This window comes from Salvia splendens, chromosome 16 (genome assembly GCF_004379255.2).
Source record: "Salvia splendens isolate huo1 chromosome 16, SspV2, whole genome shotgun sequence".
NCBI classification, from domain to species: domain Eukaryota; kingdom Viridiplantae; phylum Streptophyta; class Magnoliopsida; order Lamiales; family Lamiaceae; genus Salvia; species Salvia splendens.
Window position 1 is genome coordinate 7,591,117 of NC_056047.1, and position 266,536 is coordinate 7,857,652.

General features: G+C 37.9%; 25 protein-coding genes, 1 long non-coding RNA gene, 2 other non-coding genes and 4 pseudogenes across 43 annotated transcripts; 16 read left to right on the top strand and 16 right to left on the bottom strand.

The window, feature by feature from the left end:
• Positions 1 to 1,866: 1,866 nt before the first annotated feature.
• On the bottom strand, positions 1,867 to 4,467 carry LOC121771712 (annotated as a pseudogene).
• A 2,756-nt stretch (positions 4,468 to 7,223) lies between these two features.
• LOC121770122 lies at positions 7,224 to 8,156 on the top strand. Its single transcript, XM_042166915.1, has one exon. The coding sequence runs from the start codon at positions 7,224 to 7,226 to the stop codon at positions 8,154 to 8,156; it is 933 nt and encodes a 310-aa protein (XP_042022849.1).
• Positions 8,157 to 12,176: 4,020 nt separating this feature from the next.
• Positions 12,177 to 15,978, bottom strand: LOC121769987. Its single transcript, XM_042166773.1, has 12 exons — positions 15,674 to 15,978; positions 15,496 to 15,581; positions 15,085 to 15,186; positions 14,887 to 15,003; positions 14,515 to 14,734; positions 14,237 to 14,394; positions 13,824 to 14,158; positions 13,647 to 13,746; positions 13,507 to 13,566; positions 13,226 to 13,309; positions 13,013 to 13,129; positions 12,177 to 12,684 (listed from the first exon to the last, which is right to left on the bottom strand). The coding sequence occupies exons 2-12, from the start codon at positions 15,553 to 15,555 to the stop codon at positions 12,379 to 12,381; spliced, it is 1,659 nt and encodes a 552-aa protein (XP_042022707.1). The 5' UTR covers positions 15,556 to 15,581; positions 15,674 to 15,978; the 3' UTR covers positions 12,177 to 12,378.
• Positions 15,979 to 21,208: 5,230 nt separating this feature from the next.
• LOC121772186 lies at positions 21,209 to 24,211 on the bottom strand (annotated as a pseudogene).
• Positions 24,212 to 27,950: 3,739 nt separating this feature from the next.
• LOC121772345 lies at positions 27,951 to 34,378 on the top strand. The gene is made up of 10 exons (XM_042169407.1): positions 27,951 to 28,800; positions 29,148 to 30,320; positions 30,429 to 31,568; positions 31,726 to 31,767; positions 32,082 to 32,158; positions 32,852 to 32,936; positions 33,026 to 33,109; positions 33,219 to 33,320; positions 33,397 to 33,495; positions 33,835 to 34,378. Exons 1-10 carry the CDS (start codon positions 28,060 to 28,062, stop codon positions 33,958 to 33,960), a joined length of 3,669 nt encoding a protein of 1,222 aa, XP_042025341.1. The 5' UTR covers positions 27,951 to 28,059; the 3' UTR covers positions 33,961 to 34,378.
• Positions 34,379 to 35,444: 1,066 nt separating this feature from the next.
• LOC121772555 (probable inactive heme oxygenase 2, chloroplastic) lies at positions 35,445 to 37,736 on the top strand. The gene is made up of 4 exons (XM_042169695.1): positions 35,445 to 36,212; positions 36,374 to 36,597; positions 37,274 to 37,381; positions 37,468 to 37,736. Exons 1-4 carry the CDS (start codon positions 35,630 to 35,632, stop codon positions 37,558 to 37,560), a joined length of 1,008 nt encoding a protein of 335 aa, XP_042025629.1. The 5' UTR covers positions 35,445 to 35,629; the 3' UTR covers positions 37,561 to 37,736.
• A 293-nt stretch (positions 37,737 to 38,029) lies between these two features.
• Positions 38,030 to 41,458, bottom strand: LOC121771375 (protein WEAK CHLOROPLAST MOVEMENT UNDER BLUE LIGHT 1-like). The gene is made up of 2 exons (XM_042168158.1): positions 40,222 to 41,458; positions 38,030 to 40,125 (listed from the first exon to the last, which is right to left on the bottom strand). Exons 1-2 carry the CDS (start codon positions 41,326 to 41,328, stop codon positions 38,317 to 38,319), a joined length of 2,916 nt encoding a protein of 971 aa, XP_042024092.1. The 5' UTR covers positions 41,329 to 41,458; the 3' UTR covers positions 38,030 to 38,316.
• Positions 41,459 to 43,153: 1,695 nt separating this feature from the next.
• Positions 43,154 to 51,999, bottom strand: LOC121770627 (F-box protein At1g78280-like). Of its 2 annotated transcripts, XM_042167378.1 has the most exons (16): positions 51,685 to 51,999; positions 50,255 to 50,365; positions 50,088 to 50,143; positions 49,850 to 49,992; positions 48,921 to 49,118; positions 48,616 to 48,815; positions 48,041 to 48,140; positions 47,373 to 47,939; positions 46,805 to 46,927; positions 46,276 to 46,356; positions 45,840 to 46,171; positions 45,484 to 45,747; positions 45,135 to 45,219; positions 44,837 to 45,053; positions 43,835 to 44,000; positions 43,154 to 43,503 (listed from the first exon to the last, which is right to left on the bottom strand). In XM_042167378.1, the coding sequence occupies exons 1-16, from the start codon at positions 51,843 to 51,845 to the stop codon at positions 43,374 to 43,376; spliced, it is 2,934 nt and encodes a 977-aa protein (XP_042023312.1). In that variant the 5' UTR covers positions 51,846 to 51,999; the 3' UTR covers positions 43,154 to 43,373. The 2 variants fall into 2 exon arrangements, with proteins under 2 accessions (XP_042023312.1, XP_042023314.1); XM_042167380.1 differs by lacking the exon at positions 50,088 to 50,143 and having other exon boundaries at positions 51,685 to 51,823.
• An 829-nt stretch (positions 52,000 to 52,828) lies between these two features.
• Positions 52,829 to 55,564, bottom strand: LOC121770628. Of its 2 annotated transcripts, none has more exons than XM_042167382.1 (4): positions 55,412 to 55,564; positions 53,931 to 54,334; positions 53,195 to 53,540; positions 52,829 to 53,060 (listed from the first exon to the last, which is right to left on the bottom strand). In XM_042167382.1, exons 2-4 carry the CDS (start codon positions 54,312 to 54,314, stop codon positions 52,879 to 52,881), a joined length of 912 nt encoding a protein of 303 aa, XP_042023316.1. In that variant the 5' UTR covers positions 54,315 to 54,334; positions 55,412 to 55,564; the 3' UTR covers positions 52,829 to 52,878. The 2 variants fall into 2 exon arrangements, with proteins under 2 accessions (XP_042023316.1, XP_042023315.1); XM_042167381.1 differs by having other exon boundaries at positions 53,931 to 54,337; positions 55,412 to 55,551.
• Positions 55,565 to 56,228: 664 nt separating this feature from the next.
• Positions 56,229 to 57,425, bottom strand: LOC121770123 (ATP-dependent DNA helicase PIF1-like). Its single transcript, XM_042166916.1, has one exon. The coding sequence runs from the start codon at positions 57,423 to 57,425 to the stop codon at positions 56,229 to 56,231; it is 1,197 nt and encodes a 398-aa protein (XP_042022850.1).
• A 4,485-nt stretch (positions 57,426 to 61,910) lies between these two features.
• LOC121770061 (14-3-3 protein 2-like) lies at positions 61,911 to 63,116 on the top strand. Its single transcript, XM_042166858.1, has 4 exons — positions 61,911 to 62,418; positions 62,484 to 62,606; positions 62,692 to 62,808; positions 62,883 to 63,116. Exons 1-4 carry the CDS (start codon positions 61,936 to 61,938, stop codon positions 62,940 to 62,942), a joined length of 783 nt encoding a protein of 260 aa, XP_042022792.1. The 5' UTR covers positions 61,911 to 61,935; the 3' UTR covers positions 62,943 to 63,116.
• Positions 63,117 to 63,980: 864 nt separating this feature from the next.
• Positions 63,981 to 67,047, top strand: LOC121769837 (annotated as a pseudogene).
• A 2,784-nt stretch (positions 67,048 to 69,831) lies between these two features.
• Positions 69,832 to 75,877, top strand: LOC121772519. 3 transcript variants are annotated; one of them, XM_042169653.1, is made up of 9 exons: positions 69,832 to 70,219; positions 70,536 to 70,601; positions 70,731 to 70,869; positions 72,477 to 72,572; positions 72,646 to 72,765; positions 72,910 to 73,172; positions 73,288 to 73,394; positions 74,268 to 74,326; positions 75,212 to 75,877. In XM_042169653.1, exons 1-8 carry the CDS (start codon positions 70,160 to 70,162, stop codon positions 74,293 to 74,295), a joined length of 879 nt encoding a protein of 292 aa, XP_042025587.1. In that variant the 5' UTR covers positions 69,832 to 70,159; the 3' UTR covers positions 74,296 to 74,326; positions 75,212 to 75,877. The 3 variants fall into 3 exon arrangements, with proteins under 3 accessions (XP_042025587.1, XP_042025586.1, XP_042025585.1); XM_042169652.1 differs by having other exon boundaries at positions 69,836 to 70,219; positions 70,513 to 70,601; positions 74,263 to 74,326; XM_042169651.1 differs by having other exon boundaries at positions 69,836 to 70,219; positions 70,513 to 70,601.
• A 1,360-nt stretch (positions 75,878 to 77,237) lies between these two features.
• Positions 77,238 to 82,768, top strand: LOC121771840 (RNA polymerase II C-terminal domain phosphatase-like 3). Its single transcript, XM_042168729.1, has 12 exons — positions 77,238 to 78,155; positions 78,253 to 78,385; positions 78,510 to 78,565; positions 78,664 to 78,721; positions 78,806 to 80,125; positions 80,519 to 81,124; positions 81,209 to 81,355; positions 81,437 to 81,705; positions 81,779 to 81,890; positions 81,962 to 82,219; positions 82,316 to 82,362; positions 82,439 to 82,768. Exons 1-12 carry the CDS (start codon positions 77,509 to 77,511, stop codon positions 82,500 to 82,502), a joined length of 3,717 nt encoding a protein of 1,238 aa, XP_042024663.1. The 5' UTR covers positions 77,238 to 77,508; the 3' UTR covers positions 82,503 to 82,768.
• A 2,161-nt stretch (positions 82,769 to 84,929) lies between these two features.
• On the bottom strand, positions 84,930 to 86,014 carry LOC121769806 (delta(3,5)-Delta(2,4)-dienoyl-CoA isomerase, peroxisomal-like). The gene is made up of 2 exons (XM_042166567.1): positions 85,335 to 86,014; positions 84,930 to 85,258 (listed from the first exon to the last, which is right to left on the bottom strand). Exons 1-2 carry the CDS (start codon positions 85,975 to 85,977, stop codon positions 85,068 to 85,070), a joined length of 834 nt encoding a protein of 277 aa, XP_042022501.1. The 5' UTR covers positions 85,978 to 86,014; the 3' UTR covers positions 84,930 to 85,067.
• Positions 86,015 to 87,891: 1,877 nt separating this feature from the next.
• On the bottom strand, positions 87,892 to 89,503 carry LOC121771073 (bidirectional sugar transporter N3-like). The gene is made up of 6 exons (XM_042167861.1): positions 89,357 to 89,503; positions 89,114 to 89,150; positions 88,808 to 89,018; positions 88,531 to 88,692; positions 88,313 to 88,432; positions 87,892 to 88,243 (listed from the first exon to the last, which is right to left on the bottom strand). Exons 1-6 carry the CDS (start codon positions 89,406 to 89,408, stop codon positions 88,019 to 88,021), a joined length of 807 nt encoding a protein of 268 aa, XP_042023795.1. The 5' UTR covers positions 89,409 to 89,503; the 3' UTR covers positions 87,892 to 88,018.
• Positions 89,504 to 93,127: 3,624 nt separating this feature from the next.
• On the bottom strand, positions 93,128 to 93,199 carry TRNAQ-UUG. The gene has a single exon. It is a non-coding gene; the product is annotated as a tRNA-Gln (tRNA).
• Positions 93,200 to 93,428: 229 nt separating this feature from the next.
• LOC121771509 (glucose-6-phosphate 1-dehydrogenase, chloroplastic-like) lies at positions 93,429 to 97,773 on the bottom strand. The gene is made up of 10 exons (XM_042168303.1): positions 97,433 to 97,773; positions 96,876 to 97,108; positions 96,633 to 96,727; positions 96,434 to 96,548; positions 95,187 to 95,392; positions 94,920 to 95,069; positions 94,713 to 94,833; positions 94,407 to 94,636; positions 94,074 to 94,274; positions 93,429 to 93,938 (listed from the first exon to the last, which is right to left on the bottom strand). The coding sequence occupies exons 1-10, from the start codon at positions 97,620 to 97,622 to the stop codon at positions 93,689 to 93,691; spliced, it is 1,791 nt and encodes a 596-aa protein (XP_042024237.1). The 5' UTR covers positions 97,623 to 97,773; the 3' UTR covers positions 93,429 to 93,688.
• A 4,322-nt stretch (positions 97,774 to 102,095) lies between these two features.
• On the top strand, positions 102,096 to 103,259 carry LOC121771511 (probable WRKY transcription factor 75). The gene is made up of 2 exons (XM_042168307.1): positions 102,096 to 102,489; positions 102,959 to 103,259. Exons 1-2 carry the CDS (start codon positions 102,215 to 102,217, stop codon positions 103,134 to 103,136), a joined length of 453 nt encoding a protein of 150 aa, XP_042024241.1. The 5' UTR covers positions 102,096 to 102,214; the 3' UTR covers positions 103,137 to 103,259.
• Positions 103,260 to 105,446: 2,187 nt separating this feature from the next.
• Positions 105,447 to 107,333, top strand: LOC121771510 (squamosa promoter-binding-like protein 16). Of its 3 annotated transcripts, none has more exons than XM_042168305.1 (3): positions 105,447 to 105,895; positions 106,402 to 106,636; positions 106,724 to 107,333. In XM_042168305.1, exons 2-3 carry the CDS (start codon positions 106,422 to 106,424, stop codon positions 107,196 to 107,198), a joined length of 690 nt encoding a protein of 229 aa, XP_042024239.1. In that variant the 5' UTR covers positions 105,447 to 105,895; positions 106,402 to 106,421; the 3' UTR covers positions 107,199 to 107,333. The 3 variants fall into 3 exon arrangements, with proteins under 3 accessions (XP_042024239.1, XP_042024240.1, XP_042024238.1); XM_042168306.1 differs by having other exon boundaries at positions 105,447 to 105,772; XM_042168304.1 differs by having other exon boundaries at positions 105,448 to 106,636.
• An 8,096-nt stretch (positions 107,334 to 115,429) lies between these two features.
• On the top strand, positions 115,430 to 127,401 carry LOC121769955 (agamous-like MADS-box protein AGL27). The gene is made up of 7 exons (XM_042166735.1): positions 115,430 to 115,733; positions 126,058 to 126,127; positions 126,428 to 126,480; positions 126,575 to 126,674; positions 126,812 to 126,853; positions 127,042 to 127,083; positions 127,195 to 127,401. The coding sequence occupies exons 1-7, from the start codon at positions 115,549 to 115,551 to the stop codon at positions 127,267 to 127,269; spliced, it is 567 nt and encodes a 188-aa protein (XP_042022669.1). The 5' UTR covers positions 115,430 to 115,548; the 3' UTR covers positions 127,270 to 127,401.
• Positions 127,402 to 131,461: 4,060 nt separating this feature from the next.
• On the top strand, positions 131,462 to 137,895 carry LOC121772144 (MADS-box protein FLOWERING LOCUS C-like). The gene is made up of 7 exons (XM_042169136.1): positions 131,462 to 131,810; positions 136,162 to 136,231; positions 136,519 to 136,571; positions 136,664 to 136,763; positions 137,051 to 137,092; positions 137,407 to 137,448; positions 137,554 to 137,895. The coding sequence occupies exons 1-7, from the start codon at positions 131,626 to 131,628 to the stop codon at positions 137,629 to 137,631; spliced, it is 570 nt and encodes a 189-aa protein (XP_042025070.1). The 5' UTR covers positions 131,462 to 131,625; the 3' UTR covers positions 137,632 to 137,895.
• Positions 137,896 to 148,474: 10,579 nt separating this feature from the next.
• LOC121770124 lies at positions 148,475 to 148,888 on the top strand. The gene has a single exon (XM_042166917.1). The coding sequence runs from the start codon at positions 148,475 to 148,477 to the stop codon at positions 148,886 to 148,888; it is 414 nt and encodes a 137-aa protein (XP_042022851.1).
• Positions 148,889 to 156,886: 7,998 nt separating this feature from the next.
• LOC121771485 lies at positions 156,887 to 163,122 on the top strand (annotated as a pseudogene).
• A 206-nt stretch (positions 163,123 to 163,328) lies between these two features.
• On the top strand, positions 163,329 to 164,101 carry LOC121771486. The gene is made up of 2 exons (XM_042168272.1): positions 163,329 to 163,546; positions 163,606 to 164,101. The coding sequence occupies exons 1-2, from the start codon at positions 163,481 to 163,483 to the stop codon at positions 163,984 to 163,986; spliced, it is 447 nt and encodes a 148-aa protein (XP_042024206.1). The 5' UTR covers positions 163,329 to 163,480; the 3' UTR covers positions 163,987 to 164,101.
• LOC121771488 (nuclear transport factor 2B) lies at positions 164,069 to 165,252 on the bottom strand. Its single transcript, XM_042168273.1, has 2 exons — positions 164,883 to 165,252; positions 164,069 to 164,335 (listed from the first exon to the last, which is right to left on the bottom strand). Exons 1-2 carry the CDS (start codon positions 165,186 to 165,188, stop codon positions 164,261 to 164,263), a joined length of 381 nt encoding a protein of 126 aa, XP_042024207.1. The 5' UTR covers positions 165,189 to 165,252; the 3' UTR covers positions 164,069 to 164,260.
• A 644-nt stretch (positions 165,253 to 165,896) lies between these two features.
• Positions 165,897 to 165,978, bottom strand: TRNAS-UGA. The gene has a single exon. It is a non-coding gene; the product is annotated as a tRNA-Ser (tRNA).
• A 158-nt stretch (positions 165,979 to 166,136) lies between these two features.
• Positions 166,137 to 171,964, bottom strand: LOC121771300 (histidine kinase 3-like). 4 transcript variants are annotated; one of them, XR_006043979.1, is made up of 13 exons: positions 171,946 to 171,964; positions 171,422 to 171,512; positions 170,409 to 171,338; positions 169,886 to 170,167; positions 169,567 to 169,736; positions 169,258 to 169,470; positions 168,909 to 169,095; positions 168,766 to 168,817; positions 168,444 to 168,673; positions 168,251 to 168,349; positions 167,091 to 168,172; positions 166,658 to 167,005; positions 166,137 to 166,570 (listed from the first exon to the last, which is right to left on the bottom strand). XR_006043979.1 is itself a non-coding variant. In XM_042168082.1 (11 exons), exons 2-11 carry the CDS (start codon positions 170,892 to 170,894, stop codon positions 166,741 to 166,743), a joined length of 3,066 nt encoding a protein of 1,021 aa, XP_042024016.1. In that variant the 5' UTR covers positions 170,895 to 171,338; positions 171,422 to 171,913; the 3' UTR covers positions 166,137 to 166,740. The 4 variants fall into 4 exon arrangements, 1 of the variants encoding a protein (XP_042024016.1); XR_006043980.1 differs by lacking the exon at positions 171,946 to 171,964 and having other exon boundaries at positions 166,677 to 167,005; positions 171,422 to 171,914; XR_006043978.1 differs by lacking the exon at positions 171,946 to 171,964 and having other exon boundaries at positions 171,422 to 171,913.
• An 18,484-nt stretch (positions 171,965 to 190,448) lies between these two features.
• Positions 190,449 to 194,358, top strand: LOC121772730 (squamosa promoter-binding-like protein 12). Of its 7 annotated transcripts, none has more exons than XM_042169935.1 (5): positions 190,449 to 190,561; positions 191,812 to 192,526; positions 192,616 to 192,752; positions 193,160 to 193,414; positions 193,704 to 194,358. In XM_042169935.1, the coding sequence occupies exons 2-5, from the start codon at positions 191,835 to 191,837 to the stop codon at positions 194,000 to 194,002; spliced, it is 1,383 nt and encodes a 460-aa protein (XP_042025869.1). In that variant the 5' UTR covers positions 190,449 to 190,561; positions 191,812 to 191,834; the 3' UTR covers positions 194,003 to 194,358. The 7 variants fall into 7 exon arrangements, with proteins under 7 accessions (XP_042025869.1, XP_042025865.1, XP_042025867.1 ...); XM_042169931.1 differs by having other exon boundaries at positions 190,456 to 190,561; positions 191,787 to 192,526; XM_042169933.1 differs by lacking the exon at positions 190,449 to 190,561 and adding an exon at positions 190,578 to 191,060 and having other exon boundaries at positions 191,787 to 192,526.
• Positions 194,359 to 195,223: 865 nt separating this feature from the next.
• On the bottom strand, positions 195,224 to 200,580 carry LOC121772031 (ranBP2-type zinc finger protein At1g67325-like). The gene is made up of 10 exons (XM_042168956.1): positions 200,427 to 200,580; positions 200,232 to 200,277; positions 197,595 to 197,710; positions 197,020 to 197,293; positions 196,791 to 196,858; positions 196,522 to 196,570; positions 196,309 to 196,421; positions 196,126 to 196,159; positions 195,875 to 196,026; positions 195,224 to 195,627 (listed from the first exon to the last, which is right to left on the bottom strand). The coding sequence occupies exons 1-10, from the start codon at positions 200,433 to 200,435 to the stop codon at positions 195,625 to 195,627; spliced, it is 864 nt and encodes a 287-aa protein (XP_042024890.1). The 5' UTR covers positions 200,436 to 200,580; the 3' UTR covers positions 195,224 to 195,624.
• A 21,395-nt stretch (positions 200,581 to 221,975) lies between these two features.
• LOC121771186 lies at positions 221,976 to 223,069 on the bottom strand. Its single transcript, XR_006043956.1, has 3 exons — positions 222,867 to 223,069; positions 222,726 to 222,782; positions 221,976 to 222,255 (listed from the first exon to the last, which is right to left on the bottom strand). It is a non-coding gene; the product is annotated as an uncharacterized LOC121771186 (long non-coding RNA).
• A 23,046-nt stretch (positions 223,070 to 246,115) lies between these two features.
• On the top strand, positions 246,116 to 248,054 carry LOC121772715 (F-box protein At1g67340-like). Its single transcript, XM_042169913.1, has 3 exons — positions 246,116 to 246,409; positions 246,678 to 246,840; positions 246,996 to 248,054. Exons 1-3 carry the CDS (start codon positions 246,159 to 246,161, stop codon positions 247,755 to 247,757), a joined length of 1,176 nt encoding a protein of 391 aa, XP_042025847.1. The 5' UTR covers positions 246,116 to 246,158; the 3' UTR covers positions 247,758 to 248,054.
• Positions 248,055 to 266,536: the final 18,482 nt, after the last annotated feature.

Consider the following 266,536-nt stretch of genomic DNA (forward strand, 5'->3'; position numbering starts at 1 on the left):
TCTTGCTTAATTTTACTTGAACTTTGAAGCCTAGGATGAATAGAATGGGTGCATGAATCTATTTGAAAAAGCATGTCGTGATTACATCCGATTTCTTAAGTTGAGGAGAGTATGAAAATCGCATGACTTGTGGAAATTATTTTGGATTGATTTGCTTTATCGAGTGAAATGCTTGCGTTCGTTTGTGTTAACGATATGGGAGGACAAGGCACTAGGATGAACTCCATGGCCAAATGATCACATGCCTAGTCCATCAAATGATCCCCTAGAAGCCACCTTGAGCTTAATTTCTTATTCTTTGTGTAAACACTTAGCCAAACACTTAGCCACTGAAATAAGCCTAATTTTAGCCTCATCGATAGACCTTGCTACTATTTGGGTGCTAAATACAAGTTGAGCTTTGTGGTTTGAGTTTGAGTGTGGGTGGTGAATTGTAAAGAGTAGACATTTCTAGACTTGATAGAAGGTGAAAAGAATGAAGTTCTAAGAAAAAAAAAAAACAAGAAAAAGAAAAAGACGACCTCCAAATTCACAAAAGTCGAGGTCTTTACAAAAAAAAAAAAAAAAAAAAGAAATAAGTTGATGAAATAAAGATAGAGCTTCTATGTTTGTTTGTGTAATCTCGTCTGGAATAGATCTCAAGTTTGGGGGAGTGTGGGTTTGGTTGTAATTTTTCATTGGTTAATCTTTGGAAGGAAGTTGTAGGAGGGAAGATTTTGGCACTCAAATGTGTAGCCTTTGAGCTCACTATCCATACTTATCCTACCTCGTCCCTAGCCCCATTACAACCTTGAAATAAGACCTTGGACCTTATCGTTGATGCTTGTGGATGTTGTGTAAAGAACTTGGTAGAGTTAAAGAGGTTCGATTTGAAATCTGTGAGTCTATGTGGTTAGTATTGCTTAATGAGTCAATGATGATGGTTTGAGTTGTTTGATCGCATGCTTGGACTTATTTTGAAGTGCACCTTAACTTGACGTTCTAGGGGGATGAGTGATTGTTCTTGAGAGTGGGAAATCTTGATTGGAAATGTTGGGGGTTTAGATTTTGTCACTCACGTCCCTACATGATTCTTTGTGATGAAAATTTCTCTGCGGGGTAGACTTGCGTTGAGTTTTTGTGCTAAAAATGTACCTTGCTCGGGGCGAGCAAGAGCTTAAGTTTGGGGGTATTTGATGCGAAGCTTATTTCCTATTCTTTACCCCGGATTTCATGTTAATTATAACTCACCAAGTCGTGCTTTGAGTGTAGTTTCGGGTGTTAGAAGCTGGAAGTTCGTCGGAAATGCATAGCTGAGATTCCAGAGAGTTCGCCCGGTCGGGCGTTTTGATGTTGCTAAACGCCCGATCGGGCGTTTCCATTTTGTGCATGCGGAGTCCAGAAAGTTCGCCCGGTCGGGCGTTCTGATTTCAACTAAACGCCCGGTCGGGCGTCTCCCGCGAAGCCATGCAGAAGCATATCGCCCGGTCGGGCGATTGGTCCTTCTAATTTCGCCCGGTCGGGCGTTCGGAGTCTCGAACAACTCCAGGCAGTTGCTCGGCAGTTTAGGATAAAAAGAAGAAAAGAAAATGAGAAGAAAAACGACAGATAGAGAGAAAAATAGAGAGAAAGGAGGAGAGGAAGAAGAGAAGGAAGGCATTCCGGCCATTATTCCGACCATCCATTCCCGAATCCCGACTCCACTCGACGAGAGCATCACACCTATGGTTTTATTTCTACATTCTACCATGTGTATAGGCTAGGCTCTCTTTGTTGCTCCCAGTTGTAATCTAGGCTTGTGTATTTGTTTTAACACCTTGAATCGTATGTTTGATACCAACATTGTGTTTGATAATTAAAATGCTACGTTTTTGGCTAATGATGTAGTGTTGTTAAATCTTAACTATTGTCTCTTTAACATAGCTTAGGATTGATCGTTTGTTGGTATGCTATCGAATTAGAACTGTTCAGGGGATAATTTGATAGTGGATTAGGTAAGTAATTATAGTAGACAACGTTTGTTCCAGCGCATCCGCAGGAATTAAATGTCGTTGAAAGTTGGTTCATGGAACAAGTGTTCAGCTGACTGTGAACTATACGTCGTAGACATGTTCAGTGCACGCGATTAGGTTGATAATTCTAATCCCTTCATATGGTTCGTTGTAATGGTGTAAAACAATGCAAGCTTAGAAAGCAACTTGGAGTGACTTGTCTTTCTCGTGTTAAAAATCTCGTTTCAGTAGTTTAAGTTAGTTAACCATCTCAAAATCAAAATAAAATATTTTTATGCTTTGTGTAGTCTTATTAAGCGTAAGCAATCTCGCCTCCCTGTGGATCGACACTTGAAATACTACTACGATACTGTATTCTTGCAGTAGTGTAGTATTATTAGAGTTAAAATAATTAAACTTGATAATCTTTATGCTTTGATTAAGAACTCTAAAATATCACATCATATCTCCTCCCCAAGATCAGCACAGAGAAGGCCAGTTGCCATACCAAAAATGCCTGCAATAGTAGGTTCCCCGAAAACATGAACCTTGAGAACAAAATGAACCTTAGCTTTTGGTCAGTTGTACACTTGTACTGGACATAACTAGGTTAATCTATAGCTTTCTTTATTTTGAAAAAAAAAAGTAAAAGTTCCTTGGGGTTAGTCGAGCTAACAAATGAAAGATGAGTCAAGATGCTTCAAGCCAAAGTAACTAGGGAATGTACGAACAAATGGACAGCCCAGTTTGATAATGATACACCTTTTAACAAAAGATGTGCCCTAGACAGAAAAAGCACAATCCGAATGAAGTGTGTAGAACAATAAAATATAGATATAAGCGGAAAAGTAAATAGACATAGTAGAGAAAGTAGTAGTGTATTTGGTGTATTTTATTACTCAACACAGGCCACATATATATAGTACAAGAGACTAAGCTAGGCTATGGCACATCACCGATGTGGGACAGAATACTAATATTCTTAACAAAGTGGATAAAACTTAAGCTTAGAGTTGGGATGAAAAGACATGTATCACAAGTCTAGTAAATATTCCAAGCAAATTCTCAGTAAAAGTGAATGCTTAAATTTTGTAATGAGAGCAGCTCAGAGACTTATGTTCGAGTTAATAATCAGTTATAGTGAATATTTAGAACTCAAAACTCGAAGAAGGTAGAAATGGATGAAGGAAAAAACTAAGCTGTGAATGAATTATGACTTCGTAGTCCATCTGCCCCGACTCGTGTGCCAGAGAAACATTTATCCATAATGGGAATTAGGAAATAAACTTCAATGAAAATAGAAGTGACATTACCTGAGTTAGTATAGGTGGCTGGTCCAGGAAGCTGAGCTGTAAAAGATACTCATCGCTCAATAAAAATGCCTCCAAAACAATAATCAATTTGACTGTGCATTCAGAAGTTGAAATTACCTCTGTTCTTTGTTTCAATACAGCAGCATGCTCTTACTCTCAACAAATATGGACTAAGAAATGACTCTCAAGTTCACCACAAAGCCAAGAAATAAGTGCAGAACATGTACATGGAATATGGTCGGTGGGAATTATTGGCAAGGTAAGTTTTTCCTGAGCCCTCTCAGACACGATATATTACCATAACTCAGTTGCTCGTACCTCCAGAATACATTCCTGCCACGACTCCAAGAGCTTCCAGAAGACCAATGAGTATAAAAGGTGTTTTTGGAAATGCTAACATCTCATCAGTGACAATTCCAGCTTTGTATCTCGTGAATAGTGTGGAAAAATATATAGTCACATACCTGGCCATCACAAATAACCATCAATCTTAACTAACCCTAGCAAAACATTCGCCCGCAATCCCAATATCCAAGATAACTTAAGCTACATTACCCTGTGAATTGTGATAGTCTCTATAAACTACGTTTTTTCCTTTATATCACAATTAGGTTTCTGGAAAGAGTCATAAACCCTACAATTTTAACAATCTCAGCTACTAAAAGCACAATCCAATTACGATATTCAACAATAAAATTTTACAAACTCGATAGTCAAAGGCATCAACGAAATTACATACCCAAAAGTAGTGAGCTGAGCCAAAAAGAAGGGGAATTCCTTCATCGGAACAAGGGCGAGCTTGTAGAGCACGCGATTAGCAATGGCCAGTGCTACAGTAACGGCGGAGCACGCCGACAACCAGAAGCTTCCAATTCCTCGCATCGGAATCCGGCGGCGGCGGAGGCGGAGGCTTCGCATTGGCAGAGAGCGGAGGCAAAGGGTGGAATTGGGGTCGTTGTAGTTCATCTTCAAGTGGCGAGGGTGAGAGAAGACGGAGAGGTGTCGGGGAGAGGCATTGCGGTTGAAGGTGGAGGGAGAGAGTGGGGGAGGATCGGAGGGTGGGAAGTGAGGTGAGGGAGCAGAGAGTGGACGGAGAAGCTTCATTTCCCGGAAAAGAAATGCGAAAATGGCGGCATTAAGTGGCACGTGCAACTACTCTTCTTGTTGGGAGTTGAGATTTTATATTGTTGCGTCCTCCTCGTAAAATTACAACAATTAGACTCACCACGTGTTTTGCAAGAATGTATTCTCATTGTTACTGTACTTACCGAAAAATAATTTGATATTGTCATCTCAAAAAAAAATAGACAAAGTTCTAAAAAATGGTTGAAATTGGAAATAATTTTAGTGAATTGTAATCCACGTGTTAGTAGGGTTTAAAAAAATTTATTTTTAGATTTTTGGAAATAATTTTAGTGAATTGAATCCACGTGTTAGCAGGGTTTAAAATTTTTTATTTTTATTTTTAGATTTAATTTAATTTTGTTGGATAGACCAAAATAGTAAATTGATAGTAATATATTTTTTATGGACGAATGTAATATATTGTTAGGTTCAAAAAAACATGCTCCTGTGTAGATCAACCATTGTGCGTGACCCATGCAGCCTAGGCGAAACTATAAATTAACGAAGATCATGTGACTCATGTGAGGCTATAAACCTTAAGCTTGGGCCATGCAATTGCAAACCATAGATAGACGTCACCACGGTTCGGGAACCGGCGGTTCACAGTTCGGAACCGCCAGTTCACGGTTCGGAACCGCCGGTTCCGGTTCGAAAAAAAATGGAACCGGAACCGAACCGGCCAAGGATCGGCGGTTCCGGTTCCGGAACCGTGAACCGCCGGTTCACGTGAACCGCGGAACCGCCTAGGTTTGCCCGGTTCCGGGCCGGTTCATCCGGTTCGGCGATTTTTTTTTTTTGCATTTTAAATTTGTTATTCAAGTAAAATATGTAGATATATTTGCATAAATAAAATTAGAATAAAGCGATGTTCAAATGCAATTTTATTGATACAAATTACAACTTTAAAATTACATATTACAACTTAAAATTTACAAATTACAACTTTAAAATTACAAATTACAACTTTAAAATTACAAATTACAACTTTAAAATTGCAAACTACAAACAACTTTAAAATTACAAATTACAACTTAAAATTTACAAATTACAACTTAAAATTACAAATTACAACTTATTACTTAACATTACAAATTACAACTTTAAAATTACAAGTTACAACAATTACAAATCGAAAAATTTAAATACAAGTTACAACAATTACAAATCGAAAAATTTAAATACAAGTTACAACAATTACAAATTTACAACTTACAAGTGTTGACAAAAAAGACTTAGAAGATCATTAAAAGATATTCCTCATTTGATAAGTATCTTATTGGTGAAAAAGTGGGTATCTTTGGGGCAGATGGTACGGGAACACAAATTTATATATGGAATCTGGATGAATGAGGATCAGATTATAGTTTAAAATGGGAAGCAGGGTTCACTGGCGGGAGTTCGTTTCATCGTCGGACTCAGATGAATATACCACCCTGATGGCCTGATGAAACGAACTCCCGCCAGTGAACCCAGCTTCCCATTTTAAACTATAATATGATCCTCATTCATCCAGATTCCATATATAAATTTGTGTTCCAGTACCATCTGCCCCAAAGATACCCACTTTTTTCACCAATAAGATACTTATCAAATGGAAAATAGAGAAATTGAGATTGAGAGAGAAATTCTTATTAACACAGTTACACAAGAATGGGGTGAGTAGAAATGAAGAGGATTGGGGGGTATTTAAAAGGGAAAATTGTGATTTTAAAAAAAATTGAAAAACACGGCGGAAACCGGCGGTTTAGGCGTCCGTTTGAATTTTCAAAATTTGGAAAAAACGGCGGGAACCGCCGGTTTTCGGCGGAACCGACGGTTTCCGCCCATGGTTTCGGTCAAATCCGGCGGCCGCGGGCCCGGTTTCTGAAAAGGCTAGGAGTAGGCCTGAAATTGTGTCGGGAACCGCCGAACCGGCGGTTCCGGCAAAACCGCCGGTTCCGAACCGCCGGTTACGGTTAGCGAAAAATTGGAACCGGAACCGGCCCGGCCGAACCGGCGGTTCCGGTGCCGGTTCGAACCGCCGCCGACGGTTCCGGTTACGGTTCGGAACCGCCGGTGACGGTTCCGGGCCGGTTCGTCCGGTTCGGTTCGGATTGGGGACCTCTAACCATAGAGTTAGTTAAGTCATATTCTTTTGTGGTTGTCTTATTATAGTTATTTCCTATTATGATAAATTTCAACACTTAATATCTTTAATTTACTCTCTCCGCATGTGAGGATTTTAGATTTATTTTCTTTTTATTTAACTATAATATTTTTTTACATTAAAATTGTGTTTATATAAGATGATAGTGTATTAATTTTAATAGAGAAAATATTTTTCTTGATCCATGAACTTTGTCAATGTTTCAATTTTGGAACATTTGAAAATATGTTATGAGCTTCATGAAGTTAGCTATATCATTTAAATTAACTTTTTACTAATTTAAATTTGGTTTGGAACAAACGCCACACATCACCCTTGCGCGGGAAGGGAACGATGGCAACGCGTTCCGTGCGGTGCGGCCAGCACGTAACACGTTCATCGCACTGCGGATGCCCTAACGATTCGGCCGCCCTAATTTCTGCAGTCCTTTCACTGTCATCTACTACTTCAGCATCTAGAACCCCACCACTATTTTCAAATTCCGCCGTTGAAAATAGAAACCCACATTCCTTGACTTGGAGTTTGTATCTTCCGCATACAATATACACATCCACACGTCTCATCAATCAAATTAGGCGTGCTTATGCAAATCAATCCACCCTTTCACTCCACGTTATATATTCATATAAAATCTCACACCTCTACTAATCACCCCTCAATCCCTCTCTAATGGAGGTGCTCTCACCTTCTCAAACCCTAGATTTCGATTTCAACAGCCCGCGATCGTCGCCGCACGCCACCGCGCCGTCCACGCCGCGCGACTACTACTTCAGCGCTCCCACCAGCCCTTCCCACATCTCTCAATTCTACAAGGAATTCGACGAATTTCTCCTCGACGCCGCCCGCCAATCGCCGGCGGTGCCGTTTCAATGGGAGGAAAAGCCTGGCACTCCGAAATCAGCTCTGATTAATGCTGGAGATGATGATCTCGATTTCGCGTTCGACATCGGCCGTGATGATTGGGAAACGGCGTCTCTCTCCGCGGAGGAGCTCTTCGACGGCGGCGTGATCAAGCCGATGAAGCCCCATGCCGTGAGGAAGCAGCGATCGCAGGCGAGGAGGATAATCCAAGGCGCTTTCTCGCCGCGCCACAAGAAAAACGCTCCGCCTTTGCCGGAAAGAGGAAGAGAGAGAGGCGTGGTGCTGTCGAGGCCGCTGAGCCGGAGGGCGGTGCGATCTCTCTCTCCGATGAGAGATGATCAGCGAAATCTATGGGAGGAAGAGGTGGCGCAAACCGGAAAGGTGAATTCTGTTTGTGTGGCGGCGCCGAGCAAGGGGCAGAAGAAGTGGAGTTTGAAGGATTTTTTCCTGTTCCGGAGCGCGTCGGAGGGACGCGCCGCGGATAAGGACCCACTGAAGAAGTATACGGCAGCGTTGAGGCGGTCGAGCTTCAGAGCGATTGATAGTCCCGGTTCGGGGTCCGGTTCGAGGAGAAAAGGACCGCTTTCGGCTCACGAGCTGCATTATACTGTGAACCGGGCGGTTTCGGAGGATATGAAGAGGAAAACGTTTCTGCCGTACAAGCAGGGGATTCTGGGCCGGTTAGCGTTCAACCCGGCGGTTCACGCGCTGGCTAATGGCTTCGGTTTATCTCGTAATTGAATTTAGGTGATTAAAAAGGAAAATTACATTCAATCTTCTTTATATGTAAATTTGCATATTAAGAGTGGAGAGACTACATGTATCAATAAAATTGAGTTTCTAGTTGTGTTTGTATATCTCAATTTTTTCAATTTATCAGTTTCATATCTATTTTGTATTAGTGTCGGAATTCACTTCAAAGATAGATATTCGTAGCATAATGTGTTAGAAAACAGATCTAGTATTTTCTCCAAAAAATAAATTGTAATATTAATACTAACATTTTAATTCTTATAAATAGTTTTGTGATTTTTTAAATTTAATTGATACAGTTTACTACTAAGTTAAAAAACATATAATAAAATTCATACAACTACCACGTTGCATGCAAACCACTGGCCCCATATTGTTTGTCTTATTCATTATCATGGAAGGCCAAAAAAAAAGTAAAAGAAGATTACTAGAATAGATTTTTTTGGATATTACTTCGTTGTTTTGCATCGTTTTTGGTTTGTAAAATGAAAATACTTTAAAAATATTAATGTTGCTGTCTACTTTGTTTTATTAAACATAATTATGTTTTCAACTTCTAGAAGGGCAGAATGGATCAATTTCTTATAAATAAATATTCATATTTCTATAATCAGAGTTTTCTTTTATTTTGATCTGTCGTCATTTTAAAACTCGTAGTCCATAATGGCGGGTGAAAAACAATATATTTCTATTGGAATTGCTATTGTCTACTTATATATGTTTCATTTTCAATGGTGTTATGGACGTTAACATGTAGCAATTTAGATTATTAAAAAGGCAAAACACGTTCTAGATGCCTTTGTATGTTTAATTTTTTAATCAAATTTTGGAAAGTAGGGTATGGTGGAATTTAATCGAGCAATTAGTGTGGCATGTCATTAAATAAATTCAAAAGATAATAAATTCGTGATATTAAATGTAAAATATAGTGATATGTTAAAAATGAAAAAAATAGTATAAGGACTCGACGAAAGATACTAGAAGGATCTATGGATAAGGGTGTGTTTTGCCAAATTAAGGTTTTGATTTATAGTAAGGAGTGCATAATGAAGGGTTTTAAATCTTAATCCACCTAATCAAATCTATTTATTTATTTTGGTGGATAGTCATGACTCATTATCTATATATGATAAATTGTGGAATTATTTTAGTTGAAAAAAACTATAATTAATTATTATAAGATTATCTATTTAAGATTAAGTGTGAGATTCAACTTTATGAACTAACCATAATACATATGCAAACAGAACAATATGTGTACAAGGAACCATATTCATCCTTGGTCCTATGTCGAATTTCAATAAAAAAAATAATCTTATTTTTGCATATTTTTCTTTTATTCTTAATTTCCAATTTGAGTGAAATTAATTAATGGTTATGAATTATTTTATGTAACGTAGGAAATTAATTCATAGTTTAGCCTTTTTTATTAAGTATTTGATTCCTTTATTGGCTCACCACAGTCACCTTGCCTAAGGAGAAAATAACTTCCTTCGTCCCGAGTCAATCTATTCATATTCTTTTTTGAGATATTCCAAATTTTCCGGTTAACTGACTACTCATTTTCTCTTTAATAAAATATTAACTCTCTTCTCTCTCTTATCTCATATTTATTCTCTTTTTCATTTTATTTTCTCCCAATTGAATTAATTAAACATCATTTTCTAAATATGCTAGCCTAATCTCCCCAAGTGTTGGGCCCTTTTGGACTACCTGATTCGGTCCTCTAAATAGGCCCACTCCTCGGTGATTTGGTTGCGGTCCAATGACTGCGTCTCAAGTTTAGGAGCCCAAATGATATATTTCTTGGGCTTTTATGTTTTAGTTTTTGCTCAACATGGGCTTTACATATGTTAGCATAATCTCCCCAATTTAACATGGGCTTTGCAATTCAATGCTAAATCCAAAGCCCAAGTCATTTGATGAGTGGAGCATGCCCCCATAGATTGGTGAATAATAAATTCAACTCATATTTTGCCGACATTTATATTACGACTGGTCGAATGTACTAATCTAATTTAATAATACAGGAGTATTTATTTTTAAACTTAATCCAAATCACCAATTAAAATGTTAAAATGTTCACCTAGGCTGGCTTTGAAAATTTTTATTTATACCAGATATCATTCACATTAGAGTTAGACAGACCCGAAAAGAAATTTTGAATTGAAACTTTCAATTCTAAAGTCGTTTTTTATCCTAGGAAATGTTTTATATTTGAAATTTAATTTCAATTTCAAACCTTCTCAATTTTATAATCTGAATTCTATAGCCAAAATAAGTACTTTAAGTTACAAACAATTAATTATAAAATTTGATACCTCCCAAATAGTACATTGCAAACACATTCACACACACAATATAAATAGAAAAAACACACATTGCACACATAGTGAAAAAACGCACACAACATTTCATATACAATACACACACAACACATTTCTATTGAAATGTCCTTATACACTTGTTTGCATGCAATATTGGGGGAAAAATGAAAACAGGATTCATACCTTCACTTAAAATCATGTGAGTACTATACTTTTCTTGTTGAGCATGGGAAATATCCATTGGATATTCTCAATGATATATAAGTAACAATTTTACTTATTTGTTCTTTATGACATCATTATCTATTTATTTATTTATTATTATTATTTTAATATATTAAACATTTTATTATTTATAACTGGACTTTTAAACACAATTTGTTCAAAATGTCAACAAGATTGCAAGAATGAAAACTTTATAAATTATGAGAAGATTACACAGTAATTTTTTCTCAATTTTGCCATTTAGTTTTACCTTCTCCATCAATATTTAATAGGTAGATACTGTAAATTTGTACTTGGAAAAAGGAAAGTGACCCATCAATTTTGTACGCCTCTATAAGAAAATTTGGCTAAGCTTCACATGCTGCGTTTAACTTGTATTCTTCTCAATCTCCTAATTTTGCAATAAAGTAGTTTGTTTTTTACTTAAAATAGATATCTTCTGCTATTTAGGACAAAAAATTCCATGTGGTCCCAATTCATTGTTTCTCATTAAAAATCTTTTAGCTCGCGCTATATTTTCATTAATAAAATTGAACAAGTTAGATTTATCATCATTGCTATGTCTTTCGATTTGTGAACAAGTCAACTAACTCACTTTCAATGGAATGGAAAACTTTGTACGATGATAAATTTGTACAGCTTCCCATACTTCCCTTTCATCAGTCAAAATTTACAGTATGATTAAAGAAAGTGTTAATTTGAGAAATACTAGCTACCTATTTAATCCAAGTTAGAAGGAAATTTTTATACTTCAGCTAAGATGTCCTATATCCACGATAGGATAGTTTATACAAACGAATACCGACACATATATAAGATGACACGATTTTGTTCGTATTAACACTACACACAAGACGAGGACATGATTACCAAATTATAATATTATACGGGCTCAAGGACCTAAAAATGAACACAACTTGTGCCCTAAAAGCAAACACAACACAAAATTATTGTACCCTTGTAAGGACATGAATGTGATAAAATTTAATGTTAAATGTATACAAGTTCGTTCATATTGTGTTATTTTATCTTGTTCGAAAATACCAACACCTACTTCTACGCCAGCCTACCCCCTCCAAAGAAGAAGAAATAATTGGATTAAAGCAGAAAAGGAAACCCCTAATTGGTGTGCAACATCATTGCTTTCAATTATTTGCATCTATTCTTGCATAAATCTGAACCATAACCCAATCACAATAATGTTATGTCCCTATTCACAAAACTAATAGTACTTCAACAAATTAATGTGATCACAAGATAACTAAGAATCAATTTGAATTACTAATAATATAGTACTATTATGTATGGTGATTATAAGATAATTCAAAGTCTAGAGCATTCCACATGCTTCACTTAAAATCCATATAAATAGTTACCTGTCGATGAAGGCGGAAGAATGAGATCAGATGATTTAAGAAAATGGGGCCATCAAATAAAATAAATTGGAGAACATAAGTGATCCATCCTGGCTGTATGCACCCACTTTTTTAAAATTAATGAATTGAATCGATCTTTACATCCCGTACCCCACACATTTAAGAAACATTTCGTGTAAAGTTATACAAGATAATTGATTATACATTCTATTACTACATTTGTACAGAACAATCAATGTCCAAAACTTTCAAATAAAAAACAATATGTCGAACTAACCTTATTTATGTATGGAAAAGGTATCGGAAGCTGAACTCGTATGGCAATATCTGAATCGACTTCAACGGAGGCAAATCTTTCCTGCTCTCGAGGCATGTAATAGCTTCTTTAGCGAGTTCAGATGGTAATTGGAGGCATATCCAATCTACCAATGATTCGAAGTCTTTCGCAAAGTCTAGCAGATACCAATCCATTAGCTTTGGTATTGCTATAACTTTTCTAATGGTGGAAATGCCGACTGCTGCTTGCAAGTACTCTCTTTTAGCAGTTTCAAGCTCACTTTCGACTCGGGATGCAGTGTACACCCTCACCTTCAATGATGGTAAAAGAATCAAACAACAATAAATAAGATTGCTGAAAACCAGTTCAGGTGCAAGTTGAGTTACAATTGACCTAGAAGAAATATGGAGTGGCCCTTGACCCTCTTTGTAAGGCAAGATGGTTGATGAAAGGAACAACACAATGATGACTTAAGAGGACATTTACTTTCATGATTGATAAGATACATGATTGAGTATAGTTATCCTCGTTAATCATTCTAAGATCTCTCTAATCTTAACATTTCAATGGAACATGAATCCAGTAAAATTAGCTCAAATGATATAAAATATCAAAAATCAACAAGGGGTAATAACATACAGCAGGGGACGACCAGCTTCCGCAGGACAGAGCAAATGTGACAAACGGCTCGGACAACTCTAGGCCAAACATGCTTCTTGCCATCGTCTCATCGTTCTTTGTACTCTTCGAGGAAGTCTGGGGAAATCAAGTAAGTAGGAGTAATTGTGGGAAAGCTATCCGTAATTGATGGAACGAGGTAAAACATGTAGTATAAAAGTGGAGCTATCTTACATATTTTGAGTGATAAGGCAATCTTAATATGAAATGCTCAATGGTTATTGCCGTTAGAACATGTTCACTAACAGTCACGTTTGCCTGAGAAACAAGAGTTAAAGCTATCATCATAAATAGTAGAAATACAGTATATCTCAGGAAGATCATATTCCCTCAAGCAGGGTGGCAGATACATGCCAAAAAAGTTCAGAAATGCTACTAATTGGATGGTACTAAAACCATGGAATATATCTACATGCTGATATTCAATAAAAAGTCCCTGCCAGCTAATCAATTACCTTTTGCATCAGTTCAAACACCATCTCAGGATCCTCTGGAATGCCATACTCAAGAAATGCCTGAAGAATATGAATTTGCTGATTAGTTTTCGTTGTAGCTCAACTCACCCATGATCAAAACACAATTAAGAAAATCCTACATTCATCATGCACGAATTGTAGATGTTAATCCAAAAGGCAAGTTTTTCTTGGTGACTTAGGTCCTTCAAACTAACAGTTGCAAGTTTCCGAAACAATAGCCTGAAACAGAAGACAAGATCAGCATCTACCAAAATTACCAGCGGAAAGGTTGAATCAAAATCTAGCCTTACACTCACTTCAATCTTTGAACAAGGAAGACTGATATTGTTGTTCGGTTTGGATCGATGGATGCCGCTTCAATGGTCATTAAATGCTTATACGGACCAATATCCCTCTTTCCAAACATTGAACATAAATTATAAGGATCAAAAGAATATGCCACTGACTGTGAAGGTAAACTTTCAGTGGAATTCCTATTTTTCATGGAGCTCAATCTTAAATAGATGTTTATTAAGCATTTCAAAATGCTCTCTGAAATTTTGTTTGGACTACCATCTACTGGTGACGTTGCCTCTAGATTGGCAGGAGTCGTCTTTGGTGTAGCCGCATGATCCAATAATTGCAATTCCCACTGATGTTCACGAGACTCAGTTCAGTCAATCAACAAGCTATTTCTTAGTGCAGTGCTAAAGTAAATTGAAGCACACACCTGTGATCTCTGAGGATCCAAACGCCTCTCACCTGACTTGCACTCAGGCAGGCGCTTCTTCACAGGATTTCTGGATAGTTGTACTTTCGAATTCAGAGATTGCTGCTTATTCTTCGAAGTACTGGTGCTTGACTGGTTTTCTTTTCCTCTTTTATCATCTAAAATTGCATGGAGGTTAAGATTTTTCATACTGGCAATGCATGTTTTGCTACAAAATATGGAAATCTCAAAAGCAAAGGTTGCATAGAAAACCAGTTCAGCTTTATTAGAACTGTAACCTGAAAGAAAGGTTGAATCCTTCCAAATGCCGGTTTCAGAATCTGCTTTCGAGGTAACCAAGAAAGTCGATTGCTTCTGTTCATCTTTAGTATCCATCTTCTTGGAGGATGAAATGTACACAGCTTCTTGATATAGTCCTTTCCTGAAAAACACTATTTTCTCCTCAAGCCGAACTATTTCTTCTTCCAAAACAGCTACTTCAGCTAGAAGCTCCAGTGTCTGCAAAAGCCATGATCCAAAATCACCACTATTCTCACTCAGTGAACGATGAAAAGTGAATTGGATACTATTTCTTTAAATTTGGTTGATCCTGCTAATATAATGAAAGCATTTGCAGTTAATCAAAAGATAAATTCGCAAGGAAGGCTGACATGTTGTGGGAGATACGGAGGCAGACGAGGAAGAGCTCCTAGCGGTCGGGTGAATGCTCTCTCCAAAGCTCTGTGGACATTCTCCTCGTGCCGGAGTCTCTTCTTTAACTTATCAACCTGTAAATTAACAAGACTTTCAACAACAAGTCCATACACAGAATAAGAAAAAACACAGACACTAAATGAACTGCTCCTCACATCTTGTTGCAACGTCAATTTTCTCTCTCTTATCGAGCTTCGATTGCTGGTACATGGCTTCTCAGCATCCGTTGCCCAGCTACTCTGCATTTCCATTTTTTCCTTTTACGCAGACACAGAGTATCAGTCAATCAGCCTCAATCACACGCGACCGCAAAAGGATAACGCTCACATACCTTTTTTTCGTTTTTAACATTAAAAAGAAGGGTAAAACTAGGATAAGAGCTATGCTTAGTTTGATAGTATGATTTTTCAATTTGCAGATACCTTAAATCCAACAACATAATAACACCCAAACTCAAATCTCAATGGATTAATACACACCACAAACTATTAATTGAACTCAATAAAATCAAATTGGATCAAACAAGCCAATAAATTCAAACAAATTTCCATCAACGCTTGGATTACCTTTTCGTGCTTAACGTGAGGCCTCATAGACTGCAACCGCAAACTCCTCCGGCCTTCCATATTCGTCTCTCCCAAAACAATATCACCTGTTGGAACATTTTGCAAATTAAATCCCTCAATAATTGAAAACTTATATACTGATAAAAATATGCAATAAATGGTGGCGAATCAAGGAGACCTAGAGAGAATTGAATCCATTGAATGAGTTGTTTCAAGCACGCCTCAAAATAGACATCCAACAAACAAACTTTATATTATTTCTTGATCTGAGCAAACTGTAGCCTCTAAATCAGCAGAGTACTTTAGCATCAATTCGTTCATTCATTTCTGAACTGAACTGTGTTTAATAACACTCATAAATATGCAGGACTCTGGATATATGCATTTGATTGTCAGAGAGAGGTGAGAGATATTTGTATGAACTATATAATGAATTGAATAGTGATGGATATTTATATTTTATAATTTGCCTCTTCAAAAATGCATATTTTGATGAGATTATCTATGGAAAATAATGGCGGTGACTTTAAAAGCTAAAATGAAAACTAGGTGTCAGTGTAATACAAGTGGCAAGAATAAGACTGTTTTCTATTTTGTTTCTATTTTGTATTTCCTTTTTTAAGGCAACATATTTTCTTCATCTCTCTTACTCCCTCCGTCCCTAATAATTCGTCACCATTTGATCGGGCACGAGTTTTAAAAAATGTAATAGAAAGTGAGTTGAAAAAGTTGGTGGCACGTGGGTCCTACTTTTATATATTAGTTTTATAATAAAATGTGTGTGTAAAAGAGTTAGTGGAATGTAGGGTCCACTACCAAAAATGGTAAAAGTGAAAGGTAACAAATTTTTAAGGACGAACGAGAAATGAAATAGGTGACAAATTTTTAGGGACGGAGGGAGTATTTATTTTCGAGGGAACTGTGTAAATGGTCCATGAACTATGCGTTTTGGTTCCTAAATTATTAGTTTTGCACACAAATGGTACCTAAACTTAAAAATAATGTGGGTAATTCCTGAACTAAGGTGTAATCACATTTATGGTACTTTTTCATTATTCATCATAATTTTACACTCAAAATGCCCCCAAGGCATGAAGGACATTTTGGAACTTTCATATCTACGTACTGGATTTGATATTTTCTTTATCTCTTTCTATAGTACCGAATATGATATATTCTTATAGTTTGAGGACCTAAAATGATATTATTCATTTCACTTTTTCAATCACTTTTAGGAAGTAAAATATTAAAAAAATAATATGAAATTCTTAAAATATATTAATTATAAAAATTAATATATTTATAATTCGACATTAAATTATAATATAATTAGACGTCAAATATAATTATAATATATTAATTATAATTTTTTAAAAATATTTTTATAATTAGTCGTCCAATATTAATGTCCCAGCGTCCAATATTAACGTCCCATATCATTAAGTTATAAATGGTATGGTAGGGCAATTTATAAAAATTAAATTAAGTTTTTATAATTAATATATTTAAGAATTTTGTACTATTTTTTGTTTTAAATTTTTACTTTCTAAAAGTATTTTAAAAAGTGAAGTGAATAATATCATTTTATGTACTCAACCTATAAGAAAATATCATATTCAGTACTAGAGAAAGAGATAAAGAAAATATCAAATCTAATACCTAGATATGAAAGTCCAAAAATATCATTGCGTAGTTCACTCTTTTTTTCTTTTTTTTTTTACTTTGAGAAAAATTGGTTCTTTATCAATTTACAGTCAAATTTCATAATTTATGGTTAGAAACTATCAAATTAAGAAAAAGAAACGCGAGGTGTTATGTTTGTGAGTTTTTTTTTTGGAAAATTAGGGGAAATAATAAAGGATAATATATTATACTACGAATTTGGCCATTTCTTAATGCTTTGACCCAATTTAATGAGTTTTTTGTCGTGGTATCCATAACCATTATTTTGGATTTTAGATTGATAATTTTTCATAAAATATTTTTATGTAGAATCAGACGAGAGACTATTTTATTAAAGGAGTGGGAAAATCCTTAGTCACATAATCTGACTTAAAGCTTGTTTTTAACTTGTGCTAAAAAAATAAACAGTTCGAATAGTATAGTTCAAAACTGCAAATTATGCTAAAAATAATCTGAGTTTAAGGTATTTTAGATTTAGTTTATAATTTGACAATAACATCTAAAATGGACCAATGTAAGTCGACCTAAAAAAAATCAGTTTTGAAGATTGAAAAGGTTAATATAAGTAATTATGTTTAATTAGTTTAGAGAAAAAGGAAATAATTAATTGAGATGATTAAAAAGCTGCAGAGATCACATGGATGCCAACTAAAGGTAGTGTTGAGTTGAAGAGGAAAATATAAATGGGTCTACTCCAAAGACATGCTTGCATTCCCCCTTATTATTACTATTTGGATTTTCACTACTCATAATGATTCTGCAATTCTTTTTATATAGTAATTCATTAAAATAGCATAATAAGTTTATCGGCTTCTTCACGTCTCCTTTGTGATTCCACGCGTGTCTAGTTTTTTTTCATCAAAAGGTACTTATAAAAAAATAAAATAATACTAGCTAGTATTATTTTATTTCAAATTTTATTGGGTAAATTTTTCTTTTCTTTTCTTTATGGACCGATTTATTCGTGTATTTGGATTTGAATGTATAACAGCCATCAACAATGTTGCTACCCACTTTTTCTATTTCAATCTCAAAACCCCTCCGTTGGTAGAATTTCGGTAACATTCTATAAATATTTGTGGAACGAAAATGATAGAGCTTTTACAATGAAAATGACAAAAGTTTTGAAATGCTTGGTAAAAAACGATGTCGTTTCCTTCTAAAAGATTATTTAATAAGTTTTTTTTATAAAATGTTGTGATTTATATTGATTGAAGTGCAGTTTGGAACAAGCGTCGTGCTTGCAAAGAAAATGGCATTCCATTACCTTCATTCCACATCTAGGGAGGAACAAATCATGCAATATCATCGCAAAAAAAAAAAAAAACAAAGCCGCATTTGTGTGTGTTAACTTTATCTGGATCAAAATAGAGTCGGTTTCCTAATAATTTTTTTAAAATGAGAATTTTGAGAACTGAAAATAATATCAACTCTATGATATATTAATATAATTTTGTATTATAAAAAAGATCAGTTCTTGTTATGCATTAACAATTAACAACTAGTAGTAATATTATGAATAAGCGAATTAATATGAGTTAGAAACTACTATATATTTTGTGCCTATTGCTAACTGATATTAATATATTTGAAAATTGCTATAGTTCTATATTATATGACTTTAAAAAAACTTTTGAAATGAACATTCACTTATAGTCTTATATATATACCAATTTGATCCTTGTATTGATTTGATTAATGCGTTGTAATATGTAGCTTATATCTAAAAGAATCCAATCATAATTTATGTGACTTATTAATCATTTAGCATTTATATGAACATACCGGAAGACAAGGGTTATACACGTGTCCGTAATTACTTAACAATCAAAGCCATCTAATTAAATGATTAATGAAAGCCAAAAAGGTTTATCCATGTTGAAGATTAGCATGCGGCCTAATGTTAGGATTAGTAGATTGAACTAATATTAATTAGAAACCAAATTGTTGAGCACCAAAAATGATGATAAATATGTAATGGAAGTAAGATATAACAAAACGACACCTCCTCAAAGTGGGCAACTCATTTTTGAAATTTGTTTAATGTGGGGACATTTTGCTGCTATTTATTTCTTTTGGATTAATATGATTAGCTTTTTCAACCCAATAAACACATATCCTGTTGAATTATTGTACTCTCTTCAATGGAAAGAAAAAGATGAGTCATTTCCATCAATCCTTCTTTCTCTATTCTTTACATCTCTAGGTCCACTTTTCAAACATAAAGTATCTATGACTTTGGATCACTAAAAAATTTATTTGATGAAATATAGGTTATGTTGTCAAAACAATTGTATTTTACGAAAGTCTTGAAATTTATGGGAATTGGAGGACTATTTCCGGTAATTTATTCTCAAATATATTACTTAAGAAAGGATATACTACTAAAAAACTTTATATTTAAGCATGAAAATTGGTAACGTATAGCCTACCTTCGCATTAGAATTTTATTTTTCTATTATATTAATTAAAATTATAATTATTTACTTTAGAAATCTATTAATGATAGTGTTATTTAATAATGGTATTCCTCACATTGAAGACAAAGAAAAAGAAGAACAAACCGAACTTGGAATTTTAGGTATTTATAAAGGTTAATGTCCACACTTTTGGTACAAGAACAAATGAATTTTAACGTGAAAACACATCAACTCGATGTCTATATATATGGTAGAGGTGGACACTAACAATTCACAAATAGTATGGTAGAGGTAGACACTAACAATTCACAAATAGTGTGCGGGTGAGGTAATCAAATCCAAACTCTAAATATTATATAAACTCTAAATTATGATTTGGACCGTTAGAAAATGTCAACAGATGTCAAAATAACATCAACAGAAAATATCAACACAGTATCAACGGTTGATGTCGTGTTGATATTGTGTCGACATTGTGTTAACATCAAAATTTTGAAATTTTACACTATGTTGACGTTGTGTTGACACTATGTTAAAGAGTTTAGAGTTTGCATTTTTATATTATTTCTAGACAAATTAAACAAAAAATGTTTGTTTCCCGTTACCTAGATAACTAATATAGACAATTGATATATCTCTACTTTAGTGTGCGATATATTATTTCTAGACAAATTAAACAAAAATGTTTGTTTCCCGTTACCTAGAAAACTGATATAGACAATTGATATTTATATGATTACTAACATGTGTTTTCTATAAATTGCGCATATACATGTGTACGAGCTAATTAAACTAAAATGGCCCAAAATGTCGTAACTATTTCACAAACACATATGTGGTCATTAAGGTGGCCACTTTGGTGAGTCAACCGGCTTTGGTTCTAGAAGTACAATGCAGTAATTAAGCTGTAAAGTAGTGTTGCATCAACTCTTTCCACCAAACATATGTGATCTCTGTTTAGCCTTGCGATCCCTTTTGTGTCATAAAATTGTCTAGAATTCAAATCACATTAATTGTTCTATATTCCAGAAAATAAAGCGCATGGATTGGATTTCTGAAATATTAGGTTAGCCTTTTATATTTCATTAGGCTCACACATAAATTTCCTTTCCAGAAAATAAAGCGCATGGATTGGATTTCTGAAATATTAGGTTAGCCTTTTATATTTCATTAGGCTCACACATAAATTTAGGAAGACTTCGGCCCTATTATAATTATAATCTTAAGTTCACGTGATATTTACTCTTTTATGTATTTTTCGATTATATAGATTTTCAGAGTTGATTTGTGTTGGATTGAATCAACATATTTTCGTACTCTTTGTATATTACCATTATAGCTTTTATAGCTTTGTTCTCATTCCTAGGCTAGCATGTAATATTACTATTATTTAGTTGATCCGTAAATGATAAGTAGGTCTCACATTCCACTAATACAACTAAGTGAGACTTATAGTCTACTAAATTATTTAACCATTTTTCTTTACATTTTTTAAATCCGTGCCCACACCAAATGTGACTCAGATTGTGGAAAGTAGTATATTTGAACACCTAGCAAAATATTAGGCACTCAACAATGATCTAAGTTAAATGAAAGAAGAATGTGGAGGGTTGTGGAAGATGATTTATTCCAAATGAGAAGTTCCGAGTCAAGTCCACACTTCTTAACAAATGTTTTCTACACTTCTTAACGAATGTTCTCTGAGATTTCCATTTCCTAGAGAGCTAGGTACCTAATTAGGTCAAAATTCAGTTCCGCTCCACATTTAGGTGCAGACCCTTATAGTTCTCACATAACATTATGTGTGTCGACGCCAGCCGGCTTAGCAGTTCAGCTCACTTGCTGCTGGTGGGTTCCATACATGGGGGTAAGACCCATATGCAGCTGCATACATGCTCGGATCCTGAGGTGGTGGCAACGCATATCCATATCCATCAAAGAAAGGCGGCCCGTAGTATGCCCCTGTCCATTGATTCCCGAAATCACCCCTCGACTGTACAATGCACCAAAAACAACACAGATAAGTACAACCTCATTGCTGCCAAATGTATTTTTTGCTTGAATCAACGTAGAATTGTAGTAGTATAGCATTATTCTTGTGTAATTGTGATTATTCGGTAATTGCATAGTGATTTACGAACTATGTTTATGTGCTAAGCATACAAAATACTGCAAAGGCCGGAAGAAAGTGAAACGAAAATTGCCTGTTTGTTGGCCGGATTACGCCCCCAAGACAGACGCACAGTTTGTTTCCCAATCGTCGTACCACTCAACTTCTGCAAGGCCTCTTCGGCATCAGTTCTGTCCAATGTTTTCAAGGTTATCACATATTAGTGCTATAGTAGGAAATGAAAGCGATTATCGTGAGATAGAAAATTACCTGCTAGCAAATTGAACAAATCCGCATCCTTTCCCAACCGGTATCTTGACAGATACTATTTCTCCGTACTGAGAGAAAGGCTGTCTGAGATCTTCATCAGTGACATTAGGGTCAAGTCCTCCAACAAAAATCTAAAAGATCACGGATTAGGCGAAGACTTCCAGAAGTAAGTAGAAGAAAAGGAAAAAAGGAACAAATAACAAACTGTCGTGTTAACAGAGTCTCCATCAGACTGCGATCCATGCGGTGAGACACCATTTGCATATCCACCTATAAAATATTTGCTGCATAAGCAAAAATTCAAGAATATCGAAAAATACTGTTTTCGCGAAAGAACTCAACTAACAATAGGTTTCATAATTATCTCAACTATGAAGGCATTACAGAAGATCATCAGTAACCACAATCTAGAAGATTAAGTTTCCTTGCATCTTATACTGAGAAGTTTCTTGTTGATTGTTCAGAATTTCACATTAAAACTGATAGAAATTCCGATATTTACAACAATAAAAGCTATCGAACGAGACTTGAGAGGATATTGTGCAGAAAGTACATCATACATTTCCCCATTCCATGATTCCTAGATCATTTTTGTTAGCTTTAGAGAAAAGAGACACACACACACATACAAGGGGTAAATAGAGGCAATTCATGTAGAAAATTAAACAACGGGACAAGTCAAGACGATACATATATAGTTGGTGCTGCACCAACAGTACCTGGTGAAGAGTATTGCTGCTGATAACCAGATGACTTCCTCGGTGTTGCTGCACCAATGCGCATGGGCCTGCTTGAGCAATAAATACCATTCATTTCATTCATAGCCTGTGTTCTTTCATTATCATCTCCAAACCTAACGAACCCATAGCCTTTTGAACGGCCAGTATTTGCATCGATGACAACTTTAGCAGCTTTAACAGAGGGATACTTGTTTGCAAAAGTCTCGTGGAGCAAAGTGTCGGTAACATCTGCAGCTAGATCACCCACAAAGATAGAAAGATCCGAACCATTGTTTGAACGCTTATCGCCCATGCTAAATGCAGCCCAATTTAGACGGAAAAGTTGCTCGGTGTTAGGCATCGCAACACAAGAGTAAGTCTGCAGAGCTTTCTCTGCTGCAGCGTGCGTAAAGAATTCGACAAATCCATATCCCTCAGAAAAGCCTGTTTGCTTATTACGGATGACCTTTATGGAAGAAACCTGCTTCAGAAAATTTCAGCCTTAGTAAAAGTCTATGTGATTAACAGAGGAAAATTACAAAATAATTACCAAGAAATATAGACATCCACAAAAAAACATGAGATGTATAGAGAAATTAGAAACAAAAGCATGCAATTTCTATCAAAAAGAACCAATTTATAATGACATTAATTAAATTCATCATTAAATGCAGCTATTTTCTATCACTAATCAAAATTTGGAAAGGTTGTAAGTAACGTTCAAATCTACATAAAATAAATAAAGCCAAAATATATTCATGTTTGAATGTACATTCTAAAACGCAGATCAATTACAAGAATTGAATCTATATCAGTATAATTAATAGAACCAAAAAAAAAACAAAAGTAGTATAGTGAAACCTATTAGTAGTTCTCCTACTAAAAAAGCTAAGCTTTATTTAAAGCTCTACTCCTTGTTAATCTCACACTAAATATGCATGTATGATCTGTATTTGTATGTATACCTCTCCGGTTTGAGAGAAGCAGCTGCGGAGATAATCCTCATCCATCCAATTATGCAGGTCGCCCACCCAGATCGTGCGGTTCTCGCCATTAGATCCAGCGCCGTTGCCGCTTCCGGCGGCGGGCTGCTGCGGCTGCGGCTGCGGCGGCGGCGGGGGAGGGGGCAGGGGCGGGTGGTGGTGGAGGTGGTAGGGCATGTAGTGCGGCGCGTAATGCGGCGCGGGAATCATCCCGTGCTGCATTACCATCGCGGCGGCGGGGTACTGCATCGCCACCCACTGCTGGCCAGGCACGACGACCTGCGGCGGCGGCACCGCCTTGCTGCCGCCATTGGCGCTCTCGTTGTTGCTCTCCTTGGAACTGCTCTGCTGAGATTCGGAACCGTTGCTGGTTTGCATCTTTCGGAAAATTAATCCCCAAAAATTTTCGAGGGTTTCAAATGTATGGGCAGAAATTTGGTAATAGTGTGAGGGGGGATATAGATATAGATATAGGGAGGGGTGTATGTATAGGTGAATCTGAGTTTTTGTGTGTGTGAGAGAGAAACAGAGGGGGCGTGTGTGGAGTCTGAAGGAGAGGATTTGAGGTTTTCATGGGAAGCCCTGAGATGACGCGCAACTTCTCACAGCCGTTCGATCCGGATCATCTCCGCCCTCCGATCGTATGGATTCGGTCTTACTCGGCCGCCAATTTGCTTTTTCTGGTTTTATTTGCCCTTTCCCTTTATAGGATGGGGGAATATCGTAAATTCCTTGTCCAAAAATCAAATTACTAAATTCAATTCTGTTTTTTTTTTGGTTTTGCCTATGTAAGCAAATTTAAGGATGCAATCATTTTGACTGTGAAAATCAGGTAGAAAAGGGTAAATTTAGGTTTCAGTGTTTGGATTTGATACATTCTATTTTGTACTTTTAACAGAATATATATGCAGTGTAAGTGATTGCCTCCTGCTTGTCACATGAAAGCATTAAAACTGCTTCTAACAAGATCCAACAATTTGTACTGTAATTCTAAATTATGACTAATTTGTAATTTTGTCTCAATTTTTCAATTATAATGAAAATGTCTTCACCTTTATCTGTACTCCTATCAAACTAGGCGGCCTTATTTTTTTCCTACCACTTTGAATGAAAAGAATGCACCAATCTCCTTGTCCATAACAATATTTTTGGACCAAATTTTGTAATTTTAAGCCATGATTTTGAGTAGCCAAAAAGTATTAGGAGTGTCTAACTTAGAAATATTCTACTGTACTATATTTATTAAACGTTTCAAGTCGGAATAATTATTATCAAATTGTACTACACAAAAAAAACTAAGAACATTTTTTAATGTAATTAAAATTATTAATTTGTGCTTCTGAATATACCATCTGAGACTTCAAAAAGCGTCCTTATATTTGGTATTTAAAATTAGGGAATGCAAATAGAAGTGTTACACAAAAATAAAAGGTTAAGATAATTTATTCTCAACTTAAAGATAATTTCTTTTCGCATCCTAAATTGTTGTTATTTTAAAAAAAAATCAATATAAATAATCGTATCTTTATTTTTATGTCCTTAAAAGATAAATTTTTTGTAGCTTTGAATCAAAGTTTGCGTATTATTGAAATTGAATTATTTTCGATCGTCAAAACTGTTATATCAAAAATATGTTATTGTTATTGGATCTAACTAGTTACGTCACCCTATTTACTACTACTATAGATACATTTTGACCAAAAATATTTATTTGCTTAAATCATAACATTAATTTTTTAATTTCACTTTTACCAAAATAATATAGATTAAAGATTATATTAGACCCAACAAGAAAATATAATTATTGACCTCGAATATTCACCCTTCTATAACTATATCAACCTATAAATATTTTGATTTCCAGCATCTTAAATAATGGTATTGTCATGGTCATGGTCATGGTCATGAAGATGTTTCGATCTCCAAAAACATTTAAATTTTGACTCAAGATATATATTCCAGTCTAAAACCAAAATGATGAGATTCAGATTTTAGCTCAAGTTTAAACTACGTGTTTATTTATTTGCAGATCAAGAAAGAAAATAACAGTAATAATTGAACTTGGTACTATATCATAATATTACAATTTAATGCCGATAGTTTAGTCATACTAATATATTAAGCAAACAATGAGTTGGAAACTGTTTATGGAAATATCTGACTTTAGTATACTTGTTCATATTGATCCTGAGTTATATACTACTCCACTATTATCAATATTTATATATCGAAAAAAATAAGAAGAATCTAGAAAAAGGGTGTTATTCTCGGTATTTTGGATAAGCATATAGAAACATATTTTTATTTTATTAACATTTCATCTATCCCATTGTTTATGTCATGATGAATTTTACTAAATATTATACCCGTTTCCAATTATGTAAGATTGTTTAGTGTATTATGGGAAAAAAATAAAATAGAGAGTTATGTTTCTTTTCATAAAATCACCAACTCAAATTGAGACATAAAAACATATACCACTTTAAGTAGAACAGAGTAATTATTAGGCATATTATAATGAGGATAGAGAATATGAACCCATTTCGTTAGATAGGTAATACATGTGATGTGAGTAAAGTCAGACGTAAAAAAATGTTGTGATATAAAATAAACAAATAAATCAAATAAGTGATCATTAATTTGTGCGATATTCGAAAATAACATAATAATTATAATTAAAAAATATCTAAAAATTGAGAAAAAGAATACATGAAAAAGCTAGAAATTTATGTGTACTACTATTTTTCTTATTTCCAAAATTTTGATTACATCCATAGTCTAATTAAATATTAAAACAATCACTGAATTTAAAATTAAGATATTAGATTACTTTTTCAAACTTAATCATTACAAACAAATATGTCCAATGTGCTATATACGTGTGAGATGTTGAGACGAAGAATTTGATGTATGTCGCTAGAACTCTTATTGACCCAGATGCCATGTTGTAGCATCAATCTCATGTTTAGTAAGACTCGGGTCATCATTGATAGGGTTAAACTCCCGTTCACTTTACTTGAAATGCCCAGATTTGAGTTCAATTAGGGGCAATATATGTTGTTCAGTTTCTCAGCTTTATTTTTTCAAGCCCGAGAATTTTGTCAAGGCCCGCACTGTTCATACCAAAAATGCTAGAAACAAATCTGCCGCATGAGGTGGTAATTATATCTGGGACAAATAATCAACCCAAGAAATGGGGACTTAGTTACAAATATACCCCCGCATGACAAATGTGCACAGTGAGACGGAGATGAAAGAGTGATGGCTTTTTGGTCAATACACTAAAAAAAGCGTCGTCCTTTTCTAAAACAGGTGGCCAAAACTTGTTAAGTGAACACACGTAATCAATTCTCTAATGGTGGGTCCCACCTCTAATTTCTGCCCAAGAATTATATCTTGGCCATAATCAAACTAGTAAAGTGAACGGGTCTTTAACATAAAACAATATATTTTTTGTGACGCCCGACTTTTCCTGTTGGGCTTCAATGTCTTCGCCATGGACACATCAATGAGATTCTTCACGTAACACGTTCCACGTTTCAGCATTGTTGGGATTCCATCCTGCAACATAATAATAGGTGAAGAAGAAGACATTTTGATCAGCCAAAGTCATGCCTTGCATTTGGGGATCATCAGAGAACATTGGAGACTCGTCAGGATTTGTTGAAAAATCATCGGCATTCATTTTTTTGAGTATATAGAGATAATTAGATGAGAAGAGATTGGAGTGAAGAAATAATGAAATGAGGTATGAAGTGGTGGGGGTATTTTCTATAGAAAAAATTGTGTATAAAATAAATGTAAAATAAAAAAGTTATTTTTTAATCATTATTTTTATTAGAGTGAATGAAAAATTATCTTTGATTTTACGAACAAAATGTATTTTTCGTCAATTAAAATCTCACTTAAAAAATACATGTATCATAATCACAATTTTGTGAAATGTGTTAGCATTAATATTAAACTACAATTTATTTTACGAATAAAAGATCTCAAATGTATAGTACTAGTATTTTGCCAATTACAGTTACATTATAAAGTAACAAGCTGGTTTACATCTGCACGAAAAACTAGTTATCCAAAATCCATTTGTTACCCATTTTGTTTGATTCATTTTTGACCGTGGTTAGCTTTGTGTAAACAAAACTACTTACTAGTTTCCTTTAAAATTAAGTGACAAGTAATGAGTTAAAATAGAAATAAATTAGTAATTAAAATGATATAAGTTGAGTTTTGGGCATATTCGAATTTTCTAAGAAAACGCCTACAACTTACCTCTGCAAACGACGCCGTCCCCTTCTCGTCGCCGTACTACATAATAACTGAAAAACGGAATCCCTCCGCCGCCGCCGCGAACGCCATAATCAAATTTTAAAAAAATGCTTCGCCTCTACAAATCATCCCGCACCAGTTTCCCCCTCCTCCGCCGACGCCGCGTCTCCACCTCTTCCTCCTCCGGCGATACCAATGCCCCCTCCGCGCTCCTCTCCAATCTCAGAAATTCCCCAAATTCCCCATCCCCTCCCGTCCTCCACCACGATCACCGCCCATCCCTCACCCCCCACGTCCCCTCCGCTTTCCTCTCTAGGAGGAACTCCTTAATCGCCGCCTTCTCCGCCGCAACCCTCCTCGCCGCCTACGCCGCCGCGCAGTCGAAGGACGCCTCTGTTTCGGATAGGTCGGGATCAATGTATGCGGACTTTGGGAAAACGATCGAGAATTCGAATGAATCGATTGACAGGATTGTGAATAGGACTAGGCAAATGGGCGTGGCTGCGTCCGTGCTGTGGCAGTCGTTGAGGTCGGTGATGTCCTCGGCCAACCATGAGGTTAGGGCGGGGTTCGAGCTCCGGGTGGCCGCGTTGATAGCTGACATTGTGGCGGCCAGCGATAGCCGAAGGGTGGCGATTGTTGGTGCGGGCGGTGGTGCCGTAGTCGACTGGCTGCTGGAAACTGTTGCTGGGGCCAAGGACGGAAATGGAACTCAGGCTGAATCGGCCAGGGCGTTGGCGTACTTGATTGCTGATCCCAATGTGTGCGAGGCTGTTTTGGGGCGCCCCCAAGCAGTTCCCAATCTGCTGAGGTTCATTTTCTCTGCTAAACCTAAGCGATCAAAGAAAGTGAGCTTCTACTTTCGTTTTTAATTGATGTTTATATCTTCGTTGTTAAGCTGCTAATGCTAATATTTGATATGTGATGGATATTGATGCTGCTAATGTATGCTTTTGGGTTACTAAATTTGCTTTTGTTTGATATGAAAAATATTCGTTGACCAATCCTGCAGGGTAGGATCATTAGTTGAGTGGAAGTCCTTGATCTAATAAATATTTTACTATTGGTTATGTTTATCTAGAAAAGGTCGGAATACTAGAGTTCATGGGAGAATAACATAGTATGTTATGAGTAATTATTGTGATGGCATACTGGAGTGTCTTTATATTTATACATTGTTCTTGTGTTGGAGCAGCGATCTAAGCGTAGTTCATTTGATGTATCTGATAAAGGCAAGAGTATGCTTATAGCAGCAATCATGGATGTTGTCACATCCAACTGTGATAATGTAGAGAAATTATCACTCAAACCCTTGCTGCCAAAAAACGCTGAAATGAGAGATATTTCAGCAGCTATACAAGTTATTGAAGAGGGCGGCATGCATTGGGACGAACAACATGTAGACGACGACGACGATGATGATGATGATGATGATGACGGTGGGACAGGTATGAAGGGTATTGGAATTAAGGTTCTTGGAGGTACTGCAGTTTTGGGGCTTTCTGGAAATGGTGGATATGCCGATGTGGATCATTCTGATTCCTACAACTCAAGGACGGCAAGAGCTGGGTCTACAAATCAGTTATTCAACAAAATGAATGACAGCCCTTTTCTTCAAGGAAAGTTGTCATCTGTAGTAGTTCCTGGACTTTGGGATGATTTAGACTCTGAACATGTGGCAGTTCCTTTTGCTGCATGGGCGCTAGCAACCTGGGCAATGGCATCTGAAGTTAATCGCACTCACATTCAAGAACTGGATCGAGATGGGCATGCAGTTATGAGTGCATTGGTGGCGCCTGAGAGATCAGTAAAATGGCATGGGAGTTGGTTGGTGTTGTTGCTTTTAGAAGACCGAAGCTTGCCTCTAAATAACTCCATTGTAGATTGGAGTTCTAGTCTTCTTTCTACTATCTCTCAGGCTAGCCAAACGCAGGACTTGCCTTTGGCTCAAGTGGCTTTATCTGCTTTATTGGTTACTATTCAGAGAAGCTCTCAAGCTCAGGAAATAGCGATGGAGAAAGGTCTTCATTCAATGAGAGAGGCAGCTAAGAAAACCGTGAAGCATAAATCTATCCAAGAATCATTGGCAAAAGCCCTTGAACTAATTAGCTCTAGGGAACTGCATATGTCTCTAGAAGAGACACAAAAGTGGTCACCTATTCTACTTTCTTGGATATTTGGGAAGGCCTCCTCTGACACAATTCGTTCATCTGCCATACATATTCTTTCACACATTCTTGAAGACTATGGTCCATCCTCTATTCCAATTTCTCAGGGATGGCTGACCATCTTACTAACAGATGCTCTCAGGCTCAGGAAGCATAATTTGGCAAATGGGAGTTCTCAGTTTTCGAATGTAAAAGTGAAGGTCAGTTGGTGAAGTTCATCTTATGAATTTAAATACTTTGTTTCTGATTGAATATGTTTTAGAAGTCATTTCTCTCAATACTTCTCACGATTCTATTGGAACATGCAGACACAAATTGATCAAGCAAATGTTGTTTCTGCAATCCAGATTGCCAGTCAGTTATCAAGTGCGGTTGTTAATTTAGCAGGAACTCAACTGGGGACACCCAATGGGAGTGATGACACATTTCCACTTGCGGACCTTCTCTCCCTTGAACCCTTTATAGGATCATTTAAAAATCTTAAGAAAGACAAAGCACAAAAAATTACTGCTGCAGATTCTGCTCATGCTACACTAAAAGGCATTAAAGGACTGACTGAAATTTGTGCTGATGATGCTTTGTGCCAGAACAAAATAGCTGACCTTGGTGTTTTATGCTTACTTCGGCGCTTTCTACTAGAAGATGATTATGAGCAACTAGCTGCAATTGAAGCATATGATGCATCACGAGCTCTCGAGGCGCAAGAGAGGTTTCCGTCTTCCTCTGATGATTCTTCCGAGGTTGATGATCCTTCAAACTTGCGTGTTCCAGCAACGGCTCACATGAGGAGGCATGCAGCTCGTTTGCTTTCCATTCTGTCTGTTCTTCCGAAAGTGCAGAAAGCAATTGTTGCCGATGAAACTTGGTGTAAATGGCTTGATGAATGTGCTAGAGGACAACTTCCTGGTTGCAATGATCTTAAAATTCAGAGTTATGCTAGGGCAACCCTATTGAATGCATTTTGTAGTGATCAAGACAGTGGGAAGTCAGAAAATGATGGTGTAACCGAAACCAGTTCTATGAACAAAAGACAGCATTGCCCTCAATATGCTGACATGATATTTTTAATCAGACCTGAATTGCCTCATTGGAAGTGTATAGAAAAGGGATCATTGAATCCTGTTGATGGTCCAATAGTCGATGATGAGTTTGCAGAGAAGGAAAATAGGCTGTCACAAAGAGGTTCAGGGGATGATAATCCTCCTGCTTCTACTTCTGGGTCTCAAAGCTTCTTGAACAGGGATTTTCCTCCACTGGATATTGTCTTCGTGCATGGCCTCCGTGGTGGTCCCTTTAAAACTTGGCGGGTATCCGAAGACAAGTCATCAACAAAGTCTGGCCTTGTTGAGAAGATTGACGAAGAAGCTGGTAAACAAGGAACTTTTTGGCCTGGTGAATGGCTTGCAGCTGACTTTCCTCATGCTCGGTTGTTTAGTCTCAAATACAAGGTTACTTTGATTCAAAATTTTTTTGTTTATTAGTTAGCTTAGAATTTGCAGCATATCTCTAACTTAACTGCCAAAATTTGGGGCTAGTTAACTGTCACATTAAGAGGTAGTGAGTTTATCTTTTTAGCATCTAATACTCTTCACATGTAAAATGCAGACAAATCTTACACAGTGGTCTGGAGCTAGTCTACCTTTGCAGGTTAGTGGTCAATGTATAATATGTCAAATATATTTGGTTATTTGACCAATACATAATGTCCTCTTCCTTTTTCAAATCTTTGTTCTGTGTATTGGATCAACCATTAGTAGACCTCTACTTTGCAACAGTCACATTTCTCATAGTGACACCTGTGAATGTTACAACACCAAATTTCCACTTGCACAAGGACACAACTTTTTGCAGATTTCCACATGCACAAGGACATTGGTTTTTTAGTTCTTCTATTTAGCCTGTATGCGCTCTGATGCAAATATGAACTTTAAGTTAATTCCTTACTTATATTTCTCTTGCAGGAAGTCAGCTCAATGCTTCTTGAGAAACTTGTTACTGCAGGCATTGGGGATCGACCTGTCATATTTGTAACTCATAGGTGAGATTGCATTTTAACAGAATCCTAACTGCGCAGATTAATTTTAAAATTATGAAGTACTACTTGATTTGTTCCTTCAAGAAATATTGCTTATTTTCCTCCATAATATATTGAAACGAAAAAGGTGAATTAGTATTTTCATTTTAACTCCTACCTTGTAGCTTTCAGATAATATTTAGCGATGTTATTTCCCTTTTTTGTTGCATGCGAAATGAAGCATAAACCTGTTGGCTTAGTGCCAGGCAGAATTCATTTATAACTCAATCTGCTTTATCTAGCTGGTCGAATTTGGGAGGTTGTATATGGGACAAAAGAAAAAAATGGGTATCTAAAAGAATTTGTGTTAAATGAGAATCTAGATGTAGCTATTTGGGAAGAACCTGGCATCCCACATTTTAAGAGAAAGCAAAAGGAAAAAGATGTTCATCTTTAACAAGATGGACTTTGGGACAACGCACATCTTGTTACAAGAACAAGAATTCACGAAAGATGTAAACTTCTAAGAGTTGGACCTCGTTAACCAAAGCAGTTCAATTACAGTGATTAATTAGACTCTAATTTAACCTTTACATTAGTATAAGAAGCTGTAAATTTTACATATATCTATCCTATTACTCTGCATAAGAATCTATTATTCACATGGCACGATCTTTCTTTTTTTGGTAATATGACATAATAGCATTTCTTCTGCAGCATGGGTGGTCTGGTTGTCAAGCAGATGTTACACCAAGCAAAGGCAGAAAACAATGATGATTTTGTAAAGAATACTGTGGGAATTGTAAGTTTATTTGATTAATCGAAGCTGTATGTATAGTCATACCACCTTGAAAGACGTAGTATAAATTGCCGTACTTGCGTGTTTCTCAGGTTTTCTATAGCTGCCCCCATTTTGGCAGCAAGCTAGCGGACATGCCTTGGCGCATGGGTCTTGTCTTACGTCCTGCACCGAGTGTTAGTTTTTACTTCTGACTTTTTTTTAGTCTTTCAGCTTAAATGTACCTGTTGTACATTTCAAAAACAATGAGATCTCATAAACGTTAGTTCTATCTATCCTGGCCAGATTGGAGAGTTAAGAAGTGGATCACCTAGGTTGACCGAGCTCAATGATTTTGTTCGTCAACTTTACAAAAAAAAGCTAATTGACGTCCTCAGTTTTTGTGAGGTGACCTCTGAACCTCTGTTTCAGTTTTTCTAGAAAAGTTTTTGTTTACGAATCTGACATCTGTTGGCTTTGGCAGACAAAGGTAACCCCAATTGTTGAGGGTTATGGAGGCTGGGCCTTTCGTATGGAAATTGTACCGATGGAATCTGCATATCCTGGATTTGGTGAACTTGTAGTAAGTTTTCCAGTGCTTCATTTGATTGTTGCCATTGTGTTATTCTACTTACTGCAATGTTTTTGATAAGTATGCATGTTAAGTATGCACTATATGCTTGCAGTTCTGTTGTCAGTTTTCTGTATGACACCACACACATTTCTTTTAGATTTTATAAAACCAAAGAAGGCATGCCATTTCAACAAAGTAATAGGTCTTGTATTGGCTGGTTTAATCTCCGTTGTTAGGGGCAGTTTAGGTAAATTGATGAAAATGAAGAAGTCATTCTCTTGCAGAAAGTGTTTGCCTTATAGGCAATATTTTTGAAACACCAATTCAATTTGTTGTGTTCTTGGACAGGTTTTGGATTCGACAGACCATGTAAATTCTTGCAAACCGTTAAGCAGGGCTGATCCATCCTATAAAGATACACTTGAGTTTCTGAAAAAGCTGAAATTGCATTATAGCAATTCTGTTCACAAGTAGATATACAACTCACTCAGCATCCTGTGTAATGCAATCGATGTTATCAAGTGCAGAGCCTCAACATATCTGATTTCTGAGATCTCATTCGCGGTTATGAGTGTTCTATCTGTTACAAGTTCTTATCGAATAGTAAGCTTATGGTGGTGATGCTGTTACCGCGCAGATGAAGAAACTATCGACTGGGAATATTGTGTAGACATTTTGCAACTAGAGGTTCTTGATGATTCTTTCTGTAGATTGCAGAATTGTGTTATTTGTAGTGTAATACTGAAAATATATCAGTTTTAGGATAGGAGCAACTACTGTAGGAATAGGATCATAGTTCATCACCTCTCAAAAATAACATGTTATGTAACTGATACACGGCTATGTATGAACTTCTTTTGAGGGAATAAAATGAATGGATATTAGAAATAAATGGCTATCCATGTTATCCATAAATATGGTACTACATCTGTCTCATGCTACTCGCATTTTTCTTTTTAGATCTGAAACTATTTGCACCATTTATATTTTGAATAAGAATTAGAGTATTTAATTAAGATGTTAGAGTTAATTAAGTGCTCTCTTATTACACTTTAAATAGTACTAGTAATTTAATTACAAGAGTTACTCAATCTTTAATTTACGAGCAAAAGAAAAAATGCGAGACGGATGGAGTACTACATTAGAAGACGTGGTTCGTAGTTGTTTTACTGGGTTGATTTCTGTAAACTGTTTACGTTCATTGAAATTTCAATAGGTGCACCCCTATTTTCATGGGCTCCAGCTTGTTGAATAGTGTAACACTATTCAACAAATTAACAACTTAAAATCGGCTTCAACAGTCTTTTTACTAGACAAATTTACCACTAAGTCAAAAAGTTTGGACGCTATTGAATAACGCTTAAGATGCAAAAACACGTTAATGATTTGAATTTGAATTTGTTCAAAATATATTTCAATAGTAAAAGAAGATTCTGTCGTTACCATCATTCTAGCAAGTTCTCAAAAGTCGAAAGCATGATCTCTTAATACTACTTTATGGAAAAGTATTTATATATTTATCGAATGCTGGTGAAATTTTGGAATACATAATTAATTTTAAACTCAACATTTCATCGTGAAATATCAGCTTGTTGAGTCATACTACATTCCTATTCTTTTCGTCCACAAAATATAATTTCATTTCACCATTTTAAGATGTTCATAAAAAATACAATACAAACTTTCTCTAATATTTTATCCTCTTTCCACCCACAAAATATAATCTCATTTACCATTTGAAGTATTTACAAAAAATAGAGGGGTTTAAAAATACAAATTTTCTCACTTAATCCATATTTCTGATTCTCTTTCTAACTTTTTTTTTTATTTTCCTTTACTAGCGATTCTTATTTTTATTACTTTATCAATTTCTTAGTATTAAATTTAAATCTAAAAGAAATATAAAGACACATTTTGTTAAATCATAATAAAGCATGATTGATTCCATGGCATGGCATGGCATGTGCCTCGACTCGAGTCGAGTCGAGTCGATAATCTCAGCCTATTGCAACACTTGAACACCAGAACAATTGAAATCGTTTGCAAATCCAGAAAACTGCAACAGTGAGCAAATCATCACTACGTTACTGATACTAAATAGAAGCGATAAATCAATTGGATGGAAATTGGCGTTCCTGCATAAATGGCATACATTTCCAGTCTAAACCCTTCAGCATCACTGAATTTCATCAAAACCGCTGCTACCACGCCGCTGTTGATCAAAGCCTACGTCGCACCAAAATTCTTCACACTCCACACAAATCCTTTTCTCTTCAATTGCTCAAAATTCACCTCGCTCGCCACAGCTTCCGAAACAGAAAGCGACTACGACACGGATCGAATTGACAGATTTACTGAAGAATACTCGGACGACGAAGAAGCGCCGCCGCCAAATGGACAGTCGCCGTCTCCGGTGAAACAGCGGCGGCGCCGTTACAGGAAGAAATACCCGGGCGAGGATAATGGTATCACCGAGGAGATGCGGTTCGTGGCCATGAAACTCAGAAACAACGGGAAATCCAAGAGCCGGGGAGCTTCTGCTGCTGTTGTTAGTGAAGACCTAGAAATTGAGAGTGAGAAAGAGAAAGAGAAAGAGGGAAAGAACGGTGATGAGATTAATGAGACGTGGCAGCCGAGTATTGAGGGGTTTATGAAATTTTTGGTGGACAGCCGATTGGTTTTCAGCACAGTTGAGCGCATTGTTGATGAGTCTACTGATGTTTCTTGTGAGAATTCTTCTATTTCTACTTGTTTTTGTTGAATTCTAAGTATGAACTTGCTTGCATTTCTTGTGTTTATGAACTGTTTTATCTGGAAAATTTGGGCATTTTGTGTAGATGGTGAAAAGTGGACTCATGAGCTGACTTCATGGCTTTGGTTGTGACAGATGTTTACTTTAGGAGGACTGGTTTGGAAAGGTCAGATTGCATTTCAAGGGATTTAGAATGGGTAAGGGAGCAAGGTAATGAGATTCCAGAACCTAGTAATCCAGGAGTCAACTACGTGAAATATTTGGAGGATCTTGCGGAGAAGAGTCCGCCATTGTTCCTCTGCCACTTCTACAACATCTATTTCTCACACATAGCCGGGGGGCAAGTGATATCTAGAAAGGTATCATGAGGCCTGGTTCGTTTCGTTGTTGATGTCTTTCATGTACTAATGCTGAAAATCATAATGCTTTGCCTCTGGCTGTATATACATGTCGATTACTCTTCAGCACTGTCATTTCTTTCCATCTCCATTACTGAATTATTCTTAATATTCTGAATTAGATGATGGACCTTGAAATATGTCTGTTTTTCTCAATGCTGCTTAGTAACTAAGTTTAGCCAGAAAGGAAAAAAGAAAACTATGTTTAAGTACCGCATTAAAAAATCTGACTTTTTATTAACAGCAGTTCACTTGCAGGCTAATCATGGTAGGGTATAAATTCTTAGATATATTTGAACTCGAATGCCTTGAGAGTTCAATATAGTAATAGCTATGATGATTGCAAGCGGCCAATTAATTTGGCCGTTCATGAAATCCTGGCCTTCTGCAGATACTAATATTTTGCAGGGACATGCAGGCAATTTACAGTATTTAAAATCCCGGATATGTGTGATGCCTTATCTCGAACTCTATTAGGATATTCTCTGCTTCTGTATTCTATTAGCCATAACGTAAATATTCAGGTTTCAGGGGTTTTGTGCTTCAAATCTGCATGTTAAACATTCTTGAAAATGTGTTTGTTTACATATGTAATTCTTGTTGCCTGTCCTTATTCTAGATTCAAAATCGTTACCAGGTCTCAGATATGCTCTTTGATGGGAGAGAACTGGAGATCTATAAATGGGATGGAGATGCAGAAGAGTTGTTGAAAGGTGTTCGTGAGAAGCTTAACGCGCTTGGAGAGGTAAGTTTTTCCTTAAGAATTAATTTATTTTCTGATATCTGGGGGCAGGGCATATGTCTTTATTATATTTTATAACTATGTTTCAGCATTGGTCAAGGGATGAGAAAACCAGGTGCCTAAGAGAAACAACCAAAGCATTTCGGTTCCTGGGCCAGATAGTAAGGCTGATCATACTTTAAACCAACGCCTATTATACACCAAACTTGAGTGGCCAAAAGTTGGTTTCTTTTAGTAACAAGATGTTTGTTGCAGTAGTGGTTTGTTGGTTGGTCTAGGGATTTTGGTATTTAATCAAAATCAACTATGTATTACATCAACAAAGCTATCATCAAGGGATTTTGGTATTCTGTCGAAATCAAGTATATTATAGAATTTTCCCAACATGTTGATTTTTCTATACAGTATCATATTTCTTCAGATTCCTTTTTGTTTTAGTTGCACATAAGAGAACATAATTCATAAATACTACCAGTATTATGCAATTATTACTACAGATATGTATAAAAAACATTAACTACTAATACATTTAATCATTTGAATTTATGTAAACATATCCACGTTAATTAATTTTGTTGGTAATTTACTATCTTAATGCTATTTCAAGAAATGATAAGCTATTAGTAATAATTCACTTTTAAGTTTATAGAGTAAGGTTATTCCCTGAAACTTGAAAGAGAGAGAAAAGCAACTTGTCAAAGAGGACGACTTCTCATTTTCTGAATGCCATAAATCACTAAATTATTCATAAAAAAAAATCAAATTTCTAGTAGGCTATTCAAAGATTTACAGAGAGTACTTTTACAACAGATGATAACATAACAGTCACTCTGGTCCTCTCCTATAAACCTGACATATAGTCAGTATAATTCAATTTGGTTGAATCATAGTGGCAGAGCTATAGTGAAGCAATAATGGTTGTAAATGAGAAAGATAAATTACTCTCCCTTCGAAGACGAATGCGATGACTTCTTTCTTCCCAGGAACATGAAGATTCGCGGGAAGAATGATTTCTTCTTCTTCTTTCCAGCTTTCCCATCTTGAGTGTCTGTGCCTTTGCTGGAGCCTGACTTGGGAGACTTTTGATTCTTAGAATCTTTCCCATCTTTTGAACTCTTACCGGTATTTGTGGCTGAGGTAGCGGACTCAGCATTCTTCCGTTTCTGTTCTTGGTCAGCTCTCCAGTTTCGTAGTTCCTGTTCAGCACCCAGTTTCCTCTCTGTGGCTGCTTCGGCCTTCTGCAATGCAATCTCAAGTGCATCCTTCCGCTTAGACATATCCTGGCTCACTTCCTCCAGTTTATTCAAGCTCTTCTGCTCTGACTCCTTGGCCGCCTCTATTTGAGACATAGCTGCAGCCACCCTCATGTTTGCTTGCTCCTCAGCCTCGTGTGCCCTCTTGCTCAGCTCGTAATACTCTTCTAAAGATAGTGTGATTCCGTTTACTGAATCCTCATCCACGTTCCTTTGAGCAGATTCACTTTCCTGCAATGCGCTTATAGCTGCCAGTGCCAGCCTCTCGGCTGCCTTTGCAGCTTCGATTTCTTTCTGAACTGCGCGCAGTTTGCCCTCCCTCGTGCTCACACCTGCTTTTGCCTCCTCTGCTTCATCTGTCGCTTTCTTGAGCTCCTCGCCAGCTGTTCTTGCTAGCTCCTTTGCTTGTTCTACTTCTTCAGCTGCCTTCTGCATTTGCAAGGGAAGGTCAACCAGTTTCTCTCTTTCCTCTTCCTCCTTCATCCGTATGGCATTGATTTCGGACTTGATCCTGTTCAGCTCCGCGTGGAGAGACGTAGCTGCAGCGGACGCTGTTCCTTCCCTTTCCTGGATGGCCTGAAGCTCCGCATTTTCATTCTCGAGTTGTGATTTCAATGATGCGGAGGCCACCTTCAAAATATTTTCCTCCTTTGTTGCTCTCTCGAGTTTGAGCTTTACATCTGAAAGCTCCTTCTTTGCTGCATTGATAGCAGTCTCAAAGTCTGCGCGAGTTTTTGTCAAAGGCTCTTTAAGTGGATCTTCGCTGCCGGTTTCATCTGATTTGGATTCCATATAAGCAGCCAATTCAGCCTTCAAATCCTGCAGCAGTGTCATAGCTTCAGCCAACTTTGATTTCAATTCTTTCGTTGTAATCATTTGCTGATTTAGTTTCTCGAGCTCCTCCTCAGCCTGTTTCAGTTCCACCTCCCAGTTAAGACTGTCTTGCTCTTTAGCCATAACTGCTCCGATTCTGTGCTCCTCGGCCTCCAGATGTGCAGAATGTGCAGAATCTAGCGACTGCTTCAGAGTAATGAGTTCGATTGTCAAACTCTCGACTGACTTGTCAACTTGTTTAGAAGCAAAGTGAGCTTCTTCAGCTTTTTTCTCAGCTGCTTCTTTCTCAGCTATCAGTAAGTCATAGTCTCGTCTGAGCTGCTCGAGCTCGTCTTTGATAGATTTGAGCTCCGCAACTGCAGCAGCGTGCCGTGCCTTGGCGACCTCAAGCTGTGCCTTTGCAGCAAAGCTAGCCTCATCAGCAATCCCTTGCTCCATCTCCTCCACCCTCAGCTTCGCAAGTTCAGAATCTTGTTTTGCTTGCTGCTCCTCTGTTTGCGCTCTTTCAAGATTAAGCTTTAACTCTTCAATCAGTCTTTTAGTGCTTTCTAGCTGTTTCAGGACTTGAATTTTCGCCTCGTTCGCTGCCTGACATAGTTGCTTACACGACGGCATTTCCTCCTGTGCTTTGTCAAGCTCTTGTTCAATGTACTTCCGTCTCTGCAATCACAGTAAGGTACACATTAAAATTGCATCAGTTTTTTGTACTATGTAACACAAGGTAAGGAAATCCAAACGGCGAAGAGAGAGTTATACCTCCACGGTATGCACACGATGGGCCTTCCAGTCGACGATCCCCCCAAACTTTGAGACGGCTGCCTTCACAGATTCGAAGGGTGGTCTTGTGTCAATATGTGTTCGGGCTCTACCCAAATCGGTTTTTGGACTCGGAGTACTGTTACTATAATTAGCAGGAATTTTGGCAATGTCAACACTAACACATCTCCTGTGGTGCGGAGATGGTACCGCAGCCACGCAGTCATCATCTGTAGATGGCCGTGCAACAATTTTGCTTTCTGCCTTGTCATCTTTCACTGCGTGTCCATTGGCAACGTCGTTTCTGCTAGTTTTCAATTCCAACGCACTCGAAGACTTGGATTCTCCATACGTCGGAAAACTGTAAAGGCTAGCATTTCCAGGAGGATCTCCGTCTTCTGGTACCATGAGTACGCTCGGAGCTTCTTTTTCACTAGATACAACCGGAGAGGGCGGAACTGCGTCTGACTTGGCTTCTGATTGCGTAAAATAAGTTTCTTTTTTCTTGTTACTCTCTTCAGCTTTTGGAACAACACTATCTGATTTGTTCTCATCTTCTGAAGACATTAATGCCACTGCAGGAGAAGCTCTACCTTGAGGCGTCGGAGCACTGTCTTTGGCCGTTGAAGCATCAGCGGCCTTGTTATCTGATATAACCGGGGCAGGTGATGCTTTGTCTTTAGACGATGAAACGTCAGCAGCCTTTGTATCTGATATAACCGCGGCTGGTGAAGCTTTGCCTTTAGACGATGAAACATCAGATGTGTCGTCGTCTTCTAAACACTTGACTGGTCTATCTTCAGAAACAACGACAAGTGGTGCCTTTGTTTTCACATCTTCCGAAGGATAATCAGCTCTGTTTACGGAACTTGAAACATCGGAACTTGAGACACCAACAGATGAGTTTTTCTCGTCTTCTAGAGAGGCGACTGCGCGTTCAAGAGCAGCTCTTTCTTCGGAATTTGAGAAAAAATTAGACGGTTTGTTCTCGTCATCTAGCCCTTGTGGCGAAGCTCTGCTTCGAGGTGATGACGCGTTAGTATTATTTGACGCGTTATCGTCAAGGGTAGGTGAAGCATACGGGGAGTCATCGTCGTCGGAATTCATAGCACCCTCTTATTATGATAGAATGCTAGGAGAAGCTAACCATCTGTGAAATATGATCAGTTAGAGTTTGTAAGAAACCAAAATTTGTAGGAAATCTATCTGTATGCTATGAATAAAAATTTGGACATATTTTTCGTTCAATAACGATCATGTCTGAATACAGAGCAGAAAGACTTGCAATAAATTTGAATCAACAATTCTTTTTATGCAATGAGGTTGCAATAAATATCAACATGTAGGATACCATAATTGTTTTTTAGTCTAATTAGGAGCTATCACGAATACATTTTCCCATTAGTTATTGTACATTATAAAATATCGATTGCCTTGCTGCTTCCTAAAATTTGAAATAGTAGTTTTGCTTATTATCTTCTCAATTTAAGCATATTGACATAATCATAGTTAAGCTTTCAGAAGATTACAAAACCAGCGCATTATTAGTCATAATACTACAGAAATCTTTTTCAAGTTAAATAAATCCCATAAATAATGATCAATCATATTATGAATTCTGCAATTTAGATAATGCAAATAAATGAAGAAAACAACATGGAAAGATTGAGAGAGAGAAGAACGTACCCAAGAATCACGAGAAACGAAAATGAGATGATTGACGGTAAACACAAAAACTTTTTATTGCTATTTTTTGGCTCCTAAATTAACTCTCAACTCCAAGAATTACTCATTCTCCAAAATTAGTAATAAACTGATTAATTTAGTGAATCTCTTTGGTGCTCGTGTCTGATGTAAAAACATGATTAAAATATTGTAACAGTAAATAGAAAATAAAGATTTCGTCAATATTATTTGAACAATATCATAAATAATTTTGTTACGTGAAAGAGAAATATAATAAACAAAAAAACAAAAATCTAGATCTACCATGATCTAACCAAATGAATGTTTAGATTACAATTTATTAATTAAATAATAATTTAATATAATAACTTAGAAAAATTAATTACAAATCAGATTATGATAAATGTTTAGATTCATATATTTGAGATATTATGAATCAGTTCAATTAATTAACCAAAATATTAAACCCAAAGTCGGTTCAAATACCACCGACATGCCAAATGTAGGGCAAATATAGTAGGAGTAGTAAAAACCTACACCTTCGAAAATCACAACTTTTTAAACAGAAATATTAAAGATTGTAGTATCACAATAGACTAGAAATCACTGATTTAATAGTAACTTTTTATTTGAAGGTGTTTTTTTTAAAAAGAAAAAACTGTTGCAATAAAAACTCTTTCTTAGGATTTTATACCCCACACGGCGAGTTATAAAAAAAATCTTTAAAACTAGAAACTGCCTATAAATAACTAACACGTAGCCCACCAGAATTCAGCGAGAAATCATTTACAGTTGTACACTGATTCATAACAGTTTACATTAATTTATAGTCATATCATATAGAATAAAAATTATATAAATGATTTTTTAAATAAATACTGTATAAGTTATTTAACTATACTAAACTCAATTGTGGAATAGTTCTAATCTCAACCATTTTTGTCAATTAAAGGTAAATTTTTTGGAGAAAATAAGTACTCCACCAAAAGTTTTAATTTGAGAGTAATTCATATAAAATTATCATATAGTGAAGGTTTTCGAAAATTGGATGACATTGGGAGAATGTTTTATTATATATTTGGAAATATTTGAACCAAAATATATAGGAATAAAATTTATTTCTAAGATGTGATTTGATTCCGCCACCCTAGAATATTCACAGTATCATGTGAGAGGAAGGCCTCTGCAACAACATTTCAAGTAGTTTCATTACAATTGCTATAACTATCACTAAATACTGCGTCAGTTTAAAAGAAAATGGGAAATTGTTCATTCAATTTTATCAGTATAATAAATAGTTAATAATAACAATATGAAGCACGTCTCATTAAATTACACATCCCAATATCGGGATTGCTTTGTATTACAAACTGATTGTTGGATATAACACTGAATCTATTAGCAAATTAAAAAAATAAAAAAAAAGGCCAGAAAAAATGAACAAAATGAGAATTACTAGTGGAGTACTAAATATAAGTGTTTAAATCACCCCAAACTTTCTCCTCAACCTCCTCCCATGATGTTGCTGACCTTAATTCTTTCCAGATGCTGAAAATAGCTCCCAAGACATTGTCATCATGCAAAATACAATAGCACCTGCAAATCCAAAAGTTCAAGCAAACCATATAATAATTCAAAGACCAAATTGTTCAAAGTGGGCTCTCTTGACACAACTGACGGATGAACAGTTCAAATTTGGCTGAAAATAATGTTTAGGCAGAATAGTATTTAAGAATAAAAAAGATTGGTAGCATAAAATATTCCACTTCTTCTAGTCTCTATTTGATTTAGTAAATCTAGATGCCTTTCGATATCATGCATAAAACACATCATTGTGAGAAATAGCAAAACATACTGAGTATACGAACTTTATGAAGAACCCATAGAATTATATTGATGACTAGTAAACAAAAAGGTCTCAACTTACATTGCTCGATAAGATAGCCGACTGAATCTGTTGCTCTCTACCCCCTCTGAAAGGGTTTTTTGCCTCACAAATGGGAGCTTATAACTATTGAGGAACTGTTTCAGGAGACGGGGATCTCCGCGGAAAATATCAAGGTATACTGGAATCAGGTCAAGTATGGGTTCGCCTGCATGAGGAAAGTGTCAATTTACAGAGTCGGGTGTAAATTATGTGAGACTCAGAAATGTAATAGTATATACGATATTTAGATAATGCAGGTTTAAGATAACTTCTTTCTAAGATTTGTGTGGATAGAACAAGAGTGCTCATGATTCTAGAACAGTAGTAAGAACACGTAAGCAAGACAGCTGATTCTTTAAGCCTATTAGTGATACTGTTTTAATGGACACACTTTTGTTCATTTACTGTAAGAATCGACTCTTTCATGTTAGGGTTCCAAGTAAAATAAAAAGAAAAGTATAAAAAAATCAATAAGATTAGATCAAAGTCATTGAAAATGACACCATGAGTTCCTAAACCATACACAAATCATCTAGCCCTTCCAATCTCAGATAACCAATAAAAAGTAAAGTATATATACTCAATAGTCAATTCCAATCTGCTAAGCGTTGTGTTATCATCTGTTATTGATATATACAATTCTTCGTTACAATTCTCATTTGAGATGATTCACTTTATAAGCTTGAATAGATCAGTTTAAATGCAATCCTTCAAAATAGTTTTTTTAGATTATCCTTAATGCATTTCTTTTCAGTTGACATTAAGCTTAGAAATCAAATTCGAAATTATGCAACAAGTGCTTTAGTAAGTCTAAGTCAACTTCCTATTGTAAAATGTAACCTGGTAAGAAAGTTCCTAAACATGGAAAAAGAACTGAAACAACTTTAGATGGGCGGAGTTGGCTTACGCATAACTAGAAAAAAAAACAAACAATGGAAGAAAGAATGACAAAGATGAACAAGAAGAAGATTGAGAAATAAGCAAGCAAGCCAAAGAACTCACCAGCTGACAAATTACTAAAATCAAGGATGTAGCTTGGAACCCAAGAAAGCTTATGTATATTGCTGCTGTTAGTTCTTTTAATGTGCGCGCCGCCCTCTTCAACACAAGGCTCAGAAAGATTTTCCTCTAACATAGAATCTGAGTAAGGCATCATGTAGATATTATCGTCCATAATATCAGAGTGTATCCAGGTGTAAGATCGGCATTCTGTCTTATGCTACATAGAAAGAGAAGAAAGGTAGGTATACAAGACATCCAAAGGACTAGCAAATTTCTTTGAAATGTAAATGAGAATCACCTCCAATTGATCAAATAATATATTCAAGTCACGAGGGATGTAGTCATCAACTTTCTCTATGAGGTTACTAGGTATTGGATGACCCCTGCAAGGAATAAACAGTGAAGAAACAGGCTAATCAGTCCTTCATAATAACAAATTAACACCCAATCATAAACATTAAGAAAATTAAGAAGACTGATGATTCTGCAGGCTCCATGACTTCCAAGATTGAGAGTCATAAGCTGCCATACCCCAGCCATTAATAACATTGTCTTAAAGGATATGTAGATGACCAACACAAAAAAATGCAAAATAACTGCCTATGTCTGCCAGATATTTATACTAAGCTTAAGTGGAGATGTTTTACCACTGAGACAAGCGCTTCCCAACATCTTTCCTTTTTCGATTTAAGATGCTGATAAATAACTCCAAATCGGCTGGATGACCAATCTTATCTGTAACATTTTCTGAAAGCCCACTACAATGTAAAGGCTGAATATAATCCTCTCCGATCACAGGAACTGAGATATTACAAGATGGACGGGGCACAGGTAACAGGTGGAGATCATGCAGCTGCTTGCCTAAGAAGGAAGCCAGGTTGAGCTCATCTTCAGATGAGAGTGTATCTCTCCTGCAAATGAAACAATGTAAAGTTGCATATGCTGTCATAACATAGCTTTTCTCTTAGCACAACAAAATTATACAGATGAGGATATGACTTACAGTTCAGCAAATATTTTCCCCTTGCACCTTCTTGTCACAATATAGGGCCACACTGAAGAGGGTTTAGCACAATTTTCTGATTCGTTCAATGGCTTTCCTGCATTTAGATATTCAAAATTCTTTTTGGCCACGAGACCAAATGGATAATCAACTTCTTTGTGCTTTATTGTTGAGATACCGCTGCTGCCAATCAGCTCAGGTATGCCTTTACCATCCCAGGGCAAGACTCTATATGACCCATTTTCAGAAAGAAGAATCCCACTTGCTAATACAGATGGAATGTAAGTCTTCAAAGAGGAGTCCAACTTATGTACTATATTATAGAATTCAAGCTGAAAAGGGAGAGAAAGGTTGAAGATAAGATCAAGGACAAGGAAGGGGAAAAAACACACACAAACACACTATGAGCTCAAATATAAAGAAAAATGAAACATACCTCAGTGCCTAAACAATAAAGAGAAGCTTCCAGACCTCCTTCAACAAATATTTTTATCACATAGTCGTCGATAAGATACACCTATTAGAAAATTACACACCTACTTGTCAGCTACTCATGTTACTCACCGAAACTCTTTTCAAAGTAAAAAACACATGTAGTACAAAAAACATGACAATGTATCATATTCACAAGTCTACACAGTGAGGGATGGTACTTGCATATTTACTATGTTTGAACATCTTAATTTTGCTAACTTTTGTATATAATACATTTACACGTATACACCTACAAAACATATTTGAGCATTTTCCTTTTGGTGTTTGGGAAGGAAGGGGGCAGAGGGGGCTTATTCATAAAACTGAAAAAAAGACCCTTTAAGCATCATTTCATTCTAGAAAAAGATATACTAGTACAACAGTACAGCTCTGGTTAGTTGCTTTAAAATCAAGTGAACATATTGAGAGGTGGAACCAAAAGGTTAGCTATTTCTCTTGGTCCACAGCAAAATTGTTAGTGTAGAGCTTACAGGATTGCTGCCTGTGCCAACAGGAAGTTTCTCTTCAAGTGAAGGTCCTGGGAATTCAAGAAAGTTGCAAATGGCTCCCACACGTTCATACCATATCCCAGCATTTAACGCAAGACAGGCTCCCTGTGGCATGACATAAAACAATCAGGCACCAAAGAGGATCCAGCCAAATAAGAAAATAATAAAATCCACTAGTATTTGATATGATTGAGAAAATCTGAATCCAACCCAACTATCATGTTGTTAATAATGTATGATAATTTCATTGCATAATCAAATATAAAACCATAAATGGCCTGCTATTACTGATAAGCAAATATACTAAATTGTACTAAAACAAATATAGACGATCAATGGATATACTAAATATATACTAAAATGGAGGTAGATCAAAATTAATACGATAAATAACTACTACTGGGTATTTCTACTATGTTTCGCGAATCTTGAGATTATTTGCATATTACCCACATACAAGAAACCAAACCAACCTCCCAAACCCAATAAATACGTTGACCCAAAAGACTGCCCATCAAACAATGAATAACTGAATGAGGAAAGGTGATACCTTCCATATTAGGTCCCTAAGTCCTGGATTTTGGACCCAGAGCTTCCATAACCAATCTCGCATTTCTCGCTGCCCTATACAGTTTCCAGAGCTCCACAGAGAATTGTAGTGATCCCTCTCATGATCCAGAAACTTACTCAAAAAACTTATGTTATAAGAGTATTCTAAATCACCACCACATCCATCAGTCATAGATTTTCCATTTGTACCATTCTCAGAGCACCCCTCCTCTATCCTTAGCCTCTTCTCTCTCCTGTCAAGATTAAAGTGGCTTGAGCCATTTTCAGTACACATGGAATTATTTTCATCATCCACAAAGCTGCTGTCATCAAGAGCAAGCAACCCTGCACGGCAGACGCCTTTATGACGGTAACCAGGAGCCATGTCCAAGCACACAAATTCAAAGTTTTTGGAGTTAACAAAATTTTGTGTGACTGCAATAGTTGTCTCCAAATTTAGCACACAGTGCCACCAACCACTTGGGACATATATTGTCTCTCCAGGAAGTTGGGTGCACTCTATTGGCTTGTCAGCGTCAGCAAGCAGGGGATAGAAATCCAGCCACCACTAGGAGAATTACAAATTTATAGAACCATTGTTTAGAAAATGCATCAAATATTGGGGGAAGAGGAAAACCAAATGATGCAGAATTTTATATAGAACACTACCTGCAAAGAAGATGGACCCTCGATATCAACATCACCGTCATTCTCATTTACATGCATTGTCACTCCTAACGGAACTCTTCCAGGTGGATACAATGCCCACCTGCAAAAAATGTGATGTTATTTTTGAAGCTATGGTGTGAACCCAAGGTTAGCCATACATCAAACAAGCATATATGGATAACAGCAATGATATATTTGAGTACACTGATGATGTCCGCACTCAATATTATAACAATAAAATAATACTAACCCTAACTCACTAATAACTGTTCAAGGACCTAGTGAATACATTAGCAAATCCATGTAATCCATGTAACCCATTAACCCAAAATGAAAAAAAAAAATCAATACACCACACGGATAACATATTAGTTGAATATCGTTGTTCATATGTCATATATATTTGTTCATCTCACATTGATGGACTATGTGTTTGTGCATGTATCTCAATTCTCACATAAAAGCCAATTCTCACTAACACATCCCTGTATTGTAGTATATATTTATATACTATAAGAAACCTGACAGTGATACTTTTATATTATTATTTGGTCATGGAATTTATCCTCACAGACCTTTTTCGACCACAAAGGAGGGTATTCCATGCGCTAGTCAGACCTGGATCAACATGCCAAGATGCCCCAGATCGTTCAGGTCCAATTATAAGCCATCTATAAGACGGTCGCTGATCAATATCCAGCACATCAAAGTAATCTTCTTTAAATATATGTGGCACACTATATTCCTTCAACAAATCTGGTGCGACTTCCCCAAACTGCAACAAGTATTTTATCAGTTGTACTCCTACCAAATTCAAAAATTGAAACTGACAAAAACAAACTTTTTTGAGGTAAATGCCAAAAATGAGAAATCAAAATACCTCATCAGAAAAAATGTAAAGAGGATCCTCATCATGTTGGACTTGCGTGTAAGAAACATAATCCTTAAATTTCATACTGACTTTCTTTGAACTTCTCTGTGATATTCTGAACTTAGTTTCTGGATACTTCAATAAAAGTTCCTCACTTGTCCATGACTTTCTTGCGGGCCAATTATCAGCCAATCCACTTATCATGACCTGGCACAAAACTAGGAATTATATCAGCATATACAAATTGCTACTCCCTCCGTTCCATAGTAATAGAGTCATTTTGTCATTTTAGTACGTTTCATAGTAATAGAGTCATTTCCCTTTATAGTAAAAGTCAACATATTTCTCCACACCTACTTTACTCTCTCTTTCTTTATTCTCTTCATCTCTCTACCTTTTTCATTTTCCACTTTATTCTCCCTTTACTTAACTCACCTACCACAATTTTTCTTAATCTCCGTGCTGAAAAGAAACGCCTCCATTACTATGGAATGGAGGGAGTATGATTTTGGCAAAATCGTTACTCAGCCAACAGATTAGCCAAACCAGACCAACATGCAGCACAAGGAAGTTGGTTATTCTACAGTGATTGATGAAATACTCAAAATTAGTTTCTTTTTCAAAAATAGCAGAACAAATATAAAACATATATTATGCCCCATATATTAGCTTCTAACTCCTTCTAACTTATCAAATCGGAGTTCCATTAACATAAAACTGCAAGGTTTTTATTCCTTAGAGTGCATTCTCTTGGAATTATAGTGTCAAACTACCGTTTCTCAGTAACCTTCTGCATTATATAGACACTTTGAACTGTCATAAGTCTCATATAAAAACCATGAGTTCGGTAAAAAAGACAAGCAACACTGGGACTTGTGGAGTAAGTAGATTTATTCAGTTTCTCAACGATTCTAATAATATAGTCGATGATGGTATACCGGTTTTAGACAATCATAGTCCATATGAAACTCTTCAAAGGACATGTTCTCCTTTCTCTCCACATTTCCATCATCAAAAGAGAATCCATTTAATAAAGTATGACATCTGTACAATCTTCTATAGAGAAACAACGAACTGAATCCTGCATAAGGTGATAAAAAATGCATGTAAGGAAAGCAGGAAATAATCCTTTAAAGAATGCTAAACTCGAATAAAATCCATGCAGAAATTAGATACCATCAAACTGCAAAGTTCTTCTAGGAGCTTCATTATATTTGTGTAGCAAATTTAGTCTATAACCACCATAAAACATGGAATGCGATTAATATGTCAGGTTTAAAAAATATATGATCTTCATAGACAAGGTTGTAGAGAAAAGAACTAAATTAGTCAAAGAAACATACTGATCCAAGGCTGTTTTCTTCCATGAGCCTTTGTACTCAATCTCATGATTTGCAATGCAAAGGCATAGGCTCATCCAGAGAGGCTCCTCATTGCACAGTATGTACATCACGCTATATCCAACAACAAAATTAAAAACAGGGCATGCAGTAGGAAGCTAACATAGCACAGACAATCAGAATCTTTACAGCTCCAGATGAATGCGGTAAATGAAGAAACATCGGCCTAGCCAACTAATGAAAATCCAGTCGGAATCTATAAATGAATGGTTCTGACAGACAACAATATTTAGCATTATTACTTTGGATTAGAGTGCTTCAAAAACTGTTAAGATATAAATAAAGTAGCACAGTAAGCATACATGAGCGTCAAGTCCAACCAATCCAAGCCTCAAAGAAAATCTAATTATCTATATAACAAATCATCTTTCTCAATACAAAACCAGATTGATATCAATGTAAGGTGGAATTTCAGAAAGTTGGACCCACTGCCCTCCTCGGGACAGTCAGATCACAATATTAAGGCAAAGGAACGGCAAAATAAAGGAAATTGGCCGCATTCAACTTTATGATTGTACAAGATATTTCCTCATTCCGTAGCTATAAAAAATTGACCCTTCTAATGACCTTAAAGCATTTATAGGAAAATACCAATGTCCAAACCACGTATAACATGATTACATGAAAACTCTTCATAAGCACATAGCAAGTGTTGCAATCTGAACCATGGCGTGGCAGATTTAATCATTAATCAGAAATAATGTTCTTGCCGTTTTGCTTTCTTCCAAGATAACACCACTGAATGCCATGTCTTAGAGGGTGTTCGGTGTAGCTTATAACCTTCTTAAAACAGCTTGTAAACTTTTTGGAGCTTATAAGCTTTTGAAAATTGTTTGGCATACTAAGTTCCTAAACATTTAAAAAACCTTAAAAATAAACTCCAACAGCTTATATATCCAAAAATAATAAGTTCATAAATCCCATCTTATTTTACCATGATCACATAATAAACAACCAATTTACAAAAATAACTCTACGTTGATATGTTATTTCCATCATATGGCATTCACATTTCATGAATCATGATTCACGATCATCTCATTAACTACATTTCTCTTTCTTTAACTCACAATTTTCATTATATGTCTAACTCATGATACTCCCCGTAACTTTGAGCTTGATTACCGAAACATTTTAACTAGCTTTTGATGCATAACATATTATAAGCGCTTGAAACATCTTATAAGAAATTGGAGCTTAAGATATTTAAAGTAAGCTTAGCCAAACACCCTTTTAGCTTAATTTGATAGCCAAACCATAAAGATGCGGAATTGCCAAAGTCGGTTCACACCAAAACATAAGAGAATAACCATTGCAGTACAGTTTATGATTTTGCCAGCACAATAAATTCCATAATTGGAGAGTAATGATACCTGCTGACGCAGGAGAGGCGGCCAACATCGTGCGGCGCCAGCCTAGTCAATATAATACATAGAATTTCGTCGGGAATAACGCGCAGATCGCCGAGCGCATCAGTGCGGCGATCTTTGACGGGAGGGAAGTCTGGGTTAGTGTTAGGCGAGGCGGAGTCCATTGAGAGAAGAAGGGGATGGATATTCGGATTGAGATATATGGAGAATTTATGGCATCGGTGATCGCGCGTTGCATGTAGAAGAAGGGATTGGGAATTTCCCGTAGCGGATTCTTTGCTTCAGCGTGGTAACAACGCGTGGGCGGACGTGGCATTGGTCAACCATACCTCTCATAAGATTCATGATCCAAAGGATCAATATAAATATTAAATATATATTGTAAAAAACTAATTAAATTAAAATATGTATGATGAGTATTATATAAAATTTGAAACCAACTCTAAATGCCGGGCCTTGAATTTCCTTAATAATTTTCCGCTCAATTGCTTAAAAATTGTCATTAATCTTGTTAAATTGATGCATTTTTAAATATTGATTCCCACATAATATTATCAACCCATATAAAACATTGAGATCATAAATTGTGCATCAAACGAAAATGCATGAGACAGTTCTCAGGTTTAACCACGATGATGCCACCCACCATTGTGGGCATGATAGCTGATTCACGATGGATGCAAAATGCTGGCCTAACTTGGCCGTTTTTTTTGGGATTTGCCTAAGATGTTGGTGGCACCATCGGAAGTGAGCACAATGGACATAGTGGCTCGCTCATGACAACATCATCAATTCATCGTAGGCATGCATGGGACACAAAGGTGCATCGGTCACGAGTCACTGCGGTGGTGAGGTGGAGCTGTCACGGCAGTCTGATGCCATGGGACAAGATGCGGTCGCGGGCTTGGTATATTTTCTCCACCGAGCCCATTTTGAAATCCAAGAAAATATAGAAATTTTACAAAATGTAAGCTTTGATACCAAAATGCAGCCTACCCCCTGTATTGGGTTTGGGTGCCATGTTGCAATATCATAAAAAAAATTGTTACTCATCAATAATAGTTCATAACTAAGCTTGATCAAGGTAAAAAAAATGTACTCCTATAAATGAATTGTATTAGTGAAATGTACACCAAAAAAAATGAACTGTACTCAAGAGAATATATCTGATTAAAAAAATTATACTTTGACATATAGTTATGTTCTCTCAATTGGAAATGGACTAAGGATTCTCAACTTTATGCAAAAGTCTAGAGCAACTCCAGCAAATAGAAAAATCAAAAGATTTTCAGAAACATACACCGCACCATCAAAAGCATGGGACACAATGCTGCTGGCATTTAGCTCCAGCGGCGCTCCAGCTTCGAGCATTGCTAGCCCTGCATCGCGAATATAATAATGAGTAAAAATAATATAATTATGTCTTCAACCATCAGTACCAAAGTTATAATTATATGAAAATAATTTATCATTAGACAGTCTTATAGTAAGAGGTGAGTTTATTTGCTGGTACCCTTTACACAGCCAAATGCTGCAGATGTCCCTGCTTTTAGCTGAAAATTATCCAAGTCTCGTCTGATTGCATAGCGGAAAGTTACTCCGAATAATGCACAACTAGCAAAGGTGATAGCCAGAGGTAGTATCAGTTGGGTATTGCTCGTAACCCGGGACAAAGAAATAGGAAGTTCTGCAAGAGTGCCAACAACAGCAGATACTGAAGCAGCTATAACAGACTGCAGTCTCTCCTTATCTTTGTCCGACATTCCACTTTCCATTTCTTTTGAAGCACTGTTCAATGATAGCTCTGCTTCTTCCACCATAGCTCTTGCTTCTGAGATTTCTTTCTGGGATTCAGCAATCTTCAATCACAAAACCAATAAGCATCCTTCTGTGTATAAGTATGCACTTGCAATTATCTAGACAATAAGGCATGTAAGAACATTGGTGTGCAAATATATAATTGAGTCAAAGAAGTCGATGTATCCCTATTTTGATCGCCATTTTAGGATAAAAGGTCTTCCATGTCTATCTTTCAGGTTTTCAGTCATAAACTATCCTAGTCTCTGATTCATTATTTAGACATATATACAGCAAAAAGCCACTAGACCACAATCATGTCTATTATGCAATTTGTTCAAAAGCATGAAATCACTCACTAAATTGGCGATGCTACTCTTTGTCTGCACTAATATCTACAGCAATCAAGAATGAGAGCACCATACACTTTGCTAGCTACAAAATGATGGTACCTCAGATGCCTTTGATTCAAGCTGATCAATATATTCCCTCATAACCCTGGCCTCCTCTTCTTGCTTTTGAATCTCAGCAAGCTGCCTCTTGGCAATTTCAACTCTGGAAGAGGCTTGCTCCAGTCCTTGTAAAAGAGCCTTGTTCTCCTCTTTGTTCAAAAGTTGCTCAACTCTCTCATCCACCATGCCTGATAAGATATCCTTCAAACTCCCATCATCGCTAGCTGGGCTGCCATTGTTGCTGCATTTCACAACCACAGCTGCTGCTGCTAAAGAAGAAGAAAACAGAGACAATCTGGCTGAAGGGACTGTGTTATGGAAGCAAATTTGGGGGATCGAACTCGAACATGGGTTTCTGGTGCTAGTTGTGATGATGGTTACCATGGAGGCGATCAAATTTTGTGCTGCTGATTATCAGGATGAGATAAATATCAGTTCTATTGTGTTTCTACATATTATCTAATATGATTCTTTAATACGAATTTCCATGTTATTTTCATTCTCATGCTCATGAAAACTTGAAGAAAAATAAACATGCAACAGATTCAGTAATTAGCTTACACTCCCTGCGACCTCCTTCCTATTAATAGCGTCTCAAAATGCTTAGGTTACAGAGATTAAGACAATTTTAAGGCACTTTTTGGGTTTGAGACATTATAAATGAAACAACCCATAAGTGGTTTTGCAGAAGTGCTATCTCAACTCAAAACTCACATTCTTCACCTCAAAAAAACATGCCTTAATTTGTGTGCAAAAAAAAAGGATGCCATATATTTTGAATAGAAGGAATTTTGAAACATTATAAAGAGCTTAAAGTCCTGCATAGCTTATAAACTGTGAAAATAAATAAGTTCCTCAATCCCATACTCCTTCTTCATGATCTTTTAAGCAAAAATCATATCACCAAAAGACTACTAAAATTTGTACTATTTAATGTATACTCTTCTCATTTCATGTATCCTCAATTTTCTCCCTCTACGATTTTAAATTGCAAATTTCTCTAACTTAATAACCTTTTCAGACATTATTTCTCGAAGACTGTGGAACTTATAAGCTATGTAAAAAACACCCTCCCAATCTAATGTACTACTACCAATTAGCAAAACAAGTCTTATGTTATTATGTAACAACAAATGAATCATATTTTCAGAGGATTACAAATGATAGTATCATAAGAGGCAAGCACTTCCACAAAAATTTATAAGTATACGTACAAACGAAAAATAAAAGAAAAAAAATATATCATTAATTCAGAATGCTCAGGTTAATATGAAATATCCGAAGAAGCATGGGTGTACTCAATGAGACTGCATAGAACGCGGCAGGACATACATTTCAATAATTAAACAAAAATATGAAAATTATTCAGCTAGAGTAACTCATTTGTGAAGGCGAGGCATTTGATAAACAGTGTAAGTAAAGGATAAAAAGGACTGAAAAGGAGGTCGCAGAGTTAAAAACGCAAAGGAAAGAGAGAAAACCAAGCGAAAAGACTCCTCAATCGGCGCCGGATTACGATCAGATCTCCGATTTAGACTATCTTCTCGCGTGCTTTCCGATGGAGAGTGAATTTGGACGAGGATAACTCACAAATTTGGACGAATGAGTGGCTATTAACTATAGAAAGACAGTAAATTAGATAAATAAGCATAGAGTAAATATTACGGAGTAGTAGTAATTTTTCGTTATATAAAGTAGTAGTAGTACTAACTAAAAAAGAATAACTCAGTTATAATTTAACGGAGGAAATAGTAGTCCTACTCCTCCAACCCCCATTATTTATCTCAGTTTTCTATTTTTAACCGTATCTTATTAATTATCTTATTTTATATTTAACTTTTAATTATAGACCCTTCATTCTCCTAATTTATTTTTATTAATATTTTATTATAATATTAGTATGACTCACCTTTCAATAACTTTTTCACTCACTTTTTTATATTTCTTAAAATGCGTGCCTAGTCAAAGCGAAACACGTACTCCATTAAAAGAGAGAAGGAGTAGTATATTAGTATTACTAGTATTTACACCCGTGCTATGCACGGGACATATAATTTTTAAATAATGAATATAAATTTAATAAAATATAGAAACTAAGAATTAAAAACAATATAAAGATTTACAAAAACATAAATGTGATTATAAATAAGTGGAGTAAAATAAATGACAAATAAGAGATGTATGACTAATGATCAAAGAGTATAAGTTAGTTAGAATAAGATACACAAATAAAGAACATGTTATTTGAGTAGAGATTAAAGAGAAAAATTAGAAAACAACATCAAACCAACCAATAGTTTATAAGTTTTGAAAAACTTCTTTGTAAACAACATTAACAGTAGCATCGCTTCTATTATCATCTTCATCTCCACAAACTAAAATCTTGAGACCTCCACGACTCGTAACTCTAGATATAGCAACATACAATTGTCCATGACTGAACACTGGTTTTCGTAAAAATAATCCAACATGAGACAGAGATTGACCTTGACTTTTGTTAATGGTCATTGCATACGACACAACCAAAGGAAATTGTCGTCGTTGGAATTTGAATGGCAACCTTGGATCAGATGGTATTAAAGACATTCGGGGAATCAAAACTTTATGACCAACATTATGGCCACCCAATACTTGTCCCTCCAAAACATAATCACCCAAACGCGTAATTACCAGTCTGGTGCCATTACACAATCCATTCGAGTGATCTATATTCCTTAACAATATCACAAGAGTACCAACTTTCAACAACAATTCATGATTATATGTACATGAACACTTGAACTTATTCAAAAATTCAACAGAATGTATCTCAGCTAAGCCATTTGAGGTCAAATCTGAGTTTGAGATACTATCAGAACTCAAATAAACTCGACCCTGAGACTGATTCAACGACATCATGAATTGGTTAACCTCATCAACAACCTCTAAAGTATGAGCAAGTATGGCACGCTCATGCAAACAATTACTCAACTCTTCATGATTCATATAGGACGGATATATCGTTGAAACAATTGTTCTAAGAGGATCCCCAGAATTAGACAAAACAATGTCTGAAAGGAGATCAATAGTCACTTCGCCATCATTTGGACCACCAACAACTCCATCTCCAATAGAAGCAACCCAAGAAGAAAATTCCTTCAATCGTGAAACTTCATCAGAAGATGCAGCACTCAAAAGTCGCATGTTTTTGGTCAACCTCAGAACTGTGCAATTCCTCCAAAGATATGAAGAGTTAATAGCGGCATTCACAACATCTTGCCTACTACCCTTAGGAACAACTGATAAGATTTGTCCGAAGTCACCATCAAAAACTACTGTTTTTCCGCCAAAGGGTTTGTCTGTACTGAGCTCATTACATACACGCATGATATCTCTGAAAGTCATATCCACGGCTTGTACGCAATGTTTATGAATCATCGGAGCTTCATCCCATATGATAAGCTTAGCTCTTACAATCAGTTCAGCAAGTGCACTCCCTGGTTTTATATTGCACATAGAATCTTCATTAACAATGATGGGAATCTTAAATCAAGAATGAACTGGTCTACCTCCAGGCAAAAGTAAAGAAGCTATGCCATTGGATGCCACGTTTAAAACAATATCACCCTTAGAACGGATCCCGGCTAACAAAAACTTCCATATAAAAGTTTTACCAGTACATCCATTGCAGTAATAGTATCATGAACGGATCCCGGCTAATTTAAGACATAATCGAGCAAAACACCCAAATTGAAACCTTTAAGTATTAAATGAGTATATATTTAAATCTCAATATAATACCCAAGTAGTACATTAATACCCATAATAAAGCCCAAAAATTATGGAATACATAAATTAATAAACCCCCATCCTAAAAGTGGCGTCCCTTCTCTCTTTCTCCTCCATCATAAATTAATAAACCCCCATCATAAATTAATAGCACCTCTTTTTAGCTCGAAATAGTATAAGGCGCAATACTAAAAAATACAATTTCAACAGTTACATGGCCAAATTTCTCCGACGGAAAGTGAGTTGGGGAAAGAGATTGGAAGACATGAAAAATGAAGCTAAAATATGGTGTATTTATAGAGTGGAAACTATGAATAGAAACAAAAATTAAATAAAAAACTATCAAATTATAGTCTAGGTGCCTGCAATACTTCTTTTGTCAGCGAAGAATTTTAATTTTATTTCCTTTTCGCTTCGTCCATATATAATGATCTCATTTTACTCTTTTATTTTAGTAAGTGAACTTCACATTTCACTAACTCGTCTCAATCACAATATGCTACTCCCTCCGTCCCAACTAAGTTTTCTTTTTGGGATGTCCCAACTAAGTTGCGTCGTTTTCTTTTTTTGACTAAAAAACATCCAGTCACTTTTATTTAATTCCATAATCTACTTTACTTTCTCTTTATCTTTCTTTATTTGTCTCTCCTACTTTTTAACACAATTTCTTAACCGTCGTGCCCAAAAGTTTTGACTCAACTTAGTTAGGACAGAGGGAATACTATAAAAGTATAATTTATATTTCATACTAATCCAACTGAATAACTCAAAATATTGAAATTTAAAAACAATAATCAAACTTTATGTCTGGTATATGCTAACTTAAAACTTTTTCACAAATTTAAAATATTAGTGAAATATTTTGTATGTATGGTGTAATTACCCCTCAGTATAGACTAAAACCTTTAATCATTCATGGACTCGTTACTCTTGAAATTGCAACAAACAATTGTCAATGACTAAAAAAATGTCTTTTAATACCCGTGATATGCACGGACCAAAGAAAATTTCAGCTAATGAATATAAATTGTATATAATTAAAAAACTATAATTATATACTCCCTGCGTCCCTGATTAATTGTCACTCTTTTTCATATCATTCTGTCCCTCAATAATTGTCACACTTCATTTTTACCGTAAATGGTAAGTAGGTCCCACATTCCACTAACTCTTTTCACTCACATTTTATTATAAAACAAATATAAAAAAGTGGGTCCCACATTCCACTAACTTTGTCAACAAACTTTTCTTTACATTTCTTAAAACTCGTGCCCGATCAAAGAGTGACAATTAATCGGGGACGGGTGGAGTATTTTTTAATTAAAAAGGAAGAATGATCTTCTAGTCCTAATCTAAAATAAAATTTCCTATTCAAAATAAAATTTAATATATTTGTAATTTGTGAAAAAAAATTACTAACACAACTTAGATTTTCAATATACATAAATTTAAGACCACAATATGGAAAACTTCGTTTTATTAAAAAGTCAAAAAAATACAACGTGCAATACTAAATATACAATTTCAACGGTTACATGAACAAATTTTTTCGATGGGAAGTGAGTTGGGGAAAGAGATTGGAAGACGTGAGAAATGAAGATAATATGGTGTATTTATAGAATGGAAAATGTGAATAAAAACAAAAATAAATAAAAAATTAGAAAATCATAGTCCGAGCTGTAATCCAGGTGCCTGCAATGGCGGGCTACAGTCCAGGTGCCCGCAATGACGGACTATATTCCAGACTATGTATAGTCTGGACTATAGTCCGCCCCCATTGCTTGCCTGTAAAGTCCAGAAATTTATAAATATTTATCTTTATGAGTTGAGTGGATAAGAATTAAAGTAAAAATCAATACAATTGAAAAATCCAATATCTTCTCTATAACCATCGATCACCACAATAAAATAAAAGTGGATATTGTAGTGCAAGAATGTGGGATAAATTTTCATGATTTCGCACATGAATATTCATTTGCACACTCTATTCTTTGTACTTTGATTTTTCATTGTCTTGTAAGAGTCAGAATAAGTAATTAAACTATAACTAAAAAAGTGGAAGAGGTTAATGTGGTTAAAATTGATTGGATGCCAAGCAAAAGAGCTAAATTCATGACATCAACACAATTATTAATGGGGAGATTTTAAAAGAAACTTAATTAAAATACGTTAGCAAATATTTTAATCATGCAGAATACTTATTCAAAAAAATGATACCAATATATATAATGTTCATTATAATGCAAATATGATTAAAAGAAGCATAGTACTCCACAAATTTAAGATCGAAAAAGTTTATCATTTTTCATAATGAAAATATTACAAAAATGAAAAAATAAAAAATAAAAATAAAAAATAAAACTAATATGGGATGCAGCACCCTATGTTTTTGGGTATAGAAACACAGACTATATGATCTATGCTGATATTTGTGAGAAAGATCAAATAATTATCGCAGCATATTAAAACTTTGGTTGCAAATATTTTTTGATTGTAGCCTTTTGAATATGGTTGCAAGTTGCAACTTTGCTTGCAACTATAAAATTCGATTTAAATTAAAAAACATTAAATATAAATTCTATACTACTCCACTACATAAAATTTATAAAATCTAAACTACTTCATATCATACAATTAAAGCCTAAATTAAAGCCCAATTATATACAATAACTATTCCTTTAAACCCTAGATGAATGTTGCGCCTCAATCTTTCTCCCTCTCTCCCTTGAACGGTAGATGCCAGCCTCACTGGGAGGAGTTTTTGGTTCTGCAACCCTAGCCACACTCACCAGCCGTCTCGCCGCCTCACCCGCCAGCTGCCTCGCTGCCCCGCTTGCACAGCGGCATGGTCGGCTTCAGCTTCTCTCTTTCTCTTTCCACTCCTTTTTCTTCTTCCCCTGCGGGTAAAGATTGGATATTTGAATTAATCTGGAGATGGACGACGTGGCTGCCTGGTAGCCGCCACCGTCGTCATTCTTCTCTCTCTCCTTCCTCTTCTTTTTCGTCTTCTCACCTCTCCTCCCCATCTCTCTCGCTCCGGATACCTCACTTTCACTCGGCCAACCACTGCCTTGCCGCCGCCACCCCTCCTCCCTCAGCTTTGCCGCCGTCGTCACTCGTTGCCGGAGCTGTCGCCGAATTCAAAGAGCTCTGCTATGCTGCAATCAAAAATAAAAAAAATCAGAAAATTAGTCCACAAATGTGAAGATTCAATTAATGGTGTGTTTTATATAGATGTTTAATCTTCTTTGAGAAGTAAAAGGGTAAACAAAATGTGCAGACTCAATAGGAGCTGCCTCTTTTCTGTCCAATAGTTGTCATTTCTCAAAATGACCAAAAGGGTAAACAAAATAGCTTCACATTTTCCCTCCAAAAAGGATAAAATTGTCTTTTCATTAAACTGTCACTTTAGATTAGTATAGATTGGTATTAATGTTATTATTAGTGAGTAACATAAGCACTAATTTTTTTTATATAAGCAACTATAATTAATAAGATAGGCAAAATATACCTTAACTATAAATCAATTCAAGTCTTTTATCATTAATTTTGAATTTGATGAAAAAATATATGCTATGAAATTTTAGTGTGCAGGTATTCTTGTAAAACTAAATCTTATGTGGCATGGCCCCATCGTACTATATAAACATAATTACCCCCTACTATCTATATGAAAAGTTATATTTTTAGTCAACATTAATTACAAAAACAAATGGATCTCTTGGTCGCTGATAAACATGATCATTCTCTTATTCTAATGGTCATTATATAGAGGTGCTATCTTCCCCAAATTACACAATAGATTTATTGTTCGTATCTATATCGATCAATATAAATGGAATTAAACAATTTATCTAACCGAAATTTTTATTGAAATGTGTGTTCGTAATTAAATATTACAGTATTAAGCATAATTATGTGATGTGATAAATTGACCGTATTTTTACAATTATTGTGTTAGGTGCCTTTGTATAATACTAGTACTAATATTTATAGCTGTTTTATTTGATACTACTACTACTAGTATAAGGTAAAATAAAATAGAAATGGATGGTGGGTGAATGGACATACATCCCCAGTGGAAGCGTATATTAAGCACATCCTCTCAAATTGCAACGGCAAACACAAGAATCTCCTCAATTCCCTCTGTCCATATAATTTAACTAGCCCCTTGTTTGGATCTTGACTCACACACACCATATTCCCAAATCCTCTATTCTATTGATCAGTGAGAAGAATGGCGGAGGCATCGCGAGAGGAGAACGTGTACATGGCGAAGCTGGCGGAGCAGGCGGAGCGGTACGAGGAGATGGTGGAGTTCATGGAGAAGGTGTCGGGCGCGCTGGGGGAGAAGGAGGAGCTGAGCGTGGAGGAGCGGAACCTGCTCTCCGTGGCCTACAAGAACGTCATCGGGGCGAGGCGCGCCTCCTGGCGGATCATCTCCTCCATCGAGCAGAAGGAGGAGTCCAAGGGGAACGGAGACCACGTCGCCACCATCAAGACGTACCGCTCCAAGATCGAGAAGGAGCTCTGCACCATCTGCGACGGCATCCTCAAGATGCTCGACGACCGCCTCGTCCCCTCCGCCTCCTCCGGCGACTCCAAGGTCTTTTACCTTAAGATGAAGGGCGATTATCATAGGTACTTGGCTGAGTTTAAGACTGGCGCCGAGAGGAAAGACGCTGCTGAGAGCACTCTCTCCGCCTACAAGTCTGCTCAGGTATTAAATGACGTCGTTTAAATAGTCCTACGTTTTGTATACATAATATTTAAATGACTGTGCAGGACATTGCTAACACGGAGCTCACCCCAACGCATCCAATCAGGCTTGGATTGGCTCTCAACTTCTCCGTTTTCTACTACGAGATTCTCAACTCCCCCGACCGCGCTTGTAGTCTAGCAAAACAAGTACGTGCATATAGAAGAATAAATGAGAAAAAGAGGTTAATATTTTTGTATAATGTAAACATGAATTGAGGTGTTTAATTACCAGGCCTTTGATGAAGCGATTGCGGAGTTGGATACATTAGGCGAGGAGTCCTACAAAGACAGCACCTTGATCATGCAGCTTCTTCGCGACAACCTCACTTTATGGACCTCCGATGTTCAGGTTACCGAAAATTACAAGATCAAATTAATCAACAGCTCTGTAGTTGTGATTTTTAAGATCATGCCTTATTGCAGGAGGAAGGAGCTGATGAGATTAAGGAAGCCCCCAAAGCTGAAGAAGGACAACCGCAGTGAGGAGGCTGAGATGATCACTAGTATGTTTGGTGTTATTTCATTCAACTTTGAATTCTGTTTCTGGTTAATTTGGTGTAGGAGTTTGTGTTACTCTTGATTAGAACATGCTACATTTAAGTTTGTTTAGTTAGGCCAAGTTGTAAACTTCTCATGAAGTATCTCATAACTGCAATTTTTTTTCCGACAAAAGCATTGAATAGTTTCTGTCCTTTTTTTATGACAAGTAGAAAAGATATGAAAGAATAGTATTAACTAAGAATGGCTAAGAATCAGAATTAACGACACCAATTCACTATCTTGGCTGTAAGTAGCAACATGCATGCATGAGCCAACTTGTGAGCTCATGCATAGTCTTATCCAGGACTACTTTTTGTATTATCTTGATTTGCATAATTAATGACAAGTTTAATGTTTTTTGGAATCACATTCAGATAAAGCATATATATGTTGAATTTGATTGATAAAGGTAAAGTGAAAGCATACTGAAACTCACGAAGTTGTTGGATAAAATATGAAGCAAGGAAATCGTCTTCCAAGTACTATATTTATATGTTACACTTAAAAGGATTAATCTTTTTAATTTAGAGGTCGAGTCATTAATTTTATTATAATTTTGACTTCATTTGATATCCGCACAATAATAAATATGAGATCACTTAACTGAATTGTTGCGTATCTGCTATATAGAGATGCTCTATGTATTTTACTTGTATGTTTGAATGAATCTTCTAGTTTTGTGGATGGTCCCAACGCCCAACAAAACTTTTAATGTCGAATATTTTTAATAATGTTATTATAAATTGAAAAAAATGTGAAAGTTCAAGCTAAATTGATAAAATTTAAAATAAAAATGGATTTATAATCATACTACTATAAATGTATTTATTTTGTAGGGTCGGTATATTTCAGTGTCAGCATAAATATAATTAGTTATGAAGCAGAATTTGCATTAACCAAGAGAGCCCCACAAAAATACAGCATAAATATAATTAGTTAAGAACAAGAATTTGTATTAACCAAGAGGGCCCCACAAAAATACAAAGCTCGGCAAAAACAAGTGGTAAGCATCAAACAACAGTAGCTTTGCCAGAACAACATTGTGCTACTGATGCAGGGAGCGAGCTCTGCTATCCATGGAAACCGCGCTAAATAGGTGAAAGCCAGAACAACATTGTGCTACTGATGCAGGGAGCGAGCTCTGCTATCCATGGAAACCGCGCTAAATAGGTGAAAGCCAGAACAACATTGTGCTACTGATGCAGGGAGCGAGCTCTGCTATCCATGGAAACCGCGCTAAATAGGTGCTGCTTCGTATCATTCCATGTGATTAATGCACTAACATTTCGATTTTCAACCATTAATATCCCAAATACCTGACATCATTCCCCAATTTTATCCGAATTCGACGCACGAAATGTCAGAATCCAATCTTCGGCTTAACGATTATACGCATAGCTCGAATAACTCATTTTTCTGTTCCGGTGGATTGTTCCTCGATTCGAACGCAATTCCTTCGTCAATTGTCAATAGAATCGTCGGCGAAGTTTCTTGTAACAGTCGCCCGCTGCAATCTCTGAGAAAACGGGGCGAATTTTTGTGTTTGAGTTTGTCTTTTAAAGGGAAAGATGGAGCAATTATCAACTCTGCGGAATCTAGTGAGCGTAATGAGGCGGTTGGCAGTGCCGCGACGAAGCCGGAAAAGGGGGTTAATAGGCGGTTGAGGGGGCGGGGGGCGATGAACACCACCAAGCATTTGTGCGCTGGTGCTGTGGCTGCGATGGTTTCAAGGTCTGCCTCTGCCCCCTATTCTTTGTGTTTTACTAGTTATTAATTTTAATTTTAATTTTGTTTTTGTAATGTTATTGTTTGTCAACTAATTACTGAGGTATTCTACTTCTGCAAAGCTGTGTTATTGTTATGAGTTTTCTTAGACCACTAAGATTGAGAACCGTATTGATAGGGTTGCATTATGATTGCACAACACTTGTTTCCAACGATTCTCTGTAATTCAACAAGGAGAAGAAAATATTGGGATGTCAAACCTACAATTTGTGTCTGTATTTGTTTTGTTGCTAGAGCAGCATTGTGCTGATGGAATGTTGTTGAAACAGAACTTGCCTTGCTCCGCTGGAGAGGCTGAAGTTGGAGTATATAGTTCGTGGCGAGAAGGGGGACTTGTACATGCTCATTAACAGAATAGCAACTATGCAAGGCTTGAGAGGCTTTTGGAAGGGAAATTTTGTCAACATACTGCGCACAGCACCTTTCAAGGCAATTAATTTATGCGCCTATGATACATACAGAAAGCAGCTTCCAAACTATTTGGAAATGAGGAAACCACGAATTCTGAGAGATTTATTGCGGGCGCTGCAGCTGGTATGACGGCTACTGTCCTCTGCTTGCCCTTGGATATAGTGAGTGGCAATCCATAAAGTGCTCTAGTTCTTCTACTTTTTATATTTGGGGCATCAATTCTTCTCACAATTTGAAATACCCCTCTTTGTTGCCCGCTTTGTTTCTACTGGAGAAATTTTAATGTCCTTGAAGCAAAATGATTTCGCAAATGAGTTTAGTTTTTTGCTCATGTATTTGTAGAGGCCATGCTTTTATTGCTGGTTCACATAGGTGTTTCCAATAATCCAAACTCCTTAGTCATTTATATTGGTGCAAAATGTATTTAAAGGACAATGCTAGGTGATAATGTAACTAGAGAGCATGGTTTCTGAAATTTGATGTGAAAAGAGAGAGTATCATGTTTTACCTTCTCTCTAATAAATACTCTGCATCTGTCAATGAGTGAATAACTAAGTGTTCCTATAGTAATGCAAAGTACAAAAAGGTAAATGCCACTATTCCCCTTCAAAGAATGGAAGGTGGGATGAAATCGTTATCCTATGCTATAATTGCTCTGATAATTTATTTACTATTATGCATGTTATTCTTTATCTTGAGGATTCTTGACGTGATATAGAAACCAAATTTTGTATCTGGTGAGTCTGGTCAAGAGGTCACTAAAACTATACTTGCTTCAGATCCGTACCAGGCTTGTGGCACCTGGAGGGGAAGTACTGGGTGGAGTTATTGGCGCTTTTCGACATGTTATTCAAAATGAAGGGGTTCGTTCTCTTTACAAGGGGTCATTGCCCTCAATTCTGAGCATGGCACCATCAGGCGCAGTGTTTTATGGAGTATATGACATATTGAAATCAGCTTATCTGCATTCACCCGAGGGAAGAAAAAGAATTGAGAATTTGAAACAATCTTGACATGTTGACAAAAAAACAATCGTATGCAGGTCTTATCTGCATTCACCCGAGTATATGTCCATCGCCCCGCGACCCGGGGTCCAGCCTCATCGCCCCGGACCGACCCGCGACCCTAACAACACTGAACAGTATTTACATTATTTCTCCCCTTCTTTGAAATGTTGACAAAAAAATCTCCTCATTATGCGTAAGGTCATCTGTTACTTTTTGTTGGGACTTTTCCATAATTTCTTGATTAGTAGAAAGGAATTCATGGCTCTGTTCAATCCTTCTTATTTTGCATCTGAATGAGATGAAAATTTGCTTGTTATGCGATTGAAACACATGCTTCATTAAGTAAGATGCTTATGAGGGATACCCAAAGAAAGTAAGAAACCGATGCAGCAGATAGCTAGAATTTCATGCATTACTCAGTATACATGAATATAGTGTCTACTGAATCATCAAAACCCAATTAATTGGCTTATATAGATTCAGTTTCGAAATATGACTGCATACTCTTTTGCACCTCCAACGGGGGTGGTGAAATAGTCGCCTGCGCTTTTTCATTGATTGTGAGACCATTCCAACTCTCTGCTGTAAACGGGAGTTTAAATTCTGCATATAGATGATACGTTGATCTGATATCTTGTTGGTTGTATTGTATATCAGGTATTACCTTCGGCTTCAATATGCTTCTTTGTTTACGAGTTCATGAAGATTGTTCTTAAGGTAGGATGAAGAGGAGCCTCAACAGGAATTTAATTCTGAAAATTCATATATAAATATTATTGTTGGTGAGAACAGCAGGACTTAGTGTAATTTTCCAGCAAGCAGAATAGGGATTCACAATATGACTATCGTAGTGCTTTTCTTCTTGTTTTAGTATTACTACCTCCGTCCTCTAAGAGCATCTCCAATAGAGATAGGTTAGCAATAGCTTAGCCATAAACTCCTCCTGCCACATCATCAGCACGAAATACTCCTTCTGCCACATCATCAGGACAAGCAATAGGCTAGCTATAGCCTAGCCACAATAAACAAAATTATAAAAAATAAATAATTAACAATCACACAAAATACAGAATTAAATTTACGACACAGATACGGAAAAATTCAATAATAATATTAAAATTTTAAAAAGTACATTAATTAAAAAAATTACATTAATTTAAAAAAAACTCCTCCACACACGAGCCCCCCGCCTCCGTCTCACTCCTCGCCGTCGCCGCCGTCGCCGCCGCTATCCGGGACCCCCAAATCTGCGGCATCTGAGCCCGCGTCTGAGCCCCCCAACTGTGCCGCGGCGGCAGTCAAATCGGCCCGCATACTCACGAGCATTGAGTGAAGAAAACTCTTCTCCTCAAGGTCAGTTGCCGTCTTCCAGTCAGTTAAGATCTTGTACATCTGAGCCCGCGTTTGTTGACGCGCGAAGAAGGCGAGCTCGGTTGTCGACCTGCCAACAGGGGGGATGCCGACTGGACCTCCTGGGACCCCTGTCGAGTCCGGGTGAGTGCGGCGAGTAAACGCGGGAGGGGACGAGAACTTCTGAACATTCTCGGGGAGGTCGTGGGAACCGCCGCTGCTGCCGCCGCTGTAATCACCGATATAGTTCAGTCACTGCTTCTTCGGCCAGCCAGCATCAACACCTGCCCGAAACTTCTCGGAGTCCATTAGCACCTCATAGCAGTTCCAGTAGGTGAACTCCTTATAAAGCCCGGGCACGGGGAAGACTTTCTCCGCTATCCTCCTGCAGTTCTCGTCAGTTTGACCTCTAGTCTGCATGCGGAGGGCATTGGTGTACAAGCCCGAAAATCGGGAGACCGCAGCCCTGATTCGGTCCCACCCCTTCCGGCACTCCTCCCCGCTGCATAGCCTCCCCTCCGGGCAAAATGTCTTGTAGGCTGCTGCTATTTTAGCCCACAAGTTGATGATCCTCTAATTGTTTGAGGCGAGGAGATCATCGCAAACACTCACCCACGCCTTGGACAGCACGACGTTCTCTGCATCCGTCCACTTTCTCCGTGTCGGGCTCTCGTCATCAGCCGGCTGCGACGACTCGCCGACCACCCTCTTGCCCTTGCCCTTCTTATTCTTTGGCGCGCCCCGATCCCGCCCTACTCCCCCCGTTTGAACGGGAGTGTCCGCATCCCCGAGATCTATCCCCAACTCCTCTAAGGAGAAAGTATCACACCCAGTGAACTGCGTCTCCGATTGAGTCGATGTGTGCGAAGAAGCAGTAAAAAAATCAAAACTGGGGCGATAGACGTTGTCCCCCCCCGGCGTCCCCTGCATCCCCGGGTGCCACCCCGGCATCATCTGCATCCCGGGTTGCATCCCGGGTACCCCTGCCCACCCGACATCGTCGGTCTGCCCTGCATACCCTGCCATCCCGGCATACTACCCCCGAATGTCATCCTGGGCATCATCTGCTGCCAAGGGTACATGTTGTAGTACCCGGCCATCAGACCCCATCCACTTCCCACGGGTACCGTGGGAGTTTAAGACCCGTTCGTCACTGGAGTAGACTCGTTGTTGTGCTCCATTTCGCGTTGTTGCTCTTGTACAGAAATTATTAAGATAGATAGAAAACTCGTTAAAACAAATGGTGCGAATGAAAATGACGTGCAAATCGCGTATATATAGTGTTTCGAAAATTAAATAAAAAAATTAAAAAATCGCCTGGCCGATCGGGAGCCTGCAATGGCGGCCAGCCGATCGGCGAGCGCATCGGCCAGCGCCCGGGAATCAGCATGCGCTCGCCGTTTTTCTCGCCGATTTGGCGCTCGCCTGCTGCAATGGTTCGACGAGTGGACCGGCCAGCGCCGGGAATCGGCTAGCCGGTCCGCTCGTCACCATTGTGGATGCTCTAAATATTGTCTCACTCTGACCCGGCACGAGTTTTAAGAAATGTAATGTAAAGTGAGTTGAAAAAATTAGTGGAATGTAGGTCCTACTTTTATATATTAGTTTTATAATAAAATGTGAGTAGAAATGTGTTAGTGGAATATGAGGTCCACTATAAAAAATGGTAAAAAGTGAAATGAGACAAATTTTCAGGGATGGACCGAAATAGTAAACTGGGACAAACTTTGAGGGACGGAGGTAATAGTACTTACCCCGTTGGCATCACATGCCCAAAAATTCAAAAAAGAAAGAATGAATGACGACCAAAGGTATAACAATTCTATCCGTTCTGAGGTAGATGTTACGTTTGGGTGATGATACGATATTTTAGTAGATATTATTTTTTGTGTTATTTAAAAAGAGAAAATATATTTTTATATATAATGTGAAAGAAAATTTTCTTTCTAATAAAGGAAAGTGTACAAACTAAAATACAAAATGTAACATCTATTTTGTACTGTACATTTAATTTTATCCAATACTCCCTCATAAATTACTGTTGAAGTCATTAATTAAACAAAATGCATAGAAATGCAAAATTTAATCATTTTCTTTATTATTTCAAATAATAAACTTAAAGAAAAAATTATATTTAACTTTTATGTAATTCATAAAATTTTTGAACTTTAAAAAAATAGTTGAATCAGACGAAATCTTTAAAAACAAATGCTCCATTAACATTGATTAATAGTATACATATGACCTAAAAGAAAACCGACATTTTAAGCAACGTTTAAGTGCGAATGCTTTCTCACTTTCAGTAATAAAACATCGACTGTAAAAAGATAGTGAGAGAGGAAAATCAAAAAGCAATCGAATAAGGTTCCACTGATTCGATTCATCCCGTTCTAAATCCGCTCTAAATTCCCAAGCTTCTTCCTCTTTGTGCTGGCAAAACGTAAATCTTGAGAAATCTGTTCATATTCATACACATTACATAATACATACAGAGAGAGTGAGGATGATGGTATGGACGAGAAGCTGAAGGGGAGATGGCGAGAGGAGAGTGTTCTTACAAGAGAACGACTTTGGTTGTTTGTTCAGTGAACATTGTTGTTGCTCTCTATGTGCTCCACTCTCTCTACGCTTCTGTTTACAACTACTCCTTCGCTGACACTCACACCAGTAAGAGCTTCTGTATAAGTTTCCCCTTTTGTCTTTGATTCTCTTGAAACCCCAATTCGATTTGTTTTTTTAGCTTTGGATTTGATTAAAAATTGGTTCTTGCAGCTAGAGCTTTATCTTTAAGTTTCAATTATCTTTTTGATATCCCTCATTGTTGAACAATCTAATTTCCAGAGCTATTGTTTGGTTTGTGTTGCACTACTTTGTTTATTCAATAAGTCGATTATATGGTTGTTTTGCCTTGCTGAAAATAGTCTTCTAGCTAACCTTTGCTGTGCTCACTGCTTATCCAGTATTTAAATACAATGCAAATCAGATTAGCAAAATGGAAGAGTCGAATCGAATACGGAAAGCAGCAGAACCCACAGAACTTATTCGATTGGTGAGATCCCGTTAATCTTGAGGAAGTAGTTGTGCAAATCTCTTGGCTATATTGTGTCTGTGTCTTGATGTTGGTTTTGTTATCATTAGTGTTACTGATAGATAATGGATATATTCTGTGTGTTTAAAGATCTCACAGCTAAAGGAAAAATTTGCAAGTGAAGAAAGAGTTGAAGAATTGCCCCACAGTTTGAAAAAAAAGCTGATACATGAGATCCTAGATAAGTTCAGAAGCTTAGATGCTGCTGCCAATGGGACGGAGCAACGGGGTCAGTATATCCTTAATTGTTGATGTTTAGTTTAATCGGCATGCTACTATGTTTCTTTTTGTGCAAACTCTGTACAGAGTTCTAAGTTTGTATATATAAATTTAAAATGGTTGAATTCTTTGATGCTTTGACACTACATTAGAAGTAGAAATACAATACTATTTGTTTTTTGGATGTTAGATTGTTAGGTCCAAGTCTTGTTGGAATAAAATGATCAAGAAGATTTATCAGTAGGTAGAATTAGGTCAGGATTGGACTGGTTGTTGGAGGGGTGGATTGGACATGGGATTGGAAATCCTTATATATTGGTTCAAAGGAAGATACAAGGAAAGACGGGGTAATAGATAAATTCAGTATCTGTGAAATTAAATCTTCCTTAATTGTATTTGTTCGATGATGTTTTCTATGATGATAGCACTTTCAGTAGCTAAAGCTCCAGATGCTGATTTTGTATTTCTATTATGTTAGACACTTGAAGCATATCTGGTGTATCAACCACAATGATATTTACACCACAACTTTAATGTAGACTTTGGCATATGATATTGATACACACAACAAAACATATTCTTTTTAATATCATAATATTAATTCAAGAATTTTAATAATTCTGAACATATTTAAAGTTTCACACAAGAACCGATACACTTTTTTGAAAACAAATACTAGAACTTTGTAAATTGTATTGGAGATATTGATAAATAGAAGTTGGAACTGTAAATTAAACCAAACCATGCATAATTTTCTCTTTCTTATCAAGAAAATATTTTGTTCGAGTATAGCCCCTCAACTTGATTGTCTACGCGCTATGCCACCCATATAGTTTTCTTGGCTTAGCAGGGAAAATTTAAGTGTGTTTAATATCAATAAGGATATACTCCCTTTTAGAATTACCTGTGCTCGTTCTACTTACTGAGAGATTAGTCCTTTGGTCTACTTACTAGATATTAGTCCTTTGGTCTACTTACTAGATATTAGTCCTTAAGCATGTCAAAAAAGAATTCGCGACGTACACTGTATGGGAGTCTAGAATTCTAAAACCTGAAAAATGAGCTTGCTGTTTCCCTGAATTTTTTTTTGTGTCAATATGTTTATTTTAGCTCTGTTATATGTTGGTTCTTTTATATATCAGTTTCTTGATTGCTATTTGAATTGGTATGCCATAGTAGCACAAGTAACACAATTACCTCATCTTAGTCCTTAAGTTTATGCTTACAAATTCCCACTCATTGCCAACAGATTCTTATTTAGTTTCTTTTAAAACCAAGCTAGAGATCATATGAAATAGAATAGAAGAAGTCACCCAAGGCTTCACGAGTGGGACTGATAATTCGAAACAACAAGATAAGAATTGGCGTCTTTGTAACTGAGTTCTTGAAACTGCAAAGATAGGATTTTGACATTTCTCTTTAGATAGACTGTTGACATAAACTTCAAAACAATGGAGGATTCTTTGGTGGTTAGACTGCTTTCCATTTTTATTTGATCATTAATTAACTAATTTGAATTACCTAACCTTTAAAAATGGAAGAAGTTTGTTTATGTCACTTGTTTATGTTCCCTGTATAGTTTATGCTATAACACTCCCTTTTCTTTTTATTGTGCAGATGCAATAGAATCCTGGCGCAAACAAAAATTAAAAGAAGCTAAAAAACTTATTTGTGGGAAAATGTTAAACACAACAATTTTACCTGAGGAAGCCGGTATGATATGTATTCCTTTGGCCTTCTTTAGGCTTGTCATGTTATGTATTTGATTTACAAATTGCATTCACAGGCGCTGTTTCAAGAGCTTTAGGTTCTGGTTGGTCTGACATGTCAGAAGAGATTGGTCTATGGATACCAGTACCAATTATTAACAAGGAACACGACAAACCTGAGGGTGAACAAGAGTCCGGTAATTACTAATTGGTTGCATATTGTGATTTGTTGATTCCTTAGCTCTCTCACCCTCTTCTGGTTCAATATTTGGTTTATGTAACATTGTCAAAGGAATCTGTGAAACTGACTTGTTGGCTGATATTTGTAATTCCAATCCCAGATGAAGAAGTCTTACCAGGCCGAAAACTACCTCCTGAATGCAATGCTGAACTGCATAGTGATTATGATGGGGCTGCTGTAAGATGGGGACTTACTCACCATAAAGATTCTGCTTACGAGTGTTGTATGTCGTGTTTGGATCAAGCCAGACGTGCCAAACCTGGTGACAAGAAATGCAATATATGGGTCTATTGCCCATCGGAGAGAGGATGCTACTCTCCGGATATTTACGAACATAAAAATGGCGAGTGCTGGCTAAAATACGTGAGTTTGCAACCACCCTTTTATATATTTATCGAAACGATATATCTCTGCTTGCGATAAGGGGAAATGGTCGAGGAAACTGAATATTTTCCCTGCTTTCATTGCTGTTTTGCAGTCGGAGACACCAAGACTGAACTTTAAAGACAAGTATCCAGAATCATACCGAGATGCACATCCGAATGCTCCGGTTTTTGTGCCGTGGGTGTCCGGTGTCGTCACCGTGTGAGTTGTTTTGCTGTGTCAATTTATCTGCAAAGGCAGTCGAATTTGGTTCAGTTCTTTTAGAAGTTGGCTTGATTCTGTTGGTTTGTTCTTTTGTCAATGTACTTGAAAATTTTCTCTAACAATAATTGACACATGTAGCTTAATTAAACTAATATACATGTATATGGACACTTCATTCCGATGATACTGCTGATTTATTACATCATTATTCATTCGTGCCAAAATTGTCTGAAATCTGAATTTGGTCTCAGCCATTGTATGTGCTTTGGTTGGAGTTGAACTTAAGAATTAATATCACTATAATTTTGGTCTGATATAGTACACTGAAAAGTATTGAATCTAATTAACATATATACTAATATACTATATAAAATCAGAATTCATGATTTTATATCCAAAATAATTCTTGTCATATATCCAATTTAAACTATTCTATACTAATAAATTATCTAATCACATATTCTTCTTGTATATGTACATTAACGTGTTGGAAATAACTAAAAAATGATAATTTGAATTTGGTATGAAAGTAGAAAATAGTGGTGTATATTTATTAGACGGTGCTTTAGTAGAAATAATTGGCTATGGTTTATAGGTCATATCCATAGAACTAGGATCAATCCAATAAAATATTTGTTGTTGACAATAATTCCAATAGTATAAGTGCATATAATAATGGTCCACTTACCAACTAATGGAAGGGCAAACCAAGGCCATATATTTATATTTAACTAATTTCATAATTCAGTACAGAAAACCATAATAAATTAGAATCACAAAGGAATAAAATTCTATAGAAATACATGTATATAAATTTACACTAACATCACATTATATTGGGAGATGCTTACTTTTCTTTGTACAGAGTAGGTGGAACAAACATCTAGTGTCCAGTTAGTTGTGGATGATCATCTCTCTCTTAAAGCAAGGTCAGTTTCCACCATTTTCTTGCACTCCAATTTACTCTTGAGTTTTTCTAAATATTTATATACTGCTTATATGGTTATTAGCTCCTTTCAGCCTTGTGGGATATTCTGTAAATTTTCTTTTCTGAATTATCTTGAATTGGTAGGATTCTAATTTTTTCATTTTCACTTGTGGATTTTATGTAATTCAATCACATGATGGTGGGTTTACAGACAGTGGCGGATCCAGGATCCGAAAATGGAGGGGGCGGAACGGAATATATAGTATTAGCTTGGTTTAGTGCGGACATGGCTATTTTTTTTGTTGTTCGGGGCGACGCCAGAGGCAAACGGAGGGGGCGGACATGGTAAATTTACATCCCGATAAGGGAAAAATAGTCGCACGGAGGGGGCGACCGCCCCCTCCTGCCCCCCCTAGATCCGCCACTGTTTACAGATGATGTATCTGAAGAGGATAAATTTTGTTGATTGTGAGATTTTGATGTGAAATTGATGTTGGATTCCCTCATTAAATGCTCCAGCTTATTCATATTATGTGATTCTTGTAGAAAGAATTTTCACCTTCTTAAAGGTGAAAAACATGAAAAACTTTCATTTTTTGAAGGGTGTTTGGTTCCTAGAGTTTTTTAATTGAAGAGGATAATATTTGGTTTGTGATTTAATATGTATGAAGATGAAGATATTTGGTGGAGGAGATAGGTTGCATTTTGGAGGATTGTTGTTTATCTTTAATTAATTCTTGCACCATGATTGGTATTAATTGTTTGTTCTTGTTATATTTTGAAGAGCGGAATTTTGATTCCTACTATAAGATAAGCATTGTGGATAATCTCTATTAGGAGTAATGTAGTGTACTAGTAATTAATCAGCAACATGTGATTTTTGCAGGACTGAGAAAACTGGTTGATGAGATGCTTACAATAAGCTCCAAGAATGGTAGTATCATGGTTTATTGACAGTACAATATCTGTGTATAAAGATGTGAAAAACGCCTAAATGGAGTGTGTTTGAAGATGTGAAGAATATATCTGCAGCTCCAGAGGCTGCTCGTGCTGCTGCTACCTTCTTACACTCGTCTCCTTCCTCTTCGAAGGCAAAAACACTGATCAAAAGTTGATCCATACGATGCTGGAAAGGCTGATAAAGTTGAACCTATAGCTGCAGCCAAACTCGATAAGTCTCTTTGTTACACTTGCGTGTGAATATCTCATCTCATTAGAGCCGGATTGTTGTTGTAGTTCATTCTACCGTTTAGTGCAAGTGTTGTCATATAATTTTATGCCATTCTTCAAGCTTTCACACTGAAGGGAGTACGGTTTCGTTCACTACATTTGAGTTCTCGCAGCACCTGAAAGGTTTGGCTTTGATAGACTGGAAACTTGATCAAGAGAATGTCTTGGATTATTAAGAGATGTTGAAGATTAGGAACATATGTAGGGGTTGATAATGTTTAGGCTAATTTCCTATGTAATTTTGTTGAAGAAACCGAAAACAGAGTAGATAAACAGTTGTGAGAATTACTTTGCATTCAAAACATGATTGCTTTCATTAAAAGAAAAGCTATCTAAAGAAAGAATCCCAACTCAACAATTACGCAGTCTTCCACGTTATTTGAGTCGTTTCATTTGAACACAAGATTACTTCATCATTATGTCTTATGCCCAGATATCAGGTTACTCCGTTCACGTTTAAATTGACGAGCCTTTGAAATTGTAGTCAAATTTATGTTGCTGTTGCCTGTTTGGTTGCTTGATTTGATAGATACATAGGTTTTCATGAAAAATATGCTATCTTCGTCTTGTTCTAACAAACCACCTTATTTATTTTAGACGGATTCATTTTAACAAATCATTACAAATATAAATAAATAAATTTTCATTAAAAATTATTCTCACTATTTTTTTTATCATAAAGGGTAATAGTCGAATAGATCAACACTAAAATCATTAAATATGGCAACAATATTTTTCCGCAAACTTGAAATTCAGTCGTAAAAATCATGAACTTTAAAAGTGGTTCGTATTTTGCACAATTGGCTATTCAACGAAATCGATTCATAAATTGGCGATTTATTGTCACCTCAGTTTCTCTATGTTTTCATTATATGAACAAACAAATAAGAAACTTTTCACTTCTTTTATTTATTTTTTCTGTACCGTCCACAAATGAAACTAATTTTTTTAGACGGAATGAGTTTAATTTTGTGTTTTTAAAAGTTTTTTCCACGTCATTGCCAAATAATACTCACATATGTAGTAACTAAAATACGTCATAATCAGTAAAGATCACATATAATTCGATCATTTGTGGAAAATCCCATCTCTAACAAAAAAAACATACTTCCTCCGTCCCAAGGTAGTTTGAGTCGTATTTCTTTTTAGATTGTGCCAAGATAATTGAATCATTTCTTTTTTTTGCTAAAAAAATTATCTTCTCTCATACTTTACACTCTCTTTCTTTCTCTTACTTTATTATCTATCTTATTTTACTTTCTACACTTTACCTTCAACATATCAATTTCTTAAATTTCGTGTCCAAAAGAAATGTCTCAATTATCTTAAATTCATAATAAAACAAAAAACAAAAAATTTGAGTATAGTTGGTGATATTACATACTTATTTAATTTAATTTTATTGGATGGGTAAATCATACGATTCATACCACAGAACAGAACAGAACAGAACCTCTTCATCGCTGGTCAACGCATTAAGACTGACTTTCTTATTATCTACAGTACATATGACTATGTGAGGTGGTGGGTCAGAGCCGTATGGACGGAAACTGGAATCAAATCTATTTGGGCCTTCAAATTGAAGAGAAATTATTAACGGCCCAGATCTAATCTTCAATTCCCCCTCTCTCTCTCTCTCTCTCTCTCTCTCTCTCTCTCTCTCTCTCTCTCTCCCCTTCCAAGAAGCAAATTAATATAGATACGCGTTCTCATTTGTTAATCTAGGATCAATTAGTATATCCCCCAAATTCACCTCCATCCCAATCTTATTAATTCAACTCCTAAATCCTTAACCCCTCCAAATCTAATCGATTCTTTTCCTCACTTTACCAGTTTACACTTATTTTCCTTTTCCGAAACCCCTCACCCCCTTCCAATTTCTTTAAGCTATTGATTTGGTTTGCTAACTAGCGCGATACGATACGCTGTTATTGCTATAATTCAGCTCAACATATGTTTGTCGGTGATTTGAATTTAAATCCCCTAATTAAGGAAACCACCCCAGCCTTGTTCTTAAATATGGAAAACGATCCGCAAGCAATAAAAGTGGAGGCGGAGCAGCATTTGCACGATGTAGAGGAAGGTGAGATCTCGGATTCCGCCTCCGTCGAGGAAATTTCTGAACAGGATTTCAATATTAAGCAACCTTCGCCGCAGCCGCCCCCCAAATTCGCTGTTAGCCCTAGCAATGTTAGTGCCACTAATAGTAGTAACAACACTGGCGGCGGGAGTGGTGCTAGGGTTTTGACGATGAGAGATCTGTACAAGTACCAGATTTCTCCCAAGACTTCGTATTCGGGTTTGTATAATCTGGCGTGGGCGCAGGCTGTCAACAATAAGCCATTGGGTGACGTTTTTGTGATGATGGAGGATGGTAGTACTGATAATAGCCACTCTGACAATAATAGGGTTGTGATTGATGTGGAGGATGATGATGAAAAGGAGGAAGGTGAGCTGGAAGAAGGAGAGATTGATTTGGATTCTGAGGTGATTGTCCAAGATAAAGATTTGGATGTTGAGACTTACAAGGAAGATAGGAGCAAACGTGTTGATCTAATAATGGAAGAGCTTGTCAGTCTGAACGCGACTGATGCACAAAAGTAAGGCATAGCGGAATCTTTGGCTGCTGCACTGATGTTTTCATTGCTTAAAAGAGTAATCTTTTACTATATAGTTAATGCTTTTGGGTTTGTGTAGCTCTTTTGATGCATTCTGTTCACGCTTGGAGGCCACAGCAATTAAGTTGCACAAGATTGTGCTGGAGGGACCATTTGCTGAGAAAGACACTCTTCTTCAGTTGTTACTAGCTGCAATTCAGACTCTCCATTCGGTATGATAATCAATCGAAAAACTCAATTGCATTTTGTATCGCGGACCAGGTTAACTTTTTTATAGTATTATTCATCCCTATGTAAGCTTTAATACAATTCTTAGTTTTTTTTTCATATCTGCAGGTGTTTTCTTCAATGACTCCAAGTCTCAAGCAGCAGAAGGAAGCAATTTTGTTGAGGTATGTAGCATTATGAGTATTTGGTGTCTTTTACTTGTCTCTGTTTGTGTGGAATTTTTATAATACTCACCATATTATCCTTGTTAATATTCCTTTAGGTTGCTAGCTCAAGTAACAAGCTTGAAGCCTCTTTTTTCTTCTTTGCAGTTGAAAGAGGTGAATGTCCCTTCCACACACAATTTATCATTTCTTAGGAAATGCAGTAGTTATTGTATCTTATTTTGAGTTATGGTGTTGCAGGTGGAGGCGATTAGGTTGTCTCTTGAGTCTTCAGACATTTCCTTGAGCAACGGTGCTACTGCAAAGACACAAGGAAGGGAGGGGTTTAATACAACCGATTTGCATGTGTTGTTAGAGAATGCTGATAACAAGTCAGATTACCTATGGAAACATGGAAGAGAACTTGGGTCTGCTGGCTCAGTGGATCAAAGTGGGCAGAGCTTTCCCATACACTATTCAAAACCAGGGATAGTTAATCCGAGGCTTAAAGGGATGCCTCCTCCTCTGCTAGATCTTCACAAAGATCATGATGCAGACAGTCTTCCTTCTCCGACACGAGAACATTCTGCAACTTCTCCTTTTGATAAGGGATTGATTTTAGAGCAAGGCTTGCTGAAACCTGAGTGGCCTGTTCCTAGACAAACTCTTCCTCGAGCAAATCCAGTTCTGCATCCATATGAAACTGATGCTGTCAAAGCTGTTTCCAGTTATCAGCAAAAGTTTGGACACGGTTCCTTTTTTGTGGATGATAGGCTTCCTAGTCCAACTCCTTCAGTGGAGGGTGATACTAATGGCGACGGTGAAGCCTGCGAGGAGGTCAGCAGTTCTGTTAGCCACAATTTTAACCCTGCTGTGAATTCGTTGATGTTAGGGCAGCCAGCATTTTCTTCTACTGCCTCCAGGGATGCTATAGCTGGTCCAGAAATTAGCAATGTTCAGATTGTTAATACTGTAAATAATTTCCGAACACCCGTGTCAAAACCCTCCTCTGTGAGAAGTAGGGACCCTAGGCTCCGAATGACCAATTCTGATGCAGGTCCCAGGAATGTCAGTCAGAGTCTGCCCTCGATTGGAAGTGATGAATCCAAATCAACATTTGTTGGTGTAATGAGTTTGAGGAAGCAAAAGGTAGTTGAGGAGCTACCTTTGGATGGTCCTACACTGAAGCGCCAAAAAAATGAGTCCTTGGGTCCAGACACAACCCTGCCATTTGCGACGACAATCTCAACCTCTCAGATGCCAACACCATCCCTGAGTCTACCCGTTAACAGTCACACGAAATCACCATTAACATGTCAAACTGAAATTTTGCCAGTGAAAAGTTCCAATGCATCTTCTCCTCTTCATTCTTTATTAAGGGATATAGTTGGCAATCCAGCTATGTGGATGAGTATACTCAAAATGGAACATAAGTCTTCTGGTGATAACAACAGTGCAACTCAATTGCCAAACCAAAATTCCATTTTGGGAGCAGCTCCATCAACATCTGGTGCCCTGCCTTTCTCCTCAATGCTTGGCCAAAAACCAGCGGGAATAGTTCCTTGCCAGCCGGTCACTGCGGTAGGCACTTATATATGTTTTTCTTGTTTCTCTTAATTTTTTTAATTAAAATCAATTTATGCTTGATGTGATTTTGGTGGCTTCAGCCTATTTTTTCTTTTTCATTATGGAATATGGACTTCTGTTTTTCTTATAATCCATATTCCTGCAAAACTATTATGTTGATTGCTGTTAATTAAACCCAAATGTGAACTCAGCATCCTATTCCTGATACAATGTTCTCAGAAATTGTAAAGTAGATATCTTCTTGATGAAATAACTGATATTTTAATTTGTTTTTCCTGATAAAAACTGTTAATATTTTAGAATATATATCTAGCAATCTAGTATGTTTGTTACGAGTTTCTTACTTGTCTTCTTGCTGCATGCATAAATTGCCCATGTAATTTGCAGGAGGAACCTGGAAAAGTTCGAATGAAGCCGCGTGACCCACGTCGTATTCTACATAATAATGCACCTCAGAAGATTGTGACTGCAGTTTCTGATCTTCCAAAAACATATCCTTCATCTTCTTCAGTAATGATGAGCGACTTGAGCGCCCAAGGGCAAGAATGTCAAATGGAGAAGGCAGTGCCTTCCAGTTGTGTGAAACCACCTGATATTACCATGCAATTTACTAATAATCTGAGGAACATTGCTGATATCATGTCTGTATCACAAGCAAGTACACCTTCACCAGTTCTTCCTCTGAGTGTACCATCACAGCCATTACAAAGTCATCAAGCTGCACCGGAGAGTAAGATAGTAGCTTCCGAGTCTGTCAACTTCAGATCCGGAAGTAACTCTACGTCCGATGCAGCTACATCTATCCCCCCTCGACCACTTAATGCAAATGCTTGGAGTGATGTTGAGCATTTATTTGATGGCTTTGATAACCAGCAAAAAGCTGCTATCCAAAGGGAAAGGGCTAGGAGACTCGAAGAACAGAATAAAATGTTTTCTGCTAGAAAGCTTTGTCTTGTCTTGGATCTCGATCATACTCTCCTAAATTCAGCCAAGGCATGAAATTTTTTTCTTTTTCCCAAGTTCATTCTGGCCTGATAATATTGGGGACTTTTCACCAACATTTTGTTGTATATTCAGTTTGTCGAGGTTGATCCTCTGCATGATGAGATGCTAAGAAAGAAGGAGGAACAGGATCGTGAAAAGTTCCAAAGGCATCTATTCCGCTTTCCCTATATGGGAATGTGGACCAAGTTGCGTCCTGGAATATGGAATTTCTTGGAGAAGGTAACAGATCTGCTCATTAGAAAAAAGTGTCATTTAATAATTCACATTGCCCCTTTAAGCTTATATCATTTTCCAATTTAGGCAAGCAAACTCTATGAGTTGCATCTCTACACGATGGGAAACAAATATTATGCCACTGAGATGGCAAAATTGCTTGATCCAAAAGGGGAATTGTTTTCTGGAAGAGTTATCTCGAGGGGTGATGATGGTGAACCATTTGATAGTGATGATAGAGTCCCCAAGAGTAAGGATTTGGAGGGTGTTTTGGGCATGGAGTCATCAGTTGTAATTATTGATGATTCTGTACGTGTGTGGCCTCATAACAAACCAAACTTGATTGGTGTGGAACGGTAATGGATTGGCTTGATATTTTTGGATTATTAACCGTGTACTTTAAACTGAAGTCTCACACGTTCTCCTCAGGTATATATATTTCCCGTGTAGTAGAAGGCAATTTGGACTACCAGGCCCTTCCCTGCTCGAGATTGATCACGATGAGAGACCAGAAGATGGTACTCTGGCCTCTTCTTTGGCGGTGAGCTTCTATTTAACCTGTTTAATAAGCCTTGCCTGTGACGGGTGTTTGATTTCAGTGTTTTCAAACAGGTTATTGAGAAAATACATCAAATATTTTTTGGACATGATTCATTAGATGAAGCCGATGTTAGACAAATCTTAGCTAGTGAACAACGGAAGATTCTAGCGGGATGCCGGATTGTTTTCAGCCGAGTGTTCCCAGTTGGTGAAGCCCATCCTCAAATGCATCCGCTGTGGAAGTCGGCCGAGCAATTCGGTGCTGAGTGCACTACACACTTAGATGAGCAGGTTACACATGTTGTTGCAAATTCACTTGGGACGGACAAGGTATTTTGTTTTGTTTTTCTCAAATCAATCAATCAATCCCATGATATGTGATGTTGCGCTATGTTTAGGCAAAAATGTTGATTTGTTACTCTACAGGTGAACTGGGCACTGGCTAGAGGAATATTTGTTGTCCACCCTGGATGGTATGATCTATGATGCCAACTGCTATTAGTGTCTTTTATTATACCCAAAACCGAACTAACTATGTCGCACTTGCAGGGTTGAAGCATCAACGTTGCTGTATCGAAGAGCGAACGAGCACGATTTTGCTATTAAACAATAATAAAAACTAAAATATCGACTACAAATTTTAATCATAACCATTCTTTCACCCTTGCTGCTAGAGTGCGGGGGTGAATGTAAACGCCATGAACCGATCCGAACCTAACTAAATTTTCACAATTGAAAGGCCCTTATACGTAAAAATAGATGGGAAAACTAATTCAACACAATGTGGAATACGATTGTCATTGTGTGAAGCCTGGGAAAATCAAAATTATTTTCTGGGCACTGTATGTTTCTATTTGTGGGTAGGGTTGTTTTTCGTTTTGGAGCTTCTGTACTTCTTTTTTCAGCTTTTTGTAACCTCAATCCAGTCCCCAATCAATCGGCGACACACCATCATCATATTTAATGCCCTACAACTTTGTAGACTTTTACCTGCCATCTCTTACATCACAAAATCTAAGGTGAAAAACAAATTTGTGCTCTTGTCGGTGGCCCATCAGCTTTTCTCCCTTCAAATTTTCTCTACTTTCTTCCTTTTCAAGTTATGCTTTTCTAGAATCTTTTCTATAAAATGAGATCTAAAATTGAAGTTGCCGAAAAAATCTCAATGAACTCTTTCGTAACTAACTGTATTCACATTTCATAGTAGCATGTCACATTTGTGTGATTTTTATGACAAACTTTAGACTGTTCCCAATAAGGTTTATCCAAAAACATGGACCATTAGAAAATTGGGGATAAGAATTGAAAACCAAATTTGAATAAAGGACACCAGCAGTTTTGCCCTTATGCCATATCTAATCATTTACACCAAACCCAAATCTATTTTTGCAGTTCTGTCACATTAAACAGTAATTCTACTCCAACCATTTACACCAAACCCAAACCTAAAAGAATATTCCATATTCACCTACTTTTTTTATTTTTCAATCTTACCTACATATTTATCTAAATTACATATTAACCCCACATCATTTTATCAATAATATTTCAAACGTAATTATATAATTTTATACAATTATTTATATTAATATATATTTTTGTAATATTAAATTTTATAAAAATTTACAATAGAATACATTAAAAATATTACTGAAGCACAGTATATGTAAAATGGAATACAATTAAAATACAATTAGAATACAATTACAATTTACAATTAGAATACATTAAAAATTTACAATCAATAAAATGCACTGCGTATGTATGTAAAACGAAATACACTGCCACCTCTCTATATAATGAAGCCCATTTGTTGAAATGTAGTTTAAATATTAATGAAGCCCATTTACAGTTAAAAAATAAAACCATTACTGTTCATCATCTTCCCAAACATGTTCTTCTTCTTCCCCAAACTTTTCTGTTCTCACTTCCACCTTGATATTCTTGCTCTATTCGAAACATACTCAAACAAGGAGGGTGTGAATGCAATTTCAGAAATTATAAAATGGGTTTTGCGTTTGCTACGGTGCAACGCCATATATAGGTAGTCACTGTTCAAAATCGCAAAAAAAAAGCTGATTTGGGATGCGTTTTTGAGTATGGTTGGAGCTCCAATCTACTGCATAGATGAGATTTACAGTATGATTGGAGATGCTCTTAAAATTCGCCATTCGCCATTTTTCAGCCTCAGGGTGAGCACTTGCAAAGTTGCAATACATCAGCCCAAATTCCCCTGCAACTCAGTTCATCATTTTTAATCTTTTTTTTTTGTGTGTGTTATCAAATAAAGTAAAATAAACCCCTCAAAACATAAAAAAATTACAACGGAAAAAACACAAGAAATTAAAAAAAAAACTAGTACAATAAAGAAATAAACCAGATTAATTAAATCCCAATTGTCTGATAATGTTGTCGAATGACGGGGAGTCAAGGGTCCTCTGAGTTGGGGAATGGTGGGGAACATTGGTGAATTGCCAAGGAAGGAACTGTTGTGGAACATCAGAGTTCCGTCGGGATTTGTTGGGGGACCACCGGGATTCATTTTTTGTTTTCTTGAGAGAGATAATTAAGTCAAGAAGAGATTGGAGTAAAGGAGTTTGAGATGGGGTGTAACATAGGGTATTTATATAGTTAAAATGGTCAGGAAAAAAAAATTCCGGCTGCGTCAGCGTAACCAGACGCTACGCTGAGCCGCGACAGGCGAGTGTCACGGCCAGCCCTATTGCGAATGGCCTAAGTTCCTAACTTATGTTAAAATCTTCCAAATATTTAGTGTAACTGCATTATTTAACTTAGGCTCGGAAATTATATTAATATCGGAATAATGGAGTTATAAGTATTTATTATGTTAGGATCATAAAAGAAGAGGAACAGCAGTAAACGCAAGAAGCAGCACAATCTATAAATGGAAGGCTAGGGAGAGACTGTTATCATTAGAAAATTTGTAAAATGTGATAGCTTGAGGAGTTTGGTTATGGGGTGAACGTGCAATTCTTCATTGTTCTTATTGAGTTAGTGTAGTTTCTTCAATAAGTAAATCTTCTCCAACATTGCATCTTTCATATATGGAGTATAAATACATTGCAATAGTAATAGACAAGAATAAAACAACTGAGTCATTGGATTACAGAAATTGTTTTTCTCCCAATTTGATCTGAATGTGTGTAGAGAGCAAGCGTCAGAGCTTAGCAAACAACGGTTTCCTCTTCTGGAGGTGAGCAGAAACCGCTTCCTTCAAATCATCAGAGAGAAGCACCGCGGAGTTCCACGTGGCAACATAATCCAAACCTTGCTGCAACGCCATCTCCCTGCTCTCAATCAACACCCGCTTCGTCCCAATTATAGCAAGCGGCGATCTCCCAGCAATCCCTAATCCACCACAAATTCAATTTCAACATTCCAATTCCCCAATCAAATATCTAAGCCGCTGAAATGACAATCTTACCCTCGGCCACTTCAGCTACCCCTTTCTCCATAGCTGCTCTATCTCCGAAAACTCGCGACACCAGCCCTAGCCGCATCGCCTCCGATCCAGAGAAGTGCCTCGCCGTGAGCGCCAGCTCCATCGCGTTCCCGAACCCGACGATGCCGGGGAGCCTCTGCAGCGTCCCGAGATCTGCGGTGATCGCGAGATCCACCTCCTTCACCGAGAACTCCGCCTGCTCCGTGCAGTACCTCAGATCGCACGCCGTGATTATGTCCACGCCTCCGCCGATGCACGCGCCGTGGACGGCCGCGATCACCGGCTTCCTGCACTCCTCCACCGCCGTCACGGTCTGCTGCATTGACTTGATCTCGCGGCGGAGCCTCTCACGAGTGCGCCCCTCCTCCGCGGATCCGGCGTCATGAGTGATGGAATTGAGGAGGTGGAGGTCGATCCCCGTGCAGAAGTGCTTGCCGGCGCCGGAGAGGACGACGACGGCGACTTCGGGGTTGCGGTCGAGGGAGGAGAGGGCGGCGGGGAGCTCGGTGAAGAAGTCGGCGGAGAGAGCGTTGCCGCGGGAGGGACGGTTGATCACTAGATCAAACACTCTTGAATTTGGGGATTTCCGCTTGATTTGAAGGGTTTTGTAATTGGAATCTTCCATTTTCGCTTCCCTTATCTCAATTCAATTAACCATATTATTGCATCTATTCTGTTTAGATAGATAAGAGATATGCCGGCTATTTGGGCCTACTTCTCGGCCCATTGTTTCACCACTTGAGGCCCAGTAAAACATCTTTCATTTGGAGATTTAAAAAGGCTTTATTGCGAGGGAAAGAAATTATTACTACTAGTTCATTCTTGCACAACTAATATTCATCCACTAATCTAGGGGTGGGTAGGTACGACACATCTTACCGAAATCATCATACTGTATACCTTACCGAAAATTCGATATAAGAAAAAAAATCATGTCTTTACCTTACCAAAATATTCGGTATACCGAACTTTGATATACCTTATTTTCGGTATGACAAATTTCGATACCGATACCATACCTTATTTTCAGTATGTCATACATAACTACGGTATATCGTACTTTTGCGGTATACTATAGTTTTACGGTATATCGGACTACGGTACGACATACCAAAATCTCATTATTTTGTAAATAATTCTAAATACAGAAACAATGAAAATAATATTTCAAAATACTTAGAAAACATGAAATTTAATCAAACTCAAACATATTCAAATAATGTTAAAAAACTGCAACAATTAAACTCCACGCAATCACACAACGTTCAACATATTTGTTTGAAACTAATTTAACTAAAATCTTATATTTGTTTGAAACTAATTGATTCAACGATATCAAGTTTTTCTAATTGAGTTTATTTGATTTTATATTTAGATGATTAGCCAACAACTATATAATGAGGCAAGATTTGATTTCTACATCTAAATATGTATTTGTTTGGCAAAAGTATGAATTTACTTGATATAATTTGTGATATCGGTATATACCACATTTTCGGTATACTCCGGTATACCTCGGTATATGAAAATTCATACCGTCACTGTAATGAAATAAATTGGTAAGGTATCATACCATACCGAAAATCCGGTATTTTTTGTATTTTTTCGATACGATAAGTGCGGTATTTCGATATTTTTACCCAGCCCTATCCACTACTAATACACAATAGTCTTGATATCGAATCATTAAGAGTTCTAATATAAAACATATAAAAGAGAAAATAAAAGTAAATACTGATTGAATAATTGGAAATTGAAACAAAAATATGCATACTAGAGATATTTAAAAAATCATAACTATTGATTACAGATGAAGAGGGTACTACCTTTATTTAATATCAATAGTTTTACTCTTGTAATATAATAAAGTGAAAATTAGATAGAAAAAGTTAATTCAAATATTTTATGTAAAAAATAATATTAGAACCAACAAAAAAGATCAAAAACTTAAATATGACTATACTTTACAAACGAACCAAAACAAACTGGCTATTTATTCAGTGAGACCTTAACACGGACGTCAAATAGCCATCAAATAGCCATCAAATAGCCATCAAATAGCCTTCACACTGCCACATCATCAGCACTACAATTCTCCTGCCACATCAGCTTGCCACATCAACTGGACATCAAATAGCCCTCACATAGCCTTCACACTACCTATCCACATCACTAATAACAATTATATAATTTAATTTACACTTGTATCAACGCGCCCGTGAGGATCGGCGTCGGAACCGGCGTCAGCGCGGGAATCGGCATGGCGACGCCGATTTCGCCCACGCCTGTTCCAATGGTTCGGCGTCAAACCGGCGTGGGCGAAAAATCGGCGTCGCGGTGGTGACGCCGGTTATTGGAGATGCTCTTATTAGTTTATACTACTATGACCTCTAGCTGGCCTTTTGCGGCGGTGACGGCGCCGCCTCTAACAAAACACTACAATGATTGTCCGTCTCTAAATTTATCAACCAAAAGTCTCGCATCGTCAATCATATACTACTACAACTCTTAATTATAGATTTGCGTAAGATTTTCAAACTAGTAAAAAAAAAGATGAGTCGTATTACCACTGTAGAATGAATAAATTGCAGAAAATGTTGTAAACAAGAATTATTGACGTACTAGCTAGAGTACTACTAGTTGTTACAACACAAGATTGAACAAAATTAAGAAGCTGCGGAAACAACCAGAGGCACGGGCACTTGGATGTGGCGCGGTTCAACAGTTATTTCGCGAGCCGCGGTGTCTCGGATCTCAGGTGTTCCGACAACCTTAACATTCACTAGATTGATCTTCTTTTCCATATCCATTTTTAGAGGCGTCTTGTTCCGGTAAATCACATACACCAACATTTGTATCATACTCAAGCAAAATCCCCCCACATTCGGAAGCTGCACCATATAACATAATTAACATTAATTATTTCAATTAGTAGTACTTATTAATTAATCATTACTCACCGCCACATATAAATCCTTTTTGAACAAACCGTATCCGAACCACATAACTGCATTCAATGTCAAGAAAAATGACAAGAGAAAAGGCATGTACTCCACGCTTCGCGTCCGGACAACTTTAGCCTGCATAATTAATCACTCAATTAATTTGTTATCATATAATAGTATAATAATAAAAAAAAACTAAAAATAGAAGTACTACTAGTAATTAAACTACTTACAATGATTATCAAGGGAGATGCGAAAACACAGATGGAAAAGGTGACACAAACCCATCCAACCACCTTAGCTCGAGTTTGGCCCTCGAACACGAAGAATGTGACTGCGAATATCAAGAAAAGGAGCCCCACATTCATCGCCCCCAGAATCTTGCCGGCGTGAGCCTGAAATCATTTGATTTTATGATCATACATATGTGTAAATGCAATTCCAAAATGATTACTTAATGAAAGAGCGGTAGATTGGTTATATATTATATATATATATATATATATATACCCTTGCTTTCTTGGAAGCATAGATGAAGAAGATTATGAGGTAGGCAGTCTCAACAAGGGCTCCAAAAACATTGATGGTGATGATAAGCACAGCGTTTGGTGTTAGCATTGCATAATAGAGCCACAACATCGACGACATCAGGGCCGTTGCATAAGGTAGTGAATCGAATCCCATCGTTGATTTCGCCTCGTAAATTTTCCTGAATGTTGGCCTGCCAATTCAACCATTTTTTTCATTATTAGTACTATTTTTTTTCATATGGGGTAGTATATATACTAGTATATATTCATTCTGGTATAAACTTACACTGGAGCAAGGAAAAGCAAAATTGAAACAACATTGCCTGCACACACAAATTACAAAACATTAATTCAATCACAAATAACATTAATTGATTTCATCATCATCATTAGTTGAAGAGATCACAACCTTTCCATGATTTATACTAATAGTTTCATGCGTTTGAAATTAGCCAACACCTTACCTACCTATACCTATATCTATATATATATATATATGTATGTATGATCAGATGAGAGTAATTTATACCTAAGATGCCGAATGTGAAGACCCATGGATGATCAATGTCGAAGAGAGCCATGAGAGGAAAATTAGAGGTTGAAAGGAGTTTTAAATTAAATCACAATTAAAAACTGGCTTCTCTTGCTCTTTCTCTCACTAATTGTTGATACAAGAGTTAGCTAGTTCATGCAGAAAATGTGATGACTGCGTTTGCTTATATATAGGGAGAGACGTGTGGGAGAGAGCAGTGGCGCATACAAATTTGGAAGGGAAAATAATAATTTAATTATATTTTTTTTATTAAATTTCTCTTATTTTATTAATTTAACATTAAAATCTGTATCTTTCTTACTAAAACTGTATTTTATAAGTGACTAGACCTACTATAAAAAATTTTTAAAATCTCGTATAGTTTTCTTATGATCGATATAAGTAACCATGAAATAAGATTTCATAAAAGAAATTGCTAGCCATGAAAAAATATGTGACATGGATTAATAAAAGAAAAAAAAGAAAATAATGAGGTAAGATGTAATAATATAAATTAATAAAATAAAAAAATGGTTAAGCCTAAAATAAAATGTAATACTATGAATTAATAAAAAGAAGTTCATTTTAATAGGCATGAGATGAGATTAACAAGGATTCATTAAATGAACAAATAACTTAAATTCACCTTTCCAAGAATAAATACTCAAAATGTAGTACTCCCTCCGTCCATTGCCAGTTAGCAGTCCCATTTATTTTATTTCAATTTGTTCCTGGATATGAGCCACATCTCACTTTTATAATAAATAATATTCCATTCGTTCCCAAAAAATAAGAACATTTGATATGACACAAGAATTAATGCATAATTGGCAAAGTGAAGATAGATGAAGAGAATGATAGTTAAAATAGTGTTAGTGGGTTGTGAGACCCACATTATTATTAATGGTGACTCATAGTGATATAAGTTGTAAATAAATTGATGTATATAAGTAATGAGTTTAGGAGAACTTTCTATAAATGGAAATGGATATTTTTATGAGATGAATGAAAAGAAAAATATCCTTATTTTTATGGGACGGAAGAAATAATAATAAATTTCATATTTTACTAATTACATTTTACTCATATTTTATTATAAAAATATTATATAAAAATAAGCTTCACCTTACATTATCAATTAAAAAATTTGTTCCCTCAAATAATCCTCTATCAATTAAAAAAAGTGTTCCCACAAATAATCCTCTAAATCTGCCACATGAAGAGAGGAGTAGAGATTTTAGTCATCTTTGTTACATGCAGTGGCGAAACTAGGATTTCTATGATGCGGGGCCTAAGTCATTGTTAATAGTTATGGAGTTCATTCGGTGTCGGTGATGTTGGAAGCTCAAAATAATTAATATTTAATATTTTTTTCAATTTTTATGTAAGAATAGTATAGATGGAAACGAATTTTCAATTATGAAGTGACAAATATTTAAACTTGACATAATTATTAGTGTAAAAAATAACAAATAGAAAGTATGTTCCAAAAAAATATAAAGTAGAGAGAATAAGAATATACATAGTAATATTGAATTAGAAAAAAAACTAGCATATGACAAAGATTTAAACTTGACATAATTATTAGTGTAAAAAATAACAAATAGAAAGTATGTTCCAAAAAATATAAAGTAGAGAGAATTAGAAAAAAAAAAACTAGCATATATAGAAAATGAGAAATATGGCACTGCAGAGATTTGAACTTGCGACCTCTGGGCTGCTAGACTATGCATCAAACCAACTATGCTAGTTTGCATATATTATATATACTCAATCGACAAATTGATCGGGGACTAGGGCCCCCAGCCCCCAATGTGGCTTCACCACTGGTTGCATGACATGTAGAAAATAATAGTAGGTGGCGTACGATAATATCATTCACCAATACCTTTCACGTGCCCTTATAATATCGTGCATGCCACACCTCAATCCGACGTGTCTCCGCGTCCTTAATTAATCATCACTAAATAATCCCTACTCAATTAATTAATCTCACACGAAAACAGTGTGTGGGATAGGATTAGGAATGATAAAGTGGTGTTAAGGGAGAGAGGGAGGATGGGCGTTATTGGTCACGCAAAATGGCCAAATTGGTGGTGGCATATTGTTAGCATAAATAATTGAGGAAAAGATGATGAGAGGTTCACGTGACGCTACTAATTTAAGCACCCATTAAATCATCATCATCATCCCATTATTTGTTACATACAATATACTTCTTCCGTTCCAGAGTAGTAGACTTATTTCGTTTTCTGCACTTATTTTAGAAAAATAATATTCTTTTCGTTCCTCTTAATAGAGTCATTTCTTTTCGACAAGCAGTTTAAGAATAATGTGTTAAATGGATGGTAAATAAAGTAAAAGAGATGAGGTGAGAATAGAGGGAAAGAGAGAGTTATTTTTTGCCAAAAAATGACTCGGTTATCTTGAAAGTTGAATCTTCCTCAAATAGAAAAAGGTTTTATTAACATGGAATGGAGGGAGTAATAAACAATTAAAGTGAATGAAGAGGAAAGTAAAAGAGAAAAATAATATAGAGAAAACTCTTATCTACATTATTTTTTTTATTTTACTTTTTATCCACTTTAACTATTTGAAGTATATCATTTTTTCAAAACGAGTGTAGAAAATGAAATCATCTCTAATAGTGTGGAACGGAGGGTGTATATTATTAAAAAAATCATTATTTTTAGACTTATTTATTTATAATTAAATATATAAATTTTAAATATTTTCTGATTTTTTGTCAAATATTTATTTTAGTGAAACACATCATTTTGAACATCGTTAAAAGACGATATTTTATGCATCGATGTCACTAGCTCAATTTTGGCTGTCATCAACCTTTAACATTATCACTTTTATTTAGTTTTTTTATCATTTGAGATGGATCGCATTCTTTACTGACAACTCACACATTTTTTCTTTCATTTCTCTTTTATTCTATCAACTTCGTATTAAAATGTGTAATGTGTCTAAAGTATGGCATCAAGAGTCATGTATACACACAACACAAATGGATGGTATGTACACATCAACTTGTGTATGCTACTTGTCACTATACATTGAACGGAAGGTTCAAATTTCAAAACGAATTAATTAATAATCTTTCAACTGAAATTTAACTAGTTACTTATGTTGCGTGCAAATTATTGAAAATGCAACCATCTCAAATTGTAGCTTCTATATGCATTACAGAAAACAGAAAAAGGTTATATGTGCTAATTGTTTTCCTTTATTTTGTTGTCTTTTGTGGGTAGTTACATTTAGGAGAAGAGCAATGTTTTTCGATTCAATGGGAAAAGAGAAATGGGGCGACGAAAAGGTGTAACGACAATTAGTATCTTGTGCCTCAATCCATGCCCCCACTATAACAATTTCTTTCCTCAGATAATCAAGCTTCTCAATTCTCAATTATCGGGTAAACATCCTAAACAATTACACAAAATTGACATTTACCCTATATAACTATAATATAAGAAATAAAATAGAATTTCTCAATTCTCAATTTTCGGCTAAACATTTCAAACAATGATACAAAATCGACCATTTACCCTATATAACTGTAATATAAGAAATAAAATAGGATTTATCAATTTTCGGGTAAACATCCAAAAACATTATACGAAAGTGACCATTTACCCTATAAAATAGAATTTCTCAATTCTAAAGTAGACAATCCAAACAATAACACTAAATCGAGCATTTACCCTATATAATAACATAAGAAATTTAAAATAGAATAGAAATACAAAAATATAAATGGAAAGGTCCTACCGGGAGTCGAACCCAGGTCGCTGGATTCAAAGTCCAGAGTGCTAACCACTACACCATAGAACCTTGATGTGATATGTAACTAAGTAAGAGTAATAAATACATTTTTTAATCTTTTAGCAATTAATCATGAAATTTAATACCCCTGTAAAACAAATTATTGAAACAGAGAGTTGTGGCATTTTTCTGGGGAAAAGATCAAATTGATGAATTGGGAGAGAGATTAAGGTAATGTAGGCCCTCGTTTTGGGAACATTCCCATTCAAATATTGTGATTTAGCAAGAACAATATCCATGATTAAAATAAACAATAGCTTGGATAATCTGGAAAACTTTTCATTAACCAGCTGGTTTTCTGGAATTCCTAGCTTATTCAAGTTTATTCCTTCCAATGGTATACATGTCGATAACAAGATACAATCTAGGACATTTCTTTCTCCTCGACCAAATCAAAAATCGAATCTTGTAAAGTAGTGAAAAAACAAATCGCGCAAATGAGAGCTGCATGATGATGTGACTAGTGAAGTGCATATTTTACAGTCATGGACTAAGATGCTATTCGTCAACCCCAAGATCGCCCCACTTAACGTTGTATCTGGCTGCAAGGTAATGGGCCCCTACAGGCCCTCGACTTCCATAAGGATAATACTCGGGAACTTTTCTGTTTTCTTCGAGATTCTTCAACACAGGGGTGAAGAGTGCCCACGCAGCATCTAATTCGTCACTCCTGATGAAGAGCCTCCTCTCGCCTTCGACAGCATCCAGTAGAAGTCTCTCATACGCATCAGGTATCTCCTTTGAGTACCTACACAGCACGAGATAATAACCAACATTTCAGCCCCTAACACTATACACTTTCAGGGATTTGTGTAAATCATTGTGTGCAAAAGACAAGAGAGTATATAACTAAAAGTTGAATTTGGAGGATTCTCATTAATACCTAGCTTTATAAAGAAGATTGAGATTGCTTTGGTCTAATCTCATTCCTAGTCCAGGGACTTTGTTATTAATCTTCAAATAAATAGCTTCATCAGGCTGAACCCGGATCACAAGCTCATTCGTTGCTTGGTCGAGATCAGTCCCAGAGTTTCGGTTGTATAAATTACCAGGAACGTTTCTGAACTGCACCCTTATTTCAGCCCTACGAAAGGAATACATTTAAGCGTCAAGCCCTGATTTAGTAAGTTATATAAGAAGCCATTGACAATCCTTAGTTGAATTTATATAGTATTTCATTTAGAATGTGAAGTATATATTTGGACTTTTGCTATACCTTTTATCATGTAAAGCTTTTCCAGCCTTCATTAAAAACGGTACACCATCCCATCTTGCATTATCTATGAAAAGTGCAGCCGCAGCGAAAGTTGGGGTTAAACTGTCTTTGGGAACAGTTTTGTCATCAGTATATCCCGGGTATGAGACACCTCCTTTTGTGTGAGACTTATACTGCCCTATGATTACATCATCAGCTCTTATAGGCCTCATGGAGCGCAAAACTTTAACCTGTAGTCCATGAAGAATTAGCATTCTCTTCAGCACAAACCAAATTTGCCAATCAAAAATACGCACAAAGACTAACCTTTTCATTTCTAATATCTTCGGCATCCAAACTGACAGGTGTTTCCATGGCAAAGAGTGCCAGTATTTGGAGCAGATGGTTTTGCATTATGTCTCTCATGATTCCGTAGTGGTCAAAGTAGCTGGAGCAGGACAAAAGGATTAATAAGAAAAAATCCAAGTTTACTCATTAGAGTTCGTTCAGTATCAAATAAACCAGATTGTTTACCCTCCCCTTCCTTCGGTGCCAAAGTCCTCGGAGAATATCAATTGAACATTCCTTATATACTGTCTCGACCATAAGGGTTCAAAAATAAGATTGGAGAAGCGAAGGACAGAGAGATTCTCCACTAGCTCCTTTCCTAGGTAGTGATCTATCCTGTAAGGAGAGAATTATCATTAATAAACATAGTCAATCAGATTTCAGCTGAAGCCATACCTCATAGTCAGTCCTGATAGGGAAATGCATTTAGATGGAGATGGAAAATCAACATACCTGAAAATCTGATCCTCAGTCAGGTATTGCTTTAAAGATTTAGTCAAAGCAGCAGAGGATTCAGAATCCCGGCCAAATGGTTTTTCAACAATGACCCTAGTCCAGCCAGCAGAAGCAGTGGCAGAGAGACTAGCACATTTTACAGCATCTACGAATATGTTTGGTGGGATGGATAAGTAAAATAGCCGATTTGATACACGACCAGCCTACAGAAGCCAATCAGAACCATATCTTCAGTATATACAATGAGTTTTATAGCCAGGAAACATGCAACTGCAAGAAACAAGATAGTCATATATGCAGATGACGTTGCATCAGTGTTGTCAAAATGTCGTTCGGGTCGCTCGGGTGGCCCGGGTCGAGACCATCACCGCCCCAACATGGGTGGGTTGATCGAGATACAGGATCGCCGCTGGGTCGAGTGGGTCGCCCTAAACACATGCTATCTCTGATTTTCTCAAATCTCTCACATGTTTTCTGACTCTCTCAATCACAATTCTCTATATATATGCATGCACCACATCAAACTTTTCAAACCTACTTTCTACACTTTAGAATTCAGCCTCTTCACTCCTAAACAAATAAACAATTCAAAGATCTTTTGCTGCCACCCTTCATATATTCCTTTGTTTTGATATTTTCAGACAATGGTTTCAATTATTTATTGTGTTATGACTTATGAATTGTTTTGATATTTTGATCATTTCTATTTTCCACTTTATCTCTATTCACATGAATTGTGTCTACATTTATATTATTTGATATATTATAAACATTAGTGCAATATATTTATTTTACTATTTAATATTAAAAGGCAAAAAATTTAGCCTATATTTATTTTACTATTTAATATTAAAAGGCAAAAAATTAGCCTAGAATTGTGGGTCTCTCGACCCCGTCGACTCGTCAACCCGCGACCCGAATTTTCACCTCATCGGCCCGGTGCGCCCCACGACCCTAACAACACTGCGTTGCATAGCATTCACAATATGTCCAACAAACAGATGCTGAGTGTCATATGATGCACTTCCATTAATCCTAGCCATCAGCTTTGGCGGTACTTGTGCACCGCTATAATTAGAAGAGAAGAAAACGAAGGCAGAGCCATAGACTACAGCAAGTAGCAAAATCTCAAATCACCGAGTAATGTTTATTCCAAATTTCAAGTATAAACATCTAAAGTCGGCTGGGACTAATTAGCACAAATGAGAGCACATATAAGAATATAAGAAAAATGAAAAGCTTACCTCATGCTCCTTCAGTGCTTTATCAAGCTCAGCAAAATTCTCCTGAGAATCGTATTGGCCGGAGTGGTAGAAACACCTTTGAAGGAACTGCTCCATCTTTTCACCACAATTTTCCCTAAATACATATCAAATTCTTTTTAAACCGACACTCAATTAAATCAAAATTAAGTGCAACAAATGCCAAAAACAAAAACCTCACCTCTTGTCAATTCTGCAAGTAAGAGTCCTACTAACCATATCTCTTAGTTCAGCATCTGTCATCTTACTTCGGGCATAACCGAAGATAGTGAAATGCTGCAACAGACAAAACAACAAATAAACATCAATTAGGTTGAATTCTAGTTGGCTATATTATAAGAGGAAGCTATTCAAGTTTTAGGTTTCATTAGGTGTTTCCCCCAAATGTACTATGTTAATCCAATACAATAAGTTCCAAACCGACCTCAGGTAGGCAATCCTCATAGTATAGTGCAAAAAGAGCAGGAAATATCTTCTTCTTTGCAAGATCCCCAGAGGCCCCTACAACAGTAATGCTGACAGTTGATTTATCATCATTAACATCAAAATTGCCAATCTGGTTCTTCTCCTTAGGCAGTGCAACCGACGTCAGCCCGTCTTTCAAATTTTTCGAAGGAGCTTCATTTTCCAATCCAGCAACTGTTGCAGTCCAAGCACCTACACAATTTATTCAATCAGATAAAAACTTCACATGGCATTGCAGATTACACAACACTAATAAGATCATCAATTTCTGCTTATGATTTCTTAAAAAAAACGAATCCCAAATGCTCAAACTTCTCAAAGTAAATTCTAGGTTTCTTCAATTTACAACAGTCTAAAAAACAATCCGCAAATTGATCCAAATCCGAACAACACAGTCAACAAAAGCATGAAAGAGATAGCAGAAATGTACTATGTAGAAAAAACAATCAAACACAAAAGTCAAAAACTGGCGCCAACTCACAAAACGATGAGAAATTGGTGAATTGGAAAACATACCATCTTGCATGAAAACCACATTAGGAAAAGCGTTGCCCTTGAATTGCAGAGAAGCGTATTTGGGTTTAGGAGAAGCGGCAGGAAACGGAAAATTAATGGGATTTTGGTGAGACCAAATAGAGGATGAATTGGAATAAGCAGAAGATGAAGAACAGCAGTGGGTGGAGAGAGAGATGGGTGCTGAGGCCATGATCTCAAACCAAATTCCTGATACGGAGATTTGAGAAAGACTGGTTTTTGATGCGATATAGAAATTGACGAGGGGATTTTAGGGTGGCCTTGAGATCTCCGAAAGGCTGCTGAGTTTTTTTTTTTGGTGGGTTTTGCCACTTTGACGATAAGCAAAGGCTACTTTGCCTACTTGTCAGATTAATTAATTCATCACTAATTTCTACTAACAATTATTGTCGGATATTACTAATTTCTCTCTGTTTTCAGTTACCTACTTCTAACAATATCAGGATTTGGATTTTAGTCAATTGCAGTATTATTTCCTTTTTTTATACTATTATGTATAATTTGTTTTAAATTAAGTGATTCTTCGTCTCTAAGTAGAAACTATGGTAATTATTCGATGTATGCGATATCTCACCTTTGATGTTCTTCATTTTTTTTGTTCGATCCAAAATAATTATTTCTTACTACAGTCACGTAACACACGTTTAAGTTTTTAAAACTTATTGGCGATGAGTAATACTAATATTTGTTGTAAAAATGTGGGAGCCAAGTTTTTATGTAGATTTGGTTTCACTTCATCTTTTAATTGGATATATAATGTTTTGAGAATTTGGTGTCTATAAGCCCAATAATATTTTCGACGGATATCAGCCCAACAGTTGTTTAGGAATGAAAAATTATTAAACTGGGCCGAAGTAGAAATTCTTCGAGGCCCATACAACATGAATATGCCATCATGTTTAAACAAGGAATTATGGTAGATAGTTTTAAAAAATCAATCAATATGAATTCACTATGCTATAATAGTTTTTTATTTTATATGGGTATAAAAAATTGAAAGGACTAACAGATACAATCACAAGCAACAGTCCATAAAACTAGACTATTAAACAACTATACATATCCACATCTATTGAATTTCTACACAACGTATTTAGTATTTGAAGATTAGCATATAATATTGCAGCGTTTAATGCACGTTGGTGTTTTTCTAGATAGAACAATTTAAATCAATGTATGAAAATCAATGTTTCTCTAGTGAGAACAATTTAAATCAATACAATATGTATATAATTATATTAGTATTTGATATAGTATAGTAGGTGGTTTTGTTTGACCATCCCATTGCATGCAATAAATTTAGTACCTGGTCACAACATCTAAACTTAATTAGTATTCATTGCTAAGTGGAAGGCAACCTAAACCTGTGGGCGAAAAATTATTAAAAATCATCTTCGAACTACTACTATTATAGTAGAATTTAAATATTAATCTGGGGATGGACCTAAGTGCAGGGACGGAACTAGAAAAATAAATTAGCCGGTGCTGAAATTTCATACTCCCTCCGTCCACGAAAAATAGGGTTATTCCATTTTTATCCCTCATTTTGGAAAAATGATAATAAATAGTTAAAGTAGATAGAAAGAAAAGTAAGAGAAAGAATAATATAGAGAAATCTCTTGTCTATATTATTCTCTCCCTTACTTTTCTTTCTCTCCACTTTAATTATTTATTATTATTTTTTCAAAACGGGGGATAAAAATGGAATAGCCCTATTTTTCGTGGACGCAGGGAGTATATAATAAATAATATTATTAATATATTTAAAATAATATTAATAATATAAATTTATTATCATTTTTCCAAAACGAGAGATAAAAATGGAATAGCCCTATTTTTCGTGGCGGAGAGAGTAAATAATAAATAATATTATTAATATATTTAAAATAATATTAATAATATTAATAATATAATTTATAAATATATAATTCATTTCATTATTTTATTCAAATTTTAAAAATCAAACCGAACTAAAAAGGAAAAGCATGCAATCAGATTTAGAAGAACCAATATTTTATTTGAAATCCAAATGTAAATGATCATTATAGAGAAATATTCATCCGTACTTTAACAATAAAAACTAAATTCTATTTTAGTATGTCCCTTATAATTATGCACTTTTTATTTATTTATTTTTTTATCTCTTATGAGGTAAGACATATTCACGAAACACAATTTTAATTAATTTCTCTTATTTTATCACTTGTGCATTAAGAATTAAAACTAATTTATTTGTTGGAATTTAGTTATTTATCTTTTAATTTGATTTTATTTCTTTAATTTAATAAAAAATAACTTAAATTATAAAATCTGTATAATTGATGATTAGATCGATGGAGAATGTATGCAATTTGCAAACTAACTATAATGTTGTACTTGAACTTTTTCTATGAAATATTAAGGTGAGGAGATTAAATTTTGAGTTTGTGCAAACTTTATACTCTTTTAAGAATTAAAATTGTGATAGTATGGTGACAAGTGTCCACCTTGCTTAAAAATTGAAAATAAAATGGGAAGTAAAAAAATAAATGAAAAGAAGAGAGAAAAATTGTTGGATTTTTTTTCCCTCATCGGCTGCTTGGTATGTGGGGTTTAATTATTTAATCTTGAAGTTATTTTTTTATAGAATTAAAATTCAATAGAAAATACTAGCTAAATAAATACTAAAGTTTAAGGCCCACTAGAATATTAATTGAAGCCCAGCTAATATCATCATCTATTTTCTGATCATCATCTATTTTCTGGGCGGCGCAACAAAACTGTAAATATTTTGGGTCGGTGGCGTGAAGGGTGACCAAGTGTTCCGGGACCGGCCAAGCCCCCGCTCGAGCGGTGGCTTGGCCACTGGTATCTCCGTCCCTGCCTAAGTGTAGAATATGTCCACACTCCACCACCTATACGTATTTATATACTCAGGATGAGCCGTATTCTACCCAAATATATATGGACCATTTAAAAAAAAAATTACGCAACCATCATTTTATAGTATGATATAATAATAGCTAGCTCATCTCTTCACACGCATTGGAGCTTATAAAATGTTTCAGCAAACCATAAAATTATAAATTGTATAGGAGCTTATTTTGTGAAAAACAACTTTGAAGAGTGTATAAGCTTCTGCATACCTCTTAATAAACTGTTTATACAAATTAACACCACTTATCTATTTCCATTCCACATTCAACACACGTTGCAAACTTGCAATTGACTTATCAAAATTCAATATTTGGAATGGTTGAAAGGAACATGGTTCAAAGCAGAAATCAAGAGGAAATTCATCCTATAATAAAGAAAAGGAAAATCAAATTTGCCGTTGAACACGTGCGTGGTGCGTGTGACTCGCGGTGGTATCTCTTAATTTTGCAATTATCTAAACAAATTGCAACACATCAAATTAATCATCATAAATTCGTAATTAAGCTCATAATTAAATTACACATTAATTTTATCATAGTTAATTACTATAACACCCAAATAAATTAAATATATATCAACCTTTAAAACACGTGCTTTGACCAGCTTATATATTAGTATTCCACAAACAATGCATGTGTGCATATATAATAGGGAAAAGTAATAATCCCACTATACCATCCAATATCTACAGAAGATTATGTTTACCAAAAAGAAGGTTCAATGGATATTTCTTAACATATGTTTAAGTTCATAGACGATAAATTAAAAGTCTAGGGAAAAAATGTCCTTTCGTAAAAGAACAAAATGACTACGACAGGCAATACAACACAATCTTTTGAAAGATTGCGATAAAATAAAAATCATCGAAAGTCATCAAAAATACAGTTAATCAACCATCGAGCTACTTATATCAAAACATGTGGCTAGTCCAGTTATCATGAACGATATTATTTAAATTAGTTGGATTTTTTTTAAAGAAGGACGTATTTATATCCCTAAAATATGTAAGCATGCTTCTATTTACTTTTGTAAATTTCTTTAATATTCTCTCCTTCTACAATTGTAGAAGTACCGATTTGCCATTTCGGTGATCACTAGAAATTTGAATTCACTAGTTCACTAATTCATTTATGCCCGTCTATCAGTAAATCTCATAATATTTATTATAAACAAATATATAAAAATGAGATTCGCGTTTCATTGTCATTTTCTATCAATTTTCAATTATACTTATTTCTTAAAATTCGTACGAGACTCAACCGAAAATTTAATAGTCGATGGAGGCAGTAATAATAAGATATACATATTATTTGACCATATATAACAACCTAAAGAGAGACCACAGTCGTCCAAAAACTTTGAATCGACACATAATATATAAGTAAAAAAAATATCGAGGAACATTATTAACCAATCTAAACGCCAGTATAAATATGTATGGCGACTAGTCTTAGTACTAGTATTTTCAATTGAGTATGGAAAATAGTTAGCAACTGGCATGAGAAAAAGAAAAGTTGGTGATGAAATACATACATATCCGCTCGTGGTGGTGAGATTAGTACATAAATAATCCAATTGTAGGCCAAACACAAAATCCGATTAGATTAAAATTAGTGGTAAAATACCCACCATTTTTATTAATCTCTTTTTTTGAGTTTGCGTGTCGTTTACGACTGTGGGGACTAATTAAATTATAGCCGCCTTTCGCCTTGAATTCATGTTGGCTCCCTTTTAATTAATTTCCATCCCATCATCCCCCAACACCAATCACACATTCTTCTTTTTTTCTACTACAAAATCTCTCTTTTTCTCCCTCTCATATTTTCTATCTAAAGCTGGTTGTTGCACATGGAGGATCAGATTCAGAGGTATCGAAGAGTAGTATTGGAGTCTTCACCCTTATTAGCTCCACCACCTCCACATGATTTAGGCATGATGAAACAAGATGATCAAGATGGCTTGATGATGGGATTGGTACCGGAAAAGGACAAGAATAAGGGAGACAAGAAGTCGAAGAAGCCTAGGTTTGCTTTTCAGACAAGAAGTCAAGTGGATATACTAGATGATGGTTATAGATGGAGGAAATATGGTCAGAAGGCTGTCAAGAACAACACATTTCCAAGGTACCTTGCTTAATCCATACATGTATAAACATATATATATATATATATATATGATCACAATCCTATATATATATATATATATAGGTATGTGATCAATATATAACAAATTTAACCGCATAACGCAAAATTGAAGAAGTAGGTTGTAATAAGTGACTCTTAAGGTCATTTTTACTTCATTTTTTAGTTCATTATAGAAATTTTGGATATTATGATGAACTGGACGGTCTAAAAATGACCTTATGTGTTTTCTTATAATGATCTATGCTTTGATTCTGCGTTCTGTATTGAAGAGGTGATTTGCCTTTAACACGTCTCTGTGTTACTGTGTATATATATTCTTATTTATATCTTGTTTAGTAGTAGTAATTAATCCTAGTTGAATGTTACATGAAATATAGGGCGCTCAATATTGATGAATTACTATGTGTTTGTGAAGTAAATTAAGAGAAAATAAATGAAATTGTTGCAGAAGTTATTACCGGTGCACACATGAAGGTTGCAATGTTAAAAAGCAAATTCAGAGGCTGTGTAAAGATGAAGGGGTGGTTGTCACAACCTATGAAGGGATGCACTCTCACCCCATTCAAAAATCCACCGACAATTTCGACCATATTCTAGCTCAGATGCAAATCTACACTTCCTTCTAACTCCACTCCTATTTTATTACATACATAGACTATATGTTTTTTATTTTTTTAAGATAAACAAAGTTATGTAGATGTTAATCATTTGTAATAACCTAGATCTGTGCAAAATTATACTCTTAGCTACGTGCTTCTCCTTTATCTTCCCGTTTTTCATTTCTACATTAAAATTGGACAAAACGATAGCATCTAATTAAGATTGAAATGAAGTTTTGCCTATATATTTTAGACCGGATGCTAAATCAGCGCGTGAATTTGCCTGAAAATGAACAGATGGGGTTATTTTAAAATTTCATATTTCATGATTTATTTTTCAAATTTTGAATTTAACCATCTTTCAAGATTTTTTTAGCAATTTGCCCAAGATTATTAGCTTTATGTGTCTCATTTACCTTCTCATTTCTCATTTCTACATTAAAAATAGTAAGATCTGGGCCGAATTAATTAACATGGGCCTAAATTGTAATCTTGGTTCGTGGGCTGTAAGAGAATAGGCCAGTTAACTGCCTGTTTAATCATAGCCCAAAAATAAATCTATTTTGGTTGTTTGTAGTTAATACACATGATTTGTGATAAGATTCCATATCCTGAATCTGATATCCTAGCCGATTTCTATTTATAGTAATAACTAGATTAATTAACGGTGGCGGTTAGAGATTACAACAGCTTTGTGGTGCTTGAATTTAGTCAACTTCAGAGAGCGGTCCCGACCTACTAATTATATATTATTAATTAATATTGAGTGAATTAATAATTGAATAAATAATCTTAGATTAAGATGGATGCAATGGATAATGTTAATTGTCCAATTTTATTCCTAGACTATATCGAAGGTGGTCCCTGAAGTGGTCCTTGATAATTTTCAATCTGTAGACTTTTCAACATATTTATGATATATTTGAATTGAATTATGACTTAAGTATTGATGTCATCCATTGCGTTGCATTTCCCATGGTTTTAGATTTTCTTACTTGTCACTTTCAAATCTAAATTGTGATTATTTACAATATAGAACAAAACTGGTCCTTGTATACCGGCAGATTGGAAGCAACACCTGCAATAGACAATATATTTGTAGCATAAATAAATTAATTAATAGCCATTTCATTTTAAACAGTCTGCAAAGGTGTGCCGACAGTTACCTTAAATCGAGTCCACATGCATGCAATTTCTTCAAGAATATGTATGTCATATTCATGAGTTTGGTAATCATAAATAAACACTAAATATTTTAAAATATCCAAAACTTCAAAATAATAATGTCAGAAATACTAAGCGGTTGAATAAAATATGAGTTTGGTAACTAAATATTTTTTAAATACTTCAAATTAAAACTGCAAAATAACAGTGTCAGAAAACTACTAAGAGACAGTTTGGAAAGAAAACTCCTAAAAATAGATTAAAAAATAAAAAAAAAAGGAATATGGCAAAAAACATAGCAAGAAAACACAGGATGGGCGGCAGGGACAAGAGCTATTTTCATCTTGCAGATAGTATTTGGTGAAGAGTAGTGATTAAGTTCCATTTATAACTTTTACATAACCATGAAAGCAATTTTTTTTTTTTTAAATCATCCGTTGAAGTGTTACCCTCAAAATAATTTAAAATTTGGTATCTACAGACTACAGTCTCGGTCCCTCAGCAATCGATATAGTATGATTCTGGTCGTCGAGGATGGAAGTAAGTATATTTAAAGATAAAATTTGATTTATTTTTATAAATTAATAGATGTGGGATGCAGCAGGGCACACGTGATTGGTGGTATTGCAGCAGGTTCAACACGTTTTAAAATGAAATACTCTACATTCTACAAATAATTTTGTTGTTATGCTATTTTTGAACTTGTGAAAATAGCAACTAAAAGAAAAGGACAAACCCCAATGTTTTGGTTGTTCCAATAAGCATCCACTGTCTAATTATGTGAGATGAATTATAATTCTGTCTCTCTTTGGTTATGCGCTCGGAACTTGAAAAGCCATTTCTCACTTCTTTTTTTAATATTAACCTTGCTTTTACTTGGAACTTCATTAATACTACATTTAATTAATTTACTTTTTCACGAATGAATTAGTGGAAATAGTTAAGTTGAGAAAAAAAAAATGAGAGGGGTCAAGGAACAAAATGAGGCAAAGAAAGTGAAAGTGAGTCACAAGATGTATGAACGCTTTTAATGTACTCTGTGATTCCTAAAATAATAAAATAATAAACTTGACGGAAAGCTACATACACTCTGTCACTTTCTATGCCACTCCTTTTAAATAAGGGTATCTCCTCTTCCCAAAGAATATCCCAGTTTTTATAATCTTTTTTTAACTACTTATTAGCCTGAAAAGGAAGGTCATTTTGTTAAGCAATATAAAACCAAAAATACCACCTTTCCTTATTGGAATTGGAGTATGATATAATATTGGTATATAATGCTCTATTCAAAGAAACTGCTGCTTTCAATAATTCAAAAACCCTTTATTGCAATTTACAACCCATCCACCTACCTACACTCAATTGGCACTGCTGCAACTCTCTTTCTCTCTCTCTCATATTTACACACACATACAAGTTGTATTCATTCTAGCTAAGCTTTTGCCAGTTGCCAGTTCCAGCCATAATGGAGTTGTTGTCAGAGAATGAATGGCTGAGAAGTGAATCCCAGTTTACTACTTCCAAGCTTCTTTGAAACTCTTTTTCTTATTTTTTCAAGATTTCCATTTATCTGCATTCCTCTTCCTATTTTCAGTTTCTACTCGGCTTCTCCTTCATTTTAAGTTATATCTCTCCCTCTTTTACTAATTTTTGTACACTGCTGCCTATTTGCTTTTCAAGACTTGTTTGTATCTTGTGTATAGTGTTAAGGAAAACAAATTAAGAATGAATGTCTACTTTTGGTAGTGATGGAATAAAAATCTCATCTTTACTATTTCTGCTTCCTTTTTCTTTGGTAGTAGCCAGTAGTAGGTAAACAATTTTTAGTGGATCTTAATTTTTGTGGCTGCTAGCTGAAGAAATAGTTGACTTAGCTTGACCATGAACACTCCAAATTTCTGATATATATATGCTTCACCAATTACTGGCTTAAGTAGATCTTGCTGTTTAGGGTCTGTTTGTTAGGGCAGATTACTCTTTTATCTTGGTGTTATCTGACCTAAAATGATTTAAAATATATGTTCTTATCTTATTTTGCTAGTACTATATGATAGGAATGTATGAATAGGTGTTAATTTGATATAGTATTATAAGGATACATAAAGAGATGAAGAATGTGCAAGTGCAGGTGCATGAATTAAGTGAAATATGGAAATGGAATCATCAGCATCATCATGTAAAAGAGCAAAGGCCCCTCAGAGTCAGACAGTTGTAGCTGCTCAATGCTTAGTAGATGGTTGTGATGCTGATTTAAGGCTATGTAGAGACTATCACCGCCGCCACAAAGTGTGCGAGGCTCACTCGAAAACCCCTAAGGTCACCATTGCTGGCCGAGAGCAACGCTTCTGCCAGCAATGCAGCAGGTATGGCTGGTTCGGTTTGCTTGACTTGATATGACAAGTTATGATATTCTGTAGATTTTATAACTATGTTTTAAACTCATACGATAGGTTCCACTCGCTGGTAGAGTTCGATGAGGGAAAGAGGAGCTGCAGGAAGCGGCTGGATGGGCACAACCGGAGGCGGAGGAAGCCTCAGCCCCCACCGGATCACTCATCCGCATTGCTCCAAGGAGGAGGGACGCTTGTTTCGTTCACTACGCCTCATTCGTCATGGGCTGGGCTTGGGCTTGGACTCCACCAGGATAACATGCTCTACAACACTAGTAATTCAAGCAGTCAGACTTTGCAGAATCACAACAACAACTACAACTACTATAATGGTGGTGAGAGTGAGAGAATGAACTCATCGGCATTTCATCAAACAGATGATGGGTATAAGTATTCGTGTGATCCTGCTCTCTCTCTTCTGTCAGTTGAAGTTGAAACTCCTCCGCCTCCGCCTCCTCACCACCAGCTCCACTACTGCCCTTCAACGCACCACCACCAGTCATCAACTACTCGGACTTTCACCTGGGATCACTAGCTCCATTGTTGCAATTTCGAATACTATTTGCTCTCTCTTCATTTCTGCATCTGTTGTCGATATGTGTATCAATTTTCTACTCCTCCCGCTTTTGTTTCGTTGGTTTTTTATTTAATCATAAGCTCATTCAAACTATCATAATTCTTTTTATTTGTTGCATGCTTCATCCACTCAAGGATATATACGTACTCCCTCACTCCTATTAAATATAAAACATTTACTTTGCGAATTTATCAGATTTAAGTCTATTAAAATTTTATTTTTATTTATCAATTATAAAGAATTAATAGGACGAAAGAATGATTTTCACTTTTAACGAGGGTAAAATTATAATTTTTGTCATCGTCTTCTTCTTCTTCATTATTGTCTAAGACAACCATGGCGCCATTGTAGTGTTTCTTTTTAAATTTCATTAGTTGTTCTGGTTTTGAGAATCTGAGTTATTTTTCAACATAGTTAATATTAATAAAGACCAATTTGATCATTAGAAACATTTTTTTTTCCAATAAATTGATTAGTATCAAAACGTACTAAACGTATCTAAATTCCTTATCGTCATTGAATTTCAAGATTTAATTGATTAAATTTAATTGAAAGCCGCTTCAAAAAAGAATTATCTCATTAAGTTAGGCCGAACTAATGATTGCAAAAGAAAGCCCATTTTGTCCTTTCAACTTTAACTAATCATAGCTCATCACTAATCCACTAAGGCCCAACCTAACGTCATTTTATGTTCTTCTCTATCTATTAATTGCCCTATATAAAGAAATCCTTAGCTAGTTAACTATGTATGTACACTATTAGATTACCATTATCTAGTTGATGTAATATTGTACTGTTATAAATAGCTTAATATTAAGTAATTCAAGAAAATTCTAGAAAAATGATTTTTAAGTACAATGACGACGTACATACTACATGGATCTATTATTGACCACGTAGTTAACTATAACTAACACATTTAATAATGTACTACTAATACTTAACTCATACAATTAGTACTTCCCTCCATTTATATTTAACCTAATTTAGGGTCCACCTAAATCACTCATAGCTCTATAAAGCCTTTATAAGTAAGTGTAAATAAAATTAATAAATGCTAGTGTGAATTTGGTGGGTGTACAATTTCCTTTGTGGGAGGGCATCATCGATTCAACTTTCACAAATCCAATTTAAAGTACTCGAAAGTGAAATTTAACTGAAAAGTGAAAATTAAGGCTCTTGTTTTCATTAATTAATCTCTTAATTTTCTTAGGCAATATTAGTGTTGACCAATAACGAAGAAGACGACTAAAAAAATTTTTAAGCGCTTGCTTTCTCACTAAACGACGTCGTTGGTCCGCGGATGCATCCCAATTGCAAAAATTATATTGTAAGAAATTAAAATTAAGAATTAATTTGCAATTACCAATTGACAATTATTCCAGCTTATCTCCTACGCTCTAATTTACTATATCACCCGATCCATATCTTAAAAAGCAATGAAATCAAATTTAATTATGTTCAACTAAGAAGAATATATCCAATTAGTTAATTATGCTTGAGCAAAGCCAATTATATTCATTAGCCAGCTAAAAAATTAATTGGACCACGCCATCCAACTACAAGATAAGATCCATTCCTAACTAAAGCAAAAACACCCCAAAGAATATTATAAAACAATTAAAAATAGAAATATGGGGCTAACGGTATATGTTCTCTTGGGGTTATTATTGATATATATAGGGCTAAGTTAGGCTCAAATAAATGCCATCTCAAAACTATATATCTCTCTTCAATTAAAGTAAAAAAAATGGAATCGATGAAAAGCAAGCTGATTATGTCATTCTACCGAACTCCCAAGGCTCCGGCAGCCGCCACGGTGAAGCCGAGGCAGGCTGCTGCGGTGTTGGTGAAGACGACGTCGTTGCGTTGTGACGTTGGGAAGTCCGGTGATGGCTACGTTCACGGCCCCGATGGCGGCGGTGGAGATCAATGTGTCGATAGAAAAGCTTCTAGCTATATTTCTCAAGTTAAAGAACGCCGGATACTAGAAGAATCTAATTTATTGGTCGACGACGACGACTTAGATGAGATATAGCCATTTTGTTTGTACTTTTTTTCTTTAATTTGGTGATGGATTCCAATCTTGTGTGACTTATAATTGTCATATATGTGCATGTTATAAATATTAAGAGAAGATCAATACAAATTGTGAGCTTATATGGGACTTCTTTTATTGGTTAGAATGAGATGTATTCAACTTAATTACTATACTACTACATTATGTTAAATCTTATTTAAATTTGAGAAACAAAATGCCTTAGAAATAACTTTATACACTTTGAGCTAGGCATGCACAAACCAGAACCGCCGGTTCAACGATTCGAACCATTCTTGATTGCTTCTCTTTTATATAGACATCCTTGAATATTTTATGTTTCACTTTCGATGTAGGACAAAATATGTTGAAGTATTTTCTTTTATAACTATATGTTTAGATCATCCATTAATCTTTTTCCAATGTAGAAGATAAAACTTTCTTTATTTTTTACATTTTATTATTTACTATTTTTATATTTATTTTTGTCATAATTCCTTTTCTAAGACAAATTTATAGTTAATAATAGCATCAACTAGAATAGTTTAGTTATAATACTTTAATTAAATTTAAATGTGGCATGTTGCTCATAATTTGTATATTTATAAAATGTGGACATGTTCAAATAATTGGATTTAAATGTAGGTATGTTACTCATTTTTCTCAATGTATTAATTAAAATGTGCAAAAAAGCAACAATTAATATAATTTGTATAAGAATGATAAAAATAGAAGATTAAAAAAGTAACCAATATTTAAACTTATTGTTTAAGACTTCAAGTCTTTAGTGATTTGTAATTGTTGTAACTTGTAGCCTCGTTTAAATTTATATCAATAAAGCAATTTTTTTCGTGATTTTTTGAATTTTATTTACGCACATTCCATAGATAAATAAAGATGAAAATGCAAAAAAAAAACTGAACAGCCGAACTGGCCCGGAAGCGGCGGTTTTGAACCGTCGCCCGAACCGGCGGTTTTTTGAACCGCAACCGCCTAAACCCTTGGCGGTCAGGTTCATGATTTTTTTGAACAGTGAACCGCCGATTCCGAACCGGAACTGGTGGTTTCTGAACCGTGTGCATGCCTACTTTGAGCTATGAAAAACTTTACACAAATAATTTAAGAAGAGTGATATAAAACATAGTACGGGCCTTATGATTTATTTGTTTCTTAAATTAATTGGGCTGAAAAAGAGTGGCAGCCCAAGACATATACTACCCGCGTTAGAATTTAGCCCAAGTTATATTTAAACAAATATCAACAGGGTGTATACTTTACTTGTTAAATAAGAAGAATATATGATCTTGGAGATTATTGCTTCAATAATTAGGGCCATAAAAGTGTTCGATATTCTTCACAAGTGGTGCAGCAACTCAAGTACTGCATACCACAATTTCGAAATCATTTATTATCTGTATTAATATAAAATAAAATGAACGAATAATATTGTATAAAGTGAATTGTCGGTTTAAATAATACTCCACTTCATTCATCTGCTATTAACAGCCACATTTGTAATTAGCTAATTGCCTCGTGTTTTAAGTAATGTAGGTAGAAAACCTAAATGAAATTTAGGTTTCATTTATAATTTTATATGTACTTCCTCCGGGCTATACGGATAATTTTAGGATGTTAACCATTAATGTCTCATTTACTTATTTATTTTTGGTAAAAATCCATTATCCCATTTCATTAACATTTTTTTTACATTTATTAAAACTCATAACAAGTTTAAAGTGAAATATTTAATCTCAATTACTGGATGAAGTATTAATTTTATAATTTAAAATGTAAAATAAATTAATAGAATATAAATACCAAATGCTTATAAAATAAAAATAAAACATATTCTAAAACAGCAAAATAAAATATTTAGGTTGAATCGAGTAATAATATTGCATGAGAATAAAAGAAAGCAACAGAGGTGATCTGATTATTAAGACTGATTAGTGCACTAATCTTGTGATACGATGTTGATCGTATCGAGACAATGATCGACGGCGAGAGAGCTCGGCGATCAAATTCAGGCTGCACGCGGAGGTCTCCTCCGTCGGACAGTTCGTCAGTTTGTTGAGAGAAAAAATAAAGAGAACGCAAATTGGGAAAATTTCTTATCATTCATTCATTAATTAAAATGTGTTGAAAAGTTCCCTTTTTATATCTAGGACCTAGGGCGGTTCAACCTACCTATCTCTCGGGAATGAACCACAAAGAAAACCCGAGATAGAGCTTATAAGTACGCTCGACACTTTGTTCATGTTACATTATATTTGTACTAAATAACTAAAGAAAACCATAACTAACCATAATCATCTAATGAACAGCAGGTCGTGAAAATGAGTTGGCGGCCTCCGTTTGCGACGAGCTCTGTTGTGACTATCAATCTGGTCGACGGCTGCATCAAGATGGGTTGCTGCTGTGGAACTCTTATCAACTCCCCCCCGATAGGATCATCCTTGTCCTCAAGGATAAATGGAGGAAAAGTCAGGGAATTGTCTACCGAATCAGACCACTGAAACAGCCCTTGTTCAACCGGCTGTCCGTGTTGCATCACCATGCTACGTTCCTGCAACCTTATTAATTTGACGACAGGTCGCGACATGAAAAACTCTTCAGGAAGTGGTGCCACAGCCTGCGATGCAGAATCTGCCGAGAATTGGGACAAAACGTGAAGGGCAGTAGGAGGCAATTTTTTTGGAAATTCATCCCGGAGGCCAGGCTGGTCTATAGGCTGATCTGCTGGAATTTCAGCAAGCTTTAAAAAATCCAGCTCATCCATATGTGACATCAACATCGTCAAAGCAGCCGACATTCGGTGCGGCAAAGTTGAAAGGCTACGAAGGACGACAAGAGCATCATCACGGAAGAACTCCATAGTCCGGGCCGAATAATCATGTGTGACACATCCCAATGATTCCAACCATTCCATACCCAATATGATATCCGGACCATGAAATGCCAAAATATATAAATCAATGAGAAATACATGGCCTTGTAGATCGACCACCGTCTCCTTGCTGACATGAGAACAAACTAAGGATTCACCATTACCGACATAAACACGAAAAGGTTTAATCTTCGTCAAAGAAAGACTTAGCTTTTCGGCGATGCACGGATGTATAAAATCATGGGAGCTTCCGTTGTCAATTAGAATATTCACAGCAGATTTGTGGATTGTTCCCACAAAATTAAAAGACTTCAGGTGTTGTCGGCCGTCAACGGCATTCAAGTGAGATAGGGCCGTTGTGTTAGCATTATCATCTAGCAAATCACTCTCTAGTGCAACCACATCATCTTCGTCAGCATCGACGCCCATGTAAGCCAAAAAATTATGGTTACACACATGACCTGGGGTCCATTTGTCCTCACAATACCAGCATAATCCCCGGCGAGAGCGATCTGCCTTCTCCGACGCAGAAAGGCGTACAACAGGCAGTTTGCTGAACTCTCGGAATCTGCCACCTGAAGGACGCGGACCTTGGAAAGACGAAGCCACGGTCTGATTAGGCACTGTGGAAGGATTGTGTGTGGCTCTTGATTCTTGTGAGACCCATGGCTGAGGCGAATAAGTTGAGGGAGACAGTTGGTGCTCCGGTCGACATGCCGATAATTCCTTGGCCAAAGCAAAAGCTGCCGCCAACGTTGTCGGTCGATGTAGCTTGACCTCACGTTGAAGCGGTTGTTTGAGACCGGCAACATATATTGGCAGAAGAATGTAGTCTGGAACACCCGAGAGTTTATTCTGCAAACGCTCAAACTCGAGTTGATATTCCGAGACCGTGCTGGTTTGACACAACTTTGCGATCAAGCCGATGTAGCTTTCATAACAGTCTGGATCGAATCTGTATCGAACCTCGCTCAAAAATTCTTGCCAAGTGACAAAATCATTATTGGAGCAATAGTGTCTAATCCATTCAGACGCCGGCGGGTCAAATAACGGAACAACATAGTGAAGTCGTTTGGCATCGGGCACCATCATGTGATCAAAGTAGTATTGGATTTTGAAAATCCAATTAGCCGCATCTGACCCATCAAAACGAGGTGGATCCAAACGAACACCTCGATGTTGATCATGAGGAGGATGACCGCGAAATTGGCGATCGTTCGATGGGTACCAACAAGATGTCGGTCTAGGACCAGGTGAAGGAGTATAAATCTGACGATCCATGGGCAAGTACATACTGTGTTGCTGAGGTAAACACTGAGATTGCAGAAAATTCCCCATGTTAGAACGAGAGGGACCTCCTGGATCAGTTGCAAACCAAGGTGGAATCATGGAAGAAGATGACGGTTGTTGAGGTGTAGGCGGTTGCGGCAGTTGGAAGCCTGAATATGGTGAGAAGTTGCTGCGTTGAGAAGTTATGAACGGTTGATTGGGTATGTGAGTGTCAATAACCGCCGGAGGAAGCGGTTGCTGCATTGAATGAACATCACGAGCAGATGTAATATGCGGACCAGCCGAGGCAGACACCGGCACGGCGAACGGCGGATCAAATTCTGGATGATGTTGCGGAGGTCGGTAATCGATCGAACGTCGCTCAGACGCAGCCAATCTTGACTCCAATCTTACCATGGTGGACAAAATCCAATCTAACTGACCGGTGGGAACAACGCTCGGGGCCGGAACAGCCACCGTTGGAATGCTCTGATCAGGCAGAGTATCACTAGGGTGTGGATCGGTAGCCATGAGAACCTCAATGAAAGCGCCAGATGATACGATGTTGATCGTATCGAGACAATGATCGACGGCGAGAGAGCTCGGCGATCAAATTCAGGCTGCACGCGGAGGTCTCCTCCGTCGGACAGTTCGTCAGTTTGTTGAGAGAAAAAATAAAGAGAACGCAAATTGGGAAAATTTCTTATCATTCATTCATTAATTAAAATGTGTTGAAAAGTTCCCTTTTTATATCTAGGACCTAGGGCGGTTCAACCTACCTATCTCTCGGGAAAGAACCACAAAGAAAACCCGAGATAGAGCTTATAAGTACGCTCGACACTTTGTTCATGTTACATTATATTTGTACTAAATAACTAAAGAAAACCATAACTAACCATAATCATCTAATGAACAGCAGGTCGTGAAAATGAGTTGGCGGCCTCCGTTTGCGACGAGCTCTGTTGTGACTATCAATCTGGTCGACGGCTGCATCAAGATGGGTTGCTGCTGTGGAACTCTTATCATCTTGTTATATGAATGACGCAAGCCGTCGTGAAAACTTATCCCTAGAAAATGGTGTTGTTTTGTCACTTTGCGACCAAACCCCCCTCTCCTCTCCCCAAAACTTATCCGGAAAAACAGTGTTTTGTCACTTTGTGTTTTGGATATTTTCTTAAACTACTTACTATAACTACATTTATAGTTAGTCATTTTTTTCATTTAGAAAAGTTTCTTCATAATTGAGCGATTTTCATATATATATATTAATTATTTTCTCTTTCTTATTTTACTCTCTTTTACTCTTTTTCTATCTACTTCATTCACTTTCTACTTTATTTCTCTCCACATTTTTCTTTCTCTTACTTATTTTTTCTATTTATTCAACACATTCAACATCCTTTTGTTAAATTCCGTGTCAAAAAGTTTCGACTCAACTATGATGAAACGGAGGGAATATTTCCGTATAATTAACGTATACATTATTCATCCATATTGATTCTACCCGAGCTTTAAAAATAAAATATAATAAAATTAAATGCATTTCATATAATGATTATCACAGAAGGTTCTTTTTGTTCCATCGTGGTCTTCAATGCTAGTTATTACTGAGATAAACCTTACACTGACACATTTGAGATTTGGCAGTACATAAATATCACATATTATTAGGAAATATTCCCTCCGTTTCGCATTTTACCATTCGAGGAAATTTCTTCATAGTTGAGTCATTTTCATTTATGATAACTTTTCTCTCTCTTACTTACTATCTCTTACTTTATTCACTTTATATTTTATTCACTTTATATTTTATTCTCTCTACCTTTTCCTCTTTCTTACTTTTTGTATTATTTATTTAACATTCGAACATTCCTTTCTAAAATTCCGTGCCGAAAAATTTCTTCTCAACTATGAGGAAATAGAGGGAGAGTTGAATTACTACTCCTAATCAAAATCGAGTCAATAATGTCGGCCACATGAAATTATGTTGTTTGCCATTTGGTGAATAGCCAGTGAAGTCGTCTCCTCCAAGTCTCCCACAGATTCCACTTCGTTTCATGCTAGTACCTTTTTTTCTGATCTAATTTGAGTTAATTTTTGGGAATTAAGTAAAAATGGGGAGGAGGAAACTGAAGATGGAGCGAATCGAAGATAAAAGCTCGAGACAGGTTACCTTCTCCAAGCGAAGAAATGGATTGTTCAAAAAGGCAAAGGAGTTATCGGTGCTCTGTGATTTGGATATCGCCCTCGTTATCTATTCCTCTCCTGGCAAACTCTACCAATACTGCAGCACTCACAGGTCAGTTTTTTTTTTTACTTTTTAATTAAGCTTTTTAGTGGTGATCCAACCTCAAAATACCTACCAACTTGATTTTCTCTTATTATTTCAATCACTCGTGTATTGATTAATATACATAGCTTTAACTATGGAGACGACATTGTATTTGCTCAGGCTCACTAGAATTGCAATTGAACTGGAAAAACAATTTAAGGGCATAATTAATCTTTCATGGGGTTTGGAATTTGTTAAACACTCCTCCTTTGGGGAAGGAAGCTTTGCTTGCTGAATTCTATTTTAATTCATATCTTCTTTCTACTTAATGTGCATGTATCTTAAGACCATGCGCAGAGGTGGCGTCCGTCGCCATCGCCGTCCGCGCCGCTGGCACGGACGCCATGCGCCGCCGCTGCGCTCGCGCCGCTGGCACGGCGCTGCTCGATGTATCGAGCACATCCGTGCCAGCGGACGCACACGTGGCGCGCTCCCATTCGTCAACGGCGTAGCCGTTGCATTTAAACATTTTTTATTTTATTTTTTAAAAATCGGTTTTTTATTAAAAAAACCGATAAAAAAAAAATTCACTTCCCAAAAAAAATATATCCGTTTATAACCGTTTTTTACACCTTTTTAATTTTTTTTTCATTTTTTTTACCCCAAAAATACACAATTTCATCTATAAATACCCCCAATTTCACCCCAAAAATTCACATCAAACTACACAACTCTCATCATCATTCTCCAATATCCATTCTCATCTTCATTCTCTCATATCCATTTTCATCTTCATTCTCTCATACCCTACAACATCACTATGTCCGGCCAAGACGATAACCCTTCGGGCTCCCACGGTTGGAACCTCGAATGGTTCGGTTCACAACCGTTTCCTAGTCCGGAAACGGAATATTCGGCCCCTCCTCAAACCCAAGATTCGGCCGTTCCGGGTGGATACCGTCCATACCCAATCGACGACCAAGGTGCCTCCTAAGGGCGCTACGGGTGGACACCGGAGCCTAGGCCTCGCGCCCCTTCCCAAATGCCGACTCCTCCATCTCGCGTCGGTGTCCGCACACCGTACTCAGCGGCGGAGATGGAAAGATTGTTCAAGGCGTACTTGGAAATCTCCGAAGATGCGGTGGTTGGAACGAACCAATCCGGCGATCACTTTTGGTGGCGCGCCTCTAGCCGGTACAATGCAAACCGGCCGCAGCGAACGATCGAGCGCAACGAGAGTATGGTGCGCAACTGCATCGGCCGAGCCAATGAAGAAATTGGCAAGTTCAACGGCTATTTCATCCAGGAGTCCCGGAATGCCGGGAGCGGCCGAAGCGAGGTCGACATCATCACCGCCGCGCTGAGCACCTACCAATCCATGAACGGTAAGTCGTTCAAATATCTTAACGTTTGGCAGGAGACGCGGACGCACCCGGAGTATAAGGGAGGCATAACATCCTCCTCTAGCGGCTCCTCCAAACGATCAAGGTCGGTAGTCCTATCCGACTCCGGCTCGGAAGAAGTGGCTAGCCAACTCGCCGGAGCTAACTTGGGTAGCCCCGACGCCGGACCGAGCGGTTCCCAACGCCGCCCCCAAGGAATGAAGAAGGCGGCGGCCAACCGTCGTCGCGGCTCGACTCCCGAAGCCACTCCCGAAGCCGCTCCCGCTCCCTATGTGCCACCTCCCCGAACAACTCGCTGTGGATGCTCTTAAGCCAACTCAATATGGCCGATAGGTCATCTATGACCCCCACGCAACTTGAAACACACGAGACCATGATAAAAGGTCTCCAAAAACAATTGGGGTTGATCCCGCCGGATGCGTAGTCTTATTAGGAGTTTAATTATGTAATTTTAATTTTTAGGATTTTAATTATGTAATTTTTAATTTTAAGGAGTTTAATTATGTAATTTTTAATTTTTAGGATTTTAATTATGTATTTTTTAATTTTATTTGTAATTTGTAATATTTATTGGGGTTTTTAAATGGATTTTAATATTATAGAAATGTTTTTGTTTAATTGAATTTTATATTAATTGTACTCGTTCTTGCGGAAGAGCACAGTTGTGGGTGTTGTGCTCTTGCCAGAGAACAGGCATGAATAGTACCGCCCGGGCCCACAACCGTGCCACTGACAAGAGCACGGTTGTGGATGCTCTAACCCTTGTCTAGTGCTTCTAACTTAATCAAAAGTCCCATCAATCAATATATGTATAGTGCCTATTGGCTTGCTTTATTTGAATGCATCTTCAGTAATTTGAAGTGTTAATAAGGCGAATGCACCAAGTGCACTTGAGATTCTGATTTCTAATTAAGTTTGTTTAAATGGTTTTACTTTTGATGAAAATATACTGGTATCCTTTTGCTAGGTGACTTTTGGTGTCCACCGCAATTGCCTAGATTTCCTGTCAAGGCTTTGAGAAGATATTTTATTAGCTAACTAGTTTAGGCCATCCACAACGCTGTTCCTATACCGTTCCTATACCGTTCCTTAAACCACTATTTGAGGGCCCCACTGTACTTTTTTACTTCATTCCTTAACTAAGGAACGGAACCTGCAACCCTCCGTTCCTTAACCGTTCCTTAACCGTTCCTTAAATTACTATTAAATAAACACACTTTATTAAAAAACACACAACATTAAAAAAAATTACAACTTAAACGTAAAAAAATAAAAAGCACACAATTAAAATCCTAAAAAAATAAAAGTACACAATTTTAATAATTTCATCCGCCAAAATTTGCCCAAATGTACGATGGATGTACGTACGGGAGCGTCGTTGGGGCGGCGCGGCTTCTTTCGCCTCCCGTCGTCGATCTTCTTCAAGTGATTGTTCCAATATTTGATGCATTTGTTCATAAGGATCCATTAGTTTGATTAAATTTGGGAGAAGGAAAATATAGTTGATTTGAGATGAAAATTGGGGTGGAAATAGAGAGGAATAGATGTGTGTTTGTGATTGAAATGAGTATGAAATAGGAGTATTTATAGAGTAAATAAATAAAATAAAAATAAAAAAACGGATATAAAAAAAACGGTCTCATTACCGTTGCAAAAAAAAAAAAATTTATTAAATTCGAATTTAAAAAACAAAATGAATTATTGCGTCACCGGACGAAGCCCACTCGCGGGGCAGCGAGTGGGCTTCACGCGTCGAATGGGAGGCCGCCACGTCGCCTCGGCGCGTGGCGGAACGTTCCGTTCCGCGTTCCTCCAGAACGGAACGCGGCACGGAACGGCGACGGAACGCACCCCGCAAGAATGAGTTTGTCCCACATCGAAACCACCAAGAATGATTTTATCCCACATCGAAAGTGGAACATAAAACATTCAAGGTTGTATCTATAAAAGAGAAACAACTAAGAATGAGTTTGTCCCACATCGAAAGTGAAACATAAAACATTCAAGGATGTCTCTATAAAAGAGAAACAACCAAGAATGATTTTATCCCACATCAAAAGTGGAACATAAAACATTCAAGGTTGTATCTATAAAAGAGAAACAACCAAGAATGAGTTGTCCCACATTGAAAGTGAAACATAAAAACATTCAAGGTTGAATCTATAAAAGAGAAACAACCAAGAATGAGTTTGTCCCACATCGAAAGTGAAACATAAAACATTCAAGGATGTCTCTATAAAAGAGAAACCACCAACAATGATTTTATCTCACATCGAAAGTGAAACATAAAACATTCAAGGATGTCTCTATAAAAGAGAAACAACCAAGAATGAGTTTGTCCCACATCGAAAGTGGAACATAAAACATTCAAGGTTGTCTCTATAAAAGAGAAACAATAAAGAATGGTTTCATAAATTCGCAAGTCCATCAAATATATATGGGATATTACGAATTTCTTATATTCATTTATTTGTAAAAATTGATTTTAATTATAAAAACAATTTTTATAAATAAAAGTATTTTTTTTAATTTGATTTTTTTAAAAAAAAAATCGAATTATTGCGTCATCGTGACGATGCCCACTCGCGGGGTAGCGAGTGGGCGTCACGCACGTCGCGGAGAGAGCCACGTCGCCGAAGCGCGTGGCGGCACAGACCGTGCCGCGTCTCGTGCCGACGGCACCCGGGACGGCATGGGCACGGAACCGTGACGAAACGTAGCGCCGCAACGCCCACAGCACGCGTTGCGGGTGCTCTTATTACTGCCACTTGAAAAATAATGGGTTAAGTAGTGCAATGTGCTTATTTATAGTTTTCTCCCTCATTCACATTGTGCCATCTAAGGCCATCCGCAACGCATCACGCGAGTGGCTCGTAATCCGTCACGCCGGGACGAGACGGCGGCGAGACGCATTGCAGCGTCCCATCTCGTTCCTAGCCCGCCGAGCGTCCCATCCCGCCGAGACGGATGGCAAGCCGTCTCGCCACGCCCCCGCGCGACGTAGCGCGCAACGGCGTCATGCGTGACGCCCACTCGCCGGCCCACGAGTGGGCATCGTCACACTGACGCAATAAATCATTTTTTTAAAATTCAAATTTAAAAAAATAAAAAAAGCAAAACACGGTAATATTACCGTTTTTTATTATTTTATTATTTTTAATTTTATTTGTTTACTCTATAAATACTCCTAATTCATCATCGTTTCACACACAAATACACATCTATTCTTCCCAAATCATCTCCATTTTCACTCCAATTTTCATCTAACCTCTTATCACAAAATGTCTGGCAACGGAAACTCTGGCGGTGGCGGTGGCGGTTCCGGTGGTTTGACATCAACGCGTTCGGCGATTGCGGGGGCATGTACAATGTCCTGGGTGGTGGTTCCGGTTCGTCGACGCCGGGCACCCAGGGTTCGTCGACGTCGGGGGTACCAACCACCCCATTTTGATGTGGATGCATACGCCCATCCCTCCGCCCCAAGGTATTCGCAGGGATTATCCTAGATTCAGGAGGATTATTCGGTTGAACCCACTCTGGAAGGAGGCCGAGGCGGTGGAAGCTCCAGGGCGGAGGCGGACGAGGAGGAGGAGGATCTAGGCTGGCATCTGTACAGCCCCAAGGAAACGCTGGCTGTGTACAACGTCTGGATCAGCGCCTCGTACGATCCCATCGTCGGGAATCAACAATCCCGGAAGTGCTTCTGGGAAAAGGTCACTGAGGCATACCACGAGATTAACCCGAAGGGGTCCCACCGCCGCACATTTAAGATGCTCCGCGCTCACTTTGACTGAGTCGACAGAGAGATCAAAATATTCTGCGCCATCTACAAGAGTGAAGCGGCTCATTACCAAAGCGGAACCACGGGAGCCGACATTCTGAGGTCAGCTTTGCGAGTCTATTTCGACGACACCGGCAAACAATTCAAACATGTCGATGTTTGGGAGGTCGTCAAAGACGAGGAAAGGTGGGCCGGCGGTGTCCGGTCCAGCTCGGGCTCGACCTCGAAGCGCACGAAGCACACGGCGGGTGGCCAGTACTCGTCTAGTGAGGGCGGTTCGGGTAACGTCGCACAAGAGTTTGTCTCGCAAGAGGTTGAGGGCACGCCAGACGATGCCGGGAGGTCCTCCCGTGGCCGCCGTCGGCCGCAAGGGAGAAATGCGGCAAAGACGGCTAGAGGGAGGAGGGGCCGAGCCGAATCAAGCCAGGCCGGCTCGGGCTCGGGCTCGAACTTCCTAATGTCCATGTACATGACCGCTACAATGGCGGACACTTCTCGCATGACGCCTCCCCAATACCAATTCTATCTTGCCGGAATTTAGTTTATGGCAAGGCAACTTGGTATTCCGCCTCCAGGTGGTTTCAGTGCACCTCCACCGCCGTCGGGGGATGATTCGCCGGCGGAGTAGTTTTTTTTTATTTTCTATAAAATTATATTTTAAATTATGTAATTTTTATTTTTTTAGGATTTTAATTATGTGTTTTTTTATATTTTTGAATTTTAAGTAATATTTTTATCTTATGTTGTAATTTTATTTTATTTAATGAAGTGTGTTTTTATTAATTGAATTTGTTGGAAATAAAAATAAAAAATGAAATTGAATGAATAGTAATTTAAGGGACGGATAAGAGATGGAGGGTTGCAGGTTTCATCCCTTAATTAAGAGATGGAGTAAAAAAGTACACTGAGGTCCAAGAATAGTAATTTAAGAGACGGTTAAGGACGGATAAAAGACAGCATTGCAGATGGCCTAATGTACCACATAAATTCTTAATCATGCATGTTGGTTCATGTCCCCAACAAGCACAACCCTTGTCATTCTTGAATGGAATCAGCTTGATTAGGTATTATGAATATTGTTACATATTTTAGCATTTTTGCCAATCATTAGCTCCTTGTACTCATAAATACACATCTCATACTATTTCATTTTAACATGGTTAAAGCAAGTATCTTTTTTATTATCTTAGATGTAGTTTCTGTTTACATCTTTGTGCTTGGTTTGCCATGCTTATTTGTTCTAGTTATTACATGCATCTTTGTGCTTTTTATTACATGCATCTTTAATCATCCATTTTTCCTACAAACAAAAGTTTGATGTGGCACAAACAATACTGTTTTATGATAATATGGAAAATATTTTCCACCTAATGATAAATCATGTACTCCTATTGTTCATAAAAGATGAATAATGATTGTAATTTAGACTATATTTGTTTATCTCTCACTATAATCTCAAAAGTTTTCTCCTTTAAGTCCATAAAATATACATAACTCGGATTGGTGACAAAATTTGAAGAATCCAATATGTTTTTTTGCATGAAATAAGTGAGCAGTGTTAAAAAAATTGATACAACACAACTTAATAGAGGCAAAGATACAATAAGTTCTTGATGAGCTAACAACAATGAGTTCTAAATGAGAATTCAGAAAACAATGGAGATTAAATAACAACTTGTCCAATGAGCAACAATCTCCACACACGCCTAGTTAAACATTAAAATCCATAGTATATAACTACTTGATGGTTTCAGGCCCCTTTAAGTTGTAAAACAAGCAATAACAAATTGTCCAACGATCAATAATCTCCACACCCCTTATCATTATTGATACTTGATATTGTCTTGGAACCGAAAAATCAATTTTGACTTCAACTATTTAGTTAGATGAGTTGTAGTGATGTTAACATTTCTTATAAATTGTTAAAAAGTTTAACATGACTATAAGTGTTTTAGGTCATCCGCAACGTTGTCTCTTATCCGTCTCTTAACCGCCTCATCTCTTAACTATTCATGGGTATCACTGTACTTTTTACTCCATCTATTAACTAAGAGACGGAACCTGCAACCCTTCATCTCTTAATCATCTCATCTCTTAACTATTCATTTAATTCCATTTTTTATTTTTATTTCCAACAAATTCAATTAATAAAAGTACACTTCATTAAATAAAATAAAATTACAACTTAAAATCCTAAAAAAAATATATAATTAAATTCGTGGTAAAATAAATAAAAAAAAGACATAATTTAAAATACAATTTTATAGAAATTATAAAAACTACTCCGCCGGCGAATCATTTCCCGAGGGAGGCGGTGGAGGCGGAATACCAAGTTGTCCCGCCAGATACACAATGTCGGCAAGATGGACTTGAAAGTGGGCAGGCGTCATGCGGGAAGTGTCCGCCATCGTGGCGGTGAAGTACATGGACATTAAGGAGGAGGGCGGACCTTGGGAGCCCCCTGGCTTGATTCACCTCGGCCCCTCCTCCCTCTAGCCGCCTTCGCCGCCTTGGTCCCTTGCGGCCGACGGCGCCCACGGGAGGACCCCCCTGCATCGTCCTTCGTGCCCTCAACCTCCTGCGAGGCAAACTCTTGTGCGGCGTTACCCGAACCGCCCTCACTAGACGAGTTTGGCACCCGCCGTGTGCTTCGTGCGCTTCGAGGTCGAGCCTGCGCTGGACCGGACACCGCCGGCCCACATTTCCTCGTCTTTGATCACCTCCCAAACATCGACATGTTTGAATTGTTTGTCGGTGTCGTCGAAGTAAACTCGCAAAGCCGACCTCAGAATGTCGGCTCCCGTGGCCCCGCTTTGGTAATGAGTCGCTTCACTCTTGTAGATGGCGCAGAATATTTTGATCTCTCTGTCGACTCAGTCAAAGTGAGCGCGGAGCATCTTAAATGTGCAGCGGCGGGACCCCTTCGGGTTAATCTCGTGGTAGGCCTCAGTGACCTTTTCCCAGAAGCATCGTGTCCTTGCGGCTGTACGGATGCCGGCCTACATCCTCCTCTTCCTCGGCCGCCTCCGCCTCTTCCTCCTCGGCGTCGAATGCCCTGGAGCTTCCACCGCCTCGTCCTCCTTACGGAGTGGGTTCATCCGGATAATTCTCCCGAATTTGGGATAATCCCTGCGAATACATCGGGGCGGAGGGACGAGCGTATGCATCAACATCAAAATGGGGTGGTTGGTACCCCGCCGGCGCCGACGAGCCCTGGGTGCCCGGGGTCGACGAACCGGAACTGGAACCACCTAAGACATTGTACATGCCCCCCAGTCGTCAAACGCGTTGATGTCAAACCTGCCGGAGCCGCCCTCGTTTTCGTCTCCGGACATTTTGTGATGAAAATTTGAAAGGTTAGATGAAAATTAGAGAGGAAAAGAAGATGGTTTGGGAAGAATAGATGTGTGTTTGTGTATGTAATGAGGATGAAATAGGAGTATTTACAGAGTAAAAAAATAAAAATAAAATAAAATAATTAAAAACGGTTGAAAAAACGGTAATATTACTGTTTTCGTTTTTTAATGTTTTTTTATTAAATTCGATTTTTTTAAATATTTTTTTGCGTCAGCGTGACGAAGCCCACTCGCGGGCGTCACGCTGGCGCCTAGCGGCTAGCTAGCCCGCGAGACGTCTTGGTGGGACGGGCGTCTCGGCGAGACCGGGAAGAGACGGAGCGCTGCAACGCATCTCGCCGTTGTCTCGTCTCGGCGGGACGAGATACGAGCCACCCGCGGGACGCATTGCGGGTGGCCTTATAGATGTGGTGAATAATGGTGAAGTGGTGTGAAAAAGAATTTACTACTAGTATTTTAGTGAGTGTAGTAAGTGCAGTATGATAGTGAGCGAAAAGCGGATGCACCGTATATTCTTAAAAATATGTAGGCATAAGCAGTGCTGATCATCCAAATTTTCAACCTAATATGAGTCTGAAAAGACTATTAAGCAAATAATTTGATCATTGGATATGTAGACCATAGTCCACGGATCCAGCCAAATGCCTACTAATAAACTCCATTTTCTTCCAATGTGAATCAAGTGGACGAGCCATAGTACTTGTTTACTTTGTTTATAAATAAGCTTATCGACCATGCACACTCTTTGAATAAGTTCTTTTATATACATCATATGGCTCGAGTGGAGTCCTTATGTGGTGCAAACAATTTCGATTCCAAGGAAATCATTTCTTCTCCTTGATCTTTAATTTAAACTTTGTTTTTGAGCTTATCAATAACTTCTCAAATGGTTGTTGCGGATGATAGTATATAAGCCATAATTCACCATTGATTAAAAAAAAGATAAGTTAGGGGTTTTTGTTCTTCTAACACGTTTAGAAAGGATATGTGTGCTTGATGCTTGTTTTAAACCATATAAGGCTTAGTTCAACTTACAAACCATGTTGGGGAGTTGCTGAAAGCAACAGTTGTTGCGAGCAATGCCCGATGGTTTCTTCATGTTGATTTCTCTCTCTAAATCGCCACTAAGAAAGTCATTGTTGGCATTGAAGTGAATAATATTCCTAGTTTGAAGACACTACAATATTTTGGTCATAAGTTTGCAAAAGAAATTTTCATTGATATGCGTTGTGTGTTTTAAAACAAGGATATTTTCGTACTATATAGTACTCTACTCTAAACCCTAGTTTAAAGTGGACAAAAACATTGAATGGACAACTGAAAGCAAGCTAAGTCGTGTATTCTCACGTACCAAGCTCCATTAATTCATTTCATACTTGCATTCCACATGTATAAACGTGCCTATTTTTTTCAATTTGTGTTTATAAAAACAATTTCCTTTAATACGAAAGGGATTCCCTTTCACATTAAATATAGTAGTACATAAGATATATCTGTGATAATAAACACTTATCGAGACAATTCATTCCCTCTTGCGAAGTTTTCAAGTTTCAGGTTACAGAATGTTGGGTAGTCATCTTATATATTGAAAAGTTTGTGTTATGCTTTATAATGCCTGCATTAGAGTATTTTATGATTCACTTCAAAATATTTGGAATGTTCACTGAATACTTGATTTCTTTGTGTGATGGAATATTTACCTAGTGACTATACTATTGACTTCATTTCTTTACCTATTTGCAGTTTGTATCATTTATTTTTTGGTAATTTGTTTTATATTCTCACTTAGATGAACTTGAATTGCTATCCAGAATGAATAAGATCCTGCAACGATATCATAATCATCCAGCTGCAAAAGATACAAGTCCCTCCACACAACAGGTAAGCTTATTATCTGTTTATGAAATTAAAGTGAGTTTAGGGTTTGTTTTTAGGGTTTATAATTTTACACTATTACTACGGAGTTACGACGTCAACTCTTTGAAATATCAAAGCAAAGAAGCTAAGGTGTGAGAAACATGATTTACCGATTAGCCTAGTTGGGTGTGATTTGTTTAGCTAGCAGTGGTGGTGCTCGGGTTTGGTTAATTTCCGTAAAATTTAGCACTAGGATCATAGTTGTATGGAAAAAAATATATGTTCCATATTGTGAAGGTTGTTATTTTGTGTTTTCCATGTCAGGATGAATATTCAAGTTTCCTCTCATGTGAGGAGCTCCTTCAAACTGTGGATAGGCAGCCACTTCATATCTCTAGCTCCCTCTACTTAATATATTTATAACTTTGTTAAGTGATATGAACAGCTAGGCTTTCCTGTATATTTTTGTAGGAAGCTCGGCGAGCCATCGTCCGACGACCTCACGGTCAAGGACTTTATGCATCTCCAGAAACAATTTGAGACTGCACTAATGCAAACCAGAGAAACTAAGGTTCCTAACTTGCTGTTATAAAAGCTGTTAAAAACTATAAATGGATGCAATTGTTGGTTTCTTATGCTTAATTTTCATTACAATTGATTCCCTCTTTTATGCTGTACTAATATTTTGATTAATTGTTGCTTGTGCAGACACGTTTGCTACTCAAGTCTATATCAAGCCTTGAGGAACAGGTAGAGAGGTTTCCATCTCCTATTTTTGGTGGAGATGCTAAGCCATTAAACATACAAGGAAATGTTAACGTCGTTCGTTTTTATTGAAATCTTACAATTAATTAGAAAGGAATTAAAGAGATGCATTATTATAATGTAAAAGAGAAATGTGAAGTTACCTCATTTATCTTGTGCTGGTTTTTTCACAGGAGAAGCTGCTGGAGGAAGAGAAGATGGTGCTGCAGGGGAAGGTATACATACGCATAAATAGATTAGATATGTAAATATAATTTAAAAATAAATGGAAATGGTGATGTTGGAAAGTAGAATGATGATGAGGTCACTGATATATCAAATATCAGGTGAATGAGAGCAAGAGGAAGAAGAAGAGGAAGAGAGTTGCGATTGATCTGAACTCGATTCCAACAACTGAATAAGTGATTATCTCTGCCTCTGAGAATGCAATAAGTGTTGTGTTCATGCAATCTTATCTTTGTTGTCCACCCTCAAGATTGAACAAGTGTAATATGGAGTGATGATTATATAATCTAAATAGAGTTTGTGTTGAATGTTGAAGCCCATTTATCCACTCTTACAGTCTTCTAGAGGAGTAATTAATAATTACTATTACTACTACAATATCTAGACAAAGAGATACCTGCATGTAGTGTTTTATGTATTTCAAAAAACAAATTCTTTCTTTTTCTTTTGCTAAGTTCGGGCTCACTCATCAAGCTAGTAATTTCTAATTAACAGAACAAACAAGCATTAACTTGTGTAAATATCGAAGTTAATATTGATCTCACGTCTCATGTTCGAATTAATAATGGTCTGGGCTACGGTTATCAGGAGTCAGGACACATATTTAGTGCAAAATTAATGTTAATACCTTTAGTCAATAATTACTATTGTATGGGATGTCAGGGTTGAATTAGGTTACAAAACCTATTGTAACTTACCGTGAATGAGTGATAGAAAATTAATGATGTATGCTCAATATTATAAACATTAATTTAGAAATAATCAAATATGAGGTTTCATCTTTCACTTATTAGCAAGAAAGACTTATCCATTGTGGTCCTCGTAGTGCTTTCAAGGTTAGGAGATTAATTAAGCATTTCATGATAGGTAGTTCATTTCATTTTTGGGTGAGTATTAATTCGTAATTACTGCAAGGAACCAAGCAAGAGATTCTTTAGTGATGGTGCGATCATCGTTTACTCTACAATGCAAAATATACTTGGGACCCTTTTGTTCCAAATAAATAAAAGAACAAAAACACAATGTGGTGAAAATGATTAGTCTCGTTTTAAATAAGAAAATAACATTATATACAAATAAACAGTTTGAAGTATGCTTTCAGTATATATCCTCACTAATTGTTATACTTAATTATATTATTTGAGATGTGATTATTAGGATTAGACTAGACCTAAGCACCATGAACCAATATCCACCTTTTTATAATAATATTGGATAGACAATATGAGGATATATTTATATTCGTGCCTTTCAATACTAATGTGTATTTTAGAGCACAATGATAAATTAACACAACAAATTCAATTATTGTTCTTAATAATATTTCTACAGGAATATAGTGTACAATGTCAGACATAGTTGAACTAAAGGGAGACGCATGCATGATTAATTAAGGGTTTTTGGCTTTAAAAGCCAAAAACTTTCACCAAATTCCGGTTTTCCCACGAACTATGAGATTGGTTTTTAAAACCACGAACTTTCACATCGTATGCCATTTCCCCCGACGGGTCAACGGCTAAACCCGGTTTGTCTATGTGTCAATTTAATCCTACTTGGATCCTATTTGGCAAAATACTAACTTAAACAAATAAATATTACAGAAGATAAATCAATTCAATTAAGTAAATAAATTAAACAAAAAAGACTTAAACAAAAAGTTTTCATAGTCGTAAAGTTAGGGCTTTTGTTTCACTCATTCTTCTTCTTTATCTCTCGCATATTTGGGGATTTCCAGTCCGCCAAAACTTCGATTCTTCGATTCGCGAGGAAGGTGTGCGCACAGGTAGTGGATTTCCGCGCTAAACGTGGATTATCGAAGAAGGTGGAAGTTGGTCGGGTTCTTTTACTGGTGTGGTCCCGATTGTCGGCAATGTCTCACAGGTGCGGTCCTTTTCGTCAATGACCCCACTTTCGTTTAAAGAATTAGAATTATTCAGTGTTTGTCGGATGTCTCAGGCCCCATTTCGTTTAAAGAATTGAAATTATTCTATGTTTGTCGGGTTCTTTTACTGGTGTAGGGTTTTATACAGTGTTTCCTTTTTAAAATGATACAAAAATCATTTTTCACTCCATGCTGCTTATAAACGGTTAAATGGACGAGTACAATATACCTTCCAAGACGGACAACGATAAAATCGTCTTCCCGGATTATTATCAGTCCTCGACGTCCCAATCTCAGCCCGAACTCCATGGTTACAGATTACAAAGTCACCTTCAGGCCAAAAGTGGTTGAAGTTTGAGGTTTGTGAAGAACTCGACATTTCAAATTCAACCTGCACGCAAGAGAATCAATGAAGTTTGAAATTTGAGAACGATTTGTGCGGACGATTATGAAGATGGAACCCTAACACCCAAAATTGATTCGCCTACCTGAGGAACTAATGAATTCGAAATGAAGATGACCAAAATCTGACTGAATTCGCACAAAGACGTAATGAAGATGAACAAAATCTGACGACTTCGTTTAGGGTTTAGGAGATTTTGATGAATTTTGATCGATTTTCATAATTTAAGTGTTTTAATTCCTGATTGAGGGTAAAACGACGTCGTTTAAAGGGTCATATTTCCGGCATCCATGTCATTTCTGCGGCTGTCCACGTTGGACAACTTCTGCACCGGAAATGTGTTATTCGGGTCGGGTTGGGAAATGGCATACGATGTGAAAGTTCGTGGTTTTAAAAACCAATCTCATAGTTCGTGGGAAAAACCGGAATTTGGTGAAAGTTTTTGGTTTTTAAAGCCAAAAACCCATTAATTAACTAAGCAGAGAATAAAACACGAAACTAAAGAAATTCAAGGACGCAAAACATTGCTCCACACATCATTTGGATAAATCATGATTGTATCGATTCTATATTCAATTCCGATACTATTGGGGACGATAGATCATTTTCACAACAAAAAACTTGACGGAATTATCCGTCACTAATCAGCGAAATTTAGGCACTTAACAGATTTAGTGACAGATTAAGTACCGACCGACAGATCCGTCAATAATAAGCTTGTCAGTAAAAAATATTAGTGACGAAAAATCCATCACTAAAGTTGCAATGACGGAAATCAAAGGCAGCCGCCATGGTAAATTCGGATTATTGACGGACTATTCTGTCACGAATTAGTGACTGACGTTTCTCAGTTGCTTATCCGTCACTACTCCCTGAAATTTCCACTAGCATCACTAATTCCTTCATTAATTAGCTTTTTTTTTGGTAGTGTTTCATGTCTAAAAGTAGTATTAAACATATTTACAGAATGTAGAATTTAAGCTAGTTGAACACTTAAACATGGGACATTTATTTCTCACATCTATCTACATTGACAAGAAAAGACTGAAACGTGAAATATTTATGTTATTCCTCGATTGAGAATCTTAAACAGTTTATATAGTACAATTAATACTACATCCTATTGATGCCACGTGAACTTTAATCAATTAAATGCTTCATGTAATCATACACCAGAACAAATGAAGGTTCCTTTTGTCCCATTGTGCTCTTGAATACACCAGAACAAACAAACCTAACTATCACACCCTTTGAGCTATTCTATACTCCCTCAGTCCCATAAAATTGAGACTCTTAGAACGAAACAAATTTTAATACATAATTAGTAAAGTAACATAGAGAAAAAAAAAGGTAGATGGAGTATTATATTTCCTTCGCTTCGCGGCAATTGAGTTATTTCATTTTTTGCACTCGTTTCGGAAAAATGATAATAAATATTTAAGAGAGAGAGAGAGTAGAGTACGATAGAGAATAAGGTAGAGAAGAATCTTATTTACATTCTTCTTTTTTTACTTTATTTTTTCTCCACTTTAACTATTTATTATCATTTTTCTAAAACAAATGCAGAAAATGAAACGATTCAACTATTGCGGAACGAGGGGAGTAGTGTAGAATGAAACCCATTCCATTAAAATGAAAGAAATTATCAAAAATAAAAATGAACTATTTTTATAGGACATGCCAAAATAAAAAAATTCTCTATTTTTATGATTGCAAAAATCTTGATTAGAGAATTCATCCAAAATTCCAAATCAATAATAATAATATTCCCTCCTTACATTATTCGCTCTTCCCAAATTATTTACACTACTTTTATTTTAAGTAAGAATTAAGTTATATAATTAATACATTATACTTAATAAAATGTTAATAATTCAGTAATTTTTCATTACATTTAAAATACTGTTGTAATTTAATTCATTAAAAAAAGTTCATTTTTAAATTTACGGTCGAAAAAGAAAAATGAAAGTAAAATGGAACAAATGGGTAATGGATAGATAATAGTAATAATAAATAAATAAAATAATACATTCGGCTATATTTTAAAGGTGAATATAATAAGGAAGGAAATGTATGAGTTTGAAAGCAGACGTGGTGAAAAATCCGTCAACGTCATCTCCTCCAAACCTTCTGCACAGATGCCTCTGCGTTTCAAGTTTCAACCCTTTCCTCTCCTTTATCCCCTTCCTCTTCCGCCCTATTTAAATCAATGATTTTGAGACCTAATTGGAATGGGTAATCGTAACAATGGGGAGAGGGAGACTCAAAATTGAGCGAATCGAAGATAAAAGCTCGCGCCAGGTTACCTTTACCAAGCGCCGAAATGGACTGTTCAAAAAAGCAAATGATTTGGCGGTGCTATGCGATGTGGACGTCGCTCTCATCGTTTTTTCCTCTCCCGGCAAGCTCTACCAGTACAGCAGCACCCCCAGGTTTTATTTTTCATATTTTAATTTTTTTAATTAATGCCCATGGTGATTAAATTTCTCTTAATATTGTCTTAATTAATGGCGGCTTTAATTCACTTCTCGTTCCCTCAATATATATTTCTATTATTCTATATATGTAGATGATGCCATGTGTTTGCCTGCTCAGGCTCACTGGAATTGAAATTCAACTGAAAAAATAATTCAAGTGCATAATCAATGGACATTTCTTAAATTCAGATAAACACCCCTCCTTTTGGGAAGGCTGATTGCTGTAATTTAATTAGAGGAGATTTATTGAAGCTTTTTCAGCTGCAGATTTGCATTTATATGTTATCTTCCTTTTATTTAATGTATATATCTGCATGTGGATAGTGTCTTAACCCTAGTCTACTGTTTGTAAGCTGATCAATCAAAATATACCTTTTAGATTGCTTATTAGATTGGAAGGCCCTATATATGAATCATTTATGTAGAGCAAGATATAAGCAGCCACCAACAGTTAACAAATTTTGAAATTTTAGATTGAGGTGACGTACAATAATCTTAAGAAATTGAAGAGAGAATAAGGTGAATATACCATTGCCCTTGATATTCTCACATGTTTGTTTATATGATTTTGTATTTTTATGGGAATATACTGGTACTTATCAAAGTGGCATATCCTTGTGCAAAAAGATGACTTTTGGTAAAGTCTATATTTACTTTCAAGGCTTAGAAGATATCTTACCCTTTCCTTGATTGAAGATACATAGCAATATGTACATATAAGAGATCACTAGCTAACTTAGATATAATGGGATAAGTGTTAGATAGTTTATTCTCATTTACATTGTATCACCTAAATGTACAACATGGATTCATGTTCATGTTGGATCATGTCCCCAACAAGCACAACCCTTGCCATTGTTGAATGAATCTCCTTGATTGGTTATTATTAATATTATTACAGATCTTGGCATTATTGTCAATGACTTGCTCTTTGTTCTAATAAATGCACGTCTTACTATTTTATTTAAAAACATTGTTAAAGCATGTCTTTGATTATCTTGGATGTAGTTTCTGAATACATCTTTGTGTTAGGCATCACATGCATCTTTGTACTTGTTATTATGTCCATCTCTGTGTTTGGTATTACATGCATCTTATAAAAGTTTTTTTACTTCAATTTTATGCTCAAGAAGTCATGATTTTATTTTGAAATGTCTTTGTTTATATCATATTGGCACAATACTTAAAATGTGTCTATAGTTGAAATTTACAAATAACACATGGTCTTCAAAAAAAAATATTTGCAATTTGTAAAAGATGTTTGAGATATTTCAATGAAGAACACCTAAGATTTCTAACTGTAGCAATCCCCTGACCTAATTTTTCCTACAAACAAAAGATTGTTGTGGCACATACATTACCATTTTCTGAGGATGTGGAAAATATTTCCACGTAATGATAAATGATGTCATATTGTTCATAAAAGATAAATAATGATTGAAGTATAGACTTTATTTGCTTATCTCTAACTATACTCTCAAAAGTTTTCTCCTAGCTCGGCTTGATTAAAATATATAAAGAATCCAGTGCATTTTTGCATGAAAGGTGTTAAAAGAATGACATAACACAACTTAATATAGGCCAAGTTATAATGAGTTCTTGATGAGCTAACAACAATGAGTTATCAGTGCTCTAGTTGTGTCCATTCAGGCAACTAGTGTGTAATCAAAACCTGGTATTTGTGTATGTAAGGACATATTTCCAGTTGCTATCTCCAAATCCAAGTAACGGGAGAGTGGTCTCTATAGTGTTAAACATTATATTATTGAGAGTATAATTTCAATTATTAAAACCAGGAAACAAATTTTCAACGAATTAAAACATACTTCATATGTTTGGAATGAAATAATGAAAGTTTGGCGCATATTTTTGTAGCAATGTTGTGGTTGAATTTCGAATGGATGTATCGGCGTAGGCACTGATGTGCAAGGTAAAGTGATGCATGAAATGAGAAATGATTTGATGTCCTAGTGAATATAGGCTTTTTCTTCATTTAGTTAACAATTGTAGTATAGAGGTACAAATGAAGGAGATGATAATTGAAAGGAATTAAATGGGCCAATGAGCATGAGTGCAAAGGTATAAATGTGCATAGGTAGTAGCTCAAAGCTTGGTGGTTGCATGCTTCGTGGAGATTTATTCCTCTGAAACCCCAATGAAGAAAGGGATTGTTGAGATCTAAGTAAATGATATTCCAATTTGAAGACAATATAATATTTAGGATGCGAAGAATGGTATTTGGTCATAGGTTTTTGCCAAAGGAATTTTAATCGTAGTCTAAAGTAGACAAGCATTAATCACTACTCATGAAACACTCATTCTTGACCTATATCAACCTGGCAGTGATCACGTCTCTTCTATATATTCTTGGATAAACATACCCCCTCCCCTATGAGGCCTTTGCAAGGGGTGAGTGACCGATTTTTAAATAATATTAGAGCATGCCCAAGTCAATGATGGATCTATATGTGTAATATGTGGAAGTTTGATGTTCATTTCGAGTTTTCGACCCACATCTAAGGTCTTGTATTCTTATGTGCTAAGCTCCATTGATTCATTTAGTCCTTGCACTCCACATGTAAGGTCTTTTCAGCTGCGATCTACCGACTCGAGTCCAGTCACTCACAAGTTACATCCAAAATGGCTAGCTTTGCATGGATCCTTTATTTTTTGTTCTCCCTTCATATGGTTGCTCAAATGCAACATCAGTCAAACATACCATGTTAACAATAATTAACACATATCTTAACTGATTTCCTATGATGTCATTGGTTTTGGATAAGCAATCAAAGAGCTAATATAATTCCATCAACAATCTTGAATAAATATCTTAGTTAGACGACAAGAAAGTGGAACCTCGCTTTATATAGGTGAAACATAACTAGGTTACAAGGTTAAAAACCCTGATAACCTTGAGGAACTATGGGTAAAGCTGATAATTTCATAAAGACTACTTATAAGACAACATTAGATAGATAGATAGATAGATAGATAGATACAAAGAAGTCTCAAGTAATATTCAAGACATTAAGTGTTCATAATATTGTTTAATTGACCTAATCATTATAAAACATCATGGTTATCTAATTTGTCATCATCAATACCATTAGAGTCCTAATCTACACACATACATATCCAACTCTATATCAAACTAGAGATGACTATTTTTTATAGCATATCCAACTAGACATGCCTATTTTTTCAATTTGATGTATTTCTTTTTCACATAAACACATATTTTGATATGGTATACCTAGCTATCTACGAAGAATAGATATAATGGTCAACCATAATGCCTTTCCTTGAATTATGCATGTAGTGGTTCCCCAATCTAACTATAAATGCGATATTAGGGTTGAGTGTATGTGTGATTCAGATGATAAATTGGAGTGGGTACAAGCTTACATCTATTAATGCATGTTTCTGTGAGTAAATCCAATTCATACTTCATCGCAAATAGAATTATCATATTTGATGATTTTGATCCACGAGGTAACTCGACCCCAACAAAGTACGTAAGTGAAACTATGTCCTTTACATCGATTTCCTTAACTATCTTATTTCAGTTAGGCAATCTTTCCCTATCTTATTTCAGTTAGGCAATCTTTCCCTGGCAACCATATCATCAAGATATATTGACAAATATCAAATCCATATTGTCAAAAGAACGTGTCATTGGCATTGATCTATTGATAGCCCATACCAACCATAATTCTCGTGAACATCTGAAAACAAGCTCATGCACATTGTTTCCATATGGATTTCTTAGCCTACATATCGCTCAATGTTTAAAATGTGTTGAAGCCTTACACTATCTCCTTGTAAAGAAAATTCAATGAATCCTTATGATGAAAGAAGTTCTTCACATCAAGGTGGTGAGGTTGTCATCCGCTTGTGGTAGCTCTTATTTGTTTTCTATATCTCCACTTGGTTATAAATCTTAAATCTGGTAGTTATTGTTGTGATGTATGAGGAATTCTAAGTGGAGTTTCTTGCTATAGACTGGAATTGGTGAGAACAAATTGTAACACCATACTTAACTCCTGCCTTCTGGGCTAGAATATTCGAAAAATAGAGTAATGAGATTAGCATCCATGTGCCTGCATTATCTTATATTTTATCTTTCACTTCACACTATTTAGAATGTTCACTGAATACTTCATCTTTTGTTTAATGAAATATTTACCTAGAGACTACTATTGACTTAGAGATCATTTCTTTAGTTTCCCATTTTCAGTTCTTATCTTTTGTCTTTGGGTGTTTTTGTTATATATTCTCACTTAGCTGAACTTGAATTACTATCCAGCATGACTAGGATCCTGCAACGATATCATAATCATCCGGCTGCGAAAGATGCAGATCCCTCCACACGACCGGTAAGCTGATCTGATCATGAAATTGAAGTGGGTTTAGGGTTTGTTTTTAGTAAAAGCCAAAACATGTACCTATTTACTTTGTGCAACATGTATAGCATCAACTCTAATTTATTTTTGAGATATCGAAACAAAGAAGCTACAGTGTGAGAAACATTTTTTACGGATTTGTTTAGCAAGCAGTGGTGCTCGATTTTGGTCAATTTCCCAAAATTTAGCACTAGGATCATAGTTGTATGGAAGAAATATGTGTTCCACATTGTGAAGATTGTTTGTGTTTTCTATGTCAGGACGAATATTCAGGTTTCCTCACATGTGAGGAGCTCCTTCAAACTGTGGATAGGCAGCCACTTGATCCCTCCCTCTACTTAACTTAATACATTTAAAACTTTGTTAATTGAGCAGAACAGATAGATTTTCCCATATATTTTGCAGGAAGATTGATGACCCATCCTCCGATGACCTCACGGTCGCGGACTTAATTCGTATCCAGAAACAGTTTGAGACTGCACTAATACAAACCAGAGAAACTAAGGTACCTAACTTGAGACTTCAACTGTTATAACCCATATTTTACTTTTTTGCCAAATGCTGTTAAAAGCTATAAATGGAATGTAATTGCTGGATTCTCAGACCTGGTAGACAGATCTCAGACAAGATTTATGATACAAGATGAGAAAAGTTTGTTACTTTGGTCATCTAATAAACTAATACTATTATAAATGCCAGATATTAACTATACAACTTTCTTATGCTTAATTTCAATTGCCATTGGTTCTGTTTTTTATGGTGTATTAGTTTGATTAATTGTTGCTTATGCAGACACGTTTGCTACTCAAGTCTATATCAAACCTCAAGGAACAGGTAGAGGTTTCCATCTCCTATCAAGCCAGTAAACATATAAGGAAATGAGTTAACTAGTTCCTTTTTATTGAAATCGTTCAATGATTAGACAGGAATTGAAGAGGTGCATAATTATGTAAAGTTTTTTTTTTTTTTTAAATAATTCCTATATAAGGGAGGAAATTACAAATAAACTCATATACTATAGATAGGAGGAAATTACAATTGATGTCAAGAGGGCTCGAACTCGGCACCTCATGCAATAATGTCTAAGCTCCTTGCCACTAGGACAAAGGCGATGCACCTCATTTATCAAAGTGCTGGTTTTTGAACAGGAAAAGCAACTGGAGGAAGAGAAGATGATGCTGCAGGAAAAGGTATATATACATATATATAGATAAATTAGATATATAAAGTGAAATTGGAAGGGATGACTGTTGGAAAGTAGAATCACGATGACGTCACTCATATATTAACAACAGGTGAAAGGGAGCAAGAGGAAGATGAAGAGGAAGAGATGTGCTATTGATCTGAACGTGATGTCAACAATAGCTGAATAAGTGATCATTTCTGCCTCTGAGAAATGCAAGGTTATATATGGAAGTGTTGTGTTCATCAATCGTCATGCAATAACCAATAAACACTACTATATGTATTGAGTCGAATGCATCAGTTTTATGTAATATAAATAGACTTTATGTTATAGTAATATCCTAGCAAGTACATAACGCACGGCAAAAGCGTGCACGTGGTGGAATGCATGTGGGTGCATTTGAATATTATAGTCGTAGTAACTATCTCTCTATCACCACTCATTTTGCTCCTCCAATTATGACGAAACAAGTGTCTTATGTGCTTTTTTTGTTGACTAATTTTGCAAACCAGGATTAGATATAGATTATCGTACTGTTTTAACTAATTTGGGTCCAGTGGAAAGCATCCATAAAATCAAGCCCTTTTCTGGTTTGGGCTGAAAAATTGAAGCCCATTTGTCCAAATTATTATGCCCACAAAATAAAGCCCATTTAGAAATATAATCGATTTCGGGCCCAAATAATTAAAGTCCAATATATTATGCCCGTTTACCGGGTTTGGGTGAGAAAATAAAGCCCATTTATCCACTTCATGGACATCTTACCTTACTTCTTTTTATTATTATTATTATTATTATTATTATTATTATTATTATTATTATTATTATTATTATTATTATTATTATTATTATTATTATTATTATTATTATAATAATATTCTGAGAGAATTGGGTACCCAAACCTAATGCTATATTTAATTATTAACAATGTCTTGTGCTTATTGCATCCACATGTTTTTTTTATCACCGAATATAACATATCCATCTACCACATAACCAAGATCACACATAAAATAGGTAACTAGAATATGATTTTTTTTTTCTAGAATAGATTATAAATTGAATCCTACTTTCTAGTGTTTGGTTTAAGACTTTAATCAATCACTCCACAAGCATAAACTGTGCTGCATATAAATTGCAAATTTTGAGACGCAATGTTAGTCAATATTGAAAACAAAATGCATTTCAAAGTTTACTTCAGCTGGCAGTATGTCTATATCATCCGCAATGGGCGGACGATGGCACGCCCGATGGCGCGCATCGTCAGCGCCGTCCATCGTCCGCACCCATTGCGGGTGCGCGCCATAGGGCGCGGACGATAGTCGCGCCCTATACTTCGGTCGCGGAGGATAGTGCGGACGATGGCCGTCGACCGCGCCATTGCGGCTGTCGCGGACGATGGTCATCGTCCGCGCCATCGTTCGCCCCATTGTGGAGGTCGCGGACGATCGACCGCGGACGATGGCACGCGGTTTCGTTTTTTTATAAATACCGTTAATTTGTAACATTTTATTTCACGCGATTTCATTTGTAACTTCACGGTTTGTTATTTAGACCGTTTTTTATTTACTCGTTACTTGTTATTTGAAAACAGTTAAATTAATTAAACAAAATAATAAAATAATGATGTGGCGCGCCTTTGGGCGCCCCACTGCAGGTGGGGAGGTAGGAGGATAAAACTGCTGACGTGGCGCGCCTTAGGGCGCCCCATTGCTAATGCTCTCAGTGCTAATTATCAATGCAATTATATATGCCCCACACTCAATTATATTGCAAACCATGACTCTAATCAATTTATATCCTCTCTTTTGCTATCTCTTCGAATTATGAGGTGTCGATCTTTATTAGTCAAATTTGTACTTACGCCCCCACAGTGATTGCTACTTTTTCCATGCTACATAATTTCAGCATCGCCAAAATGCAAAAACTAAACACCTTATGCCATCCACAACGCTGTTCCTATATTGTTCCTATACCGTTCCTTAAACCACTATTTGAGGGCCCCACTGTACTTTTTTACTCCATTTCTTAACTAAGGGACGGAACCTGCAACCCTCCGTTCCTTAACCGTTCCATAAATTACTATTCATTCAATTTCATTTTTTTTATTTCCAACCCAATTCAATTTAAATAAACACACTTTATTAAAAAACAAACACACTTTATTAAAAAACACACAACATTAAAAAAAATTTAAACTTTTAGAAAAATAAAAAGCACACAATTAAAATCCTAAAAAAATAAAAAGCACACAATTAAAATCCTAAAAAAATAAAAGTACACAATTTTAATAATTTCATCCGCCAAAATTTGCCCAAATGTGCTCAATTAGATCCTGTTAGAGTTGGGTGTGGGCACTAGAGTCGCGTGTCCTTGCACGAATAGATAACCGTTCTTGTTTAGACGGATGCGCTCCACTTCGAGGCGGACTACTTGCGGTTGAGCTTCCGGGGGATTCGTCGTCGAACCAATTTCCCGCCTCGGGTCCTTCGTCTTTGACAATCATGTTGTGCAAGATTATGCACGTATACATGATGTCGACCATGTTTTCCATGAACCACGTACGAGCCGGGGCATTGATGATGTTGAAGCGCGCTTGGAGAACCCCGAACGCCCTCTCCACATCCTTGCGAGCAGCCTCCTGCTTCTGCGCAAAAAGAGTCTGCTTTGGGTTCGCCCCACTGCACGTCTTCACGAAGGTAGGCCACTTCGGGTAGATGCCATCGGCGAGATAGTACCTCATTTTATAAAGCCGGTTGTTGGCGACGAAGTTGATGGCCGGCGCTTTACCATCCAAAACTTCGGTCTAGAGGTCGGACTGGTGGAGCACGTTTACGTCATTGTTCGATCCGGGGACCCCGAAGTACGCGTGCCAGATCCAAAGGCGGTAGTCGGCAACGGCCTCAAGTATAACGATTGGGTGGGTGCCTTTGTGGCCGCTCGTGTAGGACCCCTTCCACGCCACCGGGCAATTCTTCCATTGCCAGTGCATGCAATCGACGCTGCCGAGCATCCCGGGGAATCCGTGCAGTGTTTCGTGAAGGTCGAGCAGGAACTGACAATCGGTCGTGCTTGGCCTCCGGAGAAATTCGTCGGTGAAGGCTGCCCGGACGCCTTTGCAGAATTTGAGCAAGCACATTCGCCCAGTGCTGTCTCCGATGTGGAGGTATTCGTCGAACATGTCGGTCGTTTGTCCAGTCGCAAGCTGGCGGATTGCTGCAGTACATTTCTGCAGCGTCGTGTGGCTGGGACGGCCAACCACGTCGTACCCTTCCTGGAAGAACTCTTCCCGGGCTGCCAAAGTATTCGCGATGTGGAGAAATAAATGTTTCCCCTTGCGGAAACGGCGACGGAAGTACGTATCTCCCCAAACCGGGTTATCGCATAAGTAGTCGCGTACTAACCTTGCAGCGGCTTCCTCCCGGTTACGATGGATGTACGTACGGGAGCGTCTTTGGGGCGGCGCGGCTTCTTCGGCCTCCCGTCGTCGATCTTCTTCAAGTGATTGTTGCAATATTTGACGCATTTGTTCAAAAAGATCCATTAGTTTGATTAAATTTGGGAGAAGGAAAGCATAGTTGATTTGAGATGAAAATTGGGGTGGAAATAGAGAGGAATAGATGTGTGTTTGTGATTGAAATGAGTATGAAATAGGAGTATTTATAGAGTAAATAAATAAATAAAAAATAAAAAATAATACAAAACGGATATAAAAAAACGGTCACATTACCGTTGCAAAAAAAAATTATTAAATTCGAATTTTTTAAAAAAAATTGAATTATTGCTTCACCGGGACGAAGCCCACTCGCGGGGCAGCGAGTGGGCTTCACGCGTCGAATGGGAGGCCGCCACGTCGCCTCGGCGCGTGGCGGAACGTTTCGTTCCGCGTTCCTCCGGAACGGAACGCGGCACGGTATGGGAACGGCATGGGAACGGAATGGCGACGGAACGAGGCCTGCAACGCGTGCCGCCGCGGAACCATTCCGCCGGAACGACATAGGAATCGCAACGGCACAGCGTTGCGGGTGCCCTTATACCCCACCAACAAGCTTTTTCTTTCACTTTTTGATTTTTTCATCCAAATTCAATAAGATACAAATATGTTCTTGGAATCGTGCTTGGTCAAACGGCTTTGACTAATAATAAGTGTTACAAGACATTTAATTGTGTGAAATTAAATGCAATAGCTAGGGGAGCGTAATTCTCCTATTCATCCCTTAGATCCTTTATTCTTCTTAATATGGGCCGTTAGATCTCATTCATCAACGGTCCAGATGATCTGCATTATTACACTATAATGGTGCATTATTAGTCAGTGTGCATTATTCAATTGAAAATCTGCATTATTAGTCGGTGTGCATTATTCAATTGAAAATCTGCATTATTACACTATAATGGTGCATTATTAGTCGGTGTGCATTATTCAACTGAAAATCTGCATTATTAAATGACACGTGGCACCAATCTAACCGTCGGATGACAAAATCGTGGGGCTGAGATTAAAAAGAACAAAGAACAAAAGATACAAAAAGGAAATGAATACATCCCTATACTACAATCCGAGTAAATGGCCGTAGTATATTCATTTTCTCAAATCCGATTCCCGGTGAGTGAGAAATAATATTGTAACACCCCGAAAAAAAAAAAGAGGAAAAAAAATCAAATTAATCTAATTAAATCTTTTTTTTCGTTTTGGTCACCAATTATTCTTTAGTTCAAATTTTTAAATAAAGATTATGCAAAGATTTTCCTCCTCTGTGAGCTGTAAATAAAATTCCAAAGAAATAAAATTAGTTAATCCTAATTAAATTTTCATTAATTAACTAACCGTGTCCCACTCCTTTCCCACGTTCAAAAAAAATATCCCACTCCTAAATCTCTTCCAAATCTAAACCACAACAAACTCCCGATTATACTCTGCATTATAAATCTCCATACCAGATTCGAAATCTCTTATCCCAGATGTGAATTCCAATAAGAAGGGCCTTGCCTCTGATGGAAGCTCAACTTCTACAGCTCCTGTTGTTGAAGGAAAAGAGATGACGACAAGAAATCTATCTGAAGGTAATAGCTATGTTGTGGATGGATCCAGGAAAGGTATGGTGCTCGCTTTCACCCAGTTGTCACTAGCATTCGATCACATGAACTACTACGTTGATATGCCTGCTGGAATGAAGAAGACCGGGATTGAAGAAACGTGTCTGCAACTGCTGAGAGACAGCGGTGGAAGAGAACCGAATGAGAAGAAGACCGCCGGCTGGACGGCGACGACTCCTACTCCGTTCAGCAGCGGTGATCTCAGCGACTGCATCGGCGGACATCAGCTCGCGTCGGCAAATCAGTGAAGAACAGTGGCGGCGAATTGACACGGAGAGAGAGCGAACAACGACGAACAGCAACAGCTCATGCTGAGTCGCGACATTATCGGCAGTGGTGGCGTTTTTTATCAGCAGCGGCTAACCGGCCGATGACGGTGCTGAGACAGAGACAGCGGCAGCACAGTATCGACGCCAGTGACGATGAGCAATGGAGACGGCAGCGATCGAGGTCAAGAGTGAGAGTCTTTTTTTTTCGAAGAAGATGGAGATGGGAGGTGAGTGTTTCTTGGGCTGCTTGTTGGGCCAAGGATTTAATTTAAATATTTGGGCCTAATGAGTTAATTTTAATATTTGGGCTTACTGTTTTGATAAGGAGTTGGAATTGATTTGGGTTGAGACAAATTAATACTCCCTCCATTCCATAGTAGTGGGGGCATTTCTTTTCGGCACGGAGATTAAGAAAGTAGAGAGATGAAGAGAGAATAAAGTAAGAGAGAGTAAAGTAAGTGAGAAGAAATGTGTTAACTTTTACTAAAAAGGGAAATGACTCTACTACTATGGAATGTACCAAAATGGCAAAATGACTCCACTATTATGGAACGGAGGGAGTAGAATGGAAGATTGGGCCGGAGTACTTTAAATCAATGGGTGACTTCACGCGCACGCTTTTTGAGGACAGAATGAAACACAAGTTAAAGCTTTAAACGAACGAGGTGGGCTTTCGAACTAAAGTTTTACTGTGGGCTTTCTTTTTAAATAAGGGCAATGCCCAAAGTATATTTTTATGTGAAAATGATATGAATATTTGTCATGCCGTGTTTTGTTTTATTCTATGGAACCTATCTGATGTGGCTTTTTGCCATCAATGGATAATCGAATTCGGGTCTGTCTAGGGAGTGAGTCCCTATTCAGGCTAGTGTACACCTATGGAGATCGTGAGCCGTCTTTTGAGTCGGTCGGTCTAGTGACTTGGAATGTGGCCACGTTCCTTGTCATCAATGGATCAGATATGGTAGACATCTATGGGAAAATGACTGCAGTCACGAGTTTTACGATGGAAATGATTTTAGTGTCTTGGGAAATTTCTAAAGTTAAAACCCCAAGGTCACTCAATGGTGGCATGATAAATACTTTTTATAAAATGATTTCGGCATGAGTCCACTGAGTGCATCAAGTACTTAGCCCTGCTTTTCTTTTAAAAATTGCAGGTTGAGCGTGACGGGTGCGGTAGGTGTTGAGCAAGACCGTTGAAGAAATTAAATGTTTAGAATGTGTCATGTCTTCACACGTGGCATATTCATTCTCTCAAATGCTTCCGCTAAGTAGTTGTCTTTCTTTTGAGTTCTTGTATCGTTGAGATAATATTCATTTTGAGTTGTTGATTGTTGAAATGATACTCTGATTTTATTCGAGTTATTCCCATTTGTTTCAAGCTATTGTCGATTTGTGTTGATTTTCCCCTTTCTTCCCCGCTTCTTTAACCCTCCCCTAGTTGCGATCAACCGTGTTTTCTATCCTTAGAAAATGCGGGCGTGACAAATATATTAAAGTTGGTCACAATAAAGCTAGAAATGAGCTATGAGAAAAACTAAGGGATTAATTAACTTAGTGTTAATTATCCCACATCGGGGATGATAAACTTCTTTGATGAAGTATTTAATAAGATGAATTATTATGTGTAATAATTATCGTGGAACAAGAAGGGTGACAGAGCCCACACGCGCGCGCACACGCGCGCCGCCGCCGCTCGCCCGCGACCCGTGCACCGTGCCTCGTGCCTTTGGGTGGTCTTTGGAGTTGGTCGTTGAGCGTAGTTCAAGCCACGCTTATTCTTTTTAGACCACCCCAAACTCCACGCTATCCCCGACGGGTCCTGGTCCACGTCATGTTCCCGCTGGACCGCGACGCATAACGGCTGGTCGTTGAGCGGGGTTCAAGCCCCACTTATTCTTTTTAGACCACCCCAAACTCCACGCTATCCCCGACGGGTCCTGGTCCACGTCATGTTCCCGCTGGACCCTAACGCATAACGGGAGACAAAAGGTCCCCGCTGGACCACGACGCACAACGGGAGATAAAAGGTCCCCGCTGGACCCCGACGAATAACGGGAGACAAAAGGCCCCGACGGTCCACGGTGTATCCCGCCGTGTAGCATGTTCAGGTGCGTCGTGTCTCTTCAGCTCCCAATGGCTAGTGCACCAGTCAATAACCTCCGGCGGTTACAGTTAAACCATCATGGCATACATAATGGTTGTTGACTCCATCAATACCCCTGCGGGTAGACTTGGCCTATAAATAGGCATGCATCCATTGCATTCACAACAGAACATATACAAGCATTCTTGCATACACGCTCTCTCCCTCTCTGCATAATCTTCCTGTCGAAGCTCTGCTGCTAGCGGTGCTGCTACTTCATAGACGAAGCCGTTTTATCTTTGGGGACGACACGCCAAACCGAGAGTACTACCGGGGCGTATCTCGTTTTGCGAAAAGAGGACTCATCAACTCGGCTTACCGCTTTCCACAGACTTTTCCATGTAATTTTTGTTTTCAGTTGTTTCCGTGTAATTTTCTTGTTTTTATTTCCATGTAATTTTCGCCCGACAAGTTTGTATCTCAAATTTTCCAAGATATGTCTCATCACTTGCACATCGCACACGCGTATGGAGTCATTAACAATCAATGAATTATTTCATTCTGCCACAATTGAAGTTAGAAGTCGCATTTGATCATCTACTATATATACTAGTACTACAAAATCTTAATATTCCTAGAAAATAAATAATTAAAACCCACTTGTGTGAAGGTGTATACCCTCAATAATAAGAGTGTCCACTATGGGACGCCCACGGCTATAGCCGCGGATTGGGGCGGTAGGCGGGCGAATTATAGTGGGGGAGTTGTCCACCCCCGGGGCGGACGCGGCGGACGTGGGCGGATGGGCGATCGCTGGCAGCGGGGCGAGGACGCGGAGGGGGGACATAGCCGCGCCTATAGGCGCGGTGACTATAGTGTGATTATCCGCCGCGGCTATTGCGGCGTGATTTTAATTTTTTTTTTGTTTTTTTCCCTCTATAAATACCACTCCCCACCACCTATTTTTCGCAATTTTCACAAAATCCATCCACTCACTATCTACACAACCACTCTCTAAAAAATGCACCGAGGAGACGACGAATCACCCGACTCAGCCCTCGGGCTATCCTTCGCACCCATCGGGTTTTGGCGGATATGCTTCTCAGCCGTCGGGCTTTGGCGGAGTTTTGTAGTTGTATTTTATTTTAATTACTCGTTGTATAATTTTACCGGTTTGCAATACAACGAATATTCGGCCCTAATTACCTCGTATTCTAGTTATTTACACTGCGATTATTTAAATTACACTTGATTGAAACTAAAAAATATTTAAAAATGAAAATTGATTATAAAATTTGGGGGCTATTGGAGGTGTTCACTATAGTGGCGGAAATAGAATTTTAGGGCTATAGACAAAAACTGGGGCGGGGCTATTGGGCGTGTCCGCCTTATAGTGGACACCCTAATAGTACTACTATTAAGTTAATTATTTTCGCTTATTATTTAAAGGATGATCATCACCAACTATATTAATTAATATAGTAAGATGGGCCCGCAACAAAATTATTTAACAGAGCGCGTGCGGCTCACCGGCGACGTAGACGTGTAAAGCTAGCAGCCACCGATTTCACTACAATCTACGTCTGTTTAGATAAGCGCGATTCTTTTACACAATCACAACTACCATTGCCTCTAAAAATCAATCTGCCTCTTCTTCGCCCACGTGCTTTCAGGTGTTGTACCTTTGCACCCCCACTTTTTCATGCATCGCAATCCTCTTTTCTAGATGACTATTGTGAAATTTACATGATAAAACAACGTGTATAATTGTCACACTATTGTACCTTCACTAATATTTAATCATCTTAATTAATACTACTATCAATGCTATGCATGAACATGATTATTGTGCGCACACGTACGCAATGTGCAACGAAGCCTTTTTATAAAATAATTTAGGGACCAATATTAATGTGCAAATACTTGTAACATATTTTATGAAATGTAGAAACTTTGTTGTTAGTCATCCGTTAGATGAGAGGCAGTTCGTTTGAAATAAAAATGTGAATTCTTAATTTTATTCTGAATTTTAATCTTTTATATTTTATAAATAATATTTGTATAATTGAAATTGAATGCTTTTAAAAGTTGATCCGACAACATTTCTATTTGATGTCAATCAGTTTCTCTTCGCAACCTTTCTACGACCGCGGTCCGCGGATGACTAGCAACACCTCCATTCTATCTCCTTAACTTCTCGATCCTCTTGTGTTGATGTTTTAAGAGCATCCACTATGGGACCGCCGCGTCTATAGCCCTGGCGGGGGCGGTCCCGGGGCGGTTTATAGTGAAGGAGATGTCCGCCCCCGGGGCAGACGAGGAAATGGGGGGCGGTAGGCGGCGGACGACGGATAGGCGAAACGAGGGCGAGGACGCGCCGGGCGTCCTTTCGCCGCGCCTATAGGTGCGCCGGCGGTCCTCGGTCGAATTTTTAATTTTTTTTAATTACCTCTATAAATACCACTCTCCACCACCTATTTTTTCACCATTTTCACACAATCCCTCCATTCACTATCTACACTTTCACTCTCTAAAAATGTACGGTGAAGACGACGCATCACCCGGCTCGCAGGAATCTGGCTATGGCGGAAACATTTTAAAATGAAAATTGATTATAAAATTTGGGGGCTATTGGAAGTGTCCACCATAGTGGTGGAAACAAAATTTTATAGCTATAGACAAAAAAACTGAGGCTATGGACAAAAATTGGGGCGGAGCTATTGGAGTGTCCGCATTATAGTGGACACCCTAAGCTCAAAATTGTGAATGAGGATGATGTTGCAGTCGATAGAGAGATTGTGGACGATGATGTATTCTAAATGTCGTCGTCCTTGACGCTTTAATTAATTGTTTTGATACTTATTGTTTCATATAGGTGGCGAGGTGAATACTTACTCAACTATCGACTTTATTGGATTTGTTTTAATCTTATACTTTGATGACATAATTAATAGTATCAAATCATACTTACTCTTAGATCTATTTATATTTCTCCATAAAGTAGCAAATGCAATTACTCCGCAAAATTTCTTACAAGTTATTTCTAAGATTGTTCTTAGTGGAATAGTATAATATAAAAAAAATTAGGATTTTAATATTTCACTCGTCCTTACTAATAATTTTAATAGTGAATTATATGAATTTTAATATAAATTGAAGAGAGATAGAGTAAAAATAATTAAAATTTTATTTAAGAAATAAACTTATCAAATATATGGTGCAGTAGTATTAATTTCGGATCAATGACATATGATCTGAATAATAAATCGAGAGTTTATCCGATTCACTTTCCACCTCCTCGATTTTTATAAAGAGTACAACAGGGTGAAGCATGAGTGAATGAGATGCAAAGTAGAGGATCTCTACTGTACCCCGCTCTCTATCTTGTCAAACCAAACTTGAAGCAATTGAGTAGAAAAAGGCGCAACTCAACTCAACTCTCCCCACATCTCTCCTTCTCATTGGCAATAACACACGCTTTTTTCTGTTGATATATCTTCCATTCTTTCCCAAATCCATTCAACACCACTTTTTTTCTTCTCTCATCTATTTTCAACTCCATCACCTCCAAAATGATGACAAGACAGCCGCAGAATCAGCAGGATCATTGCTCCAAGGCCTTGCACGAGCTCTCAGCCATAGTTCTGAATATCATCAGATCTCCGCCGCCTCCCCTCGACTTCTCCGATCAATCTCCGGCCGCGCACCGCCGCAGGAGGCAGTGGCCTTCGTTCCAGCAGATGACTCCGGCGGGATTCGCCTATCTGCTTTTGGGGATTTCTCTGTCTCTGATGCTCTGTGGATCGATGACCTTTTTTATTGGATTGGTGTTGATGCCTTGGGTTTTAGGTTTGGTGGTTTCCCTCTACTTTGTGGGTGTTGTTTCGAGCATTTCTATGATTGGGAGGAGTATTTTGTGCTGCAATTCTTCTTCTTCGCCCAGGAAAGATGCTGATGCTGCTCGTGAGAAGTTCTCCCTTAAAGATTGAATTTTCTTCGATTTATTTGATTGTTGGCTCTTAAAAGATTCTGTTTTTTGGGTGGTTAACTATTAGGGTTAAGATATGTGGATGAATGAATACTACTATTAATAGGATTCTTGAGTAGAAAGTGTATTGGGTGTTTGAGGTGTAATGATGATGATGATTGAAGAAGTTTTAGGCTCATAAAGATTGAATTTTTATTTGGTTTTATTTGATTGTTGCCTTTCTAAGTTGGGTGATTTGGTTCATCTTTTAGGTTGACTCCTTAAAGATGCAGTAATTTGGGGGAAATTATTACGGTCATGATATGTTATAATGGGATTCCGTTACTAGATTCTTGAGTAGAAAAGCATGGTGTATTGGTTGTTTGAGGTTGTGATGATGATGATTGAAGTTGTTTCAGAGTCATAGTTAGCATTTAAGTTAGGTAAAAAGGGTGAGAGCATCGATAGCGCTACGGGCCGGACCGCAAATCGCGAGTCCCGGCCCGTCCTGCGCGTTAGACGGGAGAGAGTTGCGGCCGGGCCCGGTCCCGGGGTTCGGCCCGGCTGCGCGTTAACGGTAGGGGACGGGACGCAACGCGGCCTGGCCTAGGGTTATTTCGTGTTCGGGCCGGGCCGCAACGGAATTTTTATTTTTATTTTTAAATTCGATTTTTTTTTTATTAATACTACTTCATTCATTTTCATACACATTCAACTTCATTTCAACTTCATATCTCTTCCTAAAAATCGAAAAAATGCCTCATCGTTAAAGATTGTTCGAAGCTCAAATGTCCTGATTGTTAGCAGAGGCGGTACCGGCAATCCAAGTAGAAATCAACAACGAAGTGGAACGCTACCAAGCTGTTATCCAAGCTTGGAACAAAAAACAAGTCCGGGTACCGCGTACTCGGATGTATATTCACCGAGACCGTGAACAAGCTGCCTTGCGGATTTTCACGGATTTTTTCTCTAACGATCCGCGATGGAGTGATCAGATGTTCCATCGCCGGTTCCGGATGCGGAGGCCTTTGTTCCTACGCATTGTCAACGCAGTTGTAGCTCGTGACACGTATTTCTGCCAAACCACCGATGATGTGGGCCGACAAAGTAAATCGACGTTGCAGAAATGTACATCAGATATGTTCGATGAGTATCTCCATGTAAGCGAGCCTACTGGACGAGAGTGCCTAGCCAGATTCTGTCGGGCAGTCGTCGAAGCATTCAAGGATACATACTGGAGAAAGCCAACGACCGACGACGTTAGGAAGTTGGTGAACTTGCACGAGTGGACCCACGGCTTCCCGGGGATGCTTGGCAGCATCGACTGTATGCACTGGCAGTGGAAGAATTGTCCAACGGCTTGGCGAGGACAATACACTAGTGGGCACAAGGGCACACATCCTACGATTGTGTTGGAGGCCGTTGCCGACCAACGATTGTGGATCTGACATGCCTACTTTGGTGTCGCTGGGTCCAACAACTACCTCAATGTGTTGAACGAGTCTCCATTGTTCAACGACTTGTGTGTCGGGCGAGCGCCGAACGTAGAGTTCACAGCCAACCACCGTCGGTATAGTTTGGGGTAATATCTAGCAGACGGGATCTACTCTCGATGGCCCGTGTTCGTGAAGACTATCACATCTCCCATAACTGATCGGAGGGCATTGTTTGCCCAAAGGCAAGAGGCGGCTCGGAAAGATGTCGAGCGTGCATTCGGAGTCCTCCAAGCACGGTGGGCTATCGTGAAGGAAGCGGCCCGTGGTTGGCAGCGGTCACTAGTTGCCGACATCATGTATGCATGTAACATAATGTATAACATGATCGTTGAGGACGAGGAAGATAATGTCACTTTGTGGAGCGACGATCCGCTCGCCAGCACCGGGAGTGACTACGTTGTCACCGACCCGCCCGTTCAGGGCCTTCCTCCCGACATCCGCAATGTCATGGCCCGGTCAGCTGCGATGCGCCAAGCGGAACAACACACTCGCCTCCAAGCCGATCTAATCGAAGAGATTTAGACTCGCACCAACGTTTTCCAGCATTGACGTTGTGTTTTTTATCGTTTTTATTTTGTATTTTAAAATTTCTATGTTGTAATTTCTAATCTTCGATCGAAATTAACTTTTCCGTGTTATAAATTTTTGGCATTTTTTATTTTACGTTTAAAATAGGTTGAAGTTGTGAATAATGTCATTTATTAGTTGCGACCCGGGTTGTGGCATGTAGGGTTAGAGCAGTTGGGGTCTGGGTCACAACTGTAGAGGAATGATGACGTGGGGGGACTTGGGGCCTGAAAGCGGGTCGGGGTTATTGATGCTCTCAATATCAAAGTTTTGATGAGATTGTTGAATTGATGAAGGTGTTTGTGATGTGAAGCAATTAGGGATGTGATGGGGTGAAGTGATGATGATTGAAGTAGTTTCAGAGTCATAATTAATGATGGATGCCTCCCGAGTCTCTTTTTCTTTTTCTTGGAATACAAATGATATTTGCTAGTCTTCTTTAATATTAGTAACATAAAATAGAATTGAAATACTGAAAATTACTCCTCTGACACTTTATTTTTTGCTGTCTCATAAAAATAAATCTATTTCTATTTATAGAAAATTGTCTCCAATGTGTTATTCACGTATGTCAATTTAATTACAACTTATATCACTAAGATTCATCATTAAATATTAATTATACATTAATTTATTATCTATTAATATATTTTAATTACCCTTCTTCTCTTTTACTAGTTTAATAGTTAGTGCATTAATTCAACACTCAATCCCTATGTTATAGGACCAAAAAGAGTATAATAAACACTCAAATCCCTATTTTTAGGGGACCAAAGGAGTATTAGTATATTGAAATCAATATGGGACTATAATGTCTTAGCTTGGATATTTTTATTCTAATACCTTGATGTAGAATGAGGAGAAGACAACTAGATTAATTTCATTCTTATCTCTTGATTCTTAAGCCTTGCTTTCACCTTCACTTCTTTACAACACAACGCAATTTGTGGTCGAAATTCCGATCTACTAACAAGTTTCTTGAGTTAACTCAAATCAAATATGATTCCAAGAAGAATTAACCATAGTTTTGCAGCCATCTATAAGGCCATCCACTACGCTGTCTCTATACCGTCCCTTAACTACTATTTGATGGCCCTACTGTATTTTATTCCTCCATCCCTTAACTAAGGGACGGAACCTGCAACGCTCCGTCCCTTAACCGTCCCTTATTCCATCCCTTAAATTACTATTCATTCAATTTCATTTTTTATTTTTTTTCAACCCAATTCAATTAAAACAAACACACTTTATTAAAAAATACACTTTATTAAAAAAACACACAACATAATTTAAAATACAAATTTAAAGAAAATTAAAAAACTACTCCGCCGGCTAATCATCCTCCGGAGGCGGTCGAGGTTGAGGGGGAGTCGGAAGGCCAAGTTGTGCTGCCATATGTCAGACATCTTGTGATGAGAGGAAATTTGAGAGAAAATTGAGATGATAGAAGACTAGATGTGTAGTTGTGTGTAAAATGAGGATGAGTGTATGAATATTTATAGAGTAAAAAAACTAATTTAGAAATTTTTTTAATTAATTTTTAATTTTTTAAAAAAAATCGATTTTTTTTTTAAAAAAATATTTATTGCGTTAGCACGTGACGACGCTCACTCGCGGGCCGGCGAGTGGGCGTCACGCACGACGCCGGGTCGCTCCACGTCGCATAGGCGCGTGGCGAGCCGGCCCGTCGCGTAGCTCGGCAACATGGGACGCGGGACGGGACAAGGGCACGGGACGTTTGCTGCAACGCAGCGCACGACGAACCCGTCTCTCCGGGACGGGACGCCGACGCGCCGCGTAATGGATGCTCTAAATGCTTTTGTAAATAGTCGCATTCTTAGTTTCAGCGTTTTTAAAAGTAATTCCATTTCACCGAAAAAATCCCAAATTTCCGAACTGTACGTGAATGGAACGTCGGTGATGAATCTCTGTACCGTACAAATTCAAAAGTGAAAAGGAAATGATATCATAAAATCATTCAATTACTTGATAAACAAAATTACAAAAACCAACCAACAAAATAGCTAGCTAAACAACAAACACATAACTGCTAAAATCAAACATGAAACAAAAGCAACAAGCAAATCTAAACAAAAAACAATAAAAGAGGGGAGGGGAGGGGTGAGGGGCTAGGCAGTGTAGATGTGGACGCCAATGGCGATGAGGAAAATAGTGATAAGGCCAAAGAAGATGATGGTGTGAACCAAAATGGATAGCCCACTTGTGTGCATGTTCCCGAACTCCACGACCCGATTCCGACCCGGCAACTGAAACAGGAGCCCCGGACTCAGCAACACGAACAACACCACCGCTATCACCACCGGCCCCCAATCTGCCATTACTTCTTATTTTCCCTCTCTCTCTCTCTCTCTCTCTCTACAAAATTACTCTTCTTACTTAGTGGGGTTTGGGTGTGAATTCTGATTTTGTGAGGACACCCGCTTACTTATCTACACCTCTCAATTTATTCCAACCCCACCTCACTAAAGCAAAGCATATATTTCTGTCTCACCATTTTTTTTGTTTTAATTAACTACCTCTATCTTAATCCGGACAGTTACTTATTAATTACTATTATAAACAGTTTGGATTATTGTGAAGTTAAGTGTGTAGTAATTTGAGGATAGAAATGGACCCGTTACCAAGAAGCTTTGGACATGTGCCCACTGACTTATTTTGCGTGGCAGAATCATATACTCTCTCACCTCTCTATTCCAACTAAACCTATATTTTTATATCCCACCGACTATTTCTTTCTTTCCGATTTCCAGTTTGGGTTGCGTGCATTTCATAAATTCCAATAAACTTACTACACTATAATAATACATTTAATTACTCTCTCCCTCCGTCTCAAGATATTAGACCTATTTCTTTTGACATAAAAATTTAAGAGGTGTTGTTTAATAGTGTAAATGGAGTTAGTAATAAAGTAAATTTTTATCATAAATAGAATTGACTCAAGTATGTTGGGACACCCCAAAGTGGTATACAAGTTTAATATCTTAGGACGGGGGAGTATTAAATAGGAGTACTACTCTCTTCCTTTCATCACTAAAAATTATTTCATGGATAAATGACACAAATTTAAATGTAAATTGTTAAATATGAAGATAAATAAATAAAATGAGTAAAGTATGAGAAATAAAAACAATACTTAATAAATTAAATTAATATTCCAGTTATACTACTAGTATTTATAAGATTAATTTTAAGAAATTAGAAAGATTTGACTATTCTTTGTAACGAAACGAGTACTATATGATACAGTTTAGATTGAGAAAAAATGGGAATTGGATTTACTTGCATTCTTAATTGGGAAAAACAAACGGATCACCTTTCTTTTTAGCTCCGCCACCAATATTGTTTCAACATGTAGAAATCATTCTACAAGTAACAAGTAAAGAGGAGGTTAGGAACTCAAACATCAATAAATATATTGTAAATCTTCGTTGAAAAGGAGCTTTCATAAAATATTGGCAATAAGGTAATCAAATGTTTCACAAATTTTAAAGCTAAATCGCAAATATTCTTACATGTCGAAAAGATTATTAGTAGAAAGGTTAATTTCCAGGTGTTTCATTCGGTTTGTTTGCCTTTTGATTAGGGAACCAATACCCCATATATCATATGATTCCAAACTTTTTAGCAGTTGATATTCGTTTTATTTTCTTTTATGGAGTAGTATGTAACTCATCTCTTGAGTGATGGCGTCTGGGCCAATCATTGTTAAGAATGGCCTCTTTTTTTGGGTTTCAGATTTAGTGGGCCAAACAGCAGAACTCGGCCCATAAAAAGCTATTTGATTTTAAAGCCTACTAAATTACTAATTAATTTGAGCATGGGATGGGATAGACATACACTAATTTCAGATTCTCCAACAGTGTTGTAGAAAATCTACATTTTCTTGTTTTTGTACAATGGAGTTGAGAATTATGAATTCTTACTCTATTATACATCTTGTTTCATATTAAATCCTATACAGAAATAATAAAATTATCTTGAACCTTAAACCCTTAAATAAGATGATCTAGTTTTATATATATAATATACATTCATAATTACATCAGAAATTGATGTATATAGGGATGTTGAGCATCAAAAGGAGAGCATGAATAAACTAGATCCTACCAAAACCAGGGGAATATTCCAAAATGATGAAAAATAGAAATCAAGTTGGTTGATTGCAAGTAAAATCGAGTGTTGTGGGCCTCACTGATGATACATAATCAACCAAAAAAAAACTAATGGGCTGGACCACAACCCATATTTTATTACGTGGTCCCACCATGGTTGTAAAATTAGAAACGTGAAAATTGAGCTCATTTTACCTTAAATAATGGTAGTAGCAATTAATTATTAAAGTACACCTACTAGGTTGGATTCACAATTAATTTATCCCAATTATCACGTTAGAAAGAGGGGGGAAAACTCATAATTTTATTCACACAAGATACTAGAATAGTTCAAACTCACGGCATTTCGATTATACTATAATAATTGACCTTAATTAATTGATTCATCTTAGTCATTGGGTCATCTTCCTCGTGTTTTCCACCTCTCCATTTTCTTTTGTCGTTTCCTCTTTGTGGATTTGAATGTATTAAGAATAAAAGAATCTTTACAATCTGTGTTGTATCTTAAGCAACACGTGATAAGTTGCACTTATTGTTAATTTGTTAAACAAATTGAAACCCAATAGGTAACGTAACTTTAATTAAAGCACTAATCAAGTAGCAAGAAAAGTGCCCCAAAACCATGATAATGCGATGATATGATATTTTGAGAAATAGGCAGAAGTCTAGAACATCGCATATGTTATTTTTGCAATTTTCAATATAAATTAAGTTCAACTACACTAAATAAACGTTTCACATATGAAAGTTCTCTAAAAAAATTCAAACATTTTTCTTTAAATCTAGCTTTGGTATTTTGAATTTCCCCTTAAATGAATTGAATCTTATGTGTGCTTCAACGATCATTTAAATGAGTCATTTTTAATTAAATACTATGATAATTTTGTGTAAATATATGAAATTTTGAGATTTTCTGATTTTTTTTCTTGAAATTTTCTAGAATTTCCTCTCAAGTTTATTTTTTCTAGTTTTTCACCAATCATAATATTCTCTAGTATGTAACTTTTGAAACTGAAAATTAATAAGATATCCTTTAATTTTTTGTTCAATTATACCACAATAGTTAAAACTGAAACTAATATGGCGACATCAAAATAATATCATTCTATTTTGAATGTTAATTAAAATAATCTGATTTGTCAATATCATATATTTAATTTTGCTATATTAGTTTCAATTTCAATCATTAAAAAGTTGTGTCAATACAATAACACATCAAGTTGTGTTGCCACGTTTCGCCGGGTAAATAGTAATATGATGACATGTGTAGTTAAATTAAAAAAAATAAACATTCAATAAAAAAGTAAAAAAGTTAGCATTAAATTTCATGTACTATTATACAATTATTACACAGAAATGATCATTTTCAAAAAATTTGTAGGTGCAATTTTAGACCCAACAATATGTGTTTATTTTCATATAGAACATGCTATTGTCATGGAATTACACGCACTCATTGAAAATGGAATGACAGTCTATTTTGTGACTGCAAACAAAAAACATTAATAAAACCATATTTGATCCAGCTCAATATGTTCAATCTCATCACATTCAATTATTCATTATCCAATTGTCTTATTCAACTCCCTTCTCTTTTCTACTTTATTAGGAGTTGATTATTCGTATAAATCTATACTTTAAAAGTACAAGTTCATTTTCCAAATTTTATATAGTATGCTAGTAATAATTATAAAAAATATACGGCATTAAAAGTCAAGACCTTTATAATTTTGTAACCACTATTTTTTGGGTGTACATATCATATAAAATTATAAACAGTGAAATTTCCGCGAAACTGTCAAATTGAGGAATATTTGTGTTTATTTACTGCATTCGACAGTTGATTTTTTGCTCTTCATTTTGCAGTCAATACTGACTCTCTCACGTCTCTCCATTCCTCTTTGTTTCTCAATCAGCTGAAGTAGTAAAATATCGCTCTGTGATTTCAAAATCAAGGTATTGTGTAGTCAGTGAAATGTGCTTCAATTCGCTCAGCTGAAGTGTTCAACTACAATTCGTGCGTTTAACAGTTTCTCCGTCGGTGCGATGCAATCAGGTGACTTGATTTAATTGTTCATCTCCTTTTCTGTGTTTTAATTCTCGACAGTTGTTTTTACATTTCGTTTTTGCTAATTGCCTCGAGTTTATAACTCCTATCTGTGTCGAATTTCATGAATTCAGCCTATTTACCGAGGCTGACTAAGCATCTACGGTGTAGCCGTAGCTCAATTATAGAAAGGTTTACACTATACCAGTTTTGGCGGTTTTTCTTTTTTATTAGTATGATTCTACTGTCTAGTATCAGGAGGCTTGATTCATGGCATAAATGCATACCATGTCAGTGAGAGTTGAGGAAAAATTGAAAAACGAAACATTTATTTGTATATTGTGTGTATATCCATGTCCAGATAAGTTAGACTTTTTTTACTTTTGAATATTCAAAGGATCTTTTATTCTGCTTCTGTTCACTTTTTTGTGGTACTAGATGCAAGATCTCCTGTAGAAAGACTTTAATTTTGGAGCTGGAATTTGGATGTTTTGCCAGCTTTGTTTTTTTTGTCTATCTAGAATAATGTCCACTTCTCAAATCTATATCTTGTCACAGAGAAAATGCAAGAAATTCATATTACTGACATTTGATTTCTTCAAGCTTCCCTATTTAGCACAAGAAGCATTCCAGGATAATTTTTTTAGGACTATTGGGTTCCCGAAATTAATATTCCTATAACTTACATTTCAACTGTTTTTTTTGGAACAAAATTTACCTGGGATTCTGGATATTGCTGTTTACTTAATTGGATCTTGGCAGAGGACTATGATCCTTGTAAGCTCAGATGCAACTGCTTTGGACTTAACACAAGTGCAAAAATATTTCAGAATATGATATTATTCATCTGGCTCGAGAAGCTCAAAGTCGGTGGTTAAAGCCTGCAGAAGTTTATTGCATATTGAGGAATTATGAGGAGCACCAGCTCACCCACCAAGTTCCTCAAAAACCAACTAGTAATATTGGCATCTACTGCTTTTTTATTTGTTCAGTTTTTTAAACCATTGATGAAATACATTTGTTATTCCACTGGTGTATCTTATAGGTGGATCTCTATATCTGTTCAACAAACGAGTGCTAAAGTTTTTCCGGAAAGATGGTCATAGTTGGCGTAAAAGGAAGGATCAGAAAACCATTGCTGAAGCACATGAACGGCTTAAGGTTTCTGATTCAGATCTCATTTTGGTGTCTGCTTATGTTATTCCTTTTTTTTTCTTGTTTCTCTTTTACTTATACTGTCAATGCCATGAATTATGAGCCAAAATTAGCTACAATGATAGATTTCGAAATATCTGCAAAGGTTGGTTACAGTTGTTATTTCACTAAGGTCAGTCATTTTCTATTAACGCGCTAATGGTTGGGGTAAAACCTATATTTAACCTAGAGTTTATTAGGATCCTGCTAGGATATTTGAGCAATGAAGACAAGGCGGTCTTCAGCTCTTTCATACTGGCCTGTGTTCAGTGCGTAATTTCTGTCAACAGTAATACTTAGAGATATGGTGAAAATCGTGAAATGTTAGCCAATCTGGAACAGAAATAATATGCATCAAATTTGAGTTACTAATGTGCATTTGGGACATAATTTATAGAACAATTAAACTTCAACTAAGGTACAGAAATGATAGCATCATGTGAAGTTATACCTTAACATGTTCTCTTCCAGGATGTCTGACACTAGGGGATCTAATTACATAGATTGTGTTTTCTAGGTGTGTTTGGTTACGGTGAATTGTTGCTTGAAGATTTTTATATTTCCAGGTTGGAAATGCTGAAGCCCTGAATTGTTATTATGCTCATGGAGAGGGGAACCCAAACTTTCAAAGACGAAGCTACTGGATGTTAGAACCGTAAGTTTTCATATTTTACTACATCAAATTTTGCCCCATTTATTGTCAGGGAAGTGATTGAGGCTAATGATTCCATTGCAATATTGAATATTTCATTTTGATTGTATGCTCAGGTGCTTAGTTCTTAAGAATACAAAATAGTAATAACTTGTAGATAGATAAGCATCAGTCCTGATTTATTTTAACCTAGTGTTATCGCTCTCTGTGTGTGGCACATGTGTGCATGCTTAGGTGTGTTATTGCAGTAAGCATTCTTTTGTACCAGAGTATATAAGTACAATCTTCTTGTTAACTACAGTGACTTCTTGTTAACTAATAAGTTTTATGATGTACCAGGGCGTACGAGCACATTGTTCTTGTGCACTACAGAGATATTCGTGTGGTAAGTGTTCTTGTTCTTGAGTTCAACCATATGCATAGCTAAGATCTTAACTAATGTTATTTATAAATTTACTACTGTATTTTTGATGCTGTTGCTGTTATTTGAAATAATTTAAAAGGTGATTGACTTGAACAATCAATTGTGCATTTGTTTAAGTTGTGTTGACTACCCTGATTACTTAAGATCTTGTCATTCAAGATTGAAAAACTCGGACTAACATTCAATCTGTTAATACTACTCCATATGCTAATGAAAACCATGATTTATCTACACAGGCTTTGCCTGTTTGAATATTTTCCACGACTTTCGTCCGCTTAACCCTTTGCATGAATTGCAGGGAAACGAGCAGTCTGGATCAACTTCTCAGCTTCTATCATCATCTCCTTCCACCGTCAGCCCTAGTCCTACATCTTTTGCATCTGAGTTGCCAGACTCATCCTTTGTCGTTGGTGAATCTTATGAATCGTATCATAATGAATCAAGTCCCAGCTCGGTGGAGATAAGCTCTAGTCAATTTGTCAGCAATCATATATTGAATCGGTCAAAAGCGAGAGCAAATGAAGTATGCAGTTCTCCAGGGTGGGATATGGATCAAGCATTAGAAAGAATTAAGCACCAACTGAGTTTAAATGATGACGAGGTGACAGAATGTTATAAATACAACTTTGAGGCTGAGGATTCAAATGACCTAGATGTGCTGCGGGAATATGAATTTTCTAGTCTGACGCCAAATAGTTCAGGCGACATTCTTCAAGGTTTTTACTATTTTGTCTGCTTCTTCAAGTTCAAGTTGAATAATTCTCTCTTTTAATATGATCAATTAAGCCAGAAAGGCTGGTAGGTTGCTAATAGGACATGACTTTGTAGATGAAGGAGTTCAACAGCACCAAAAACCACCAGGAACTGAAGTTGACATTTGGAAAGAGATGATGCTGGATGGCTCCAAGGATTTTCCGTGTGCAGAATCACCACAACAATTTGGAGGGCACGCAACTTGTATGGTTTCTTACATGACAATCTTTATTAATTTTATTATTTTTTGTTTTATAAGAACTCTCACACCCCAGTTACCATGCCAGCTTCTTTAATCCTCGAAGAAGTAGATTCACAGAAATATCGTACATATACTCCTGCACCACATGCTTACCCTCCGGCTGGCAATTCGCCACTATTTTACCAAGATGGTTTGGGAATTTCTCTCGACAACAACATAAGTTTGACTGTTGCCCAAAAACAAAGGTTCACTATCCGTGAGATATCTCCAGAGTGGTGTTATACCTCTGAGGGTACAAAGGTATTTATCAGGAAAATTAGATTAAGCAAATACTTATATAGTTGTTTCTGTGTGTGTGTGTGTGCACTCTCACATAGTTGCATGTGTATTGCAGTTACTTGTGCCTACTCAGCATGTGCATGCATGACACTGCTTTGTATGCTTCATTTTCATTTATAAGTTATTACAGAAAATTTATCGGCCTAGTTTGATGGCACTTTAGTGATTTGTTAGATACCATATATTACTTTGCTCATTCTAGCCACAAATACACACACATGAACAGACTTATAGTTATATAGATGTATGCAACATGCAAATATGCATTCAATTTTTTTCACTTGAGTTCATTTTGAGTTTTATCAGTGTTCATATGAAATTCTCTAAGTTTCTGATCCAAGGTTCAAATCCTACTTGCAGATCATCATTATTGGGTCTTTCTTCTGTGATCCATCAGAATGTGAATGGGCTTGTATGATTGGTGACACTGAAGTTCCTGTCCAGATCATTCAAGAAGGTGTCCTCTGCTGCTATGCCCCAGCTCACTTGCCGGGCGAAGTTAGTATTTGCATCACTTCTGGGAATCGAGAGGCTTGCAGCGAAGTCAGGGAGTTTGAATATCGAGCTAAATCTGACGTTCCCTCACCTAGTAATCCAACTGGAACAGAGGCTTATAAGAATCCAGATGAACTCATGTCGCTTGTCAGATTTGTTCAAATGCTGCTATCTGATGCTCAGGAAGCCTCTGAATCAGGAAATGATGAAGACTCGTGGAGCCAAGTCATTGATGCACTTTTGGTTGGTGCTTCTACATCGTCAAGCACTCTTGATTGGCTTCTCCAAGAACTTCTGAAGGAAAAGTTGCAACTATGGCTTTCGTCTAAATTACAAAATAATGAGGGGAAAGGCTGCTCTTTATCCAAGAAAGAACAAGGGATCATACACATGGTTGCCATATTGGGATTTGAATGGGCGTTGCAACCAATTTTGAACTGTGGAGTGAGCGTTAACTTCCGCGACAATAATGGATGGACTGCTCTCCATTGGGCTGCACGATATGGGAGGTATATTTTTTTTCATCCATATTTTGCTTTCAAATGTAACATTCTATACTTACATCCTACAACATTTATTGGACGACGAACCACAGCTTAGTTGGTAACACCCATTTTCCGATTAATTTGCAACAGGGAAAAGATGGTAGCTGCACTGATTGCATCTGGTGCGTCGGCTGGTGCAGTTACCGATCCTAATTCACAGGACCATACTGGGAAAACACCTGCATCAGTTGCTGCTTCCTACGGCCACAGAGGACTTGCAGGTTATCTTTCAGAAGTTGCGTTAACCACTCACCTAACATCCCTCACGCTGGTGGAAAGCGAGCTTTCTAAAGGCTCTGCTGAGTTGGAAGCTGAAAGAACCGTAAATAGTATATCATCCGCTGAGTACGAGGATGAGGACTCCCTCCGGCAGACTCTGGCTGCAGTTCGCAATGCAACTCAGGCTGCTGCACGCATTCAATCAGCGTTCCGTGCCCATTCATTCAGGAAGAGGCAGCAGTGGGAATCTGCAATACCCATTGGTGGAGATGAATTCTCCTTCCTAGAGAATGACGTTCAGGGGCTTTCAGCTGCATCAAAGTTGGCATTCCGCCCTTCACGCGACTACAACTTGGCCGCCGTGTCAATACAGAAGAAATACAGAGGGTGGAAAGGTAGGAAGGACTTCCTCTCACTGCGCCAGAAAGTTGTCACAATACAGGTGCGTTACATACATAACAAACATATACTCCCTCCCTCCTGTTCTAAGTGACTCTTATTTCTGTTCTTTTTGGGTCGTCTCAATATTAATTATGTTGGTTGGTTGTGAGTTCAGGCTCATGTGAGGGGCTACCAAGTTAGAAAGAACTACAAGGTTTGCTGGGCAGTTGGTGTACTGGAGAAGGTTGTGCTAAGGTGGCGGCGGAGAGGAGTTGGTCTGCGGGGATTCCGGCCGGAGCAGGAGTCCATTGAGGAGAGCGAGGATGGAGACATACTGAAGGTGTTCCGTAAGCAGAAAGTGGATGAAGCCATTGATGAGGCCGTGTCAAGAGTGCTGTCTATGGTCGACTCATCGGAGGCGCGGCAGCAATATCAGCGCCTTCTTAGCAAATATCGTCAGGCTAAGGTGATGCTTTGCTTGTTTTCACCATCCGAAGAATATCATAAGCCATCCAATCTGATCTACTCTCTTGTTCTTCGCAGGCTAAACTTCAAAGTGCAGACTCAGACACAGCTTCTTCTTATGATGGTTGTGACACACCCCAATATCCCTAGCATGGAAAATGAAGAGATTCACCAACTAACATAATTGGTGTATACGAAACATTAATTATACTACTTGTGCTAATCTTAGCTCCTAAGTTTGCTCTTCTGTAAATGGTTGTGTTTTTCTTCTAGGAACAATTACTGTCTGTCTGTATTTTATTCTTGTACGAGTATATACTAGATGCTCGAATTGCCCAAACCAATTAATTACTGTTCCATAGGATTTAGGTCTAGAAATAACAAACGTTTCGATTCGTAAGGAACAAACCTTCTCTTTATTTCAGAGTTAATTTGCGCATTCTAAAAATTAAAATGAATATAGTTCAATACTGTAACCATCACTTCCATTTTTATTCAATAATTTTGGATAAGGAGACGTGCTTAGGTAGCGTCCACCGCTAATACTGTCGTTGATGTGGAATTATGCGTGTGACGTGTCAGCAGCCCCATCTTTCTTGGCCACCGCACACTCAACTATGGAATAATCTAGAGAGAGAGAGAGATGGGATCTGACAAACAAAAGGTGGAGATGAGAGAGAAAGCCTCAAGGAAAGGAAAGTTATGGAGGATGAAGAAACAAGCACCGCCAAACTCTCCTCCATCAACCAACAGCCGCTGTTATCTAAGGTACAACTATTGTTGAATTGTTGTTACCATATTCCCAATTCAAACTCTAATTTCTGCAGCTAGAATCATCATTGGAAGAAGACGGAAATGCAACGGATGAAGAAGAAATAGAGAAGCAAGGGGGCAGCAGCAGCAGCAGCAAAGAGATAATCAAAGAACTCAAGAATATACAAAGGCAGAACACAATCACTCATTATCTTCTAACAGCCTCAATTCTAGTCACTCTGGTATGGCAGCTCTCAGAGTTCTCTCTCATTTTCAAAATCAAACAAGGCTTCAGCAATCCCCTCAGATCCATTGGAGGAGCAATCAAAGGTCTGTTTGGTGCCAGTGAGCAGCAGACACAGGTTATCCCACCAACCTATCTGCCGGGACTCAAGCTCCCCGAATGGCCTGGTTTTGACACCAGCAACGAGGAAGACGAAGATGATGCCGACTAGACTAGACCAATTTCTCAACACAATAACAACTGTAAATGTATGGAGGTTTCAACAAGGTTTTATATATGCAAAAGTATCAAGATTACCAGCCACCATTGGCTCAAATATATAAAAAGAAGAATGTGATTGGTCTAACCATACAAGAAAAAACTCTTGGTCATTGTAACAAAGCATCAAAAGCACAACAAGAACAAGTAATTTTGTCCAATATTTGGAATAAAAAATAAAGATCCATCAATCACCAAAACAGAGCAAATGGTATTCAAGCCTCTCCTTATGCATAGTTGAGCCGAAAGATGTCGTTGAATACATAGAAGCTGCCCTGAGGCGTCGGCATCAGATGGAACATCTGCCACCAAAACAAAATAAACATTGCTATTCAATACTCATTCATACATAAAAAGAACAGTCAGAACCATGTACAAATCATGAACCTAATCCCTTTTTCACAAAATAACTATTTATACACATTCTTAAAAGAACACTACTTCTCAAGTAACCATATATACAATCTCTTACACTAATCCAAGCTAATTTGTGATCTACTGTTATTTGATTTTGATCTTACAATCTCATCCTTCAAATACTTAATCCTACTTTTTCTTTAGCTCATCAATTCTGATTCTGAATTAAGAGTGTACAGTAATTCATCCCTCAGCTGCATCAATTATTTACTTGAACGAAAATCATTTCAACTCAATTCAATACAGTATTCTTCAGCTACCTCGAAAAACTAACCTAAAACTTCAATTGAAGTTCAATAAACAAATCCATTAGATTCAAAAACCTTAAATTCAGCTCAAACGCCTCGATTTCAGCAACTAAAACATCAATCCAATAAAATAAACCCTAAAACTTCCACAGCTTGAATTCAAAATGTATATAAAAAACCTCACCTGACTAAACTTGAGAGCGTGCTGCTCTCCGGAGAGCTGGAGATTACCGGAAACAAAAACAAGCATTCCACCGGCGGGGCCGGACGGCTGGCAATCGACGGTGGTGATATGGTGCTGGCACTGCTGGAAAGGCAAGCTGGTGAGCTTAGCGGTGATGTTTTGGGTGCCTTGGAATTTCTGCCCCTCAAAAGAGAGCATCGACGCGTCCTGGTAGAGGCTCGCGAGCCCCGCCCGATTGGTGTCGAACGTGGAGTAGTAGTGCTCGACGAAGGCCTTAGCCACCGCATCTGGATCCATCGCCGCCATCGCAAATTTTTCCAATACTTCACCCTTGCGGCGAAGGAGTTGTTGTTTTTGTTGGCCGTGGGCGAAGGGGGTATTTAAGATACGGTAAGAGGATATTTTTGTCAGATCAAGTGCTCGCGTCTTTTCAACGCTTAATCTTTCATTTATTCTTATTTTCGAACTAGGGTTTGCTTTGAATTTAAATTTTGGGGATCTATTTTGAATTCTGTTGCATATAAATGGAAAAGATTTAACGAAAATGTCACGGAAATTAGATATTTTTTTTATGTTTATTGAACTAATAGCTTGAAATTTACGTCAAAATATAAGAAAAGGTCACGGAGATTAGAAAACATTAATAATTTCAATACTGTAGGAGTATATGTTATGTTTATTAGATTAAAAGCTTGAAATTTATGGCAGATTACAAGAAAATGTTACCAAAAGTTATTGAAAAAAACATTTCCGTAATTTTAATATTTGGTATGTTTATCGGATTAATAGCTTCAGATTTACATTAAAATACAAGAAAAAAAACATTTCTGTAATTTCAATATTTAATATGTTATCAGATTAATACTAGCTTGGAATTTACGTCAAAATGCAAGTAAAAAATTAGTTATATTGAAAAAAACATTTCTGTAATTTAAATACTTATGTTAGCTTGATTGATCTTTACGGTAAAAATACAAGTAAAAGTAATTGGATTTTCGACATACAAAAATAAATCGTCGACAGCAGGGTTCGAACCTGCGCGGGCGAAGCCCAACAGATTTCAAGTCTGTCTCCTTAACCACTCGGACATATCGACCTTTTGACATTAACGTAAACTGTAATTTAGAAATAGCCTCAACAGAAAACCATTATTGTAACACAAATTTTACACAAGTGGGTAAGTTGGTAACACTTGTAAATGGGATCTAAATATGTGTTTTCGTTGCTAAAAACTTGGACAAGTGATTTCTACAATTACACAATGAAATAAAGTATATTCAAGACTGATGTCTTTTAGTTTAAGACTTGAATTATATACACATACATAACAATAACATAACCGATCTCAAAACCTCTCACTAAACAGAAACATTGGGCAGATCACAAAATCCCCTGCTCCAAATTTAAATTTGGCTCTATTATTATTCAACCACCACCAAAATATACCTACTATACACTTTCTACAATCTAACACCGTGTAACACTAACCTAAATTCTTCTTTATCATACAAATGAAATGATGCTCCACCATCTAGCGATTCTCCGGCAAAAGAATAGTCTTCGACTTCCGATTAAAAAACCTTCCGGCCACGAGCACACCAACGAAAAGGAGGCTCCGTTTCGCCATATCTAGAACGGAGCCTCCACAAAGAATCTTCACCTTTCTATATACATTGAAAAACCTTCACCTACACCGGAGAATAATATCGATCATGCGACGTTACTCCACGTTTTAAGACCGAGCAAGGTAGGTTAAAAATGGTACTAATACTCACAATTGGAAATATGCACAACCTAGCTACTGTGGAGTGAGTCTCAGCAGCACCTGAGATCACGAGCCATCACGGCCGGATTTCTACTAGGGATGCTCGTCCGGTGTTGTTTGAAAGAAGCGTGAAATCTCGCGGTAAAGCTGCTCTGCCTCGAATGGTTTTGAGACGTACCCATCCATGTCGGACTTCAAGCATTTCTCTTTCGTTGCCTGGATGACATCTGCAGTCATGGCCAGGATCGGTACGTGCCAGTTTGAGACGTTGTTGTAGTCTTCCATTGAGAGATCTCCACTTTGGAGACCTTTGTTGATGGCAGCCTCAGTTTTCCGGATTATCCTTGTAGCCTCGAACCTGCACGTTTTCCTACGGTTAGCTAAGCCAAACAAGCACTGATTCAACGTGTGATGTTAACTCGATTTTAACGAAGCGTACTTACCCGTCCATTTCTGGCATTTGAATGTCCATGAAGCAGGCATCGAAGGTATGTGGTGGAGTTAACAAAGCGATTGCGTATTTCCCTCGTTCTGCGTTTACCACGTCAGCACCATATTTCTTAAGAGCGCCAGCGGCCACCCTGAGGTTTACCGGATTGTCATCCACAACTAAAACCCTCCGGCCATGGAGGAGACCGCTGAGGGTCGATGAGTAAAGCTCTCCATTACGACAGCTCCTAACACCCATAACTCGCCGCAGGGAGGCAGCAAGCATATTTGCTCTCAGGGGTTTCGTGACAACAAACGGAGTCAGGTCATCCGAAGCAGAAAATCCAGGCCGGTTATAGCTCGGCGAATTGGATAGAAGTAAGGTTTTAGGGCTGACTCCACAATCTTTCTTTAACTCATTATACAAAACCACCAACATATCTAATTGTTTCTCCCATACATCTTCTTCGACAAAAACCATGTTTATAGGCGTTGAGCCAGAAACCATTAGGCTGAGATGAGAGACTACCTCGACATGAATCCCAAGTCGCTCGATGTGATATCTGGAGACCTTGGCACGGACAGGGTTAGGGTCCACGACTAGAGCTTTCATTCCCTGGAATTCTGAAGAAATATTAGTAGACGGATGGTCAGGTATCTCCCCGTTCGATTCAGAGCTGCCGTTAGTGAAAACAGCTGTAAATGTGAAGGTTGATCCGACGCCGGGGGAGCTGGACAACCCAATTTCACCTCTCATGAGGTGGACCAGGCACTTACTGATGCTCAAGCCAATACCAGTGCCGCCGTGTGTTCTAGTGATGGAGGGGCCAACTTGCACAAATGGATTAAACACACGGACTTGAGCTTCGTGTGGGATCCCTTGACCTGTGTCCTCAACTGACACGATGACATTTACTTGATCTGCTAAGGACACCATCGCTGAAGTTTCTTCGAAAATCTTGAAGTCGGTCCAGCTTTGCCGTCTGTCAACTACACTCGAGCCGCTCAAGGAGCTAGTCGGGTCTCTGTCCGCCTCCATTTCTGCAACTTCTTCAACGAGATGAACGGTCACAAATATGTGTCCTTTGTCAGTGAACTGTAAAGGAATATGCATAGTCGTCAGCATCGAAACACCAAGAAAACAAACGGGTAACACTTTTTAAGTCGAACTCACTTTCATTGAGTTCCCCACTAGATTCGTGATTATCTGTTTAAATCTTCCAGGATCGCCAACCAGCATATCAGGGATTTTACTAGAGACGTAAGCTGCCAACTACACGGGCATTTGTCGAAATGTAAACACGAGTCAAGTTAGATAACTGTCAAAACAGGAAGGAAGAATCCACAAGTCCAAGAATTTAATTTACCTCAACTTTTTTATCTTGTGATTTTCCCGAAAATAGTGATAAAACGTCATCCACAATCCCCCGCAAATTGAAGTTCACTGCTTCAAGCTCGAGTTTACCAGATTCAATTTTCGCTTGATCCAACACTGCGTTAATAATTGAAACCAAAGTTTTACCACTCTCTCCTGCAACTCTAACATAGTCTTGTTGAGTGTCATCAAGATGTGTATCCATAAGCATTTGAAGCATCCCTGACCGAACAAACAACAGAAGATCGGTTTGCTTCAGAAACGGAAAAGGTATTAGATTCTGAAACATAAATAAGACATATCTATTCACTTACCAAGAACACCATTCATAGGGGTTCTGATTTCATGAGAAACAGTAGCAAGAAACTGCAAAGAAAGAAAAATCGTATGCTGACTTCAGAGTACTAAAAAAATAGGATCTTAGCTTACAATAAAATTAAGATACTAAATAAATCACCTGAGACTTTGCAGTATCAGCTTTCTCTGCTTGTTGCTTAAGGTACACCATTTTTTCGCAATCCTCCGTAACTTTGGCTATTCGACTCAGTGTAGCATGGAATATTTGTGCAGCAAGCAATGTAATTATAAGGATAAAGACAGATGTAGTTATTGCAACCCATGGCCACGGAGGCTTTTGCTTGAATCTGCATCAATAAATTTCCCTTAAAAGTCACCACTATGAAATCATTTATAGATTCATCTTACCATAGATGACGGAAATGATCCAACTACACATACAGAGAATCTTATACAACAGCGCGTAGCCCATAAGAAAGTGTCAAGGAAAGAAGAAGAGCACACATTACCTGCAATGCATCTCATGCCTCCTGAAAGGATCTCCGAAGTGAAGAGCACTGACACGGAACAGCCCATCGAACGAAGCATTTGAGCCGTACATACTGATAGGAAGGGAGGAATTGGTAGTATCATACACGTTCACGAGGATAGTATGTTCGCTAGCAAGCTGTTGAAGTAGTTTCTCTACAAGTGATTCAATGTCGAAGATACCTCCAAGATACCTATTCGAAGAAAGAATATACTGAAATAAGGCTAAAGGTAACAACATTCACATGAAAGGCCACTTTAGACGACACAATTGCGTTAGATAAGCATACCCTGCACTTGCTTGGGTCCTTTCAGCTGGTGTTGCATTGGGAGGGAGATCCCTCTTATAGACGGCAAAAGTCAGTATTACTCCTAGGCGATTCGTTTTGAGCAACCTAAACGGGGCAGTTAGGACGCCTTTTCCTGATTCTCTTGCACGCAATATATTGTCACGATCTTCCTGTTAGCACAAGGAATTCTGTCACAAGGTATTCTTACGCTATTTTCTTCATCCACATTGTATGATTGCTTGTGGAAAGAACTTCTATACGCTTATAAAGCGTAGTACACAGATTCTAGGAAATAGAAATCTTCATATGAAAAAATTACCTTTCCTGACAGCATATCAAGAGAGATTACATGAGCAACAGTTTCTTGAGCAAAGATGACAGGAGCGTATTCCTTCTGCACAGGCGATGGTTCAAGGTCTTCTGGATGATATTCGTCTTCATGAACTGGGGTTTGTTCATCCTTGTCCATTCTCTTTATAGTCCACCCTTGTTGAATCTCAAATTGCTCCCGTTCATCGTGAAGCACTCTCACTGCATATGCAACTCCACTAGTAAGAGGTCTCTCAAACGATGTTTTGTCTGTATACCTTGCGAAAGTTCTCTGCAATTAAGTCGGGCAATAAGTTAAGGAAGGCACTTTACTATCTACTCCATTCAAACACATCGAACGTTATAATTCCAGTACAAATATGCATATTTTCACAGCAAAATCAATAAGGACATGATTTCCATAGCTTACAATGACTAAGGATTCAACTGCAAACGAGTGTATCCATCAACGGACAATTAAGAAACTGAAAACAGCTTCAACTCCAACTACAGTTACCTAATAACAGCTTTACCTGATCAATTGCTGAGGGATTCTTGGCATGGTGGAAGATTGAGATTATAACAGACATTGCCTGGATGTGATTCATGCTCACATTAAACTGATCCTGCAACATCCTCGCCCTCTCGTCGCACATGCTAGTGAGCATTTCTTTCCTCTTCTCCACGGCTTGAGAGCTCATGTACCAAAACACAGACAGTGAGATTATGAACCCAAACACTATCCATGCTATCAAAAGCTTGGTCCACCAATTCTTCTTCTCTTCACCCGAGTGTTTATGCTGCGAATGCTGGTGATGGATCTTGGAACCACGCCCCGGTAGCTGATCCCACAGTTTCATCCATATCTTCCATCCATCGCCAAGTAAACTATTCTTGGTGGTCATGATTTTTCCATTACTCAGCCAATTCAAAGAGATCAAAGACAGAAACCAGCAGCAAAGCATCAAAAGAAGATGGCCCACCTTCAACCCAAATCCAACTATGTGAAGTAAGTTCATCTAACTCCAAAACAAGAAACTTTCAAACAGTAACAAACTCAGCAATCCTACTGAATTTTCCCCATTTCTATCGAGTGTTCACACCAGTACAGCCGTAGAGAAGAGATAATCACAGGATCCCATCCAAGAAACTTGAATCAAATCAGCCAACCACCTCAAGAAAATTCAGATCAGGAAGACAACAAATTAGTGCAGGGCTATGTGGTGATGCTACCTTATCCACCTTAATTGCCACAAACTTTAACCTCAAACACCAAGAATTGAGTGAGATGATAAAATTCTCCAACACCCCAACCAGAGAAAGAATCAAGGAATCTTCAAGATTCCACCTTTTTTCCTTGACAAAACGAGAACTTTGGTTTCTATCTTGTTAGCTACCAACCAAAAGCTCAGACGTAGAAATGCTCCGAAGCTAATAACCAAGCAAAGATTCCCTTCACAACACTGCAATCAAATCATTCATACCCTATAAGCAAAACCAAGAATCTGCACACAAAAAGTTAAATCTTCTTCTGAATAAGTTTTACCTCAAAATTCCTGAAAAAATACAGTAATCGAATTGTGCGTTTTTGAGTTTGACTCTCAAATGAGCCAACTATTTGGAGCTCTGGACAGCAACTGGGGTAATAATATGCTTGAAAGATTAATGATTGCTGCAGTAAATAATGTTCCCACTACGAGAAAAAAATAGGAAAAAAAAAATAGAAAGCGAGAAAAAGCATCTATAGAAGAAAGAGGGGAAGAAAAAAGAAAAGAAAAAAAGCTTAGATTAATATGGACACTATGCACAAGAATCTGTGAAAGCTAGATGAGGGGAATATGGTGGTAGAAATGTCTGCTAGTAAAGGACCATTATCTCTATCCCAATTCATCCATCCATCTATCTCCATCCGCACAAGAAAAGCAACAAAAATTAAAAAAACAATAATAATCCAGGCAAAGGAAAAGATTAAATTTTGAACATTAAATAATTGCAGGAATAAACTAGCAGAGAGAATGGGAACAATAATTTATTAAAGAGAGAGGGCAGAAAAGGCATACTCCCACTCACCATGATAAAGAAAAATTAAAAATGACTGCTTTTGCCAACTCCTTTGATGTTCACATCCACTGGCCAAGTCTTACACGCCAACAAGTTTATTGTTCTTTTTTGGATGTATCCTCACATTGAAAGTCCTAACTACCCTTTCAATCATTCAAAAATATCCCAAATCATAACCTCTTCCCCCCCTTTTTGACATTGTGTGTTTCAAGAACCCTCACACGATTAAATAATTGGAACTGACACTAGCTAAACTATGATGACGCTGCTGAGGTAACAATCAAATAAAAATTCGTTCTTGATAATTAATCAAGGAATTAAATACCCTTTCCCCTCTCAAATGGAAGTGACAGCCATGTTGGAAGGGGGAAATTTTTTCAAGAATTTGATTGAAGCTGAGGCCCATGATGAGCCCTCAAGGTGTTATTATTGAATCTAATTAAAGTGAAGAGGGCTTTGCACCACTAGCTCTTCTAGATGGAATATAGCTCTCATAATTGAGAATTACACTTGGATTCTTTTATAGAACAGACAAATCCCTATGGCGTGCTTACCGTAATTCTGTTTCACTAAATTTAAAACAACCACTTTCTTCATATGTAGATCATGCTAAAAATGCATACTGTGTTTGAACATAAATGCTGAATATAAATCGAATTTCAAAATTTTGCAAACAAACACAGCACACCCTCTTTAATTAAACTACCTTTCACTATTGGAATGTTAAATTGTTGTTTAATGCAATAAAAATTGAAGGGTTTTGGCTTTTTGGCACTGACAAATTGACTTTTATGGTGCACAGCAAGGTTGTAACCAACAAACCTAGTCTATGATTGGATAGGCCTTGTCTTCCTCATCACCCTATTATTTGAACCAAGAGAAATGTTGCCGCATGAGGCATAGCGCAGTTGGCAACGAAGGGGCAGATCTTACTGCAATGAGTCTGGGTTTAAATTCTACTGCTGTCGTATCCATCTCTCGGGCACAAGTGTGAAGCCTTGGAGGATGGGCTTCTAACCATTAGTGGGTTAAGACCTCCCCTAAATAAACTTTTGTGTATCCTGATTTAACCCCTCATATAATATCGGGCTATAGAGTGGGGGCCGGCAAAGGTGAATTGCCTTCTTTGATGGAAATGGCTTAAAAGAATTAATATTCCCAAAAGGGACCGTAGAAGGGCAAAACGGGCAACAAAAAGTGAGTGGCAAAGTCGTGAATATGGCTCATAAACTGGGTTGAAAGGCTAAGAGCGTTTTTTGGGGGGTCATGAAGTGATTAGGCCATCATACAGTCTACACTCTACACCCACCTTCGTTCTTTTTTTTCAATTTATATAATTTTAAAGAAATTAAAAATAAAATAGTGTTGGGGTTGTGTTATGGGCTTTGAAAGCGACGGCCCACGTCAGCCCACCAGTAATTCGGCCAGACCAATGACGTTGACCGCCCTATATAATAGCCCATTATGGGCTTTTAATTTTTTGGGTGGTGCGTGTTCAATTTTTAGAGAGAGAAATCCGCCACGTGGCACAATGGGGTGGTTCCTCCTATATTTCTTGTTCTTATCGCTTATCCACATATTCGTCTACCTTTTTTGTTTTTTCTGCGTCTTTTTACAGATGGGAGGATAAATCATAAATCTCCCCACCAATAAATATTTTATGCAATTATTTTTTTCAGAACACGGGAGTTCTGCATTTATTTGACACTTATTACGCGCACTTTAATAATTTGAAGTTAACTCACATTTAATAATTAATACAATTTGTCCGTATAAGAGCATCCGGTGCTTATGCGGGCGAGGTAACATATCTAAAATAATACTACTTCATAAATAGAATCGATAAAAATATTATAGAATGAAAACTTATACATAACACAATCACTAATCTCATTTTATTTTGTTTTTGTTTTTATTATTTTAATAAATATTATTTCTACAAATACATACATTTCCTTCTAATTTTTCACATCTCACTCTCTCTTTTCCTACTTCCAATTGAAGAGCTCAAGCAGCATTCGTGCGATATGCATACACAATGGAGTGGGATCCGTACAATCTGGAAACTAAGATTATGTCAAATAAAGGCTCGACGAAGCCGGTTATTACGGATACTTTTCATGTGTCTAAAGTTGAGCAATTCCGCGTGATGATGAGAAGTTCGAGAAAAAAATTTAGTTTAAACTATAACTTTTAAATTTAAATTAATATAATTTTCTATTTTGTTACTCCCTTATGATGTCTATATTAGGTCTCTACTAGAATAAGAACTCCAAAATAAATCAGCTAACACCCATTAATATAATAGATCACTATATTGTGTCTATTAGGTCTCTACGAAAATAAGAACTCCAAAACAATTCAGCTAACACCCATTAATATAATAGATCAAAATCAGTACATAGAGTATTATTATTGATTCAAGAATACCTGGCAATAGATAGTTCATCCAACGAATTATATTTGATCTACTACGTGTTAACCTATCTAAAGTAATTATATCAGCAAACATAAGTCAGTGATTAACAATTCATGTATTATTTCATTAATTGAATATGATATCGTTTGGTTGCTACTACTAGTTATCATATGATGAGCCATCTAAAATTAATTAAATAGTAAAATTATTTAAATTGAAAGAAATGATTTGTGGCTATGACTAATTATCATATAATTATTCATCGAAAATAAGTTGAGAGATTAAATCCCATAACCCAAACATAATATATAGTTACAAATAGAATAACTTAATCTTGAGATAAAGATATTGTTCACAGAGTCAAAAGTCATAATCCTGAATAATTTTTTATTTTTATAGACATAATTTATCCATCAATTCGATTTCAACAGTTAAAAATGTAGTACTATATTGTTTTCTTTAAACAAGTAAAAAACTATTAGGCCATAAATGTCTTTTCCATTAAGTATTACACACCTTCCCCCACATAATAATCTCAAACAAATCACATGAAACATTCCTATGTCATCTTCTATTAATACTTTGCAGGATAATGTTTTCGAAAATTAAACAAAGATTATGACATTCCACCTAACTCTTCCAAACTCCATCGTAAAAGACGTGATCAACACCAATATTTTACTACAAATATCCCAAAACTCTCAAACTACAGCTCTTAATTACCACATTTTTACTTAAACTAGCATAATTAATTTTAATAATGTTGGAAATATAGCCGGCAACATGTTTTAACAGTCAGAGCCTACATTTGAGCCGTTAGATGAAGTAATATGTGGGAAAATCTCTTATAAAACAAGAAAATGTGTGCGTTGGATCATTAAACAAATGATTAACTTAATCACTCTGCATAATTAATTTGATTAGTTTATTGTAATTGGTAGGGTTTACTTAAAAGTTGTATGAAAACGATTCATCCACGTGATTGAAGGTCGGAACTTGCCAAACCTTATTTTATTGTATTTTCATTATTAATTTAATTGTCGAATATAGGTTGCGATGCACTACGAATGCAGCCTGCATATGACATTTAGTTTGCAATATTTGGTCGATGCTGACTATTTTTATTTTTTATTACTAGTATATTTAATTTGATTTAATTCTTAAGTACTTAACCCAATAGCCGCAATAGATATTTTTATATTAGTGGATGAATTTATATGAGATTACATTTTTCTGTCGTCACCCTTATTTCATTAAGTTCATTTTAATTTTAACAATTTAAAAAAAATTAATTACTTTTAATAATTAAATTATATATCACCTTATTTATATATCTATCACGTGACCTACCACTTTATATTCACTTAAAATATATTTTGAATACAAAAATATATGGTAAACCATGTGACAATCTTGCAATTTTATTTAAGGATGTTAGAAAATACGCAAGGAAAGTTATTTACCAAATTTAATAAGACAAACAATGAGAAATGGGAATGATTTTGGAACGTAATTAAATACTCCTATTAAACATCTTTTTTAATTTTAAAAGGGAAAATTATAGAAAGTCCAAACTAGTTCAGCAGGCCTAATTTTGTCGCGGCTCACAAATGATGTAATTGAAGCTGTTTGAAAGGACAATCAAGTATTTAATAATTCGTTGTATTAAATTAACCTACATCTACATCTACATCTATTTGACCAATGAAATATCTTAGTTTACACTTTACAATCGAACAAATTATTCTGATCGTTACGCAATCAATGATCTAATTAGTTCAGAATTAACGTGCCCCAGTTAATCACCATTACTGTTAAAAATCTATAAAACCATTCATTATAATGTGAAAATAAAGAAACGCCCTTTTACATATATGCAATGTTAAGCTGTCATTTACATAAAAAAAAATCGAAAAAGAGGAATTACGTATGTATAGATCTTAGATGGAAACTTTGGATCGATGGTCCGAAATCCGAACGAAGTTACAGTACTTGTAAGCATTTGAGAAATGGGTTATTATTTGATTAAAATTCTAGTACTCTTATTTAGAAATTTAATTTGATATAAAAAAATTAAAAATTGGAGGTGGACAATTGCACTTGATTCATTCCAAGTAGACCAGTGTTGCTATATAGAGTCACAATAGCCTAATATTTGTCTAAAATGAGTTCCCAAATAACTCAACTGAAGTGATACATTGAAATGTTCTACTCTAGTTAAATTATTTTTCATATATGATAGTAATAATTACAGTATTTTTTTTTACTTTATCTTCTTTCCTATTAACATAATAAACATATTTTCTTAATTCTTTTTGTAGAAAAAGAATGCCACAATTATAATGAAACGGAGTGAGTAGTAGTATTCATTAATAGTAATTTTAGCTTGTAACCCATTAATGTCGAAATAGAGAATCCAGATAATATTATATTCATATAATTAACACTATCTCTTGATTACACGCTCTCATTATAAGCGAGACGTTTTTTTAGCGCGAGTATTAAGAAAATAGTACAGTAATATTTTAAGAGTAAAGTGGAGTTAGAGAAATTAGAGTATGAAATAGAATAAAGTAGGTATATATAAAGAAAATAAAATAGAGAAGAAATGTGTTATTTTTGCTACGTACAAAAATGACCCATTTTAGGTAGAACGTCCCGAAAAGAAATGTCAATTGCTTACGATGGACCAGAGTGGTATTAGAAATGGATATTTACTGTAATGATGATATAATATTGCAAGACGGTATTAATTTACTTATTTCTAGACTTAAAGACACTTTGATTTTCAAACATGTACTGAAGAAATATACAATATCCAGAGCTTTATTTTATAAAAATGCTATATTTGTTAACAAAACGGTGATAGACAATTTATAGTATTAAAGCATATTAATATTAACTCAAAAACCCTATTTTTTACAATTATATTTTGTAAAATGTCTGATACAATTATGAATTATACAAGTCTAAGTAGCATGAAGTAAATATAAGTGGGCTCTAATATATATAGTACTGTATCTGTTAATAATGCCATATTTATATGAACATACCAAAATGGGCCTAAATTTCAAAGCCCAACTATGATATTTTGATGACCGGTGACCGAAACATAACGGTGCTCGGACTCGTTACGTGCCCTACGTATGATCTACCAATGATATTAAGCCACGTATATCACATACGCGTTTGACCCAATCAGAAGCCAGAGGTTGACGCGGCCATAAACGCACTCGGTTTTGGACTTGGCTCCTATAATTACTGTAGAAAGCGGCAAGATTTATATCGTAATTCTGCCAATTGCTTTAAATTTTCCGAGGAGGAAAAGGGAAAACGTTGAGAAATAAAGAGATCGGTTGCTGATTATTTGCTGAGTTTTTTTGTTTGGAGCTTTAACGGATAGCCGATCTCACTTTAACAATGGTACAATTTCTTCTATTTGTTATTTTGCTATGATTTCCGCTTTTTATAGCCGTGCTTGTTGTTGTGAATTCTCAATGCTTCGTTCATCTTTCATCGAACTATCTCCTATCGGTGTTGATCGTGTAGTGTTCTATATCGATTATGTAGAATGTAGCTAGTTAATTATTTGAAAACTGAAACGAGAATTATATGTGAAATTCAATGTGGTGGACTAGCAGAATAATCATGTAGTATATCCTCTCATTAATCCTGTCCTTGATTATTCGCAATGTCTTCTTGCTAAATAGGATTTTGAGCAAGTTCATATTAGGCGCAAATGTATGAAAACAAAGCATTATATTACCCTCGACTTTTTTGGTATTACCTCCTATTTTGTGTGCCTGTTATGTAGAACCGAGATTCATCCACTTTACTCAAATTAAGCAGATTATGATCTTCATGTTTTGTGTTACCAATGAACGAGAGTTTATCAGTTGTGATTGAAAAATATGTAGTAAAGAAAAATAGAGGACAGCTAAAAGAACAAGAGGGGTTATAATAATTTTATTCTCATTCGCTCATCTGTCGAGCATTCATCAGTTTTTGCAAAAGTATACTGCTTGAATAGTTGGATTGAAGTATAGAAAATTGAAGTAAATAACTCACATTGTGGTATTCATCAGTTTTTGGAGAACTTATAATAATTTAATCGATACAGACAACTTCAAGGAGGCTTGCTGACAGGAAAGTGGAGAGGTTTGAGAAGAACATAACAAAGCGAGGTTCCGTCCCCGAGACCACCGCAAAGAAGGGCAACGACTACCCTGTTGGCCCTATCTTGATTGGGTTTTTCGTTTTTGTTGTCATAGGATCATGTAAGTATTTAATCAAATTATGAATTTTCGTAACGAGCATCTTATTCTCCCACATGTGACATTAGATTTATGGTGTACTGCGCTTATTTAAAAAGATTTTAGGCTAAAGTGCATACCTATTTTGAACTGAACTATTGAAGAGGAGTAGTTGGTTATATCTTGATAGTGAATGACATTATCTTTTGTTATGGGCAGCACTCTTCCAGATAATCAGGACAGCGACGAGCGGAGGTCTTGCTTAAACCTGTTGCTCGAGGGAAGGCAGAGGTGATTTTGTGGTTATGTACTAGTTTAGTTGTGAAGCAACATAACCTCGCAGTTATGTAGTTTTAAGACTCCCAAGCCTCTTCTATAACATTTGAATAAAGTTTTTTCTTTTCTAATCTTTTTTTAGTCTCTTTTTGGCTGTGTGATATACTCCTCTATTATGTTAACCTGTTTCTTGATATGGCACATATTTGGGTTATCTCATAAGCTAGAATAGAGAACCAGATTCTTCGAGTTTTTACTTGCATGGTCTAACTTCAAAAGCAGCCAAATTTTTCCTGATTACGCATATATCTAATGTCATGTCCCTTGTTGAGGATTTAGTAATGAGAATTGACCAAACATGAACATATAACATAAACTAAGAATTGACCATTTTACTAAATATATAAAGGCAGAAGGTGCAAAATCACCTTTACATATATGGAGAAAAAGATTGGTATTTTTGTTGAGGTTTGAAGGGGAAAAAAAGAGAGAAGAATATGGAGAAATTTGAGTAGCTGCTAAACTAATGAGGTTATTTGCCCGTGTGCATCAAATTCACTCTCTATTTTGGGCACAAGCATCAGATCTCACCATTTTGGGTTAATTCTGTAATTGTTGTTTAAATATCATACATTTTTCCAACCACAAACAATATTTCAATTGTATTCCTCAACAAGTTTAAGTCATTCACACACACCTGACACCCCTTTATATAAAAAAACATTGCAATATGCACCACCCTCGTTAATCCAATGTTGTAAAAAACATTGCAATATGCACCACCTGACACCCCTCAACAAGTTTAAGTCATTCCTCAACAAGTTTAAGTCATTTAAGAGCATCTCCAATGGCGGACGTCCGGTCGGACGTGCGCGACGGGCGACCGGGACGTCCGCCATTATGGCAGGGGAGGTCGGATACGGACGTCCCGTGAGGACGTCGGGTGTCCTCGGACGTCGGCGCGACGGGCGGGCGGACGTCCGCCATTGTGGCGTGAGTCGGACGTCCGGGTCGGACGTCCGATTTTTAAATTTTTTTTTAATTTTTGAAGGGGATGGGAAGGGCGGATTGTGAAGGGGATGTCCTAGTGACGTGACAGTGGGATGGGAAGTCCTAGTGACGTGGCGGGAGGTGTTTTCGGGATGTTCGAGTGGGACATCCGCCCACTGGAGATGCTCTTAGAAGTTTTGCATATTCGAAATTTCAATCCTAATAACCTTCTAAATTTGCCGATTTATTCAGGTTAGGGCACCCACAGTGGGGCGGACGATAGGCCGCCCGATACCTTATGCGCGCCATCGTCCCCACTGTGGGTGCGCGGACGATGGACGATGCATCGTCCTCGCCCGACAGATAGTCCGCGGAGGAAGCGCGGATGATATGGCATCATCCACCCACTGTGGGCGACGCGGACGATGCAACACGTTTTTGTTTTTTTTTTTTTAATTCGAAAAATTCATTTATATAAATACCCCCTACTCCACCTTCATTTGTAACATTTTCATTCGTATTTTCACTCTCAATTTACACTAGAAAATGGATTCCGGTGATTACTCAAGTCCCAATAGTCCGATGTTTGGAGGTGGTGCAAGTTGGCCGGGTACACAACCTGACGAATATCGGTCGTTCGACCCCGACACGAAATTTGAATTATTCGGATCACTCCTATCCATATTTCACTGTCATCTCTCATCTTAAATGAGTACTATGGTGAAAATAGATAAATAAATAATGTGATATATCCATGTAGATTGACATCCTTCTTGCCATCTTAAAATAGATAAATTAATAATCTGATATATCCATGTTGATTAAAATAATACTACTACTAATATGATCATATAAACATAAGTGTGGTAAAGACAAGCAGAGACCAGTAAAGCAGGCGTTAAAATAAAGAGAATGAGATCTCGCAACTTGTTAAGCTAAGCATCAAAATACACCAAAATTAATGCAACCAGATGTAATGTATAGTACTAATTACTATAGATACTTTATTACATCAACAGTTTATAGTTGAGTGTCAGAAATAAAAAACAATGACAGCAGTTGCTCTATTAATTAGTATATAGTTAAACTATCAAGTGGTCCACTTAATTATTTACTCCCTTAATTACTTATTAAGATGCGCTCTTCAGATTCGCTTTCCGGTCAAAACAATTATACCATTCCACTCAAAAGTTTAAATTAAATATAGTAACTAAGTATATATTGCGTTGTTTTAGGAATGGGTGATTTTGTGCTTAATATATACGCATATATATTCTCTCAAAAAATATAAATAAATATAATACTATATGACTTTATTCGGAATTAAATAAATATTCATATATGAGTATAATAGCTGAGTAATTTTGGTTATTCGAATCTTCCTAAGCAAAAGAGAGAAACTTTAAAATAGAGCAGTGTAGTGTCTTAATTATAAGTAATAGGCGATTAATGTGTAGACATTGCACTATTTAGTAGATCCCCCAAGTATTAAGGAGGAACTCATTTAAATCATGCATCCAAAAATTTTGATTTTGTTTATTTAAATCACTAACACACACAAATACATATTACTATTTGTGTAGAGGGCAGCTATAGGATTTAAATGAAATAAATATACATGTCACGATCTAGCTAGCTACACTTATTAATATTTAATATGGAGTATAAATTATGACTGCATATAGATCTTTAACACGGAATATACTAGTGAACCATGGTTTGTGTTTTTAAATTACATAATTTAAGCAGTAAGATCGAAGTAAGTTTGATAATGTTGGAATCCTGCTTGGTTAAACTACTTTGACTAATAATAAATGTTACAAGACATTTAATTTTATGAAATTAAATGCAATAGCGTCAATCTACGTTCCGAGTAGATGACCGTAGTATATTCATTTTCTCAAATCCGATTCCTGGTGAGTGAGAAATGATATATTTAAGTTGGTCACAATAAAGCTAAAAATGAACTATGAGAAAAACTAAGGGACCAATTAACTAAGTGTTAATTATCCCACATCGGGGATGATAAACTTCTTTGATGAAGTATTTAATAAGATGAATTATTATGTGTAATAATTATCGTGGAACAAGACGGGTGACAGAGCCCACACGCGCGCGCCGCCGCCGCCAGCCCGCGAGCCGTGCACCTTGACCCGTGCCCCGGGCGCCGGGTGTCGTGTGCCTTGGATCTTGGCAATTGGTCTTTGGACTGTTCTTTGGAGCTGGTCGTTGAGCGTGGTTCAAGCCCCGCTTATTCTTTTTAGACCACCCCAAACTCCACACTATCCCCGACGGGTCCGGTCCACGTCATGTTCCTGCTGGACCCCGACACATAACGGGAGGCAAAAGGTCTCCGATGGACCCCAACGGTCCATGGTGTATCCCGTCGTGTAGTGTGTCCAGGTGCGTCGTGTCTCTTCAGCTCCCAATGGCTAGTGCACCAGTCAATAACCCCCGGCGGTTACAGTCAAGCCATCGTGACACACATAATGGTTGTTGACTCCATCAATGCCCCTGAAGGTGGACTTGGCCTATAAATAGGCATGCATCCATTGCATTCTCGACAGAACATACACAAGCATTCTTGTCTTTCCCTCTCTGCATAATCTTCCCGTCGAAGCTCTGCCCCTGCTTTACTCCCGTTCGTCGGAGCTCTGCTGCTAGCGGTGCTGCTACTTCAGAGACGAAGCCGTTTTATCTTTGGGGACGACACGCCAAACCGAGAGCACTACCGGGGCGTATCTCGTCTTGCGGAAAGAGGACTCATCGACTCGGCTTACCGCTTTCCACAGACTTTTCCATGTAATTTTTGTTTTCAGTTGTTTCCGTGTATTTTTCGTCCGGCAAATTTGTATCTCAAATTTTCCAACAGGTAATTTAGCATGAACGTAGTCCCTCAATTATTATCTGCCCTCTATGTTGCAACCGATTTAAAACACGTGGATAAAATATTGCTGGGCAAAATGACATTGTCTATTAAGTTCACGTGTTTTGAAACCGACTACCACGTTGACATGAATTTGCCGAAAAAGTAATTTATTTGGCAATTTGCCATGAATTTGCCGAAAAAGTAATTTATTTGGCAAAATTGCCTTTTTGGAAAATTGTATAGTAACTTTTACTACGTACGGAGTATTAAATATAGGAGTAGTTTTTATTATTAACAATAATAACTATTTTAGCTTTTCAGGTTGAAAACACCTACTGTGTTTTTTTTTGGAATTCATTGTGAGTGTACGTAAATTCCGTCCAACATGGAGTATATAGTTTGAAGAAAAAAAATGTCTATCCGTACTTGTTATAGATGCAAAAACAAAAGTAGTAGTAGTACTTGTAATTAGCTTCATTCTCTTAGGGACAAAAGGTGATTCGCTCACCCCAGGCGCCCCCATAACCCGGCCCGACATCGCTATGGAGGGGTTCAAACACGGTACCTCAGCGGCCCATTAGGTGGGAGGAACTTACACTGGTAACCAGCACACAAGGAGCCACCACAATGGTGAAACTCCCACACTGCGGCTGCCAGCATTCGATCATGTCTGCTTAGGGACAATCTACCACCCAGTTTGTTTTCCCCTATGTGGACAAATTAGAGTATAACAGCATCCTCATCCGTGCTCTTGCCAATAAGTATATATGTGGGCCCGGACCCACTTTTACTCTCTGCTTTTAGGCAAGAGCACAACACTCATATCCGTGCTCTTCCGCAAGGACAAGTTCAATGGTCCCACCATTCCATTATTCAATTCAAATAAAAACATTTCCACAAAATTAAAATGCATTAAAAATATCCGGAATAATATTACAAATTACAAAAAAATTAAAAATTACATAATTAAATTCATAAAATTAAAAAAAACCACTACTCGTGGCCGAATTTCGTCCAAATGTGTTTGATTAGGTCTTCTTGTAGCTCAATGTGGGCTCGGGTATCGCGCATTGTGTTCCTTATTTCGATCCTCTCGCCCACCGTCGTATGCACGAGATTGGTGAAATCCATTTGAGAGGGTTTGAGTGAGAGGAAGATGTAGATAAGTTGTATGAAAAAATATGAATGAGAGATGAATGGGAGATGATTTGATGTGAAAAACGGATGATAAATGTGTGTATTTATAGATGATTTTGGGAATAAAAAATAAAAAAATAATAAAAATCCAGAAAAATGCTAAAAAAACGGCCATATTTTTTGGAATCTGATTTTTTTTTGGTATTATTTTCGATTTAAAAAAATGAATTTCCAACGGAAATGCCGTTGGCCAATCAGGAGCCGCCACGTCAGCTGCTCGCTGGCACGGACGTGCTCTTAGCCTCTTAGCTAAGAGCAGTGCCGCGCCAGCTGCAAGAGCGCAGTGGCGAGCAGGCGGTGCCGCGCCGCTAGCACGGACAGACGGACGACCCGCTGCTCACCGCTGCGGATGCTCTAAGATTAAATTTGAGATGTTCCAATTATTTTATAAAATATACATTCATTCATTTATTTTTATTATAGTACTTAAAAATTTATTATTAACATCATCAATTCTATAAATTTAATTAAAAATTAATGCTTGATGTTAGGATCTTTCTACCGATTGAACTCACACAAACAAGAAATGTAAAACACTCTCAAGCGATTACGTGGTTCGGCAATGGTTGCCTACATCCACCGAGAAGAATAACGAAGTTTATTGATTCACACTCTCAAGAAGATGATCCTCACACATATAAATCGAATGCTCTAAACTAATCACAAGCAAGAGCTCGTAACCTTCAATTCTATGCGTGTGTGTTGTGTGTTTTTCTCTCTCTCTATTTACATGAACAAGCTGAGCTAATATATGAGATACAAAGCTAACCAACTCAATCTCATTGAAACTGAAATTCGGTTATATCCGTTATTCCAACAGCTACTTTCAGCTCATGCACCGAGCTTACTTCTTGATCCTCTCCTTGAGTCTCCAACGGCTCTTTCTTTTCAGCTTGAACAATTCAGCTCTTCAGCCTGATCAATTCAGCTCTTCAGCTTGATCAATTCAGGTCTTCAACTTAAGCAATTCAGGTTGCAGGAGCATAACTCACAATCCTCCACCTTGATCCTGCAAAGCATGAATCAACATCTAACTTCCTTCTCAATTCCTATTGCTGAACTTTTAACACTCCACAACTTCCACCAACTCCAAGCAATGTCTAAACTTGGAAACTGGTAAAGCCTTTGTCAACATATCAGATGCATTCTCCTTTGTTGGAACCTTCACAACATCTATTCTTCCATTCTGAATTTCATCACGAATGAAATGCCTCCTCACATCAATGTGCTTAGATCTTTCATGTAACATCTGATGCTTAGCTAAACATATAGCAGAGTTGCTATCACATCTGATCTTCACTCCAGTCTGTTTAACTCCAAAATCCTAAAGAATACCCTGCAACCATTTTCCCTCATTTGCAGCTTCAGTCAATGAGATATACTCAGCTTATGTTGTAGATAATACAACCACAGATTGCAAATTTGACTTCCAGCTTACAACTGTGCCAAATAATGTGAAAACATATCCATTTTGAGACTTTCTGTTATCTAAATTTGCTGCATAGTCTGAGTCACAGAATCCTTCCAATGCATCATCACCTTCAGACCAGGCTCTACCTCCAAAATGCAACCCAACATTCACAGAGCCTTTTAGATACTTCAAAATCCACTTTAAAGCTATCCAATGTTCTTTGCCCGTGTCTGACATGTATCTGCTAGCTACACTGATTGCATGAGCCACATCAGGCCTTGTGCATATCATCAGATACACATTACTGCCAACAATATTTGCATATGGAATCTGATTTATTTCTCTTCTATCCTTCTCTTCCTTTGGCATATGCTCCTTGCTGAGTTTAAAATGACTAGCCAAAGAAATGGATACAGACCTTGCATCTTCCATCTGATATTTCTTGATCACTTTGCTAATGTAATCTGCCTGGACCAGCTTCAATTCCCTTTTCCTTCTATCTCCGAGTATGTCCATGCCAATAATTCTTTTAGCATCTCCCAGATCTTTCATATCAAACTTCATCTTCAAATCATCTTTAATGACCTGAATTTTTTTCTTGCAAGATCCAGCCAACAAAATATCGTCTACATTTAGCAACAAATAGGCAACTATCCCTTCCTCATTTGTAGCTGGCTCTGCTATGATAGCACCTCAGCCACACACAATGCAAAAAAAACTCATATCATAGTCAGAAAACCATCTTGGATGTCTGGTAGTTCTCTTTGGTCTCCCATCTGGTGGCTGCTGATCTTTTCCACCTTGAGTTTGCTCTGATTGTTGTGGCTGTGCTCTACCTTCTCCTCTGTCATCCGAAAACTCCAAATCTTCTTCTGATTCAGCTCCATTTGAGCTCTCACCAATTTCAAAATTCTGCAGATCTTCTCTTCTGCCATCTGCAGCAATCTGATCTTTCTTGAAAGGTATTTCTGTTTCATTGAAAGTTACATCCCTGCTCACAACAATTCCCTGACCCTCTTGCTCCAAACACCAAAGTCTGTAAGCCTTCACACCTTCGTGATATCCCAGCATCACACACTTCTTGGCTCTAGGTTCCAACTTGTTCTGCTTTACTGCAACATAAGCAGCACAACCAAAACTTCTTAGCCCAGAGTAATCACCAAGATTTCCATACCATCTCTGATCTGGGATTTCATTTGATATTGTTGACGATGGGCACTTGTTGATGTGCATTGCAGCAGTGGAAATTGCTCCTGCCCAGAATTTCTTTGGCAAACCAGAAGAGAACAGCATGCATCTCACTCTTTCAAGCAAGGTTCTATTCATGCGCTCTGCAACTCCATTTTGTTAAGGATTCGTTGGGGCTGTTCTGTGCCTTTTAATTCCCTTTGATTTGCAATAATCCTCAAATTCAGTAGATCGAAACTCCATCCCATTGCATGTTCTCAGACACTTCAACACAGTCCCTCTTTCATTCCCACATTTTGTATGCCATTCCTTAAACTTTTCAAATGCTTGAGACTTTTCTTTTAAAATATAAATCCAGACCTTCCTAGAGTAGTCATCTATGATAGAAATGAAGTATTTACGTCCACTCATAGATGAAACCTGAGCTGGACCCCATAAATCTGAGTGAGCATACGCAAATGGAGCTGTTGAGTTGTGCTTCCTGGTTGCAAAAGGCAGCTTCTTAGCCTTTCCAAGAATACATGGCTCACACTTTCTTAAACCTTATGATGCATTCAGCTTGATCACTCCTTGCTTGGCTAGCTCCTTGATCCCATTTTCTCCAACATGGCCCAGTCTGGAGTGCCAAGAATTCATGCTCTCAGACTGAGTAATGTTTACTGATCCAGTGACTGTCTTTGCCATCAAATAGTATAGGTTGTTCCTTCTCTTAGCTTCTATGATAATTCTCGAATCTTTAGTTACCCTTAGCATTCCAGATTCATAATTGAACTTGTACCCCTTTGATTCCAGTAGTCCAAGAGAGATAAAGTTTCTCTTTATTTTAGGAATGTACCTGACTTTTGTCAAGATTTTGATGCTGCCATCCAACACCTTGAGCTTTATATCTCCAATTCCCTTGACTTCACAGATTTGATCATTGCCTAATATCACAGATCCTTGGCTGATTTCCAAATTCTGAAACCAGAATTTGTGTGAGCAGATGTGATAAGTGCAGCCTGAATCCATGATCCAAGACTCCTCAATGCTAGCTCCATCTTGCACATTCAAAGCTTCTGGAGCCTCCACTTCCTGGATCACATCTGCAACATCACCCCCACCATTCTTTTCTTGCTCTTGCTTCCCCTTCCATGCAAAACAAAGCCTTCTTGAGATCGCCGTGATTCTTGCAATAGTGGCAGCTTCTAGTCTCATTTTCACCATTGGTTTTCCCTTTATCTTGTTTTTCTGAAACTTTTTCTTGGAACTTTTCTTGTCTCCATTTTTCAGATAGAGACTTTCAGCTGCTGGCTCGGTTTTGTTTGGTTGTAGATCTCTGAGTATCTTTGAGCTTCAGGGCTGAGTGCACTTCCTCATAGCTGATCTTTGAATCCCTTCCATGAAGCATTGCATCCTTGAAGTGTTCATAGCTCTTTGGCAGGGAGTTCAGCAACATGAGGGCCTTGGCCTCATCTCTGCTCATCAATGTTCTCCAAATCATCAATACACTTCCCAAACTCTTCCAGCTGTTCCAATACACTCTTGGAATCTGAAATCTTGAAGGTGAGCAACTTCTGCTTCAAATGCAGTCGGTTTGCAAGAGATTTAGTCATGTATAATGACTCTAACTTGGACCACACACCCGAGGTTGTGTGTCCTCCTTGGCTACCTCTCTGAGTACTCTGTCACTCAGATTCAAAATCAAGGTGCCATAGGCTTTGTACTGCATCTCCTTCGATCTGCTCTTCTCCTTCTCATCTTGCTCTGGTTTTTCCTCCTCGTTGTTGCCACCGCTCAAGGTTTCCCATAGGCCTCGTTGCATCAAGATTACCTTCATCTTGAGCCTCCACAACCCAAAATCATTGCAGCCGGTGAACTTTTCAACCTCAAATTTCATTGTAGACATTTCTTCAAGCAGTTGGTGAACCGTCTGCCAAGATCAGTTCCAAAATAGCAGTGACAACTTCAATCGCCCAAGATTCGATCAATCGACTTCCCACCGGACGACGCCACTTGTTAGAATCTTTCTACCGATTGAACTCACACAAACAAGAAATGTAAAACACTCTCAAGCGATTACATGGTTCGGCAATGCTTGCCTACATCCACGGAGAAGAATAACGAAGTTTATTGGTTCACACTCTCAAGAAGATGATCCTCACACATACAAATCGAATGCTCTAAACTAATCACAAGCAAGAGCTCAGAACCCTCAATTCTATGCGTGTGTGTTGTGTGTTTTTCTATGTCTCTATTTACATGAACAAGCTTAGCTAATATATGAGATACAAAGCTAACCAACTCAATCTCCTTGAAACTGAAATTCGGTTATAACCGCTATTCCAACGGCTACTTTCAGCTCATGCACCGAGCTTACTCTTGGTCCTCTCCTTGAGTCTCCAACGGCTCTTTCTTTTCAGCTTGAGCAATTCAGCTCTTCAGCCTGATCAATTCAGCTCTTCAGCTTATCAATTCAAGTCTTCAACTTGAGCAATTCAGGTTGCAGGAGCATAACTCACACTTGATCTGCTCTTTTTATTTAAAACTACAAATAAAAATAATAAACCAAACTTTAATTTTTATATAAATGGTAAAATTAAAAAAAATATCAATTAATATCATTTTTAATATATTGAAATCAAACTACATGTATAAAACAAATAAATAGCGTTAAATGTGAATAGTGCACACGGACGATGCTTATATAATATTTAGCGTTAAATGTGAATAGTGCACACGGACGATGCTCATATAATATTTATCTATACATGAATGTATTATAACTACATTTTTACATAACAAATTTTATTGAGTCATTTGATTAGAATAACTATTGGTTCAAAAATAATAGTATACGACGATATATATTCTATAAACTTGTGCATACGGGTAAATATGTAATAAAAGCAAAATTTCAGTCATGGTAGTATTGTTCAAGAAAACCACTTTGTTTGGTTTGACCCATTTAAAATTATTAAGTACTCCTATATTTTATTTTTGGAATAAAGTCTATCTATTCCATCTTCTTATTAAAATACTTAACTATTTTTTTCGCTAATTTCCTATAATTTCATCTAAAATTCGATATCATTCAAGAAAGTAGCTATCTTTGATGGGACGGAGAAGATATATACTTTTGCCATATTGATTAGGTTAAATTAACATTATTTTGCAATAATATATTTCATGTGATTTTGATCTTTGTTATCCGTAAATATTTACAAGAATATCTAAAATATCATTATTATTATATTTAACAGAAATTGAAAATACTATACATGTCAATTTTTCAAAATATTCCAATTTTATTTTACGGCCCATACTTTTCTGAAATTGAAAATACTATACATGTCAATTTTTCAAAATATTCCAATTTTATTTTACGGCCCATACTTTTCTGGTTTTATACGGAGTATTAAAGCTTTTTGTCACTCACTATCAAAGAGTATTACTCCTATTTAACTTTTTGTCGAGTATTAGTACTAGTAAATGAGAGGAAAGCATTTTCAATTTCCAAATATATAGAGAAAAATATTTTGGCTTCAATTATTCTTATATCTTACTATATTCGTCCCAACTAATTTGAGTCGTATTCATTTTTGGAATGCCATAGCTAAGTTGAGTTATTTCCTTTTTAATAAAAAAAATAAAACATTCAACTGCTCTTACTTAATTTTTTCTATTTTATTCATCTCTTTATTTTTCCTACTTTATTCATTTTTCATATTTTTCAACACAATTTCTTAATCTACGTGTTCAAAAAATTTGTCTTAACTTAGTTGGGATGAAAGGGAGTAATACTAGTTAAAACACCATAATTGAAGGACACCCCCACAGCCCACCCATCCCCACCCCACGCCACCCTACCCCCCCCCCCCCCCCCCCCCAAAACCCTTCATTGTTAAATCCATCAGCAACTCTGTCAGGAGACAGAGCATTACTATTTATCTACAGGGTTGTTCACACATTCATATCCATACTTTAATTTTGATTTTGTTTTTGCCTCTTTGGTGCTCTCATTCCTCTTCTATATTGGTTACAAGGTAAGCACTTCCTCTCTCCCTACATTTCCTTTCTTGTTTAACTTTTTCCTTTTCCATCAACCATTTTTTTTCTTATTCGAGTCAAGATCGTTGCTTTCTGATTTTTTCATTGCCTATTTTTGGATAAATTGCAGAGAGATTTTATGCTAGCTACTCTCCTCTCATTTCCAGCTAAAACTTCCACATTCGAATCTGTGCTAAAATAATGCCTTTAAATCTCAGCTTAGGGAATTGGAGATGAAATATGCCTTCTTTTTTTTGCCCAAGCTTTTCAATATTATTAATTTTGCATAAATAAAATATTTTCTGCTTGCTGTGGGAAAAGAAATCCTTTTGCTTTCTGTTGTTAATTCCAATAAAAAAACCCTAGATGGGGGACCATATCTTCCCCATCTCAGCCTCCATTTCTTTTTTCCTTTTTTCAGTTTTTTTTGTTTTAAATGAGATTTGTTAGTGCACTGAAAAAAAGGCAGATCATAATCTCAGTATGCTGTTAAGGGTAAGTTTGCATTTTTAGTTTTGTTCATTATTCTTACTTTTCAACTAGTTTTTCATTTACTCGTTTGGGATTTTTGAGGTAGCCAGCCAGGTAGGTATGGAAAGGCTTTGAAAGAGACTTTTAGAAATTAGATTTCTCTTTTCTTCTTCACCTTATTAATGATTATTTATGCAATTGGGGTCAAGTTGTATTTGTGGATTCTGCTTTCTATATTTTTATTTATATTATGGCGATTGAGTAGTGGTCGGGTAGTACTTCCTTTTCTTTTTTACATCACTTTTTCTGATCCGGTGCTTTTACAGCAGGGAGAAGAGGTTCACTTTCTGTTTTTTAATCATAGAACTGAGGAATTGTTGTTTATTTGGGTTGTAAACTGTGTGTTGCATTTAGTTATTTCTGTTTCTTTGTTGGTTGGTGTGATACTTAGGAGCTGTGGTTGTAGATTGGAAATCAAGAACAGATTTTGCTGCAGATATCTCTGTCAATTTGAGTTTTTGGTAGATGGCCTTTCAAATGACTTGATAGACTCTTGTTGATGTTAAAGAGTTCATCTTGACATTTGTTTCTTGTATTTTCTTGCCATTTAGTCGAATTCTTGAAAGGGGGAGTTGTCGTTTTGCCACAGGGGCGATGAATTCTCATATCTTGTTGCCATGTATGTGTGTTTTCTTGTTTGCCGTGTTTGATTTTAGCATGTTTTAAGTGGTTGTGGTTTGTAACTGGCAGATCTCACGTCCGGTTTATGATGCAGCCTCGAGTTAATTGAATTGTTTGATGAGCCCCTTCATGGAGATGGAGTGGAATGCGAAGTGGGATTGGGAAAACTTAGTTGCGTTTGGTTCAAAGGGTATTGAGAGTCCGAAGAATCTGCAGTTAGCGGATTGGACAATTGTCGATGATGGAGAGATCCATGGTGGATCCTTCAATCTGTCTGCTGCTGCTTGTAATGGTAACAGTGGTGGTGGCTCTGATGGTAGTAGGCATGGTTCTTCAGCCAAGAGCTCGATATCAGCTTCTACGGACTCATCCTGCAAGGATAGGATGCAGAATTCCATCTTAACATTCACTACATCCGAGGGCTCTTCTGGGAACCTCAGCAAGAAGATTGAGATGAAAGGAATTGAGCTTTCTGGAACTTCCTCAACTCCAGACGCAGAAGCATTGCTCGGATTGAAGCTGGGAAAGCGGACATATTTTGAGAACACCGGAGGTGGAGGCACTGCTAAGAGCACGTCCTTTTCTGCCATGCCTGCTCCAGCCACCGCCACTGCCACTGCCACTACACCAAAGAAAACTAAATCATCTGCTCAGAATGGTCCTATATATTGTCAAGTTGAGGGCTGTAACACTGATCTTTCACTGGCGAAAGAATATCACCGGAAGCATAGAGTTTGTGACAGCCATTCAAAGTGCCCGAAGGTTAAGGTTGGAGGCTGTGAACGCCGGTTTTGCCAGCAGTGCAGCAGGTAAATTACTCACAGAAAAAGTCTGTTTTCAAAAGAATACATACAACTGGTGTTGCACTATAAGCTTAATGCTGCTTCTTTCTGTGAAGGTTTCATAGCTTGTCAGAGTTTGATGAAAAGAAGCGCAGTTGTCGGAGAAGGCTTTCTGATCATAATGCAAGGCGTCGTAAGCCACAACAGGAAACCATCCAGTTCAATTTGCCTAGGCTGTCAACCCCATTCTATGGTATTGGACCATCTCTCATCATGATTCTAATTCAGATTCTGGATCTTTATCTTGTTCGTACATGAAACTTTTATTCTTCGAAAAATTTACTCTTCCAAGATCACTTTTAGCTCTTGACATACAAAAAGTCAGATCACTTGGGCACTTGGGTGAAATCCTCCATCGTCTTTGATTTGAGCTGGCACTACATTGAATTATCAGTTCTCCATTAAGCAGGAGCTAGTATAATATAATAGTGGATTTACTAAAGTTCTTGCCTACTTCTAGCTAGTTTTTAGCTATCGATATGATACTCTAATTACTTGTCTTCAGTTTCCTATGTGTTTATAAATTTATATTCAACATTCAGTCTATCAAAAATTTAATTCAAGCCTGATTTGTGGGATATTTTCCATGAAAATGTGCAGGAGGGACCACCCAACAGATGAGTTTCATGTTGAACAATTCCCCACTTGCTCACTCGAGGACCACTGCAAATTCTAGTTGGAACAACTCCAAATTTGCACTAGCGAAAGGGTGTTCGTTGAAGTCTGAAGGAGATGAAGGTATTGATGAACAGTTGCACATGCCAGGAATCAGGTTGCCGCAAACCATCAATATGCAAAGTGCAGCGGATGGTCTCTCAGCAGCAAATCATACACAGCCAGTGGTTTTGAATCCAGGTCTATTTCTCTTACTTCAACAAATAATATCTCACGATTACAGTTTTGTGATTTTATAGCTCTTCTTCCAATATAGTACTGCTAAATAATTTCTAGGCTGACACACTTCATATGAGGCGCTATGTCAATTGTGCTGCATTTGTTGAACTGTGTGAATCGTAGGCTGTAGTAGTTAATATAACTTGTCTTGATAATACAGTTAGAAATAAGGAAACTTGCAAAATCCCATTAAACAAACTCGAACCTAAGTAGGTTGTCTAAAAAAATATGACTCTCTCATCCATTGCAGGTGGCAAGGGATCATTGATCTCTAACCTAGATGCAGCACCAGAATATCGTCGTGCTCTCTCTCTTCTGTCAAGCAATTCCTGGGATTCGTGCAATCAAGAATCGGTTCAGTTACACCATCAACTACATGAGAACAGTTCCAACATCATCCAACCTATGTATCATGCAATCCCTGAAGGTGTGCCCTTCTCTTCCTCAGACTTCTGGCCGACTGGGCAACATCCAACTCACCACTACATTCAATCTTTGGGTACAAAGACACCCTATGATAATGACTACTATTCCAACATATTGAACTGACCAATGTCGACAAGTCTGTTCTTCATCTTCGCGGTCCTAGTCTAGGTGGTCCTTGAATAAGGTTAGTCACTCGTTCTCACCTCACTCGAGAAAAGGTTTTTAATTATGACGTCGCCTTTTTTTGTTGGTTCCTGCCTTGTTCGCGACGTCTTTCTGTCTCATATGGTATGCCATCTAACTAGTTGCTTCATTTTGGGAAAACGATTGTTCATTCAGTTCGAAGGATAATATATTATGGTACTGTACTGTTATCAGATTTTGCAAGTGTTTCAACAATGCTCCTTCACTTGTAACTTGGAATATTTTGAAGTATCAACTATTTCAATAAGCATTGAACTTCATGTCGTTCGTCATCATTTGCAGATAATGCTGCCATAGATGAATTTTATTATTTCAATTTCACTGTGAAGCTCGTTTATTGATATCGATTTGTAAATAATGGGATGAATTTCAAAATAAAAAATTATAAGCAAGAATTGCGATGCTTGTGCATTTTGACAATCGACTTCAAATCTGAAGCTCTAAAATATTAGTTAATATTTATGTTTCATCAATAAGCCATTATCATTTTTTTTGCAAAACACCACAAAATGCTACTTAGTTTATATTTAAAACCCGTTAGGAAAGTGACATTTTAAACAAAATTTAGTTTGGCTTGATTTCTTGATTTTAAAGAAGTTAAATACTCCATTATTTCATTCTAATAGCAAACTGACTAGGACGTTTCTGTAAAATATATCTTGAAAAAGAGAATTTTTTTGAACATTAGTACATCATAGGTGGTGAATACATAACATGTACGTATGATAATCAAATAATGTTTGATCAATAGTCACAATGATATTGAGCTGAAATTTGAGGAAAAACATCACAAATTTACTAGAAATTGATGATTAATGCACTTCTTGGTATGGTATGATGGAATGAAATAAGAATAAAAATGAAATCACAATTTCATTGTATTTCCATTGCATTTTCATGCCATTCCCTCCATTTCATCGTATCAAGCCAATGAAGAATGAAAATAGGAATAAGATTCTATTTAATCATACTAAGAAAGACACAAGTCTATTGACGAGTCAAAGAATGACCTAACACCACACACGACATCAAGCCACAACAACTGCAAAAATATTGCAGTGAATTAATCCTGCTTAAAACATTACGACAACAATTGAAAAAATACCACCAGTTGAGGGGGACCTTATACGACCCAGAGAATGAAGCCAGCTTAAAATATCACGACTTTGCAGACATGTTTTTAGAACAACAGCTCATTAAGATAACAGAGGAAAATAAAACCAAATGGAAGACGGTCACGACATTACTAGTCGTACGTTATCATACCACTAAGATCCGACATCCCAAAGTACATAAACCTAGATAACAACAACCAGATCCAAGATCTAATGCGAGCAATCTGACAGACACGTGATGCAAATTTGTAAGGTTTTGATTAGGACCACAGGATATCAAGAGTGTTAATACAACTTGACACGAATTGGAACAGGGCTTGGTAACTCGAAAACGCCATCAACAGGAAGATGACATGACTGACTTTCAGACACCCATATTGAGCAATGTGCTGGACGACTCTGGACCTTCTCAGACATACCTAGTACTCACTGGAACAGTAGACAACTCTATTAATACATGAAAAGACAAAACAAAAACAAGCTGAAAATGGACATGAATGCACTTCAAGAATAACAAGATGAAAATAGCAGGTGCAAGATAAATCCTCAGATAGAGAGTTCGAGAAAAACTTTTGAGTATATAATAACTTTGATCTGTTACAAATGTACATAGGACAATTAGGAGCAAACAGTTGAATTTCAGGATCAAACAATGCACATATATCACAAAACAGACCTGATCTTTTGCATCAGCTGTTTCTGATGGAGATTCCTTTTTATCCGAAGGTTTATCAGCACCACAGTTCTGTCTGTTGCACTTCGTCCTAAAAGGGTAGTTAATGTTGTTGCATTGTTCGCACTTCCAGCTTCCTTCTGGCATATCTGGTTCTGGTGAACAGAGTTATCAGTATATCGTACATTTCGAGAGAGGAGCTTCATTTTCAATCAATGGAGCACAGAAAATGAAATATTTGAAAACAGGCTTACTTGAATTCTTGGCAGGTTTGGCAAAAACCTGCATCTATCATATCAGAATGTCAGAACATACAGTACACATTCAAAGTAAGCTTAAACAAGGCATTATATCACTAAATAATGTTGGGTCGTAGTCCATCTGATGACATCATTTACACATTCAACTTGAAAATACTATAGTTCAATAATTCAAACCTGAGATCCTGGCTTAGGTGTATTGCATTTCCTCATGTTGCAGACTGTTCTAAATGAAAAATTGACATTTCCACATTTTGGACAAGCCCAGTCAACGTCACCACGAGATCCATCTACAAAACATGATGACAATTAGTGATTCATCAGGTGAGTAAAGGTTTGGTCCAACATATATATCTATAGTCTAAACTACAGCAGGGCAAGACACTCCACCACCAGCTTTCGGAAATCTCTCCTCAGGAAAAAATCCAGGCCGTGGACCCTATAGAAGATCAAAATCAAAAGATTGTCAAATAAACAATCTATATATATTTTTCCTCCATAGGGTCGGTGAATGAAATGTAGTTTCTAACTACACATCAATGCGAGATCTTCAAGGTACAGATTAACAAACCAAACATCAATGTAAGATCATCATGGCACACCACTCATACTACTAATAAAATACTATTCGATAAATGAAGTTCTCTACTCAAACTTACCATGGTGGGGTTAATTGGGAAACTCAGGCCATACTGATCCATCATAGGAGGCATACCATACACCGCACCTATATGATAAAATATATAAGGGATGGGAACAAACAAAAAAAATAGTACAAGAAGCGCAAGATGTACAGTAATACATGGGGGAATATTGAGAAGAAACTACTACTAACTTTAATTCTACAACAGTAAACCAACACTATGGGAAGATGAAGAAAGGATCTACCACTACGCATAACTGATCCACTTGAATATGGAGGCGGTGCAGATATATGTAAAGGCCGATATGGGCTACCTCCTGAAAATCGACTTCCATAATTATAATGATAAGTTGAACCTCCAGAAAATGGAACATCATAAGGAGGGGCAGATGTTCCATTGAACACAGGAGATCCGTATGGCGAGACTCTCATGTACATGGAGGAAGGTGCACCAGACCCAACATATGGAGGTGCCGATAAGTAACCCTGAGTTGCGTGGACTGGCTTTGCAGCAGGTTTCTGAACAAAGGTAAACTTACATTAGTAAGCTTACAAAAACTTATACATCTTACATGCAGATGAAAGCATCCAGAGAGACGAAAAGCTCAAATTAAATCTCTTCCTGTAGACTTTTTTTATAACAAGGAGCTGATAAACATAAAATCTGAAATTGGGTCTTATATTCTCATACACATGATTATATAACTTACAAGGCTATTGTAGCAGAAATTAAAGAAACAAAAACTTGCACAACGTAGTTATAGTTTGCGAGGGAAATATGCAAAACTGCAAATTCTATTTTAGAAAGTCAATTTCTCACCGCGTTATGATCGGCTGGCCTAGGCTGAGTGCAGTTACGCATATTACAAGTTGTTCTAAAAGAGAAGTTCACATTGCCACAGCTCGGGCAGGTCCAGTCATCTTCCCTGCGCCCACCTACAGATATAGTTAGCTCAATAAGTATCAAATAATTAGACTCGTTTAGACACGGAGCTCAAGTCTTTGATATATCTTAACAAATATTGCTAACATACTTCTTAAAGACACCTGCACTAACATACTTCGATCCTTATCAGGATTATATCAGTGAGACTCGCTCACACTCATGCAGGACCATGCAAGCATCCATGCAGTCGACCATATGCGAATCCATTCCCATGCAGCTGGAGTCAGTTAGTTGGTTTAGTTAGTTGTGACAGCTGGAATTAGTTAGTTTCGGTTATGTTGATTAGATGAGTAGTTAGCTGTTTAGCTTAGTATATAAGATGTATTTTTGTACCTTTAATCATTCAATCAATAATATCTCATCTTTTCGATCTCATTTCCTTGTTATGGTATCAAAGCAAAAATGCTTCCGCCTCCTTTCCTTCATATATTCAAAACTTCAAATCTTCAAATCTTCATATCTTTAAACCTTCAAAGTCCCGATCATCTCCTTCTCTGATTCACTCCATTTTTTTTTAATCCTCATTATCTCCAGATCTACACTCTGATTCACTTCTTCTCATTTCGATTTATCAATGGCTAATCGAAATCGTGCAGCTCAACTTCCAACCGAAGACACATCTAGTCCATATTATCTCCACCCGAGTGACAATCCTGGAATTAACCTCGTTCCTCAGCCGCTCACTGGATCAAATTATGCTACATGGAGCAGGTCATTCACCACTGCTCTCCTTGCTAAAAACAAACTCGTGTTTGTTGATGGATCCATTCTTCGTCCTGCTCGAGATGATCTCTTATATCAACCATGGATCCGGTGTAATAGTATGGTGATCTCATGGCTACGTAACTCGCTATCTCCACAAATTTCTTCGAGCATCATGTATATGGACGATGCATATGCTATCTGGTTCGATCTAAAAGAACGGTTCTCCATAGGCGATTCAGCTCGCATCTACCAACTCAAACAACAACTCATGTCCCTCTCTCAAGGATCATCGGATGTCAACACATATTTCACCAATCTACGCATCGTTTGGGATGAATTCAAGAGCTCGCAACCGATCTCATGGTGTACTTGCACCAGATGTACATGCGATAGTGCTTCGAAGTGGAATCAATTTCAAGAGAACGATTGCACAATGCAGTTTCTCATTGGATTGAACTCTTCATTCTCTCAGATAAGATCTCATATCCTCTCTATGATTCCTCTTCCTTCATTATCCAAGGTTTTTTCACTGGTAATTCAGGAAGAAAGACAGAGACTCATCAATGGAAATGCTCTATCTACTAATACTCATTCACTTCCAATTGCTAGTGAATTACCTTATGCTAATGCAGCTCCTTCATCTGGAAGAGGATTGCACAAATTTCTGTGTTCTCACTGTGGCAAAACAAATCATCCGGTTGAAAAATGCTTTATTCTCCATGGCTTTCCACCAGGTTTTGGCCGAGGCAGAGGCAAACCTCCACAATCTGCTAGTTTTCCTTCTCATGCATCTGGTTTTGCTGGAAATCCAAACACTCATCAGCAGAGGTCTATTAATCTTGTTGAAGACACTGCTAATTTGCCAAGTATTGATCAATATCAACAGCTTATCAGCCTCTTGCAAAGTCAGAAACTCCACAATCTCTCCACACCAGCAAATACCTCTCCTGCTCAAATCTCACCTCAAGCTCCTTCATCCAGTAACTTCTCTGCTCAAGCCTCTGCATCCAGCAACCTCTCTGGTACTGTCTCTTATACTTCATCCATAAATTCTATCTCTTCTTCTTGTTCCAGTTCACCTACTTGGATTCTAGATACAGGTGCTACTCACCATGTGTGCTATGATCAATCTATCTTCACTTCTGCCGCACCTATCTCAAATGCCTCAGTGAATCTTCCAAATGGTAATAAAGCTCCAGTTACTCATCTAGGTACTATACAACTCACTCCTCTCATTACTCTAACCTCAGTTCTTCATGTACCATCTTTTTCTTTCAATCTGATATCAGTAAGTGCTCTCACCCAAGCATCAAATTGCACTGTCATCTTTACTGATACTGACTTCAAAATTCAGGCAGCCTCACTGGGGACAGTGATTGGGAGGGGTAATCGAGTTGGAAACTTGTACATCTTTGATTTTTCAAAAGCATCTCAGTCTTGTTCAAGTTCAAATGTAACACATTTTACCAATTCTGCTTCTGTCAATTCTGCTGTAAGCCTTGACCTATGGCATCAACGTTTAGGTCATCTTTCATTCAATAAATTGAAACTTCTTTCCACCATATTCCTTGTTAATCCTCTAAACCCTAAACTAGTAATTAGTGCCTACATCTGTCTGTGTTCGATAACATACTATGAAAAATCGTGTGGCAACCATTCTATGCCAAGGACATAACCATACCTCATGCTTCAACTACTCAAATGAGGAACGAGAACAACATAAAACACAAAACCTCAAAATAAATGCAGAAGGACAAACATATCCCAAAATATAGAAATAAAAGTCAATTGCGAAAATGGGCATACCATCGGTTCGAGCACGTTTGGCAGCTGAAGAATTTCTGTTATCAACCTAAAACATAACAAAAATCAATTAAAATCGGATTGGGATAATTCAAGATCTTAACAATACCAGAGCCAATTCATTCAGAAAAATTGACCAAAAGATAAGGGGAAATCAATAAATTTGAGGAAACAGTGACGCGGGGTGATCAAAAGTACCTGAGACATGGCAACACAATAATCCTTTTTCTTCTGTTTCGCTTTGCGCCAAGGGTTTGAGAGCTGCGCGGGCGAGAGCTGTCACAGTAGGGCAATTACGAGAGAGGAGAGAGAGGGAGAGAGTTGGTGAAATTAATTAATAAAGAAAATATTTCACTTGTTGGGAAAAAGGAAAAAGTTCAGTCGACGGAGATTTACGGGCCTCTAATTATCCAAGCCCAATTCGTGGGCCCACTTTGCTAAAAAACCAATATTTTACGAAAAATGAATCTGATCTGATTCTAATTGCAGAAAATTTAAATCCAAAATCTGAACGATGAAATCCGATATAGTCTAAAATTGCATAAAAATCTGCAGAAGCTAAAAATCCAATGTCAAAAATCTATAAAATTGAAAATCCAATTTTCGGTTGTGTTGTAAAAGTTTTTAACGGATGATTCTGCGACAACAAAACTTGAAAGTCGTGGATCTAGAGTTCCCTGAGTTGAACATGAAGATGTTTAAATTTTGATATTTTCTAAAAATTTGTTTGAAATATTCCGTCATAACCAACGTCGTTTTTTAGAACTTGAATGGGACTATCACAATTTCGAGGATAAGAGCCCATTGGATCAAATTGGCCCAATTCGTTCTCCATTTCTAAAATACAAAGGGCTCTATTTTACTATAATTGATTTAAAATATTTCACTCCATTGTCCCCTGACATTCAAACAATTTTGGGTTATAAATGTTTACTAAATCAAAAGTGCCTAACAATGGCCACTTCAACTGATGTTTGGCCTTTCATCAATGAGGAATTTTTTAATTTTTAATTTTTGCTTACTTAAAGTGTCCAACAGTTAGAGGATTAACTCTAGTCCCAATGATCAGTGCACGACGCTAAGGGACTGACCAAATAGTCTGCTCCATTCACATGGAGCAAGAATCAACCCCTGGTCTCGTGCTTAGGGGACGAGGTGCAAGAGCACTACGCCAACCACGTTAGTTAACGAGGAATTTCACATTTTCAAAATATAACAACCAAATTCTTTCATCCCGAAACTAATTATTAATTGAAACAATGGCAAGGGGGGATAAATATAAAAGTGTCTCAAAATTGGAAATTAGAGTCTTGATCTTGTCATTCATAAAACAAAATTGCGAAAAATAAACACAACTTAATATGACAAGGGGATAAGTGATAACCCAGCCACGACAGCAACTATAATGTTATCCTTGTACACAAGTACAACAATCATTTCATGGTTTCATTCCAAAGGACAAATTTAATCACATGGAATAGCCACTTGATTTTCCGACCACATCACCCCAAACAAAATATTACTCCCTATTATCTACCTATCAACATTATTTGCTTGAATTTATCATCATCATCATCATAAAATTTCCCATGTATGTTGTCTCTAATCATGATAACAATGTCATCTAAGCATGTTCACATATATATTCCACAACATAAAACATTGTTAATGATTCAACACACAATTAACTCTAACCCAAATGCTTAATTAGTGGTATATATATCTATGATACATGTTATAGCATTTTAACATTTGACCATTCAACCATTATAATTATTTATTAACACAATAAATATGTCATAATTTGCCTAATGATTCTCTACTTACTTTACAACAGGCATGTGATACATAAGAGCATCGTTAACGCTCGCGGTCGGGCAGCAAAAAGCGAGTCCCGGCCCGAGCGTCGCGTTGGAGGGGGAGGATTTGCGGCCTGGGCCGGTCCCGGGGTCCGGCCCGGGCTCGCGTTAGATGGTTCGCGACCGGACGCAAAGCGGCCCGGCCCAAAGTTAATTCGTGTTTGGGCCGGGCCGCAACGGAATTTTTATTTTTTTATAAATACCACTCCATCCATCTTCGGTCGAAAATTAACTTTTTTGTGTTATAAATTTCCGGCGTTTTTTATTTTACGTGTAAAATAGGTTGAAGTTGTGAATAGTGTCATTTATTAGTTGCGGCCCGGGTTATGGCCTGCAGGGTTAGAGCAGTTAGGGCATGAGACTCAAATTTTGGGGAATGATGACGTGGAGGAGACTTGAGCCATGAAACCGGGCCGGGTTAATGATGCTCTAATTGAATCATAATCATGTGCTCCACCTTAAACATGACGTAATAATCAAGAACTGATGTTTCACCTAAATTACTGCAACGCAATCATTCCCCCCTTTTCTTCATCTATTACATACCCATTTTACCATATTTATCCCTATTTTGTTATAGGTGATATTTATTGTCCTTCTTTGCAAGATGTAATATCACTTAATGATTGGAATTACCCTAATTGCATTAATTGGTGCATAGACTAATAATGTGAGAAAAGTTTATATTTTCACTATGTAAAATTCTTGTCAGTCGATATAATAGGTTCATTCGAACACAAAAATGCACTGTTTAAAACATTACCCAAGTGAATAAATGCAATACATGAGTTCAAATTACATAAATAGGCATATTTTGTTGTTGGTAGATTAATTTCACGACGAATACAATGGCTTTAATACATTTAATGCAGTATTTCCATATTTTCGTGAAAATTTTGTGGTACTATTTTTCCCCAATAAAGTTCAAAATATGTAATAATTAGTTCAGACTTAATAGTTAGCAAATGACTATTTGACATAAACTCTTTTCTCCTCTTTTTGGGACATAAATGAAAGTCAATAACTTCCACCTTAAACCCACTCAATAGTTTGGCTGTTTTCAATTTAACATGGTTGCTGATATTTTTATTTTTAAAAAAATAATTGTGTTAGGGGTGTTGCTGAGTCAACAAGCCAAACAACAAAGTCTATATGTCGACATAATTGGGTTTTATGTTGTTAGAAAATGGTAAAAACAATTGATGGGTTTTCACTTCTGAAATTACTAGATTATATACCATGATTATGCATTTCAATGATTATTGTTTGCCAAAACTGCTTGGTCCCAGAATCATCATTTTGTTCTTCTGCTTGTGTTTATCTAAGCTGGTGATTACAACTTAATGATAGTAAATAAGTATTTGTGTAATTTTGAATTAAATATTTAAAGATGGTAATTTGTTGCTTATGGATAAATGAATGCTCTATATAGTACTATTACCCATAATGTCCAGAAATTTGGGCCTGACTATGGCTACAGAAAACTAGTAATTGGGCCTTCTGCAATTGATAGGTTAAGAAATAGTACTACTCCAGTAATTTATATTGGAATATATGGAGTAGCTTTTAATTGGAGTATTAAATAAAAATATAGTGCTCCTACCAGCCATAAACGTCGACATCAATTATGATAATCTAATGTCATGTAAAGACTTTATAAATTAATAAGTCAAAACACAACATCAAATGAGGTTGATAATCAATGTATAGTGTATACGTTGCTGTTGCGTCCATTTCTGGCAAAATTTGATGCATATCAATCATGTCTTTTCAAACATAATTAATTACTACTTCATTAATTCTGCCTATTTAAACATCCTATATATGTCGATATATACAGTATACTATCCTATTTTTGTGTGTCTATACGTACAATTACAAAACTACTATTTTAATTAGTATCTTAATTAATCTTGTGTTATAAAAAGGTCTCTCTTTTATGAGTAAAATTTTAAGGGTCCGGCTATATTGCCACGTATCCATATGAATACTGTCAAGATGAATAAAAATTCAGTTGTAATGTGTCCATTCAGAGTTTGAGATAATATATAGTTGACAATTAACGATAATATATAGTTGACAATATAACAAGACAACGTTTGAAGATATCACAATGGTGTCTTGATTAATTTTGGAATAAGATATAGCAGTAGTAGTAATAGCTTTTTTATAAGACCCCCCCTTTTATATATGTAGCCTACTATTTTTTATATACATGCATCATAAAGATTAGGCACGATAAATCATCAAGTGTGACATCTAAAAAAATTATTCAGGTGGATTTTAGCATAGTGGTTTATGAAAAGTACAAACTTTAGGAAAGATAACAAAAAAAATTTGTAATTAGGGTTAGATACCGGCCTAACATCATCAAAAACTTGTTTTTACTTTATATAAGAAAATTAGGAACTACAGGAAAAATATAATTCAATTATGAAGCATTTCTTTTACCTTTAAACATGTCGGGTTTTTGGACGGCCATTTCAATTGTCATGTTTGATTTTTGTTCCGTTTAATTAATTAGTCGACCTAATCATCTAATTTAATTATTGAAATGAATTGCAACTGTCGAAAATAATTGCACTCTAGTTCATACACATAAATATTTTGACTATATTTCCCATATGTTAAGGATGAAGTTCCTTAACTCGTAGATTTTGCGTCGAACGTCGCGGGAGCTTTTGCCCGTCGATCAATCCGGCGTCAAAATTAGGGTTTTGTGCCTTTTGCACGTTTGAAAGGAAAGAGAGTAAGAGAAAATAAAATAGAAGGATAATTGATATTTCTTGAATGATCGAACTAAAGAACAATGTCCACTATTTATAATAGTGGATACTAACTTAATGAGCAAGACAAAAGATATGAAAAAGATATGCAAATCCATAATTAACTAACTAAATAATAATAACGGCCAAATGGTAACTCGGCTGCCATGGATGATATCCTTCGGGATGAGTCTGACGTTGTCCATAAAAATCTGAACAATGAGACGGAGTGCGCGGGGGCTGGTACTCCGGTTGACCTTGGTGATACCCGGCGTCAGGATTTCGTTGGTGGACGATTGGGTCCATGTCGATGGAAATTTGCTGTCCGAAGGGTGTGATAAAGGTTTGCGTTTGCGGCTGATACGCGTGAGGCTGACGGGCAGCGGGCGTGCTCTGGTTGTAGGGATGGTATGGCTGCCACCAATCCACGGAGTCGGGCGGGTCTGGGTCTAGCTGCGGGGGGTACCTGTCCTGCTGGTCGAAGGAGGCACGGTTCTGCTGCCATGAGCGAGCAGCGACGTATTGGTTATGAGTGGGCGGCTTTTGGGCAGCGTAGAATTGATATGGCTGCAGCCAATATGTGTAAACTAGCTGTCCGGACTGATAATCGGCATAGTTGCGTGACATCATGACGTAATTGGAGGAAGAGCTCACGATGAAAGCACCACTTGTTAAGGATGAAGTTCCTCAACGGGACGATTTCGCAAGAACTAGAGTTTGGAGGAAGATTTGGACGAGAGATTGAAAGTAGAAAGGAGTATCCCTGCTGTGTGCACAACCTTGGCGGGTCCCAACAAGAGGGCGGTGGTGGCGAGTACAAATCTGGCTCGTAGGACGGTGGTTGCCGATACGCAGTTTCCTGACGCAGCCATGGCGGGTCCCAGGAAGTGGGTTGACGGGCTTGGTAGGGATGGTGTTGTGGGTGGAGTCTCCCATCATGTGGATATGGATATGATGGTTGTTGATCTAACGCTCTGATCGGATGGAGCAGGGGTTGAGATACGGGCTGCCATGGGTGGTAATCCGCCTGTCGGAGTTGATATCCGGTGTAGTTGTACGACATGTAGACAGAAATTCGGGGGAAGAGATCTCAATGAAAGCACCAATTGTTAAGGATGAAGTTCCTTAACTCGTAGATTTTGCGTCGAACGTCGCGGGAGCTTTTGCCCGTCGATCAATCCGGCGTCAAAATTAGGGTTTTGTGCCTTTTGCACGTTTGAAAGGAAAGAGAGTAAGAGAAAATAAAATAGAAGGATAATTGATATTTCTTGAATGATCGAACTAAAGAACAATGTCCACTATTTATAATAGTGGATACTAACTTAATGAGCAAGACAAAAGATATGACAAAGATATGCAAATCCATAATTAACTAACTAAATAATAATAATAATAATCGTATCACCATACCAGTAAAATGTTTGATTAAGCAATATACAAATGAAAATGGCCAAGAATAAATCTTAACAAAGATATATTACATGTACTTATTAATTAGTCAAATAATTTACGGATTCACTATGTCAATCCACTAAATATGTGTTGATTTTTCCTTAACGGAACCATTTGCTGATGCATAGAATTGTGACCAGTTTCAAATTAAAATTTTGTAGTATAAATTAATCTGATTAAACAAATGATATGAGGAAAAATAAAATAGTTAAAAGATGTTACGTTCCAACAAAAAGTCCGTGAAAGTATTTATTTTGTTATCATGATTCATGAGCCATCGAGATTGTTTATTCAAAAAGTTACTCCGTATTAAATTAAATCAATTTTCAAATTACAGAGATTAAATATAATTATATCACTGTAGCGTCTACAGCTGAAAATTAAGATAATGTTTTACTTTAAAGTTTTGGTAGTAAGAAAAGTATTTAGCTTATTTAAATTAACTATGATGATAAGAAAAGTATTTTTAAGGAACAAAAGAGATGTTAAGATGGCTTGAGAATGACTCAATGCTTTTTTGGACAGCACGAGTTTGCACTCACTCAGATTCTGCATGACTCCCTAGGCAGTGGAATAAATATTAATAAAAATATCATGAAAATTAAAGTTTGATTAAATTTAAATAATAATTAAAAGTAATAAGCCCCCAAAAAAGGGTTGATAAATACGTTAAGCAACAATCATCTTTCATATTTCTGCCTAATCCAATTTATGGTTCGTTACGCTAAATCCTCACAAATCCCAATTAACTAAATTATTTTAATTAGTTGAAGTGTAACCACTCCATGGATGATTATTGGCAGTAATACTATGCAGAAATTCAGGGAATGAGAATGAGACATTTTAACGTAACCTAGGAATTAATGCATATAATTTGGAATCATGTAGAGCTAATCATGCTACTCAACATATACTCTATTTTATTCTAAATTTGTTATACATAGCTCAAATTAAATCTTAATCAATAAGTTGTGGCACCATGATGATATTCTGATACACAGTTTAGTAGGTAAGAGTAAGACGTTTCCACTCCATTCAATAGGCCGATAACCATTAATGATCTTTCTTGTGGAAAAGGTGAGGTACTAATGCGACAATGAAGAGCTTTTTAATTTGAAAGATGTCTTTTTAACATCTAATAAGTTGACAGGTCGAATTATCACCGTTGTATATGTTAATTGGTTTGTCTAGTATCATTTGTTACTAAAAAGCTATTGTTTTACTTTTTTTTTCTTCGGGAAGACTTGAACCATTTTATTTCGAACTCCACAAGATTTTAGTTTTTAAATTTTATAGTAATTGGTTTGTCCTAATATTTTGTGGAGCTAAGCTAGCCCTAGTTACTAATATACTATAGTAATTAGTGCATACATTTCATCTCTAATAAATACTATTAATTAATCCTCCTTTTTGTTTGTTTATTCTCAATAGTCTCTGTCTCTTTCTCCCACATAAAATTAACAAATTATGTTGAAAACTAGGTATTTTCCTGTATCAATCAAGATGGGAAATGAGTAAATTAAAAATGAGTTAGACGGCGCCAACTCTAATCTACCATGTCACGCATGCTACAAATTTTAACATTTTATTATACCTCAAACTATATTCTATTATTTTCCCTACTCGTGCATACATACAGATCAAATTAATCATAAAAAAATCAAATTAATCATAAAATAAACATATCTTTAGCTCCGATGATGTGATTAATAATTTAATATCGTAATGTTTAGCTCAATATAATTACCATCTTAATTTAATTTGTAGTTTAATAGAGTAATTAAAGTCCGAAATATATTTAGCTTTACCGCATAATATTGAAACGGGACGCTTTTCACGACTGCTTTGTGATATCAATGATGAGAGTTCCTTGGCTACAATTTTTTTGCTTTTAGAATAATAATTTTCTAATATTGCTTTTATCTTTTCGTTCAATAAAAGGAAATATGGGGAGAATTAATTTGGCTTTATGTTCAAAATAGGAATATATTATCAACTATGAATATAAAGATTTTTTATAAGTGCATCCACTACGCGTCCCGCGCGCGGCTCGCGTTCCGTCCCGGAGGGACTGTTCCGCCGCGGGACGCGTTGCAACGTTCGTCCCGTCCCGTAGCCCGTCCCCAGCCCGTCCTGTAGCCCGTATCAGCGAGACAAGGGACGCGCCGGCCCGTCACGCGCACGGGCGACGTGGCGCGCCCCCGATGCATGCGTGACGCCCGCGAGTGGGCGTCGTCACGGATGACGCAATAAATCAATTTTTTTAAAAAAAATCGAATTTAAAAAAAATACTTTTTATTTATAAAAATTGTTTTTATATTTAAAAACAATTTTTACAAATAATTAAATACAAGAAATTCGTAATAGCCCACATATATTTGATGGGCTTGCGAATTTATGAAACTCATTCTTGGTTGCTTCTCTTTTATAGAAACAACCTTGAATGTTTTATGTTCCACTTTCGATATGGGACAAAGTCATTCTTGGTTGCTTCTCTTTTATAGAGACAACCTTGAATGCTTTATGTTTCACTTTCGATGTGAGATAAAATCATTCTTGGTTGTTCTTTTTTTATATAGACATCCTTGAATGTTTTATGTTTCACTTTCGATGTGGAACAAAATCATTCTTGGTTGTTTCTCTTTTATAGAGACATCCAAGAATGATTTTGTCCCATATCGAAAGTGAAACATAAAACATTCAAGGATGTCCATATAAAATTGTATTTTAAATTATGTCATTTTTATTTTTTTAAGATTTTAATTATGTTTTTTTTTTTTAAATTTTAAGTTGTATTTTTATTTTATGTTGTAATGTTGTTTTAATTTTAATGAATTGTGTTTGTTTAAATTGAATTGGGTTGGAAAAAAAATAAAAAATGAAATTGAATGAATAGTAATTAAGGGACGGAATAAGGGACGGTTAAGGGACGGAGCGTTGCAGGTTCCGTTCCTTAGTTAAGGGATGGAGGAAAAAAGGACAGTGGGGCCCTCAAATAGTGGTCAAATAGTAGTTAAGGGACGATATAGAGACAGCGTAGTGGATGATCTAAACTGCGATGAATTTGATGTGAAAATAAATAAATTCTCGTATCAATATGATTGTTTGGGAACAATATTATGTGAAAAATATACCTACTCTCTTCGTTCCAAGGAAGATGACCCCTTCCTTGGGCAGCACGAGATTTTATACAAGTTTATTGTGTTTGTTAAGTGGAGAGAGTGAAGTAAAAGAGAGGAAATAAAATAGGGATAAAAGTATTTTCATTTTAAGTCATAGGTCATCTTAGTTGGGACAAACTGAAAAGGAAAATTAGTCCAGTGGAACGAATGGAGTATTTGTATAGATCCGATATACTAAAACTGGGGAATGCATCCACTTCTATATATCCATTATGCTCAGCACAAAATTATATTACTATATATATGTAAATAATGTAACGTTTTCAATACTTAAATTTAAAATATTGGGCCACATTTGCATGTAGGGAAATCGAAATAGGTCAGGTAAGGTCATACTATAATATTAGTGATACATTTTCACCAACTCCACATCATCAACCTTATCTTCTTTACTACAACAAAGCCCAGATATAGGTTAATTAGGGATTCGAATTATTACAGGGTAAATAGTTACTATTATCGATTCTCTTTATAAAAAATAACTTATCTCCAAGAGTTTATACTCATAATTTTTAAAAATCCCGATAAATTGAGTATGAAATCAAGATAAGACGCTCAAATTTTATTATGTTCCACATTTTCCAAAATTTGAAATTTTTTTTTGTAAAGATATTTTTTTTGCAATTATCTCAACCTTCCTTTTTTTGGCGAATTACAGGCGGGTGTGACAGCCAGTTTAAAAAACTTAGACACAACGGCATTGGGCGAAACAAAATAATCTAATGAAGTTCAAAACGACTATTTTGTCCATGTAATTTAAACCTACACTCACATTAACCCTTATTTTGCTAGGAAAGGGAAGGATGAGATAAATGAGAATATTTCATAATTCGATATATATTTTTATGATTTTGAAAAGTGTGAGACAGAACTAGAATTTTACTTTCTGAATAATTTGATGACGTACCCAATAACCAATTGTAAAAAGTGAAATGACAAAAACAACCTCAGATAGTTAATCTTGAAGCTCACTTACCATTCACGTAAAGGGAAATTGAGAATTGTCCCTGGATAGGCAGGCAAAAAGCAACGTCGCTCTTGCTTACACGGCCGATTATTACCATCACATGAATTTTTGGAAGTTTACAATAAAATCAATATTATTATTATTATTATTATTATTTTTGTAATTGTTACTACTCCATATGCATGCATGCATGCACCTTAGAATTCTGGGTTACTTAGACGAAATCTAACACCATCTCCAATTTTTAGTTGCTCATTTTTATGTCACACTCAAGCATTTATACGTTACACCACTATTCTAAAAAAATTATGATCATTCCTACATGAATTCATGTATACGAATTTTTAGGTTTTGTAGCTTCAATCTAACATCACCCCATTGATTATTTGCAACCTAACCAATTACAATGTGCAGTCCAAACCAACTTATTTGTATATTACCCCGAAAATGGCATTTCAATTAGTACGGAGTAATATTTAGGATAAAACAATCAATTGCTAAAGGAATTTACTCGAAAGGAATTTATTACTATTACTGCAGAATATTACTAAAGGGTTTATTGGACCGTTTAAAGTTTAAATAGTCGGATCTGGATTCTAAGTTTGTCTCCGGCGTTTTGTTTTCTTTCGAACTTTTTTTTGTTTGATCACAAGTGTACCGAACACGCCTTTGGCGAATCCGACTAATCCTGCTCGACCGGGTTTGCGGATTAAGGCCGAAAGTCTCCCAATGAGTGGCGGGGTTTGAACCCGTGACCTCAAAGTCACCACAGCTTCGCGCGGCCAACTACGCTGCGATCAGTTGGTTCTTTCGAACTTTGGTAATTGGTTATTGTGTACTTGGTTGTTTTCTTTTTCTTCTTCCATTTTATATTGATGCATGGTTGATGTGTTTATCTTGTTTTTTCCTTATATCTCTTCTTTTATTATTTGTTGTTAGCTATTCGCGTACTTTGTTAAATCGTTGCTTTTCCAATTTTTTTTTTGTATAATTTTTTGGTTTTTGATGGCTTGAATTTTGTACTACATGCTATGTTCAAGCCTTTTGTATTCTGAAAAAAAAATCCTTGAGTACTGGTACTAGTATATTATTAATGCGTTCTTTCAACACTACTACGAAATAAAATTACAATTACATTTTTTTATTATTTTTAAGTATAATTTGTAATTAAATTAATTTGCAAAGTAAACGAAAAATTGATGAAATTTCATTAGGTGCACTGCCACGTGGATGCTCTTATATATATCCACGAAATTGGACGCTGGATTTTCCTAATATAGTAAGTTTTCATATGTGAGCTGACCAAAAATCATGTGGTTGACCTCAGACATGACTTTTGTGCTTGAAGCATACTACACATACCAATATTTTGATTTAAAAATTGCATCACATTTTTTACTGAAACTCGCTTCGCATTTGAGAATAACTTTGTTAGAAAAATATTTGATACATCAATGTTCTGTTTGATTATTTCCAAGAAGTTAGAATTTCTATTAAAAAATATTTGAAACATCAGTGTTCTGATTATTATAGTTAGAAGTTCTATTTAAAATTCCGATCCCATATTTTCGAGTTAAGATTAGACTGTGACGCCTTTTTTTCGCTACGTTTAAATTTGTCGCAAATCAAGCGGTGGAAGATAAGTAGATAACAATACCATTTTTCATTCATTCATAAAAACAGCCTTTCCACATTAATAAAATCGTCAAATTCCAACCATAACATAAATATATTAGACTTCGTTTCATTCAATATATCACCTTTTGTTCTATTTTATCTCAACCAAATTGTCTCATTTCAGTACTGGGAAATAAAATTATTTTCCCCCTCTCTTAGTTAAAACAACATCAAACCATTTTTGTTGAATATATTTAACATTTTAACTACTACTACTGTTTTAAAACACTAAACAACTTCAGCAAAAATATCGCGTCATTTGAAATCGGTCATCTTAAATAAGATAAAATAGATTATTTCTAATTAAAAAACGTTTTTTCCTTAAAAGAAATTGTTTAAATTCAAATAATGTGTGCGTTGATTTTTGACATTGACTGAATTTCAATTCACTATGTTCTATCGATAAGCTAATATTCCTTGAATATATACAATGAATAGATCATAAACAAATGCAGCACTTGAGTTGGAATTTTATAAGAGGCAATAATTTTGTTTTTTTATGTGAATAATTTTATTGTGCATACAATGACGATACAAGATTGAAATATATTCAGAGAACTTCATAAAAAATTTAATTCATGATAACTCAAGAATATATACATATATTGAATATACCCTTTAACAAATCATTTGACACAAAAGTAGACTACATGAAGATGTCAATTAATTAATAATTTATTTTAGTCCGCACGATAGAGCATGTGCCACAAACTTAACTAAAAAGATGATATCTCAAAACAAAAACAAAAATCTACACTACGGGCTCGTTTGTTACCCATGTTGGCCTAACATGGGTTAAGAAGATGTAATCTCCAATAGTAGGTTTAGTGATAGAGTTAGTAATCTTTGCCCTATGTTTGTTTGTACAGACACATATCCCCACCTCCGTAAACACGCTGTTTGGTATGCGTTTGCGAAACTAGAGATACACGTGTGCATTCCCGATTTTATCCTCATTGTTTTTTCATCAAGTTTAAGCTCAAGCTCTTGAACCTCTCTCTTGAATACTGTGACGAAGCCTTTCTCCAGTCTGTCCCCGTTTTCATCATTGCCACAAACTCGTCGTAGCTAATTCGCCCATCCTGCAAGAACCCAGCTTGATATAGTGAGCACTCAGTTATTGATGATAGACATAGAAGAAGATGAAGAGAATTTATGGCCTTCAAACCTTGTCGGTATCAACATCGTGCAAGATGTCATTGAGGACATCAAGTTCGGGTTCGACCTCTTCAACAGACAAATGTTCCGCGATTACCTACACAGTCGCGTCAATTGGAAACAACACGACTCGAAAGAGGTGAGACAGAAGCGATCATTTACCCATTGCCAGCGAAATCAAAGCGGAAGGCGCTGATTCCCTCTCTCTCGAAAGCAAAAGCAACATTCACCATAGGAATTCGATCATGCAGTTGGTAGAGAGAAACAACACAACACAACACAAAACAAAATAGAAATATGGCAGCCTAGCCTGAAAATGCTTATGCTCTAATTTGATCCACGAAATAGTTAAATGATCATACACCTTCGTGGACCTGAATCCAGGGCATATAACTACGAGCTCACTCGACCCCCTCTCGTCCAGTATCCCGACTAGCTTCTCACCATGGCTGTTCTCTATAGACACTTTCTTTCTCTCCACCACTAGTATACAATATGAGAGAGATACAACAATCATAATTAGTGAAAATCATCATAATTAGTGAAAATCAAAACTCTCTTTTCAAATAAGAATTGAGAAATCAAAGCCCTCTTTTTCCAATTAGAAATTGAGAATGTGTCATTTCAACAAAAACTACAGAATAATTCACTAAATCTCAAGTATGAACTCAGTTTCACTAAATCTCGTTCGATTTAACCAGGTCGGTCGATTGCATCCTGCAAATACAAGCAAAAAACGACCACGAAAATTCTCGAACTTCAGCCTCTCACCGAACTCGTCGCCCTCTGGAATTGTTGCTCGAATGTGGCAGAGGTAGATGGAGATGGAGTAAATGAAGGGGTATTGGATTCAATTGGTGCAAAATGTGCAATCTTCAATTTAGTGACAATGGACAATCGCAGGTAGCAGATGAGATGGAGTTATCGGCATTTTTGTTTTCCATAACTCAACGCGTGACGGGTCATGGGATTGTTGATGCGGGTCGGAAAGATTGCTATCATGGAAACCAAACACGAGATAGAGGGTGGATAGAGATGACTATCTATGGCTAACAAGGAAACCAAACGAGCCCTACAAGTGCAATGCAAACTACTCAACTGAAAAGCTAAGTGCATGTTCAAACAGGCACGCTTGCAATTAAATTAAGCAAAGAATTATAAATAGATTTGTCACGTTAATTTTATTAGTAAGTTTTTGGCTTAAAAACGAAGGCATAAGCATCACGTGCGCAGACGTATCCGACTCAATTTACGAGGAACTTAAATCTAACAAATGCGTTAAGCAACATCCTCTGCCTTCTCACAGGGTTTGTTCACAAATTTCAGTTGTTAACTTTTTTATTTAATTATAATTACAAACTACTACTATTATGCTGTGATCAGTCGAATTTACTAGATATATGTTGTAATTGATTAATTCTCACGTCACCCACTCGCTTGGCGTAATCATGTCTCTTTGCATTAGATTTTGTTTTAATTAGAATCAATTTGACCCACTAAATCACTTCAGTTATACTTTGACCCATATTTGTATATATTTGCGTGCTTTTCTTATGGAAATTGAAGAATCAAATACAGAATCGACGCGAGATTCACGAACAAAAGTGGGACGATATTATTACGAATACAAAGCAAACGAAGGCGATTACAACACACTATCACTTAGCTCGCTACTCAATCGGAGAAAACAACTCGATTGTGGATCACTCACCTAGCTTACTCAAGAATCACAAAGTGTATTCACTTCTCTATCTAGTTTCTTGAATCACACGAATATATGGAGAAAAAACAAGATGTGAAACTGAAAACTGAAAAACTAGTCGTTGTAACTGAACGAGCTGTTCAAATACAACGGTTGGTAGCCGAGCTTAATCGAGCTCGGTGTTGGAGAAGGTTAATCGAGTTCGGTGTTAGCCGAGCTTAATCGAGTTCGGTGTTAGCCGAGCTTAATCGAGTTCGGTGTTAGCCGAGCTTAATCGAGTTCGGCCCTCAATAATGACTTGGGCCGATGGTTGGTCCAGCCACACCAAAACCCAACAAATCTCCACCTTGGCTGCATCCACCATCCGGCCAGCCAAAACTCCACCTTCACCAAAATTCCCTCATCTTCTTGCAGTCAAGTTAACCAAGTCTAAACAATGCTCGAACTTAGCACTTGGTAGGGGTTTAGTCATCATGTCAGCTGCATTTTCAGAGGTGTGGACCTTCTTGACTGCCACCACGCCTTTGCTTATCTCATCTCTTACAAAATGAAGTTTGATGTCGATGTGCTTACTTCTCTCATGGAAAGTCTGGTGCTTGGCCAAGCTAATGGCGCTGTTGCTGTCACACAAGATAGTTACAGCCTCTTGCACCACACCAAAATCCCCCAATATTCCCTTTAGCCATTTAGCTTCTTTAACCGCTTCTGCTAAGGATATATACTCTGCCTCCGTTGTAGAGAGCGCAACCACAGATTGGAGATTAGACTTCCAACTGATTGCTGTACCAAAGAGCTTGAAGATATAGGCAGATTGGGATTTTCTGCTATCAATATTTGCAGCATAGTCTGCATCACAGTAGCCTATGAGCTCATCCTCACCGTCTGCTGTGCAGAACAACAATCCCAAATCTTGTGTGCCCACCAAATACTTCATTATCCATTTCAAAGCTTGCCAATGTGTGCTACCCGGGTCTGCCATGTATCTGTTGGTCAGGCTTATGGCATGTGACAGATCAGGCCGAGTACACAACATCATGTACATAATACTCCCAACAATACTTGCATAAGGCACCTTAGACATCAACTTCCTTTCCTGATCATTAGCTGGATTCTGACTGACAGAGAGCTTGAAGTGTGGACTTGTTGGAGTTGATACCTTTCTAGAGTCAATCATCTGAAATTTGATTAACATCTTCTTGATGTAGCTATGCTGCATCAACCATAACTTCCTAGCAGCTCTCTCTCTTATGATATCCATGCCAAGAATTCTCTTTGCATTTCCCAAGTCCTTCATTTCAAAAGCTTCTTCCAAATCCTCCTTCACTTGCTTCACATCTGCCTTACTAGGGCCTGCCACAAGCATATCATCCACATAAAGTAACAAGTAAGCAACAGCTTTACCTCCCTTGTACCTTATGTAAACACAGCTATCAAAGGCAGATTTCTTGAAGCCAAGTCTCTCCATCTGTCTGTCAAAAGTCAGGTACCACTGCCGGCTGCTTTGTTTCAGTCCATAGAGGCTTCTCTTCAAACAACAGACCTTATCCTCATCTCCCGGCCTTATGAATCCTTGTGGCTGCTCCATATAGATTGTCTCCTCCAACTCACCATGCAAAAAAGCTGTTTTTACATCAAGTTGTTGCAATTCCCAATCTCTCCGAGCCACAATTGCCAAGAGTATCCTTATTGAGCTGTGTTTCACCACAGGAGAGAAGACCTCGGTGTAATCTATCCCCTCCTCCTGTGTGAAACCCCTTGCAACCAAGCGAGCCTTGTATCTGATACTATCATTCTCAGAGGCCTCCACCTTTTTCTTGTAAATCCATTTGCAAGAGATAGGTCTTTGTTGAATCTGTGATCTGAGAACTAGGATCCAAGTTTTGTTTTTGATGAGAGAGTCTATCTCATCCTTCATAGCCATTTTCCATTTCTCTTTGTCTTTGCTGCCAATAGCTTCCTTATAGGTGCTTGGTTCTGAGACCTCCAACTCCTCTGCAACACACAAGGCATAGTATACAAAATCTGCATCTCTGAACCTTGCTGGTGGTCTGATTTCCCTTCTGGTTCTGTCTCTGGCCAGAGCATATTGCTGAACTTGTGGCTCTGGATCAGAGACATCTGGAGTATTATCAGTAGGCTGCTCATTCTCCTCATCTGAGGACATCATTGGCTCTTGGAAATCAGCAGCATCTGAGGCTCTATGTTCTGGTTCAAGTTGATCAAAACTGACCCCAGCAGGTTCTGGAGTTGTCACTGTCTGCAGAGTAGGCTTGAATGGCATAATTGACTCATCAAAAATGACATCTCGACTGATGATGACTTTTTGATTCCCTTCTTCTGTGCACCAAAGTCTATATGCCTTAGCACCATCTTGGTAGCCAAGGAAAATGCATTTTAGTGCTCTAGGTTCTAGCTTTCCTTGCCTTGTGTGAGCAAAGGCTCTACAACCAAAAATCCTAAGCTTCTCATAACCTCCTAGGCTTCCATACCATCTGCCATCTGGAGTATCAAAACCAATGGCTGAGCATGGACATTTATTGATCAATTTGGCTGCTGTGGAGACAGCTTCTGCCCAGAATTTCTTAGGCACTCCAGATTCAAAAATCATGCATCTTACTCTCTCAAGGAGAGTCCTATTCATTCTCTCCGCGGTTCCATTTTGTTGTGGATTCCCCGGAGCTGTCCTATGCCTCTTCACTCCCCTTTGCACACAGAAGTTATCAAATTCCCTTGATAGGAACTCAAGCCCGTTGTCTGTCCTCAGACACTTCAAGCCATGCCCTTTCTCAACTTCAACTGCCTTGTACCATGCACTGAACTTGCTGAATGTGTCTGATTTCTCCTTGAGGATCCATACCCAAACCTTCCTGCTATAGTCATCTACTACACTCAAGAAGTACCTTCCACCACCTATGGAATTAACCGGGCTAGGACCCCATAGATCACTGTGACAATAATCCAGAGGTCTTGTGGAGTTGTGCTTTCCTGAGCCAAAAGGCAATTTCTTTCCTTTTCCCAGCAAGCAAGACTCACACATTTTTACACTCTCCCTATCATCACATGCAAAAACGCCCTTCTTGATCAATTCTTTAAGCCCTTTATCACCCACATGGCCTAATCTCTTGTGCCACAACACCAGATTCTGTTCCTCAGCAACATAGGAATCTCCCACAATGACCTCAGCCTCCAGATAATATAATCTATTTATCCTAGAGGCTGACATAACAATAGCACCACCATTCATAATCCTCATACTCCCACCAGAAAATACACAAGAAAATCCTTTCATTTCAAGCACACCAACAGATACAAGGTTCCTCTTAATAGTAGGTATATACCTTACTTCAGTCAGCAATTTAATAGAACCATCATGCACCTTAAAACGAATATTACCAATGCCTTTAACAACACACACCTGGTTGTTGCCGAGCAAGACTGATCCCTGTGCTTCAGTCAGGTTCTCAAACCAATTCTTGTGGCTGCATATGTGGAAAGAGCACCCGGAGTCCACGATCCAAGAGTCTGCAATGGGCCTCTCAGTCACATTCATGACCTGAGCCGGCTCCAAATCTGCTGCACAGTCAGCAGTGTTCTGATCAGAATTGCCATCAGCCTGCTTCTTCTTTAAGGCCCAGCAATTTTTCTTGATGTGCCCAGGTTTCTTGCAATAGTTGCAAGACCTGGACTCCTTCTGATCCCACTCCCTTTGGCCTTTTCCTTTCCATTTTTCAGAACCTTGCCTCTTCCATTTTTCAGGTTTCTTGATATTGGCTTTCACGTTCAAGCTTTCCCCAGCCTGATCACGCAGTCTTGTTGAAGAACTCTGAGAATCCTTCAATTTCAGGGCCGAATACACCTCTTCATAGGTGATCTTGGAGTCTCTTCCAAGGAGTATAGCGTCCTTGAATTGTTCGAAGCTCTTCGGTAATGAATTGAGAAGCATAAGTGCCTTATCTTCATCCTTGATCTGCTCATCGATGTTCTCCAGATCATCCATGCATTTACCAAAATCTTCGAGCTGCTCCAAGATGCTCTTCGCCTCTGATATCTGGAAGGTGAAAAGCTTCTGTTTCAGATGAAGGCGATTTGCAAGAGACTTCGTCATATAGATGGACTCAAGCTTCCTCCATACTGCCGCAGCGGTCTCCTCCTTCGAAACCTCCCTCAGGACTCGATCGCTGAGACTCAGGATCAGAGTGCTATACGCCTTTTGTTGAAGTTCTTGAGCCTTTGGATCGACCTTTTCATCCGCACCCTTGGCGGTGTCGGCCTCCCCATTTTTGACGATTTCCCAAAGCCCTTGTTGCATCATCACGGCCTTCATCTTCAATCTCCATAGACCGAAGTCATTCTTGCCCGTAAACTTCTCCAATTCGAATTTCGCCGTAGACATCGCGCTGATTTCTTTCCCACAGACGGCGCCAATTTGAAGAATCAAATACAGAATCGACGCGAGATTCACGAACAAAAGTGGGACGATATTATTACGAATACAAAGCAAACGAAGGCGATTACAACACACTATCACTTAGCTCGCTACTCAATCGGAGAAAACAACTCGATTGTGGATCACTCACCTAGCTAGCTCAAGAATCACAAAGTGTATTCACTTCTCTATCTAGTTTCTTGAATCACACGAATATATGGAGAAAAAACAAGATGTGAAACTGAAAACTGAAAAACTAGTCGTTGTAACTGAACGAGCTGTTCAAATACAACGGTTGGTAGCCGAGCTTAATCGAGCTCGGTGTTGGAGAAGGTTAATCGAGTTCGGTGTTAGCCGAGCTTAATCGAGTTCGGTGTTAGCCGAGCTTAATCGAGTTCGGTGTTAGCCGAGCTTAATCGAGTTCGGCCCTCAATAATGACTTGGGCCGATGGTTGGTCCAGCCACACCAAAACCCAACAGAAATCAATACTTGGGCTGCCACATATACTTGTCTAATTTATTCATGATTAATTACCATATTCATTCTCCTACACTTTCAATTTTTCTTGATTTGTTCTGTACTTTTTTTTCGAAATTGTGTTTCTAGTAATACTACATACTGTACTTAATTTCAAATAAATTATAAACATCAAAATTTATCTGAATTATTGTTTTCAATTTCGGAAAATCAATTGATCAAATTACGTACATAGCATGACATGAATTATGCTTAAAAATAATTTCATATATGTAAATATAAATTAATATACGTGTATGGTCATTAATTATTGATTAGGGCGGCCAGTTGATGAAAGATTAAACGAAAAGGAACAAGTACAAAAACGCATCGAAATAATCAAAGTAGAAATGAGAGTAAACATAGACTTGAAAATCACTTGATCTGCAGTTAAAGAAAGTAAATAGCAGTAGTCACAAGTAATTTATCGAGAGAGCCAATATATATTAATTATATTAATTACTTCCAGCTTCAGCTTTCTCTATTTCTTGCCTTGATTTCACCAAAACCAACCCATATTACAACTCAACTAAACAATTAAAATTAGACTATAATCATATATTTTCTCCCTCCATGACATTATTACACTATATTACAATAATTATGCCACGTGGCGACAGGTGGAGGATGGGAAGTTTAGGTGTTCCCAAAGCGCCCACAAAAATATGGGGTCCAATCAATCCTAACGAAACGAAATATCTTACACTAACCATTTTCATTTCACCCTCCACCAAGTATCACATTCTTTTCCTTCACCTTTCAAATACTATCATTAACCCAATTCAATTTCATTTTCACTTTCTCCTCCTTCCAATTTTGAATTTTTTTTTTTACATTCAATTCCTTATTTTAACATTTTTTACTTCCTCTCACAAGGCAATTACTAGTATTCATGGACGTCGACATACTAATGTCTATACATGGATAATTTACTCTATATGTAGAGATTATTATCATGAAGTCAATATATTCTGCAAGACATTATAATTATTATATTAAACGTATAAAATTATTGTATTTACTATAAATCAATTATACTGAAAAATTGATTATCACCTCTTGTAAAACTTGAAGTTAACTACCCAAATAAAAAAAATTGAAAATGATTATCCATCTCTAAATGACTAATTCACGTATGAACTATCTCCTATATATATATATATATATATATATATATATATAGGATTTTGATCCAAACAAGAATCCATTTAAACAAAGAAATACAGACCAATTTTCAGCCGTAGGATTAGGCGAGATGATCTTGAGATTAAAAGATCTAATGGCCCATTTAATTCCCTAAATATTATTATTTTATTCACTAAATATTCATTAAGGTTAATAAAGTCATTAGCTATTTCTCTATTGTTATGCCATCTCCTATAATCTTGCCTACATTTATTTCGGCCAACAAATCACACGCATGAGTTAATAGTTTATTTTCCTCAACTTCTTCTTCTTCCTATCTTCATCTTCTTCAACCGATCTACCATCAAACTTCCATCATACTTTTTTCCATGAAGATTTATTATTTGTGATTTAATATTCGTCGATGTCGTGTTCCAGATTAATCCGTTCCATTCTCAATTTTATATATCATCGTCGTTAGCAGATTCCAACTCCAATCGTGTTCCAGATTAATCAGTTCCATTTCCAATTCTGTATCATCGTCATTAAGTTGTTGGCATACAAAACAGTAGTTTTATGGCATGACTTGAATATTGGATTATTATGACCCAATATACCCACATATTTTCATGACTCAAAACGTCGTTTAGCATGACCCAAAAGCATAACTATTGTTTTTAGTTATTGTGTTTGCATTCTTCTGTCTTGCTAGCTTTTTTAATATGTTTAAAACATGATTACAATCGCGTATTTGGTTTTTTAATATGTTCAGAACACGAGAATATTCTTCGGTCGTACTTCCAATAAGTTTGTTTCATGCGAACATTTCGATCAAATTGTATGAGGCATGCTGGTACTGAGTAGTTTTACGTCATGCCTCGAATGTTGGTATATTATGACACAAATTAACCTAACAATTCTATAACTCAAATATTGATTTATTGTGACCCAATGTATCGAGTAATATTCATCGCATGGGCTATCGTCTACAAAAAACAAGAGGAAAGCATTCAAAAGTCATTGACCCTCTCTTTCACCCATGTAGACTTCAAGGTGTCTAAGCAAATAAACCCTGTTGTCATCAACATTGTCTGTCGTTGTCCAACTCATTTTCAACCTCTGAATAGGTGCGTTGATCACTGATTTGCATTGATTGTGACAACCAATCATTGTTAAATACTTACAAAAGAACGTCCTCTGCAAAACATGGGTTGCAAATATTAGTACGACCAAACAATACATTAACAATAACCAAAAACATCAACTATGCTATTGGGTCATACTAATAATATATTTTAGTCATGGAAACATATGGTTAAATTGGGTCATAATAAGCTGGAACTAGGTTATACGACCAAAGTATACGCTACCAATAACCAAAAACATTAGATATATTTTTGGGTCATACTAAACGGGGATTTCAGTCATAGAAACATTTGGTTAAATTGGGGCATAATAAGCTGGCACTGGGTCATACGACCGACGAATACACTAATAATAACCAAAATCGTCAACTACGATTTTTGGGTCATACTAAACGAAAACTTGAGCCATTGAAGAGGTTTGACCTTTTGCTTATGGAACAAAAAACCACAATTAAATACCAAAGTTCCAAAATCGAAACAAAACTACATGCATCCAAATCCCAGAAAATGAAATCGACATACATTTCGGTGCTTTAGGGATCCGCAAAATCTTCTTCTTCACGTTCGTTCTCTGATACACTACGTGCCGAACAACCAATTAAAGTGATAATTTTGCCTGATTTAGTCAAATTTAAGTCAAGCGTTGAACAAAATCTTACTAACTTTTTCCGTCATGACTAGCAGATCCAGATGCTCGAGTGTCCACCATTGTTGAAGTAGGCTTTTGGTTCACCGTCTTCCAAAATCGTGGAGGATTCGATTTTCTGGTGGAGACAACGATTTTGTGGAGGAGACGACGGTTTTGAGGTGGAGACGCTTTGATTTGGAGAAGGGTTTTTGTTGATTTGGAGAAGGGTTTTTGTTGATTTGGTGGTAAAGTAGGTTTTGGTTCCCCTTCTCTGTCGATTTTCTGGAGTAGGAATAGGGTTTTTGAGGAGGCGACATTTTTGTGGAGGAGAAGACGAATCTGTGGAGGAGACGACGATTTTGAGGGGCCGAGACGATTTTTTGTTGAATGATTTTTTGTTGATTTGGTGGTAGAAGAAGAAGATTTGAGGGAGATTGGAGAGTTTTTGTTGAAAGAGAGTGAAATAGAATGGAACGTGTGCAGTAATTACTCCCAATCCCAATTAATCAGGGCCTAAAAACGGAACGACAGTTATTAATATTTTTGTTTCCTAAATTACCCCTAACATGACATAGATCGGCCTTATTATGACCCATATAAAACGAGGAGTCACTCCAGATCTTAGCCATTAATCTCCAGATCTGACGGTCTAGATATGGTCTGTATTTCTATACTTAAGGACTGATTTTGGTAGATGAAGACCCTATATATATATATATATATATATATATATATATATATATAAATATAACACTAATTGAAAAAAAGTCGTTTGTCGCTTTGACGGAATGGCACAGGCTACCTTGGCAAAGAATTCAATTAATTAACTCAGTAGTTATACTCGAAAGTTCCAAAATCACAATAATTGTGGCAAGAAACATCACAATTATTAAATAAATATAGAAAGATATGTTAAAAGAATAAATTGTGGAAAAGAAGAATTTCATTCATTCAACTTGTGTATTCCAAAAGTTGTTCATCCTAGTATTTATAGGGTAAATGAGAATATTCTAGTTCATCAATAAATATAAATTGGTACTCTACAAAGTTTATGAACTATGCACCACTTAGGAACTCTCCATAATGAATGTTGGGCGTCATATTAATGTTATCTCTTTTTCCAACACTGTCCAACACTTTCCAACAAGATATTTGGACAAGTTGATAGAAAATTGCTACATACACACATACGATGAAGGCTTGGTGCGTCTGCATGCGTCTGGATTTGAGTATACCTATTGACAAACAATTATCAACATTAAATAAAAGATGTAGAAAAGCAAAAATGAAATAGTGCATGAACTTAGAAATGGTAAGGTCGTATTCAATGAGGTTGGAAAATCTCAACCACTGGAGTCACGCCTGCATGCATATATCTTTAGTTTATGTAACATTATGTTTCTAGTCAACCCCCCGTCTAATCATATTATTAATGCTGATTATAGCTTTTACCTAAAAGAGTTAGTGTAGATCATGCCACACTCGAAATTTTTAGTATTTCTTATACAAGTATTGAGTGAGAAGTTTATGTCATGTTTAACTTGCAACTAAATAAAAACTAATGATATTGTATATTAAATATCATCTCTAATTTTATCAATTCATTATTTGTCTTTTTATCAAAAACTCAGCCAGTAGTAATGTGTCTTGATCAACGCTAAGATTATACTCCCCTTTGACCCTATGACTAATTTATCTTAAATAAATCTTATTTTGACTTATTCGGTATTGTTATCTCATTATTTTATTGGCTAACGAATCATCTAAAGTATAGTCACCGAAAGTTTTTAAACATACTATTGAGATATGTCATCTATTGCAATTTGCAACAATTATTGCTATGCTATAAATCAACATTTACCGCTTTAATTTGACATTTACGTGATTGGCTGATGGAGTACGTACTAAACAAGCCCAACAGCAGTAAAGCCCATCAGCCTAAAGCCCAAGAAAGAGTATCAGTTCGGCGTTACCAAAGAGTTCGGCCCCAGCCTATAGCTCGGTAAAAGCCGACCAATCAAGCTCTACAAAGCTGCTCGGCAATAGTTCAGCAGTTCGGTCTCAGCATCGGCAAAAGCTGCTCGGCAATACCGAACTGGGAGCCACGACCTCCACTACACGATCTATCTAGTGGTGGGCCCATGCAGGCTCTCACGACATCCACGACATCCACGACATAATTACTGATGATGTAAGCCACTGCCTAGTTAGTGGCCATGCAGGATCTCATGACCTCCATGACCTCCACGACTTAGGGTGGTGATGCAAGCCACGATCTCAGTTCAATATATAAATAGAACTTAAATCTGATAGACCGGGATTAACTAACTCTAGAGATAAAGAGATCATATAGCAAGTCTGTGTTGTAAGCTGTAATCCCGGATCAAGCAATACAATCTTGCCCTCCCTTCTTCCCGTGGACGTAGATTTACTTCAGTAAATCGAACCACGTAAATCTCTGTGTCGTGATCTGTATTCTCTACCAGCATTTACTAACATCAGAAATTCGCGGATCCATCACTGGCGCCGTCTGTGGGAAACCAGAGAACCAAATCTGTGATAAAGCGAATTTTTGATCCTTTTTCCACCACTAAAAAAAAAAAAATGCATACCAGATCACATAACACCCGTGCCTCCGTCCGTGATAACCATGAGGAAGCTAATCCAGCAGCCCATAGGCCTGGAAAGCAGCCTCGTGAGAAATCTGTCTCCAGTTCTCACGAAGAAGGAATAAGCCACTCCAGGAGAGATCGCACCGAGTCTTCCCAGCCGCCCGATTTAAATGAAGCTGTCAAGCTGTTCTTGGCCGAGAAGCAGGAGGAGTTCTTAACCTTCCTGCAGAAGAGCCAACAGCCAGAGAAGACAACGGCGGATTCTCCCTCCTCATCCAGACATGAAAGTCACTACCGCAGTAGTGACGTGTCTTCCAGGAGAAAGAATCCTCAACCCCGACATGTTCCTGTTCCTCCTCGGTACCGGAACCACAGGAGAACTCCATCTCCTCCGTACCGAAGAGATGTCGGGTTCGCCATGTACGGAGCATTAAAGACTCCGTTCTCGGACGATATCACCCGAACTCCTTTGCCGCGGAACTACCGGACACCGTCAATGACTTATGACGGGCTAGTGGATCCTCATGACTTCTTGGGATGCTATCAATATAATATGGCGAACCAGGGTCTCAATGAGGTCCATATGTGCAAGCTGTTCCCCGAGCTGCTCATCGGGAACGCCAGAAGGTGGTTCGACAGCCTTCCTCAAGGCAGCATTAGATCCTACCGAGATCTAATGGATGCTTTCCACAGGAGGTTCTTTCAGAAAGCGGAAGCCCGAAGTACTTCGGCTCAGCTGCTTTCTATACGTCAAGGTTGCGACGAAAAGATCAGCGACTTCATGACGAGATTCCACAAGGAATGCCTACAAGTAGATGATCTCAACGATCTACTTGTCATTTCGGCATTCCAAAATGGAATCCTGCCCGGAGCTCTCTACAGAAAGCTCGTGGAATGCAGTCCGCAAACAGCTCAAGAGATGTGGGACATTGCGGACCAGTTTTCCCGTGCGGATGAGGCAGACCGTCGAAAACGGTCTTTAGACAGCTCATCCCGAGAAGAGAAAAAGAAGCCCGATCAAAGCGGCCAGGTGCTTCCTCGCCGAACTCCTTTTGAAAGAATTCAAAGGGCACCGGTACAAGGCAGATTGGGGCCACGTCTCAATCCTGAGAAGCCGCCCGCTCAGTTCGTACCATTAAACAAGTCAAGAACGGAAATTTTCGAACTACATTCCGATATGTTCGAAAAACCAAGGCGGACGACGAAATCGGCCGCGCGCCGACCTCAGGATCAATATTGCTCCTTCCATCAAGACTACGGTCACGATACCGAGGAGTGCCGACATTTGGCTGCAGGTATTGATGCCCTTGTGAAAGCAGGGACGTTAAAAAAATACCAAAGCAAGCAGCCGAAAAAGAACAAAAAGCAGGGAGGTGCGAACTGCGCTCCTCAGGATCTGAAAAGACAACAGGATCCCGAAGACGATAATGAGCCGCAATATGATGGAGTAATCCTAACTATTGACGCTCTCCCTGCCGGGAAGACTAAATCGTCTCTGAAGTCATAGAGCAGAGGTTTAAAAGCTCAGTCCGTTTGCTGGGTTGTTGGGTTTCAAAGGACGGACTCAAGGCAAATCCCTCAAAAGTTCAAGTTATTCAGAACATGGCGATGCCGAAGTCCATACACGACGTGCAAAGGCTAACCGGATGTCTAGCCGCACTGAATCGATTCCTTTCCCAAGCAGCCGAAAAGCAACTGCCGTTCTTCAAGGTGTTGAAAAAGGCACCAAAGTTCGAGTGGGGAGCCGAGCAGAAAAAGGCCTTTGACGAGCTCAAAAGGTATCTAGCCGAGCTTCCTATTCTCTCTGCTCCAACCGAAGCCGAAGTAATATTCTTATACTTAGCGGCATCGGATCAAACCATCAGCGCGGTGCTTGTACGAGAAGAAGGCCTAAAGCAGTTTCCCATCTACTTTACAAGCCGAGCATTAAGAGGTCCAGAAACAAGGTATCAACCTCTGGAAAAAATTGCTCTGGCGTTAGTAAATGCAGCAAGGAGACTGCGGCCATACTTCTATGCTCACAAAGTATGCGTCTTAACCGATCTGCCTCTTCGGCAAGTTTTGACCAAGCCAGAAGCATCAGGCAGAATCGCCAAATGGGCCATAGAGCTGGGAGAACACTCAATCGAGTACCTACCTCGGAAAGCCATCAAGGGACAAGCCTTGGCAGATTTTCTTGCAGAGGCCAAGTTCGATCAAGCAATCCCTGTCATTGCCGAACAGAAAAATTCTGCCAATGCCGAACTAGCACAGCCCTTGGAATCCGAAGTAGAGCCGCCGGACTGCTGGAGCGGATTCGTAGATGGAGCTTCAAACAAGATGGGAAGTGGAGCTGGTATTTTACTTGTCGCTCCCGACGGACACGAGGTAACCTACTCACTTCGGTTCCTATTCCCCACTACTAATAATGAAGCCGAGTACGAAGCCCTCCTGGCCGGACTCCAGTTAGCGCAAAGTCTGCTCGTCAAATCTCTCAAAGTCCATTGTGATTCACAAGTCATAGTAAATCACATGTTGGGTACAAGTGAAGCTCGTGACGAGAGAATGAAGAAGTATTTGGACAAAGCGCAAAGCATCAGCCGAAGTTTCTCCTATTTTCGGATAATCCGCATTCCCAGAGCGGAAAATAGCCGAGCAGATACCTTAAGTAAGTTGGCCTCAGATCCGAGTTCAAAGGCGGAAGAATTAATGCATCGAAGCATTGATGAAGCCGAGGTACATTCAGTATCCAGCTCGCCGAACTGGATGACGCCGATCTTGCAGTATCTGGATCAAGGACAATAGCCCGAGGATAAGAGAGAAGCTCGGAAGATCACGTGCCGAGCACTTCGGTACGAACTTCATGAAGGAGTCCTCTTTAGAAAGTCTTACCTCCAGCCGTTATTGCGGTGCGTAGGGCCAGAAGAGACGGACTACATCCTCAGAGAAGTTCATGAAGGATCGTGCGGTAGCCACATCGGAGCCAGAGCTTTAGCTAAAAAAGTTCTGAGATGGGGATATTATTGGCCAACCATGGTGCAAGAGGCAGTGCAGCTCGTCAAGAAGTGTACGAAGTGCCAAATTCATGTAAATGTCCCAAAGATGCCGCAGACCGATCTATACACTATGCAAAGCCCTTGGCCTTTCATGCAATGGGGCATAGACAGTGGGACCACTTCCTCAAGCTCCTCGGCAAATGAAATTCCTAATCGTTGCCGTGGACTACTTTACGAAGTGGGTGGAAGCTGAACCATTAGCTACGATAACGAGCTCAAAGGCATTGGACTTCGTCTGGAAGAACATAGTGTGCCGATTTGGCATACCCCACATCCTCATCTCGGATAACGGGACTCAGTTCACCGACAAGACGTTCAAGAATTGGTGCCAAGAGCTGAATATTCAACAGCGGTTCACTTCGGTCTCTCATCCACAAGCAAACGGACTAACGGAGGTAACAAATCGTATCCTGGTGAAAGGGTTAAAAGCTCGGTTAGAACAAGCCAAAGGACAATGGGTAGAAAATCTCCCTCAAGTCCTATGGTCCTACCGAACTACACCCACAACCTCCAACGGTGAAACTCCGTACAGTCTTGTGTACGGCACTGAAGCCGTGATTCCGGTGGAGATCGGCATACCCAGTCCCCGAACTCTAAATTTCTCAGCAGAAATGAATGACGACGGACTGAGAGCCGAGCTAGATCTTGCCGAAGAAAGAAGATAATTGGCATGCATAAAAGCAGCCAAGTACAAGGAGCAAGTAGCCCGGTATTACAACCAAAGGGTGAAGAAGCTGCAATTTCAAGTCGGAGATCTCGTCTTGAGAAACAACGAAGTAAGCCGAGCAGAAAAGCTGGGCAAGCTCGAACCCACATGGGAAGGTCCGTATCGGGTGTCAGAAGTCCTCGGCAAAGGGTCTTACAGATTGGCTCACATGTCAGGAGAACAGGTACCCCGAACATGGCACATTTCCAACCTCAAGAAGTTCCATTTGTAAGAGACAGTCCGGTCAGTCAGTCTTGAGTCCTGTTCGGTCAATGTGCTTTCTTTGGTTTGCTTGGTCTTTGTTTGTCTATGTGCGTTTTGTCTATGTGCGTTTTGTCTGTCTATGTGCGTGTCGTCTCTTACAAATGTTACTGAGGTATCTTGTTCTTCGAAGGCTGATCCCCTTCTTAGAACATATACAAGCCAACGATTGTGAGTCAAAGCTTCTGAAGAGGATACAAGACCACAATTCAGCTTAAACAAGCAGTTCGTCTGAAACGAGCTGCAATAAGCCAACGATTGTGAAGTCAAAGCTTCTAAAGAGGATACAAGACCACAATTCAGCTTAAACAAGCAGTTCGTCTGAAACGAGCTGCAATAAGCCAACGATTGTGAAGTCAAAGCTTCTAAAGAGGATACAAGACCACAATTCAGCTTAAATAAGCAGTTCGTCTGAAACGAGCTGCAATAAGCCAACGATTGTGAAGTCTAAGCTTCTAAAGAGGATACAAGACCGCAATTCAGCTTAAGAATCAAGCACTTCGTCTGAAACGAACTGCAACAAAAGTCCGATTCTCGCGATAAAACTTGCCTGAATTAGGACAAGGGAAAGTCCGATCCACGCGATAAAACTCGCCGAATTAGGACAAGGGAAAGTCCGATCCCCAAATTAGGACAACGGAAAGTCCGATCCGAGCGATAAAACTCGCCAAATTAGGACACAAGACGAGTCCGGTCAAAGATGTTTATTTCATCAGACCAAAGACGAGTCCGGTCAAAGATGTTTATTTCATCAGACCAAAGACGAGTCCGGTCAAAGATGTTTATTTCATCAGACCAAAGACGAGTCCGGTCAAAGATGTTTATTTCATCAGACCAAAGACGAGTCCGGTCAAAGATGTTTATTTCATCAGACCAAAGACGAGTCCGGTCAAAGAAGAGTTCACTTCATAAGACCGAGTTCACTTCATATTGTATATTAAATATCATCTCTAATTTTATCAATTCATTATTTGTCTTTTTATCAAAAACTCAGCCAGTAGTAATGTGTCTTGATCAACGCTAAGATTATACTCCCCTGACCCCTATGACTAATTTATCTTAAATAAATCTTATTTTGACTTATTCGGTATTGTTATCTCATTATTTTATTGGCTAACGAATCATCTAAAGTATAGTCACCGAAAGTTTTTAAACATACTATTGAGATATGTCATCTATTGCAATTTGCAACAATTATTGCTATGCTATAAATCAACATTTACCGCTTTAATTTGACATTTACGTGATTGGCTGATGGAGTACGTACTAAACAAGCCCAACAGCAGTAAAGCCCATCAGCCTAAAGCCCAAGAAAGAGTATCAGTTCGGCGTTACCAAAGAGTTCGGCCCCAGCCTATAGCTCGGTAAAAGCCGACCAATCAAGCTCTACGAAGCTGCTCGGCAATAGTTCAGCAGTTCGGTCTCAGCATCGGCAAAAGCTGCTCGGCAATACCGAACTGGGAGCCACGACCTCCACTACACGATCTATCTAGTGGTGGGCCCATGCAGGCTCTCACGACATCCACGACATCCACGACATAATTACTGATGATGTAAGCCACTGCCTAGTTAGTGGCCATGCAGGATCTCATGACCTCCATGACCTCCACGACTTAGGGTGGTGATGCAAGCCACGATCTCAGTTCAATATATAAATAGAACTTAGATCTGATAGACCGGGATTAACTAACTCTAGAGATAAAGAGATCATATAGCAAGTCTGTGTTGTAAGCTGTAATCCCGGATCAAGCAATACAATCTTGCCCTCCCTTCTTCCCGTGGACGTAGATTTACTTCAGTAAATCGAACCACGTAAATCTCTGTGTCGTGATCTGTATTCTCTACCAGCATTTACTAACATCAGAAATTCGCGGATCCATCATTGGCCATTTGCAAAAACCGCCTATTTCTAGCTAGTAGCGATGCCTCAACTTGTAACGTGAATGCATAATCAAATAGGCAATTTTTCTGTAAAAAAATAATTGATTGAATTTACTTATGCGATTTGGTAACTTCTTCAATTCTCTTATGTGCTTCAAAGTAAACTCTCGAAATAAATGGAGTGTTCTAGCATGTGTCATCCCACATCACATTTTCAAACCTTTACACATCTCATTAGGTTATTTTCCTTTAAAATTTATGGTAAACCCTAATTTAATCGAGAAATGGTTGAACAAATAAAGAGTCTTAGAACAGCAGCCGTCCAATGGAATAGACAAATAAATTGGATTAAATATATTGCATATGTAATAGTAGCATTTTTCTCGAACGTTAATGGAATCTAAATTAGTCGGCCTTGTTGCGTAACTTAGTGATAATTGAATAGACAACGACTTTGGGAATGAAATATCATTCCGAGTTCGAAACTCTATAATTCGTACTCATGTTTGCAGCTCTCCCGACTCTAAATAAAGTCATTATCTGTATATATATTTGTGGAATATAATTTCTAAAATAGTACTACTAAAATTTAGTAGATTACCTATAATTATTTTTTATATACTAGTACAAAATACTTAATCCAAAAATATTACAAATTATAAGTGATGGATCCGCGAATTTCTGATGTTAGTAAATGCTGGTAGAGAATAAAGACTACGACACAATGAATTTACGTGGTTCGATTTACTGAAGTAAATCTACGTCCACGGGAAGAAGGGAGGGCAAGATTGTATTGCTTGATCTGGGATTACAGCTTACAACACAGACTTGCTATATGATATTTTATCTCTAGAGAGCTTAACCTTTTTCTATCTGATCTAAGTTCTATTTATACATTGAACTAAGATCGTGGCTTGCATCACCACTAATGATGGTTGTGGATGTCGTGGAGGTCTTGGAGGTCCTGCATGTAGCGTAGGTCATGGCCTACGATCGTGGCCTGAGCTGACACCACGTGGTAGTGGGTGTGTTGGAAGTTGTGGAAATCCTGTATGGGTCCACTAACTCCTTGTTCGGTCGAATACTGAGACCGAACTGCTTTGGTTGCCGGTCTGAGAGTAGAGCTTGATGCCGACCTGAGAGCAGAGCTTGATGTTCGGTCGAATACTGAGACCGAACTGCTTTGGTTGCCGGTCTGAGAGTAGAGCTTGATGCCGACCTGAGAGCAGAGCTTGATGTTCGGTCGAATACTGAGACCGAACTGCTTTGGTTGCCGGTCTGAGAGTAGAGCTTGATGCCGACCTGAGAGCAGAGCTTGATTGGTTTGGCTTTTACCGAGCTGTAGGCTGAGGCCGAACTCTTTGGTAATGCCGAACTCATACTCTTCCTTGGGCTTTGGGCTGATGGGCCGTCATTGCTGTTGGGCTTGTTTCGTACGCACCCCATCACTACCCCCCCCGAAGGGCGAAGTGAATCACTTCGGCGAAGTGAGTCACTTCGGCATTCTGGATAAAGGCAAGGGGGAGGCTGATGTCAGGGGACGTGCCTTGCACGTGACCGCATTAAATGCGACAGTAAAATCCGGCCGTTGAATCCTGAAAAGGTGGGATTCGAAACGGTGCGACGATTTTGAAATCTTCGCCGAATCTGATAAATACCTCCTTTCTTCATCATTGAAGCACTTTTGCGACTGCTTCTTCTGCACTCTATCTCCTTTGCGTAAAAATTTCCTTCCGCTTTCAAGAATCTCTTCAGAATTTCTTCAGATTTTGCGAAGAGTAAGAACCATGTCTTCTTCTTCTTCTTCTGAGTTAGGTAGCGGTAGGAAAGGGGGCAAGGGGTCTTCTAGCCGGAAAGAGTCCGGGGAGAAGACTGTAGAATACTTTCACAGCGTCTTGAGTAAGGACACCGTGATATCTCTACACGAAAAATATCTTCTTCCCGGGGGGAAGGCGGTGGTTCCCGACGATGATCATAGGGCTAACGACCCGCCGGAGGGTTATGCCACCGTTTACGAAGCCTGCTTAGAATGCGGGCTTCGTTTCCCTCTTCCCCCACCTTTTGTAGAGCTTCTTGATTTTTTTCAACTCCCTTTAGGTCAGGTGACTCCGAATTCTTGGAGGCACTTGTCGGCTTTTGCTGCCGAACTCCGTAGGCTAGATAAGGATCTGTCTCTGCGGGCAATCCTTAATTTTTTCCAGTTTAAAAGGAAGGGATCTTGGTTTTACTTGATCCCCTTACAGCCTTTTAGGGCCTTCTGCAAAACCAAGTGGCCGAAATGGCAAAACCGTTTCTTTTTTTATAATAGGACTTCGGCTCCGGGCTTTCCTTGGAGAGGGCCGAAGTCCGTGATTCCTCATCCTCGGTTAGAACCGTTGGCCGAGCTCGAGGGCGAGCTCAATAAGATTCCTATGATTAGGAAACAGTACTCGGAAACTGAGCTCGTCAAGGGCGACCTCGTGTTCAATATCTCGTCTTCGGACGAAGAAACTGAGGGTGAGGATTTCTTTTTTATGCTTTACTGCTTTAGCGGCGAAAACTAACCTTGCTTTCTTGCTTTTTGGCAGTGTACATGCTGAATAAGGCTATCCGAAAGTCCTCCGAGCTTGTGGAGCCGGAGAGGCAGAGAGCCCCTCGCTCGGCGTCTGAAGCCGAGAAGAATCCGAAGAGGCAAAAAACCTCTTCTTCGGATCCGAAAGAGCCGGAGCCGTGTTCGGCTAAAGGGAAGGGGAAATTTCATGAGTCCCCAAGAGTGCCGGGGAAAGACCTGGTCATCTCCGAGGTGGTTGCAGACATCCCGGAACACGTCCCTGAGCCTTTTCAATGGCCGACGAATTTTGTGGAGGTAAGCTTTCTGACTTGGCTTCTTTTCCCCATTTTTTTGATGGCCATTCTGTTGAGTTTTTTCCTTGTTCATCTTCAGAGAGCCAAGCTCGTCTCCGTGGAGCTCTCCAAAGCATCCCACGACTACGAGGAGATGCAGAAGAAGTTGCATCTGGCTCGTAGTCTGGCCGAACAGGCTGAGGCCAAATTTGAGAGGGCCCGAGCTGCTAGGATCTCGGCTCAGGATGAAGCCCGGTCAGCCAAAAACCAGCTCATCATCCTGCAAGAGCAGACGAAGCACCGTGAGGCTCAGAAGGAGGCTGCCGTCGTGGCTGCCCAGGGGGAGGCTCTCCGTGTTTACACGGAGAAACTCTTTTTGAGCAGCCAGTTCTCGGCCTTTGTCGGTAGTCTGGTAAGGCTAATTACCGATAAGGGCGAGCAGGGGGCCGACGTTGTGCTGCCTCTGTACAGCCGAGAGATAGCAGCTCGGCTTCAGAATCTGCCGCTCCTTGAGGAGCTCGCTTCATCCTCGGTCCTGCTTTCTGCAGACCGAGTCCGGAGTTGTCGAGCTGATCGGGACGAGAACCTGGAGGCTATCTTTGCCTCCGTGGGACCCGTTTCACCCGCTTCGACTTACAACGGAGAGGGTGAGGCCGAGCCGCTGGAGCTGGAGGCCGAAGTCGAGCGGGCCGGGCATCCGGAGAAGGAAGCCGATCAGGAGGCGGAGGCGAGGCCGGCAGGATGCGAGGCCGAGGCTGAGGTAGCTCAGGAGAAAGAAGCTGAACCAGGCCGAGGAGCCGGAGACGAAGCTGGCGGAGTATGATTTCGTCTCCCTTCTCTTAGTCTAGTTTCTTCCTTGTAAAATGGCCTTGAAGCCCTCCTAGTAAAAAATTTTCCTTGTGAATGAAAAATTCTCTACACTTGTCTTCGTATAGCTCTTCGTACTCGCCTTTACTCCTGTTGTATTTTACTATCTGCTCGGTACAGCTGCCGAACTAATATAGCTGCTTTGTACTCAAGGAGATGGAGATACTTCACTGGAAACGGCTGTACTCTTCGGCTTTAGACGAAGCTGAGAAAAGAGCTATAGCCGATCAGACGAAGAATGACGAGCTTCTGGCTCGTTTAGTGAAGCTGGAGGCCGATAATAAGGACTTAGAGTCCGATAAGAATGATCTGGAGGCCGAGCTGAATACGACCATTGCTGAGAGGACTGCGTACGAGGATTACATCCGTGTGCGCGGGGGAATGACCATATCAGATGTTCAGAGTCGAGTTGACGAACTGTGGGAGGAATATCATGTACTCCGGAGGAACAATGCGCTGGAGAGCTCGGCTTGCCAACAAGTCGTGAAATCATTGCGGCGCTGGGCTTCTCGGTACGACATAGTTCTTTCCCGGCGTCCCTCAATTGAGAGATTCCTCAGGCATTTCCCGCCAACAGATGCTAGTACTCCAGCTCAAACCTCTGATTCACTTGCTCAAAACCCTACTCCAAGTCAGCAACGAACTCAGGGACAACCGGAGACGTCAAGTCGAGGACGGACTGAAGTTCGCAGAGGAGCTGTGGTTATGAGTGAGCAAGATCGGCAAATGCTTCGTGAAGAGACTCTTCGCCGCCGAGGTGCTAGGGCTTCCCGGGCTCAGAGAAGAGGTGGCAGGTCGATTAGAGCATCTCGTCGACCTGCTTATTCTGCGGCTGCCTGGAACGCCCGAACTCAGCTTCACGAGGATTTTGTGAATAGATGGCTCAACTTTAGCAACCCTGGACAGTAGAATAGTCCTTTGTAATAGCGTAACGCCATCTCGTAGGGTAGCGGAGTTGTGTGCCGAACAAGATTTGAAAAATGAAATTTTGTTTTCGCTTCTAACACTCTGTATTTACAGCTTAGCGAAAAAATTTCATCGTACTTGTCCTCGGTCTTATGAAGTGAACTTCTTTGACCGGACTTGGTCCTTGGTCTTATGAAGTAAACTTCTTTGACCGGACTTGGTCCTTGGTCTGATGAAATAAACATCTTTGACCGGACTCGTCTTTGGTCTGATGAAATAAACATCTTTGACCGGACTCGTCTTTGGTCTGATGAAATAAACATCTTTGACCGGACTCGTCTTTGGTCTGATGAAATAAACATCTTTGACCGGACTCGTCTTTGGTCTGATGAAATAAACATCTTTGACCGGACTCGTCTTTGGTCTGATGAAATAAACATCTTTGACCGGACTCGTCTTTGGTCTGATGAAATAAACATCTTTGACCGGACTCGTCTTTGGTCTGATGAAATAAACATCTTTGACCGGACTCGTCTTTGGTCTGATGAAATGAACATCTTTGACCGGACTTGGTTTGTGTTCTAATTTGGCGATTTTTGTCGCCGGGATCGAACTTTCCCTTGTCCTAATTCGGCGAGTTTTATCGCGTGGATCGGACTTTCCCAGTTAACCGAAGTGGTCTTATGCAGTAAACCTCTTTGACTAGACATGGTCGTCCTCGGTCTTATGAGGTAAACTTCTTTGACCGAACTTGGTCGTCCTAATTCGGCGAGGTTTATCGCGTGGATCGGACTTTCCCTTATTGCAGTTCGTTTCAGACGAAGTGCTTATTTCTTAAGCCGAATTGTGGTCTTGTATCTTCCTGAGAAGCTTGGACTCACAATCGTTGGCTTATTGCAGTTCGTTTCAGACGAACTGCTTGTTTAAGCTGAATTGTGGTCTTGTATCCTCTTTAGAAGCTTTGACTTCACAATCGTTGGCTTATTGCAGTTCGTTTCAGACGAACTGCTTGTTTAAGCTGAATTGTGGTCTTGTATCCTCTTTAGAAGCTTTGACTCACAATCGTTGGCTTGTATATGTTCTAAGAAGGGGATCAGCCTTCGAAGAACAAGATACCTCAGTAACATTTGTAAGAGACGACACGCACAGAGACAGACAAAACACACAGACAAAACGCACAGAGACAAACAAAGACCAAGCAAACCAAAGAAAGCACATTGACCGAACAGGACTCAAGACTGACTGGACTGTCTCTTACAAATGGAACTTTTTGAGGTTGGAAACGTACCATGTTCGGGGTACTTGTGCTCCTAACACGTGAGTCAATTTGCAAGACCCTTTGCCGAGGACTTCTGACACCCGATATGGACCTTCCCATGTGGGTTCGAGTTCGCCCAGCTTTTCTGCTCGGCTTACTTCGTTGTTTCTCAAGACGAGATCTCCCACTTGAAATTGCAGCTTTTTCACCCTTTGGTTATAATACCGGGCTACTTGCTCCTAGTACTTGGCTGCTTTTATGCAGGCCAATTCTCTTCTTTCTTCGGCAAGATCTAGTTCGGCTCTCAGTCCGTCTCCATTCATTTCTGAGGAGAAATTGAGTTCGGGGACTGGGTATGCCGATCTAAACCGGAATCACGGCTTCAGTGCCGTACACCACCGAATTCGGCTCCGGTGTGACTTCGGTCATTTCGCCTGCCTCTGACTCCGGCTGCTGTGATTGCTATGCTTGATGGTGCCGAGCTGATTGCTCGGCACTTTTAAGCGCAATCTGCAAACTCTTGCTCTCTTTTGATCACCTCGGATGACCGCTATCCCTCCTTTGGTGGGGAAGGTGTTCGGCGAGGAAGCCTCTGATCGCTATGATCGGGCCTCTTTTTGTCTTCTCTAGATGAGCTGTCTAAAGACCGTTTTCGACGGTCTGCCTCATCGGCACGAGAAAACTTGTCCGCAATGTCCCACATCTCTTGAGCTGTTTGCGGACTGCATTCCACGAGCTTTCTGTAGAGAGCTCCGGGCAGGATTCCATTTTGGAATGCCGAAATGACAAGTAGATCATTGAGATAATCTACTTGTAGGCATTCCTTGTGGAACCTCGTCATAAAGTCGCTGATCTTTTCGTCGCGACCTTGACGTGTAGAAAGCAGCTGAGCCGAAGTGCTTCGGGCTTCCGCTTTCTGAAAGAACCTCCTGTGGAAAGCATCCATTAGATCTCGGTAGGATCTAATGCTACCTTGAGGAAGGCTGTCGAACCACCTTCTGGCGTTCCCGATGAGCAGCTCGGGGAACAGCTTGCACATATGGACCTCATTGAGACCCTGGTTCGCCATATTATACTGATAGCGTCCCAGGAAGTCATGAGGATCCACCAACCCGTCATAAGTCATCGACGGAGTTCGGTAGTTCTGTGGAAGGGGAGTTCGGGTGATATCGTCCGAGAACGGAGTCTTCAATGCTCCGTACATGGCGAACCCGACATCTCTTCGGTATGGAGGAGATGGAGATCTCCTGTGATTCCGGTACCGAGGAGGAACAGGAACATGTCGGGGTTGAGGATTCTTCTTCCTGGAAGACACGGCACTACTGCGGTAGAGACTTTCATGTCTGGATGAGGAAGGAGAATCCACCGTTTTCGTCTTCGGCTCTTGGCTCTTTTGCAGGAAGGCTAAGAACTCATCCTGCTTCTCAGCCAAGAACAGCTTGACAGCCTCGTTCAAATCGGGCTGCTGGGAAGACTCGGTGCGATGAGTCTTTGAGCAGCTTGTTCCTTCTCCGTGAGAACTGGAAGTAGATTTCTCACGAGGCTGCTTTCCAGGCCTATGGGCTGCTGGACTAGCTTCCTCATGGTTATCACAGACGGAGGCACGGGTGTTATGTGATCTGGTATGCATTTTTTTTTTTTTGTGTAAGAGGATCAAAAACTCGCTTTTATCACAGATTTGGTTCTCTGCTTCCCACAGACGGCGCCAGTGATGGATCCGCGAATTTCTGATGTTAGTAAATGCTGGTAGAGAATAAAGACTACGACACAATGAATTTACGTGGTTCGATTTACTGAAGTAAATCTACGTCCACGGGAAGAAGGGAGGGCAAGATTGTATTGCTTGATCTGGGATTACAGCTTACAACACAGACTTGCTATATGATATTTTATCTCTAGAGAGCTTAACCTTTTTCTATCTGATCTAAGTTCTATTTATACATTGAACTAAGATCGTGGCTTGCATCACCACTAATGATGGTTGTGGATGTCGTGGAGGTCTTGGAGGTCCTGCATGTAGCGTAGGTCATGGCCTACGATCGTGGCCTGAGCTGACACCACGTGGTAGTGGGTGTGTTGGAAGTTGTGGAAATCCTGTATGGGTCCACTAACTCCTTGTTCGGTCGAATACTGAGACCGAACTGCTTTGGTTGCCGGTCTGAGAGTAGAGCTTGATGCCGACCTGAGAGCAGAGCTTGATGTTCGGTCGAATACTGAGACCGAACTGCTTTGGTTGCCGGTCTGAGAGTAGAGCTTGATGCCGACCTGAGAGTAGAGCTTGATGCCGAACTGCTTTGGTTGCCGGTCTGAGAGTAGAGCTTGATGGCTTTAAATATGATACTAGGTTACAATAATAAACTCGTAATAAATGGTATTCTGGTGCCGCCTGCCCTAACCATTTAAAGCGAATTACACATGTTTTAAACATAATCCAAATATAATCTAACAACCTTATACTTTTTAAAAAATACATAAAATCAATACTAGTTAATAAGATGAATATCCATGTAGACAAAAAACTTAACCAAGACCAGAAGTTCACTTGATAGTTTTTTAGAATTTAAATATATCAAGATATGTGACCGTCAATAAATTTTAAATAATTTAAAATCAAAGATGATAGCCAATTTATTAGAGTGATGTCTAAAATCGGTGCATCGGTATACCTGAGTGTGAGAGATTACTTATCGTGTATTTGGAAATATAAAAAACTATTAGAACTTGAGTTTATATAAATTAGATAATTTCAGTTACCTAATAATTAAAGTAAGATTTTACAATTGAATTGTTAATGGAGATAATAATAATAATAATAATAATAATAATAATAATAATAATAATAATAATAATAATAATAATAATAATAATAATAATAATAATAATAATAATAATAATAATAATAATAATAATAATAATAATAATAATAATAATAATAATATACGGTAAGTTAAAGTGAAATCCGCAATTTTTAAATGACATTACGATCTGCTTGGTAAATTATTAATTGAGAATATAGTTATACTAATCGTAATAGTTGTCGTTATATAACTAACTACAATTCATAATTTTAAAAACATATTAATATTTAGTAATCTATCAAATAATAATAATAACAATAATAACTATATATAACAATAATGATTATTATAATTATAATTATAGTTTGTATAAAATGAATCCCACTTTTGTATTTTCATAATTGATTAAAAAATTAAATAAATATATGGATTTGAAGATAGAAATGAAATTACTTTTTCAAATCTTCTAGCATAACTGATGATGGTGGATAAATACAAGGAATAAAAGACGTTCATAAAGGGAAAAAAAAGAGGCTTATTTCATTTGACTGGGTAAGGTTGAGAGAACGCAGCCGAATTCGTCCTCTTTTAAGTAAAGTAATCGATAAATAAAATGATAATCACCATAAAAAGTGGTCAACATCACCAATGTAATTTCTAAATCCTCAAAATCTTAACGTCATAATCATCTAGTTAATTTCCAAAGACAATAATTTTTAATGCCGACCACTTTTTCTTCATTGATTGATTATTAAATATTTTGTTTTAATTTTTCAGTATATTTTATCGACATGGCTAGTAGTTTTACCTATTTTGGTTTTTAACCTCAGAATATCCCTTCATGATTTAATAATTTAAACCAATACCAACGAATAAAATTGTTTGTTTCACAACGTATTGAACCAAGGCTAATTTAAACTAGTTTTTGATGTATTACATTAACTTATCTTTGTTAATATAAGTAAAAGTAACTCAAATTACCATACAAATACACAAGTGCTTGCACGTGACACGCATGCGCACGTGCAGGCGCGTGCATGGGTGGGTACACAGGTGCTTGCACGGTTAACGCACCTGTCCGATACCACACATAACTTCATGATTTTATTTACATTTTATGAAAGTCTACGGCCAATTTCCTTTTTAAAACACCGACATTGGCACATTTTTAATTCCCTTTTCCAAGTAATAAAGATAGGTTGTTAAATTCATGCAAAAGTTGCCGGGATGCCACTTCCATCAAGATGTTTCATTACATCTATTTCATCTTCATTTTCAATGCCAAATTGAATGAGAGTTTGTGAAAGTTGGATACAAAATGAATAAAATACATCTCACTAAAAACTTACAATTTTTCACTCATGCGATCCTGAATAACATTATGTCTTCATTATGAAACTTGATGGCAACCGCAAGTTTTTACTTTTGTTAACTCTTTCATTTTTAACCTATTTCAGCTTCTTAGAATTCCACGTCGGTATTCATGGGCGGATCCACATGACCTAATAGTGGGGCATTCAAAAATTTGAGTCTATACTAATTTTTCTTCAAATTTAAATTTTATTTGAATTCCTTCTTAAATGCCCATTCTCAATTAGGGCTGGGGGAAAATATCGAAAAAATGATATATCGCTCGTATCGTATTGAAAAATATCAAAAAAATATCGGATTTTCGATATATCGTAATTTTCGATACGAAACGATACCGTATCGTAAGTTTTTGCTACGATAACGATATGAATTTCCTTATATCGCGATATATCGTTTTATATCGAATATACGATATATATCGATATTTTCGATATATCGAATTTCGGTACGATATATCGAATTTTGGTACGATATATCGTTTATATCGAATATACGATATATATCGATATTTTTGATATATCGAATTTCGGTACGATATATCGAAATATCGATACGATAACGATATAGATATCCTCCATATCGAAAGTTCGATATATCGAAAATCAATATATCGAAACTTTCGATACGATAACGATATGAAATTCTTTCATATCGATATTTTCGATACGATATACGATACAACGTTTTCGATATGATATATCGTATCGACCCATCCCTATTCTCAATTCTCAAATTATTTACTTTTGTATATTTTTGTCCCCTTTATTTAATTTCTAGCTCCACCTCTGTTGGTAATGATATAATGGAAGGATCCAACCATCAACAACAAAAAAAAAGTATATATTGGAGGAAAACGGATGTACTATCACTCCCATTCGTCGTCATTTTTGAATATTAGTGCGCAAACTGTCGACCAACTTGAATGCAATTATGAATTTATAATAATTTTGTGATTTTTGTTTGTTGGTATTTGTATTAAGATTTAAGTTAAATCTCTCTAATAAGTGAAATAGGCGGAGTGCCCACATTTTTTTGTAGGACACGTGGGTCCCTCGTGGTTTGACATGAGTGGTCGACATCCACGTCATCTCCCGACTTATCCTAATTAGTGATTTCCGATTGCTTTTCAATCTATTCCTCGGATAAAGATTTAGGGTTTTTTAGTAAATTCACATTTCCACGTTTGAAAGTGGACTATTTTGTAGGGCCTACTGCAACTAACATTGTTACCGCTTATATCGGTCAAAATACTGTTTTGCGATTCTATTTCTCGAATTTTGTTGAAATTATTTTAATTATTCTCGACTCAGAAATTGTATTTAACAACAATTCCGCCTCTAAAATCAAATAGCCGTAATGGAATTTGATAGTTTGAATTGGATTTAATTAATTATGCACTAATTTAGCTTCTAGTAGTATTTACTAAAAAGTAGTAGTAAAACAAGATTAGCAAAATCGAAATTGAGCTGCATTACTTCATTTTATTATTGTTTTCTTTGTTCTCAAAAGTCAAAACTTAGTTGTAAACTTAATTTTGTTTAAAGTTTCACTAATTAGTGGTGAGGAACACCTTGCTACATGTTTTGAACGCCTTCTTGTCTAATTGCTTGATTAATAAAGAGTGGTAAACACACAGAATAATTTAGAGCACAAACAATTTATGTTTCATTGATGAATGACTCTTATAACGTGCTTGCAAATTGTTTAATTTTATACTACTACTATATGTTTCGTAAATAATTTAAATTTTTCAAAAGTCAATCTTGGCAGTCAATGAGTATAGTTTAATCCATTACATAAATAATTTACTTATACCTATATATATCGTTATAATCTTTATAAAATATTTATTTTGATATACAGTTGAAAGAAATTCATGTAAAGAGAGTTTGAGTTATTTAGCATAGAAAAAGTAGGTGTCTGCTGTATTATGAATAGAAAGAAGTCATTATAAATTTGAAAATATATAGATTGCAAGATAACATTTAGGTCATGTGACTCACACTATTTTCAATACTTATATTGCAAAAATGACCAAATTACCTATATCAGTTAGTATAATTTACATACGCCTGATATTAAATTATCAGACTAATATTTGACCTTAGTTTTATAACAATGTATTATTGGAATTTGATTATATTATGGAGTATAAATTATGCATATATGACTAACTTTATATATTGCAAACATGCATGATCCTCCATGAATATTGTGTTGCAGCACTACTTGGAGTAAATAATTTCAAAATAAAATTTATAAGCATAATACAATATACTATAATTATTTAAAAAATATTTCATAGATAATTCTAGGACTGGAAAAAAATATCGAAATACCGATCTTATCGTACCAAAAAATACGGAAAATAACGATTTTTCGGCGTACCGTTATTTTTGGTACGGTATGATACCTTACCGTAATATTTCGGTAAGGTAACGATATGAATTTTCTTATACCGCGGTATACCGAAATTCGATATATTCCGTAAAATATAAATATAATTACATATAAAATGTATTGTATATATTTTTTAATTATAAAAATCTATTGTGAAATATAAATTTAATTATAAATAAATATATTTAATATATTTTTTAAATTATAAATAATATTCTAAAAACTCAAATATTTTATTTCATTGATGTTGAAAGTCAGGTATAACGAAAATGAGGTACAATATTGGTATAGAACTTCATCATACCGAAATTCGGTATACCTGAAATTTTGATAAGGTAAAGGTATGATTTTTTCACATGCCGAATTTACGGTAAGGTATATGGTAATGGTATGGTGGTTTCATTAAAGTATATCGTAACTACCCACCCCTATATAATTCAATTAGATGTACTTTCAATGAAAACTATGCAAATAATATTTGCAAAATAAGTGGAATACAATTAGCTAAATCTCATATTATTAGCGTGTCTCTAATTGATGTGATTGAAATAATTAATTTTACAGCGGCATGATATTGAAATGTTATTTTCAGGTATCTTATGTGACCACGAATTAGTAGCATACAGTACATTTTAATAATAATTTTATAGTATGACAACTCGCCCAAGATGCGAAACACAAATCAATATATTAATTACATATTCCATCTAAAGATCAAATTACATATAGTAAATAACAAAAATATATCTAGAAAGCGAAACTTTTGACGTTTTGAAGCTTATTTGTAAGCACACACACGTTTACATTTATAATAATGCTGATTAAATGACACAATAAATTCATATATATGCATTCTTACATAGGTGAGTGAGTCATGAGTGTAACTTCTTTCTCACTATCTTTTCTTTATAAATGAGCAAAAACTAATTAAAAAGTTAATTCAAATGAGTTTGCAATAGAATTTAAAAAAAGAGAGGGTCTCCTGCACCATAATCTCTTCATAGCATATTATGAGAAATTATTCTGATTCTCGAATTTAGTTGAGGTATCAAACTTTTTCTAATACTTGAGATGAGATAAACATTTATTTTTTTTAAGGGTTGACATTTTGTGTGCATTATATTCTCTATTACTCGGAATGCTTTTCCTAATCGTATAGTTATTCATTTTCAAATTTTGAAGTAGATAATATTCTTTTAGAAAGTAGAGCCACAGAAATGATTAAGTTTGGCAAAAATAAGTGGAATGATGATTTCTTTTGATTTAAATTTCATCCTTCTAAAAAAATTAAATTCCAAAATATAATACTCCATATTTATGAATAACTGCTACGAGGAAGAAATATCGAACCTTATATTTTCTAAATTATTTTCCTTGAATTCACTGATTTATTTAATTTTTTTTCTACCCCTCTCCCGGTCATTATATTTCTCAATGAAAAAAATGCCTCGGCTAATTCATGTGCTGTAAATTGAATTTTACATTTATCTCGACATAAAAAGATTTAACTTCATCTTTATTATTTTTATTTACACAAAATACAATAAATACTGCTAACTAATTAAAATGAGAATCAATGAGTAGATGAGCACTACCCCACTCAAATAAATAGATACACATCTCACAACAAAGGAGTGAATTAAATATGATTTCAACAAGAAATTCATGCAAATCAAAACAATAAAATCAACTCATGTATATCTCCACCCACATTACAGTTACGAAATTGTTTCTTTCTGAAATGATAAAAAGGAAAAGAATAATAATAATAGTAATAAAATTTGAAATTCCAGAAAATTCCAAATGCAAAAAAGCCAGAAAAGATTAGAAATCATGCATAAAATGGCAAGTAAAAACAAGGGCAGAGTAACTGACCTCTGCGAGAGTTGAATCACTAGTTTGACCTTCAATGGTTAGGTCATTCAAGAGAAGCCCAGAATTTACTACCTGAAATTGTTATTTACCGCCCCCTTTTCTCCACGCGCGACATTGCGCGTGCATCCCAATCACTATTTTTATAACCACTCTCTAAAAATTACCCAAGAATCTGTTCCAAATTAACCGAAGTTAGTTTCTTACAACAAAATTAACTGATTCTAAAACAAACCCTGCAATACTTAAGAGAGTTACCGGGAAACGGTAAATATTATTTTTACCGATTGTTAAAAGGGGGGATCCGGTCAACGGAGTTTGACCACGTTGTTTTAGGTAAATACTGACAAATCTGAAACGATGGGGCCAATTTGGTAAAAATACCTCCGGAATTTTTGTTTTATGATTTTTTTTAATATTCTGTGTAGGCTCGTATTTCTGTGATTATATATAAAAGGGGATGTTTCATTTCTCCCATTATCTCCAAACGGAAAGAGAAGAATCACACACAAACGCACACACATAACGCGTAGTGATATGAGAACCAGGAGAGGGCTGTGTTATCCGAGAGTGATGAATAGGTGCGTCGAGAATAGCAGCGGCGGAGTGGCGAAGAGGAGGAAAGTCGAGCTCGCCGGAGACTGCCGGAAGATTTTTGAAACCTCGCCGGAGGTTGCCGGAGGATGCGATTTCTTCGATGCTTTGCCCGACGATCTCGTCCTCTCTGTTCTCGGAAAGCTCAGCTCCACCGCCGCCTGTCCAGCCGATTTCGTAAACGTTTTGACGACGTATGTATTTCCGCCTTTGTACTTGTTGAAAAATTAGATGAAATTCACAGACTTCTGATTTTAGATCTTTCAAAGCCTGTGCGTTTCTTCCTGTTGCTTATCCTCTAATTAGGAAGGCGGTTAGAGAGATTAATCCTAAGAGAAAAAAAACTGAATGGCGGATTGTCACATTAATCCAAACTGTTTTTGATTTTCCGCTTCATGTTCCTTATCTTTTCAATTTATTCTTCATCTGAATCTAACGGTTATTAATTTTGCGAATGAATAGATGCAAAAGACTGAACGGATTAGGCCTTCATTCTCTAGTCTTATCCAAAGCCTCTCATAAAATGTTGGCCGTTAAAGCTAGCAGCTGGTCCGAGTCGGCTCACCGATTCCTCAAACTCTGCGCCGATAGCGGAAACATCGAAGCTTGCCACACTCTCGGCATGGTTAGTATTTTCATTAATTTTCGTTTTATTTCTAAAAAAAAGTAATTAAAAATTCATTTGCGAATTAGGCAATACATGCAAATCTCATCACATAAATTCAAAAAAATCGACTGAGATTTCTCAACAGTAATATTAATTTAATTTTCCGTAAACAGATACGTTTCTATTGCTTGCAAAACCGAAGCAGCGGCGCATCGCTAATGGCGAAGGCGGCGATCGGCTCGCACGCCGCCTCGCTCTACTCGCTCGCCGTGATCCAATTCAACGGCAGCGGCGGCTCGAAGAACGACAAGGACCTCCGCGCGGGGGTCGCCCTGTGCGCACGCGCTGCCTTCCTCGGCCACGTCGACGCGCTCCGCGAGCTCGGCCACTGCCTGCAGGACGGCTACGGCGTGAAGCAGAACATCGCGGAGGGGCGCCGCTTCCTCGTCCAGGCCAACGCGCGCGAGCTCGCCGTCGTCCTCGCCTCGAATCCTTCGGCCGTCGTGCCGCGCTCCTGGTTGACGTGTAACCACCAGCGCCACGTGGCCGGGGGAGGGGGCGGCGGGTGCCCCTTGCTGAGCGATTTCGGCTGCAACGTGCCCGCGCCCGAAGCACACGTCGCGAACCGGTTTTTATCGGACTGGTTCTCGGCCCGGGACGAGGGGGTGCCCGGACCAGGTCTGAGGCTTTGCTCTCACTCGGGCTGCGGGCGGCCCGAGACTAGGAGGCATGAGTTCCGGCGTTGCTCTGTGTGCGGAGCAGTGAATTACTGCTCCCGCGCTTGTCAGGCGCTGGATTGGAAGCTCCGCCATAAGGCGGAGTGCACCCCCGTGGAGCGGTGGGCCGACGCCGACGGAGACGGAGAAAACGACGGTAACGGAGATGAGGCTTTTGAAGGCAACGGCATTGGCGAGGAGGCGATGGATGAAAGCTGAGGAAACTGACGGTAACGGCTGAAGGAGTCGAGAGAGATAATGGAGAGAATGTGGGGGTCAAATTGTAGAGAAGAGAAAGATTTGGGGTCAATTTTTGATGGACTAAAAATGTTACAATTGTGGTCAAGTTTTTTTTTTGTATAGGAATGTAAAGTGCTGTCTCTTCTCTCCCCCCCCCCCCTTTAATTAATATCATTAGTTATAGAGTTTATTGAAATTCGATGAAAACAAATATTGAAACTTATAGCAAGTACAATATTCAATTCAAGTTCTCTTCTTATTTTTGTAGATTTGCTAGTCAAGTTTAATATGATTATATGAATAAGGTATAAGAGCATCCACATCCGTGCTCTTACCGACGAGCACGGATCTGGGTCCGGACCCACTTTTACTCTCTGCTCTTAGGCAAGAGCACAACACCCACATCCGTGCTCTTTCGCAAGAACATGCTCAAGGGTCCCACCATTCTATAATTCAATTTAAATAAAAACATTTCCACAATATTAAAATGCATTAAAAATAACCGGAATAATATTATAAATTACAAAAAAATTAAAATCCTAAAAATCAAAAATTACATAATTAAATTCATAAAATTAAAAAATCCACTACTCATGGTCGAATTTCGCCCAAATGGATGATGAATGTGTGTATTTATAGATGATTTTGGGATTAATTTTTTTTTTCAAAAATTTCAAAAAATGGTAATAAAATCTGTATATTTTTGGGAATCCAATTTTTTTTTTTTATTTTTGGTATTATTTTCGATTTTAAAAAAATGTCAATGACCAATATAAACGCACCACGTCGCCCTGCTCCCTGGCACGGACATGCTCTTAGCTAAAAGCAGCGCCGTGCCAGCGGCAAGTGCGCAGCGGCGGACAACGGTGCCGTGCTGCTGGCACGGACGGACAGCAGTGTGCTCTCCCTGTGGATGCTCTAAGAAGCAAACATTGATAATGTGAATCATAATTGTAGATTAGAAATGGTGAGTTTTATTGCAGAAACGGGGACCAAATGATAAGGGAAAGGGTGATGTTGCTGGGCTTTTTTCACACTTCTTCAATTGACAACATTATCTATCACATGAGATGTGGGACATGATGGGCAGCTAGCTACGAGTTCTTGATAAATTTCTTCAAAACAAAGTGTGACATTGATTCTAAATGAAAATTATTAGGTGAAATTTTCTAAATAGCCAACCACATTAATATGCTTGAAATCTGCCTTAACTTTAGGGTAAAGACTGAAGTTTGAGAAAGCTCATTTGAATCTATAATGTGAATGGAATTTGGATAATTAAACTAGCAAAGTTTTGTAGTATGATATAATTACACTCAAAGCCCTTTTATTTTTTACTTTTAAGGTTCTATTTTGTGGCAAAGAGGACTATAATAATAAACAGTTTAGGGTTGTTTTGGTTTATTCATTCTGTTCTTACAAGTAAAGTCCGGTTATCGATTATAATCGATAACTGACCGTTTATAATCACATATTTAGAAAATCTATATAAACATTTACTAAATATATTAATTTTAGCATTTTATGTTTAAAATGAATGTAACTTGGTGGATATAACGTTTGCTTCACACTCACAAACTAGTATGTTCGACGCCTACTTCGCGCGCTTTAAGTTTCTTATTCATTGTTTTTTTTGCATTTAATACGAGAATTAATTTTTTAAAACGTGCACGCATCATTTTGACTCTGAGTAGTTGCGATTCACATCTTAAACCAAACCTTCCAAATAGCAGCAACATGCATCCTCCCCGCTACGAAGCAAGTACCTGCAACACGTCTTCATCCACTATCTTCATCTTCTAAAGCTTTGATTGTTTTTTTATTAATTGAATAACTTACAGATTAGGCCATCCACAATGGGGGGCCCTAAAGCCGCCCTATGCACCGCTACGTCAGCATTTTATCCTAATGCCCTTCCACCTGCAGTGGGGCACCCTAAGGCGCGCCCTAAGGGACGCCCTAAGCATTTTACTATTGTTTTGTGATTTAATTTAAATGTTTTCAAATATATAAATGCAAATTTATTAAAAAAAAACACAACGATTAACTAAAAGAACGGTAAAAAAATCATTGATTTTAAAAAAAAGTTACACGAGCTAGAAATAAAAAAAATGACTATCCTACAAAAGCCCCAACTTCCGGCTCAACTCATCGCTCAACCTGTGGAGGCGCTCGGCTTGGGGTATATATATAACAAAATTTTTGAATTAAAAAAAAAACTAAAATGCATTGCCGTCTGCGCCATCGTCCGCGTCGCCCACAGTTGGCGGACGATGACGCGGACGATGCCCTATCGTCGGCGGACTAAGCGTCGGGCGCGGACGACGCATCGTCCGTCGTCCGCGGTGCCACAGTGGCAGATGATAACGCGCCCAATGCATCGGGCGCGCTATCGTCCGCCCCATTGTGGATGTCCTTAGAGGGAACATTTTTTTAGGTCCACGAACTTTGCCAAGGTATCATTTTAGGTCCGTTAACTTTGAAAATATCATTTTATGTCCGTCAATTACAAGTTAATATCATGTGAGGTATTTTGAACTTTTTCTGGACGAAAATGCCCTTAAGGTCTTCAAATGGCAATTTGGACAATTCTTTCGCTACTCATTTTGTGCCAGAAGCCTATTGTCCAACAATTTTTAACGGTAAATTTTTATAATCAAATTCAATTTGGATGGTAATTGATCTCCGTTCTGAAATTCATATAAATAATACTCCGAATGACCATCCAAATTAATATCTATCTAATTTCAAGACAAATAAACTAAATATAATTCACAAATCACCTATAGTAAGTTCTTAAAATGCAGTTTAGATTGAAAAATTAAAATAAATTATCAAGTCCCAATTCACTATCCCTATATAATTGGTCATCTAATAATTGAAAAATTAACACCTAGTACTATTTTTTACGGCAAATTTTAATTATATTTAAATTCAATTTGGATGGTAATTGAATGAAATAGTAGTAAAAAAAATGTTGGACTCTACGTGTTTGACGCAAGATGAGTGGCGAAAGAATTGTCCAAATTGTCATTTGAAGGCCCTAAGGGCATTTTCGTCCGAAAAAGGTTCAAAATACCTCAAATGATATTAACTTATAGTTAACGGACCTAAAATGGTATTTTCAAAGTTTACATACCTAAATTAATGTTCACTCTACCGATTATGACTAACCGGTCACTCATTTAATTGACTCATGATACATAAGTTCAGTTCAATTATCTACTTAATTTCTTTTTAAAAAAATAAATAAATGTGTAACTAAAGATTCTATAAGAGTCATTAGTATTGCTGGCAGAGACGATCCTAGGTAGCATGTAAATCCAGCAAATATACTGTTTCTTTTTCTGATGCACACATTATGCTTGGTCAAAAAATGTCAGGTAGTAAGAGTTGACCGAACCACAAAAGATAAAGACATTATTTTCCTCTTTATACTATGGAGTATATAATTAAAAGAAAATGAACAAATAATTGATTAGAAAGAAGGAAAAGGTAAAGCTAACTATGAGAAGAGAGCAGACAAGTGCAATTGCAGGTGGAGAATGTGTCTGCCTTAGTGTCTTGAAAGCTTTATGCCCCCCATTTGCTAAAAGAAAGGATGAAAATTCAAGAAAAAGATATAGAAATTAGTATATAATTATTCAAGTAAAGAAAAAATAGCCATCTATGCTCCCATAGGCATGACGATGACGCCATGATACAAAGTATGATTAGGAAAAATCATCACTTATTGTGATTAAGATATGTTTTTTTTAAGTTTAGACATTAATTGACGGACAAACCAAATCTTAAACCAAAGAATTAAGTAAAATTACAAATAATATACAATAGGTATCTCAACTTTATTAGTATTGTTTGAGACATTTTGGGAAGATTCACAGTTGATATTAGAGTCATAATTCGGGCCAGACCTATTTGGCTTGGGGTTTGGTTGATTGTTTTTCATGTTTTCAAATGTTCTTGTGTGGGCTCGATTAATACCTATGGACCATAGTGACATATGTGGTCTTGATTTGAGGAGTGTTTTGTTGAGACTTGAGAGTGCAAATTATATATATTCTATGTCATAAATAAGTAAAGTTGCAAGTAATATATACAGTCTACTTCAACTCCATTAGTTCGAGGTATAGTTCTAAAAATAAATCTGGGAACTTAGTTCACAATTGAACGGCAAATCCTTACGTACGCTCTTAATTATAAAATTGCCACCACCAATTTACCAAATATTAGAATTTTGAAATATCAAGATATCTGATAGTGGAACTAAGAGCATCCGTAGCGGCGGACGTCGGACCAGCGTACCGGACGTCCGCGCGGGACATTCGCCATTAGGCGAGCGATCGACGGACGCGGACGTCGCTTGCGGACACCGGAGATCAGCGGATTTCCGACGACATCCGTCGGGACGTCCGCCATTGCGGGTTCCCGACGGACGTCCCGATTTTTATTTTTTTATTTTTTATTTTAAAAACTCTATATATACGGCTCGTTTAACTTCACTTCATTCACACCACTTCATTTGATGCAGGGCATGCCTTCCGCTGCGAGGGGGAACAGGCAGGGGGTCCCCCAATCACCTGGGGACAATGTCTATCGCCCTTACATGGATTTATTGTCGAGTGATTCCCCCAAAGTACTCATCTGGAGACTTAGTTCACCGTCATCGAGACTTTCTCTTTTGAGGAGTTGGGACTATCTCCGGTCAGGAAGTCTCCCACTGAGATGCAACCGGCGGTAGGGAGGACGCAGAAACAGGGGAGAGGGAAGGGCAAGGGCACTACCTCGTCCTCGCGTGCGGGGAACGAGGGTGGGGCGGGGGTCGAGGGGGAGGGGGAGGAAGCCGGCGGGAGAAAGAGGACCATCTGGAGCATAGGGGAGTGCGTCACGCTGGCGAAGGCCTGGGTCGGTGTAGTCAAGGATCCCTACGTCGGGCATGACAAGCACATCGACAAGTGGCGCATTAGCCAAAGCTACCTCCAATTCAAACCGCCAGGTGGGAAGCCTCACGATGGAGAGCAATGCCGAAAACAGTGGGAGTGACTGAGGAGGCAGCTCAGCTGATTTGTCGGCATCTACTGACAAACACGGATTTTGCAGGTTTTTAAGGGCTAGATTTGACTAGTTTTAAATGTCAATCATGCAAATTATTTTCTTAAATTGCATATATTATACATTTGATATTTTGAATGTGTTTGTTGATAAATGATAGAAAAAGATACAAAAAAGATGCAAAAAGGCAAAGGTGTAGCAGCCTCTGTTCGAGCCCATTCTGCCAGCAAGTTTGAAGTCCAATCAGTGCTTACTACATGTCATTATCTTCGTCTTCGAAAGAGCTTCGGGTGGATACCTTAAACGTCTCAATCGGAGTTCTGTAGAGAAAGTTATTACAATTCTACGATCATTGCCCAATGTAGTCAAAGCTGACGGAAATTTGGGCAGAAATTCAAGAAAGATAATAAATTATTAAATTGTGAAACCAAATCTCTCTCGTTTTTATAGGACACGAAAATAACCAAGACTAACCCTTTTTCTAGCCTATAAATACTCCTAAACCTAATTCATAATCCCCATCCCAGAGCCTCCAATCCTACTCCCTCTCTACACTTTCTTCCATTCCATATTCCATACATAATTCATCCATCTTCCATTGGAGCGGAGCTCTGCAGATCCAGGCAAGAGAAGACTGAAGATTGCAGATTCAACCTTGGGTTTTATCAATTTCTTTCATGTCTAGTACTTTTATTATTGATTTTACTACTTGTCTATGAGTAGTTAAACATCATTTTTAGATTTTTTTGGTGAAGACTATTATGACCATGTTTTGATTTATTGAATTGAACCTTTTCCTAGCTCTTGTGATTGTTTTATTTGTTCTCGTGCTTTTATTGTTCTTTTGTCTGCCCAACTTTAGAACTATGTCCATTTAACTAGATTAATCGAGAAATAGCTAGTTTTACGTGGTAAAAGGAACGAGTACAACACATAGGTTTATCTGCACTCAAGAGAGGGGACCCTTTGTGAGGACTTGAGTCTTAGGAACTTAAGGAGTTAGAATCTAATCTATTGGAAGGAGACTTTGATAGTTAGAGTCTAATCTATTAGATAGGTGCACTTAAGAGAGAGCTTATCTGAAAATCGCGACTTTCCTAATAATCCTGGAGACACATAAAGGTAAAGGTTCTGTGAGATTAATCATCAATAGGTCGTAGTAGTTGGATCCTAAAACTCTACTTTCTTTAGCCTGCTTTGTATTTTTTTGTTTTTATATTTGTTTATATTTATGTCTAGTTTATAAAACCAATACCCAAAACTCCGTGTCTCTAGATAGTATATGAAGCTTAGTATATGATAGCCAGTTGCAATCTTATTCCCTGTGTTCGATATCCCGGTACTTACCTTTAGCTATACTAGTTCGTCTTCCCGCCGCCGTCGCCCGATTGGGCAAAAGACCGCGATGCGGATAGCTAGGGGAAGCGCCAACAAGTCCCAGTAGGTCCAATCGGAATCTCCGTCCCTGGTCACTCCCGAGCTCAACAATCTCGCCAGTGTGTAGCTAACGCAGAGCATGCTCGACATCATGGACAAGTGGTATGCATCGACTGATCCCTTATACAAGATCATGTTGAAGGATGCCATCGACACTATGAGACGCGATTTGGGGATGACACCCCTGCCCGAGAGTGGCGCCGGGATTGGTGACGGGGACGACGGGACTGACGGCGGGGACGACGAGGAGTGAGACGGGGGCCGCATTTGTCGAAGCTTGAGGTTGTTTTTTTTAACTATGTATTTTTTAATAATTATGTATGTTTTTGTTTTAAATAAAGTGGTTGCATTTTCTCCGTATTCGTGTCGAAATTTTAATTCCCTAAATTGTTTAATTTGGTGAATTTATGAATTTTTATTATTGTGGATGTCCGTCGGGATGTCCCTGGGGATGTCCATCATTGTGCAGTGGAATATCCTTATGACGTAGCAGTGCATTGAGATGCCCTTATGACATGGCATGAAGTGTTTTTGGAAAGTTCATCAGGATGTCTGCCGGGACATTCCTCCTATTGGGCATCTAATGAAGGAGAGCACTGTTTCATCACTATGATTACTTGTGTGGCAGTATCAAATCCCACAAATTCAAATCTAGGCAAAAAAAGTAGTTGCGTTCCTTAATTTCCAATCACAACAACATCCCATGTTTAATTTTGTTAGTTGGACGTACAATTATTTGTTGGTAAAAAATCCTAAATTTGTAAGTTTCATGAGTTATTTTATATATGTTCCCTAACTTTGAAACAGGTCTATAAGACTATAACTAGTTACTAAAACGCCATTTTGTTACGTGTCACTAATTATAACTTTGGATTTTTTTGCAACGAACTAGATTTGAATGAATAGTGAGCATAAGAGAGGCTTCGAGAAGGAAAAAAAAACAAGAATATAGTTAAATATTGATGGCTTGATAACTGATATGGAGTAGTAATTTGAGTAATTTATTTGATTTCTGGTAGCAAGTGGGTTAAGGTGTCCCCCATAACGAGTTACTGTGTATCCTGATTGAACCCCTTACATGATGTCGGATCGGAGTGTGGGGGCCATCAAATCAACGGAATCACTTTTTTTTTTGCTGCAATTGAGTAATTTATTTGACAGTACAAAAATTTATGGTTTCCTGAATAAGAGCAGCAACACAGTATTAGTACTACTACTTTATAGCAGGAATAGTTGTGATATTAATTGTAAATTGACATCTCACCACGAAAAAAGAGAAATTTAGGTGATCCTGTTTTCTCTTTGTTTTATTTGAAGAGTTGAGATTAATAAATAATTTGAATATTTTAGATTGCATGATATTCTATTACAAAAAATATTATACTTCGGGTTTTAGTAATTTTGTTGTACGTTTTAACGAAAATAAAAAAAAAAACTCAGTGTCGTTTGATGGATCCGCGAATTTCTGATCTTAGTAAATGCTGGTAGAGAATGAAAACCACAACACACAGAATTTACGTGGTTCGATTTACTGAAGTAAATCTACGTCCACGGGAAGAAGGGAGGGCAAGATTGTATTGCTTGATCTGGGATTACAGCTTACAACACAGACTTGCTATATGATTTTATCTCTAGAGAGCTTAACCCTTTTCTATCTGATCTAAGTTCTATTTATACATTGAACTAAGGTCGTGGTTTGCAGCCCCACTAACAAGATCGTGGGTGAGCAATAACTGCTCAATAACTGCTTCGTACCACTAAATAGATCGTGGGTATAGCGGAGGTCGTGGAGGCCTTTCATGAGTCCACTAACTCCTAGTTCGGTCGAATGCTGAGACCGAACTGCTGGACTTTACCGATCAGCTCTTGCCGATCTGAGAGGAGAGCTTGACTGGTCGGCTTTTACCGAGCTGTAGGCTGAGTCCGAACTCTTTGGTCGTGCCGAACTCTTTGGTGCCGAACAGATACTCTTTCTTGGGCTCTGGGCTGATGGGCCGTCACTGTTATTGGGCTTGCCATTAGGGTTTAGTTCGTACCCCATCACTACCCCCCCCGAAAAGCGAAGTGAATCACTTCGGCGAGGTGAGTCACTTCGGCATTCTGGATAATGGTAAGGGGGAGGCTGACGTCAGGGGACGTGCCTTGCGCGTGCCTGCATTAAATGCGACAGTAAAATCCGGCCGTTGAATCCTGAAAAGGTGGGATTCGAAACGGCGCAACGATCTCGAAATCTTTCCCGAATCTGATAAATATGCTCTTTCTTCCTCATTTGAACACCTTTGCTGTTGCGTCTTCTATACTCTCTCTTTTTCGAGAAATTTTCTTCCGCTTTCAAGAGCTTCTTCAGACTTTCTTCATCTTCAAAAAGTAAGAAAAATGTCTTCTTCTTCTTCGGAGTCGGGTAGCGGTAGGAAAGGGGATAAGGGGTCTTCTGGCCGGAAAGAGTCCGGGGAGAAGACCGTAGAGTATTTCCATAGTATTTTGAGTAAGGATACTGTGATATCCCTACCCGAAAAATACTTTTTTCCTGGGGGGAAGGCGGTGGTACCTGACGGTGATCATAGGGCTGACTCCCCGCCGGAGGGGTACGCCACCGTGTACGAGGCCTGCTTAGAATGCGGGCTTCGTTTCCCCCTCCCTTCTGCCTTTATAGATTTACTAGATTTTTTTCAGCTTCCTTTAGGCCAAGTGACTCCGAACTCTTGGAGGCACTTGTCGGCCTTCGCTGCCGAACTCCGTAGGTTAGGAAGGGATTTGTCTTTGAAGGCGATCCTTAAATTCTTTCAATTTAAGAGGAAGGGGTCTTGGTTTTACTTGATCCCTTTACAGCCCTTTAGGGCCTTTTGTAACACGAAGTGGCCGAAGTGGCAAAATCGCTTCTTCTACTATGATAGGACCGCGGCTCCTAGTTTTCCCTGGAGAGGGCCGGAGTCCGTTATCCGTCATCCTCGGCCTGAACCGTTGGACGAGCTCGATGGCGAGCTCAACAAGATTCCCATAGTTAGGAAACAATACACGGAGTCTGAGCTCGTCAAGGGCGACGTCGTGTTCGACATCTCGTCTTCGGACGAAGAGGCCGAGGGTGAGGATTTCTCTTTATCTTTATGCTCTACTGCTTTAACGAAGAAAACCTGACTTTGCTTTCTTGCTTTTTGGCAGTGTACATGCTGAGTAAGGCTAGCCGCAAATCTTCGGAGCCCAAGGAGCCGGAGAGGCCGAAAACCACCAGCTCGGCGTCTGATGCCGAGAGGACTCCGAAAAGGCAAAAAACCTCTTCGGATCCGAAGAAGCCGGAGTCGACTTCGGCAAAGGGGAAGGGGAAGGCCCAGAAGCCCCCGAGAGCGCCAGAGAAAGATGTGGTCTTGGCGCCTCCTTCGGAACATATCTGTGAGCCGTTTTTATGGCCCACGGACTTCGCCGAGGTGAATTCTCTTCTTGATTTTCTGGCCTTGCTTTTTTCCTGTATTTTTTGTGGCCCCTTTGTTGACTTTTTTCTTAATCCATTTTCAGAGGAACGATATGCTCTCCAAGCTCGTCGCCGTCGAACTCTCCAAAGCGTCCAATGACTATGCTGAGATGCAGAGGAAGTTGGCGGCTGCTTGTCATCGGGCCGAACAGGCTGAGGCTAACTTTGAGAAAGCCAGAGCTGCTAGGATTTCGGCCCAGGATGAAGCTCAGTTTGCCAAAAACCAGCTCGTCATCCAGCGGGAGCAGACGAAACGGAGGGATGCTGCTGCCGTGGTTGCCCAAGGGGAGGCTCTCCGTGTTTACACGGAGAAACTCTTTTTGAGCAGCCAGTTCTCGGCCTTTGTCGGTAGTCTGGTAAGGCTAATTGCCGATAAGGGCGAACAGGGGGCCGACGTCGTGCTGCCTCTGTACAGCCGAGAGATAGCAGCCCGGCTTCAGAATCTGCCGCTCCTTGAGGAGCTCGCTTCATCCTCGGTCCTGCTTTCTGCAGACCGAGTCCGGAGTTGTCGAGCTGATCGGGACGAGAACCTGGAGGCTATCTTTGCCTCCGTGGGACCCGTTTCACCCGCATCGACTTACAACGGAGAGGGTGAGGCCGAGCCGCTGGAGCTGGAGGCCGAAGTCGAGCGGGCCGGGCATCCGGAGAAGGAAGCCGATCAGGAGGCGGAGGCGAGGCCGGCAGGAGGCGAGGCCGAGGCTGAGGTAGCTCAGGAGAAAGAAGCTGAACCAGACCAAGGAGCCGGAGACGAAGCTGGTGGAGTATGATTTCGTCTCCCTTCTCTTAGTCTAGTTTCTTCCTTGTAAAATGGCCTTGAAGCCCTCCTAGTGTAAGAAATTTTCCTTGTGAATGAAAAATTCTCTACACTTGTCTTCGTATAGCTTTTCGTACTCGCCTTTATTCCTGTTGTATTTTACTATCTGCTCGGTACAGCTGCCGAACTAACATAACTGCTTTGTACTCAAGGAGATGGAGATACTTCACTGGAAACGGCTGTACTCTTCGGCTTTAGACGAAGCTGAGAAAAGAGCTATAGCCGATCAGACGAAGAATGACGAGCTTCTGGCTCGTTTAGTGAAGCTGGAGGCCGATAATAAGGACTTAGAGTCCGATAAGAAGGATCTGGAGGCCGAGCTGAATACGACCATTGCTGAGAGGACTGCGTACGAGGATTACATCCGTGTGCGCGGGGGCTTGACCATATCAGATGTTCAGAGTCGAGTTGACGAACTGTGGGAGGAATATCATGTACTCCGGAGGAACAATGCGCTGGAGAGCTCGGCTTGCCAACAAGTTGTGAAATCATTACGGCGCTGGGCTTCTCGGTACGACATTGTTCTTTCTCGGCGCCCCTCCATAGAAAGATTCCTTCGGCATATCGTGCCAACAGATGCTCGCACTCCAGATCAAGCCTCTGGTTCCCTTGTTCAAAATCCTACTTCCAGTCAACAACGAACTCCGGAACAGCCGGAAACGTCAAGACGAGAACGGGCTCAGGAGCAACCGGAATCGTCAAGACAGGGACGGACTGAAATTCGCCGAGGAGTTGTGACTATGAGCGAGCAAGATCAGCAGATGATTATTGCAGAGACTCTTCATCGCCGAGGTGTTAGGACTTCTCGGGCTCGGGGAAGAGGCGTTGGGTCGAGGATAGCATCTCGTCGACCTGCTTATTCTTCATCTGCTCGGAACAACCGAACTCGGCTTCCAGAGGATTTTGCAGATAGGTGGCTTAACTTCAGCAACCCTGGACAGTAGAATAGTCCTTTGTAATAGCGTAACGCCATTTTGTAGGGTAGCGGAGTTGTATGCCGAACAAGATTTGAAAAATGAAATTTTGTTTTCGCTTCTAACACTGTATTTACAGCTTAGCGAAAAAATTTCATCGTACTTGTCCTCGGTCTTATGAAGTAAACTTCTTTGACCGGACTCGTCTTTGGTCTGATGAAATAAACATCTTTGACCGGACTCGTCTTTGGTCTGATGAAATAAACATCTTTGACCGGACTCGTCTTTGGTCTGATGAAATAAACATCTTTGACCGGACTCGTCTTTGGTCCGATGAAATAAACATCTTTGACCGGACTCGTCTTTGGTCTGATGAAATAAACATCTTTGACCGGACTCGTCTTTGGTCTGATGAAATAAACATCTTTGACCGGACTCGTCTTTGGTCTGATGAAATAAACATCTTTGACCGGACTCGTCTTTGGTCCGATGAAATAAACATCTTTGACCGGACTCGTCTTTGGTCTGATGAAATAAACATCTTTGACCGGACTTGGTTTGTGTTCTAATTTGGCGATTTGTCGCCGGGATCGAACTTTCCCTTGTCCTAATTCGGCGAGTTTTATCGCGTGGATCGGACTTTCCCAGTTAACCGAAGTGGTCTTATGCAGTAAACCTCTTTGACTAGACGTGGTCGTCCCCGGTCTTATGAGGTAAACTTCTTTGACCGAACTTGGTCGTCCTAATTCGGCGAGGTTTATCGCGTGGATCGGACTTTCCCTTATTGCAGTTCGTTTCAGACGAAGTGCTTATTTCTTAAGCCGAATTGTGGTCTTGTATCTTCCTGAGAAGCTTGGACTCACAATCGTTGGCTTATTGCAGTTCGTTTCAGACGAAGTGCTTGTTAAGCTGAATTGCGGTCTTGTATCCTCCTTGGAAGCTTGGACTCACAATCGTTGGCTTATTGCAGTTCGTTTCAGACGGACTGCTTGTTAAGCTGAATTGTGGTCTTATATCCTCCTTAGAAGCTTGGACTCACAATAGTCTTTAATAATCGATCTAAAAAGGGGATCAGTCTTTAAAGAACGATATACCTTGGTACCATTTGTAAGAGACGACAAGCACATAGAGACAAAACACATAGAGAAAAAATGAAAAAGACGAAAGAAAAAACTTTAAACTTTTTATAAAACGACAAGTAAAAGGTACAAGTAAAATCAAACAAATAAAAACATGTACCCCTATGACCGAACTAGACACAAGACAGACTGACCGGACTTTGTCTCTTACAAGTGGAACTTCTTGAGGTTGGAGACGTGCCATGTTCGGGGTACTTGTTCTCCTGACATGTGAGTCAATTTATAAGACCCTTTGCCGAGGACTTCTGACACCCGATACGGACCCTCCCATGTGGGCTCGAGTTTGCCCAGCTTTTCTGCTCGGCTTACTTCGTTGTTTCTCAAGACGAGATCTCCCACTTGAAATTGAAGCTTTTTCACCCTTTGGTTATAATACCGGGCTACTTGCTCCTTATACTTGGCTGCTTTTATGCACGCCAATTCTCTTCTTTCTTCGGCGAGATCTAGTTCTGCTCTCAGTCCGTCGTCATTCATTTCTGAGGAGAAATTTAGAGTTCGGGGACTGGGTACGCCGATCTCCACCGGAATTACGGCTTCAGTGCCGTACACCAGACTATACGGAGTTTCACCGTTGGAGGTTTTGGGTGTAGTTCGGTAGGACCATAGGACTTGAGGGAGATTTTCTACCCATTGTCCTTTGGCTTGTTCTAACCGAGCCTTTAACCCTTTTACCAGAATCCGGTTCGTTACTTCCGTTTGTCCGTTTGCTTGGGGATGGGAGACCGAAGTGAACCGCTGTTGAATGTTCAGCTCTTGGCACCAATTCTTGAACGTCTTGTCGGTGAACTGAGTCCCATTATCCGAGATGAGGATGTGGGGTATGCCAAATCGGCACACTATGTTCTTCCAGACGAAGTCCAATGCCTTTGAGCTCGTTATCGTAGCTAATGGTTCAGCCTCCACCCACTTCGTGAAGTAGTCCACGGCAACAATAAGGAATTTCATTTGCCGAGGAGCTTGAGGAAGTGGTCCCACTATGTCTATGCCCCATTGCATGAAAGGCCAAGGGCTTTGCATAGTGTATAGATCGGTCTGCGGCATCCTTGGGACATTTGCATGAATTTGGCACTTCGTACACTTCTTGACGAGCTGCACTGCCTCTTGTACCATGGTTGGCCAATAATATCCCCATCTCAGAACTTTTTTAGCTAAAGCTCTGGCTCCGATGTGGCTACCGCACGATCCTTCATGAACTTCTCTGAGGATGTAGTCCGTCTCTTCTGGTCCTACGCACCGCAATAACGGCTGGAGGTAAGACTTTCTAAAGAGGACTCCTTCATGAAGTTCGTACCGAAGTGCTCGGCACGTGATCTTCCGAGCTTCTCTCTTATCCTCGGGCAATTGTCCTTGATCCAGATACTGCAAGATCGGCGTCATCCAGTTCGGCGAGCTAGATACTGAATGTACCTCGGCTTCATCAATGCTTCGATGCATTAATTCTTCCGCCTTTGAGCTCGGATCTGAGGCCAACTTACTTAAGGTATCTGCTCGGCCATTTTCCGCTCTGGGAATGCGGATTATCCGAAAATAGGAGAAACTTCGGCTGATGCTTTGCGCTTTGTCCAAATACTTCTTCATTCTCTCGTCACGAGCTTCACTTGTACCCAACATGTGATTTACTATGACTTGTGAATCACAATGGACTTTGAGAGATTTGACGAGCAGACTTTGCGCTAACTGGAGTCCGGCCAGGAGGGCTTCGTACTCGGCTTCATTATTAGTAGTGGGGAATAGGAACCGAAGTGAGTAGGTTACCTCGTGTCCGTCGGGAGCGACAAGTAAAATACCAGCTCCACTTCCCATCTTGTTTGAAGCTCCATCTACGAATCCGCTCCAGCAGTCCGGCGGCTCTACTTCGGATTCCAAGGGCTGTGCTAGTTCGGCATTGGCAGAATTCTTCTGTTCGGCAATAACAGGAATTGCTTGATCGAACTTTGCTTCTGCAAGAAAATCTGCCAAGGCTTGTCCCTTGATGGCTTTCCGAGGTAGATATTCAATTGTGTGCTCTCCCAACTCTATAGCCCACTTGGCGATTCTGCCTGATGCTTCTGGTTTGGTCAACACTTGCCGAAGTGGCAGATCAGTTAAGACGCATACCTTATGAGCATAGAAGTATGGCCGCAGTCTCCTTGCTGCATTTACTAATGCCAGAGCAATTTTTTCCAGAGGTTGATACCTTGTTTCTGGACCTCTTAATGCTCGGCTTGTAAAGTAGATGGGAAGCTGCTTTAGGCCTTCTTCTCGTACAAGCACCGCGCTGATGGTTTGATCCGATGCCGCTAAGTATAAGAATATTACTTCGGCTTCGGTTGGAGCAGAGAGAATAGGAAGCTCGGCTAGATAACTTTTGAGTTCGTCAAAGGCCTTTTTCTGCTCGGCTCCCCACTCGAACTTTGGTGCCTTTTTCAACACCTTGAAGAACGGCAGTTGCTTTTCGGCTGCTTGGGAAAGGAATCGATTCAGTGCGGCTAGACATCCGGTTAGCCTTTGCACGTCATGTATGGACTTCGGCATTGCCATGTTCTGAACGACTTGAACTTTTGAGGGGTTTGCCTTGAGTCCGTCCTTTGAAACCCAACAACCCAGAAACTTTCCCGAATCTACCAAAAAGGTACACTTTTGGGGATTAAGTTTGAGGTTGGCTTTCTTGAGCACGTCGAGAGTGGACTTGAGGTTGTGCTCGTACTCCGAAGTGCTTTTGCTTTTGACGACTATATCGTCAACATACACTTCGACCTCCTTTCCAATCAGGTGCCGAAAAAGCTTGTCTACCATCCTTTGATAAGTGGCTCCGGCATTCTTTAAACCGAATGGCATCTTTTTATAAGCGAAAATGCCGAAATCAGTAATGAAGGCCGTTTTTGAAGCGTCAATCTCATCCATTAAAACTTGATGGTATCCTTTGTACAGATCAAGAAAACAAAAAATTTCAAAGCCTATCAAAGCTTCTACTTTTTTATCTATGTTCGGAAGGGGATAGCAATCTTTGGGACAGTGCTTATTTAGATCGGTGAAATCTATGCACATCCGCCATCCTCCTTCCTTTTTCTTGATCATGACAGGATTGGCCACCCACGAAGGATACTTCACTTCGAATAACACATCCGCCTTCAATAATTGACGGACTTCGTCATGGATGACTTGACTTCGTTCTGCCGCAAAGAGTCTTTGCTTCTGTTTTATCGGCCGGACTGAAGGATCAATATTTAACCGATGAGTGATTACCTCGGGGGGCACTCCGGTCATGTCCAACGGAGACCATGCAAAGACGTCTTTATACTCCTTGAGGAGCTGGATGGTTTTTTCTCGAAGTAGGGGCGTTCCCGCGAAGCCGATCTTAACCGTTTTGGATGGATCGTCTTCGTACAGCTGAACTGTCATCGAGTTCGGCTCCGGTATGACTTCGGTCATCGCCTCTGACTCCGGCTGCTGTGATTGCTATGCTTGGTGGTGCCGATCTGACTGCTCGGCACTTCTAAGCGCAATTTGCAGACATTCCTTTGCTCTCTTTTGGTCACCTCGGATGACCGCTATCCCTCCTTTAGTAGGGATCTTGATGGTGAGGTGATAGGTGGAGCAAACGGCCCGAACTGTGTTGAGCCAGTCTCTTCCCAGGATGACGTTGTACGGGGACCGAGCTTTCACCACGAAAAACTCAATCATCGTACTGGAGCTAGTAGGCGCTTTCCCCACCGTGATCGGAAGGCTGATAATACCTTCAGGGCGGGTGTCCTCCTGGGTGAAGCTCTTCAGGGGAAGCGGAGCCGGACTGAGCCGAGCAGGGTCCACTTCTAGTTTGTCGAAGCACTCCTTAAAAAGAATGCTAACCGATGCTCCTGTATCCACAAACACCCTGTGGATCAGTTTGTTTGCCACTCCGGCTTGGATGACAATGGCGTCTTGGTGAGGAGAGATGGCCGGGACGGGATCAGCAGCCGAGAACGTAATCACTTCGTCCTGCTTCAGCCTTTTATGCGTTGGCTCCTCTCGATTGGAGCCTCTGCGTTCTGACTTTAGGGACGACTTGGTCTTCCCGGCAGGGAGCGCGTCAATAGTCTGGATTACTCCATCATATTGCGGCTCGTCATCGTCTTCGGGATCCGGCTGCCTTTTCGGATCCTGAGGAGCGCAGTTCGCACCACTCTGCTTTTTATTCTTCTTTGGCTGCTTGCTTCGGTATTTTTTCAATGTCCCTGCCTTCACAAGAACATCGATACCGGCAGCCAAGTTTCTGCACTCCTCAGTATCGTGACCGTGGTCTTGATGGTAGGAGCAGTAGCTATCCTGTGGTCGGCGCGCGGCTGATTTCGTCATCCGCTTTGGCTTTTCGAATAGGTCAGAGTGCAGTTCGAAAATTTCCGCTCTCGGCTTGTTCAGCGGTACGAACTGAGCGGGCGGCTTCTCGGGATTGAGACGAGGTCCCAATCTGTCTTGCACCGGAGCCCTTTGAATTCTTTCAAATGGAGTCCGGCGAGGATGCCCCTGATCGCTATGATCGGGCTTCCTTCTGTCTCCTCGGGTCGATGAGCTGTCTAACGACCGTTTGCGACGGTCTGCCTCATCGGCCCGGGAGTACTGGTCCGCAATGTCCCACATTTCCTGAGCTGTCTGCGGACCGCACTCAACGAGCTTCCTGTAGAGAGCTCCGGGCAGGATTCCATTTTGGAATGCCGAGATGACAAGCAGATCGTTGAGATCGTCTACTTGCAGGCATTCCTTGTGGAATCTTGTCATAAAGTCGCTGATTTTTTCGTCGCGACCTTGACGAATGGAAAGCAGCTGAGCCGAAGTGATTCGGGCTTCCGCTTTCTGAAAGAACCTCCTGTGGAAGGCATCCATTAGATCTCGGTAAGATCTGATGCTGCCCTGGGGGAGGCTATCGAACCACCTTCTCGCGTTCCCGATGAGCAGCTCGGGAAACAGCTTGCACATGTGGACCTCGTTGAGACCCTGGTTCGCCATGTTATATTGATAGCGCCCCAAGAAATCGTGAGGGTCCACGAGCCCGTCGTAAGTCATCGACGGAGTTCGGTAGTTCTGTGGTAGGGGAGTTCGGGTGATGTCGTCCGAGAACGGAGTCTTCAGTGCTCCGTACACGGCGAATCCGATATCTCGTCGGTATGGAGGAGATTGAGTTCTCCTGTGATTCCGGTACCGAGGAGGAACTGGAATATGTGGGGGACGGGGATTCTTTTTCCTGGGAGATGCGACACTACTGCGGTAGTGACTTTCTTGTGCGGAGGGAGAAGGAGAATCCGCCGTTTTCGTCTCCGGCTGCTTTTGGCTTTTTCGCAGGAAGGTTAAGAATTCCTCCTGCTTCGCCTCCAAAAACTGCTTGACAGCCTCATTCAAATCGGGCTGCTGGGAAGACTCAGTGGGACGATTTTTGGAGCGGCTTGTTCCTTCGCCATGAGAACTGGTGGTGGATTTATCCCTAGGCTGTTTTCCAGACCTGTGGGATGGATTGGCTTCCTCCTGGTTCTCACGGGCAGGAATACGGGTACTCTGCGATCTGGTATGCATTTTTTGGGTGGAAAAAATGGATCAAAAATTCGCTTTATCACAAATTTTGTTCTCTGGTTCCCACAGACGGCGCCAGTGATGGATCCGCGAATTTCTGATCTTAGTAAATGCTGGTAGAGAATGAAAACCACAACACACAGAATTTACGTGGTTCGATTTACTGAAGTAAATCTACGTCCACGGGAAGAAGGGAGGGCAAGATTGTATTGCTTGATCTGGGATTACAGCTTACAACACAGACTTGCTATATGATTTTATCTCTAGAGAGCTTAACCCTTTTCTATCTGATCTAAGTTCTATTTATACATTGAACTAAGGTCGTGGTTTGCAGCCCCACTAACAAGATCGTGGGTGAGCAATAACTGCTCAATAACTGCTTCGTACCACTAAATAGATCGTGGGTATAGCGGAGG

Coding starts and splice junctions, on each gene's coding strand:
- LOC121770122 (XM_042166915.1), top strand. CDS start 7,224: ATGGAGGTGCTCTCACCTTCTCAAACCCTAGATTTCGATTTCAACAGC.
- LOC121769987 (XM_042166773.1), bottom strand. CDS start 15,555: ATGGAAGGCCGGAGGAGTTTGCGGTTGCAGTCTATGAGGCCTCACGTT. Junction 15,004..15,084: donor AATTGACGTTGCAACAAGAT/GTGAGGAGCAGT, acceptor GTTAATTTACAG/GTTGATAAGTTAAAGAAGAG. Junction 14,735..14,886: donor CTCCGTATCTCCCACAACAT/GTCAGCCTTCCT, acceptor TGGCTTTTGCAG/ACACTGGAGCTTCTAGCTGA.
- LOC121772345 (XM_042169407.1), top strand. CDS start 28,060: ATGCTTCGCCTCTACAAATCATCCCGCACCAGTTTCCCCCTCCTCCGC. Junction 31,569..31,725: donor TGTTTAGTCTCAAATACAAG/GTTACTTTGATT, acceptor TGTAAAATGCAG/ACAAATCTTACACAGTGGTC. Junction 32,937..33,025: donor TAAAGAATACTGTGGGAATT/GTAAGTTTATTT, acceptor CGTGTTTCTCAG/GTTTTCTATAGCTGCCCCCA.
- LOC121772555 (XM_042169695.1), top strand. CDS start 35,630: ATGGCATACATTTCCAGTCTAAACCCTTCAGCATCACTGAATTTCATC. Junction 36,598..37,273: donor GGCAAGTGATATCTAGAAAG/GTATCATGAGGC, acceptor AATCGTTACCAG/GTCTCAGATATGCTCTTTGA. Junction 37,382..37,467: donor AGCTTAACGCGCTTGGAGAG/GTAAGTTTTTCC, acceptor ACTATGTTTCAG/CATTGGTCAAGGGATGAGAA.
- LOC121771375 (XM_042168158.1), bottom strand. CDS start 41,328: ATGAATTCCGACGACGATGACTCCCCGTATGCTTCACCTACCCTTGAC. Junction 40,126..40,221: donor ATCGTGTGCATACCGTGGAG/GTATAACTCTCT, acceptor CTGTGATTGCAG/AGACGGAAGTACATTGAACA.
- LOC121770627 (XM_042167378.1), bottom strand. CDS start 51,845: ATGGACTCCGCCTCGCCTAACACTAACCCAGACTTCCCTCCCGTCAAA. Junction 49,993..50,087: donor AAGAACTTTGCAGTTTGATG/GTATCTAATTTC, acceptor CACCTTATGCAG/GATTCAGTTCGTTGTTTCTC. Junction 47,940..48,040: donor AGGGTCCATCTTCTTTGCAG/GTAGTGTTCTAT, acceptor TAATTCTCCTAG/TGGTGGCTGGATTTCTATCC.
- LOC121770628 (XM_042167382.1), bottom strand. CDS start 54,314: ATGGTAACCATCATCACAACTAGCACCAGAAACCCATGTTCGAGTTCG. Junction 53,541..53,930: donor TTGAATCAAAGGCATCTGAG/GTACCATCATTT, acceptor TTGTGATTGAAG/ATTGCTGAATCCCAGAAAGA. Junction 53,061..53,194: donor AGCATTTGGCTGTGTAAAGG/GTACCAGCAAAT, acceptor TTCGCGATGCAG/GGCTAGCAATGCTCGAAGCT.
- LOC121770123 (XM_042166916.1), bottom strand. CDS start 57,425: ATGTGCAATATAAAACCAGGGAGTGCACTTGCTGAACTGATTGTAAGA.
- LOC121770061 (XM_042166858.1), top strand. CDS start 61,936: ATGGCGGAGGCATCGCGAGAGGAGAACGTGTACATGGCGAAGCTGGCG. Junction 62,419..62,483: donor CCGCCTACAAGTCTGCTCAG/GTATTAAATGAC, acceptor ATGACTGTGCAG/GACATTGCTAACACGGAGCT. Junction 62,607..62,691: donor CTTGTAGTCTAGCAAAACAA/GTACGTGCATAT, acceptor TTTAATTACCAG/GCCTTTGATGAAGCGATTGC.
- LOC121772519 (XM_042169651.1), top strand. CDS start 70,087: ATGGCGAGAGGAGAGTGTTCTTACAAGAGAACGACTTTGGTTGTTTGT. Junction 70,220..70,512: donor CTTCGCTGACACTCACACCA/GTAAGAGCTTCT, acceptor CTGCTTATCCAG/TATTTAAATACAATGCAAAT. Junction 73,173..73,287: donor GCGAGTGCTGGCTAAAATAC/GTGAGTTTGCAA, acceptor GCTGTTTTGCAG/TCGGAGACACCAAGACTGAA.
- LOC121771840 (XM_042168729.1), top strand. CDS start 77,509: ATGTTTGTCGGTGATTTGAATTTAAATCCCCTAATTAAGGAAACCACC. Junction 80,126..80,518: donor CTTGCCAGCCGGTCACTGCG/GTAGGCACTTAT, acceptor TGTAATTTGCAG/GAGGAACCTGGAAAAGTTCG. Junction 81,356..81,436: donor TATGGAATTTCTTGGAGAAG/GTAACAGATCTG, acceptor TTTCCAATTTAG/GCAAGCAAACTCTATGAGTT.
- LOC121769806 (XM_042166567.1), bottom strand. CDS start 85,977: ATGGAAGATTCCAATTACAAAACCCTTCAAATCAAGCGGAAATCCCCA. Junction 85,259..85,334: donor GGTAGCTGAAGTGGCCGAGG/GTAAGATTGTCA, acceptor GTGGTGGATTAG/GGATTGCTGGGAGATCGCCG.
- LOC121771073 (XM_042167861.1), bottom strand. CDS start 89,408: ATGGCTCTCTTCGACATTGATCATCCATGGGTCTTCACATTCGGCATC. Junction 89,151..89,356: donor CTTCACATTCGGCATCTTAG/GTATAAATTACT, acceptor TTGTGTGTGCAG/GCAATGTTGTTTCAATTTTG. Junction 88,433..88,530: donor CATCTCCCTTGATAATCATT/GTAAGTAGTTTA, acceptor TTAATTATGCAG/GCTAAAGTTGTCCGGACGCG.
- LOC121771509 (XM_042168303.1), bottom strand. CDS start 97,622: ATGGCCTCAGCACCCATCTCTCTCTCCACCCACTGCTGTTCTTCATCT. Junction 95,393..96,433: donor AAGCACTGAAGGAGCATGAG/GTAAGCTTTTCA, acceptor TGGCTTCTGTAG/GCTGGTCGTGTATCAAATCG. Junction 94,275..94,406: donor AAAGCTTTACATGATAAAAG/GTATAGCAAAAG, acceptor TTCCTTTCGTAG/GGCTGAAATAAGGGTGCAGT.
- LOC121771511 (XM_042168307.1), top strand. CDS start 102,215: ATGGAGGATCAGATTCAGAGGTATCGAAGAGTAGTATTGGAGTCTTCA. Junction 102,490..102,958: donor AAGAACAACACATTTCCAAG/GTACCTTGCTTA, acceptor AAATTGTTGCAG/AAGTTATTACCGGTGCACAC.
- LOC121771510 (XM_042168305.1), top strand. CDS start 106,422: ATGGAAATGGAATCATCAGCATCATCATGTAAAAGAGCAAAGGCCCCT. Junction 106,637..106,723: donor TTCTGCCAGCAATGCAGCAG/GTATGGCTGGTT, acceptor CTCATACGATAG/GTTCCACTCGCTGGTAGAGT.
- LOC121769955 (XM_042166735.1), top strand. CDS start 115,549: ATGGGGAGGAGGAAACTGAAGATGGAGCGAATCGAAGATAAAAGCTCG. Junction 115,734..126,057: donor CAATACTGCAGCACTCACAG/GTCAGTTTTTTT, acceptor ATTGCTATCCAG/AATGAATAAGATCCTGCAAC. Junction 126,128..126,427: donor CAAGTCCCTCCACACAACAG/GTAAGCTTATTA, acceptor TTTCCATGTCAG/GATGAATATTCAAGTTTCCT.
- LOC121772144 (XM_042169136.1), top strand. CDS start 131,626: ATGGGGAGAGGGAGACTCAAAATTGAGCGAATCGAAGATAAAAGCTCG. Junction 131,811..136,161: donor CAGTACAGCAGCACCCCCAG/GTTTTATTTTTC, acceptor ATTACTATCCAG/CATGACTAGGATCCTGCAAC. Junction 137,449..137,553: donor AGATGATGCTGCAGGAAAAG/GTATATATACAT, acceptor TATTAACAACAG/GTGAAAGGGAGCAAGAGGAA.
- LOC121770124 (XM_042166917.1), top strand. CDS start 148,475: ATGACAAGACAGCCGCAGAATCAGCAGGATCATTGCTCCAAGGCCTTG.
- LOC121771486 (XM_042168272.1), top strand. CDS start 163,481: ATGGAGGATGAAGAAACAAGCACCGCCAAACTCTCCTCCATCAACCAA. Junction 163,547..163,605: donor AACAGCCGCTGTTATCTAAG/GTACAACTATTG, acceptor TAATTTCTGCAG/CTAGAATCATCATTGGAAGA.
- LOC121771488 (XM_042168273.1), bottom strand. CDS start 165,188: ATGGCGGCGATGGATCCAGATGCGGTGGCTAAGGCCTTCGTCGAGCAC. Junction 164,336..164,882: donor ACGCTCTCAAGTTTAGTCAG/GTGAGGTTTTTT, acceptor TTTTGGTGGCAG/ATGTTCCATCTGATGCCGAC.
- LOC121771300 (XM_042168082.1), bottom strand. CDS start 170,894: ATGAACTTACTTCACATAGTTGGATTTGGGTTGAAGGTGGGCCATCTT. Junction 169,471..169,566: donor AGGACCCAAGCAAGTGCAGG/GTATGCTTATCT, acceptor TTCTTCGAATAG/GTATCTTGGAGGTATCTTCG. Junction 168,674..168,765: donor CCCTATGAATGGTGTTCTTG/GTAAGTGAATAG, acceptor TTGTTCGGTCAG/GGATGCTTCAAATGCTTATG.
- LOC121772730 (XM_042169935.1), top strand. CDS start 191,835: ATGAGCCCCTTCATGGAGATGGAGTGGAATGCGAAGTGGGATTGGGAA. Junction 192,527..192,615: donor TTTTGCCAGCAGTGCAGCAG/GTAAATTACTCA, acceptor CTTTCTGTGAAG/GTTTCATAGCTTGTCAGAGT. Junction 193,415..193,703: donor GCCAGTGGTTTTGAATCCAG/GTCTATTTCTCT, acceptor CATCCATTGCAG/GTGGCAAGGGATCATTGATC.
- LOC121772031 (XM_042168956.1), bottom strand. Junction 197,711..200,231: donor CAAACGTGCTCGAACCGATG/GTATGCCCATTT, acceptor CTATATCTGTAG/GTGGGCGCAGGGAAGATGAC. Junction 196,160..196,308: donor CACCTAAGCCAGGATCTCAG/GTTTGAATTATT, acceptor CTGATATGATAG/ATGCAGGTTTTTGCCAAACC.
- LOC121772715 (XM_042169913.1), top strand. CDS start 246,159: ATGAGAACCAGGAGAGGGCTGTGTTATCCGAGAGTGATGAATAGGTGC. Junction 246,410..246,677: donor TTCGTAAACGTTTTGACGAC/GTATGTATTTCC, acceptor GCGAATGAATAG/ATGCAAAAGACTGAACGGAT. Junction 246,841..246,995: donor CTTGCCACACTCTCGGCATG/GTTAGTATTTTC, acceptor TTCCGTAAACAG/ATACGTTTCTATTGCTTGCA.